General features: G+C 52.0%; 1 protein-coding gene and 1 pseudogene across 8 annotated transcripts; both read left to right on the top strand.

Annotated features, from left to right (window-relative positions):
• Positions 1-79,110: 79,110 nt before the first annotated feature.
• Positions 79,111-229,780, top strand: KSR1 (kinase suppressor of ras 1). Of its 8 annotated transcripts, none has more exons than XM_036033371.1 (21): positions 79,111-79,710; positions 163,285-163,425; positions 187,984-188,131; positions 192,092-192,551; positions 194,774-194,778; positions 197,316-197,376; positions 200,678-200,761; positions 202,259-202,320; positions 202,416-202,522; positions 205,435-205,603; positions 207,492-207,533; positions 210,167-210,221; positions 211,026-211,074; positions 211,849-212,228; positions 214,846-214,942; positions 218,048-218,181; positions 218,864-218,995; positions 220,191-220,326; positions 222,010-222,143; positions 224,730-224,810; positions 226,706-229,780. In XM_036033371.1, exons 1-21 carry the CDS (start codon positions 79,483-79,485, stop codon positions 226,782-226,784), a joined length of 2,784 nt encoding a protein of 927 aa, XP_035889264.1. In that variant the 5' UTR covers positions 79,111-79,482; the 3' UTR covers positions 226,785-229,780. The 8 variants fall into 8 exon arrangements, with proteins under 8 accessions (XP_035889264.1, XP_035889265.1, XP_028376877.1 ...); XM_036033372.1 differs by having other exon boundaries at positions 79,113-79,710; positions 202,419-202,522; XM_028521076.2 differs by lacking the exon at positions 224,730-224,810 and having other exon boundaries at positions 79,113-79,710.
• A 3,510-nt stretch (positions 229,781-233,290) lies between these two features.
• On the top strand, positions 233,291-233,509 carry LOC114504242 (annotated as a pseudogene).
• The last annotated feature ends 17,492 nt before the right edge of the window (positions 233,510-251,001 follow it).

Here is a 251,001-nt window from a genome sequence, read left to right as displayed (position 1 = left end):
CTGGTTATAATAGCCATAAGAAAAATCTAGTGATGTGGGCCCTTTGAGGAGACAAAAAAGAAAACAAAACCTTTTATTAGCTGTGTGTGCTCTTGAAGACTTGATTGTTTCCACCAAGAAATTATTTGGAAGTTCTTACAGTTGTATACTGTAAGGGTGTATATGGATGTAGGGTATAAATTTGAAAGCCAATGGAAAATTTGCCCAAGTTACTTCTTGAGAATCACCTATATTTTATTTATTTACTTAAGCTTTTATTTATTTTTTAGAGAGAAGGGAAGGGAGGGAGAAAGAAGGGGAGAAAAGCATCGATGTGAGAAAGACGGCCATTGCATCCTGACCAGGACGATTCCCGTGCCCTGGGGAGTCACCTGGCAGCCCCTCCAGCCAACTGAGCTGCACTGGTCGGGGCTCCTCTGTATTTTATAAAAAGAAGCGCAAAAGTATCTTATCTTTAAACCTGTTGTGATTTTTTTGTTTTCCATTTTATTTTGTAATCTATCTGCTTTATAATTTTAAAGTAAGACACATTACTTACTCATCACACCATTACATTATTTGTTTTCCAGCCAATTTATTTGACCTAGTAAAAATAGCATTTTTGGGTGAATCATTCTCTGAAAAAGCCAGAATTGCTTGCTTCCTTTTCCCATGGAAATCATAGTGCAAGCTGAAAGGAAGGCTGTAGAATATGAGTCAAGTAGAAACGTGCTTATATTTTCCATTTGTTGGGAAGAAGGTAGTAACAGGATGGTAATACTTTCATGTACTAAAGCTCTAGACTGAGTACTCGACCAAGGAAATTGGGAAGACAAGTTTGGATTTTTAATGTGGGCCAGATTCTAGTCACATGATTTAAAATGATTCTTTCCCTCCTCTAGCCTTTGCCACAAGCATGTTTGGAGAACTGCTGAGCTCATTTCTGTTCAGATTTGATTTCCTAGTTGCCAAGCTGTCTTCACAACTTTAAATGATTTAAAGTGATTTCAAATGACTTGAACTCCTTTAACTTTGTATCGGGTTGGCAAAACTTAAACTTCTAAGCCCTGAAATTCCCTGCCTGCTTGAGATTGAGACAAAGTTGGGTTCAACTGGTTTGCACTGCCCTCAGGGCAGCAAGACCAAAAAAGGCTGGACTATGCTGGAGCGAGCTTCTGGGCGAAGGGGGAGGCTGATGGGTACAGGGGACCTGGCTGACCGCCAGCCTGCCCAGGAATACATTGTCTCACAAGCCAGAGACCATTGGGACAGTGAATCCAACCTCCAGATTGACATTTTGTCCAAGTAATTCTGATGAGGTTCTGGCCTACGACTGCATTTCCATTACAAAATTTATAGGTTGAAAAAATTATATATAAAAATATCTTGTAGAGTTACAGATGGGCTTACTCTTGTATGGCTGTTTCAAAATAAAGCATCAGTTGATGTATACTGGTGGTTTTTTAAATCCTTTCCCCTTAGAGGTAAGAGGTTGTGGTAGCAAACAGCGAAGTGCCACCTGGAGAAAAGGTCATCATAACCTTGGCTCATGTTTATGCTAAGATGTGTGGGAGGAAGGAAGATTAAGGGGCAATCTCAACCTGCCCTTTGCTCTGTAAAGCTTGCTTTTATAGTCAAAAGCAAAACATTGACCTGTTCTTTACAGGTGGTTGGGTAGCTTTGTGTGGTTGTGACTTGTTATTTATATAGGTTTATTTTAACAGTTGAAGAATTAGAAGGAAAAAAAGCTTGAATGATGCCAAGATTGGGGAAGGAAAAATGATTTAATTCCATGTAAGTTAACTATAGCATTGTATTCCCTATTAGAGACTAACAAGTGTGATTATCATTGTGGTTTCTCTTGTATTATTTTATTTTCTTTATTTTTTTTTTTAATCTTCACCCAAGGATATGTTTATTGATTTTAGAGAGGTAGAGAGAAACATCAATCAGTAACCTTCTGTACATGCCCCAACCTGGGATCAAACCCACACCCTAGGTATGTACCCTGATGGGGAGTTGAACCTACAGCCTTTTGTTGTATGGGATGATGTGCCAACCAACTGAGCAACCTTGCCAGGGCTCTTTTAGAGATAATGTTAGGAGTCCAGGAACTTCTTCCACCTGTGAAAGTAAGCTTCAGACTTTGTTAAGGGAAAACTAGAATACAGTGATGATGGTGATAAATTGTTTTTGTTTTGTTTTAAGTCAGCCTGAAGCAGTAATGGCTTTTTTTAAAAAATTACTCTCTGAAAATAGTGTGAAGTAGAAAGTCACCTCATGTTAGATTAGGAAATAAGATAAAATGACTTGCCATGAAGACATGAAATGGCAACTCTGGTAAGTTGTTTTATGTATATTATTGATGAATAATGAAATGTTCTCAGAAAAATAAAGGAATGATATGTATACTAAAAGGTACCTGAGAAAGAGGATACTATAAAATGGGAACCATAAGACATAACACTTGCACTAAGTGAGCCAAATGTTTGGCTCTGGGAAGCTCGCCCAGTAAGTTTTGTGATTCGCAGTACCTGTCTCATAGCAATTGTGGGGAAAACCACCGTTAAAGTTTACTATAGGACCAGCAGGAATACTTCCTGAGAGTTTTTTTAAATAGGTGGAAGCTCTCCTAGATCACAGACAGCCTTTTTATTTTTTTTTTTAAGACTTTATTTTTAGGAAGAGGGGAAGGGAAGGAGAAAGGGAAAGATTGGTAAGGGAGAGAAACACCAAAAGGTTGCCTCATACACCCCCAACCTGGGATGGAACTGGAGACCTTTTGGTTTGTTGGTCGGTGCCTGACAACCGAGCCACACCAGTCAGAGCACCCCTTATTTTATTCCTCAGCCACTGCCCCAGCTCCAAGCCCCTCTGGGATGATCTGGTAGGAGTTACTCTGGTTTCAGGTTCTCTCCTGAGTAATACTGGTTGAACTTAGATGAGAAGCAGCAAATGCTCCTGTGGGCCAACTGTGTTGCAAGGGTCTGCAGCCTCCATATCAAAGGTTGTCCCCATCACCCCTGTTCTGTGACAAGCCTGCTCCACTTGTTTTACTCAGTTTCATGGCATTCCAAAGTCTTGTAGACACAGTTTATGACCTAGCTGGCCTCTCTGATGGTCACGGGTAAGCTGCCTCAGCCCAAAGTGGTCTTGGCCCTTTCTGAAATTCCATGTCTTAGTTTCCATGCCACTTGGCCTTTCAAATATGCTCTGTTGCTAGTTACTCCTTTTTTAGGGATTCATGCCTCATTTAGAAGGCAAGCATGGCATGCCTGGGTGGACGTTGGTTCTTCCTGCCTTCTCTCTTGGGGCTTGGCTGGCATTTGGGTCACAGTGACTTGTCAGAGCCATGGGAGAAAGAGAGTGGAGCTGGCCAGCAGACCAGGAAGTAGCCCTGGGTTGGGGAGTTTGGATGCAAGGCCAGTGCCAGCCAGCCAGTCCAGCTTGTGCTGGGCCAAGAAAGCAGCTCTTGGACAACAGCTGGCAAAGACCCAGCCTTCTAGGCTTGGCCCTGTCTGGCCTCAGATCAGGAGGATGTTCGTATAGCAGGTTGGCCCAGTTTCTCATCCCAGGGCCTGCTGCCCAGAGGACTTTGCAGAAGTTTTTGGCTGAGGCTACAGTCCCAAGAAAGACTATGGGTGATTGCTGGCTTGGCTGCTTAACAGCTTGTAACTTTGGGAGCTTTGCTTTAATAAAGGCTGTGATGATGCCTCCCCTACATAAATAGTGTTTAGCGTCTCACGTCTGCACAGGCATTCGGCATTCGTTAGTCACTAGTACCATTTGTTGAGCACCGGCTGTGTGCTCATTGCTATTCCCGATGCTTCCCAGCGACCCTGTAAAGTATTAATATGACCATTTTATAGCTGTGGAGGTTCAGAGACAAACTCACTCCTCTAGGTCTTACAGCTAAGAAATGACATCCAGGATGCAGTTCTGGTTGCTCTGTCTCCAGAGCTGTTTCCTTAATGGTCACGGATAGGGACTATCATGCAGGAAAGGCATTCAGTCAACATCACACTCCTAAATTAGTCCCTTCCTGTGTCTTTGCCAGTCCCCCAGGGTCATGTATGATGTCAGTCTTAACCTTTCCCAACACACTCCTTTCACTGGATTGTGGGGCTGGGGGAGAGGAATGATGCCAAATGTAACTTGTTAATGAAAGCCCATGCAGACAAGAAAATGCCCATTGAACTCGGCCCTTTGTCCACTGCCTGGGAAAATCACAGTGGACATCGGTTAGTTTTTCCTCCATGCTGATCTCCTTAGGAACTTATCTCAAACAAATTCTTTTTATTGCCCAACCGAACAGTCCAACTCAGGCTGAAGCAGGAAGCAGCAAAGTCACTCAGCTGAGAAAGGTGACCTTACAGCCACTGCCTTTAAAGATCAACACTAGATCAGTTCCAAGCGGTCACATGCAGGGCCAACCTGAGCCCCTTGCACCTGTGTGGACAAGGTTAGACTCTGGTCTGGAGCTGACCCAGATGGAGTAGCAGCCATCAGAGTGGCAGTGGGCCAGAGTCCTGGGGGCCAGGCTGGACTGGGTGGAGAGCTGGTTATTGAGGTCAGCTGACGCATCAAAAGAGCAGGGACAGTTCGTAGCGAGGAAGGACCAGAGTCAGGAATAAAGGGTCAGACCATTCTTCCCATTATTCATGGATTAAAAGCTACCCTTTATTGCTACACATTTGAATATCTCTGAACTTGTGGTTTTTATTATTCATTGATTGATGGATTGATTGTGAGAGGGGAAGGGAGGGAGAAAGAGAGAGAAACATCAATCAGTGGCTTCTCACACATAACTGGGAACCAAACCAGTGACCTCTCGCCTTGCGGGATGACACTCAACCGACTGAGCCACGCCAGCCAGCCAGGGTGGGATGTATTTTAGAATTGTTGGTGTCTGTGAGTTCTTTCCTTTCTTTCTTATGTGGCTCCCATTATAATTGTACAGATTATAATCAGTGGCCTCTAGGATTTGATGGAGTGCAGGGTCAATGGAATACATGTAATGAGTAGGTCCGTGGGATGTCATAGATAACATCAGCAGTAGAAGACACCAGAAACAGGCTACATACAGTAAGTCAAGTGTGAGGTAAGATGAGGCAAACAATGGGGTGAAATACCCGTGAACCCTTCCTGAAAAACAGCTTGATGAAATCCTGCCAATGTAAATCTGTTAGAATAAAAAAATAGCTGAGATTTATGAACATTTCCATGAACCAGGCACTGTTCCACATGCTTAATCTGTGTAATTGAACCCTAACAACAGTTCTCATGAAACAAAAATCTTTATCCCATTTAATTAATTAATTAATTAATTTTAAAAACATGTATTTTAGGTCTTCTGTTACATATAGTCTTCTAACCCTCCATGTGATCTCCATTTCTGTGGTTCTGTTCCTGTTCTAGTTGTTTGCTTAGTTTCTTTTGGTTTTGCTTTAGGTGTGGTTGTTAATAATTGTGAGTTTGCTGTCCTTTTACTATACATGTTTTTTCTGTATCTTCTTTTCTTAGATAAGTCCCTTTAACATTTCATAAAATAAGGGCTTGCTGATGATGAACTCCTTTGACTTGACCTTATCTGAGAAGCACTTTATCTGCCCTTCCATTCTAAATGAGAGCTTTGCTGGATAGAGCAATCTGAGATTTAGGTCCTTGTCTTTCATGACTTGGAATATTTCTTTCCAGCCCCTTCTTGCCTGTAAGGTCTCTTTTGAGAAATCAGCTGACAGTCTGATGGGAACTCCTTTGTAGGTGACTGTCCCCTTATCTCTTGCTGCTTCTAGGATTCTCTCCTTCATTTTTACCTTGGCTAATGTAATTATGATGTGCCTTGGTGTGTTTCTTCTTGGATCCAACTTCTTTGGGTCTCTCAGCTTCCTGGATTTCTTGGAAGTCTATTTCCTTTGCCAGAGTGGGGAAGTTCTTTATTATTTGTTCAAATACATGCTCAATCTGTTGCTTTTCCTCTTCCCCTTCTGGTACCCCTATAATTCAGATGTTAGAACGTTTAAAGATGTTCTGGAGGTTCCTAAGCTTCTCCTCGTTTTTTTTTTTTTAATTCTTATTTCTTCATTCTTTCCTGCTTGGTTGTTTTTTTCTTCCTTCTGGTCCCCTCTATTGTTTTGAGTCCCAGTTTCCTTCCCTTCACTATTGGTTCTTCGTGCATCTTCCTTCATCTCTTTTATGGTAACCTGCATTTTTTCATGTAATTTGCACCTAAAATCAACCAATTCCATGAGCTTCCTGATCACCAGTGTTTTGAACTGTGCATCCGATAGATTGGCTATTTCTTGGTTGCTCAAAAGGATGAGTCCTGGGGGACTGATCTGTTCTTCTGTTGGAGACATATCTCTCTCTCTTTCTCCTTTTTTTTTTTTTTTTTCCTGGTCTGGTCGCTTCTGTTACAGTGAGGGGCGGAGCCTTAGGTGTTCACCAGGGCTGGGCACCCCAGTTGCTAGATTGTGACGTTATATGTGGGGGCAGGGGGGAACAATGGCGGTAGTTCCGTTCTCCTGGGATCTCAGTCCCTTCTCTGGGATCCTGGGTTGCGCGCTCTGCCCTGCTCCACAATCGCCGCCTCATTGGGTCCTCCAGCCACCGCTTGCGTACTCAGGGTCCACTGCTGCGTCCTGGAAGGCTTACGAGCTCCCGGTTGCCTTATGCGCCCAGTTCTCCCCGATCTCTGAGCGCCATGACCCGCGCTCACTCCTCTCAGCCCCTCCTACTGGTCTGGATGAACAGGTCTACTTCAACTTCTTGGCTGTCTGACTTCCATTCAGATAAATTCTCTATCAGTTCTGGGTATTATTCTGACTGTAAATTGTTGTTGTTCTAATCTTGGTTGTGCGTGGAGGTATGGTACGTCCACCTATGCCTCCATCTTGCCGGAAGTCCTATCCAATTTTATGAATGAGGAAACTAGGCATAGAGAAGTTAACTTACTTGCCAAAGCACCACTTGATAATAAAATGTGGAGTAAGGATCCAAATCCAGGTTTTCTGCCTCCAGGTCATGGAATAACAATTGTAAAACACTCAGTGTATAACTGAGCACAAAGTTCAATGTGGAGCTTCCTAGCAGGCAGAGCAAAATAGGATCTAAAATTAAGTACATTTCCAATAAATATAACCTCCACATGTAAATTTTTAAAAAAATACATGTATTTGTATTTGTCTTAGAGGGAGAGAGATTTGTTGTTCCACTTACTCATGCGTTCATTGGTTGATTCTTGTACTTGACTGGGAATTGAACTCACAACCTTGTCATATCAGGACGATGCTCTAACCAACTGAGCTACCCAGCCAGGGCTTCCACATGTAGTTTTAAAGTAATGTTGTCATGACTTTATTGTTTTTAAAGATAAATGCCCATGGTATTGTAATGTCAAGCTATGTGGAAAAGTACAAAGATGACAAAAACACACACTATTCTTCCTTCCATAAACAACATGGGAGAGCCTATCCCTGGTATCTCACTTTGCAAATGAGAGAGAGAAGGGGGTGGGACAGGCAGGAGGGACAGAAAGAGAGAGAGAGTACCCACTTGTAGCTTTTCTGTGCAGAGTGTGTCGGTCACGTTCACCTGTTTTCTAGGCACTAAATAACTCCTAAGAGGCCCTCGACACATTCTCGGATGAGGCCAAGACAGAGTCTGGTTATACATACCTAGGAGACCAGCTTCAGAGTCAAGAAATACTTGGTTTAAAATCTTGCTCTAATTACTTTGTAGCAGCATGACCTTGGGCAAGTCCTTCAACTTTTGAAGCTCCTCCTCCTCCTCACTTGTGAAATAGGCATTATCATAGCACTTAAGGCCCATGGTTGTCAAATTTAAAAGAAATCAAGCCCTAAAAGCACTTAGCATAGTACCTAACCTAAGGTAGGGAGCCGTTATTATTACACCTAAAACATCACATCTCCAGCTCTGGCTCAGTAGTTCAGTTGGTTAGTGTCCTGATACCCCAGGGTTGTGGGTTTGATCCCCAGTCAGGGCACATACAAGAAGCAACCAATGAATGCATAAATAAGTGGAACAACAAATCAATGTTTCTATCTCTTTTCCTCTTTCTCTAAAAAAAAAAAAAAAAATCACATCTCCACAGCCCTGGGTGTTTATGATTACCCCTTCCCCCATACAAATTTGAGGCAAGTCATAGAATATTTTTGAGTGTATTAAGCAGTTGTTTTGTTTAAGTGTATTTTTCCCTTGAAATAAATGCCAAAGGCCTTAAAAACAGCCTCACCCCACCCTGGGCCTCCTGTGAGCAGTCAGATGATCAGGGAGAGATGGGAGGAGAGGTGGACGGAAACCAGCTTGGCTTCCTGCCCCGAAGACGCAAGTGCTGGAAGTCTGGGAGGAGCCTCCTTCTGCTGGAGGGGAGGGCAGGGGCCCTGCAGGGCCAGGGCAGGAGGCTGCAGCTCCACGCCGAGGTTTTTGCTGGAACAAGTACTAGAGCCACCTCCTCAAGGGGCACCGTGTATAGAGACTGTCCAGAGGACAGTGTTTAGCTACTCCTTGGTCGTGTACCTACCAGGGCACGAAACCACCCCTTGGGCCTGATTACCACCTCTGCCAGGCAGTGTGGCTGCCCTACCCTGGCTTCCTCTGCACCCTGTGCCTCTGTCCCAGCACTCAGCATTCACGCTTGTGCGCCTTCCTTCTTCCCTTCCTTCATTCGTGCATTCATTCCCTTGAGGACTTGCTATACACCAGACTGCTGGGTGCTGGGGCTGCAAAGACACAGTTGCTGTTCTCAAGGAATTTCACTCTAGGGGGCAAATGAAGACAGACCTGCCAACCACTAAACAGCTAAGGAAAAGACAACCTCGTAATTGCTATGATGAGCCACACGCGGGATCACTGGCTTGGCCTTATTTGCTGGGCTTATTACAACGAGCCTGTGAGTTGGCTGACCGCAGAGTCTGCAGCCCAAACTACCGGGGCCGGCACCCCAGCTCTCTTCGTACCAGCTGCGGGAACTTGGGCAGGGACTGAGCTTCTCTGTGCCTGTTTCTGTGGCTGTAAAACGAGGATAATAACATCCTTATAGGATTGTTACTAGCATTAGAGGACTTAACAGTTACAAGACTGGAACAGGGCCTGGCATATGGCACAGTATAAGTTGTTTTTCTTTACTATGCTGAGAGATCTTGATTCACACTTGGGATAGCACTGGGGTGCTACACCCACCCCACCCCAAGCTCCTAGTGAGTGGGCCCCACAGCCCTTACCAGAGAACGGAGGGGCAGCAAGGGGCTCCAGAGATGAGCTAAGGCCAGTGTTGACAATGAGTTAGTCGTTGGAATTCCTGAAAACATACATGCCAGCTCCCTTTCCTGGAGATCTGAGTCTGGACCATGACCCACGTCACACTGAAAACCGCTGATCTGGTTCAACACTCCTCAATTTTACTGAAGTCAATCAGCTTAATCAGGACAAGGTGAACTTAGCAGCAGAGCCTGGACTGGGAGACGAAGGTGCCGTATCTCTTCACTCCTACTGTTGGAACCTCCACCCCAGCAGTCCCCACAGCAAGTGGGGCCCTTGAAAGAAGGGGCCTGTTGTGGGGAGCACACCAGAAACCAGGGAGGACGCTGGGAAACTCCACATGGCGGAGTGGCGCCATCCTTTCTACCTGGCCTCCTTATTAACGGCCTCACTGCCCAGGTTTTCCAGTTCGAAGCACACACTTCGTGGCCAGCCCTCTCCCGAGGTTCTCGGCTCATTCCCCAGACCGCAGTGGCGCCCACCCCAGGGCAGAACAGGGCCTCAAGCGGAGGAGGGGTCACTGCATTGGATGGCAGACTCGGCCAGTGGCTGGTTTGTCTCTTGATCCAATACTTATGGTTCAGAAGGAGTGGGCAGCAGCGCTCTGGCCTGCGAAGGAAGGCGGCCTCTAGGTGCCATGCTGAGTTTGGAGGACGCGCAGTTCGTCAGGCTGGGTGAGGGGGTGGGGAGGGTATACGGGTGTAAAGCAGCTTCTGGGCATGTTAGGGGGTCTGAGGCAGTGGAGGCTGAGCAGGGCCGTTACAGGGCAAGTGTTGCTTGTTTACTACGTGACAGCTAAGAAAGAATGTTCTGGAGAGGGCAAGACAAAGGCGGGGAGAATGGACTGAGACTATGACATCGTGAATTTTTTCTCTGATTTTGCTACATATTATCATTTATTATCACCACATGATATTTCAGAATGTTTTGGTTTATTCAGTGATAATAATAATAGTATATATACTCTCTTATACTTCATGTACTTTCTTTAAATCTTATAATAATGCCATGAAATTGGTCCTACTCTAAACCATCATCCTCATTTTCAGAAGAGGAAATTGAGGCATGGAGAGGTGATGGAACTTTCTCCAGGTCACGCAGCCCAGTTAGTGGCAGAGCTGAGACTTGAATTGGGGGAGAGGCGTGGCTCCGGAGCTGCGCCTCCAGCGACTGCACCACATCTTGGCCCTGCTGCCTCCGGAACATTTGCTGAGGAGTACCCCCCGCACTAGGCTTTATGCAGAGGAAAAAGTCCCTTCATTAGAGGAGCTTTCAGAAATGAACGATTTCCCTCTGGTTAGTCATTCAGGGTTGCTCCTTTTTTCCTACTATTAAAAATAGCTCCCCAAGGAACAAAGCTTTTGTAATCCCGAAGATGGATTAGTGGGTCAAAAGTTACACTTGGTCACTTTTATGCATGTTGCCAGATTGCTTTTCAAAAGTGCAGAGCCCATTTAAATCCTAAGCTGCAGTGTTCGTGGGTGTGTGCCAATTTTACCACAACCTCACCAGCACTGGGGTATTATCTTGCCCAAAAAAGGCTTGGTATCCAGCTTGTCCAAGAGGCAGCTTTTTCTTCATTGGGGTTCATATCGCCAACCCAGCCCATGAACGAAGGAAAGAGTTCATGGAAGGTGAATGAAATACTAGGTCACAGAGAGGACAGAGGGTTCATGCGCCTGTGAGGCGGGCCAGAGTCAGGGGGGTTTGCATTTCAGTTGGGAAGGTTACTATCTGGGGCTTTTTTTGGCTGAAGTAAAAATGTTTCCTGAGAAGGTGGGATTTCAAGAACCAGAGCTATAGGCAGAAGACATGTGACCTCAAGTTCAACGGGTAAAATGTGCAAGTGGAAAAGAAAAGAAGGTGAACTGGGCACATGTCACATTCCCCCCAAATGCTTCATGGACAATAAATATTCCACATCACACCACATGTTGCCAGCCCCACCTCCTGCGTGCATCTCCTCACGCTGTAATTGCTTACTGACCTGTCTTGGTGACCAGATGGTGAGGCTAGATCTGAGGGCAGGGACACATCCCACCCAGTTTCCCAGAGGAGGCAGTGACACACAGTGCAGGCTCGATGGCACAGAGAAGCACTCTGGGAATTCTCCCTGAACGAGTCCGAATATCTCCCATGAACACCCAACACTGGCTGCTCAATGCAGAGGAATTCTGTGGAAGGAGAATCAAATGAATGCATTTTTGTGGGTACGGGGGTTGGGCAGGAGGGAAGCGAAGCTCTTTAAAGCCGAGCTGGGGTACAACAGAGCTCCATGGTAGGACCCCTTGTGCACATACTTCTGGGGGCAAAAGGATTAGGGTTTATGTTGTCTGTTTCTCTTACCCCCATGCCTGGCTCAGGGCTGAGCGTACACAGGCTCCATGAAAGCCTACTGCTCCACTGGCTCGCACCACTCATGTGGTGCTGCCCTGGAGGACCCCAGATCCTGCATTTAACAGTATACAGTTACGGCCCTGGCCGTGTGGCTCAGTTGGTTAGAGCATCGTCCTGATACGCTAAGGTTGCAGGTTCAATCCCTGGTCAGAGCACATACAAGAAGCAACCAATGAATGCATAAATAAGTGGAACAGCAAATCAATGTTTCTCCCTCTCTCTCCAAATCAATGAAACAACAACAACAACAACAAACAATAAGCAGTCACACTCCAAGAAGAGCTAGGCCCAGCTCTGGGACAGTGGAGATGGCCTAATTTGTATTTGTAGACAAACCATTTCTCTATCTTTGTTGCTGCCTTAAAAGGAGGCAAAAGGGGGTATCTGTGCCCACGAGGGAGACTTTGCAACTTCACAGCTGAATGAGTGGTTTGCTGTGGTGGGACAGTTGTCGGCTGATAGCCAGAGGGTAAAGGAAGTATTCAATGGCACACAAGGAGCTGGTGTGTGTATGTGTGTGTCGGGGGCGGGGGGTGCCAGGAGGGCCCCAGAGGCTGTGCACAAAGGCAGGAGCTTCAGACTGGGCCATGTCCTGGCTTGGGAGGTGAGGGGCAGGCCAGGGAGCAGGTGGCCAGGAGGCCAATGTTTGGAACTGCTCTGTGTGATGGCTCAATGCAGCCTGCCCTGCGCCTGCCAGCCTCTGCAATGACGAGCTTTGAAAGAGATTAACACATGCATTATAGAAATGTACACGTGAAACCTACATGATCCTGTGAACCAGTGTCACCCAGTTAACTTAGTTTCAAAAAGAGAGAGAGAAAGGAGACTAGCACATGCCTTTCCTTTGCGCTCCCAATTCTACTATTAGAAAGGTACTCCGAGATGTTTAGCAGTGCACTGAGGAGGTGTCCCTGTAAAGGTAAAACCAGGAAACTTCCTCAGTGTCCATCTGAGAGGGCCAGGTTAACCATATGATGGCACTTGAGGAGCCTTTAAGAGAAAGAAATAAGACTGTCAGGAGAGAACAGAGCAAGTTCCAGATGGTATGCTGAAATGTATAGAGTTGAAAAGCTAGGAAGGATTTACACCAAGTGAGGAATTGCACTTTCATTTGGATTCTATTTTATACACTTCTATGTTGTTTGGGCATTCTACAGCAAACGTTTAAAATTAAAAAAATAATAATGCTAAAGACAGACTGACACCTTCGAATCTGTGAAGTCAGACAGCAAAGGTGCAGTGCATCTGCTTTCCCGTTCATCCTGGCCACTCCCCCTGAAGTGCGGAGTGCGAGGAGGCCCGGGGTTAATTCCTCCTGCCCTCTGCCGCGTTTCCTGCAAAGCCTTCCATCCCTTGGAGCCTCAGCGTGTCCCCTAGAAGGCAGGCGGAACCTCCTGATGCCCAGGAGGCACTGTGAAGCGGGGTGGGGGTGGGGTTGGAGGGGTGGATGAGATGACCCTGCGCTAGCACAGCGCAGCCTTAGAGGGGCGCTGCAGCAGCCCAACTCCACGGCCACCACCAAGTGGGTTCAGTGTCAGACCCAGCCTCCAGGATGGGGTGGGGGAAGAGGAAGGAATGAGAGAAGGAGAAGGAACTCACTAGCTTCTTCTGGACTCAGTCCCTCCTCCATCTGACTTTTGCTGACCTCCCCCCTGGCCAAGGTCTTTGTGCCCCTGGGCCCGAGGCTTCCCTCCTCGATGCCTTCCCCTCCTCTGGAGAGGCCCTTTGTTCCCGGGCCTCCCAGCCGTCTGCAGCCGCCCTCCTGTCCAGCTTCTGGGGTACAGACCTGTGCAGGCTGCTTCTAGCTCCTCTGAGGCCCAGCAGCGCACACCTTTGGATCAGGTGACAAAAGTGTCCTTTTTATTAATTAGCAAAAAAGTGAGGATTTTGGAGAGGCAAAGAAAGTAGTTCTCAGACACCCCAGAGCAGAGTCAGAAGCAGAGAGGAGACTGGGTAGGTTTGGGAGGCAGGTGGCTATGGCCAGCTGGGCTGCAAACACCGGCCCTAGGCTGGAATGAGCAGGAAATGGGCTGCTGGTGGGGGTGGGAGAGTGGCAGTCAGAGTTTGGACCATCTGGAAGCACCAGTCAGACACGTAGGGCAGGGTTAGATCCCGAGAAATCCAATGCCAGGATGAGGCGCTCCAATTTAGACAGCTGAAATTGAGATGTGACAGAGGCAGGAACGATTTGGGTACTTGCCCAGTCAAGCCCGGGCTTCAGGGTCCTGAGGTTACACATTCTGAACTCATGTGGCCCCAGCTTTATTTTATTTTGTTTTATTGCGTTTATTGGGGAGTGACATTAGTTAATGAAATCATATAGGTTTTAGGTATACCATTCCACAAATCTGTATGTTGTATTGTGTGTTCGCCAGCCCATGGAGGCAGGGATTTAAGACACCGCCTGCCAGAGTGCCTTCTGGCCTGCCTGGCCCTCGGTAGGAACTCCTCAGATATTCGTCACATGAATGGGCCAGCTGCCCTTCCCACTCACCTCCTGCCATTGGCCGCTGCTGCTAAACGGCAAACTAGGACACTGGCCTGACCCAGTTTCCCTGCACCGCCAGCCGGCCAAGCCCAGGGAGCAGCAGATGCCCCAGAGCAGGAGTCTGCGGTGACTCAGAGGCATCAGTCTGTCTTGCATCCCCGCTGCCCCGCCTCTCTGCCTGCGCTTTGGATCGCCGCAATTTCTGACATTTGCCTCGGTTGTGACTCATCTCCCTGAGAGGAGAAGAAAGAAGCCTTGTGGTCTCCCCACGCTGGCACTGCCGCCCGACCCCGAGACTGGCGCGTCCTCTGGGCAGCACCGCCCCCCGGTGGCCATGGCGCCCGGGCTCAGGAGGCGGTCCTGGGGTCTAGGCCCAGCTCCCAGCAAGCTGGCTGTGCGACTGGATAGGCCAGCTCGGGCTGCCCGTTGTCTGCGCTGGTAAACAAGGAGAGGAATCACATCACCACCTACCTCCTGGGAACCTGTGGGCTTCGCCCCGGGTAAAGCCTCAAAAAACATCAACAAAGGATCAATTCTTTCTCCAGAGCCCTGGGAAAAAGCGAACTCCACATCCCAGATCTCTGCTCCTAGGGAAGCTTCTCACAGAGAGAGGCCACCGCCCCTGAGCTGGATAAAGGGGAACTTTTTTGCTGAAAGCCTGGGTTACCTTCCTGCGCTCCGCATGCCCGAGACCACGTGTCTGATACATTTTGAAAACAGATGTGAACATCTGTCCTTTTCCTTTTGTGAGTTGCCTATGCATCTCTTTTGTGAATTTTCCTATTTCCTTTTTTTTCCTCATATTGATTTGTAGAAGTTCTTAAAATGCCAGGTCTGTCATGTGTTACAAATATTTTTCTAAACTTAGAATTTACTTTCTGATTTTGTTTGTTTGATTTTTTGACACATATGCTTTACGTTTTCATGTAGCCTGACTTTTTTATGTTTTCCTTATCCTGTCTTCCTTTGCTTTTTGCCTTTTGCTTCCTCTGCTCATCTGAGTACCAGACACAGATTTCCCTGATTTTCTTCTAGATTTTTGTTTTTTCTTTTTCTCCTGCTCTTCCTCCTCCGACTCCTTCATCTACTTTTTCATTTAGCTTTTAAACCCATCTGGAATTTATTTTTTTTATTTTTAAAGGTTTTATTTATTTATTTATTTTAGAGAGAGGGAAAGGGAGGAAAAAAAGAGAAGGAGAGAAACATTGATCAGTTGGTTGCCTCTTACATGTCTCAACCAAGAACCTGGCATGCAACCCAGCCACATGCCCTGACCAGGAATCGAACCAGTGACCCTTTGGTTTGCAGGTCAGCACTCAATCCACTGAGCCACATCAGCCAGGGCTGGAATTTATTTTGATATAAGATGTGGTGAGGTAAAAACCTAAATTAATTTTTTTCTCAGATAGTTAGCCAGCTTCTCACTGCCTTCCTCCAGCCTTCCTCACTGATTTGAAATACTACCTTGACTATAGACTAAATGCTTGGGCCTGTTTCTGGCCAGGACCTGACCCCATGCACTGAGTCAGAGGGCATGGACTTCTTTTTTAAAACAAAACAAAACAAAACAAACAAACAAACAAACAAACAAACAAACCTATTAGACTTAGGACACACTCCCATTCTCCTTGCAGCTCCAGGTAAAAATGCAATCTTGGCCCTGGCTGGCATAGCTCAGTGGATTGAGTACGGGCTGTGAACCAAAGCATCACAGGTTCGATTCCCAGTCAGGGCACATGCCTGGGTTGCAGGCCATGGCCCCTAGTGGCCCCACATTGATGTTTCTCTCTCTCTTTCTGTTTCTCTCTTTCTCTTGCCCTCCCTTCCCTCTCTAAAAATAAATAAATAAAATGTCTTATAAAAAATGCAGTCTTGAGTGAAACATCTGCCCCCAAAACACTGGACAAGAAAGTATTTCATTTAAAAGGGCATGAATACCCCTGGCCGGTGTGGATTGAGTGCTGGCCTATGAACCAAAGGGTTGCTGGTTAGATTCCCAGTCAGGGCACATGCCTGGGTTGCAGGTCGGGTCCCCAGTTGGGGGCATGCAAGAAGCAACCACACACTGATGTTTCTCTCCCTCTCTCCCTCCCTTCCCCTCCATCTAAAAACAAACAAACAAACATATAAATAAATAAATAAAATCTTTATTAAAAATAAATAAAATAAATAAAAGGGCATGCACACTTTAATTTTTTATAATACAAAATGCCAAACCTTCCTCCAGGGTGGCTAGAATAATTTATATCCCACCAGAAGTGAATGAGAAAGCCCTTTTCACTATAGGCAGGCCAAGGTTGAGAATTATTTGTAAATTCATGCCCTAATTTGAAAGACTGAAAAACACCCCTTCATTGTTTTCTCTCTTAATTTGCATTTCTTTGACACCAGGGAATCCCTTGGCAGGACTCTGGAGGGGGGTGTGGGGGGGGGGGGTTGGGCAGCTCTCCCATTTCCTTTCTGGCTCAGCTGAGATTTACCTTGGACTTCTCTCTCTACTTCTTCTTCTTCTTTTTTTAAGATTTTATTTATTTATTTTTAGAGAGGGGAAGGGAGGGAGAAAGAGAGGGAGAGAAACATCAATGTGTGGTTGTGGTTGCTTCTCTAGTGCCCCCTACTGGGGACCTGGCCCAAAACCCAGGCATGTGCCCTGACTGGGAATCAAACCATGACCGTTTGGTTTGTAGTCCAGTGCTCAATTCACTGAGCCACACCAGCCAGGGCTCTACTTCTTCTTTATGGTTAATGTGACCATGTTAATTTTAAGAATTCAGGTGGAATTCATGTAACATAAGATCAACCATTTAAAGTGAACAATTCATTGACATTTAGCGTATTTATAATGTGCAACCCTCACTTCTGTCTAATCTCAAAACATTCCATCACCCCCGAAGGAGACTCTGCACCCGTTGGAGAGTCTCTCCCCAAGCCTCTCCCCAACATCCCGGCCCCCGAGAGCCTGCCTCCTGTCTCTGGATAGAACTATTCTGAAAATGTCATATAAATGGAACCACATATTATATGGCCTTTAATGTCCGGCTTCTTTTTCTTAGCATAGTGTTTTTGAAATTCATCCATGTTATAGCATGTGTCAGCACACGTCACTCCTTTACGTGGCTGAGCACTATTCCGTTGTGCATGCACACCATGTTCTGTTTGTCCACTCATCCATCGATGGACGTTTAGCTTGCTTCCACCTTTTGGTGAATACAGCTGCTATGAACATTCATAGGAACTAGAATCTTCATGAATAATTGAGTAGGAATCTGACAAAGCAAGTTTTCTAATATGTGAGATTTTTAATGTGAAAATTTCATGGTGCTGTAAAGTCAAATCACATTTTTAAGTTACTTAATGAAGTCAATTTTATTGATTTTCATGAATGTCCGGAGTTAAAAAAACAACAACAAAAACCAAACTTGTAGAGAGGAGGAGAGAATGAGCACTTACTGAACACCATGTGTCAGGCCTAATTCTCTGTGGCGGTTGTCACTCTGCCTGTTCTCCGGGGCCACTGAGTCCCCGCCAGATGGCACCTTATGAAGCCTCTCAGCCTCAGGACACTCCTTGAGTGAGGAGCCCACACAGGGGCCGCTCACAAGTGCCAAGGAATTGACAGCAGCCCAGGAGTGACCCTCTACCAGTGCAGAGTGTCCTGGCCCGCAGCCTCTCGGCAGGTCCCCGGCGGGAGTGACCCAGTGACCCACAGTGGGAACTTGCTATTAATGCAGACTTTTGTGGCTTTCCTCCCCTTCCTGTCTCATGTCTCCCCTCTCTCACCGTGTGTTGCATTTCTGACTTTCTCCCTCGCTATTTCTTTTTCCTTGAGCAAATTACTTAAACCCTGTGCCTTAGGGACCTCATCTATGACAGGGGATAGTCACAAAACCTGCTACAATGAGGACAAAGTGAGCTAATAAATGTGCTTCGAACAGGGCCTGGTGCATTGCACGTGCTCGGAAATGTCAATCACAGTTACACCAATAGAATGAACGTGGACTGCGGGGAATAAAACACACCTGGCTCCTGTGTTCTTACCTGGAATGTAGACTGAAATGTCTCTTTTGGAAGATGATGGTGAGGAGTAAATGGAATGACATGAGCCCTGTAAACGATACGGCACAGAGCCTGGTCCGAGGTCAGGACCAGCGCTGGGCACACCAGCTGTGCTGTCCTCGTCAAGTGTCCGTGCCTTCGATAGAGAGTGACCTCTGCCAACCAAGAGGGGCCGGTGCTGGGGTGCAGGCAAGACCATTGCAGAGTCCCCGGCCACTCCTGCCACTGTCTCTGGAGAGCCGTGTGAGGAGAAACAGGTCATCTCCCTTAGGCCTTAGTTTCCACAACCCTGAAAAAAGTGGTTAAATTTAGATTTCTAAAAGCCCTACAGGCTCTGAAGCCCCAGGGAGAGGGCTTGTCTGGGAAGGCGAGATGCACACACCATGCACGCACATATGCACACACATATGCATGTGAACACGATGCAGAGAGGGGGCATCTGGTGTCGCTGGGCCTGCGAGTCGCCTCCAGGAGCTCTATGAGGCAGGCCTTGCTGGCCTTGCCAACCGCTGCAGAAGAACAATGTGTCTGGAAAATGTTCCCAAGCATTTTCTTGTGTGAAGCAGTTTTCTTCTTTGGCTCCGCCTCTTCTTTTGTCACTTCACAAATATCTGTGGCTGTCTTGCCAAGTGTTGGGATCGGCCACGTCTCCCTGTTGAGGCCCAAGCTGGGGGTAGGGAGAGCTTCAAAAGACCAGCTTGCCCTGTCTTTTGCTCACTGCCCTCTTCCCAGCTCCCACAAGAACCTAACCCACAGAAGGAAGGAAACGGCCCCACAATGTTATACAGGGGTCAGAAGATGTGACTCTGCCCTCCAGAGGAAGCCAGAGCTGGGAGGTAACCGCAGAACAGATGGGCCTGGGAAGGCAGCGTTAAGTGCAGAGGCCCAAAGCGAGTGAGCGGGAGGAGGGGCAGAGAGGGCAGGCACAGCCGCTCCTCTGGCCTCCAGGCCTTAGGCGCACTGGCTGGGTCTCCTCTCCGTGTCCTGACACCTCAGAGGAAAAGAAATAGAACCGTGTGTTTTCTGTATAACTGTGCTCGTTTCTGACTCTGAGTCCCTTTCCACCAGGCTGTTGGGGAAAAACATAACTTCTTCCAGGAGTCTTGCCACAGTTCTGAGGCCTTAATGCAACGCTCCATGGTAGGAGGATGGCTTTTTGGTCTTCGGGAAATGATCCCCAAGTCACGGCTGAGGCTGTCCATGCCCAGTCTGCTGGGCCCCTTCGGTCGGTGTTTCCCTGGGAGGTCCTCATGGTCAAGGTCCTGCCTTACATACATCCCTAAACCATTTGCCCCAGGCTCCACTGCCTCCCTGAGAGCTGCTCTGGGGACCCTCTTGTCATCCCTCTTCAGGCCAGGGGACCCTCCCCCTGGTTGGGGTTCTCCTGTCCCCACTGCTTCTGGTCAAGGTGTGTGGAACAGTTACATGAATTCTCTTCCTCCCTTTTATCACCTTCAGAAACCAACTCAGTTCTCCTTAGGGCTTAGACTCTTAATTATTTTTTAGGTTCCTTCTGCTTATCTTTCTCTTCCTTTCCACTTTGCTACAACCCTCAGAACTGCTCGAAGCGGGGAAAGGAAATGGAAAAATACAGGGAGGAAAGTGAACGTGGACGAGGGTTCAAGAGCTTATCGAGCCGCGCACCCGCTCCCATCCAGTTGCAGCGCAGTCCTCCGAAGCTCCCCTCTGCTCACAGTGAGGAAATGAGTTCCCATAACCAGTAAGTGCTCTGCCCGCACACGGGCCCAAAATCACTTTGTAAGAGGGAGGCGCACTAGGTCAGCGAACTGGATCCCCAGGTTTTTGTTGTTGTTACAGAGACGGACTCTTTAGTCACAGAGAGCCTTCCTTGGAAAGCCTGAAAGAGTGTTCCTGCTCGGTGGAAGGTGGCCTGGCCAGGCCGGGGTCCGCAGTGCAGCCCCCTCACCCCTTGGTATGCACCAGGGCCACTTGTGTGAGGCGCTTGGCCCCAGGGGCCCATGTGGAGACCCCTGGGCTCTATGGACTCCAGGCCCACTCTGCAGCCAGCCCCCTGACCCGGATTAGGTCACATTTTGGTCCCGGGCCCTGTGGGTTTCCTTGGAAGACAGACACCGGCTTCACGGCCCATGTAATCAGAACTTCCTGCCTGGGTCTCCTCTTGAGGCTGCTGGGCGCCATGGTGGGGCAACAGCCATGGCTTCTAAGAGGGTTTGGAGGCCGGCCCACCCCCTGCTGTCCAATCTCTCCAATGCGTCCAGTGCAATCAGCCAGGGCTGCATGGGGCCAATTGCTTTAAATAAATGTTAATCCTGCTCAGACCTAGATTGACAGGGCCTTTGGGAAGGTCCAGAAAAAACAGGGCTATGATCTGTCTCTGGAGACAGTTTTTTTTTTTCTTTTTGGCAAATCTCTCCTTTGACAATGCTGCTCTCTCATCCCTTTTTATTCATAAAACTATCATTTCAGGAGGCACTGACAGGCCCTGCATTTCCGTGGCTGGCAGTTGCACCCATGCACTCACTGGACAAACATTAGGTGAGCACCATATACTGTGCTGAGTGCCGGAGGGCAGAGACAGGAGGGTGCCTCTCCTTCACAGTCCACAGCCCATAGTTCACGCTGCTATGCTTTCCCAGCCCTGGGAAAGTGTAGTGGACATTTGCTGGCTCTTGGCCACTCAGCATTCATTTCCCCTAATAATAGCTCTCTGGTTTCCTCTCCCATGACCTGCCCCCCACGGCACAGCCTTGGTGAGACAATGACTCAGGGAATCTTGTAGACGCTAAAAGGGGGTCTGGAGGTTTTGTCAGCCTCAGTTCCTCTTCTCTCTGTGCCACTGAGACCAAAGCCTAGACAGGCAACTTGAGTGCTTCCACTCGGACCCCTTCCCAGCACTTGGAAGCAAGGTTGGGAGAGTCGATTGGCTAATTCACCCCCACAGGATAACCTGACTGCCCAGGAAGGTCTTTTCTGCTTCCTGGGCTCCTTCCAAGCCTAGTTCTCCAGCCTTCCTGGGGATTCTGGGCATCTGCTAAGTTTTCTTTAAGACAGCCAGAATCGGTTTCAGTTGCTTGCACTCAAAGAACACTGACTGGCATACCAGGCTCCAGGTGTTATTTCAGTTGCTTCCAGCATGCCTTGAAACATACGTTGTGAGCACCTGTTTGGGGCCCGGTGTTGTGGATACATGGACCTAGAGGGAGATAGACAAGCAAAGTGCATTTAAGTATGAGAAATGATGCGGAAGTGCAGGGAAAGGGGAGGCTGGGAGGAGAAAGGGATCAGCTCTGCCTGAGGACAGGAGGGGGAGGGGAAAGCTTCACAGAGCAGGTCAAACAAACTGAATTCCTTGCCCTAGTCATTGCTGCCGCCCTTCCCCCTCAGCATTCTCAGCCCAGTAGCTGGAGAGATCTGTTACAAATCAGATCCAGTCACTGCTGGGTTCAAAACCCTCCAATGGCTCCCTGTCTCAGGGCAAAAGCCAAGGTCCTATGATGGATGGTCTACAGACCCTCTATGACCTGGTTCCTTAGCAAAGGATTCTGTCACCCAGCTCCTGCGCAGTTGGGCAGAGTCACAGGGCTAACCTCTCTCCAATCAGATGACACCGCAGGTGGTGGGTGCCTATTCCCACCTCACTTGCCTAAAAGGGAATGTTGGATTTGAATTTCTTCTTATCCCTGATCAGAAGGGCCACGGTCAGAGCAGCCTGGACCCCACAAGGTGAAGGTGGCTCCTGAGTGACCACGTGGGGCAGAGCCGCCTTCTGTGCGTAAAATGCAGACCTGCGCCTCCAGGGTTCTGGAAGTGAGCGGCCCCATTCTGCTGCGCTCCCGTATCCCTCTGTCAGACTCAGTCATCAGCAGGCTTTCCTCTCTGCAGCTCCTCTCCCGAGTGGAAGCTTTTATTTAGCTGTAGGCTAGGAAACCAGATAATCAAGTTTCTTAGAATAGTAACTAGAGTAAAAGTATGTGTGTTCTGGGGGGGGGGGTGGGCTGAGGAGCTCTCCTGGGACAGGAGTGTGTGAGATTCAGAGCGTCAGCTCTCGGCACCTACCCTGTCTCAGAGACCGTTGTCACCTTTTCTTATTTTTCTCTTTCCTGCACATCAGAAGGCTGCTGTGAAAAACCTCTCATTTTTGAAAATCAATGTATTCTGCTCTGTCCTTACTAATGGGAAGTTGTGGCCCATGGACAATGCTCATCAAAATTCAACTATTTTTTTTTTTATGGAAACAAGCACATTTTCCTTCAATTTATGTACAAAAGTGAGGGACTGAAGGACCAAGAATGGTCAAAACACTGCTGAAGAAGCATAAGGACGGAGGGGGGCTGTCCTGCCGTGTGTAAAGGTTTATTATCAGCAAAGCTCCGCAGAGAGGCCACCGAAACGCAGAGAGGGCGCGGAGGTGGACCACACCGACAGGCGCCAGGGGAGCAGCGGAGGTGGCGTGTCTACAGATCGGCGGTGAGAGCAGAGACCAACTGATCGCAATAACAGAACAGCTGGCTAACCTGCGAAATGTAAAATTAGATCCCTTCCTCACACCATATTCAAAAGATAGAGTCCAGATATATTTTTTAAAGTTTTTTTTAAAGATTTTATTTATTTATTTTTAGAGAGGGAAGGGAGGGAGAAAGAGAAAGAGAAACATCAATGTGCGTTTGCTGGGGGTCATGGCCTGCAACCCAGGCATGTACCCTGACTGGGAATTGAACCTGCGATGCTTTGGTTTGCAGTCCGCGCTCAATCCACTGAGCTACGCCAGCCAGGGCCAGATACAGTTTTTAAAAGAAATATAAAAGAACAAATTTTAAAACTTAAAAAAATCTACCAGAGAATATGTTCATGAACTTGAAGAGTTTCTTAAATAAGACACAAAGAGCCCACGTCATAAATAAGAATATTTTTTCTTTTTATTTTTTAATTTTATTTTTCAATTATAGTTTACATCCAATATAGTTTTATATTAGTTTCAATAAATAAGATTATTGATAAATTTGACTGTCTTACAATTTTACACTTCTTTATAACTAAAGGTACCATAAAAATGAAAAGGCAGGATATTTGCAATTCATTGCAACTTATTTGCATCCAAAATATATAAAGAATTCCTATAAACCAATAAAGAAGAACAATTTAAGAGAAATGCAAAACTCACAGAACAGGAAACTCAGCCATAAACAAATGAAAAATGCTTAACCTCATTATAATCATGGGAATTCAAATAAAATAATGAAAACCCATTTCATGCCCATCAGATTAGCCAAAATTAAAAAGCCCAATAGGACCACACTGGTGAGGCTATGGGGAAATGAGAACTCATAAGTCTCTGAAGGGAATATAATTTGGTACATGCCTACAATCACTTCTGTGCAATGCCAAAATCCAAAAACACTCTGAAAACAGAAAGTTTTTTCCTGCCATCTACATTTGGTCTAAACTCACCTTTTGATGAAACCTAATCTGGATTTGAAAGCAGGGTCTGAAACAGGTGTTTACATACGGTATTCATAGCAGCATCACTCACCATAGCTAAAATGTGGAACAACCCAAGCACCCGTGGACAAATAAATGGATAAACAAAATGTGGTATATAAAGTGGAAAATTATCCAGCCTTTAAAAAGAAGGAAATTCTGCAGATGCTAAGACTTGGATGAACCTAGAGGACATGATGCTAAGTGAAAAAGCTTGTCACAAAAAAGACAAATACTGTGTGATTCCACTTACGTCAGGTACTTGGAGTAGTCAGAATCATAAAAGACACAAATTGTAGTGGTGTTTGCCTGGGCTGGGAAGAGGGCAGAATGGGGGGTCATTGTTTACCAGGTACAGGGTCTCAGGTTTGCAGGTGGAAAGAGGTTTCTGCGTGGTGGTGGCTGCACAGCAACGTGAATGTACTTAATCCCATGGAGCTGTACGCTTAATGGTGAAGATGGTGCATCTTATGTTACGTGTCATTTACCACAAGAAAAAAAGAAAAACCTGATCTGAACTTATTTGAGGTTACTTACTGCCTTAATTGATCCCATTTAATGTGATTGTTTATATATTTTGCTGAAGGAATATTACTTCTTGATTATGGGGGGCCACCCTAAACCCCACTGGAGGTTTTAGATAATACGTGGTATACCTGCCGTAATACATTTAAGCATTTTTGTTTTTTTAATTGTTGTGTAGTAAAATTGATTCTTCTTGCTCTGCACTAGGAGCAAGAAGAACCAATTTTGGTATAGTTCTAAGAATTTTAACACACATGTATCTGTGCAACTACCACCACGATCAAGGCAGAGAACAACCCCAAACATTCCCTTCTCCCCTTTACAACCAACTCCCCCCACCCCCGCCCCATCACCCCTGCCCCAGCAATCACTGATCTGTTTTCTATCTACTTACTATAGTTTAGTCTTTTTGAGGAGAAATGCAATCATTCCCACTACATTTTTAAAACCAGAACCATTCTGAAATTTGAAATAATATAGCCAGAAGTGTTTCAGAGAAACTTTGGAGAGGAATTTGGCAGCACCCGGTAAACACCACGCTGGGCATACACTAAGGCCCCGTGACTACAGGACTAGGAAGCCCCTCACACGTTTACACAGGGGCCGCATAGAAGAGTCTTCACCGCAGAGCTGTGCGTAATAACAAAAATGGAAACCACGGTCTATTGGTAAGAAAGTGGGTAGATGAACTGAGGCTTATTCATACAGTGGAAAACTATATATGTAGCACTTAAAAAGAATGAATCAGATCTACATGTACAACATGGGTAAACCTCAAAAACATAATGGTAAGTGAAAAAGCAAGTTTCAAAGGGATTTACACAGGACAATACTACTTTTGAATACATATTGTTAATATATGTATTATTTATCTGTAGGTTACATATGTGTAGTATTCATTCAAAATAGATATAATTAACACAAGTTGTATATATTGATAAACAGTTATGTAGGAAAATTATGTAGATAAACAAGAAGGATCTATATTACTTGAGAACAGTTGTTATCTATACAGGGGAGAAATAGAAGGGCTCTAGAGTTTTTTCTTTTTAAAGAAAGAGAAATGTGAAACATATATGGCAAAATGTTAACATTTGTTAAATCTTGTGGGCAAGTATATGGGTGTCTGTCACCGTGTTTTTTGTACTTTTTATTGAATATATTTTAAAATTAACTTGAAAAAGTACTAAGATTCAGAGTCAGGCAAAAACCTTAGCACCTTGCCCTTCCCCACTCTATAAATGGGGAAATGTGCCCAGAGAGACGGAGCCACTTACCCGAAGTCACAGAGTAACTGCAGAGCTGGGCTAAGAATGCAGGTCTCTGGACTCATTTAGTTTCATTATGACATTTGCCAAAGGGTATGTGAGGTATTCCTGGCCTAAGACTCACACTGAAAACTTGTGTCCAGATTTGAAACTGTGCTGAACTGTTCACCTATTGCCCCAGGTCAGTGGGCATAGCATCTTGGGACAGTTCCCACCTCATTGCAAGAAGCTGGGTTACTGTGGGGGCCCTTTTACACCTGGGGACATCCCTCCCTAGATCATTCATTCGCTCACACGTCTGTTGATTCACCCATCCACCCAATGCTTCCACTTACTTACACAGCCAGTCATCCTTTCTTTGACCCTCACCCCCTATCCATTTGTGGGCCAAACCTTTGGAGCACTCAACCCACTTGTTTTTGTGTCTCGAGGAGACCGCTGTCAACTAGCAAAATAAATATGTGAATTGAAACAAACAAATGCCAAAAACTCTGCAGAGTGGCATGTGTTTACCCAGCAGGTATTAGCTGCAGCAGGAGCAAAGAAGGAGGTGTGATCTGTTCTGGAGGGAGAGAGGAAGCAGGCAATCAGAGGCTGCCAGGGATATTTTTTAAAAGTTTTTAATTGTCGTAAAATGCACATAACCTGAAATTTACCACGTTAACCTTTTGAAGAGTGTAGTTCAGTGGCATTAAATGCATTCGCATTGTTGTGTAACCACCACCCCTGTCCATCCACAGAACTCTTTATCATCTTGCAGAACTGAGACTACACCCATAATATAAGAACTTCCCATTTCCCCCTTTTCCACGCCAACCCTGGCAGCCACAGTTCTTCTCTCTCTATGAATGACTACTCTGGGTACCTCATACAAGTAGAATTATACAGTGGTTGTCCTTTAGTGTTTGGCTTATTTCACTTAGCACAGTGTCCTCAAAGTTCATCCATGTTGTAACATGTAACAGATTTCCTTTCTTTTTAGGGCTGAGTAATATCCCATTGCATGTGAATAGTAGTTTCTCCTTATCCACGGTTTCATTTACCCATAATTGATTGTGGTCTGAAAATACTAAATGTTAACTTCCAGACATAAATAATTCATGCATGGAAGGATTAAGAAGTGGGGAGAAGTGAGGCTGGAGGAATCAGGAACAATAAGCCAGCTAAGCAGCTGGCTTCATTGTAAGGTGGTGCTACTTAAAAGTGTCCTCCCAGGACTCCTGCCTCAGCGTCACCTACTAGCAGTTTGTTAAAAATGCACAATTATATGGCTGCAGCTCTGACCAACGTCTGGGGTGGTGTGGGGTATCTGGGTTTTAACAAGCCGGGGGGATGATTCTGACGTTCTGTCCAGTTTGCACGTTGTGCAGAAGGGCAATGGGGGGCCACTGTGGGGTCCAGCTACGCTGGAAAGATGCCCTGGGTTATCTTTCAGCGTGGGGCACCCGGGGCTTGGCTTCGCACTCATCTTCCTCCAGCCACCCAATGCCCACCCCACCCACTGCCCCTGACTGACACCCCCTTGCCCGCCTAGCCAGCGACCAGCCTGCTCCCCTCTGTAGGGTCCCAGATCAGGGGCCCCGGCTGCAGCCTACATTCCTCTCATTTCCCGCCATTGTCCGGAGTTCCTGCGGCCGTGTCTTCACACTCGCCCCGGGCCGCCCCACAGCCCTAGGGAGGTGACTCATTTCCTTTCTTCCCGGTGACATAATCCTGAGCCCGGGAGGGCGAGGCCCGGGCAGCAGTCCTCTCCGGATGCGGGCGCTGCATGGCGCTTCCCCGCCAGCAGGGGGCGCCGGAGCCCGCAGTGCCTCCCCAGGAGCCTTGGAGCAGGATTCCCTCTGCCTCCGGGCTCCTTGTCCTCAGGTCAGGGACCCGCTGGCCAAGAGGGAGGCTGAGGGAGGCCAAGGACGGCCTGTGACCCTGTGCTACCCCACGTTCTACCGGCCTCGCCTGGAGTCAAACCCCTGACGCTCAGGGATGGGGAAACTGGAAACCTGCAGGGGAGGGGGACGGGAGGGGGGAGTTATGCTTTGACCAAGGCAGCGCAGCCCACCCTGGGAAGTGAGGGGCAGGAATCCTGCATTCTGGCCCCCACACCCAGGCCGGTGGTTTTCCCACAGATACACAGGAATTGACTTTATCCTCCTCACCCCCCCCTACCCCCACCTGAGTGTTTCCAGTCCAAAGTTAGCAGACAAGATGCTCCAGATTTTGATCATCTGTGGGTCCTGAACGTGGTCACCTCTGGAATCAGCAGGAGCTGCTGGCGGCTCTGGCTCCACCTGGGAAGCAAGTGGAGTGTGCAGTGCGTGGGAGGCGCTCCCATTCCCAGCGCTGCCCCCCTTTCCCCAACCTGGAGCTGACTGGCTTTGTCAGAGGTGCCCATCACCTGGACCTGCATGCCCTGGCTCCTCTGCCTACAGTGCTGGCCCCTCTGGCCCCAGCCCTCTCCCCTCCCTCTGCTTCCCTCGGGGTTCCAGGGAGGCAGGAAAGCTCACTCCAGTCCAGGCATTTCAGATGTTCACAACACCCAGAGCCATGTAAGGGAGTGTTCCTTTAGGACACAGGGAGGGGGTAATGTGAAGGCCACACCTGCCCTGTCTCAGACCCCTACCCTGCATCCTAGCTGCCTGGATGACAAGGCAAAATGCCTGCCCAGCGTCTGACATAGTGAAAGGACTCAATACATGGTGGTTAGTATTATTCCTCAGCAAGTTATCTAACCTCTCCGTGCCTCCATTTCCTCATTTGTAGATTGGGTGTAGTAATAGCACCTCAGAGAGTTATTAGGAGGCTTCAATGAGCTCATGCATGGAAGGTGTGGTTAGCAACCCAATAGCCTTCCTAGTGGGCTCTATTAAGGCAGGGGCTCTGACTTTGCTGTAGGATTTAGGCCTGTCAGAGCAGACCTGAAGGACTGAAGGGGAAGATGCTTGAAGGCCTATTTGTACAAGCAATAGAGGGCTTCCTGGCAGAGATTTTTTGTAAGGAAAGAGTTGAAGAACGTAAGAGAACTTCAAGGACAGGGCAAGGAGGAAAGGGCCGTTCTGGGCAGAGTATCCTCTGCGTTCACCCCGAGTCCCAGGACACTGCATAAAGGAGTGGACGATTTCATGTGTGCGCCAGAAGGAGCATCACAGAGTTGGTCGATTGTGGCTTCATGGCAATCTTGTGGCTTCATGTGTGGAGGATACAGGCCAGCAGTATCCATCTTGGCTGCAGATGTTCGTCAACATGTGAGAAAAACATACACAGAGACAACCAGGTCCTGTGGGGGAATAGGAACAGCAGGGCCACTTCTCACGTGGGGAGCGCCTTGGCCACCCTCTCTCCTGGAGGGTGCCATGGCCACTCCTCATGTGGGGAGCGCACCGCTTGGCCACCCTCCCTGGTGGGGAGAGCGCCCCGTTCCCCCTCCGGAGAGGCTTTTTATTGGTTTCGTTTGCATAAGAATTCAGGTAAAAGCTCATTACTCATTGCTAGGAAGTAAGGATCAAACAATAGATAACAAGGAAGTCTGAGGGCCTATTTGAGTCAGGGTCAAAGAGCTGTAAGATTTTAAAGAACAAACTAACTTCCTCCTTGGACCCCTCTCATTCAACTGAGAGCATTCTAAACAAAGCAGGTTTCACAGGATTTTACATATTCTTTCTTAGGCCTGATCACCCAGGGAACCCGCCCTTTTCAGCACAGAGCTGTACCACCCTGTCATTGTTTCAGGCTTAGGTGGAGCAAGGGAAGTAAGACAACCAAGAGATAAGGAGATTTTCTCCTAGACGGTGAGGACTCAGGCTATGTCAAAGCCGAGGAGTGAGGGTCCATCACCCTCTTTTGCTGTAGCCCCCAAAGTCCAAAGACAGGCTCCTACGTGATCATGCCTGTCTTAGATCGTTCCCCCTCTTGGGGAATCTTACCCATCATTGGCTAACTGACCAAGCTTTGGGGTTCAGTTATGAATGAAGCAGCAGAAGCAGTGCTCCTGCCAGGGAGATAAGCCTTTGTCTCCTTGCTGGCTTATGGTCCAAGGCCACTCCCTCAGCCTTAGCCTTGGTGGGGGTTACAGCTTCTGATACCAGGCAGGGCAGTTCCCAACATTCATGCTGTTACAGACACTGAGACTTGGTGCGGGGTTTGGTCAGCAGTGTTAATGGGAGGGTTGAGCCCCAGGAAGCACACCTCCAAAGGCAGAGCACCTGCGAGACTCCTGCCGGGCACTCCAAGGAAAGTCTATAGAAACTGCTGGGGACAAAGCCAGGGAAAGCTGGTTGCTGTGTGTGTGGCCCTGTTTGTATCAGTGGACTGGAGTGGGCTTGGAGGGCTCAGGTAACACAGAGTGGAAGGAAGGCCCTGTCGGGACCGTCTTAGTGTAGAGTGGGCTTGCCGCCCCTGGAAGTATTCCAACAGGGGCTGGACTACCAATCTGGGGAAATGCCTCAATTGGGGTTCACCAAAGGACGGTTTAGCTGAGTCTCAAGGTTGCTTCTCTGAAGCTGAAATAACAAGACACAGGGCATCTCTGAGACCACCCATTCCTGGCCCTGCCTCCATAATGCCCTGGGAACAGAGGTTCATGGGAAGTGGAGTTTGCCCCTAGCATTCTGGAGGCTTGTTCCTGACTTCTCTGCACTTCCTTTTGAGGGGCAGGATAGCTTTGACCCAACCCTGCCCTCCCACCTGGGGCCTAGCTGCCCCTTGATGAGACATTGTAATGGAAGGATCCTTGTAGGTTCTAGAGTCAATCAGATCTGGGTTCAAATGCTACCCCCATCACTTCCTCACTTGGCAAATCCTCTTATTTCTCTGAACCTCAATTTATTTTTTTATAATATTCCTTCTAGCAGAGCTTTTTTTTAAAAAAAAAAAGATTTTATTTATTTATTTTTAGAGAAAGGGGAAGGGAGGGAGAAAGAGAGGAAGAGAAACGTCACTGTGTGGTTGCTTCTCACTTGGCTCCCACTGGGGACCTGGCCTGCAACCCAGGCATGTGCCCTGACTGGGAATCGAACCAACAACCTTTTGGTTCCCAGCCTGCACTCAATCCACTGAGCTATGCCAGCCAGGGCGAACCTCAATTTCTTTAGCTATAAAATGAGAATGAAAATATTTACTTTCAGCTGGGGGGAGAGGGTGTAGGGGGACTAAATAGTAATGGAAAAATATAATAAAGATTATGTATTTTAAAAAAGAAAATATCTACTTTTCAGAGTTGTTGCAAGAGGATGTGTATACTATACCCGATGCAGAATAGGGGCTTAAAGAACATCCCTTCTCTCTGACGTGCTTCAGCCTGGGGGCCGGGCTGGGGAGAGACAAGAGCATTCCTGGAGAGGATGTTGAATATCGAAATGGCCAGGTGGCATCTTAGGCAACCGCCCTACCTTCTCCAGTCCCAGCTAATTCACCTTTAATATAAAGACACTGGGAAAGGGATTCTCAAACACCTGCCTGCAGGTCCTCTAGACTTGCCTAGATGTGGAAGAACTTCTTAAACCGTGAGTGCCGTAGGTCACGTCTTCGAGTTAGTTCTCCGAACTAATTGAGCCTTTCCGCCCCTTGCAGCTTAGCCCCGCCTGGATTTCTAGCATGCCAGCAGTGGTGGGAGGATGTGGGGTATGGCATCTTGTGAAACTCAGAATCCCAGCTCCCTCATGCTTGCTTTGTGACATTGGGCAAGTCTCTGAGTCAGTTTGCTGGCCTCAGGATGAGGGCAATTACAGCTGCTCTGCAGGGCCACTGAGAGAGCTGACAGGGAACTCATGTGCAAGGTGTTTGCACTGCATAGCAGGTGCTTAATGAATGATGATAAATATTTTTAAAGTGCTTAGAATGACGCCTGGTACATAGGAAATGCTAAATAAATATTTACTAAATAACTATAAATGTATATCGATTAAAACAGACACATGTAAATAGATGCAAAAATGAATATAGAGCAAACAGCTAAACTGGGAGCTACATCTCCCAGTCATCTTCTGAAAACTCCTCTGCCAGCCTCTGCCCCCCTCAGTTCTGGCCCCAACTTCCTCTGGCCAAGACAGTGGAGTCAAGGTTTCGGCACTATAAAGGGTGGCTCTTACGTACAAGGAAGCTGAAGATATCAAGAGATGAATTCTATGATTTGCTCTAACTCAAACCACCCATCCGACTGTTAATCCCTGGAGACACCTCCTTTGTGGCAGCATCTTTTCAGAGATTTACTCACATAAACTCTTATATGTATTCTGCCAAGAGCCCCAGAAGGGGCTGTAGGGATAACAATCAGTCACTTGATTTCACAAAGGGAACTAGAAGGACACGGAAAGTGCTGGGGTTTCCCAGTCTGAGCCCAACTCAGCTGGTCTTGAGCCATGAGGTCATGTCATAGGAACTGCCACTATTTATTGGATGGTCCCTGTGTGCCCGGGGCTCCCGCATCCTACCTAGTGTCAGTGATCACATTAGGTCAGCACTGAATTCTCGTTTGACAGCTAAGAAAACTGAGGTCAGTGACTGGAGGTGAAGTGACTCAAGGTCACATGGCTGTAACAGCCAAGTGGGGATTCCAGACCCAGGTCTGAGGGCTCCAAACCCATTGAGTGCTTGTCCTGCCCTTCTGAGCATTGAAAACTTTTTTGAATCAGTTATCTATTGCCGGGTAACAAATTACCCCAAAACCTAGTAGGTTGTGATTTTTAGCTCACGTAGTTTCTGTGGGTCAGGAATCTGCTAGTGCCTAGCTGGGCGGTTGTGGCTTATGGTTTCTCGTGAGGTTGTAGCCAAGCTGTTGGCCAGGCCTGGAGTCAGTTGAGGGCTGGACAGCCTGGAGGATCTGGTTCCAAGATGGGCCACCACTCACAGGGCCGTGGCAAAAGGGCCTCAGTTCCTCGCCACATGAAACCTCTCCGCTGGACTGCTTGAGCATCTGCATGACATGTCAGCTGATGTCTCCCAGAGCAAGTGATTCAAAAGAAAGCAAGGAAGAGGCCATGGTTTGATCATCACAAACCATCATTTCTGCCATCTCTTTTTTGTTATGTAGTTCCTCCTTATGTGAATGCCCAGGAGTGACGGTCATTGGAGCCATGCTGCCTACCACTAGGGCATCAGGGGGCTGGCTGCTGGGGTCAAGAGGCTCCAGGGAGCTTTGTCAGGGTGCCCTGCCTCCCCAGCTAGCTGCAGAGCTCTTCAAATTCACGGGCAGATTCTCACATCCTGACTTTTTCCCACAGTCCCCAGCACCACGCAGACTCAGCGTCTCCATGGAAATCCAGGAGGTATCTCACACTAACATGCTCAGCACTGCGCTTCTGAATTTCTCCAAAACCTTCTCCTCTCAAACATTTTCCCACCTCAGGAGTGGCAACTCCATCCTTCCAGTTACTCAGTCCAAACCTTTGATATCATCATTGCTCTTCTCTTTGTTTCATTTGCTATGCCAGATCCATCAGCAAATCCTGGTAGCTCTACCTGCAAACTGAATCTGGGGCCCACCTGCTCCTCACCACCTCTGCTGCTGCACCCTGGTCTGAGCCCGTTCTCTCTGCCTGGGTCCCAGTGACTGCACCCTGCAGGTGCCCGGTCCTGGTCCTGCCCCGGAGAGTCTGTCTCCACCCAGCAGCCTGAGAGATCCTGCTAAAATCAGGTAACGTCTCTGCTTAAACCCTCACAATGGCTCCCACAGACTCCCAAGAAAAGCTGCTCTTCACAGTGGCCTGCAAGGCCCGGTGCCACCTGGCCCCCAGGTCCCCCCTCCGCCCCACCCATGCCTTCACTGACCTAATTCTTTCCCCCTGCCCCTCCCCCACCACTGTGGCCACACTGGCCTCCTCCACACCCCAGGCTCACTCCACCTGTCGCTCCCTCTGTCCCCTCCCTCTGGACCCTCTTCTCTCAGGAACATCCAGGGCTCGCTCCCTCGCATCTCTAGGCTTTATCTCAAACACCACCTTCTCACCCCCTATTTAACTCAGCAACTCTCGCACCTCCTGCACACCCAGATTTATTTTTTTCCACTGCATCCCACATTTCCCATCGAGCACATAACTTCCTAGTTCATTTGTTCACTGTCCCCCTCTAGAACGTAAACCGAACAAGGGCTGGAAGTGTTGTCCGTGTTGTTGACTCTCGTGTCCCCAGAGCCTAGAGTGGTGGCTGGCGGTGCTCAGGAAGTCTCGTGAGATGACTAGCAGATCCTCAAAAACAGGTTTTGAAAGAATAAATGAAGGGTGATGATGGATAACGTACTGCTTACCAGCTGTGTGACATTAAACGAGTCACCTCCCCTCTCCAAGCCTAGGTTCTACGTGACCAGACGTCCTCAAGGGTGTAGTGGCTACGCCAGGCTCGGGCTGTTTGCAGTCCTAGCTCGGTGGCTCTGCCACTCGCCATGTGAGACCTTGGACAGGCCACTGATCTTCCCAGAAAGGAAAGCACCTTGTCCCAATGCTCTAAGTGTTTCTGTCCTGGTCAAGGGACAGCTGCGCATCCTGGGCCCTTGGCTTCTGGGATTTTCCAGGACCTGGATCAAGATCTGTTGTGTCTGCCAGTACTTTTCCACTCTGAAAAACCAGTCCCTCTGAGTACTACCCCTGAGAGTCAGGGGAAGCTGCCAAAAGGCTCATGGGGGTGACTCCGTCAAGAGAGGAAGGAACTCGGAGGACCCTTCACCTTGTGTGTCTACAGCCCGTCACCCACGCAGTGAATTACAGGAACCATTCTTTCTATCTGGGGACGCCTTGGAGACCAGCTGGTCTAGAGGCTGCAAACCGGCAGCCAAGCACTGGATGGACCGGATGGTTCTGTTTGGCCCACAGCACGTTCTGAAAGCAGGTTCAGCATGCCTGCGAGCAGTCGGGGGAGTGAAGTCCACAGAGCCCACCGCTCCACACTGCCCTGCTGCCGGCCGGATTCAGATACCTGCTTTCTTTGCATGGACCCCTGTGTGGGCCAGCTGTGCACTTCACGGGTGAGACTCTGGGGGAAGCTGACTCCCTGGGCAATCACCTCAGCCTGCTGCGACCAGGATCGTCTGGGACCCTGTCCTGCCAGCAGCTGGGAACACAGTCTGTGTCACCTAAAAACATGGCATTGTCCCCAGGCCCCTTCTCTTCGGTTCTTGATCTGTCCCCTTATTTTTTTATAAGTTGAAAAATTTTTTTATTTATTAATTTTAGAGAGAGAGGAAGGGAGAGAGAAAAAGAGAGAGCAAGAAAGAGAGAGAGAGACATCAATTTGTTGTTCCACTTATTTATGCATTCACTGGCTGATTTTTGTATGTGCCCTGACAAGGACTCAATGGCCCATTGGGACAATGCTCTAACCAACTGAGCTCCCTGGCCAGGACTGCCCCCCTTATCTTTTTTATACTCACCCCCTAATCATGCCCATTTAGCTATAAGGTAGGGGGAACCAGCCTGGCTGTTCCCTCTGCCAAGAACATCCTGTCTCCACAGCCTGCCTCATCAGCATCTGCTTAAGGCCCCTGGTCCTGCATCCCCTCCTTTGAGAAGCCTTTCCTGACTGTCCGCCTGCCCCGCCCCGGCCCCCGGCCAGTCTGATCTGGCCGTGCTGCTGCCTGGACTGATGTCTCTCAGGGCCACCTTCCCTCTAGATCGCTCCGCCTTCCTTCCGGATCTGCATCCCGCCTTGGGCTGGGAGCTCCTGGAGGGCAGGGACTGTACATCCCTTCGCTTTGTGTGCCGAGGGCTTGGCGGATGTGGGCACTCAGTCAATGGGTCTTGAAAGTATAATGAGAGAGTGAGTGAGTAAATGAAGAAAAGAAGGAGGGAGGGAAAGAAGGAAGAGATTCGTTTATTAATTTGCTCTTTGTCTTCCACACATTTGCCTGCCAGAGTCCCGCCGTTGTGAGTGCCCGCCCCGTCTGCTGGGAGCGTGTCACCCCTCCCAGAGAGGAATGCCGGGCCTGGGCCGCCGACTGCATGTGACACTCATCTCGTCCCCCCCCCCCCGCCCCCGGCCACAGCATCCTACCCATTTCTGCTCATTCTGTTTTGTTGCTATTGTTCTGTTGCTTTTTTTGTTGATGTTGTAAATTTTATAATATAACATACATGCCAAAAATGCAGGTAATCAGCGCACAGTTGGGTGGATTTTCGAAGTGAACACGCCCATGTAAGCACCGCCCAGACCCAGACAGAGAATGTAAACAGGTCCCCATGTGCTCTCTTCCAGTCACTGCCGCCCCCAAGGGTGACCATTGTTCTGGCTCCTACTTTGTATAAATACGACAATATAGACTCTTACGAGTCTGGCTTTTTACTTAAGGCCATGCTTATTCATCCTCATTGCTGTGTGACATTTCATGATATAAATATGCCACAATGTATTTATTCCTTCTGCCACCGATGGACATTCAGGTTGTTTCCAGCTGGGGGCTGTTCAGGCTGGCATTCTCACGAGCACTCTTGTACACGTCGCAGGGAGCTCACGCGCACCTTCACGCTGGTACTGCCTGGGTGTGCAACAGCTGGGCCGTAGGCAAGGTGTATGCTCTATTGTAGTAAAGACTTGCCTTTTCCATAGTAATTGTGACAATTTTCACTCCTACCAGCAAGCAGGCTGTGAGAGTTTCATTTGTTCCATATTCTCACCGATGCTTAACGTTAGCTCTTTTTATCCAGATATTTTGGTGGTGGATCAGTTCATTTCAACCACATATTGCACATCATTGCTGGTCTGTTCGAGCTCCCTACTTGCAGGTGGATTCTGGAGAACCAGCCTCTTTGGTCCTCAACTCTCGCCCTGTAGTTTGATCTACAGCTCAGGTCCACCCCTGAAGGTCTATAACAGGCCCCTTGGCTGTGGTCAAGGACTCTCTTCCATGAGGGGTACTCCATCATCACGTGACAGCACCCCACAGAGTGTGAACCACCAAGGGTGAGGATGGGAAGGGAGAGGAGAAGCCTATGGGAGCTTTTTTCACCCCCAAAGATTTTATTTATTTATTTCTAGAGGTTGGGGAAGGGAGGGAGAAAGAGAGGGAGAGAGAAACATCGATGTGAGAGAGAAACATCAGTCAGTTGCTTCCTGTATGCACCCCAGTCTGGGACTGAACCCACAACCAAGGCATGCACCCTGACCAGGAATCAAACCTGCAAACTTTTACTTTGCAGGACAATGCCCAACCAACTAAGCCACGCTGGTCGGGGCTGGAAGCTTTTCTTCAAAGGCTGCACGAGCTCATCCCCTGACCTCAGCTTAGTTGGCTGGCCACCTGTGGACCCTTTCCAAGTGTTATCATACTCAAACATTGTGTAAACATAGCAATGAACTAAATATAAGAATTAAAGCTATAAAACTCTTAGAAGAAAATATGGGATAAATCTTCATGACTTCAGATTTGGCAATGGTTAGACATGACACCAAAAACACAATCAAAGGAAAAAAATAGACAAACTAGATTTCATTAAAATCAAAAACTTTTGTGCTTCAAAGGATACTATCAAGGGAGTGGAAAGACAACTCATAGAATGGGAGAAAATATTTGCAAATCATTTACTTGATGAGAGCCTTGTATCTAGAATATAGTTTTAAAAACTCTTAGAACTCAATAATAAAAAGACAAGTAGCCCAAATTAAAAGATAGGAAATAGCCCTGGCTGGTGTGGTTCAGTGGATCAAACACCAGCCTATGAACCAAAGGGTTGCTGGTTCAGTTCCCAGTCAGGGTACATGCCTGGGTTGCAGCCAGGTCCCCAGCTGGGAACATGCAAGAGGCAACCACACATCAATGTTTCTCTTCCTCTCTTTCTCTCTCCCTTCCCCCTCTCTAAAAATAAATAAATAAATAAAATCCAAAAAAAAAGAATTAACTTTATGGTAGAAAGATGATAGAATTAACTTTACTGGGATAATAGTAGCTAATACTTATTAGAAATCTTATAAACTTTAAGGGCATTTAAGCACATTCGTTCATTCCACAAACCTTTAAGCATTTGTTATGGGTCAGTTACTAAGAACACACTTGTGGATAAGACAGTGTTTATCCTCCAAACACTCAGAATATAAAGATCACATGTTGCCGAGTCCTATAGTAACCCGCGGAAGTGGGTTTACTAATCCGAGTTGATCAGGACATTTTTGTTCCAAGTAACACAGGACTCACTCAAACAGGCTTGAGCAAAAAAGGGGCTGACAGGTCCATGGGGTCGCTCTGGCTTCAGGCATGGCTGGGTTCTAGATTCAGCAATGTCTCTCAGCCCAGACTGCCCTGGCTTTCGGTTCTTTCTCCTCGAGGCTGGCACTGTGTTGTCACCCCAGCAGCCCCGGGTCCTCCTTGCACAGTGTCCATAGGGCTGCAGGTTCACGTCCTTACAGCTCTGAAGCCAGTGGGAGAGCAAACCCCTCTTTTCCAGGAGCTCCTGCAGAAGCCCCGCTCTCTGCCCTCATGACCGCCAACTCAGGACACTGGTCTATCCCTGAGCCTCCTGGTCTACCCAAGGAGAGCAATGTCCCGGTGGTTGAAGGTCCCACCAAATGCTCCATGTCCCATCCAAATACACCACCTAAACAAGGTGTGGGGCCTTCTCAGACCTCATGGACTGAGAGTAGGGGAGGGGTGGACCCTCTCAGGAAAACTCAAGGGTGTTGTAAGGAGGAGGAGTGGATGGAAGCCAGTGAGGAGAGACGATGAAGTTTCACCAGTCTGTCTGCTTTAGAGGTAGGGACAGAAGACACATTGAGAGAGAGGTTAAATGACACCCAGGGCCACACTGCTGGCAGCTGGCAGAGCTAAGACTCGAATCCTCATCTGCCTGACATCAAGAAGCTCTTTGCATCTGCCCCCGGGATAGCCTGAGACCCAGGAAGGAGCCCGCAGTCCCTGCTCAGAGGCCTTCTTCTAAATCGCAACGTGTTGGGCTGTCCTTGCTGCAAACTCGGTTTAGGTCGGCGTCTCCAGAAAAAGAAAGTGCTGCATTCTTTGCCCTGGGAGTCTTCCTCTATCTTTTTTCTTTTGAGAAAAACTTGTCTCTCTGCCAGTCATGCCAGCCCTTGCCAAGGATCCTTCAGCTCCTGACTGAGCTGCCGCTTTACAGACGAGGCCAATAGGGAGGCAGCTGGGGTCCGGAGTGTCTTGCAGAGCAATGCCGTGACCCACCCCAGCTTCATGGCAAATGCTCAGGAATGGCCCCAAAACTGCTGGCCTCTTCTCTCAGGCTCCTTTCTCTGCCTGCACCGCCATCCCTCCTGCCAGTCGGCGGGCGGATGGCGCAGCCAGGAAAGCACACACCAGGCTCCTGTCTGGGGCTCTGCCCTTGTGCCTGGGACAGCCGGGCCTTCTCCAAGGGGCCCTGCCCGGGTCCCCACCGTACCCAGAGCAAGAACAGTCCATTACTGATATACCGATTCTATTGAGTTTCCTCACACTGAATTAATTTTACCAGTTTTGATGCTGGGGAGGGGTCATTACATTGTGTCCCCCAAAGAGGTATGTCCACATCCTAAGCCCTGGTTCTGTGGATGTGAGTTTATTTGAAAATAAGGGATTTCCTAATATAATCAAACCTCAGCATAAGATGAGGTTATGCTGATTAGGTTGGAGCTTACATCCAGTGACCAGTGTTCTTGAGAGCAGAGGGAAACTTAGAGGCAGAGACACAGACACAAGGAGAAGGCCGAGTGAAGGAGGAGGCAGAGGTTGGAGTGAGGCACCCACAAGACAAGGAAAGCCAGGGACTGCCAACAACCGCTGGGAACGAGGGAGAAGCAAGGAGGGTCGCCCCTCAGGGCTTTCAGAGAGAGCAGAGCCCTGCCAGCACCCTGATTTGGACTCCCAGCCTGTGGGGCTATAAGAGAGTGCATTGCTGTTATTTTAAACCACTCAGTTTATGGTAATTTGTTATGCAGCCCTAAGAAATAACTGGGGTGCGGGGGCAGGGGAGACAGATGGACAGAGAGACAGAGAGGGAGTTAACAAAGGAGTCTGCGGGCTCGGAAACTCAGAAAGACCTCGGCAATCTCGGGCTCAGATACGCGTTTGTTCACTTAGCTGCGTGAACTTGGGTAGGTACCAAACCTCGCTGTGCCTGGATGTCTAGATGATGGTTGTCTGCACATCTGAGGAGGTGGCCAGGGTCCGTGGTGGGGAGAAGAGAAGACCGGGGCTGGGGGGTTAGGGCCAGGGAGGGAGAATATCGTCTTCAAACACGCGAAGGCTGTCACGAGGACAAGACACTCCATCTATTCTGTGTGACGAGAACCTCAAGGAAGAAGTGAAACAGGAAGAACAGGCCAGAATCAGGAAAGAGCTTTCTATCAGGATGCCTGCCCAGTAGTGGCGGGGGTAGGGGGGTGCCGGGGGGGGGGTGGGGCGGGGTGCTCCCCGTGACTAGAGGAGGCAGTGAAGACACTGAAGGACTGACAGGGAGAAAGTCACCCATCACCCAGGGTAACCCTTTCCTTCCCTCCTTGCATTTTTTATTTTTTATTTTTATTTTTAAATTCTATTTTTAATGGAATCTATTGGGGTGATGTTGGTTAATAAAATTATGTAGGTTTGGGGGTACAATTCTATAACACATCATCTGTATATTGTGCTGTGTGTGCACCACCCCAAGTCGAGTCTCCTCCCATCACCATTTGTCCCCCCTTCACCTGCCCCTACCTCCACCCACCCCTCTTTCCCTTCGCTCGTCACCACACTATTGTCTGTGTGTGCGTGTGTCTGTTGGCTGGTTTCGCTGAAACCCTCGCTGTTGTCACTCAGCCCCTCCCCCACTCCCCTTGGACAGCGGTCAGTCTGTCCTCTGTGTCTGTGAGTCTGTTTCTGTTTCGTTTGTTAGTTTATCTTGTTCATTAGATTCCACATGGAGAGCAACCCTTTCCTGTGACCGGCAGGATTTAACCCTGAGCTGCCCACTCCAAAGCCCATTCTCTTAACTATGAGTCTCAGCTTGCGTAGCTGTTAGACGGGCAGAGACGGAGTAAAGATGCAATGTTTGAGGTACTTTCTAGCTCTGAAGTTTTTTCCCCCCGTGAAACTCTTCATGGTTTGGCATCCTCTAGTCTTTTTCCACGGGTCATGGGAAAGTTGGTTATTTGGGATTCGGAAAAAAATCCCCTAAAGAAACAAATCTGTATTGGGTTTCTCGGGCCTCCCATGGAAACTCATTGCCCATCAGAGGGCTCAGTCAAAACCCCATCTGCCCCAGCTCTAAACCCTTGGGGACTCCCTAGGGGGCAGCCATCAGAGGGGCTGACCCACCGTCATGCCCCACCTGCTCCCCTTCCTCTGTCCTCTGTCACTGGGTTACCAGCTGTCCCAGTTTGCTAGGGACTGAAGGGTTTACTGGGCTAAAACCAGGAGAATCCTGAGCACACGGAGACTAGCTGGTCACCCTGCCTGGTGGCGAGCCTGCGGCAGGGTCCCCATCTGGGTCTCAGGCAGGCTTGGACATACTGAAGTCAGTCTGCAGGCAGAAGCCAAAGGAACCGCTTTCCCCGCTGACTCTGTGAGACACAGGGGCCCACGTAGCCTTGCTTTAGGGCCCAGGGAGTGAGGAGGAGATCTCGGGGACTCTCCAGCTCAGCACCATCCTCTCGTACCACTGCTGTTCTCGTCCCTGGAGACCTGAGCCTGGCCAGCTAACGTGGGGTTGTGCCCAGCACTGACAGATGAGAGGGAGGCTGGCTCCACCTGCCAGACTACAAGCATGGAGGGAGACCAAGGACCTGCTGGTGTCGTGTATCAAAACAAACCCCACGTAAAGAGCCTGCCCTTTCTGGGAGGCTGATTAGGTTAAGAGGAGGGGGAGGCTGGAAAAGAGGAAAGACAGAAAGGTCTGAAAGTGAGAAGGATCTTCAACACTATAGGGGGAGCTAGCCTGAGTCCCAGAGGTCAACTGAATGGCTAGAGTGTCCTCCGTTCTGACTGGCCCACAGCAGCCCTCCTGGGCCGAGTGTGAAGCTGCCCCTCCTCCTCCTCTTCCCCTCCCTCCACAGCCTCCTTCAGGGGCCCCGCGGTCACTGCAGTGTCCCTTCATCTCACGGCAGCTCTGTGGGGCATGGTGTGTCATCCCCACTGACAGACCAGGAAGCCTCCTTCCCTGCCTTCTCGGGGTTTATTCAAGTATTTCGTAGAATCCCACTTCTGCTGCATATGTCAGTGGTTTCTCTAGAGATCACAATGTGTATCTGCTGTAGACTGAATGTTTGTGTCCCCGTCACACCCCCGCAATTTAAATGTTGAAACCGTAACCCCCAAAGGTGAAGTCACTAGGAGGTGGGATCCTCAGGAGGTGATCAGGTCACGAAAAGCTTAGAGCCCTTATAAAGAGGCTCCGGGGAGATCCCCAGTCCCTCCCCCTACATGGGGTTGCAGGCATAGGCACCATCTATGGAGCAGGAAGCAGGCCCTCAGCAGACACTCATCCTGCCAACACCTTGATCTTGGACTTCCCAGCCTCCAGAACTGTGAGAAATCCATTTATGCTGTTTATAAGGCACCCAGTCTCTGGTATTTTGTCATAACACCCAGAAGTGACTGAGCCAACACCCTTACTTTTTCACAGTCCTCTCGGAGTTAACACCGCACCCTTTCACGCTGGCGGCCAGTCCCCATCCTCTGCCGCCCTCCGTCCTTCACGTGATTGTTGTGCACGTGAATCCCATCGGCATCCTTCGTACACTCCACAAGGCGAGGTTACGATGTTTTCTTTAAAGAGCCACATCTGCTTGAAGAAGTAAAGAGGAAAAATGATCTTACACAGTGTCCCAGGTATTCGGCATTGGTAACATTCTCTGTGCCTCCCGGAGATTCAGATCGTCCCCCCGCTGTGTTTCCCTTCAGCCTGAGGAACCCTGGCTGCACGTCTCATGCTGCAGGTCTGACGGTGGTGGATTCTTTCAGTTTTCTGTTCCTGACGATGTCTATTTCACCTTCGTTCCTGAAGGGTATTTTCACCGGGTACAGAATTCTGTACAGACTTTCTTCATCACCTTACAGATGTGGTTCCATGGTCTTCTGACCTCCCAGTTTTTGATTCAGCAGTCAGATACGTGGTGCTGTGTGTGTGGTGGGCTTCTATTGTATTCTTTAATTGTCCTTCTACTGTCTACGTGGGCAGTGTTGACGACTCTCTTTTATTTCTGACATTTGTGCTCTTACCTCTGCTCTTTTTCCTTCGTCAGCCTGGCTAGAGTTTTATCATTTTTGTTGATGTTTCCCAAGAGCAAGCTTTGGGTTCCATTTATTTTTTTCCATTTATTTCCTGTTTTCAGTTTCATTGTTTTCTGTTCTAATTTTTATTATTTCTTTTATTCAGCTTGCTCTAGGCTTATATTGCCCTTCTTTCTGTAGTTCCTAAGGTGGAAACTTAGATAATTGATTTTAGATCTTTCTTTTTTTTTTGAAAGATTTTATTTATTTATTTTTAGAGAGAAGGGAAGGGAGGGAGAAAAGAAAGGGAGAGAAACATCAATGTGTGGTTGCCTCTCACATGGCTCCCACTGGGGATCTGGCCTGAAACCCAGGCATGTGCCCTTACTGGGAATCGAACCAGTGACCCTTTGGTTCGCAGCCTGTGCTCAATCCACTGAGCTACACCAGCCTGGGCAGATCTTTCTTTTTTAATAATATATTCATTCAATGCTATAACTTTCCCTCCAAGCATTGCTACTGCTGTAGCCAACAAATTTTGAATTTGTATTTTCATATCATTCAAAACATTTTAAAATTTCTCCTGAGACTTCTTTGACCTATGTGCTATTTAAAAGTATGTTGCTTGATCTCTCAGTGCTTTGGAATTTTTCATCTCTGTTTTGATTTCTAGTTTAATTTCATTGTGGTCTGAGAACATACCTGTAGAAGAACAGGATTATGTCCTGACATTGCACATTTTATGTTGTGAGGGCTCTGGATTCTGTTATATTCTCAAAGTGTGTTCATTTTTTGTTTTATTAGGCAATTATCTTCAAATTCTGCTCTGGGACGGCAGCCCAAATCCCAGGTCTGTGTTTTCGGTTGTTGTTGTTTGTTTTATGTCTTTTTAGCTGAAGTCGTTCCCGTGCACGTGAGTTCAGGGATCAGCCGGAGATTAGGAAGGAGTCTCTGTACAGGATCTGGGGCTCTCCCTCGCTGGGTCTCTCCCTCCGGCCCCCATCCTGCCCTTTCCAGCTGATGTGGTTGATGTGAATTTCGTCCTCTGATTCTTCAGGCCAGAAAGACAGCGGCATTCCTCTCTGTGCTGTGCTGACTGTGGCCTGCTCTCAAGATCAAAGCCATGAAAAGTGGGTGACTCCCGCCATGCTGTTCCCTTTTTCCGAGAGCTGACCCTTATGCAGTGTCCTCTTGCTTTCATTTACTCTGCGTCGCCCTGAGGCCGTGTGTGTATGTGTGTGCGCGTTGTCTAGGGGAGGGTTGGCTCAGTAGAATCTTACTTGGTGATACTGGAGGAGAACCCCCGCCTCAAAACAAGGCACAGAGAGGTAACAAGCCCAGCCCATGGCCACCCAGCTAGCGAGCGGAAGGTCTGGCATTAGCCCCAGGCCTGAGCAGCTCCAGCCCCTGCGTGTGCCTCTCATTGCATTGATCTGCCTGCCGCCCTGTTTGGACAGCCCCGGCACTTCTGATGGTTTAGGTGGCGGTGGTGGGGTCTTCCAGAGTCTCTGACTCTCCCTTTGCATTAAATCTGTCCAAATTTAAAAAGGGACTTTATTTATTGCCTTCCCCCCACCCCGTCTTTTCATTTTTTGTGCTGAGGAAGGACGGTATCAAAGTGCTTCAGCTTAGAAGTTGGAGATACCTGTGACCTGATCCTGCGTCTGACAGGTTACAGCCCTGGACCAGTCATTTCAGTTTCCTCATCCATAACAGGTGGGAAACAATGGTATTGATCTCAAAAAGGTTGCGGTGAGGATTAAATGACATACTTCGTGCAAAGGTCAGAGCACAGAGCCTGAAGTACGGGCAGCTTTCATAAATGGGACCTGCTGGGTTTTACCTACCCTGAGGGAAGGGTGGCCATGTGGGTTGCTACGAGAGGTATTTCCCCTAGAGAGATGGCACGTAGGGGCCTGAGCTCAGGACACTGCTGAGAGGACACTGCTGACATCCCTTGTTGGGGGGGCTTCTGTCACCTCTGCCCAGAGTGAGGTGAGTGGGTCCCTGTTTGTGGGAAAAGAGTCCAGAAGGGTTCAGCTCCCACTTGAGATCTGTAGTGGGGCAGGGAGGTCAGGCCAGCTCCCCCGCTCTGCTTCCTAAATCAGTGGCGTTGCCACAGTTCTTCCTCCCTTCCCCTCCCCCCTCACAGGCTGAGCCCCGTGAGCAGGGGGTGGGCAGTGCGGCTCTCAGCTGGCCACTCGGGAGTGCTTCTTGGGAGTCCAGGGGGCCCACGAGGGGGGTTGTGAGCACTGCCGCAATAGAAAGGGAGGAGGAGGAGTCTTCCATTTTATTCTTCTCCAGCGGGCTGGAACGGTATTTAGAAGAAACACAAAGAGAGGCGGGGAAGCCACTGAAGAAAGAAGGAGGGGAATGGAGGGTGGGAGTGGGGGCTGGTGAGTGGGGAGGGGGAGGCAGGAGGAAGAAATGAGCGGCTGCTGCCGGGACGGGGGCGGACAGGTCTGGCTTGGGCCTGGACGCAGGCCAGCAGGCAGCCGCCAGCCAGCCCAGCAGCTGCCAGCCCCTCCTGGGGACCTGGCACCGCATTCCTGCATTGCGGCAGGAAGAGAAAGCAGTGTGCTGGGCTGGGAGGGTGAGCCTCTGCCCACCCATCCTTACCTTTCCATGGACACACCCGTGCATAGAGCGCTGCCCGTGTTCTGTCTTTTACCCATTTTACTTATGTAACTTTCAAGAGACTCTGCTAGACTGCCTTAGGGTCTCTTTTTTTAACAAATGGGGATTGAGAGGCTTAAAGAGGTTAAATGAGACGCCTGCGGCCACCCAGCTTGTAAGCAGCAGAGCTGCGCTGCTTTGTGCCCTCGCACCAACTGGCGGCCTGTCGCATCCCAAGCTGTGGCGTGGCCAGGTGTGGAAACGGATGGGGACGGCAGGTCAAGGCCTTCTCGGTGGCCTTCCCCTGCCCACACCTGGCCAACTCTCCCGAAAGGCCGTCCTCTCTCAACATTTATTCATCTATCTGTCTGTTCCTGAGCATTCTAAGCTGCGTGTTGGACCCTACGGAGACCACACCGAGCAAGCTAGACAGAGCCCTTCCCTCCCAGAGCTCACAGGCTAGTGGGGTCCCCAGGAAGACTCAGAGTGATTTGGAGTAAATTTTAAACCCAGTCCCCTTACCCTCAAGTTACACACACACACACACACACACACACACACACACCCCTGTTCTTCAGGTGTAATGAATAATATAACCTACTTCGTTTAGCCCTTGGCCTGTGCCAAGCATCTTTCCCAGGCCACCCAGCCACAAGGGGGCGCTGTAAGGGTGGGAAGCAGGAGTCCTCAGGCTGTCTCTCCAGCCCCTCTAGTAACCGCAAGCATCCAGCTCTGTTGAGCTTGCCTTTCAGTAATTTCAGGCTCCCGAACTGAGCCTTCTGTTGGCCTCTCGTGTCACCCTTTTTCTCCCCTCCTACTCCAGCCCTGTGGGGAGGACCTGTCTGCCTCACAATGCCATGTCTGGATGTTGCCGTGAAGTCACTTGGAGCCTGAGTGTTGCCATAGCTGGCCCTCAGCTCTCGGTTTTCTCCTCGGAGCCTGCAGGGCTCCCCACGCAGACACACGCTCCTGGTCCGGCTGTGCTCCTCACGGGCGGAGTTTCTGGGGTCACTCAGCCCCGGGCTGGGGCTGCTGTTGCCCTTGTTAAGCAGACCAGCTCCAAATCAGGCACTTTGGGTCGGGAGTCTCCAGCAGTCTTCCTCAAGTTGATCCCCTTTTCAAATAGCAAATCCTGGGAAAAGTGTGAGGAGCCAGGGATTCAGGTCTCTGGCTTTCCACGGTCCAGGAAATGGTGTCCCGGGGGAGGTGAAAGGAAAACAGACGCAGCACTTGCGTGCCAGGCACTGTGCTGCGGGAGCTCCTCAAATATTTCCTCCGCCCTGCAGTGGGATTATCTTCCATATGTTACAGGGTAGGAAACAGAGACTCAGAGAGGTTAAGCAGCTTGTCCAAGGGCACACAGCCAGGGAGCCGCAGATCTGGGATTCCAGCGCCTGTCCTCCTGCCTCTTTACCTCGTGGCTCTGGTCCTTCCGCTCCCCTCTCTGGCACTGCAGACAGCACAGGGCCCTTGTGCCCTCCTTTGCCCTTCCCTCACTATACCCCCCAAGCTATTGGACGTGGCTCCTCCACTTTCCCCAGGCATTCGGGGCCACCTCCCCTCCTAGTGAAAGAGAAGCACAGCACCTCAGGGCCACAAGCAGACCAGGACCCCACAGTCCACCTGACTCCAAAACAGATTTACTGGGACAGATGAAATGATCTCTTATTGGACCTTGTTATGGAGATGCTGGATGGTGACCAGAGGGAGCCAGGAGAGGAGAAAGAAAGCCAAAGAGATAGTTTGGAAAAGAAAATGCTCTGATGGGCGCCAGGGGCCCCTGGGGCTGCTCATGTGACAGGAGGCCAGATTTCTCACCGCCCATTCAGCCCAGCCCTGGCGACTCTAAGCCTGGGTTATAAATAGCTGGGAATATAAATGTTGGGCAGAAAAAGCAGAGTCCAGCCCGCTCTTGGGCCAAGAAACATGGAGTGGGGTGGGGGTTGGGGGTGCTGGTGGGGGGACAGTGGCTGGTCTGGAACAAGACTTGTGGTTTCAAAGAAAGATCTGTTTCTCCCAGCAGCAGCCATGGAACAGATCTGGGTCCTGAGCCATCCTGGGGCAGAGGTCTCTGCAGGACGCTGGGATTTATAGGCACCCTGCCCTGGGGCCCAAAGGTGCCTCACTCTATCTGAGATGACCACGGACACCTTGCTAGGGTCAGGGTTCTCTGAGGGCTGTGTGGATGGGGAGAAAACTCACTATCACTGAGAACCTATGAGTTATGATGGCGTCACTGAAATCAATGCACTAACAGCAACCACTTCCTGAATAGCTGCTACATCAGGGAGCGTGTTAAGCATTTTACATATTGTTGTGTTATGATCGATGCCAACAGTAACACAATGGCAGTAACTGCAACTTCTTGGGCCCCTTTTAGGATCCAGCACTGACTGGGGCCTCATAGGCTGTCGTCAGCGCCACCAGGCTGCCGCTGTTGTCTCCTTACTGCTGCTGTGTGCAGCGTTTGTCTGGGCGAACTGGATACTGACATCTTCCTTGGGAGGTAGATATTCTTACCCACATTTTGCAGATGAGGAAACTGAGGCATATAGAGGTTAAATGACATGCCCGAAGTCACATAGCTCATAGTTCGGGCCTCTGATTTCAAAGCCTTAGCCCTTTCTACCACATATTCCTTTCTAGGGGAGCAGATGCTGAGAAATGCTTCTTGGATGAATGAATGAATGAGCCAAGGAACGTGTGCTTGTAGAAGGTGGTGTGTAGGATTTCCAAGCTCTGAGAGGTTAAGTAGGTTGTGCAAGGTCACAGAGCCAGAAAGCAGCAAAGTAGGTAAGGAGAGCTGGCTCTGGTCTCGGTGCCAGCTTCCCTCACAAGCCTTCTTGCTGTTTGGAGCAGAAGCAGCCTCTTTCTGGCCACCGGTTTGCCCTTACTCATGCCTGGGGTAACAGTGGATTCCGATTTCCAGGCCGCCTCATTTCCTACCCTTCAGGGAGCCTGGCAAGAGTCCCAGGGCTGGGTCCTGCCCCCCCCCCCCCCATCCCCATTCCCCCACCCAACCCCCCGCCACCACCCCAGGCCAGCAACCAGGGCAACTGGCCAGCCAGTCACGGGAGAGTCACGCTATTATCTTTCCCTTTTCTTGAGGTCCTTCCAGCTGGAGTTCCTGCTGGGTGGGCTGGTGTCCCCTGGATTCTGAAGGCTGGCCGGGCATCGTCTCCCCACCTGAGCCTTCTGGGAAGTCTGCCACTGAGAGTCTTCGCTGTGGGGTGGGATAGCCGGCTTTGTGGCCTTGGGCAAACCAAAGGCCTTTCTCTGAGTCTCAGTTTTAACTCATCCCCAAATGGGGGGACTTGGCAGGGTGGCCTTCTGGGTCTCGCTCTGCTTCCTGGACTCATCCTGCACGATCCTACTGGGAACCATCTGCAGCTGCCCCCCACCTCACTCTTGCTTGGAAGGGGAGGGCTCAGTGAAGGCATCAGGGCCTCCTTCCAAGCTCCCTGAAGGGTGGGAAATGAGTCGGCAAGGAAATGAGGATTTGCTGTTAATCCAAGCATGAGTAAGGGCAAAACAGTTGCCAAAAAAGAGGCTGCGTCTGCTCCAAGTGAAGGAAGCCGGCGCTGAGGCCAGAGACAGGACCCCTGACCCCTCTGCTGCCACTCCCGCTCCTGTCCCCCGTCTTCATCCCGTGACACTGCTTCCCTCCAGGAATAGACCCCTCTTTCTCTTTTCTTTAGCTTTTTCAAAGAGTGTCTACATGCCCTGCATCCTCTTCCTCAGCATTTACCCTTTCACGTCCTGCAGTGGAGTCCCTGCCCTGCTCTCCTTTCCCCTTTATCAGGTTTCCTCCCCGCTGCCAGCTCTGTGACACGTCACCCTCCTGACCATGCCGCATTGTAATAGCCCACCCTCTTGTCTTCCTCTGATCTCGCTGGCCACATTCTCTCCATTCCTTCCCACGAGCTCACTCTTAAATATGAGCATTCGCCAAGATCGCGGTTAACCCTCCCTCCCTGCACATGCCCGCATTCCCCAAGGCTCTCATTCTCGGCCAAGTCTTCACCGTGGCTCCCGAGGCTCCCCAGTCAGCCCAGACCTCTCTTCTGAGCCTGGGGCCAGCGAGAACTCCCGCTCCCCACAGTTTTTCAGGGTGGCCCACAGCCCCTCAGACTCAGGAACGTCCCAGCCTGAATGCGTCCTCTTCCCCACCAAACCTGATTGCTTTCTGAAGACGCTGTCATGCACCTGGTTGCTCAGACGGAATCGTGAGGTGCATCAGGTCCTTTCTCTGCCCCCCATCACTTCCCAGCCCCCCATCCACTCCATCCTAGTCCGTCTGCAGAGCCTCTTCTGCTGCCGATGTCGCCCTCTGCTCTGGCTCTGCTCTACCCCCTCAGGTCAGGCCCCCGTGTCCTCTCGCAGACCCTTTCTCCGCACAGTGGCCCGAGTGACTGCTCTAGACACAAGCGGACCAAGACACCCTGCTGCTGCAGACCCCCGAGGCTCCCCATGGCTCTCGGGCGCAGGCGTGGCGCGGTGCAGACTCCTTAGCCTGGCTTACTCTCTCCCTAGCTAGTCTATCTTCAAAGTTTTAACAAATAGTTTTATGGAAGTATAATTTCTATATAATAAAATTAACTCATTTTAGGTGAGAGTTTGGCGAGTTTGGGTAATTGTATACAGATAGAGTCCCGTTGTCGTCACCCTAAACGGCCCCTGCATCTCCTTTGCAGTTACGCTCCCAGCCCCGGGCCAGCACTGATTCGCATGTCGCCCCTACTGCCTTGTCTGTCCCAGAATCCCCCCTAAACGTACGGTTTGTAGGATCGTATGGTGTGTAGTCTTTTGTGTCTGACTTATTTCACTGAGCATGATGAAACTCGTACTTAGTGCTGTATGTGTTAATATTTCACTCTTTTCATTGCTGAGTAGTATTCCTTCGTATGAATGTACTACAATCTGTTCATTCACTTACTGATGGACGTTTGAGTTGTTTACAGCTTCTGGCTAATGTGGATAACGATGCTGTGGACATTACTGTATCAGTCTTTGTATGGACATATGTTTGAATTTCTCCTGGGTCCCTAACTAGGAGTGTGATTGCTGGATCGCATGGTCAGTCAGTGTGCGTTTAATTTTATAAGGCACTGTTGTTATACTGGCTTCCAGAGTGGCAACGGTGTTCTGCATTCCCATCAGCAACACAGGGTTGCCCCCGTGCTCCGCATCCTCCCAAGCGGGTGATACTGCCGGCTGCTTGCCCTCAGCCGTCCAGATGGGTCGCAGTGGCGTGTCACTCGCTGCTGACTGGCGATGTCAGCAAGCGCCTTTTCCTATGCTTGCTGGCCGTTACCGTGTCTTCTCTTGTGAGTGCCTGTTGACAGTTTTTGCCCATTTCTTGGAATTCTTGTTCTTCTTCCTCTACCTCTTTTCATTTAAAAATTCTAAGTTCTTAAAGTGTGGTGAATACAGCTCTTGGTCAGATATGTTTTGTGAATATTTTCCCCAGTCTGTAAGCTTTGTGGTTTGTAAACCTCAGATCATGACTCATTAATGAGTTATGAAATCAGTTTAATGGGTCAGTACCAATATAGATGTTTGAGCAGAGGAGACCAGAAGATTCACTTAAGGAGACATTGCACACCATAAAGCAAAGTATTACTTCCCACACTTTCAACTGTGTGTGTGTGTGTGTGTGTGTGTGTGTGTAACCCTGAGTCATGAATGAAGATGTATTACTTCCCGTGGTCAAAAGGGTGGAAAGCCTCTGCCCCAGCCTCGTAGGTGCAAACTGTGTGTGTTTAATGACCGAAGCAGTGAATGAATGGACCGGCCAAGGCTGGGCAATGCTCCCGGGCTGCTGGGTTTCTCAGGACTCACATGATTTCCAGCTCATCTGGCAGTCCCTCCAGTGGTGGTGGCGGCAGCAGGAGCAGGGCTGGAGCCCCTTTTACAGACTGGTGCCTCTCAGTTGAGATCCCATGTTGGCAGCGTTTCTTCAGCCACGTCCCTGCTTTTCTGCGTGAGCCCCTTGACACGCAGAGTCCTGGGATTCTCTGTGTACAAGATTGGGAGGGAAGTTTAGATGGAGAAACATAAGCACTTGACTTTATTGTAGGACCCCTCAGGGCCTTGCTGTGCTCAGGGCCAGCATGGCTCTCCAAGAGGGAGATAGAGCTGGCATCGCTTCCAAAATTTATTTGAACACAAAACCTTTCGTCAATTGTAATAGTTAAAAGGTGCAAATAACTCCATCGTCCATCAACTGAGAAATAGACAATCAAAATGTGATACACCCAAATGATGCAATGTCATTGGGCCCTAAGGAAGGAATGAAGTCCCGACACACGCTGCCAGAGAACACAGTTTGCAAAGCGGAGGCTGCGTGAAGGAAGCCGGGCAGGAAGTACCGCAGGTTGTATGACGCCTTTTATTCCGTATACGACCTGCCCAGAACATGCAAATCTATAGGGACAGAGAGTAGCGTAGTTGTTGCCTAGGGCTGGGGAGATGGGAAATTGGAGGGTGATAGCTGAAGGGAAGAGAGTTTCCTTCAGAAATGATAAAAACTGAATTTTACACTTTATTTACTTATTTATTTTTAAAGATTTTATTTATCTTGTTTTTAGAGAGGGGGAGGGAGGGAGCAAGAGAGGGAGAGAAACATCAAAGTGTGTTTGCCTCTCACGCCCTCCCCACTGGGGACCTGGCCCGCAACCCAGCATATGCCCAGACCAGGAATCGAACCAGAGACCCCCTGGTTCACAGGTCAGCACTCAATCCACTGAGCCACACCAGGCAGGGTGAATTGTACACTTTAAATGTGTGGACTGTATAGTATGTGAATTGTATCTCAATAAATCTGTTACACACACACACACCCGCTCCCAACACACACACACACACTTTTCCTCATGGAGCTTTTTGAAAGACTGGTGTTCCAATGAGCTTGGGAAACAGAGATCTGAGCCAGGCCAGCTGGGTCTCCCTGGAGGACCAGGTTCACCTATAGATCTTGAAATATCCCCAAGCAAAGCCAATGTGGTTTTCTTTGCTAACAGAGCCAGAGACACAGCCAGTAACTGGCCTGCACACTTACATTTCCTCCTGAGGGTGCAGAGACAGAGCCAGGGCTGGGTAAGCCTGTAGCAGGTTTTTCTCCCCTTTTATGACCAGGGCAGAGGACAGGCCCCTTGGTGCTCCCTACCAGCTTCACCCGGGAGCCAGCAGGCAGTGCCCTGCCTGTCCCGTAGACACCCTCTGTGCTGGTGAGGCAGCCAGCCCAAAATAGCGCAGGTCGGGACACCAGTTGGGAAAGCAGATGGGAAAGTCTGGGGCTTGGGAAGGAGCAGACGTGGGTTTTGTTCCCAGTTCTGCTGCCTTTCTCTGTAACCTTGGGTGCAGCATTCGCTCTGGGTCTCAGCCTTCCTACTTTGGAGAAGAAGAAATGAGTTTCTGCTCTTCTGTCTCATAGGGCTTCTGAAGGAATCCAGGACAAAGACAGTTAAGGTTAGAAGGGACGCTGGTGCTTGAATCTGCCCTCTACTCTCCCCACCAAGCATCACTGCTTCAAGCCTTCTAGTGCCAGGGAGCTCACTGTCTTCCATATTATTGCTCAACAGCTGTGGGTGTGGCTGTGAGAAGCCCTTCCTTACATTGAATTGACTCCTGCAAGCTCTCCCCATTAGCCTTAGTTCTCTCCTGAGGGCATCCTGGAATGTGACTAATGTCTCTGCTATGACTCCCAGCAGAGCCCACCTCATTGGACCCTTGCTAGGTGCCAGGAGGCCACACCCCACTCAGAGTGAGCTTGCTTATTCCTGCCTTGTTCAGGGCCAATGGTCTGCACCATTCCTGCACTTTAACCCCCTGGCCTGGGCCATCTGTCCCAGGCTCCCTTCACTTCTCAGACCTGCTGCCGTATGATGCTCCCCTTCCCAGCTGCAACTTCCACCTGCTGCTCAGATGAATGCTCTTCAGGACCTTTGCAAGGAACCCTCCACACCCGCCTGGTCCCGGAAGGCCCCTCCCCGCCCTGCTGAGCCTGTGGCTGGCAGTCCTGCGGGGTCATTCCAGCCTCAGCGGAGGGACTCTGACAAACTGGAGAGCCCACAGAGTCTTTCGAGATAGTAACCTTGCCCATCCATCCCCGTATTCCCTTTTAATGGTAAATCCTAAGTCCGTCACCCACTTCAAACGGCCTACCTCTGCAGGAGTGCGGTGCCCCAAACTGACCGCAGGTTTCAGCACAGCCTGACCAGGGCCAGGCAGGCAGGGAAGCATGACCTTTCCCTCCTTCTAGAAGCCACCTTGTATCAATGCCTGAATGTGTAAGGTCCCAGAGAGGGAACACCCTTGGCGTCTAGGTGTGCCACCCCCCTCAGTGGGTTGGTACCACTGAGACAGTGGTGCCACTGGTACCCACGTGGCACCACTGTCTCCCTTGTTGCACGCCCTGACATTTGTGACCTCATAGGTCCTCCCCCTTGCTCTGCAGCGCCCTCCTTCCCCAGCCCCGTTTTTTCCTTCCCTGTGTGAAGACAAATGATGTTTTGCCACTAACAAGCTTCTTTGGCTCTTCAGGGCAGCCTGATGCCCAGGCCACCATCACCATGCTATTGGACGTCTCTTCTGGGCTGGGAATCTCAGGCCGCCACGGTCCCTTGTCTGGCTGGCTACGGGAGCCACATCCCGCACACGGCCGCTGTCTCAGTGAGTCACGGCACCACGGCGTGTTTATTAGGATGGCACGGAGCTCTTTTTGCCAGCTTTGGAACCATGGGAGCTGGCTAAGTTTAGAACAAGCCTTGAGCACGAGGACGCTGTGTTCCTTCTCTTTCTGGCAAAACACGAGACTTGAGCTATTCTTTTCATCTTCATTCTCCCAGACAAGTCCTAAGCTTCATTTACCACCAGATCTGTCTTCTTCCAACACAAACTTGTCTGTAATTAAGGGGGAGACACCCCCGATCGTCTAAAGGTTGGAAACTTCAGAGAATGGGAATGTTTTAAGAACTGTAACAAAGGCTCTGAAAAACAGAGTGCCCGTGTCCTTAAAGCAGCTGTCCTCCACGCAGTTCCTGTGGATGGGCTTCAGGGAAGGCGGCCCCCCCTAAATTCTTGTGTGAATGTGCTTCTCCATGGGAAAGAGAGCCACAGCTTTTCTCAGGTTGCCAGAGGGGTGTGTGACCCATGCTACAAGTGACAAATCTCAGATTTAGGAAGAGATGACCACCTTGCCCCTGCGCTGCCGAGTCCTGCCAGCTTTGGGGTTTCCATGATTAGATGTTAGATGACCTCTCCGGATCTGAACCAGGAAGGAAATCCCCAGAACCTGGGTCAGGTCGGGCACGCTGAAACAGCCCTTCTGGGAGGAGCGTCTCAGGTCCGGGTGGGGTGGAGAGCGAGAGCGGCCTGGAGCATCTGATCTGGAGGGTGGTTACCGGAGGAACTTGGGTAGCAGGTCTGAGGGGCCAGGGAGAGTGATTCAGAATGAACAGGGAGTCGGAAGCCAGCTTGGATGTGCTACAAGTTAGATCAGACCCTGAGATGGGCCCAGTGTTAGTTCTCACTTCGAGTATTCTGCTCACAGTGATAAGCTGTTTTCCATCCCGGAGAAATAGTGCGTTAGGCTTTACTGCACGCTGGTTCTCCTGTTGGCTGCCTTCAGTCACCTGAGCTCCTCCCTGCCCCTAGCCCCAATGTGTGAACTTGGGGGAGGGGAGTCTACCTGGCTGGTACCCTGTAGTGGCCAGCAAATTAGCCTCTGTGCTAACACCCCTGCTTTCCATCGCATGGTCTGGCACTTAACTGGTGGCTGCCGGCTGCGTTAAGGGCCACTTGGGATCAAGAGACCCAGACTCAACATTGAGATCTGCCACTCGTAGGGCACTCTTGGGAAAGTACTAGACCATTCAAAATTTATTTTCCTAGCTTAAAAATGAGGACAGTGATAAATCATGCCTACACATCCTAGGGAAAGGTTTGGAAGAGAAAAGATCTCACATTTGTTGACTATTGTGTCAGGCCACTTGTTTATAATAATTATCTTTTTTGAAGTTTATAATCTCTAAAAATCTCCCAGGTTGCTGTGAGAGCCCGCTAAAACCAAATTCTCAATGAACGAATGCCTAGTGGATGAGTTCTTCTAGGTGCTGGGGGTACAGCGGTGAGCAGAAGAGAGCCCCTGCCTCATGGAGTGGACACTCTAGTGCCGGAGACAGACAATGCACCAACATATGTGTGCAGGGCCAGGTGGTGGAGAGGGCAATGGAGGAAAATGAAGCAGAGGGGAAAGAGAGAGAAAGGAGGGAGAACTTGTGTCCGATAGGGTGACATTTAAGCAGAGAACTGAGGAAGTGAAGGAGCAACCAGACCCCGGGAGAAGGGAATTCCAGGCAGAGAGAAGAGCGAGCACAAAGGACCCAAGATGGGGACGTGGCTGGCTTGTTGAAGGAACAGCAAGTGTAGCAAGTGGTCAGTCGGGCTGGAGCCGAGGAACCGGGGTCGGGGGGAGCAGTAACTAGGAGAGAACCTGGTGAGAAACTAGTCAACCCGGTAAAGACTTTGGATACTAGGACGGTGGTTATAAAAACGTACTGCAAATAGTCAAGAACTATGCACAATAGATGCGTCTGTCCCTTTATCTGTCTTTCAGGACTTCAGAGCCTAAAATATTTTAAAAATTATATTCTTTTTTGCATAGAGGCATACTTCCCATACAGTAAGACACTACAGATTTTTAAAGTAACCAAAGGAACCAGCCAATGGAACCACTGTGTAAATCAAGATTCAGAGCCTGCCTATCACCCAGAGTGTTCCCAGAAGCAGCCGTTGTTCTGATGTCTATCACTAGTGACGCCTTTCTCTGTGCTCGAGCACCATGTCCATGAAGCAGAGTCACACAGTGTGTGCTCCTGTGCAAGGCTTCCTCGCCTCAGCAGGGCAGGTTTTGGAGAGTCATCCATGTTGTCACATATATCTGTAATATATTGCCATTTGTTACTTTTTATTGTTCAGTTGCATTCCCTCTACCCGGCACTTGGAATAATTAGTCTTTTTACTTTGAGTCATTCTCAAGAATATAAAGTCATAACTTACTGTGATGCTCAGACAACCTGGGTGGACTGAGAGGCTCTCACCTGCAGGAGGAAATGTGGAGGCCTGCGATCAGGACACCCAGAGGGCCACCGACTGTGCCAATGGCCTCGGGGCTGGTCAGCCACCCGGCCAAGACCAGCCTTCCTCCGCCTCTCCCTGACACTTGGGTCGAGGAGGCTCTCAGTATTTCAGTGCCCTGCATAACACTGGAACCAACCTCTTTGAATATAAAGCTTCCACCACTCCTTATTTAGATTATATTCTTCAGATAGATTACCAAGAAGTGGAATTACTGAGTCAAAGGTTATATGCTTTCAAAGACTGAATTATTTTCTAAAAGTTAATCATAGAGTGTAACATAAATGCAGTAGGCAACTGTTACTTGTTTTGGTCTGTCATGAATCCTCTCCTTAAGGAACATGCTGTTTTTCAGTCCCCCTGATCCTGGTGGGCTGTCACTCCAGCTGCCCACACAGGCACCCCATGTCAGGAGTGGGCACACCACCCAAACTGGCCACCACCCAAACTGGCTGATCAGAGAACCTTAAGCCTTAGGACGCAGCCATTGGTCTACAGTAGATACGTGACATAAGCTGGGCCTGTCACAATCCTTTTCTGGAGTATATAAAACATTTGGGGTGGAAACAATGTTAGACTTATAGAAAAGCTGCAATACAAAGAAAAGTGTACAATACAAAGAACTTTTTTTCCCTGAACAATTTGAGAATAAGTTGGTGATGTGATGCTCTATCCCCATGTATTTCCTACAAATAAGGACTTCCTACCACATCAACTATCAAGATAGGACATTGATGCTGATACATTACCACCATCACATCCTCAGAGCCCATTCAGGTTTCACCAGCTGTCCCAGTGATGTCCTTTACAGCAAAAGAATCAGTTCAGAATCACACATGGCATTGACTTGTCGTGACCCTTTAGTCTCCTTCTGTCTGAAACAGTTCCTTGATCTTTCCTAACTCTCATGACCTTGACCCCTATGAAGATTGCCAGCCAGTTGTTTTGCAGAATGTCCCTCCACTTGGGCTTTTCTGATGTTTCCCTATGATTAGATTCAGATTATACAGCTTTGGCAGGAAAGATTACAGAAGTGCAGCTGTGTGTTTTTCAAGGCAACCTATCAGGTGATGCAGTTTTGAATTGTCCCACTACTGGTGACATTCACCTTGTTCCTGGATTATGATAGTGTTGGCCAAGCTTCTCCACTGTGGAGGTACTCTCTTACGCTTTGTAATTCGTAAGTGTTCTGAGGGGATTTACTTTGAGACAGTGTGAATGTCTCATTTCTCATCGAGCAATCAGTTTATTTGTTTATTTATTTATCTCACTGTGAGCTCATGGCTCCCTACTTTATGCAGGGGGTTACTACCTTTACTTTCATCATTTATTCTGATGTCCAGATTGTCCCATGTTTGGCCCCTGGGGGCTCCTCCCGTCAGCTCTGTGTCCTTTTGGCGTGTCCCTGTTGGTCTTTAAGTGTTTCCTTCCTTCCTTTCCTTTTTTTTAAAATCACCATTTATCTCCCTTATCTTCCTTGCCTTCTGATTTAATAAGATGTTTTAGGTTCACCTTGTACTTTTCCTGAATCAGCCCTGGAGTCAGTCATTGTCCCTATGGAGTTCTATCTCCATTCGGTGCAGAGTGCATGTAAGAACCAAGGGCTATGCCCCAGGTGTGCTCCTGGGGATTGGGGGGCTCTCTCTCTATTCACATTCAACATCATGAGTTGCCATCTTTTTGGAAGTTTTATCACACTCTGGAATGGAGAGTCTCCCTCTTGAATTACAACTTCTAAGTCCACGTAAACCTGGAGCTCCTGGGAGCCTGAGTAAGGCCCCGTGGGGAAGTCAGGCGGAGGCACATGGATTTGAGGGGCAGAGGGACATAGGGTCGCGTGACACTGTCCAATCTGCCCATCCTTGAGTTCCTTGAATTTCTTGGCTACATGAGCCAGTATGTTTCTTTTTTTTTGTCCAAAGCTAATATGAATCAAGTCCCTTGGAAGTGATCAATACACTAACTTATGAGTGGCTAATCTGTGTCTTTCTGTTATGGGATCTAGGCTACAGCTCGTGAGTCCTATTCCCCTCCATTGCTGGGGAGAGAGGGGTCATCTCTCCATCGGTGCTTGTGACCGTGACCACACAGTTATCGGGCTCCTCACAGTCCCTCTTGCTCCACACGACCCCTCTCACGTCACTGCTCGTCTCCCCTGAAAGGAGGCTGCATGGGCCTCGAGCAGGAGGCAGTGTGGGGAAGGACGGCAGCCCCTCTGTGGGCCTGTCCCAAGCATGGGCACTGGCTGTCCTTTAATGTCCTACGGCAAAGGCTGGATGGTAGTAGTGGTCAACCCAGTGTTACTGCAGGCTTGACCATAGCAGGAGAGAACTGCAATGTCAGAGAAACAAACCTAAACCTGGCAGCTAACAATAGCTGCTCCTGGGGAACCTGGCCCAGGGCCCGGCTCAGCCCCACGGTTAACCTCTTTCACTCTTTCGCATCTCTGTCCTCTTCCCCAGAGAGAGGTGCTGCTTTGGATCTTTATTGTCTGCCGGCAGGCTGGCATTTTTCTAGGATGACTGATTGAGGGACTGGCTGGTTGCTAATGAGGCAGGATAATGAGAAGCTAGGAAAATTCCTTGGTGAGTGGAATGGGGAAACTGAGACAAGATCATTAAAGAAGGCCAAATAGTCTGACCAATTTACAGCCAGCTAGTGAATCACAAGCCCTTATCTTCCCTGACCGAGGACCCTTGAGAGAAAATGGTTTACACCGCTCCTCCCTGACCAGAGAATACACAGCTTAAACCACCCCGTCAGAGAGATAGGCAACACAGACCTCATTAGGGCCATTTGTGCCAGGCAAACCCAAGGACGAAGAAAGTCAGGGGAACAAATAACAAAACCCCTCAAGATAAAAGCACAGCAGTGAAGCTGAGCAGAGAATGACCCCTAACCCCACTACATGCTCATTCATTTTAATGCATCAGCATATTAAAAAACACACCTGGAAAGCTGATGAATATTCTATTGAAACCCTCCCCTAAAACCTCCTCGAAGATTCCTGCCCCCTGAAAGGATGCCAATGTGGGCACCCCCATGCCTTTTCTGGGCCATGAACTTTTTACTTTCTTTCACCTAAACTCTAAGGGTTCCCGTGAAACTTGCAACCAGGGCAGGCTAACCCCCGACCTGTCTCCAGGGCCCCTTCCCGGGGAGCTGAGAGCAGCCCCGCAGGCACTCACTCCCTTCCTGTTAGGCGTCTCGGTAGCCAAAGCAGAGCATTGCCTAGACTCTCCTGTTGCTTCTCCCGCCCTAAGCCCTTCCCTTGTTTCATTGGCCCCAGCTTTAATAAAGGTCCTCTTGAAATCACCCAGACTCGCGTGGTGAGCTCTTTTCTACATGAAGTCAAGAACTCACACACTACAGGCTTGAGGCAAACCAGGCTTTGAGCTCTGTCCCTTTCCAGCGGGCACTTCAAGAAATAAAACTCTCCTCCCAAGAGAAGCTAGGAGGATTCAGGTGTCTGCAGCTGTACGTGACCAAAGCCAGTGGATTTCCTTCCCCTTCCAGAATGACACCAGGGGCCCTCGGCACCAGGGGGCTCAGCCCGCCCTACCCAATTGGGCCAGCTTCCATCACCAACAGGAAGTGAAGATGGCCTCTGCATCTTGCCTGGGCATCCAGGCCCGGTCCCCTGGGGAATCTCCTGGGCAAAAAACACTCCCTTGAACACACACACACTCTCTCACACTTATACTCATGTACACAGTTTTCTCCCAGGGACAGGTAATTTTCTAAGCAGCGCAGCCCAGGGCGACACAGGGTGGGGGCTGGTTTCTTGTGCCTAAAGACAGCACCACTGGGCACCGCTCCCGTCTGCTCACGGTCAAGGCAGCCCTTCCCGGCTGCCCCGGGCGGCCCCAGAATAAGATCCGGTCTAACCCCGGTCAGCCAAGGCCCATAAAAGAAGGGCTTGTGCCCCAAAGGCTAATTTAAAAGACTTTCCCTCTCTCTACACAGAGAAAAAAGAAGCTTTGCGGTTAGTATTTATTTTTTTCCCTAAAAAAGTTTCAAAAGTCTCAAGTAACTGTTTAAACACTGCTCAAGGGTTAAGTTACTGGGCATCGGGCCTCCTTCCCCTCTTTCCCTTCCAGGGACCTCTGCAAGCAGAAGGGTGTCCCCAAGCCCAGCCCCACGTGGGGGGTAGGCAGGGGAGTGGGAGACCACGTTCCCCTCCAGGGCAAACCCCAGGGCTCGAGGTTTCAGCTCCTCTGCTTGCTGTTTCCCTGTTACACCCACTTCTGTGCCAGGCTTGGTGAGGGACTGTGCTGATTCTCGGATGCCCGTGGACGCTCAGAACGAAGTAACCTAGGGTCACGCAAGGACAGGCTGAGCTGGGATCCAGCCCGCGGCTGGCTTCCCCCAGAGCCCGGAGCTCGCGTGTTGAACCAGCAGCCTTTTCCACACAACTGCTCTGCACACAGAGCCTGCATGTCTGCTCACCCACCCGGACCACAGCTTCCTCGCTCTTGCCCAGGAGAAAGCTTCCCCTTGTCTACCCTCAGTCTCTCTTGCTGTACCTCTCGCTTTGTTTCCCTTGCCCCAAGCAGACACACACCCTCCTCTGGCAGTCTCAGGCACTCCTCCTGACCACAGCATCTCTCGGCTTCATTCTCCTTACCCAAGAAGAACTCCATCCTCGAAGGCAAGAGTTTCACACAGAGCCTCTACTCCCAGCCTCCCCCCGCGATCACTTCCTGTTTCAGCACCTGCCTCTCTGCCTCTATCCCACCCCCCACCCCTGCCCGCAGTCCTCTTGGCCCTGATCTGGTTGCTGCCATGCCCCCACCCTCAGCGTGGCTTTCTCCTCCGTGTTAGCAATTACACATCTTTCATCATCTCGTGTTTTCAATCTTATTTACATACATCATACAATTCAAACTGCTCTTTCTATTTGCTCTGTGCTGGGTTCTCAGAGGCCCCCACTGTGAGAGTGTCCTGCAGCGTTAATGGTTTCTGGCAGTCGAGGACAATGGCAAGAATGCAAGGTCTCAGGCTGGAAAAATGTGCCTTGAGTTCTGCCTTGGCCACTTACCAACGCTGTGGTTTTGAGGGACTTTCTGACCCTCGCTGATGATCAGTTTCCTCTTCTCTCACTCTCTTCTCATCGGACTTCTGTGATGATTCACTGGGATAAACGTTTCATTCATTCCAAAAACATGTCCTTACTGAGTGAATGATATGCACCGAGTATCAAGCGTTGCATCTCTCCCTTCAGTTTAGTGACCCACAACGCAACAGGTAAGGTGCCTAGTGTGACACCCACTGGGTGAATGTGGGTGCCCCTTCCTCTCTGGAATGGGAAAGATCTCTTTATATTTCTTTCACTGGAAATTTTCCCATTTCTCTGATGTTTCCCAGGAACATGCAGTCTCTGGTGTGGTTTTGCAAATTAGTACATTGCTCTGCAGATGGCAGGCTAATCAGAGAGGTACGCCACGGGTACAAAGTCACGTGGCAGGGTGGTGGGTGGGTGACAAAGACAGTGCCACACGGAGTTGAAAGACTGCTTCCCCTCCCTGTCCCCTTTCATCTTGCTGGATAGTTCTAGGCCTTGCTGAGCTCCCAGGGCACCTCTCACCCTGGCCTGCCTACCTTTCTCCAGCTTGCATCTGCTCAGGTGAAAAGGAGAACTGAACACCTTTGTATCCAGGACGTCCCAGGGCAATTCGGGCACGGCTGGATCCAAAGCTCAATCAGGGTCTTCAGGGCTCTCTTCATCTTATCAGTCTTTTCTGTTCCTCTGTCTCTGTCGGTCTGAGTCCACAGCTGACCTTCTCCACATGGCAAGAAAGTTGTCCCATGGCGACCTTGATTCTGTTTCCTATACACTTAGTACCACCATAGGAACGACTGTTTTTCCCAGTAGATTTAGCCCCAAAATCCAGGGAAGGCCTCTGATTGGCCCTGCCTGATCACATGTCTATTCCAGAACTAGTAGCTGTGGCGGTAGGAATGAGTGTATGCACAGGATGTGTGTCTGCTTGAGCAGGGTCAGCTCACCAGAACCTCACAAGATGAGTTTGCTGCTGGAAAGAGAGCTGTGTTGCCACAAAGGTGTAGGGCTGCGAGACAAAACAGAGACAGCAGGTAGTGCCCATCGAAGCGGTGACTTCCGAAGCCAGCACTGCACTCACAGCTTCTGACAACAGTTCCTGTGCCTCTTGTTCAGAGAAGCCACAGGGAGTAAAGTGCATGGTTGTTGGGGTCAGGAAGATCTGGGTACGAATTGAAGTCCTGTGCCAGAAGCGTGTGTACGGAACTGTGTGATACTAATCAGATTTCTTAGCCCATCGGAAACTCAGTTTCCTCGCCTGTAAAATGGGGATAACAGTTCTTACCTCACAGACTTTCACATTAAACAAGCCAACCAGCAAGCTCAGTGCTTGGCATGGAGCAGATAATTAACCTACCTCTGATCTCCTTGCCTTCGGTTCCTGACTTCCAGCTTGGATTCTGGGTCCCAACTCCCGGACCCAGACCAGGTCTGTCTGTACTTGCGGGCCCCCTGCTCCTCTGTCCTGGACAGAATTCACAGAGGGGCTCATTCGAATGAAGTGGTAGAAGGTCTTTTCAGGAGATGCTGCATGTTGTTTTGTGTGTGTTTGTTGTTTCCATCCTGATAATAAACATGCAGGTTTTACAGTCACAGAACGAACAGAACCTTGACATATGGGCCTCTGTTTATTTGCTTGATTTAACGGTGTTTCCTGGTTCATAATCTTTCTATTGCTAAGAACGCTGAGTTTCTCAGGGATCTTCTTTCCTGCCTGCCCTCCCTCCTTTCTTTCCTTCCTTCCTTCCTTCCTTCCTTCCTTCCTTCCTTCCTTCCTTCCCAAATATTCCCTTAGCTCACTCTGCCAGGCTCTGGGCTAGATGCTGGGGACCCTGTGTGAAAAGATGGACAGAGTCCTACCTCCACAGAACTTACAGCCTAGCAGGGGTTTCAAATGTTAAATAACTCAGTCATTTAAATACAACTATAGCAGATGCTGGAGGGAAGGAACACAGAAGGCCATAAGAAAGGAGTTTGACCTTGTCTGGGGTATTCAGAAGGGCTTTCTGGAGGAGGTGACATTTGAGCTGAGTCTCTTAGAATACGTGGGATCACCCAGTGAAGGGACTTGCGGAGCTGAGTGAGGGGAGAGTCCCTGCCACACAGACAATGTAATGGAGAGGGCAGAAGGGAGTGGAGTGCTGCCTTCTAGGACAAGACAGAGGGCCAGAGTGTCCGGAGAAAACAGGGCACTGGGGACGGCAGCTCCATGGCAGGCAGCAGACGGGGCTAGATCACACGGGGCCTGAAGGTCACACGAAGGCTTGTGATTTGAACTCCAGAGTAGCGGGGCCACAGTCGTTCGAGGGCTGCTCTCTGCTGTGGAACTGAGAGATCTTACCAGGAGGTGGCACTTCAAGGTTCTGCTTGTCATTTCCAGCTTGATGACGAATTGTTCGTTGCTTACAATCCCAGAGCAGAAAGTCGTGGTGTGGTGAGCTCCTGGCGTGGTGCCAGAGTGCACTCTGCCCTTCCCCACTGTCCCTGGACTGGGGGTCCCTGTGGCTCCTCCTCCAACCCAGTCAAACTCCAGGAGGACGGTGCCCCCTGCCCAGCTCCAGCTTGCTGATGTCCATGCCCACCCCATCACACCCCACCCACCCCAGCGCTGCATGGCTTTACTGGGGCGTGACTCAGTGCCCTCTGACATCTGCTCTGTGTCCCCTGCCATTATGCCTTGGAAGTAAGGGATTGGTGTTCTCTAAGCGTCCTTTATCGCTCTCAACTCTCCTCCCACCAGAATCATCAGGTCCCTGAGTTAGAGGCTTCTCAGAGAATATCTAGTGTAGCTCAGGGGGTACTAGTCTAGTACAGCAGGGGGAGAGGCAGCCGCTTAGCTTCCCGGAGTCAAATCCACCTTCCTCGCCCTCTGAAAGAAACTGTATCCTCCGCTGTACCAATGCAGGCCACTCCTCCGCCAAGCCCTCCGGCCCCCAGAAGCCTGATCCCATCTGGGCTTCCAAGAAGCGCTGCAGCCAGAAAACAGGAAACAGAGTCAGGCATGACCCAGGAGTTACTGGGGTGCTGTTCCAAGGCCTGCAGCTGCGCACCCAGAGGTCTGGGGTCCTGGCTCCTCTCCCATCTGCTTGCAGTGAGTTAAAGAAATACCCGTCCTCTGCTGTGGATTTAGCCTTCCAGACCTCTCGTTTGTGCTACCCTCTGCCCCCGCCCCCACCACCCTATCCACAGCATCTTCCAGGAGTGGCTGCTCTGCCAATGAGGAACCATCTGGGGAACACCCAGAGAACATTTGCTCTCTCAGAGGCCTTGTGATTTTTTTGAAGGCGGTCACTGCTGAGGAAAACAGCCTGTGTGGACGGTTTGTTCCTTTCAGTGACTGTTTACTGGCAGAGAGTTCACCGCCTGTGCCCGGCACCTGGGATACCAGATGAGTGAGGCTGGGTCCCTGCCCTCAAGGTGGGAGATGACCAAACAGATGCCCACAGTGTCCTATGATAAGTGCTCTGAGGTGTATAAGGTTCTGAGAGGCCAGAGGAGGAGCCTAACTGCGTGGGGAAGCAGGGAAGGCTCCCAGGAAGAGGTGTCCCTGGAGCTGAGGTTGGAAGGATCAACAGGAGTTAAACAGGCTGAGTCAGGAGGAGAAAAGAGACACAGGCAGAGAACTGGGTTGAGCCAGAGAGAGCCTGGTACAATTGGGGAACTGCAAGGAGTTATGGGAGATTCTAGGGGAAAAAGCAGCACTGGGGCCTTGCTCTTTGCTCAGCAGGCCAGGGACAGCAAAGCCTTCCTATGGAGGCACCAGGCTTCTCCTCTGAGCCTCCCCGCTCTGGCCCTGGGGGCCCGCTGCTCTCCCACCCTTCCTAAGTCTAGGCTGGAAGGGCTTAGCCATGGTGCACAATTCAGCACTCGGGATGGAGAGGCGAGGGGGAGGGGAGGGGAGAGACTTACAACTGCTAATGTCTGACCTGGGTCTGGAGCTCAGGGCTCCTGGCTCACAGCCCAGTAATCTCAAAGAAAATGAGAAATGATTTTTGAAGGCTCATTCTTTAAGAAGCATGCTGCAGATATGCATAGCAAAGAATCGAGATGATGTCAATAACGGACAAAGCTGGGGAGGGGGAATTGTGAGTATTCTTCCTTTTCTTATTAAATTCGTACTTTATGTGTTCTGTGTAATTGGCAGTTACTGCTTTATGATTAGAAACAGTAAAGGAATAGGAAAAACTTTGCAGTAAGAAGCATAAAGATCAAACCACATCTATAGTGGAACCCTAGCTTTTTAGTAAAACTGTGGAGAGAGAAGATGGAGAAGAAATAGGCTACATTACAATGTTAATAGTAGTGGTCCCTGAGGGCTGGGGTTATCAGGAGACTCGCCTTTTTTGCCTTTCTAATTTATGTACGCTTGTATGCAGATGTTCATGTGTTCCGTGAACCTGTTCCTCAAACAGCCTCCTAATGGGTCTCCTCGCTTCCTTCCCTGCGCTGCATAGGGGCTTCCCGTGGCTCCGTGCTAGAGACAGCACATGGCCCCTGGACAAAGCCCCCATTCCCTGCGCCTAGTTGACTCTTGCTCACCCATCAGTACTCAAAGCCCACCCCCACTGCTTTAGAAAAGGCTTCTGGAGTGGATGCTGCAGACAATCATGAAGTCCCCTTCAGGAGCTGCCTGGACGGCTGGTGGTTAACACTCACAGAGGAGTCTGTCTCTGGGAAATGCCCTGGCACAAAGGAAGGGCCTGTGGGCAGCCTACATCCATTGTCTAGTGCTTTGTAGGAGAAGGGGCCTGGGTAATGGAAGCCCAGACCCCTGGCCTTAATTTAGAGCAACTCTGGAGGGTCGTCTCCACCCCAGAGCCCCCTATGGGCTCCGGCTGAGACCCATGCTGCTAGTGCTGTACAGGGTCCTTTCTTCCCCCACCTGCCACCTTCACTCCCCCACAGGTGCTGATCCTGGGAGCATGGCCCAGGAAACATCTCTAACCAGTAATACCGTCCTTGACCTCCCAGGCTAGGGTAGGTGCCTTGATTATGTGCTCTCCCTGAGCACGAGTCTCCTGTATAAATTTTACGTCCATTTGTGGCTGAGATCTGTCTCCTCCAATGAGTCACAAGCATTCCGTCACATGGGCACATGGTTTAGAAATATTTGTTGAGTGAACAAGTTTATTAATCATCTGATCTAAACGCTTAGGAGGCCATCAACTTCACTGAGGACTGCAGAATGCCTCGTTCATGTATTCATTCATTCAATAAATATTTACAAAGAGAAACTGGATCCCTATCTCTCAGCCCCTAAAGAATTCCAGATGGTCCAAAGATGTTTACATGTAAGGAAATAAAACCAATAATGTTCTAGAAAAAAGATGAGTGAGTTTTAGAAAATAATTTTGGAATATTGAGGGCCTTTATAAGCAAGATACACAAAATTTGAAGAAAAAAAGGTTACTACACATGATCACATAAAATTCTAAACCTTTTACAGACAAAAATAAAGATAAAAACAAATCAATAAAGAATATTTGTAACACCTAGATAAGACAGGAGGCTAATTCTTCTAATATACCAAGAATATTTACAAGTCAAAAGGAAAAAAACACACTGAAAAATGGGCAATGCATAAAAAGAATGATAAGAAACCTTATTTATATTCTAAGAAATACAAATTAAAACAATAATGCAATATAATCTTTCTATCAGTATTGACCAAGTTGGATAGACTGACATTATCCAGCCTTGGTAAGAGTGTGGGTAAACAGCCCTGGCTGGATAGCTCAGTTGGTTAGGGTATCGTCCGGATATGCCAAGGCTGCAGGTTTGATCCCTGGTCAAGGCACATACAACAATCAACCAATGAATGCATAAATAAGTAGAACAACAAATCGATGTTTCTCTCTCAATCTCCTTTCCCCTTTCCCTTATTCTCTTTGTCTCTAAAATCAATAAATAAAAAATTTAAAAAGGAGTGTGAGTAAATAGGAATTTCTTTCTCACTTATTGGCAAAAATTGTCATGAGCTCTTGGAAAGCAATTTGAAAATATCCAGTTAATGAAGAGCATTCTCTTTTTCTGACCTCACAATCCTACTTCTAGGAATACACTCAGTGACCAGGGCAAGGACGTTGGTGCTCTATGTGGTTGGCTAGGGGAGCGTATTTGGCTTTCACTACTTGGCCCTAAATTCGAAGAAGGACCAAAAGTTAGGGAAGCCGTCATTGATCAAGTCCTGGCCATTTGAGGCCAATTGCTGCAGGGCTTGTGGTTTGGCTGCCTGGGCTGGTCACTGCAGGTGGTGGGTCAGAGTTCTGTTTTTAGATGTGGCCTGGCCATTGTCTGTAGCGTATATTCAGCCCCTGAGAGTGACCGTCTCCTGTCTCACAGCACACTTCTGTGGCCTCCCTGCTGCTCTCCCTGCTGCTGTCCTCGCTCTCCAGGCTCCGCGCCACCCTTGAAACCAGAGGGCCAGGCCATGAGAGAGCTCCTCTAGCCCTCCACAGCCCTCCTCCCACGGCTGCCGTGGCAGTCAGACTGAAAATCTCCTGCGTGTTCTGCCCCTGGCCTCCTGGGAAGTCCCCACTTGCCCGGCCTGCTCCTGTCTCGGGGCCCGAGTGTGCCGCTCCCTCACCGGCTCGCTCCCAGACCCTGCATCTGCACATGGTGGCCCTTTGCTGTCCAAGGCTTGGACCAAATGCCACTGAGTCTACCAAATCATCATGTAGTCTTTCCTCCAAAGCATTTCTCACTCTTTGAGGGTGTCCCGGCACTTTACTGTTTCCTTGTTCGTTGCTTGGCTTCCCCCCCTGGAATGTCATCTCCATGTGGGCAGGGACCACGTCCTTTCCTTTTTACAGAGGCCCCAACCCTTGTGCTGAGATCGGAAACTGCTAATCTTGTGTGTGTGCGAGCACACGTGTGTGTTTAAGTCCAAGTAACAGGATCTGCTAATGCCTTGAATGTGGGGGAAGGAAAGAGAAGAATCCAGAATGACTTGCATGTTTTTGGCTGAGCAAGTGGCAAGATGATGTTGCCGTGGTGTGAGATGGAGGACAACTGTGGGAGCAGCAGGCTGAGTGTGGGGGGATCAGGAGCTCTGTTCTGGACGTGCCGAGGTTGAGTTTGGCTGTTAGAACTCTGCGCGGAGATGTGGAGAGGCAGGAGGGGCCTGGAGCTCAGGGGCAAGGTCAGCTTACAGATGAGAAGGCTGGGTGAGCCCAAGGAGAAGGTGGGACAGAGGCCTACCCCAGGCCTCTGCAGTCAGAGACTGGACAGTGAGGGAGGCCCTGCAAGGAAGCCGAGAAGGAGTATCCAGGGAGGCACGGCTCATCTTCCTAAACTTCCGTTTCCTTAGAGTTACCAGGGATTAGGGGTTAACAGTACTTCTCTCATAGGGTGGGTGTGAGGATCCTGGGCTATGCATTAAAAGTGTGCAGAAAAGCGCCTTGCACGTAGCAAGGGCTCAGTGTGTGTTAGCTAAAGATAAGCACTTTATCTCTGACCCTTCTGATGAATTGCTAAACCCTGCCTGCTGGTCTAAGCCAGGAGGTGAGAGCTTGTAGGGGAGGGCGGGAACCCGTCTGGGTCGGGCTGTCCAGGCGCCGGGCACCTAGGGCTGGCCGAGGCACATCGCCAAGCCAGCAGGTTTGTGCAATAGACTTGCTCCCAAAGGGCAGGCCTAGACACCCTCAGGGACGGGGCCTGGCTGAAGGCAGTGATTAAAGAGGGTGAGTGTATCAAGTTCTAGCAATTGTGCTATTAAACAGAAATATGACCTCATTTGATACTCCCAAGCCTTAACGCTCTGTTAGGTGCCCAGGGCACAGGGAAGAGGTGTGGGTTTCCTGCATTTCAGCCTCCATGAAGTGTGGATAATAGTTGCAGGTATATAAATAATTGTAATAACTAGTATCTTCAGTAGCCCCCTCCTTGCCTAAGCCCTTAACCACCTACCTACTGCACTTTAGTCCCACCTAGGGGAAAAAGAATGTCAGTAGAAGATGACAATAAACCATTCTCAAACCGTGGCGTTTCAGGGACCACAGTTATCAGGGTGGGTACTGTCTATGGGTAGGTGGAGGTGGCCAAAGGGAAGCTTTCCAAGTTCATGTCTTCTGCTTGGGACAAGGTTAGTGCTGTCTCTATTTTCTGTAAAACAAGTCCTCCCAGGATATTAAGTCCAGCTTGAGAAAGATCTTCATATTAATGAAATTGGCTCATTTAATTCCACAATGAAGCACAGACCTTTCGGAGCACTGTGCTACGAGCAAAGGCCCCTGGGATTGCTCACAGTCCAGTGTAGGAGGCAGAAGAGGAAACAAAGTGTTTCAAGACAGGGGTGTCCTAAGATGCAGGGGACAAGTGCTGAGGACGATGGCAGCTTGGAAGAAGTGAGCTGGGCCAGGCTGGAGGTGAGCGAGGGCTTCCAGGAAGAGGTGGCATCTGAATCCTGAATAGTGAGTTGGATGTCGTGAGTAGAAGGTGAGTGGGTGGTCTCCGGGCAAAGGGTCATTTGAAGGTCATTTGGCTTCTGATTTGATAGGTCTGGCGACTTAGTCTACATTTCTGGTTATTCGGTAAATGTGGAGGCGACCCTCAACATCATCTAATTTCTCTGGCTTTAAGCCCCAGAGCTACCAACCACATCCAGAAGATGGGGAGTTCAAGCAAGTTAACATAGGTAAAAGGGCTTTGAAGAGTTTAGAGACACAATGGGACAATAGAAAGGCAATGTGTTCATGGGTATTGGAAGTGTCCCTGGGCACTCAGGTCCTGTGAATTTTTGAACCTGGGACCGGATGTGCTGTGTGGTGGATCACCTGGAGGCGGGCAGCACAGCCAGGGTGCTGGAAAGTGAGGAATTCGGCTTCAATGAATTAGCCTAGAATTATGCAATCAGAAAATCCAGAAAGAAGCTGTCTTCATTTTAGCATATATGCAGATTTTGTGTTTTGTTATTCTTTTTATTTTGGCTCATATTTGTGGGAGTGGGCACCATAATTTTTTTAATACTTTGACCTTGGAAAGGTTATTTACATTATCTTTCATTTCTAGTCACTTTCATCCCGTTCCAAACAACTTGCCAGAAACAGCTTCTAGCCCTCTACTCAACTCCCCAACCCATTGCTCATCACTCCCTTTTGCAGGCTGTAATCGCTGGGAAGTTTCTGGCCTCAGAAAATCATGTCATAGCCATGGACACAATGGGTATTGGTACAGGGTGCTTACATGTGCCAGGCTCAGAGGCTGAGGGCTTTATATGCATTGTTCACTTAATCCCTAGGACAGCAATCACACAGGAGAACCTTGAGGCACAGAGAGATAAAGTCACTTGGCTGAGATCACGCTGTGAATAAGGGTGAGAGATGGAGTTGAAACCCAGGTCTGCCTCCATCCACAGTGCTGGCCCTTGACCTTTCATTCCTCAGGCTGCCTCGTGGCTAGAACTGGAGAGGGCAAAAGCATGATCCCATTCTGAATCTTCACTTTACAAACTTATATGATGATAATATGGGACCTCATCTACTTCCAAGTCCATATTGCCAGACTCTCTGCTTAGATTACTTTTATATATATGTGTAATATGTGAGTACATATTTACTAGGAAAGGAAGTTTCTTTCAAAAGACCCAGTAGAATAGTTAAGTGCCTTTCAGGAAATTCCGTCTTGCAAAAGCAAAACAGTGTTCTTAAATTATTGGCTTTATCTTGTTATGTCATAGTTGCCAATTTCCTGACCATGCATTCATCAACTATTTACTTAACACCTAGTATGTACCATGAGCTGTTCTAAGTACTAGAGATACAGGAATGGGCAAGACTGCTGGCGAACAAGTCCCTGGGTAAACAAACAAACAAACAAACAAACAAAGGAAACAAATCCATGAACCAATCAGGTTGACAAATAGTGATAAGGCAGGTAAAGGAAGCAAACAGGGCAGCATGACACAATGACAAGGGACAGGGAGGGGCTGCTCCGGAGAGTTTGGCTAGGGAAACCCCTTTCTGGGGAGGTGGCATCTGAGCTGAGAGCTGACAGATGAGAAGGCACCGTGCATCTGGTCAACCAGAGAACAGCACAAAGGTGACAGCCCCATAGGGAAGAGGAAGAGGCTGTGAACCGGCTCTGCAGCAAGCTGCTTAGGGGATGAGGGGCCAGTGAGAAAGACCAAGAAATGGCAGCCAGAGGGGAGGAGGAAAAGCAAAGTATTAAGGGCAAGGAAGCTGAGAGAGCTGTTTCAAGGAGGACAGTGTGGCAACTGTGCTTGAGAGGCTGTCTCTCAGATTTGGGGCCATGGAGGCCACCACTGAACTTGAAGAATTTCAGTGGCAAGGCTGTCAAGCTGTATGATGAAGACAAAAGCTAGACTAGCACGTTGGAGAAAGCATGTGAAGACATTTTGCTATGAAGGTTAGCAGAGAAACAGACTAGAAGCTGAAAGAGCATCTGGGATCAGGGGAAGGCGTGCTGACCATGCTCCCCTCTGAGATGTGTTTGTGTTCTGCTCTGGGCTCTGGGAGGGCGAGCCTTTTGTACTGCATCACCTAGACTCTCCTGCTAGAATGCTCCCAGGTGGGTTCAGCCGAGGGGAGGCAAAGGCAGGAGAGCTGTGGGCTGGAAGAAGGAGGTCAGGTGTTTCCCCCTCTCTTCCCTCCCCCTCGCTGCTGCTTCCATGCCTTGTCTCTAGCAGGGGCTGTGTCCCCTACGCCTGCAAGACTTTCTGGGCTGGCCCCTCCTCCACGGCTCTCAGAACACTGTTTCTTCCCCTGACCCTTTCAGCACCAGGAATTACCACCCCCACCCAGCACAGCTTGTCTCTGGGTGCTCAGTGTCCTTGTTTGTTTCCTTAACTTGTAAGTAGCCCCTTCTCTGAGGTCAGTTGAATCATCTGAGTGAGCCCTGTTTCCTGCGAGAGCCCTAACTGATACAGAAATGTGCTTTTCCTCCCTCCCCTCCTTTCCCTCCTTCCTTCCTTCTCTTCTTCCTCCCCACTCCTTTTTTGTTTCATGGAGATACTAGAACATGATTGTGTGCAAATGAGAGTGACAGGGCAGAAAGGAGAAAACAATGGTGCAGAGAAAAGCAGACACTTGCTGAGTGGAAGCCTCAAGGCTGCCGGAGGGGCGTGAGTCCACTGAGTCCACGTAGAAGGGTGGGCCTCAGGCTGGGCCAGAATGCCTCTTCTTCGGTTATAGGAGGAGAGGCTGGAAGCACGCATGCCCAGCAGGAAGGCCGGTAGATTTGGTCTAATGACTTCTAGTTTCTCCATAAAGGGTGAGGAGTGCAGGGTAGTTTGTAGAGATAGAAGAGGGTATAAAATAGCCATCTCTGAGAACAGGAAAATGAACTTTCTAGGAAAGGCTGGTAGGCTTGCCAGGCACGAGGAGTGCCAATTTGAGGTTTGTGGTCATGAATTTAAAGAACAACCCACCAGCAGGGCTGTGTGCTGCACCAGCGTTGTTCAGCCGGTCCGGCGCAGGCCTGGAGAAGCCGAGGGGTTGAGTTTTATGGAGGCTGGGCCTCAGCCTGGTTCATGTGATGGGAAAGGGGCACATTTATTGGAGGGGGGCAGCTATGGAGGGAGAGTCACAATGCAGCGTGGCATCTACATGAGGTAAGCAGGAAGGGAAGGCCCTGAGCTCATGAGAGTAGGTGACGATGACGATGGATGGGAGGTTTAGAGGAAGATTATTATACTCCTTTTTACAGACGAGGAAATATAAGCTCAGAGTGGTGCAAACCTTTCCCAGATCACACAGAGTCTATGTGAGCCCAAGAAGCACAGGGGTGGAGAGGAAGCTGGAGCCCACAGCAAACAACTCGAAGGGACTGGGAGACTGGTACGAGGAACCATAACTAGGAGAGCATGGGGTGTATGCACCCTCGTGGCTTCAGGGGGCAAGGACTTGAAAGGGGGGAGGGTGAACCGGGGGAAGAGGTAACTGAGAGCAGAGAGAGTACCTACACTGCCTCCTGGCCTTCCCTGGGCTGATCTCGCCCTGCGTCTCCCACAGAAGTTCCCTCCGGCCAGGTTGCCTGAAAAAGTCCGTGACAACACTGGTGTCTTCAGTTTTAGGGTCAAGAAGGGTCATTTTTTAATTTGACTCCTTCCTGTGACCTGACTCAGAACTAGGGCTGGCCACACCACACAGGTGGTGGTGATGTGTCTTCCAGAACAAACAGCTATGCCACACAGGATCCGTATCCGTCGAGAGAGGCCCTGGTTTCTTTGCCTGTAAAATGCAATCCATCATTTGATTATTGAAGCCTGTGTGAAACCCTGCTGTGTCCCAGGCCGAGTTTACTTCCCTTATCCCACCCAGCCACCCCTGGAGGGAGAGATTATTATACCCCTTTATTCCGATGAGGAAACAGAAGCTCGTAGGTGAAAAGTTTTCCTAGATCTTGAGCCTACGTGAGTCGAGTTAGGGAAGCAGGCAGGGAGAAAACCAAAAGTATGTGAGGCGTGAAAGGTTCTCTGGGACTGTGGACGTTAGAAAGACTGACTCCATTGTGGCTCGGGTGCGGGGGGCACGTGATCAGATCTACGGGACGAGTAGAAGTGTGTGTGGGGAGAGGGAGAGGGGAGGGCAGGAGGAAGGGACAGCCCGAGCCATGGCGTAGTGATGTGGTATCCACGGCGCGAGCCAAGGCAGTTGAGTGTAGGCAGTGGGGCTCAACAGTGGGGCGGGCTTCCTAACTCTGTCTACAGTCCTGGGGCTCATGGACACCTGTAAGGGGCCCACCAAGCCCCTGAAGTTGTATCTCGGTCATGAGAATGTGTTTATTCTTCTTTTCTGGAGTGACACCTTTGGTTTTCATCAGATTTTTAAACTGGGACATGGACTCAAAAAAGCCTTGAGTAGCCCTGGCTAGAGCGGTTCAGTGGATTGAGTGCCAGACTGTGAAGCAAATGGTCGCTGGTTCGATTCCCAGTTGAGGCATGTGCCTGGGTTTTGGGCTGGGTCCCCAGTGGGGGGCGTGAGAGAGGCAACCACACATTGATGTTTCTCTCCCTCTTTTTCTCCTTCCCTCCCTAAAAATAAAATAGTAAAAAAAAGCCTTGAGTAGCAAAAGTGCTTGGAAGTGCTGGCAGGGCCCAGGAATGAAGGGCCTCAATGAGGAACTCATGCAGCACTCTGGGGTCAAAGGGGAGCCCAAGGCATTTTCTATCTGGTGAGCACCATGAGAAGGGTCTTAGGAAGATAAGAGGTTACTGTGAGCTCAAACCAAAGTCTTTTGTAAGCTATAAAGTCTGTACCATTTACTGCTCTATTCTTAGTCTAGCACAGTGCATCTCTCCAGGGTGACTCCATGCCTTTCTTGGACAATTTAACTGAAGGTGAAATCCCGGGAACCAAAGCTTCCTTGCACCGTCTTGGGTTGTGAGAGAAACCTGCTGAGTACTGAGGCGACGCTGCGGGGTGGAGGTGGGAATTCAGGGGAGCGAGTGCAGCACATGAGGTTGTGGCCACACCTGACTGCGGGGTAGGGCTCCTCCCACAGCGCCCTGCTTCACCTTTGGAGGAGTGGGGGCAATAAGGCCAGGATGGCTAAAATCATTTCTTTCTCCCTTTCACTTTCAACCCATTGGCTTGTCCTGTTGGCTGTCTCCACACTCGTCCTCCACCCCCCTTCTTTCGCCATCGCCTCCTCTCCCACCCTCCTCCTGCTCCTGCTCCTGCTCCTGGCCTTGGCCACAGCAGCCATCCTAGAAACCGGGCCCCTGTCCCTGCCTTACCTCTCTTCACCATCCACTCTCCACATGGTGGCCGGACGGATCTTTTAAAAACACTTCTCTGGCAAGGAGTGTAGCTTTCTTTCCATGTACTTCGAGAGCTCTGCTTCTAAAACTTGAACATATATTCAAGTCATAAGGTGATCTTGCTAAAATCCAAGATTCAGTTGATCTGGGATGAGGTGTGAGACGCTGCATTTCTAACAAGCTCCCAGGCAATGCAGCAATCTCGGATTTAGAAAAAAAAATTCAGACTTCCTGCCCATGCCCCACTTTATCTGGCCCTGGCCCAGCAATTCCACGTCATCTCCAGTCCCCGTTCTGTCTCACCACTTTGTGGCCACGCTGGCTTTCATTCGGTTCCTGGAGCGTGCCGAGTCGTCCCTGCCTCAGGCCCCTTGCACGTGGTGTTCCCATCGCCTCAAATGCCCCTTTCTGGAGGTCCCCAGGGCTTGCTCCTCTTCATTATTTAGATCTTAGTTCAATGATCAGTCAGAGAGTACTTCTCTGACCGCTTCCTCTCATAAAGCACCTTATCTCCTGGGAATTTGCGATTACTATTTGCTTTCCCCCCTTCATAGTTCTTATCATCCTCTGAATTCATTTTGGTGCTGTATTTGTTGACTTCTTACCTTTCTGTCTCTACTCATGCTTGTTCCATGTGAATACAGACTTGGTTTCCTTTCCTCTGGGCCTGTCCTGGAGCCTGGCCCACGGCACGTGCTCTTTCTATGTTTGCAAAGCATGAGGCACAAACACAAACAAGCCTGCATAGCTACTGTGGTGCTGAGAGCCACGCAGGGGAGTCCACACCAGGAAGGCTTAGAGTGACAATACTGCAGGTGTCTGAGGCCGAGGGGAGGAAGGAGAGAAGGAGCAAACTTTCTGTACTGAGGGGCCATAGGAAGCCTTAAGAGCCTGGAGCTGAAGTTGGCCCTAAGAATCAGCACAGAACAGATGAATTCACCTATTCCAGAACAGACACACTCTGGAAGGGGTGGGAGGAGGAAAGTAAATAACATTAGTTAAATGAGTTAAGGAAGTACCTGGCACATGGTAGGTATTTATCAAATAAATAAAAAGAAATACGTCGAACTCTTACTTTGTGACCATCACTTTGCATCATCACCTGCGTTCACCCTCAAACATATAATTGCCATCTTGTAGGTGAGGAGAGGGACTACGAGATGAGAAGACTGGTCCAAGGTCAGACAGCAGTTCAGGAACAGAGCCTCAAACCCCACTCCCTAACACAGCTCTACTGAGGGTTGCGAACGCTGCACTTCCTGTCCCCCTTCCCCACGATTGCTCTGCCTGTGACCACCCAGTATCCCGTGCATTCTACTTGTCCGACTTCTCTTACTTGAATATAAATTCACTCCTGTCTTCTCAGAGTCCAGAACACAGAGGTCTGCTGCATAACTAGATACTTAATGAATTCTTATTCGTTAATGTTGAATGTCAAAAGGATGCATGAATGGGGTTATTTAAACATCTTTGCTTTCTGCATCTCTCAGAGGCAGTTCTGTAAATACGTGGCTGCCGGGACACCCAAACCCAGTCGGCAAGGCTGTAGCGCGTTTGAGATGGAGCGGGAAGGAGGGCTGTGGCTTACTGAATGCTTCCAAGAATCCAGAAGGAAGACTGTGTCCACAGAAGAGGCACAGCTGCATGGACCCTGGCAGGAGGGCAGCCAGGGAGCTGAGGCTTGTCCAGTCTCCAGCCCCGATACCATCGCCATGGTGGCATGTGAGGTGTGGATGCCACAGGCTGGCAGTTGTCCTCTCAGGATATGGCTTCCCACATCAAGCGGCCCTGGGGGAAAATGTGTTGACCAGGCCCCCACGGCAATCACAAGCTTGATGGAAATGCATAAATAGGCACTTAAGCAGGAAATCTCTTGTGAATTGAGTTAGAGTGAGTCAGTCGCTCAAGCCTGGCAGCTCTGGCTACTGAACAACTGCAGGTTCTACACCAGCCAGGCTGCGCTGTGGACCTGCATACCTGACCTTCCTCTGCGCCAAGGCTTCTTAAAGTTCGGCCCCTAGATCTGCAGCATCAGTATCACTTGAGAGCCTGCTGGAACACGAATTCTCCAGCCTTGTCCTCAACTTACCGAACAGGAAACCCTGGGGGTGGGGTCCAGTCCGCTGTGTGCGGTACGGAGCCCTGCAGGAGACACTGGCCCACCGTCAGGGCTGAGAACTGGGTCGAGCAGTTCCTCTCTCAGGGCCGTTATCACTCTGCAGCATGGGGGTGGGGTGGGGGTTAAGGGAACAGTAAGGGTAGGCGGGCTTAATAGATACAGCACAGAGGGTCCTGTGACAAATTAAGTGATAATTGGATCAGTGATTCTTAGTGGGGAGGGTCAGGCATTGGGGAGGAAGACCCCTGTGTTTCAGAAAATCTCCAGAGGAGGGGTTAGTTTGCAAAAGCACACTTTAAAGTTATGATGGTTTTGTCTTTCAGACCTAATATGTAATTTAGTTTAACATTTCAAATGACATTAAAGGAAGGTGTGATATAAACTGCCAGCCACTACTGACTCTATGTGCAATTTAGGACAAAATATAATGCTGGGACCCTACCTCCTGTCCAATCCTTATTCTTAAAAAAAAAAAAAAAAAAAGGTGAAGAGAGAGGGAAACTATTAAGCTGGCCCAAGAGAAACAGAAACGTGGCACACCTGGAGAACTTGTGAAATGGGTTGTACTACTTTATGGAGTTCCTACTGTGTGCCAGGCACTGTATTTGGCTCTCTGAAGAGGCTACAAAGATAATTTAGCCAGCCATTTAGGCAGCTGAGGAGCCTACAAGAGAAACTAATTCTGAGGAGGGATATTTCTTCTTGTTGGAAGTCTGGATGTGTGGGAGCTTAGATTGGTGGCTTGGCTTTTCAGTTTAGCCAGAGAAACAGAGCAGTGTGAACTGGTAGGAGGTGGGAGGGGTGGGGTGGGGTGGGGATGGGATGGGGTCTGAATGCTGAGGCAGGAAAGGCTGCCAGTCCAGGGGCAACACTGCCCTCACGCCCACTGCTCTGGTCTCCAGCCGTGTTTGGAGATCTAAGGTTGGATGGTAACAATTGCTAACATTTATTCAGTGACTACATGTGACAGTAATCAATCTAGGTTTTGTATATACATGAACTCATTTTTTTAAAAGATATTTAAAAAAAATACTTAAAAATTTATTTTTAGAGAGAGAGGAAGGGAGAGAGAGAAACATCCATAGGTTGCCTCTCGTACGTGCCCCAACGGGGACCAGGCATGCAACCCAGGCATGTGCCCTGACTGGGAATCCAACCCGCGACCCTTCGCTTTGCGGGACAATTCTCAACCAACGGAACCACACCGGCCAGGGCTAACCTAGTTCTTCACGTGGTCCCTATGAGATAGGTACTGTTACCGCCCCAGTTTTGCTGATGGGAAACTCAGACGTTTGGAGACAGCCAACTTTGCCCATAGTCACACAGCTAGGCTGCACTAGAGACTGAATTTAAAACCAGGCGTTGGTTGTCTCTAGAGCTCTCCTAAATGCAGGACAAATCAGTGTGCCGCCCCAAGAATTCGGGCTGTATGGCTGGTTTGGGGTGGCAGAGGGATGGTACACTTATTTTGGTGAGTGAAAAGGGTCCAGAAGAAAGCCCTTCAGTCTTTCTCCATGCCTGAGCAATTATTTCCTTGGGCATGAACAATCGGGAGTCCAGTGCTTTGAGAACCTGCTACAGCACAAGCACTTAAGGCCCCTTCCCACTAGATGGCGGCCCCTAAAACTCACACAGAAATTCTGGAACCTCAACTGTCCCCATCTTCCAGGGTTTGGCTGCGGCTGAGGAATGGCTGGATGCAAACACTCCTCCGTTCCAAAGGGGACCCGACCCCTGCCCCGCCCCATCCGGGGGTCGCGGGAAGCCCTTAGGCTGGAGGCGGGTGTGGGGCACTGGGGTGGGCGGGGAGACAAGGCTCCCTGGCTCTGGGCGCCCGTGGGTGGAGTCTGCGCGGAGCAGCCACTCCCGGGACTCAGAGGCGGTGGCTCCCGCACCGTCAGCGTCCACCGCAGAGGGAAAGGCCGGGACCGCCGGGCGCTAGGCGTAGGGCTTGGGCCAGGGTTCCGAAGGCGCGGGCCGGGAGGCAGGTGCACAGCTGGGACTACAAATCCCAGCATGCCCAGCTGCCCTGACCCGGCCCCTGCTGCCACTTAAAGGCTCTGAGAGCCGCAGCCGTCGGGTCGCCGCGGCTTTCGCTTTGCTGCGGCGGCTGGGCGGGCGGGAGCAGCGGGCTCGGTTGCCGGCTCCACTCGCGTCCCATCTCCAGCAGCACCGAGGGGCGCTCCTCGTGCGGCCCTCCCGGCTCCGAAATTCCCTTCCGAGCCCGCGTCCCCGGGCTCCCCGCCTCAGCCACCCTGCGGCACCGATGCCGAGGCATGGATAGAGCGGCACGGCGTGCGGCGGCAATGGGAGAGAAGGAAGGCAGCGGCGGGGGGGTCGCGGCGGCCGCGGAGAGGGGCGCCGGAGCCGCGGCAAGCAGGGCGCTGCAGCAGTGCGGGCAGCTCCAGAAGCTCATCGATATCTCCATCGGCAGCCTGCGCGGGCTGCGCACGAAGTGCGCGGTGTCCAACGACCTCACCCAGCAGGAGATCCGGACCCTGGAGGTAAGGCTGCCGCGGCGCGGAGGGTCAGGGACCTGGGCTGGGCCCGAGGATGCAGGGGTGGACGGCCCGGGTAGCGGCCCCTAATAGCTCGCTTTATGCTCCTGTCCACACCTTTACTTGCGTCCTTAAGCCTGGGTCGCCCTGTTTGAAGCCTGGTCGACCGCCTCCTTCCTGGGTTCGGTGATGCGGCAGGTTGAGGACCCAGGACCAGCCCCTCACCTTGGGCGGGCTTTGCGGGGAGGGGCGGGGTGGGAACTGGGACCTGAGCGATGGGCGGGGTGGGCTGCGCGCAGACAGCCCTTGCCTCTTCACCTCCGCCCCAACCCCATTTCCAGCTTGCCTGGCCGCAGAATTCATGCTCCCACTGAGTCACACGCTGGACTTTTCCCTGTGTGACTGAGCAGAGCAGCCGTGGGCTGGGGTGACGGGGCAGGGGGAGGTCCCCCTGAAGTGTGAACAGAGGCCCGTCGTTGTCTGCTTTCGCCTCACACCCCAGACACTGTCTTGTCCATTGCTTTTCTTTCCTCCAGGTTCTTGTGTGCTGCTTTTCAAAAAGTGTTTGCTGAAACTGCATTTTTCTCTCCAGGCATTTGGTGCTTTCCTTTCTCTCTGCCACAGCGTTTCACTGCTCAAAATGTAATTACCCACGGACTCCCCTCAAACATTGGATTTTGCTTTAGGAAGGATTTTGCTGGGGAACTAGCCTTTGGTGTGAAGATGACACTATTTAAGGGCTTCTGGTGGAGACAGCCTCCAGTGTAAAGAAGAAATAAGATATGCTTGCCCTCCTCTCTCAAATTATAGCTGGGAAGTGCAGTATTAACACAATTTGGAAGAAGCAGCTAAAAGTGTTGGGTTCTCCGAAGCATGAGGAGATCCCCCTCCCCCGTACACAATAGAGGGAAACTAGTGTATTCCCAACTTGCTTTTTTGTCCAGAAGCTGGGAAGGCTGTGGAATCCACAGACCAGTTAGTAATCGCTAACTCCGACTTGAAGAAGGGGCTCCACCTTGCCTTGATGCATCTGGCCTTCTGCAGATCTGGAAATGTTTTGTTTTGTTAGAATCTTAATTTCTCATCCAGGCCCCCTCCCTCCCTTTATTGCTCATTGCCTCTGCCAACTGTCATAGGGCCAGTGGTGATTTGTTGTAATTATTACAAGACCCAATCCTCTGCATGCTGTAAACCTGAATCCCTGTTTGATCCAAAATGCTTGGGGGTGACTTCTCTCCTTCAGTTTTATTTTTTTCAAAGCTATAAAACATTGGAAGGAACATTGGAAGCTTCCAATCACTGCTGGCTATTATTATTTTTGTTACAGTTGCTATAGCAGTGCTGACCGGGGCTTTGCTTAAAAAACAAACCGACCAACAATACCCCACACAACTGCTCCTTCTGCAGACATGCTGCTGTTTTCCAAGTGGCCAGAGACACTGCTGTCTTGAACACAGACAGCTAAGTGTGTTTTTGCCCAGCGAAGTTCGGTTTTTGAAGCGACACAATAGGGGGCCTATGTGGCTTAGTTCTGGGAGGGGAGGGTTCTTGTCCAGCCGCCTGTGTCTGGTTGAACTGTGGGGCTGTTGGAATGGGAGAATGTGCCCCGTGCTGGCCTCTCCAGGATTGCCCCCATTGCTGCTCCGAAGTGCTCCCGGTTCACAGCGTGGATACTGGAGCACCATTTGCTGTTCATTCTCTGGAACTGGCGCTTCGCCCTCTTGGTGCCCTGACTTTCAGAGTCACTCCTGTTAACCCAGGTGTGACGTGATGACACCACAGGGCATCCAGCTCTGTGCGTCTCTGAGCTGGTTTATTGGCTGATCCAACTGAGCAGCCAGAAACCCATCCCAAAGCCTGAAAGGGATTTGCAGGGTAGCCTGGAAACCAGTACCCAGCTCCCTGTCGTCTCCAATGTCTTGTGGATTCAGGTCCGCCCTGTTTCATGAAAAGGTGGACTTCAGTTGTTAGGGAGGATGGGAATTTAGACCTCAGGAGCTGATTTGCTTGAATCACTTTATCCCAGAGGCCTCAGCTTCCTCACCCAAACAGGGAGGCTGGAGTGGATCTCCGTAGACTTCTGTGGTCCAGTGAAGGGGCCCCAGATGGGGTGAATCAGTGTTTGTTATACATACCCGTGTTTGAGAATATCCCTGTTTAGTAAACAAAAGACCAAACTCATAGATACAAGGGAATGGCGGTTACCAGAGAGGAGGGGTGGACCAAGAGGGGAAAGTAGGTCAAATACAAGGTGACACGGGTGGTGAACACATCGTAGAGCATACAGATGTTGTACTCTAAAGTCATACCCCTGAAATTTATGTTATTAAACAATAAGTGTTACCCCAATACGTTCAATTTTTAAAAAAGACTAATAAGAAAAATTTAAAAAATTATTTCCTGCCTAAGAATGGTTCCAAAGTCCAGATTTACTAAAGTGATAAAATAGCGGGGAAGTTCATTACTCTAAGAAGCCTGATGATGGGGGCAGTGGCACAGATGGGAAAGCCCATGGCTTTGATTTTGGGTCCAGGTTCTGTCACGTGACCTTGGGCAAGTCCCATTATGTCTGAACCTCAGGCATCCCCATCTGTACAATGGGAATGAGACTGCTTAAACCTGTAGTGTTGTTGTGAGTCTGTAAGTTCATCTTCTTCCTATTAAGAGATTCTCCTTACAAACTTTTCCTCGTGAGGGTCCAATGGCATTCATACCACAGGTCACCTTTAGGCGAAGCTTCTTCTCTAGCTAGAGAAGCTTCTTCTCTAGCTCTTACTTCCCAGAGGTGGGTGACACAGGCCAGGAAACCATCCCAGCAGCATGTGGTGAGGTCACGTGGGACCATGGTGATATCCAGGCTGGTTTTCTTTCCTGTTCTGCAGTCTCCTCTCACATTCCAGGGCAGGGCCTCCAGAGGCAGTGCTTGCAACATTGGATTCCTGGCTTTTGAAGAAGGGATTGACCAGAGGGCTTGGCTTATGCAACCACGCCAGACTTCTCCCAGAGTCTTTAGGAACCCCAGCCCACTCTGACCCTTACTAAGCAAGCACTCAGTGGGAGAAACAGCACATGAGATGCCCCTGCACGTCCCCGATGCTCGGCCCAGCTGCTGGAGCTGAGATTGCAGATTGTGATGGTATGCGGGGTCAGCGTGTCTAGCCACTTGTGATGACTTTCTCCATGTCATGGTCCAGCTTGGATCTAAAAGAGTAGCAGGAGCCAAGGTTTAATTTTTGCCTCCTACCTGTTTGCTCGTGTGCTGGGCCCTCCTGAGCCTGAAGAGAGTTCCTGGAAATCCACCAGTGTTTGTCACACACTTGGTTTTCTCTACATGGGATGGGGGAGGAGATGAAATCCGCACCCAGAGTCTGGATCTGCGGATGGAAGTTGTGAGGCTACTTCATCCCCGCAGAGCCTGGTGCCCCATCCCCATCAGAGCCTCCGACGGGGTCTGAGAAACCCACTGAGGCAGGATGGAATGTTCTCATTCCCCGGATGTGCGCACAGCCTGGAGCCCCACACCAGTTCACTCCCTCATGCAGTCACCCTCTTCGGGCCGCATCTGCGCTGGGCACTGGAGGCGAAGAGAGCGGCACCTCACGAAGATTCGTGTTTTGTGGACACTGCAAATGGGCCCTTTCCTGCCTTCTAGTACTTTTCAGAGACAGGCCTGGCACACGGAGTCTCCCCACTTTGTGCTCTCCTGGAGAAAAGTCTCTCCTAAAAAGGGTGACCTGGAGAAAGGGTCCCCAAAGGACCTTTCCCATTGGCTTTGCTGGGAAGGGGACATTGGGGAGCTGGCCACTTCTGGAGAAGTTGCTAGGAGGCACCTGGGGGACCAGTCACTGCTGGGAAGGTCAGGGAGGCTTGACCTTCACTCAGCCACACTGTGGCTAAGGTCCGAACTGTGCTGTATGGGAGACCTGAGCTCCTCCTGTGTTCCCCTCCCCCTGCTCCCCAGATCCTCTGGGTAGTGGAACTGCTGGGGAGGGGAAAGGGTGCCATTATTCCTCACAGAGCAGGTCGTTGGGGTGGTCATGGAGATGCAGTCACTCGACACACCTGTCGTTACTGGTTTGCCTGCTGAGCTCCTAGCAACAGCCACCCTGGCAAGGATTTTGAAATAGTGAGGATGGTCTCTAGGTCTCTGGGGACACTTTTAATCTAATGGGGCAGCCAGGTGGGCAAACAGTAGCAACTGCCATATTCTGGCTTGCTAAGAGTGCTTAGGAATTGGGAATGTGCCGGGAGGATTGGCCGGTCCAGCCTCCTTGTTTTATGAGAAATACTCCCAGTCTTGGTGACTTGTCCCAAGTCACAGGTCCCTGGCAGAACTGAGTGCGAAACCTGGTTTTCCTTTCCTCACCCAGCTGCTGCCTCCAGTACGGCCTTTCTCTGCTTCTGCTCCATCATCCTAGTTTCAACTACTACTGGAGGTTTTAACTCCTGCCATCCCTGAAGGGGTGCAGAGCTGGGGTATGGTCCCCTTGGTGTCAGCTTTCGCTTTGAGAACGTTTTCGTTGATGAAACTTGCCATCAGCATACCTCGGAGGTGCAGGTGCGGGAGAGGGACAGGCGGTTTCCCTGAGACTGGGGAGGGCTGGGTGGTGTTGGAGGGAGGTGTTATGAGATCTGCAGCCCAGGCTGGTGTGACTGCCAGGAGCCCAGGGACAGTGATGTGAAAGCTCCTTCTCCTCTGGGTTGGCTCACAATCCAGGAACGCTGTACCAGCTCCCCACCCCTACCCCCACCAGGCATACTGGCGCTGCTTGCTGGCTGTGGTGTGGAGAAGGACTGCAGAGGCCCTGGTCCTTGGGGGCAGTGTCTGCCACAGTAGGCGGAGGTTAACAAAGTCTGGCCAAGTCTACGTAAGCATTGCTTTTTAACAAGGGTGACATCCTTTCAGAATAGACTGGGTAGAGTCTTTTCCTTCGCTCAGCTCAGAGGGAAAGCTTCACAGGTGCCTTTGGGGTGATGGGAATAACTTTTGTGCATAGTAAAGGCAGATGAGGCACAAGAGATGTTCTGCTCGGTCACCTCTTCTGTGCTGAGCACTCCACTAGGCTCGTGGCGTATGTCGCCCCATTTAACACTCACAAGGAGCCTATGAGGTTTTATCCCCATGTTGCAGATAGGGACATGGTGGCTCGGAGGGATTCAGAGACTGAGTTGGCAGGTGGTGGAAGCTGGGCTGTTGACTGGCCTTCAGACCCAGCGTTCTGACCCTCCCAAGTACCTCTAGACACCATGGTGGGGATTTGGGTCAGGGTCCTAGCTCCTGAGCCCAAGGAAGTGGCTAAGAACAAAAAGAGCCTGCCCTGGGGCGCTTGGATCCATGCCAGATGACTGGGCCTGCTGGTCGCCACCAGGGCTGTGCCGTCTGCGAGCTCAGGCTTGGGGCTGCTTCCCCCAGGGGCAGCCGCGTGCACCCTCACAGACAGGTCTCTGTCGGCGGGGTGACGCAGCCCCCTCGGTGCCGGTCTCATTCTGAGAAACGAGAAGCTGCCCAGAAATCAAGTTACTTGTAATTTTTTTAATGGATGCCCGCCTTATTCTTTTTGAATAACTCCTCTGGTTAGCTGTGTATTTTTTAACTTTCTGCTTTTATTAAAATATTATAAAGTACACATAATGATATATGCTCACTATAAAAAAGAAAATACAGAGGAATAAAAGAAAATAAAATCACCCATAATGCTACCTCTCTTGAGTTAATCTTTTTTCCCTGGTAGCTAATATTTAATGTGCTCCTGAGAAATATCTATATAACATTAAACTAGGTTTGCAAAATATGTAGATCACTGGCACATTTTACTCAGATTTTTTTCTTTAAATGGCAAGACATTTGTTGACTGATTGACATAATACAACGTCACGAAGCTCTCCAGTTACTGTAGGTCTGGGAATTTAATCCAGGTGTTCCCGTTCTCAATCTGTTGCTTAAAAGGCCAAAGTAAAAGCTTGTTTCTCTGCCATGTCACAGCCTGGTTTGGGTCAGGCAGCTGTCCTAGTAACTGTCCCCCAAACAGAGACTCAGTGAGAGGGACTCCTGTGCATGGCTCTGCCATCTGGGGTCCTTCATTTCCAACTGGTATGACCCTCGTGTAGTGAAGATCTTACACTTGCTCCATAAAAGGTCTGACCTTTGTCTTCAGTTTCTGGTTTCTGGGAGGTAATCTCTACACCTTTGGAATGTTAGGCCTCACAGGAATGTCTTCGTTTTTCCAGAGTTAATTCATTTGACCATTTTGTATGTATTCTTCCAGTGTTTTTACCCTCTGCATTTGCATACAAATGTACGTGCTTACCTTGTGCCTTGCCTTCTACCTGTCTTCTGTCTACAGCAGCGCCGCAGACACGTGTCACCGCTCAGCGGCTGCCTCGTGTGGTCAGACCGCACGCTCACGGAACCAGCTGCTCTCCACTGTCCGCTGTTCAGGCGGCAGCCGAGTGTTGCTGCAAGTGCATGGATGCACCCCTAGAAGTGGAATTTGCTGGGTCAAAGTGTGTGAACGCATTTAACGTCGGTCCTATTCTTTAGAATCTTTAGGGTCTACTATGTTCCCACCTCCCCATTAGGAATGCCAGAATGTATAAAATGACAGCCTTTATGCATTTTCCCCTTTGCCACTGCATCTGTGTCCACCCTGTGTAAACAGGAGACAGGACACAGCCTTTGTGGCTGAGGGTCTGGGTTATGTGTCAAGGATTGTGGGTTCTAGTTTTGTGGTTGCCTGTAGCACAGGGGGGCCCAGGGGTTGACCAATTAAGAGAGGGTCCTTTCCTTGCTCCAAGATAGTGGGGTAAGGACAGGTAGATGCCAGGCTCTTTGTGTTCAGGGACTGGTCCCCTCCAGGCAAAGCACAGCCAAATGTTGAGGTCTTCCTCACTTGAGGCTCAAGAACGACACCTCACTGAAAAGCCTGGGTTTCATCACCAACCATGAATATTGATCAGAGAGTGATTTGGGGTGCCTCAATTTTAAGGTTGATTTAGTAGAGTCCTAGATTCCTAAGAGGGCTGCAGAGGATCTTGGGACTTCCATTGGTGCAGTCCTCTCTGGGGGTGAGGGAAGTAAAGGCCCAAAGGGGAAGCGAGTCACCAGGAATACGTGTTAGGGAATAACCTGAACAAAGAGTGGGGAAGAGATGGGTGGTTCAGGAAGGAGCACTTAGCAGGAATCAGACCTGAGAGCAAGCAGCAGCCTGCTGTTCTGCCCTCCTGTGTGAGGGGTCGGACCTTGGCCTCAAGGAGTTTCCTGCAAGAGGAAGCAAAAGGGTTCACATTCCCGGCCCCATATGAATGCCTTAGGGATCCTGTGGACTGGAGGGCAATGTGGGGTGTCTTGTGGGTGGGGGCTGTTTTGAAAGCCAGTCCACCCAGTGGGCTGGCTCAGCCCGAATGAACTCTCTGAGCCCTTGAACCAAACCTGGCTTTCGAGGGCTTCTCATCCCAGGGACTTGTGTGGGTGAACCTTTAGGGCCCAGTGTTTGCCTTAAGTTTGTACGGGTGTTGCATTGTCTACCACAATGCATTGCTGTTGGTTTTAACGTCAGGATATTGTTATAAATAGCTTACTGTTGCTTCTAGAAGATACAGCCCAGATCTAGTGTCTTTGTGTTCTTCTTGGCTTGCTCCCCTACCCCGGGCCCCAGCTGGAGATGCGGGGTGTACTCTGGGATTCAAAATACTTTGTCATTTACTCCCGGGCATGACTGTTTCTCATCCACATTGAAAAAGTCTTCATTCAGGCTGCCACCACTTGGAATCGAAACCTGTATGTTTGTGTAAGTCTGTATTTGTTGTCCTGGTCTTGGTGGACAGCAGTGTGTTTTAACTGGTGGGTGGCCCTTCAGTGTCGTGGCGCTGAAGTCATCCTGTCGGCTTGCTGTTTTTCTCCCCTCTTTCATTTTCCCATCTTCGGAACAATGGCAAAAATGAAATAAGACTTGTGTTTAAAATAAAAAAAAAAAGGGGGGTGGGGGAGAAAGCATAGTGCAGTGTGTGGGATAGCCTAGGCAGGGCTAGGAAATACAGCTTCTCATGCAGCACATATTGTAGGCTTGAGTCTGCAACACTGATCAGGGGAGTTTTGCTTTATGCAAAGCTGAGGACAGAAGCTGCTTATAGAGTGGTGGGACTTTCTTCGGCAAGGCGCCGGTGGTTTTGAGTCCCGATTTAGCCAGTTAAGTAGGGTTTGGGTTTGATATGGACGAGCAGGACTAGCTTCACTCATGGTGTGCACAGTCCTGCCGGCCTACAAAAAACGTCACAGGCCCTATTTTAAAAAGCGACCTGAGTGTTCTCATGCAGTAGTCACTATCGTGAGGATCCTCTGCCCCCCAGACTGGGACCCTTGAAAGGACTGCATACAGCCTTTCCCATACTGTCCTCAGCAAGATGCGGCTGTGAAAGAAGGCTTCAAGCAGTTGAGACCGTGCTGCACCAGCCACCGCCCTCCTAGAGATTTCTGAGGATGAAGATCTGTGTTTCGAAGGCTCTGTGAAGCCCTGCAGCAAGCGTTCCCAGACCTGTGTGTCCAAGGGATCTTTTTTCCACCTGAACACAGCTGGGAAAATATTGCCTTAAGCCCCAAAGAGGGAAAGAGACAAGCCATTGTAGGCTTAGTTTCAGCTACTATTGTTTTTGTGATACTGAGCTCTCATTTGAGGTTCCAGTGTAAATTGGGTGCCTTGCGAAGAGGCTGGTGACCTGTACACTTACCAGCCGTTCAGGGTTACCTCTCCATGAGGGAGGTCCTTCACAAAGGGAGGCCCAGTGTGCTCTGGGCACTAGGCGAGCTCTTAACACACATGTCCTGTAATCCTGGAGTCCTTGAGTCCTGCCCCTTCCTAGCCCCATGTGCCATTAGCCTGGTGCCGAGGGCATGCTCACTCGGGGTCGGAAAGGAGCCTCATGAACCCGGTGGTGGGCAGAAAACCATCCAAGAGCAATGCAGATGTCTGTGGGTGTGTTGGAGCCTGGGGCTGCCTGGGGCAGGGGAAGGGCTGGGCTGCAGACAAGGAATGCTTTTTAAAACAAAAAAGGAAATGCTGGCTCAGAATGGAAAGGAAAGGAAGCAGCTTCCTGTTGCTGGTGCTGGCTTTTTGAAAGGAGGAGCTCCCTCGGCCCCTGGGCCAGCGGAGGCCTGGGCTGGCCGGGGCACTCTAGGTGCCCTGGAAGTGTGCTCCCGGCCACGGCCTGAGGTCTCGGAAATACAATGCTGGTTCCACGCCTTTTCATTTTCTCTAGATAACTGGTCAAATGGACCTGTGGTTTCCGAAATGAATATTTATGCCTATTACAACATGGATGTGTCACAATAGCTCACTTTTGCTTTTACTGCAAGCTTACTCCATGCCTGGCCCCCTTACTAGGAGTTCATGGGGTATTTACTCCTCATAACAACCCTGGGAGTGAGGTTCTGTCATTATCCCCACTTTACAGTTGGAGGGACGGAGGTGCAGAGAGGTCAAGTTGCTTGCTCAGAGTCATACAGCATAGGAGAGACTAATTTGTGACTTGAACCCAGACAGTCCTGCTAGACTTGCATTTGCAACCACTTCTCCCTGCTGGAAAATTGGTTAGCAGAGCATACTCTTTGTAAGGTTGGTGACCTTTGTCTGTCTGCAGAGGGCCAAACCTTGGTGATTCTTAGGTGAAATGCCTAGGTCTGAGTTTACATTAAAAATCTTTTTTTATTGTGGAAATGTCCCAGCATGTACAGAAGCAGAGAGAATGGTCCCATGGAGCCCTTTGTGCTGATCCCCTCGCTTCTGGGGAGTCCTTGTCTGCAGCCCGGCCCTTCCCCTGCCCCAGGCAGCCCCAGGCTCCAACACACCCACAGACATCTGCCTTTCTCTTGGATGGTTTTCTGCTCACCACCAGGGTCATGAGGCTCCTTTCCGATCCTGGTCATCTGTGGTGCTTGTTCTCTCAGCAAGCCTGGTTTTGAGAAAGGTGGTGCGGGGCAGTTGGACGCAGGGAGTCAGAGTGACCTGGGAGGTCTTCTGGTCCAGCCGCCTGTCCCCAGGCAGAGCTGTGTCTACCCCAGCAGACTGGAGGGAATCTCTACACCTTTTCCCCTGGATGACTGCTTCAGCTCCCCCCTGAAGCTTACTTTGGCTCCTGACAGCAAGGCCATCACATTCTGTGAGCTGAGTCTCCTGCTGCACTTGAACCTTCTCAGATGGCGGAGTTGAGGAGTGGTGCATGACCTTCCTCATCCTACAGCCCCGCCTGAGACTGAGATGCTCTGTTCAAGGGAGGCTGGCCACCAGCCCCCCGGGGCCCTGCTCCGACAGTCCTGATTTCTAGCCCTTTCTCTCAGTCTCCACCATCTCCTCTTCTGCCTGTCTTCGTTGCTTTATCCGTATGTCATGAATTGAGTGTATTTCAGCCAACATTTATCGAGTGCCACTGTATGTGCCCTGGGAGAAGGGTCGGGGAGTGTGGGCAGACCCTGTTCCCCAGGAGCTCCCTGCAAGCCTCGTCTTGGCAGTTCCAGCCTTGGCCTGGGACCCAGCACCCGCTGAGGGGCTTCCTTGCCCTTCATGGTTGTTCTCACGGCTCTGCTCCGTCCTTCCCGAAGCCTGGGCTGGCTCACCACTCTGTCTCATTTCTCTGTGGACTCTTGCCCCCAGCAGAGGTAGTTTTCTCTGTTGTTTTTGTTTGTTCGTTTTATTTTGCTTTCTGCTGTATTCTTACAAGTCAGCCTTGGTGCTGTGTCATTTCTTGCTAGCTGCATCCAATCTCTGAGGTTGGCTTCCCAAACACAGTTATGATGTCATTATAGGAGAGGACGCAGAGGGCCCCCGTGAGGACTTCAGGGTGTGCATGGGCTCCGTCTGGGTGGAGAATGTCACATTCACATTGTGACTCTATTCTTGCTGGCTCTGTGACCTTGGGCGAGATTCTCAGCTTTCTGACCTCAGAAAGCTAAAGTTAAATGGGCATAAGAATGGTTCATTTTAGACTCTTGTGGGGACTTGCTGAGAGATGGAACGTGTGCTGGACAATCCTTGGTAGTCCTGTAGACTGTTAACCCCTCTCATGGAGCATTGCTCTGAAAGCACTCGCTCCTGTCTCTCTGTTATCTTCCGTTCGGTCGTCTGAACTGCTGCGCGGTGTCCTGCCCAGTGGGCACGTGGCGGTTTGCCAGAGCGCTTCCCCTGCTGTTGGACATTTCGGTTGTTTCCAGGTTTCTGCTGTTGTAAACAATGAGACTGGAATCATCTTCGCACAGGCGCCTCTTTACTTTTGTTCCTATTCTGAATTCATTTCCTTGGGACAGTTCCCCAGGATGAAGTTACTGGGGCAAAGAGCACGGGTATTTTTTGTGGTGGCAGCGGCCGGGCTGGCCTCCGTCGTACCTGTTTGGACTGGCGGCTGCCGTAGACTCGGGCCTCCTGGGCGAACGCCTCCCGTTTTCTTCTCAGTCCACTGGCCTCTGTGCCTTTCTCCCCTCGCCCCTCCTTTGGCCTTGTTTGGTCATTTCCCATCTTTTTTTTTTTTAAACAGCTTTATTGAGATATAATTGCCAAATAAAATGATACGATACTCAAAGTGTGGAAATATTTCCCCTCCTTGAATTTGCGGTTTATTCGTTTCGTCTGTCCCTTCCCTCCGTGACTGTCGAGTGTCTCCCCATCGTGCCCCAGACACACCGCCCCTTCCTGGTCCTTGAATGCGCCAGGCTTGTTCTCCTTCGGGCGCTGGAAGAAAAGAGCAGTGAAGATGACAGACAGAGAGTGGTTCCTTGAACAGAAAGAGAAAGATGAAAAACAAATGAATATACAGGAGAGTGGCCTGAGAAAATGAGGACTGTAAGTAGGTTAGAGCAGGGGTTGGAGAGGAGGTTGCTGCTTTAGATGGGGTGGTTAGGAAAGCCCCCTTCCTCGGGAAGGTGGCATTTGAACTGTCTTAAAGGATGAGAAGGCCGCCGCCTTGTGAAAACCTGGGCGAGGGGCTCTCCAGGCAGAGGGACGGCCTGTGTGGGAGCCCTGAGGCGGGCAGAATGAGCCCGTGGGTTCAAGGGCCGGGAAGGGGCCAGCGTGCCCGGAGCTCGGTGGGAGCCAGTGGTCCTTGAGGATTGTGGTTGCCATGCGGTCAGGGAGGTAGGTGAGGGCTGGGGGCTGTTTCCCTAAAGTTGGGCCATGTTAAGGGATGAGTGCACTAATTCAGCAAATAGGTGTTGCCCCCCAGCTTGGTGCCAGGCACTGTTCTGGGATGTACGAGTGAATGAGAACGTCAGCTTAGCAGGGGAGTTTGTAGATGAGTAAACCAATAGAAGGTGCTGGTGAGGTGTGAATGAGGGCCCTTCACAGCTGACTCATCTCTGCATCCTGAGCTGTGTAAGAACTCGGGAAATGCTTCTTGATTTGAACCAAGTTGTGCTCTAGGCTGCCAGCTTTCACCGTGGTAACTGAAACTCCGTTCTCTCCTGTAAGGCCTGGCCGGCCTCCGTGCCGGCGAGGGTCCCTGGGCCTCTGCCAGGGGACTGAGGTTGCCAGCTCAGAAGTGGGGCTGCTGGTGGCAGGCCTGAGTGTCTAGGCAGCGCTTATGGGAAACCAGAGTGAGAAATAGGTGTGGGAAACCCCCTTCTCGCCGAGCCACTCTGCCCAGCCCTCATCTTTCCTAACTGGGGCTCTAATTTGTCACTCTTGTTGGGAATATAGACTTGGGGACATTGTGCTTTTCATCATTTTCTTCTCTCAGGATGAGGCAAAGAAGGGGTGTGAGGACTGAGCAGATGCTTCAAGATACTCAACTTTGGGACAGCCTGGAATGTATCCATTCACCAGTGAGCGGGGACCCGTGGCAGTGCGGGCACAGGGCCCGGAAGGCTCTGCCTGCCACTTTGCTTGGAGGCGGCCAGGTGATCCTTAAGTCCCAGGGTGCCCTGATGCCACTGAGCTGGGACAGCTTTGCCCACGGTTAGCTTGCTTCTTGGGCAGGGAAGGCCAGATTCTAGGAACGTAATCATTTGGGCCCCCGTGCCCTCCTCCCTCAGCTACAGCTGACTTGAGGTAGGCTTGCCCAGTTCTAACATGTCCAACTTCTTTTTTTTAAAAGATTTTATTCATTTATTTTCAGAGAGAGAGGAAGGGAGGGAGAAAGAGAGGGAGAGAAACATCAGTGTGTGAGAGAAACATCAATCTCACACACCCCAACTGGGGACCCGGCCTGCAACCCAGCATGTGCCCTGGCTGGGAATTGAACCAGCGACTTTTTGGTTCATAGGCCAGTGCTCAATCCACTGAGCTACACCAGCCAGGGCAACATGTTCAACTTCTTACAGGAGATTTCTTCATTGGCCTCTCAGTACTGATAACCTCATTAGTCCACTTTGCAGATGAGGAAATAAGTCTTGAAGTCACAGTAAGTGGTGGATCTGGTTTGCAAATCCAGAATTGTCTCAGTTCACATTTGTGTTCATTTCATTGCCCTCCTCAGAAATCTTCTTGAACTTGTGTCTCTTCCTGGCAGAGGGAGGTCAGAAAAGGATTTGGCAATGCTCGGCATTTTGGCAGAAATAGTACTGTGTGGAAAAGGGTCTGAAAACTGTCCCCTTTTCTACACCATCTGCACAGGGTTACCTCAAAGTTGTAAACAGGATGAGATGACCAGAGTGTTAGAGTCCAGACTGGCGGGTGACTGTCTGCAGAAGAACGGAGGGGAGGTGTGGTGGGTGGATGGCTCCTCTGGAGAAGGAGGAGGGCGGGAGAGAGGCATCCTTGGGTGGGGCTGGGGAGGGGATTGTCATTTCAGAGCAAAGGCTTCTATCTGATTCGGTCTCAAGTAACTTGGCTTCTGTTTTGAAGCCCTCTGGTTAGAAAGGAGAGGGCTTGCAGGCCGGGTTGTGTTTTGAATATCGGTGGCAAATCTTAGGAGAAAGAAGGTGACAAGTCACTGGGGAGATTCCCCATGGTGGCCCTGACTCACCCTGGCCTTGGGGACTGAACAGCAAGGAAGAATCAATCCATCAGCAAATGGAAACTGTCTTTTCAGAGGACAGGAAACTTTTTCTGTGTGGTTGGCCTGGTGGTTTATGAGGAGAGGTGAGCGTTTGAGACAAAGTGCTGGGCCAGTCTTGCAACTGCATCTTTGACAATTGTGAGTTTTAGGAAGTAGTTTAAAAAAAAAAAAGAACAAAAGGAACCAAAGTTAAAGACGTCGTTACTCGCAGTACCTGTGTGCAGACAGCTGTGCGGGCCGTGAGTTGCCGTGTCTCTGATGGAAACTGGCTCATTTGCACGAGTTTATTCTGCACCTTCCCCCCACCTTTGGCCCCAAAACCAGAGGGGCTTTTGACTATTCTTAGAAAAAGACTTAGGTGGCCTCAAATGACCAGACTTTGTCTCGGGCATCTAACAGCTTAAACTAAACTTCCTCTCTGGCCCTGTTTGGTTTGAGCAGTTTCCTGGTCTGGCAGGATTTGTTTTCTTAGCACCCAGCTTGTCAAAGCCCCAGTCCCACTTGTCACAGCAGACTGGCCCATCACCCCGTGGCTGCCAAACTAGGCTGTGTTTGTGTTCTGGAAGTCAGACTTGCTGTTCCCCAGGGGAGGTGGAGCAGCGGTGGACTCCCAGGCTCGGTCCACTGCCTGGGCTCCCTGCTCCTGCCCTCTTTCCCCAATTTGGATCACAGCTTGGGTCCCGGGCCTTGCTTGGGAAAGCTCGGCGAGTTCACGGGCTGCTCCTGTATTTTGATGAAAGGCCCAGAGGGTGAGCAGACCTGGCCCTGCAGTGGGTGAGAGTGCAGGTTCTGGTGCTGGCGGGGGTGCTTACTTTCCTCTCTTCCTGGCTAAGCTATGTGTCTTGGGGCAGATTGCTTCACCTGTCTGAGCAACAGTTCCTCATCTGTGAAATGGGGATTTTAATAGGATTGTTCACAGTACATGAAATGAGCCTTGTAAAGCATGATGCCTGGCACAGAGTAAGAATTGTTTTACATGTTATTACTTTTTCCAACAAGTATTTAATCAGCAGCCATGATGATCTGGGCAATCTTCTGAACATCGGGGAAATAAGAGTGCACACAATGGGCAAAAACACCAGTTTTGTGAAACTCAGGTTTTGGTGTTAGGTGGAGACGTTCGGACAATGAGTAAGTGAAGTACGTTGTTAAATGGTGATTGTGCTGTGGAAACAATAAGAGCAGGGAAGAGTCCCAGGGGCAAGGAGTGGTGTAATTCTAAATGAGAGGTCAGGACAACTTTGTGGAGAAGGTAATATTTGAGGAAAAACCTCAAAGGGGTAGAGGAGAGCTTTGGAAGCTGTGGACCAGCAAGGGCAGAGAGAGGCCAAAGGGAGTTGGCCCGGGCTGCTGGAGTGCCTCTGGGAGGCTGGAATGTCTCTGGGGGCGACCAGGAGGTGCCCCAGGTGAAGTGCTTCAGGAGACGCAGCCCTCAGGTGCCACCTGCACGCAGAGGACCCTGAGCCTGAAGCCTTGGAGCGAGGAGGGAAGCCTGAGCAGCCTAGAAGGTTGCGAGAGGCCTGGGGCTCTGCATGGGCTCTGTGGCAGTCCCCGCCTCCATCCTGTGGAGCCCAGAAGGGATTTTGAAACTTAACCCTCATTTGTCATTGAAGCATGGAGTTTTGGGGGTTGGTCCGGTCACTGGCCTGCTACCTAAAGCCCTGTTGCCGGTTCATTGAATGTGCACCTGGGAGTGAGCCCTGTTTCCAACCTCGGGGGTGAGGATGGGGTTGGGGGTGGGGTGCCAGGGTTGGCAGAGCCTTGGCTGGGGCATCTCGCTAAGGCATCACTCGGGTGAGCTGCTTTAGTTCATTCCAGGAGCATTTCCCGAGCACTTAGAGAGCGGCTTCTGCCTGGGCCCCACTAGCACTCGTCTTGTGGTCTCCTCATCTCTAACACCAGGCAATAGCTACTCTTCGGCTCCATCTGGCCTTCCAGGGTGCTTATCCTAAGGCAGTCCTTCAGTAGAAAAGAAAAGCAACATCTCTGAGGATGTTTGCATTATCTGCAACACCGGAAGAAAATGGAAACAAGGTAGACGTCCGTCGGTGAGGGGGGGTGGGTAGTGTCATACCCGATGATGGGTGGTCACGCACACAGCTGGTCATGGTGGAGACCAGGTGAAACACGACCGTGTTTGTGATGTTACGTTAAGTGAAAATAAAATGTGTGCACATTGGGTGGAGAAATGTAAAATATGCCCGCGGATGGGAAAAACTAGAAGAGGAGTTACGTGTGTAGGGAACTGTTTTTGGAAAAATCCCTTTATTATTGTTATTATTTCCACACATTCTTTTATTAAAGGAACGAACACTGCAGTGCCTGCCACCCTGGAGGCCCTGAGCTGGTGCTCAGACATGGTGGTGGGCTGGCCAGAGACCTCTGCCCCCACAGGCCATGCCCATTGCTCAGCCCTGGCCTCTCCTCAGTGCTCAAGGATCCAAGGCTCACATTGTGGTGTGTTGCAAAACTCAGTTCTTCTGGAATAAAAATGAGACCTGGGCCTGCAGCTTCAGCCAGGGCGTTCGGGCCTTTGTGGAGCCGGTGTTGGATCTGGCCGAGAAACAGGAAAGTTCCCAAAGCTGCCGCCCCTCTTGAGGGTACTGTTGTTTCTAGCGAGCAGTCCTGTGGGAACAGAGCCTGCCTGGCACCAAGAGGGCTCCCCAAGTCTTGGCTGCCGGACTTGAGCAACCCTGGGGCTCCCCGTCAGCCAGTCAGGCTCCCGCGAGCCTTCTGAGGGAGCTCCTCTGTCCTTCAGGCCTCCAGGTCCTTTGCACGAGGGGCTGTCCCAGAAAGGAGAAGCGCTACCCTGGGCCCCGTCTCCTAGGTGCCAAGCACTCGCAGGGTAAACACGGCTGTGACGCGGCCCCAGGAAGCTGGGGCCGGCTCAGAGAGACTCGTGTGGAAATGCTGGACAGCCGCTGGTGGTTCCACGTACGGTCCCCGCTGCCCACACTCTGGGAGGAGTCCCGCGGGGGTTAGGGCAGCGGTGGTGCTGAGGAGGACGTTTATGACTAGAGCAAACATTTCTTTTTAAAAAACTTCCAGAGTTTTTATTGAGTTTATTGGGGTGACATTAGTTAATAAAATATAGTTTTCAGGGGTACAGTTTTATAATACATCACCTGTATATTGTGTTGTGTGTTCACCACCCCAAGTCAAGTCTCCTTCCATCACCATTTATCCCCCTTTACCCTCTTCTACCTCCCCATAAACCCTTTACCCTCTGGTAATCACCGTCCTGTGGTCTGTGCCTCTGAGGGTTTTTTTTCTTAGTCCTTCACATTTTCCACCCAGCCCTCCAGCCCAGCCCCGATCTGACAGCTCTCAGTCTGTTCTCTGTATCTATGAGTGTGTCCTATTTGTTTGCTAGTTAATTTTGTTCAATAGATTCTGCATAAAAGTGAAGTCATGTGTTACTTGTCTTTCTCTGACTGACTTACTTCACTTAGCCTAATGCACTACAGGTCCATCCAGGCTGCCACAAAAAGTAAGATATCCCCTTTTATGACCAAGTAGTATTCCATTGTGTAAATGTACCACAGCTTTTTTTTATATCCACTCACCTACTGATGGGCACTCAGGCTGCTTCCAAATCTTGGCGATTGTAAAAAATGCTGCAAAAGACCTGCATAGACACTTCTCCAAAGAGGACATACAGATGGCCCATAGACACATGAAAAGATGCCCACCTCACTAATCACCAGAGAAATGACAACTAAAACCTCAATGAGATGTCACCTCATACCTATCAGAATTGCAATCATTAATAAATCAACAGATAACAACTGTTGGCGAGGATGTGGAGAAAGGGAACTCTAGTGCACTGTTGGTGGGAATGCAGACTGGTGCAGCCACTATGGAAAGCAGTATGGAGATACCTCAAAAAATTAAAATGGATTTGCCTTTTGACCCAGCCATCCCACTTCTGGGAATTATATTCAAAGAAACCTGAAACACTAATCTGAAAGAATATGTGCACTGCTAGAGCAAACATCTCTCGAATGCCCTCTGTCTGGGGCTCTGGGATAGCTCGGAGAATGCCGTGCCCCAGCGATCCTTCCAGCTGCCCTGGGAAGTCGGTGTAGTTCTCGCCTCTGTTGCGCAGGAGGTAACCGAGACCCAGAGAGGTGGATTAGCCTCCTGACATCACAGTGACGGTGATGGAGCTGAGATTCAGCTCGGGGTCTGGCTGGTGACAGAGCCCACGCCTTAGCAGTTCCTGAGTCACAGCACGCTCGGCGTGGAGAGGTGCCAAATGGGCTTCACGGAGTGAGCTATACCAGTGGTCCCCTCTGTGCCCTCCCAGAATGCCATCGCCTCTCCCCTCGGCAGCCCTTCTACCTGCACACTGAGTGCTCTGGGGCAGCCTCCTGTTCTCTAGGAAGGCTGGCTAGAGCCCTTAAGCTCTGCAAGAAGGATTTCCTGTCCCTTGAAGGACAAAGACGATGCGTGACCTCTTTACCCAGAAGTTTCAGGGCCTGGTCCAGTGCTTGGCACGTGGTAGGTGCTGAGTAATTAATGAGTTGTGTTGTAATCAGTGTTCAGTTAACCTCCTGGCATTTCTAGAGGAAGAATGTGAATCGATGGAAAAGGCCAGGAGTTGAGAGTGTGGCCTCAGGGACCGACAGCCCGGGTGTGAGTCGTGACTGTGCTGTTGGCTGTCTCTAACCTTGGCAGGTTGTGTTCCTCTTCTGGGCATGTGTCCTCCTCTCTCAGGTGGGGATAATCATGGCACCTCCGGGTCAGGGCCGCCGTGAGGGCTAAGTGAGTGAACGTGCAGAGCTGGCGGAACAGAGCTGTGGACTTGACAAATGTGAGTCGTCGTTTCTGCTGTTGTCATTGTCACACACAGGGTGGGGCAGAGCTTGACGGACTCCTAGGGAGACCCCGCAGCTCCCAGGTTTGGGATCTTACTCTGCCAGTGGCTGCCGGGTCCAGACCGAGTGCCACCAGCCCCCTGACCTCCCTCCTCCCTTGTCACGAAGCTCTGGTGGTGGTGCAGAGAGGGGGGCCTGTCTTCCCAGGAAGGGCGTGTGCATTTGGAAGCCGGACAGTTTGGGACAGAGTTAGGCCCGGGTCCTAGCTCTGTTGCTCTGTGACCCTGGGCAGTTTCCTTGCCTCCAGGAGCCCATTTCCTAACGTGGGCGATGAGACCAATCACACTACTTCACGGGGTCATTCCTGGGGTGAGGGCGGGATCAATGCCCAGAGTCACAGGGTGTCGCAGGCACTCAGCGGACGTACCTCCCTCATGCTGGAAGGCAAGGGCCACTCTCACACGGATGGACGAGCGTACCCCAGCGCTTGTGTCAGGGAGGGGAGGGTGTGTGGACAGCTGGTTTCTCTTTCCAGCTATAGCACCCAAAGCTGAGCTGACCTCTCCTCACCCACCTCCCTCTCTTTGCCCTTCCTTTTGTTCGTTCTGGGGCAGGTGCTGTGAGCTAAGGAAGGTGTGTCCCTTGATGCAGGGACAGAGATGGGCCACTCCGAGCCACGCTGGCTGTCCCCTGGCTTTCCCTGCTCAGACCCTACCCTCTTCCCCTCAAGTGCTTCCAATCTTCTCATTAAAGGTGGTCTCCCTGGACCTCTGCTGGGGGACTTCTCTTGCTGGGTGCCCTGATGGATGGGGTGGGTTTTGGTTGGAAGGAGGAAGGATGGGAGTAGCAGGTGCAGGAGAGAGCAGCAGCCTTAGCTGGGCGTGCGGATCCCTGACTGGTGGGTGTGCCGCTGAACCACACAGGGCTGGGGCTGATGGCTAGTGTAACTGCTGACATTAGTGGTGACCTGTGCTGCTGGGCTTTGGGGTCAGAGGACATTTTCTGCAGGATGCCAGCCATGCCGCCAGGTGGGGAGGTGGGTGTCATACTGGCCATGCTGGCAACGCGTGTGTGTTTGGGGTGGGGGGTGGATGCCCTAGCCTGCTCGTGTGTGTGAGAGCGTGTGTGTGTGTGTGCCAGCTCCGGACGTTTGGGATGTTGGTGAAGTTCAGGGAAAGATTTAATGACAACAGGTTGTTTTACAAATGTAAGTCAGCACATGCCAGCCCTCTGCTGAGAGCCCTCCAGAGACTCCCATCTCACTTGGTGTCAAAGCCAAAGTCAAGGCCACGGCGTCTCTCCTGCCCATTCTCACGCTGCCCCAGCCCCGCTGGCCTCCTTCCTGTTCTTTGAACACACTGGGCAGGTCCAGTGTTCCCACCTCAGAGCCTTCATCTCTCTCAGAATGGTCTTCCCCCAGGTGTCCACGGGGCCACTCCCACTCCTGCCTGATCAAGGTCTTCTCTGAACACCACAGGTGCAAGGGGATCCCCCCTGCCATCTGTCCCCTGCCCAGCTTTTTTTTCCCCCACACTCTTTCTGACGTCGCCACACCCCCGTGTGGTTTGCTTGCTTGTGGATTGCCGTCTCCCTTCACTGCAGTGACAGTTCCAGGAGGGCAGGGGTTTTTGTCTGTTTTATGCACTGATGGACCCTCAACATCTAACTAGAATAGACTCTTCAGTAACATTCAAATGAATGAAAGAGGAAAGTAAGTTACAAAGAAAACTGTCAACGCCCAGTGCTGCCGGCTGTCTGAGCCCAGTGAGACCCATTGAGTAATTTTCCAAGTTTAGAAAATCGAAGTCATCGTGACACCAGTCAGGAGGACTCCAGTGGATCTGGGCAAGAACCATCTCTCAGTGTGTGTGTGTGTGTGTGTTTCTTGTTTGTGTCAGTCAGGATAATGCTGGGTGTGTCCCAGACTTCTGTGGTTAAGGTTGTAATAACCCTCTGATGTCAATTTAAAAACCAAACAACCTGGTACTGAAACAGTTTATCACTTCTTTAGCTCTTGTTGCTGACTTTATTTACATCTCTTGACCTTTTTTCAAGGGGAGGAGGGTCAAATGTACCAGAGACATTGACCTGAATCCCTCATCCAAGTCCTTTAAATTAGACACACATTTTTTGTTTAAAAAAATGTTTTTTCTTAAACTAGAAAATTTCTCTGGGGCTCTTTAACAGAGTCCTCACGAGCTGTGTGTTGACGAGACAGACCGCTATGAGCTGTCTCTTGCATCACTGCGTCGGTGGGCTGGAGACCTGGTTCTGTGTGACTGGCTTTGGGATGCGCGACCTTGAGCCTCAGTTTCCTTATCTGTACACTTGAGGGACTGGGACTGGCTGGTTTCCCCTGAGATCCCTTTCAACTCTTCATTCTGTCTTTCATGGGCCAAACTAACAGACATCGTAATTTAAGTTCATAATATGTACGTGCCTTACTTTAGCCAATAAAGGCGCCTGCACTTTGTGTGTAAGAAGATACAAGTTACATGCTGCGGCCCCACAGGCGCGGGCAGGCCACAGGCTTCCCTGTGGGTGTGCTCGGGTACTGCCCTCCTGCTGGGCTCCCTGGCGGGACGGCGTGTTGGCCCACAGGCACAGCGTTCGCACCGTGGGTCTGTGAATGCCACCCCACCCTAACTGCCCCACGTGGCGGTTTAGCTTCACTGTCCTGCCTTCGTCAGAACTGTCGATTTTATCCCCCTAGTTGGAATCTAGAGACTTTGGACTTGGGAGTTGAGTGGGTTTGAATCCTGAGAGCTGGCGTGCTAGCTGTGTGCGTTGCTTGAGTTCCTTACATCAACCCTCGGTTTTGTCATCCAGCAAAAGGGGTCAGGAGTCTCTCTCAGAACAGTTCTGAGAGTTAAATGTGACAGTGCGTGCTAACTGCCTGGTAAAAAGCACAAATATTGTTGATGGTGATGATGCTAAAGAATTGTCATGTGGGGGTAAAGACCATCTCCAAAAGCTGGCAAGAGGCAAGGGAAGCTTGGGAAATCTGCAATCTATACAACAAAATTTTTAATGTAAAAGGTCGAGAATTCACTGTTCATGCTACTTGGCTATAAAGCAGGTTGCAAGTCAGATGGGACTCAGCAGAGCCCTGGGGAAGCCAGTGTCCAACGGGCGGCGGGTGCCTCAGGGTGCAGGAGTGGCCAGCGGGCACATGGGGAGTTGGCCCTTCAGCCCATTTTGGGATTGCAGGAGCAGGTCCTGCTGTGGGACACCAGCAAAGGGAAGGAAGGCCCTGCTGTCAGTTGCTGAGGCCGAGAGTGGGCTGGGCACTTCCTTCTGGGCCGGAGCTCAGTGCTGCAGGCATGAGGAACCCGTTATTTAGGCTCTTAGGGTGCAAGTTTAATAACATTAAGTGAGTGCGGACACTGGGATTTTGGGTTAAGGGCCAATTAGGATCTAAAAAGAATTGGGCCGTAAGGATGTGAACTGCAGCATTATTGATCCTGCTGAAGAATTGCAAATAACCTAAATACCTGATATCCTAAACCTGCAGCGCTGGGTATGATGGAAGGAAAAGCAGAGCACATTGACATCTACTGGCCTTTAAAAAACAGCAGAAACTTGCTGTGAGGGATCACTGCTGGAGAAAGTGTTCACAGTGTGCCATTACCAGGAAGAAACAACAATGGGTTAAACCGTTTGACTCCCATTAATTATTAGGAGTGAAATCCACGGAGGAAAAGAGGAGGCAGCGCAGGTGCTTGTAGTGGGAGGTGACTTCTCCGTAACTAGTGGGGCAGGAACGTAGTTTCCTCTCGGCACTTCTGTTTTCTTTCCCAGTCTCTCTTCAGCAAACGTGCATTTCTCACGTGGCGGCGTGGGGGGTGGGGCGGGAAGCATGTCGTAAATGTTAAACTGTTTTGGGTGGATTTTCATGTCCTTTGAGATATGACAAGCATCTGTCACGTTCATGTTCACTGTGAAGTTTTAACCCCCCGATCACCCAGATTTTGTGCCCAGCCTCATTGAATGTCTGCTCGTCTGGTGAGGCTGGAGTCCACAGATCAAAAAATAGGTGTTTGAAAAGTGAACTAGGAGCTTGAGAATGATGAGGGATAAATGGGAAACTCACAGAGCAGCTCGTTGATGCGTTCTTTGAAGTGAAATCATGGGTTCTTAAAAAAAAATCTAAAACCAGGAAAGAGAACGTTAGATCCTATCAGCTCGGTTGTGAGTGACATAAGAATAACGGACCAGTGGCTTCTCCTCTGTGACTTGTCAGCTCTAGAGAAGACACTTCTTGAAAAGGCTGCGATGCTTCAAAAGGGCCCAGGCTCCTTCAGAGGTCAGGGTCCCAACTCAGCTGCCCCAAGCGATCGCTGCCAGCAGCTTATAACTGAGTCCCTCCCCAGGAATTGCCTTCAGCTTGGGGGAGCTCCTCTCCCGAGATAACACCTTCCCCCTGAAAGATGTGGTGCAGATACTGGCCCCTTGCCTCCATTTGTGAGAGCTCTGAGGGGCCATCCCAGCTCCGGAGTTCCCTGAGGGTCAGATGGAGGCCTCTGCTGCTCCTGAGTCCTAGCCCAGCCGGCCCCTGCCCAGGCCTGCCCGCCTCACGGTGCAGACAGCTGCTGCAGGCAGGCCTCAGCTTCAGAGTCTGCTTCTTGGGGAAGGCTCCCTCTGACCCCTGATTTTACGGTAAGAAGGTTATGGAGAAGAAAGTGGGATACTCCTCCTGAGCTCTAGCACTCCTGGCCGGCATGAGGAAGGAGACGGGTAGTCAGGATTGCAGCTGGGCATCAGCTTGCTCTCTCACCCCGTTCAGACCAAGTGGCTTAGGTTCCTGGGGTCCTCAGTAAAAAACGGAAGCCTGCAGACATTGGTGGGGACTGGCTACTCTGCTTATCACCTCTCTGCCTGCACCTCCCCCCACGTCCACCTCCTGTGTCTGCTTAATGTGGCTGCTCCCAGAGACCGGCCCTGGTCACAGGGGACAGGCTACCCTACAAGGGCCTGTGGGTCTGGACCTGAAGGTGGGCTCTTGTGGATTCTGTGCCCAGAATCTTTTGGCAGCAGTGTGCGAGTGACCATCCAAGCACTGAACTTCACTGCTGCTAAGCTCTTAAAATGTTTCCAAATTAAGCCCTGGCTGGGTGGCTCGGTTGGTTGGAGCATAGTTCTGTACATCAGAAGGTGTGGGTTCGAGCCCTGATCAGGGCACATACTTAGGTTGAGCGTTCAATCCCTTGTTGGAGCATTTGCAGGAGACAGCTGATTGATGTTTCTCTCTCTCCCTCCCTCCCTCTCCCCCTTCCTCTTTCTCTGTAAAAATCAATAAATATATCCTTGGGTGAGGATTAAAAAAAATTGTTACCAAATCAAGTGGCCTTTTGTTGACAAATAAATGGACACGTGTTCCTTAGCATTTGGTTGGGGGTCACTTGTCATGCCTGTGGGACAGAGTTCCCCTTTTCAGCGTGGCACTGGACCTGCCTCTCCAGCCTCTCGTCCAGCTACTTGTCCCTGCCCCTTGAATCTGAGAGCACAGCCACGGGAGCCTCGATCCCCCTGCCTGCGGCCTGGCTGCTTTGGGCCTTCAGGCCTCCGCTCCCTGGAATGCCTGGAATTCCCCCTTGTCTCACTGGATGGCCCTCTCATCTGTTTCCTTTCTCTTTCCTGTCCTATCTTTCCCCAGCAGGGACTGTGCTGGGCCCTGACCTGGAGCATCTTGTTTGTTGAGACTTCCCCTTTGTTCCTTTGTGGCCCTGCCACCCCCCCAGTCCCCCCCCCCCCCCAGCCCTGTGAATGCTGGATACGGCTCCCCTGCCCTTCCCACGCTGTCCTGGCTCCATGCTTTCCCCAGCCGGGCCTTTGGTGTCCGGCTTGTGCTTGCAAACCTGTCAGGAAAGAAATTCTGACCACGTGTTTCCAACATAGGTATTTTCACTTGCAAGGTATATCCACGTACTGCTGTGCTATTATAGCACATCCATTATAATAGAACATCTGTAAGAATAGACATTTGAAGGGATGAGATAAGGAAAGTTCTGTTTTTCTTCCCCAGCCTCCTTTCCGGCCTCTGGACTGGAATTCCAGGATTGAGAATTCCTCGGGGGGTATTGGGGATTGTGTGTCCTCTGCACCCTCCACGCCTGGTACCGATGAGGTGGCTTTGCTTTTTCTGGGGGGATGTTAGTCGCTGGGCGTGAAAAGCATTTGCAGGGAAGCAGATAGTGCAGGGGGCTTGGGCATTCTGAGGGGCTCGGTCAGTCCCAGTGCTGGAGGTCCCTGTGGGCAGCCACACCTGAGGGGGGTTCTGTCTTGTTTACAAATTCCAGAGGGTGATAATAACAATACCCACCTTTTTCATTTATTCAGTAAACACTTACTGTAGCAGGCTTTGGGGTACAGAAGGACATCACCCCAAGGAGCCCTGCCCCCAGAAGAATGAACAGTAGATGCATGATTACTGCCCAGTGTGACGGGAAGGTACCCCAGTGGTGTGGGGTACCTCTGAGTGAAGGGGGGACACCAGGGACACGCCTCAGAGGAGGTGGTGCTCAATTTGACCCTCGAACCTCGCCAGTTGGAAGAGCATGGAGGACACTCCAGGCAGAGGTGGGCTTCCTGGGAGCTGCCCGCCTGCTGTTGGCGGCGGCCGTGGGGTACCGGGAGTGGCGCCATCTGTAAAGTCCTCTCGCGTTCTCCAGATCTCTGGAGAAGTTGACGTGACTGGGTTCCTTTAACAGTGCTCCCCTCCCTGTGGGGTCAGGGATTTACCCCCACTGTTACTGATGTCGAGACATCCCAGGGAGGTTGAGGTAATTTCCCAGAGAGTCAGTTGGAGATTAGATTACAACCCCCTGCTTAGCCCCTGGGCCGGCCCTGCCTGCCTGCCTGCCTGCCTGCGGGAAGGGCTAGCTTCTCTTTCCCAGCAAGGGGCACGGAGAGAGGGTTCACTGCTCCCTTGGGCCAGTTGCAGAGCTGGCTCTGTGTGGGGGGAGGGGTCAGTGAGTGTGCCTGGTTTCCTGTCACAGGAATCCTGCTCATCCAGGCTGTCACCCAGACTCCGTGTCAACATTTGGGTTGCCAGGGCCCCAAGGCCCTTGGTCTGGAGCTGAAGCACCAAGGGCAAAGTCATGGATGGATCCCGGGCTCTTGAGTTATTTGGAACCGCTGGGGAAATGCTCCCTCTGGAGTTGGGGAGGGAGCAGGAAGTACCAGGCCTGGCCAGCCAGCCCCTGTCAGGCAGAGCGGATTTAGAGGAAGCCCCGACTGCCTGCCGCTGGAGGAGGGGCTCCCGTGGACGGGCTGCGTCTTGCTCATCGATGGGGAAGGGGCGTTGGAGCCAGACAGCCCTCCGTTTGCCACCCGCTCTCTCACCTCAGACAAGTTACTCACCCCATCGCCTTGACCCTCTCCTCTGCAAGGTGGGATGATGACAGCCTGCCCCCGTGGGCCTGCTGTGAGGACCAGCCGAAGCACCGAGTGCAGAGAGCTCCGCAGACGCCGGGGACCCACTGTGCTGCACAGTACGGTTCTCTGAGAGTCAGCTGTTCCAGTTACCCCCCCCCCCCCCCCCCCCCCCCGCCATGCCGTGCTCCCGGTGTGCCTGGCGCCCAGTGGGGCACTGTCTGTCTCAAACACTGTTTGAACTCAGATTTGTTAGCGTTTGTTAAATAAGGAAGTATTAAAATTTGGATTGAGTTGTTTCTGGACTCCAGTAAGTGAAGCAGGTATGGTAGATTTTTACTGCAGGGAAAACCACCCAGTTTTCCTAGCTCCCCCTAGCTCTGAGGTTTTATGATTCTTCTGCACAGCCCTTAAGGATTTTCTTCAACATAAACACACTGATGAGGGTGGCATGTTACCACTGGAGTCTGGTTTGGCTCCCGGTGCCCACCCGCTGGCTTGTGTCTGGGATCTGTGGCTGTTGAGCTGGTAGGTCTGGTGCTTGGCAGCTGGCACGGAGACAGCAGGGTAAGTGCCTGTCCCCCCCCGCCCCCCCCCCCCCCAATGTGGTTGTGACTGCAGAGTGGCCAGAATGTGGAACTCCTCCAGTGGTTTTGCTGGGTGGTGGTTTGTCGGGAAGATGCCTGTGGAGGACACGGGAGTGACCGTGGAGCTCACGGTGCCTGGAGTGTTGGGGTGGGAGATGGGGCCCCTGGAGCCTACCCACCTCCCCGTCTTTGTGCCCACAGGTTAGAGGCAACAGCTTGGGGGGCACGGGGGTAGGGAAGCTCTGGAGCAGGGGGCTCCAGGATTGACTGTGCCCCCAACTCTCACTCTGGGACCTGTGGGCCCTTCCCCTGATTCTCTCTGCCTCATCTGCGACTGAGGTTAGGGAGAGGCTGCAGGAGGGTCTGGCCAGGCCAGGTAGGGGGTCCTTGTGTTTGGGCAGCCTGGGAGCCCCTGGTAGAGATGTCAGGGGTGGGAGAACACTGGCCGGCTGCTGGAGACTTAGCTTCTCTTTCTGAGCCTGCTGCATGTTCTCTGTGTGACCGTGGACAGGGCACTGAGGTGCTCTGGGCTGCAGCTTCTTCAGCTGTAAAATGGGGAAACTGGCCCCTTGGGTGCTTTCCCGATCTGTGATGCTGAAACACCCTGGAGAATTGCCAGTGACGGTGTTTTTCCTTTTTCTTTTTGACAGGCAGTTCATGCATGTGGTAAAATATAGGGTCTGGCACAAATAATGCCCCCTTGTATTACAAGATCATAAGCATGTGATTCTGCAACATAACAATATCACACTCAAGTACACTGTATGACATTTGAGATGAAATGTTCAAATTGAAACTAAATTATATCCATATTATTACTCTAGCAGCCATACTCAAGCAGGTGTTACTTCTGCTGGACCCTGGATACTGAAAGGTTATAAAAGGATATACATAGAGTCAAAATAAGCCTACTCCTCACCCCACTGCCCCCCCAGGTTCCCTTCTCAGAGGCATTCCCTGAAATTTTTAGAGATTTTTCTGTGCACGTGCACTTATAAATGTACACACGTGTCCCCACCTTTACAAACTTTAAATTGTGAAGTATCATACATTCAAAAGCATGTACAAAAATGTATGTACAGTGTGAAGAATGATAAACTGCACGCCCGCATACCCCCCACTCAGGTTGAGAGAGAACGCTCTCAATGTCGTCGGTGGAAGTCATCCCTCTACTGTGTTCCTTGTCCCATTTGCCCAAAGGACTGTGCATTTATGCCCTTCTGCACGTTTTAAAAATGCACATTGCCGAGTCTGGGAGCTTGGCTCACATCAGTACGTGTAGCGCCATCTCGTTCTTTTTAATAGAGGAGTAATGTTTCTTCTATATGATGTGTCATTATTTTATTCTTCCAGTCCCCTCTTGATGGATATTTTTAGGGTGTTTCCAGTCTTTTGCCATTGCCAACAATGCTGCAGTAATTTATCTGGCTTCCAGGAACTGACATGAATCAAAATATGCTGTAAGAGGTTCTATTGCAAGTCTCCCTGACCTGCCGTCATCTCCAGAACAGCGTGGACACAGCAGGACGCCCTGCCTGGCTCTGGTCTGCTAGCCCGGGAGTGTCCTGTGCCGCTCTCCTTGCCCTGTCTTGGAGCAGCGTTGCCTGTCTGATGCCACTCTTTTCCGGAAGCCCCCCGGGGCCGGGTCTCTGGGGGAGCGTGGGGTCCACAGTCGGGTATCCGCCATGGGTGCAAGAGGAGTGTGCTGGTGGGAACTCAGCTGCAGGCTTCACTCCAAGCAGAAAGGTTCCTTTTCTTTTGATTGTGCAATGTCCCTGCGAGGGGCCTGGGTCTGCTCTTCTGCTTTTCTTTGTCTTCTGCAGATGGGAATGAGGCAGGAGGGGCTGGTTTGGGGGTTCAAGCCCAGGCCACTTGTGTTTTTGAGATGATCCTCAATTTTTCTTCCCTGCTTTAGCTGACTCTTCCTCATTCCTCTCTCTCCTTATTTGTTTTTTTTTTTTCCTCTTTCTTCAACCCCACACCTACCCCTTTGGGTTAAAATACCTGGTAAGCTGGCTGGTTCCTTCATCCACACGTGCAAAAGTTATAGCTGTTCTTTCCTTCCTCTCCCATTTCTGAATGTGGACAGTTCCCAGCGTAGAAGCTGTGGGGTGGTAGGCACTAAGGTCAGAGGTCAGTGAGTTGGGGCCTTCTGCTTCTTCTTTATTCTGTCTAGCAGATCTTTTGCCTCTGGTGTCTTTACTTCCTCCTCCTGCAGGGTGTGAAATGGGGAGGGCAGGCCTGCCCAGGGAAAGGTCAGCAGTAGGGATGGTGGCCATTGGGTCTGGGGGGGCGAGGGGCTAGGAGTTGTCAGGGTCTTCAGGGAGAAGGAGAGAGAGAAGGTAACCTCTCAAAGCGACAGCGTTCTCTTGGTTTGCCAGTCTGAAAGGTGATGACCCAGAAGCTTGCCAAGTAAGGTCAGTTGGTTCAAAGAGGCCAGCAGGCCTAGATCTGGAGGCGTTTTTCCATTTGTGGGTCTGTGTGTCCGTGTGCTCAGTCTCCTCACTGGAGGGCTCGAAAGTGCTGTGCGAACGTGCGGATCCTGAAGCGGGTCGCCCAGGGCTCTCCAGCCTGCACATCTTCCCGGCATGTTGGAGAGAGCTTACAACAATCACTCTTCTAGGTCTCAGGTCCCGCATCTGTAAAAGGGGGCTGTTGGAGCGTTAAATGTGGTTATCCTTATCAAGTGTTAAGCACACAGTAAATGCCACATGTTAGCAGCCATTGGTATCTTTTAGGTGATTTTCAAACATTCCAGGCAGAGCAAGCCTCCTTTCCTTCCCTAGAGAAATCTTTGTGGAAAGCTGGGGTATAAAGGAGGTGAAATGGAAGCAGCACTGGGTGGAGGGAGGAGGGGTGGGGTGGGTGTGGGAGAATGTGGGTGGCGGAGGCCCCGGGGCCCGGGAGCCAGAAGCTAAGTCCTGAGCCTCTTTCCTGTAGTCCAGAACTTGACGACTCTTGGACACAATCCAGTTGCCCACATCGGTACTGCCTTTTTGGATGGTACTTTGATAGGACTTACTAAAATTGCAAGTGTGTATTTCTTAGGATTCAACAGTCCAACTCCTGGGAATCTGACACCTATGGAAACCATAGCCTGTATAAATATAGGCGTATGCACAAGGCCGTTCATTTTAGCGTCGTGTACGGAAGTAAGAGGTGAGAGACGCCGAAGTGTTCACTGGCAAGGAAGAGACTGAATCAATTATGAAATACCGTATGACTGGGAAATGGACAAAATAGGTCCGTGGGCTGTCTTAGAAAGATTTTCATGTGTGAAGTGTAAAAAAAAATCAGATGCAGAGTGAATGATCTGTATGGTGTATTCCCGTTTCTTAAAGAGCGTCTGTGCACATACCTACGTTACACCTCCACGTGAACACGCGACACACGGAGCACTCGGTGGCTTGCCAGTGCAAAGCCAGACTGTGGGGTTCTGACCGAACTGCTAACAGGACATGAGTGTGGGGGATGAAGAGGAAGCTGGCATTTCTTACTTTATGGAGTTCTTCCCTGCCTGCCCCCGAATTAGCCCTTAGGGTAATTTTGCTTTCTAGTTGGTGTTTTCCTCCAGATTAAAAAGAGGGAGATCATCTTAGACGTAAGAAGACAGCTCCACAAGTGGGTGGTGGATTTGCCCAGGGTCCCCACCGGTCCTTGCAGGAGCCGGCCATGGGTGCAGCTCTGATGTTATTAAGTCAGCCTGCTGAACGGGCCCCCCTGGCTCTGCCCGCTTTTCCCCTCTGCAGGCTGGCGCTGTGGGCTGCATTCCCGACCCACCCTGCTCGCCATCTGTCGAGGAAGCAGTCGTTAGGCTGTGAGCCGTGCCTCCCCCCATGTCTAATTTAACAGGCCACCCGTCTCTTAATAGGCCTCACTTATGGCTGTGGGATCACCCTTCAATAATTTACAAGAGTCAGCCACCTGATGCAACTCCTTTGCTGGAGACGGGTGGTACTGACAAATAGGTTAGTTGTACAGGTGGAGGAGAGAAGAGACTAGGCCTGCAACAGTGAAGAGTAGGTGGCCTTGAAACAGGAATTCATGAAGCATCTAGGAAGGTAATTTTAAACACTGATAATTTTGAGGCTGTGGTTCACGGCCGAACCAAGCTGAAGACAGACAGTCTGGCCGGCACACTTAGGCAGGCTTTTCTGTCCCGTCAGTCTGGGGAGAGTGCAGTCTGCTTAGCTCACCTTTGCATTGCTTTGACATCTGTTCAGAGCTATGCTTGCTTGTTCCCATCGCTGGCTTATACCTCTGGGAACCTTGGGCAACCATTGGTTCTTCAGAACCAGTAGACCTGACCCGGATGCCAGCCCTGCCTTTGACCCATCGAGTGACCTTGGACAAGCCACTTTCTTTTCCTGGGGCTGAGTTTCTAACACTCCTAACTCAGTGGATCAGATGAGGGCAGTCCTGTGGTCTGTCATTGTTCTAGAACATTCTGTGGTGATATACCCACATGTGCTGTTTGGAGGGCTAGACAGACCCCAGAAAATTGAGGCCCCATCCCTCAGCGCCAGCTCCCCGGAGGGCCTGGAAGTGCCTCCTGATCCGTCACCTGCATTAAGACTGGCCTGGCATTGGGAGCAGGGGGGCGCATTGAGCCTGGGCTCCCCAGCTGTAAAAAGGGACTAATGGTACTTGCCTTGCAGGATAATGTGGATTTGTGGAAATACAGTTACATTCCTGGGACATTGTAGGTGCTTGTTAAATGGTATTATGCACTTAGTACTTGGCATTTTCAACCCTGCTTTTTGTCTTAACTGGAAGATAGATTCCATGTTGAAAGGGAAGTGGGCATTATCTTGCTTTATAGATGCCACTGCACGGGACTTACTGGCCTTTCCCAGAGCAAGTGTGTGCCTTCCTCGTTGTGATCACGGGTGACCTCCGCTGAGCACTTACCATATGTGATGCACACAACAACTCTAATCTCCCAAATCTCTGTAAAACCCCACGAAGTGATAGGGACTCTTGTCCCCATTTTATAAGTGAAGAAATTGAGGCTCTGGGAAGTTATGTGACATGCCCAAGGTCACACAGTCAGTGACGGGTGAAAATGGGATAGAGCTACATCTTTTCAGTTGTAGAGTCCTTGTCCTTAGCCATAATGCTGTGTGCTTTTGGAACGGGGTTTCAGGGGGCATTAGGGGACCAAAAAAACCTCCAGGACAGTCAGACAGGAAATCATGCCCGTGAATTCCTTAATGTGGTAGATTTTCTAAGTCGCAGACGTTCATGGTGAGTTCCAGGCAGTGCTTAGGGCTTGTCAGACCCTGTGAGGTGGTGGAGCCCCACACAGCCCACATGGGCCAGATGATTCAGTTTTGTCTTGTTTATTGCAAGTGACCTTGAATTACCTAAAACCCAGGGAAATGTGTTCTTAATTTGCCTTGTTAACAATGCTAATTTTCCCCCTCTAACTCAGATTTAAATAACCCTTCCTTCTGCATTGTCATGTGCTTGAAAAGAAGCATCATAAAAGTCCCAACCCTAAACTCCCTGTAATTACGGGGTATGGTGGGGAGGGAGGGGCACTGAATAGGAAATAATGGGACCATCAGAGCATTCTAAGTGGCACTGGTTATATTCAGTAGCAGGGTTGCAGACTGGGCCTTGTTGCTGAGAAAGTTAAAAAGCAAAACAGCCCCTGCTCCAGCCAAGAAGTTTGGCTGTTGAGTTTATCCCTCTAATTTGGGTACCTGAGGTTTCCATTCTGCGGTGAGATTGGCTGGAGCCTCGCCGCCTCTTCCTCTGCCTGGCCGGACAGAAACGTGGGGCCCCTGAGGTGGTTTGGTTTCAAGGCGGCTGCCATCAGAGTTGGCCTTTGATGTCTGCCAGGGCTGGGAATGGAGGCCCGGAAATGCTTGTGGGTCACTGTGAACTGGAAACAGGCCTCCTTCTCCCCCTCCCCTTCTGACGGCAGGGGGAAAAGTACAAAGATCTTCCCGGAACAAGAGAGGGATTTTTTTTTAAAGGTTCTTAAAAAAAAAAAACACCTTGAACTTCAAGAGTGAAATTGCCACGGGTCTTCATGCGGGAAGTATAAGGGGTTAGTCCTGGGGGTGGGGTTGGGTCTGTGTGGGGATGAGAAATGGAGGAAGGGCATTTTGCCTGGCAGGTGAGCGTTGTGGGCCCAACTCAAGGGAAGAAGGAAAGGCAACAGCAGGTGGCAGTAACAGGGAAGCTCACCTCCGAGAGAGGCTGCTGAGAATGCACTTACCCCAGACGTTAAAGCAAGTGGCAGGGATGGGTTTCACTGGCCTGGGGTACCTGCCTGCTCCGTGCCTCTGCTGGGTTCTGGAGCGGGGTCCCTACCCTGCCACCAGTCCAGCCTGCCCTGACTCTACAGGGTTAATGTTTTCTTAGGGAACCGATATTTTGAATTCCAGAGACATGAATGAACAGATCTTTTAATTTACATTTAAAAGCAATAAAGATCAGGAAGGAGACTTCTGTTCTGGTATTTGCACCATTTAAAAACCAACCAGATAAAAAATCTTGACTGAGCTGTTTCCTGATTGGGCGGGCAGCCCTCTCTGAGTTGATATCCTCATGGTAGAGGCTGTTTCTCTGAGAATGCCGCTGGGCAGTGCCCAGGCCAGGTCCTCCAGGAAGCTGATTTTGGACCCTGGCCGCTGACTCAGTGTGGCCTGCTGGCTCCCACCCCTGGGAGGCGGCCCTGGCAGTGTCTGTGGGCCCAGCCCTTGAGCGGGTGCCCCAGGTGATCCTGCCGTACTCCACAGCCCGCTGGAGAGGCAGAGGGAAGGGGCTCCGGGCAGCGCAGGTATGAGATAAGGCAGTGGGTGCGTGGGGTGGCTGGGCAGGGAGCCAGGGAGGGCTTCCTCGGGGCGGTGGCCTCAGGTGTTCATAGTGGGCGTGAGTTCTGCTCGGAGCTGGAGGCCGGCTGGGGTTGCTTTCTGGCTGTTGCCTTTATCTCTTGGGCAGAGAAAGAAGTTGGGAAAGTTGAGCTTGGTTTTGGAGATGGTGTCTGTTGGAAGCTTAGTCTTTGCAAAGCAGAAACTTGTAGGCTTTTGAGAAGAATGTATACCTTGGAGGCCAAGGGGAAGGGGGGGCATGTGTTCAGAAGCCTCTGCCTCTGAGCAGAACTCACACCCACTCCTCTCTCTCGCCCTCCTCCCAGACCTCTCGGTGCCCTGGCTTTGTCCGGTGTCTCATTTATAGAAAAGTGCTTTATATGTGGTTAACGATTAAGGTTAAAGACTAAGTCTTTGTGTGGCTGCGTGTGTCTTTGTTTGTGTCTGTGTGTGTTTCTCTAGTTTAAGTAGGGACCAAGGAAGCCCTCCCAGTGGGGGCAGGGCGCAGCAGGCAGGCAGGACCCGGAGCTGGAGGAGGTGTGGGGCCTGGTGTCGGCCTGATGATGACTTAGGCCTAGTTCCTTGGTCTCCGTGGGACACAGCTCCCTCGTCTGTCCCTGAGGGTGGAGAGGGGCAACCAGAGGGGAGGCTTGGCGGTGATTTCCGATGCCCCTTCCAGCCCTGAAATCCTATGAGCAATGTTGTCCGGTAAGACTGTCTCCACCAGGCAACGCATGACTGCCGAGTGGACATTTCAGTCACTGCGATGTCAGAACTCAGGGCTGGTTCTCACAGAGGGTTCACCGCTTCGTCAGCCACGCGGTCCCTGCGGAATCGGAGTCGATGGCGTCTACGGTTGGTTCAGCTTTCTTAGAGCTGCCTGTCACTAATTAGCACAGTTTAGTGCTTCAAAGCCTAGAACATTTTCTTTCTTTTCTTTTGCTTCAAAGTCTAGAACATTTTCTTTCTTTTCTTTTGTTTTTTCAGGTGGGATCATATTTGCCCATTATGGTTGATAACTTTTTATTTTTATTTTTTTTTATTTTTTTAAAGATTGTATTTATTTATTTATTTTTAGAGAGGGAAGAGGGGGAGAAAGAGAGAGAGAGAGAGAGAAACATCAATGTGCGGTTGCTGGGGACCGTGGCCTGCAACCCAGGCATGTGCCCTGACTGGGAATCGAACCTGTGACACTTTGGTTCGCAGCCCGAGCTCAATCCACTGAGCTATGCCAGCCAGGGCGGTTGATAACTTTTGTTTCCCAGTATTGTGCCTGAGAGCCCAGAGGGAACAGTTTGGAAAATGCATCCTTTTTGGGATGGGATAATGTTGCCTGTGAGCCTTATTTATGGCTGCGTCTTATGTGGGCAGATAGTAAATGTTTCTGGAAACTTCTGGGCTCTTCTCACTGCCCTATGAGGTGCCCCAGGCTCCGGCTTGTTGGGACCTCGTGGGCCAGTGGTGAGGCTTGGCATTTTGAATCCACGCTCAGCCAAGCTCCTAGGATAGGCCTGCCTCTTCCTCAGTCAGGGCGATGCAGACAAGTCTGATTCCTGGTGAGGGACTGGGGCCCTGGACTGTGTTTTATGTTCGCCTAAGGGGATGCCTCATCTCCAGGCTCCCCCCTGATGATGACCAGACGGAGACAGCCGGGATGCTGCTTTTGTTTGTCTTCAGTTCTGTGTTTGTCTTCAGTTCTGTGTAATAAATAACACGGGGCAGGGGGTGGGGGGGAGAAGGATGAATATAAGAGATAATTCTAGTTAACAAAACCCCAGTTACTTCTAAAATTAGAAACCCTAAAACCCATCAGTTGACTAGAAAAACCCAGATAATTTGCTGCCTTTCTCTGTTTTCTCCAGCTTTGTGACTGATTCTGCCTGGTTTTAAGTCTTTGAAATCCGTCATAGCCACAGTTCCTGGTCCTCTTTCCTCACCTCCCTGGACATAGGTGAGGCCCTGGCGTGGCATGGGTGCTGCACAGCCGGGCCTTTGGCTGAAAGGGCCGGAGAACGAAAATCCGGGTTGGGAACCTCACGGGTGCCATGGTAACTAGCAAGTGAGGCCTGGGGGACCTCAGGTTAATGATTAAGCCCTTCATGCCATTTCGGATGAGTCAGTAGCCCTTAGGACTCCTAACCCTTTGCTCAACTCGGGCACCTTTTACTTCTGTTAGTCCTTCGAACACGGTGAAGATGGAAAACATCTTACAGAGATACAGAAGGGCTAGCAGTGTGGAGGCTGGGAACCCAGCTGCCAGTGGAGCTAGTGAATTTGCTTGTAGCTACAGACGCCCTGTCATGTTGTACAGGCGAGAGTTTGGGCAGCAGGGTGAGCACACAGGACCAGGCCACCCAGGCCTGCTCTGAAGTTCAGCTTTTGTTTCAGACACTTTTAAAAGCCCATTTTTGTCTTTCACTTTTATGTAAACAGGAAGCATCAGACCCTAACTGCTCTGGCATTTTGGAGGGGGTAGCAGTAAGGGGTCTTGTCCTCCCTCCCACAAGGTCAGCAGATGAGCAGATAGTGGTTTGGTCTTCAGTTCTCTCAGCCGCACCTTCGTTTCTGCATGGGGACAGCGGACAGTCACCTGTGAGGTGCTGTGCGCCTTCTCAATAATCCCCTTCGCCCTTTAGCATCTCCGTGAGGATGAAGGGCCATTAGCCCCCGCAGGGACTCTGCAGCGGGGTGGGGGTGGAGGTTGAGTAAGCGAGGCTTGGTGGTGTGCAGCTCTGTCTGGTAGGGGGGGTTCGTCCTCTTACTGCCTCGGGGCCACAAATCCTAGTGTCTTTCACTTCTCAGCATTGCTGTCCTTTCTGGAAAGCTCAGCTAAGGACAAAGTGCTGGGTGGGCACCCCAGACGATTTCAGGTGATGTTCAGGTGTGGCATTAATTACCTTAAATCCCATAACGAAGAGCTGTCTTCTTACAGCCCCCTTCCAGTCCTTCTGTGGACTCTAGGAGAGGGTCTGAATGCCGCCTTCCTTCGGAAGAAGCGAGGAGCAGGATTGGGTGGAGACAGGCCTCAGGATCCCAAGCTTCCGCAGGCAGCAGGGTTCGCTAGATTTAATAATGTTTTGTTTCAGTGATGCTTGTTTTTGTGGAAATCCCCTTTGTCTGGCACAGGTAATGGTGTCCTTTTAATGGCACTGCTATTAAGTTAATTTTTAAAAAAGTGAGTAGTTGTAAGAAAAAATATTAAATAATAGCACTGGTGGCATGTGCCAATAGTGAACAGCCCCCGTCCGAGAAACTGCACCTGGCGACAGCAAATGTGTGCCACAAGGAAACCCGGCAAGTGACCGGGAGGGAAACGCACCTTTCCGGCAGGTCTGGCAGAGTCGCCACGGGCACACGCACAAAAGACTCTCGGTGGCAGTTTCTTTCCGGGATGGGCCGACAGGTCCGTACAGGTTGTGCTGCAAAGGTGGGGAGCGTGCACACGTGTGTACATGCACGTATGCTCGCACAGGTGTGTGCTGCTTTCCCTTCAGTGGTGCAGTAGCTCCCCCTTTTCTGAGGGTGGGGGAGCATACGTGCCAAGACCCCCAGTGAGTGCCAGAAACCATGGACAGTGCCAAACCCTCTATATCATGCTTTTCCCTGTGCATTCATATCAGAGTGATGAAGTTTAGTTGACAGATTATACACAGTAAGAGATTAATAACAATTGTAATACACGGGGGCAGGGGCAAAAGTAGGTTTATTGTTGAGAATACATGAAACACACAGGCTTTATTGTTTTATTTATTAATGACTATATTATTTCCCGTATGAACAGCTGTAAGCCTACTTTTGCCCCACCCTGTATTGTAATCAAAGTGACGTGAATGTGGCCGCTCTCAAAGTATCCCGCTGTGCTGCGCCGACCATGCCGGTGGTGCCGTGAAACGGTGCCAAGTCGGTGTGGCGAGATGAAGGGAGCCGAGTGACTTCGGGGGCAGTTGGGGTGTTGTCATGCTGCTCAGGGTAGCGTGCCGTTCACTCACGAAGCGCTGAGTCTGGAATTTCTTGTTCAGTGTTTCTGGCCTGAGGTTGAGCAGGATGACCGAACCCGGGCCACTGAGACTACAGAGCAGGGAGGGCTGGGGCCGTGCTGTGCTCATGCGGATGCCTGGCTCTCTGTTCACTGTGTGGTGCAGCAGTCCTGTTCAGGTAGTTTTAACCACAGAAGTGGTCCAGCCTGACCGGCCAAATCCCTCTTTTAAACTGTGTCCGATGTCCTGCTTCCCAGATAGTCTGGTGGCTCTCAAGTCTCAGTGGCTGCCTGAACCACCAGGGCCTTCCCTATCCCACCCCACCTAGTGGGGCTGCCGTGTGCCCCAGGTGGTCCCGGTATGCACCAGTGCCGGAGCTCATGGGCTAGGTCACTGGCCCCAGAGTCACCTTGAGATCTGTTGAAGATTCGGAGCCCTGGACCTCACCCCAGAGAAGCCCAACCAGAATCCATGGGTGTGAGACCTCCACGGAGAGTATTTATTTATTTATTTTATTTTAATTTAATAAAAAAATAAAAAAAATAGACAAACTATCAGTATGAGAGAGAAATATCAATTGGTTGCCTCCCATGTGTGCCCTGACCGGGGATTAAACCTATCACCTAAGTGTGTGCCCTGACTGGGAATTGAACCCCCAGCCTTCTGGTGAACAGGATCATTATTCCAACTGAGCCACACCGGCCAGGGCTGTCATTGGGATTTTTAAAATGCTCCCCAGATGCTTCTGCTGTGCGGGCTGGTGGAGACCCATTGGCCTTGATGGAGACTTGTGGAGGAACCTTAACCACACCTGGGAATGCTCACCAAGAAGCAGCAGAGGGACTCATGAGGCATTTAAAGAAGTTAATGTGGCAGCAGAGGAAATCTGCAGGCCTGCGTTCACATTTTAGAAGACTTCTACAGGCAAAAAGATGGAGCCAAGTAACGCCGGGGGAGTGGGAGAGCGGCACCAACTTGCTAGAACCGGGTCAGGAGGGTTAGTTAACAGCTTTAGAAAATGCTAAGGGCATCAAGGGGGCTCTTGCGGATTTGTTCAGAGCCAGGAGACCAGGCCCTATAACCATGAGTCCTGCCCAGGCCATGCAAGGGAGCCCTGGCAGGGGGAAGGAAGCTGGGTGGCAGCCCATGGGTCGCTCTGTTTTTGTTAGGACCTTGGGCAGTGAGGGCAACCTGACCAGGAGCAAAGTAATTGGGGCCGGAGAGAGCCCATGGCCTTAGGTGAGGCTGCCCTGTCTCTCCCACGGGACTCACTTCCCGGGGCACCTGGTCATTCCACTGTTGCTGACCAGCTTGAGGAGCTGTGGAGTGAGAGCCAGGCTCCTGAAGACTAGAAGGGGGCAAAAGCTGTCCCTGCTTTTAAGAAGTTAGGAAAAAGTGAATTCCAGAAACCATAGTGAGGTGTACCTGGGCTCCATTCCCAAGAAGCTCCCAGAAAACATTACTAAGCCGCTGTTTTGTGAGCAGGTACGGGGCCCAGTCTGGGCCAAGGAGATGTCCACTTCCTTTTTTTCAGAGCCAGGCATGCTGGGCTGACCTTTCCTGTTCTGGTGTGTAGCTGACTGCCAGGTCAGGGAGTGCCCGAGGCCTTGCGGCAAAGCACCTGTGATGTCTCCTTCCAGGCCCTGCAGAGTGCGGCCTGGTCTGGCCCAGCCGGGCACTCAGTGCGTCCGTGAAAGTCCTCGTGGAAAGATACGGAAACAGGGACTAGATGGGACACAGCCAGGTGGCTTCAGGGTGAATTCATCAGCTGTCCTTAAAGCAGAGGGAACCCTGAAATGGGGTGTAGAAAGGAGTCTGGCAAGTCTTTGCACGTAGAAGTGGAGCCAAGAGGACTTGACAGTGTGGCAAGTGTGGAGTTCTTTAACTTTCCTCTCCTTGGAGGGTGGTCTGGGAGGACTGGCGGAGGTCGGGGGGCTGAAGGCGGCTGCCACGTCTGCACCACAGTGACCCTCATCTCGTTCATGGATTCGTGTCAGTCTGCAGAAATGCCCGTTGGCCTTTCCCGTTCTGCATCTTTGTAGCTCTTAGATCAAGACCTGTTTCCTGAAGGCCCAGGGTGGGGAGCACTGGGCCAGGAAGGGTGACCTTCGACTTACAAAGAGTGTAGGGTGAGCCGGCTGACCTGCATTAGGGAGATTTCCTGTGAGGCCAGGGATGAAACGCTTTGCACTTGGACAGAGAACTCCTAGGAGTGACACCCTTGAAGCCCACCCTTTAAGGATTAGAGCCAGAAGTGGCCCTGGTGATCTTGGAGATGATGCAAGTTGCAACTGGAGAGGTGAGGTGGCACTCCTGAGCCCACCTGGCCAGTTAGGGGCAGCTGTGCAAGCACACCTGGAACAGGCTGGGCTGGACAGCGTGAAAAAGACTCAGACGTCACTTGCAGGTGGTGAAGGTGTGGCTGCAGCAAAGCAGAGGCTCGCCAGCTGCGGTTTGGTGTCAGACGTCATCCGGGCTCCCTCCACCCGGCCAGCCAGGCCTCACCTGGATGTTCATGTTCTGTTCTGGGTACAACATTTTATTCTCAACTTACTTGGTTAAATTAGAAACTGATATATTAAAAAGAATATTTTAAAGTTCTAAACGAAGCATAACAACCCATGAGCACTGAGGAAAACTTGGGGGCTGCAGTTTGGAAGGGATGCCGACAGGCTTGCAGGGATTCTGGAACAGAGGTGTGGCAGGCCGGAAGAGAAGGCCTGCGGAGGGTAGGCGGCCGTGTCTGTTTCCAGGGGTCTAGAGGTCTTCCTGGGGACGGAGAGCTAAGAGGGCTGCCGGGTCCGGCTCCGACCCTGCCAGGGCTGGTGGAGCCCCTTCCTGTGCGTTGACTCCGAATCCTTGGCACAGCAGTATCGGGATGTGGACTTCCAGCACGAAAAATTCAGGCCAAAGGGCAGCAAGTTGTGGGATGATAGCGGCTGACATTCCCGACCCCTTCCTACGTGTCAGGCACTGTGCGAAGGTTCCCCGCGCGTGGGCTCCACTGTGTGGAACTCAGACCGAGGGCTGCGTGCACCTTGGATAGCAGCTGCTGACGTTCATCGAGCCCTTTCTGTTTTGTTCAGCTTCCCTTGTATGTCGTCTCCTTTAATCCTCATTGCAGCCCCACAAGGCACCATTCAGGTTTGCCCTGGCTGCTTTGGAGGTGCAACGTTGACTGAGCCTGTAAATTAAGTCATTATTTTCAGGGGTAATTTTCATCACAGTGCTCACTGAGCACTTCCTCTGTGCCAGGTGCTTACAAACACTTCGCATGCATTGTCATTACTTTTCATAATAACTCTGTGGCGATGTAGGGATTGTTACCCCTACTTTAAGCTAGAGGAATAGAGGATCTGGAGGGCAAATTTTATGCAAATTACTAAAATGTGTCCCTCGGGTGGCCCAGGCCAGGTTGGGGGGCTTGGCGAAGACGGTGTGGGCCGGGTTCCTGCCAGCCACCACGCCTGCCTCCTGGACTGGTGCCGCAGTGCGGGGGCTCGGGCTGCATGGTTGTGGGTGATGGCCCCTGGGGATAAGGCCCCTGGGGATAAGCGAGGCCAAGGAACTCGGCGTCACAGCCTCACGACGAGGAAATGGCAGAGCTAGCATTCCAGGCTAGCTCTGCTGATTCCAGAGCTGGTGCACCTGACCAGCGCTGAGCAGGGAGAGCCCTGCACTCGTCCGAGCCCTCCGGTGTGGCCTAGACCGTCCCAGGGCTGGCCCTTGGAAGGAGTCCCGAGAGGCAAGGCGGCTGTCTGTCAGGGCCCGTGATCCAAGGAAGGCGTCTTTTAAAAAGCTTAATGTCTTAATATCTGACATTGTCTTCTCCACATTCCATTCCTTTCCTGTGGCTAATTTAAAATCAAGTCTGTTGTCCCCTTCCATTCCCCTCCTGTTCTGGGTAAAAGGCACTTGACTCTCAGGAGTCTGGGGTGTGGGTGCTGGGAGGGCTGCGGCCGGCCTCTGCCACCCACAGCCTCACAGATGGTCATTGTAGCAAGCTGCTGACCAGGTCACTGGCCAGGAGCCTTTCTCTGGTCAGACGCTCATTCGTCACCTTGCTGTGCTTGCCCACGCTGGCACGTCAGCACATTCTGCCTCTACCGTCTGGCACAGCCACGACACAGATGTTGCCTGACGTGAGGCGTTGGGGGCAGGAGTGCGGGGGCAGGAATCCTGCAGCAGCCCCCCAACCCTGGGCCCTGCCGGCGGTGGGGCAGGGGTGGCCTTGGGCCCGGTGGACGGCTCTGCTGCTCCCGCAGGAAGGGAGCTCTGCTGTTTCCTGTCCGTCCCCAGACGGCGGTCTCACAGCAGACCTGAGAGTGACAGTGACCTCCTCGGAGGCCGCGTCATTGCAGGCTGCCCGTGCCCGGTGCTGTGCTGGGGGCTCTACCAGCATCTGCTGGATTAATCTCCACAACAGCCCTTTGAAGTGGGTGCAGTGAATTATTTCTATATTGCAATTCAGGTAACTGTCTCTTACAGTAGTTCTTAGTATTTTTCTCTTAACAGATATTATGCTTCTTAAGTCTAAAGTAGAGGTTCTTAACTGGGGCCATTTTGTCTTCCAGGGGAAATTTGGCAATGTCTGGAGACTTTTTAAAAAAAGACTTTATTTATTTATTTTTAGAGCGATGGGAAGGGAGGGAGGGAGAAAAAAAGAGAGAGAAACGTGGATGGATCAGAGAAATATCAAGTGGTCGGCTCTCGCATGCCCCCAACTGGGAATTGAACCTCAACCTTTCAGTTCGCAGGCCGACACTTAATCCACGGAGACACACCAGCCAGGGCTCTGGAGACATTTTTGATTGTCAGATTGGGGAGGGACTCACTGCAGTCATCTTGTGGACAGATGCTAAGTACCCTGCCATGCACAGGACAGCACCCCGCCTCCCTCAAACACAAAGAATTATCCATCCCCAAGTGTCAGTAGTGGAAGGTTGAAAAACTCTGATCTAAAAGGAGTAAGAAACGATACTGAACTTTTCACCCAGTTTGATACTAACTTCTGCTCAAACCCTGCTTGGGGTCACTGGTGCAGCTCATCATCTATTTCTACTGAGCACAGGGTGGGATTGCACTTCCCTGCCTTCTTCAAGTAAGGCGAACATGTGACTTTTGTTGGCCAATGAGCTGTGAGCAGGAAGTAACATGATGACACTTGGAAATGGAAAACTCTAGGGGCTCAGGGGCAATTTGCCACATTCCTTCCCCCGAACTGTGACCATCATCGGTGCTCCCCAACAACGAGGGAGGCTCTGTCAGCCATGTGAGGGGGCCCAAGGTAGAGCTCCTGGTTGGCTCCCCCAACCCCCAGTATAAATGGGAAACAACCTTTGTTGTGCAAACCACCACGTTTTCAGGGCAGTCGTGACTGTGGCAGAGCCTGTCTGATCCTGATGGATGTATCCTGACTAGAACAAAAATGGCAAGTTGGGATTTGGATGAGGCAAGCGGTATGTGTTTCTGTATCTATCTGAATACTTCTGGTAACAGCTCAAGCATCCAGGGTTTGTAGATTGCTTACTCTGGAGAAGCTGTCATGCTCAGCCTTGTGGGAGGTTTAGAGATGCTGGCGGGTTGTTTCATAGCAAAAAGGGAACGGCATTTAGGTCTGTCAGGCCCACCTGGACCTTTCTGAGATCTAAAGAAGTGAAGTGACTTCCCCAGCCACCTGTGAGTCCCCCGTGGAGGTCCAGAAACCCCACTGAGGCAGCGGCTCTGGGAGGCCCTGCTCACCCAGCTCGACCCGGTGAATGGTTTTAAATCAGTTCTTGGTCTGCAAATGTTTCAAGGGCAAAGTCCATCTTTACCTGCCCACGGCCTCCTGCAGCATCTGGCACAGGAATGTTTTCTGAGTGAATTGGGGACGGGGCACAGGGGAGATGGTGAGCAATCCTGTGGTGGAGTGCCACTGGAGGAGGGCCTTGAGGGAAGAGGTGACCTGAGGTGGCCCACAGGACACCAGACGGACCTCGCTTTCTGGGTGGAGACCGAGCAGATTGGGGTTTAGGCACGGAGGAGGGAGGGGCTGGGCACTTCTCTCTCTTCTCTGGGTTGCAGATGGGCAGGAAGCACCCCAATCCCAGGGTCTCTGTGAAGAAGCAGTATTGTGAGGTGGGATGTCCTCCTTTAGCCACCCCTGGAGAGGGTCTCTGGGCAGGCACAGCCTCGCTGGAGCAGCACGTGCCCTGGGAGGGGTGTCCTGGTATAGGAATCGTTCTGAGAGCTCATCAACTAATGCTCGTCTCCCTCAGGCCTGGAGGATGGTCATTTAGTGCCAGGAGCAGGCTTGTCAGTGGGCTTGTCCATCTGCATCCTCTGGTTGCTGGCAAGAGGGGTCTGTCCTTCTGCCTCTTGCAGCCCCAGCTTCCCTGTTGTAGGCGCTCCTACTCTCAGGGGCTTATCCAAACTCATGCAGGCTCCACAGTGCACCCCGCTTGCCCCAAAAGATGGCCTCTCCCACTGTGTGCAAGTCTGCAGGTGCATGGGTGTGCTTCCTGGAAGCCTGCCCCTCCCCCTCCAACTGCCCTCATTATTTCCAGGAGGGACTGTTTCTTAATCCAGGAAGGTGCCAACAGTTCTCCACCTCGGCTGAGTGATTCACACAGATTCAGGCAGCAGAGGCTTTTTTATTAGTATTGTGAGAAGAGAGGCAGTATAGCAGAGAGGCTCAGAGCTCTGCTTTGGAGCCAGACTGTCTGGTTTGAATCTCAGCCTTTCCATTCCCTTGCTGAGTGATCTTGAGCAAGTTATTAATCTGCCAGTGACTCGGTTGCCTTATCAGCAAAATGGGAGGGATTATATTACCTACCTCAGTAGGGTTGTTGTGTGGTTTAAATGAGCTAGTATTTTAGTATATGCAAAATGCTTTCAACAGTGCCAGGACACCATAGGCATGTTAGTTGTTAATATTTATGATGCTGTCTCCCATTTTGTGCCAGGTATTGGTGTTACCAAGAGGTTGCCATCAGCCATGCTCCCACCCAGTTCTTTGACATGGTTTCAGCCTTACCCAAAGCACCACACAAGCCATAGGTCAAGCCTCAGCCCCACCTGCTGTGGGGGGTATGGGACTTCAGACTGGGGGGTGACCAGGACAGCTTTGGATATGCTTAGTGTTCTTGGTACTTCTTTCATTTTCTCTCTTTCCAGAACAGAGCCCCCTTTAAAAAGTGATTCCTTGTGCCCTGGCTTGTGTGGCTTAGTAGGTTGAGCACTGGCCTGCTAACCGAAAGGTTGCTGGTTCGCTTCCCAATCAGGGTACATGCCTGGGTTGTGGGCCAGGTCCCCAGTTGGGAGCATTTAAGAGGCAACCAATCGATGTTTCTGGCACACATTGATGTTTCTCTCCCTCTTTTTCTCCCTCCCTTCCCCTTTTTAAAAGAATAAATAAATAAAAATCTTTTTTAAAAAGTGATGTGTTGCATAAACAGTATAATAATGTTTAAAAAACAGTTGGCTTACTGCCCCGACCTAACCCAAACCATTTTCAAATCCTCATGCTTCCTCTCTGTTCTTGTCTGCAGGCAGATGGCATGGCATAATGCACATTGTGATTAAAGAGCAAAGACAATGTTAACCCCCTGAAATATACACCTGTAGAATAGTAATTGGTGGACTTTGACTCAGTGTAGCTTTGGCCCATCCTGGCTGGGCCATCTTTGGCCAGTTAATTTGATTTGGGGAAGAGTTGCTTTCTCCCTCTGGTAGTAATACTGCTATAACTCATGACCTTGCAATAATGACATGTGGTAGTATAGCTAAAAATTCTAGCTTAGTGTGGGTGTTTAACTTGGCATACTTGTGTGAGAAGAGCCATGCATGTTCATGTAGAGTTTTAATGGCTCCCTGATACTCAGTTGTGTGGCTATGGCCAGATTTATCCAGCCTGCCTGTGGGGCTGGATGTTCTGGTTGTTTTCCCTCCCTTCCCTCTTGGTCATCTCTGTGGAGGGAGTGGCCCTGGACTGGCAGCTGGGAACCCGGGGAGTCAAACCTTCCCCTTTGCAGTTGGTAACTTGGTGTTTTTAGGGGTTTATCCAGCTCAGAGGCTGCCTGGAGCCCTGCTGAAGGCCAGCCTTTATCTTCTGCCTAGCCACCCCCAAACCCCCGGACCCTGACGCTGGATTTTTCTCTTCTGTGTCTGAGTATTGGTTCGGCTCCCTGGGGGACAGCACTCTGGGTTCTGCAGGTGTCATGGAAACCCCCTGGCCCTGCCCAAGCCTGAGGAAGAAGGAGGGGAAAACTTTTCGTAGCCAGACAAACAGGTATTTCCTGTGAAGTCCCCGGCTGTCAGAGAACTCAGTCCCCTTGGTAATTCAGAAGGAGGAGCCCCACCCCTGCCACTCCCCACACCCCAAGGCCAGAAACTCCCAGGATTTAATGAAAAGAAGACATCCGTGTAGTGTCACAGAACTTTCTACAGCGATGGAGACTTTCATTCTGCTCTTTCCAACGCGGTAGCCATTGCGACACATGGCTGCCGAGCCCTGAGAATGTGGCTCGTTGGAATTGGGATGTGTTCCAGCTAAACACATGCAGCAGACTCGGAAGACAATGTGAGCAAACACATGTAAAATATCTCAAAAATTTTTAATACTGATTTTGTATATTTTCTAACATGCTGAAGGGGTATTTTGGGTATGTTTGGTTAAATAAAATGTATCGTCGAAATTGGTATCATTTGTCTGTTTATAAGGTGGCTACTAGGAAATACATTTCTTAAGAGGCTGCCAGCCTTATACTTTTCTTGGACAGTCCCGTTCTGGAAGGTAGCCGAGCAGCTGCTGTCTTGCCCCCAGGGGGCCTGACTTGGCTTGGAGAGAAGTGAAACCCACTTGGGCACTAGTCCCCCCATCCCCAGGGCCGCAGTGCCTGCCGCTCCCTCCCTGCGGACTGAGTGAAGGAGGAGCAGGTGCCTGGGCAGAGTGCCCCCTGTGGCCGCTGTCCTGGCAGTACCTGTGGGGCCTTGGGAACGGGAAGTCAGGTCACGTCCCGTGGAGCAGAGTGGCTGGCTCTGGACTTTGTGGGGGTGGTGCATGGGCTCAAGGGTGTCCTGCTGGACGTGTCATGAGCCCTGGCTGGAGTCCCAGCTCTGGGCAGTCAGAGTAGTGGCTTCCATTGGTTGGGTGCCTGTGACGTGCCAAGCCCTGTGCTGGGCATTTTATCATTCCGCCGAATCCTCCTGGCTGGGAGGCGCTGTGATGCCCGTTTTGCAGGTGAGGATCTCTGAGGGCCAAAGCAGTAGCGTACTGGCCAGGAGCCTGCCTTTTGGCAAGTGCCAGAGCTTACAGTGAGCCCCTCATCTGACTCTAAGCTGCGCTGTGTGCCCCACGCCACTCCTCCCTGGGCCCAGTCCCTCTTTCTCCTCTGCCCCTCAGTGCCTGACATAAACAAAGGAGGTGAAGGAGGAGCAGGGGTAGGAGACAGGCGTAAGGGTCAGGGTGACCGTCCTGGAGAGAGGGCACATGGGCTTGTCTTCACTGGGCGCTTCTTTCCTGTGTTAACTAAGTTTTGGCCTGAATTTTGAACAGACTCGTCAGAGAACCCGGGTGCCCAGAGGCTGGCCAGCCAGACTGCCGGCCCAGCAGATGCCCTGCAGAGCGAGGGGAAACCCCGGCGTCCCGGCACAGTCCTGCTCACTGGGCCAAGTGCCTTTTAACACCAAATACATATGGGTTAAAGAGGCCGGGGTCTCTGTTGGGTCTCTGTCAGGTATGTGTTGGGGGAGGAGGGGTGGCACCCAGACTTGGCCTCAGTCCCCTTTCCAGGGCACAGGGGCGCACAGATTTGGCTCACAGGTAAGGTAGTGGGGATCCTTGCCTAATCCTGTCTTGGGGACTACAAAGGCCAGCACCCCCTGCTCCCTTCCCCTCGGCATGCCGGGAACAGGGTAGTGTCTGCGCACATCAGTCCACCTGGGCTGCTTCCTCTCCATCTGTTACACCCTGGCCTGACATAACATCTTGGTGGTTTTCCCTTTTTCCACGGACTTCCGGTCCTTCCTGTGAGGGCTGCGGGTCGTGGCAGAGCCAGCCGTCTGAGAGTACCGTTCCCGATTAGCCTCAGTGCCCTTGTCTGAACAGTGGGGTGTTGAGAAGATCTGAACAGAGTCTGTGTGCCTGGCATGTGCTGTTGCCTCTTTTCCTGAGTGCCTGGGCAGGGCTGCGATCTGGGCGGCTGAGGCTGTCGAGAGAAGGCTCGTGGAGCTTCTTTTTGACACATGCGGATACCATTTCCTGGCTCAATTCTTTGTAGTGAATGAATTTGAATTCTCCTTTGAGCATCCCCTTGTTCCCCGCAGGCACACTTCTGTCCTGAGAGGGGGCAGGACAGCCATCATCCCCTCTTGGGTGTCAGAAGGCGGGGGTGAGCAGACCTTGGAAAAACAATCGAGAAGCTCTAAAAAGCCTTGCCAGTAGCTTCTTTGCTGGTCACTTCTTTCCCAGAGAAAATGTGACAAAGGTACAATAGAGACTTCATTTTGCTCTTGCAGACCAGTTGGCTGTGAAGCGGTGGACGTCAAGGATGGGGTGGGGACGGCTGGCTGTGGCTGGAAACTGGCCATCGATAAACCCCTGGTCAGCTATACCTGCCGGGAGCTGACTGTTGGGTGTAGATACCATTGTGATGACTCAGAGCCCAGAGGGGTCTCCGTTCTTGTTTCTGTCCGGCTGAGTGCTTGAGGATTCTGGGGAGGCGGCAGGTGGGCCCCTGGGGGCAGCTTAGCTCGCTGGCGGGGAATGGGGGGTGCAGGGACTGCAGGCTGCCTGTGCTCTTCTGGGACAGGACTTCATACCCACCAATGGGTGGGGGCATCAGTGGGCATTTGGGGACTAGAACTCAGAAGGGAAGGGCAGCAGCCAGCCCTCTGGAGCTGGCCGACTCCTTTCACGAGGGGCCTGTGGAGGGCAGTTCAAGGGGTCCTGCAGGACCCCTGGGGCTCACAGGCCAGCAGGGTCTGGCTGTGCTCGGTTGAGGTGTCTCTGCAGACAGAATGTGCGATTTAAAAGCAGCTTGGTCAACCACAGGAGCTTAGGAAAAGGACGGGGTCCCGAGTCAAATTTTGGCAGTGCCCCACCAAGCAAGGCTGCCCAGGGGAGAGGGCAGGCGCCTGGCCATTAGACATCTGTGCGTCCATCACTGCGGCTGGCTGCAGGCATCCAGCTTTGCTGTTGTTGTTGTTTTTTTTTTTGTTTTGTTTTGTTTTACTCATTGCCACCAAACATGGCAGTTCTCAGACTAGGTGCTAGATAAGGATAAGCTCACCCAGAGACATGTGTGGAAGCGTAGGCCTGCTTACCAGGGGAGAGTACACTGGTAGATGCAAACTCTCTGGGATGGTAGAACTGGAGATGGCAATTCCCTGCTATAAAATAGTATGGCTGCTTTGTGCAGTGTTAGCAGTCGGGGGTGCGTTCGGTTAGCTGGGGCCCACTCTCAGGGCTGGGAGAGGCCCAGGCTCCACCCCTGCCTCCTTACTGATGTGTCCTGACTGCTGACTGGGCTCTAACGCGTGCCCTGGCGATGCAGCAAAGTCTGTCTCCTTCTCTAGTGATTTTTCTGGTACTTCCTGAGCTTCTCTCTTGGGTATCCATCACTAATCTACGGAATAAATGTGTATATCCAACACAGTTTCCTTCCTTTGAGGATCTTACCGTCCTGGTGTTGGGAGATAGAGATGCATATACTTGAAACGTCCAGGCTGAGGGTTTCCGACCACAAGTGCAGCGCCCGCCCTCTGAAGGGAAGGCGGGGGACACAGACAGCATTCCTTTTTCCTTTGTATCTGTAACTGTTCGTGCCGCAAAGTGTCACATAGGCTCAGTCAAGTACACGAAACATAAATGTAAAGCTTGACGCCCTTTCACAAAGTGAACGCCACCCTTGTAGCCACTTGCCAAATCAAGAAGTGGACCCTGGCAACACCCAGAAGTCTCCCCGATTGTGACTCCCTCCCTTACTGTCAGAAGCAGCCCTGGCCTGACTCATAGTAGTCACTTCCTTGCTTCTTCAAACAGTTATTGCACCACCAATACACATTCCTAAGCGCTTCAGTTTGGTTTTGCCTGTTTTCTGATCTTTCTGTAAGGACAGTCATGCTTTATGTATGCTTTAGTGTCTGGCTGCTTCTGCTCCACAGTGTGAGATTCATGCATCTTGGTTGCACATAGCTGCTGTCGATTCACTTTCTCCGCTGTGTGTTAGCCATTGAATCATTAGCACCGAATTGTGTGTCCATTCTCCTGTGATGGTCCTTTGGTTTGTTTACCGTTGGGTCATGTTACTGAAGAACGCTGCTGTGATTGCTGCTAGGCGTGTTTCTTGGTAACCTCGTGTGTGTGTATGTGCGTGTGTGTGTGCATGTGCATGTGTCCCCACGCTTTCTATGGGGGAACCTGTCGGGGAAATCACAGCATTGAGTTCTGTTTTCACCTGAGCCTTGTTGGCATATAGGGAAGGTTGACTTAGCTCAGCAACTGTGGGAAGCTTGCGCAGTGTCCTGCTTCTGCACCCTTCGGATTGTCTCCGAGCTCCTCTGGGGCCACATCACCTTTCCGGGTGTGGGGACCAGAGTCCTAGAGCTTGCGTGTGGGTGGTTCTGTAACGGGGGTGTCGCGGGCCCGTCAGGAGGGTGTACAGGCAGTGCCAGGAGCACAGCCTGTTTGTGCCAGTCCTCTGTGGGGGACCTGACTGCCCAGCCCCTTTAAGCATTGGTGTCTGCTTGCAACATTTTCTCCTGAGTAGCTTTGTCCCCCTTTGAGCATATTGAGTGGAGGATGGTCAGGATGGTTGAGGCCTCAGTCGACGAGTCTCCTGGCCGCTGTTTGCGGTGCAGCTAAGCTCTTAATGTGTTTTCATAATCAAAGCAGAAAGGTCCCATTGTGGCACTAATGCCCTTGCCATAAAGCGCTTTTTGTTTCTTCACAAAATTCCAAGTTGCAGAAGCAAGTCAGCTTAGCAAAGAAAGACACAATGCCAATCAATGGCCCTTTGCCACTGGCAGCAGCTAGGCAGGCTCCTCATAAGTAATGGTTGGCCAGTCTGTGTTTTACCGGGGTACCCCCAAAGCACAAAAATACTTTTCAGGCTACTTAGAGTAACACTAAGATATTAGGAGTCATTTTCATCACCCTGAATTATAATTTAATGTGTCAGTTAGGGCTCATTTGGCTCCGTGTTTAAAAAGTCCAAACAACACTGGGTTAAACAAATAAGGGACTTATTTTCTCATGAAAGAAGAAATCCAGAGGCAGGCAGTCCTTGGGCTCCGTGTTGACTCCTCTTTTTGCTCCGTCATCCTCAGTTTTCCCTCATGCTCTCAAAATGGCTGCTGTATCTTTAGCCGTCACATCTGCATTCCAGACAAGAGGGAAGCTGGCTTTTTCTAACTGACTCTTATCCATTTTAATGAGGGAAACTAAGTTCCTGGAAACTATGTAATAGTTTTCCCCTTGCATTTCACTATCTAGAACTGGGTCACGTGGCAACTACCGGTTACTGTTGCAGAGGAGCCTGGGAGTGGAACACCTTATTACCCAGGACAAAATCAGGAATACCCAAAGTTCAGGAAGAAGGGGAGAGTGGACAGGGAAGGCAGCAAACAGCAGGCACCATAATTTATTAGCTCAGGGGACAAGTTGTTTCATATAAAGTGAATTTTCTTGGTAGTAAACTTTTCTGGGAGCACGAAAATGTGTTTTAATTATTTTAAATGGTTCAGGAAGGCACATGCATTTTCTTCGAAACAATATAATGGGACCATTTTTTTCCACTGTGGAAAAGGACACTTTTTGAATCTACAAACTGCTTTGTAGTTTTTTCCAATTCTTCCGTTATTGCTGTCACATCTTATGGGCTCTGTGTACTTACTTCTAGATGAAGCCGGGCCTCAACTAACTGATATCATTTTATTTATTCAATGTAGTTTTGTTATGATGTTGATGGATGTCATAGGAACTTAACTCTTTTTCTATTAAATTTATTGGGATGACTTAATCCTCGTATCGTTTAGCCTATGGTAAAAACAGTTTTGTTTTATGTCATTTCACTTAAAGTTGCAGAACCTATCGGTGGTGTTAAGTGAGGACTTATGGTGCTGTGGTTCTTCTCACCTTCATATTTTCTGCTTTCTATATTCTGTGTGTGGGAGACACCAGGTACCAGATGTCTCAGTGCCATCGGCGGGGGAGGAGGTGCCGGGAGGGAGCTGGAGGGACTCGAGGTTGGACGGAGCCTTTGTAAGTAGGCTGTGGAGTCTGTTTGATCAGCTTAGCAGCATTTGAGCTCTTCTGGCCTACCAGATAAGAGAACTAATTACTATACTGAAAAAAAAAAAAAAAGGCAAGAGGAATTTCCAATCATACCCTTTGATCAAGGTGATGTAGGACAATTTTTGAAAATTACAGTTTACATTCAGTATTATTCGGTGTTGGTTCCAGGTGCACGGCAGACTGTGTAGTGGACAATTCTGTCCTCTACAGAGTGTCCGCCCCCCTCTTAAGGGCCCGCCTGGCCCCATACACAGCTACCACGAGCCCCCTGACTGTGTTCTCTGTGCTGCATCTGCCTCTCTGTGGTGTGTGTAGCTGCCAGTTTGTGCTGCTTCATCCCTTCACCTCTTCCACCTAGTTGCCCAACGGCCAGTTGGTTTTCGGTGGCTGAGTTAATGCTCATTTTCCTATCACCACTCAAAATAACTCCCTCCTTGCCTTGCCTGTCCCTGAGGACGTTAAACCCCATTTTAATAATACAACAGCTATACAACCCGGCTTTGTCCAATTAAGATAGATCACGTCTAGGCAGTAACCAAAGTAGAAAATCAGGAAAAGGTGGCCGTGTGACTTTGGGATAGTTACCTAATCTCGCTGTGCCTATTTCCTCATCTGTGAAAGGGGGATAATAATAATTGCCTTGGAGTCATTATAAGAAATAAATGAGAATGAGCTACAGAATGGAATAGTGCCTACCACCTGGTAAGCGCTCAATAAAAACTATTATTATTAATATTGTCATTATTATCGTAGATGGGAATGTGTTCCTTATGGGGTCAGGCCACCCTGGGAAAGTGTTGGGAAAGGCACTTGAGTTACATTTACCTGATGACAGAGATAAAAAACTGAAGGGAAGAAGTGGGGAGGGAGGGGGAAAAGAGTTTAAAAAGAGTTTATAGTCAGATTTTTATATCTGATTATAAGACTAACATATGCCTATTATAGAAGATTTGAGAAATAAAAGCATAGAAGCAAATATTAAATCACTCTTAAAAAACACATATGCGAGTGTGCGTAGTGGGAGAGGGAAAGGGCGGGGGAAAGCACGAACTTTAAAAAGGTGGGTCCGTCTGGTGCTTCCCGCTCGGGACGCTGCTTCCCCTGCGTGGCACAGTGGCTGAGTGGGCTCATTTGTTAAGTGCAGCTGTGTAACACTCCGTGGGGTGGATTCCTACCTGGCGTTGGAAGAGACCTCTGAGAACTGAAGGCTGGCTGGCTTTCCTGCGTTATCTTCCCGGAAGATAACCTCCCCCGGCCACTTCCATGTTGTAAAACCCGCTTCTGTCCAGCTAAGGGACTCAGTGACTTGCAGTGGGTCCCTGTGTTCTATAATTGTGCATGTTGTAAGCTAGGATTGTGAGTAGATTTGGGAGCCTGGAATGATTTCAAATACAGCAGAGTGCAATTCAGGAAGAGGACCCATGGTAAGCTAAACCAGCCACACAGTTCAAGCTATCTGTTCGTTGAGTCGTTATTAAGGGCCTGCTACGTGCCGCCCCATCAGGCTGCATGTTGTTGATACAGAAGCAAACAAGACAGGGCCTGGGACCTCAAGGAGCTTGCATTCTTGGCCACAACACAGTCTCTGGGAAAAGACTCAGAAACTTAGTCGTGAACAAGTCGTTAGGGATGCTCTCCCCAAAGGGAGCCCCAAGGAGGGGGGTATGGGTCTCCCCCAGGGGGCAGGAAGGTGGAGGGTGGGGGGATTGTCTGGAACCCAAAGGCTTTGCAGGGGGAGGGCATTCCAGGCAAGGGAGCCTGGCCAGCCAGGCCCTGGAGGCTGAAACAGCTCATGTGGATTAGGTCAGCAGAGCAGCCAGATGAGGCAATACTTACCCCTTTTCCTTTCTCAGAGCATTTAATACTGGGCGGGGAAGCTGCACTTGTGAAATTTGGCACAAACTTTTATATTCTTAAAGGGAAAAGAAAGGACCAAAGATCCTTAGTTTGAAAACACCTGAGTGTTTTCTTTCTGCACTTTCTCTGGGAAGTTTAGATTTGCCTCCCGAGAACAACCTAAAAGTAGTTTCCAGTGATGCTGGTGTTTGCAGGCCACCCGTCGTCACCTGTATCAGCTGAGTGCCTGCTCCACTAGGCTGGGGACCCGGAGTCTGCCCTGGAGGGGCCCTCACGGTGTGTCCAGGGGGGCAGACAGGCGGACATCTACGTTAGTAATTGATGTTCTGTGCTGACAAGTTCTGTGGGGAAGTGGAGGCTGGACAAGAATTCCGTCAGCAGGAGTGGGGGAAGCCTGAGGCTGATGCCCAAAGGGGAGCAAAAGTGTACCAGGACCCTCTCTCCTCCCTCCACCCCCCCGCCCCCCAAAGGTCGCAGCAATGCTGGGAGAGTTCTGCACCCCTCAGCTGGGCTGTGGTGGCAGAGAGACCGAAAGGAGCCTTCCAGGGAACAGACACTCCCTGGGGCCTGCTCTGGCTGCACACTGTGTGCGACACGTGTCATGAACCCGTGCAGTGTGTTCGAGCAAGGAGGTCAGGGCGCAGATGCTGGGCGGCCTGTCCAGGTCACGTAGCCGAGAACCGGCTGAGCCATACTTACCTGATGACGGGGATAAATCTGTTGTTGGCATGCACTCCAGGCTTACTTGACCCTGAAACCTGGGGCTGCAGGGCTCACTTCTGGGCCTTGAAAGCTTTTAGGGGAGGTGGGTGGGGAGTGGGGGGTGGGGAAGGTGATGCCTGACCAGAGGCCTCTCCAGATGATAGCCTGTGGTCAGCAAATGGAAGCCCTGGCAGTGGTCCCTGTGCAAAGGGGCAGCCCTAATGGCTGGGAAAAGAGACTTCTGTTTAATCAAAACAGTTAATTACCCGGATAGACCCCCCACCCCTTAAGAGTCCCTAATAGCTCCACACCCCTCAGACGTGGGAATCTGGGAGCCGCTTCCTTCTCTGCGTCTTGGTTTCCCACTCTCCAGACACAGGTCCCAGCCTGCCCTCTGGCTCAGGTGTGGGGCAATGTTGGGGTTGAATCAGTTACTCCCATGAGGCTTCTGGAGGCAGGAGGACAGGAAATCCCTTCAAGGTTTGGTCTAGCATCACGCCTCCCCATGCCCATTTTACAGCTGAGGAAACTGAGGCTCATTGAACCCTAAGCGTTCGGCTTTTGTGACGTTAGCACAATTTTCTTTCTGACTTCCTGGCTGAGGCAGGTTTGATGCCACGAGCACGTAGCTGGGCCGATGGTGTTTAGTCTGGGCCATGCTGCAAGTCACAGGACTGCAGCTGTCCCCAAACGAGACCTCCCCTTGCCTGGCCTTGCCTTGGACCCTGGGTACGGTGAGGACCAAGGTTCCTGCTCAGCGGTGCCAAACTGAACGCAGGAAACACAAAAGCAGGAGCAACACAAAAGCAGGAGCGCCGCTAAGCTTTATGATTGTTTAAACTGTAGACCTGGGTGGGGCCTGGGGCAGTGGTGAGGGACCCAGAAGCAGGGCCAAAGGAAAGTTTGTGGCACAGGCTTGGAGTCTGGTCTCCACCACCTTGGGAGAAGCTCTTCCTCCAGTGGAGCCTCAGTTTCCCCATCCGGAAATGGGGATAGAAGCACTGGATCTCTCTGGGCTGCTGGGAGATAATGGGTGCAAGGCCAAGTGAGGTCTTGGTCATCACGGCCATGGCGCTTTGTAGATGGGAGAAGGGCAGGACCCCAGCAGCTGACGTCGGGCCCTTGGCCCAATTCTTCTAATTATTTCATTTCCCCCTCACACCTCCTAGGAGGTAGGGGGCACTGTTCCCGTTTATAGACATGCAGATGCGGTTCTGAGAAGCTACAGGATGTGCTCAAGTTCACAAAGCAAGTTTGACTCCTGAATTCTTTCCACCTCAACATGACAAAATTTCCGTTTTTACGGAAGGTGGCCTTTCGTAAACTGCAGCGAAAGGACTTAGGTCACACCCTGGGATGCGTCCCGACACCCAGGTGGTATCCGGCTCCTGTTCCGGGCCAGGCAGGAGCAGAGTGCAGTAGGTACACATTGTCCTTCGATGGTTCACAGGCCTGGGACGGGGAGGATTAAATTTCCCCTCCCAGGACATTAACTTTGGAAATCTCGAGCCTCTGGATGTGTGGCCAGCAGTGTGATCGGAAATCCAGTGAGCTCATGTTTGCCAGGGCTGTGGACTGTGCCTGGCACACACCAGGTGCCGTGCCCACTAAGTGTTTGTTCGATAAAATGAGTGTAAATAAATAAGTAGGTAAAATGCTAATGACACCCCCCCGGCCCTAAAGGCGCCCTGTCTCGGCTGGCTTTTCCATGCAGAGCATGTACAATGGAGCTTTGTTCCTCGCCCCTTTGTCTGAAAGGGGCCTCTGCGCGGCTGACTCACAGGCAGGAGGCCGGGCTGCGCGCCCAGGTTTCCCGGCCCCGGCTGTCTCCCACTCCTGCTGTTTTCCACCCGGGCTCCTCTGCCGGGACGGGGCCCCTGGTTCATGACGGGAGGGGATGCTACCCTCACCCTGTGGTTTTACCCATTTCTCCCGGTGGACAAAGGAGAGAGACCCTCCCCCAGGAGGGGGCACCTCGCTGGCCAAGACAGGTGGAGAGGGAGAGAGCTTTGGCTGTGATGTGATTCCACGCCTGCTCATCTTTGTCGCTGGACTCAGAGTTCGGCCTTCGGCCATCCCGTCCCCTGAGAGGAGGACTGGCCCTGGTGGCGGTGTCCCTGCTTCCTGCTCAGGCCCGTTCTGGGTCAGTCTGTGGGCTGGGCCCTCAGGCACCGGGAACGTTGTTTACAGTAGCGGTTCTTAGCTTGGGCTGCACGTTTGAATCGCTCGTGGGCTTTTAAAACGTTCTGATGGTGGGGGCACAGCGTCCGGCCAGTATCTCTAGAGTGGGTCTTAGCCTGGGGTCTCTCTCCCTTCCCGTAGTCCCTCCCGGTGACTGATACACAGGGAGCGTTGAGGCCATCGGGTGGGAATGCTGGAGCTGAGAGGATGTTCCCGTATTGCTCGTCCCAGCCTTCAGTTTGCCCACGAGAAGACCACGTGTGGCAGCCGACGACACTCTGGTAGAGGCGGATTGCATGGGAACTCAGGGCTTTCCCCCTTGACACTGACTGCTGCCTTGTCGCTCCTCATGTTCCTGGTCGGGGGAAAGGCAGGCATATGTTGGGGTTATGGTGTTGGTAAAAAGTGCCTGCTGCTCACCCACGCTGATGGGGAGACCAGGCTTAGCGCCACTCCACCCTGGAAGACTTGCTGACACTCCCAGCCAGCGTTGGATCTCTCCGTTCTCTGTGCTGCCTTCATCTCACACGGTATTTACCACGCATCTCTTCAGGCAGCAGCACAGTGATTATCTTCTAGGCTGTGAGCTCCCTGGGGCAGGTTCTGGGTTAGCACCACCGTTACAAACTAGTGCCTGGACAGAGCAGGCATTCAGTAAATGTGTGTGTGTGTGTGTGTGTGTGTGTGTGTATGTGTGTGTGGTGGGGCAGGGGGTGGGTACCCATCCGGGAGCATTCTGGTGCTCTTCTGAGCCCCTGAGGTAAGTGGATTGGGGCAGCCACCCTCTGCATTTGAGGCAGGTCCAGGTGAAAAGTGCGTGGCCAGGCAGAATCAGAGCGCTGGAAAAAACAGGACTGGGAAGGGGCTATGTGCTCGATTTGGGGAGGACTTGCTTTCCTAAAAATAAACAACCACAACCCCTCCTGCGCAGCCCCAGTACCCCCTCCTCCCTGCCCCCCCCCACAGCTCGTTTCCAGGGTACGTGTCACGGCTGGAATCTGGCTTGTGTTTGGAAATAAACAAGTTGGCCCCTCTCTCTGCCTGGGACTTTCCTTTATCAGGAAACCTTCACAGCCACCACCCGAGATGAGATGTTTCTTTCTAGTAGCCCGTGGATTCTGGGGAAAAGAGGGAGGGCTTGTGGTGGGGCAGACGCTGATAAATTGCCCTCTTCTGTCTTCGTGTTAGCATTTGGGGAGGACGTGATATGAAGGGTTTGGGGGTGGATACAGAGGGCTTTGTTTTTTTTTTCAGATGCTGCGGGAGGGAGGAGGGTCCGTGTCTGTCTGGATGGAGATGTGATACAGGGAGAATGATGTGTGCACCCACTCGGAACGGTGGCAGCCCGTTTTGCTTTCTGCACGGTGGCCCATCCTCACGTAGCAGCCAGGCAGCCCTCTGGGGAGAGAAGCCCGGGCTGAAGGTCTCCCTGTGTCCCTGCTGTAGCCAATGAAGAATATTGAGACGAGAGGGAGAGTGTGGACAAATGTATGAGAATACTCCCTGCCGCCAGCATGCGAGGTGGGGGCTAGCGGTTCAGAATAAATCTGGCAGGGCCGGGGTCGGGGGAGGGCCCCTCTTGTACCGGGCCCGGCACGGCGTAAACTGGTAGGGCTACTCTCTCGAGGAGGTTGACTCTGTCTGGTAAAGGTAAGGATATACATGCCCTGTACCCAGACATCTCACTTCTGTTACCTGTACTAGGAAACTGCCCCACAGGCACTTGGGGGTGGAGAGGAAAGTGCTTTCATTGTCACACTTTTTGATTATGAAAAGCTGGGAGCAACCTGACAGCAGGGAGATACATCGATAAGAGGTGCTACATTTATGTAATGTAGGACTAATTAGAGGTTAAATCTAATGTACGGGAGTCAGCCTGGCCACCTTTAAGAAAAAGATTGGTAGAAAGTCAAGTTGCAGGATACATGTAAGTGATGATAACTACTTCTGTAAGTTCAAACAACCAAAACAGTGGTGGCGAAAGTATAAAATCCTGGTGAGGGAGGCTGCCCACCAGCTTCCTGAAGTGGCTGCCTGTGTGGAGGGAGAGTCAGTAAAAGACTCTGGGAGGAGTAGTAGGGTATTTTAACCTTATTTATAATGTTTCATTTTTTTAAAATTAAAAACATATGAACCAAATGTGATAGAATGATGTTACTCTCTGTTGTTCTTGGATATTTGATAATTTTGTTTAAAAACTGAGAGACATGGCCCTGTTATTTAGTTGCTTATAACCTAGCGGGGAGAATGGGCCAATAAACAGCTGGGGGCTCCAGATGTAAATGTTAATATTACTGACCGAGACAAGGGATGTAAGAGGAAATTGCTTTAGGTGGAATATTAGTTAAAATTAAGTTTGGCTGCATTCACAACATCAGCAAAGTAAAATAACGGTGCCTCAGACAGTTCACTTTTCTTACCCATAAAAGATGTCTGGAGGTAAGGAGCCCAGGGTTGGTGCAGTGGGCCCACAGATTCATGGGAAGGTTTCTTCCAGTTCAGTCCCTTTGCTGTTCCTTGTCCTCATGTTCTAAGATAGCTGCTAGAGCTCCAGCTATCACATCAATCCAGGCAGTAGGTGGGTGAAAGGCTGAAGGAAGTGTTCTTTAAATATTTTTTCTGAAATTACCACGTGACACTGCCATTTACATGCCATTGACCAGATGTTAGGCATACAGCTACACCTGCAAGGTGTAGCTGCAAGGGAGAATGGGAATGGGTCAACTTTTGAACATCAGCATTCTGTTAGGAAGAATGGAGTCTGGGAAGTGGGAGGCAACTAGATGGCGGGGGGTGGGGCGAGAGAAAATAAGGTTGGGTCAGAACATCTGAGTGAGCGCTACCTCTGGGCCAGGCAGGCAGACCATTCACCTGGGGTTTGGGTAGGTGGGTCCGGAGCTTGTGAAGGGGTGGGGTTCAGCATCTGTGGTTTAGGAGGTCTCTGTGTATAGGTGGTGGGGGGAGTGCTGCTGGGAAGAAGGCTGCTGAGCTGTCAGAGGCAGAGGACAGCTGAGAAGCAGGGGGCAGGCTCACGAGGGGAGGAGGAGAGATTCCCTGTGCTAGCGCCCACGGGGAGTCCAGCGGGATGGGTGGAGACATAAGAAGACGGCTTCTGCAACAGGGAGAGACAGATGGAGGAGTGAGGAGAGTGAGCAGCTGAGAGAATGTTTCAAGACCTTTGGGCCTGAAGGGAAGGAGTGAGAAGGTGGCAGGAACATGTTTTCTTAAGGCTGGAAAGACGTGAATGAGAGTGTGGAGGCTGAAGGACAGCTAGACCCCCAACCCTAACCCCCAGCTGCCTTCAGAGGGAAGGAGGGGGTCATGGGAAGTGATGAATTCCCAGCGGGAGGGAAGAGAGGCAGGTAGAGGGAGTTCAGGTTGGTGGCTGGTAGAGTGTGAAGCCAGGGAGACCCAGGAACTGGGAAGGAGCAGGCAGTTGGGTAGGACCAAGTAAAAGAACTGCTAAGCCATAGGAAAGTTAAGACCCAAAACTTTAAATGACCTCAACCCACCTCACATTCTATTTTCTCCGGTAGCCATTATAGAAGCAGAGTAAGATTGGTTACCCAGGATCAGGAGGCACAGGCTAGGTGTCAGGAAAAGCAAGAGGCTGGTGTCCCTGGGTGCGGGTCAGGGATGGTGGTGTGGAATTCAGGGAAGGTTAAATTATATTTGCTGCATGCCATCCTAAATGGGAGACAAGGGTGGAACACGTTTTAGAAATAAGGCATACCTCATTTTATTGCACTTAGCTTTATTGTACCTCACAGATGTTGCACTTGTTACAAATTGAAGGCAAGAACCTCCACTAGCCAAAAAGATTCCAATTCACCTTGCTGCAGTGGTCTGGAATAAACCCTTGATCTCTCTGAGGCATGCCTGTATTCCCGTTAGAAATGACGAAAATGCTAAAAAGCCTTGGCCCACGCAGTTGTAAATGTCAGAGCATTTTCCCATCATTGCTGAAAATCTCATCATCCTAGACACACAAACTGGTGCTGTCAGTCACCCAAGCCAGTGCCTCTGTACACCTGGGCTTGCATTAATTTGCAGCCCACTTATTGAATATTAAACTATACTCACTTGTTAGTTGGGAGCCAGGTAGGCTGGGTTCCTATCTCAGTTCTGCCTCTTATTAGCTGCATGATTTTGGATGGGACAGAGTACAGTCGTGTGGGCTCTGCTCTGCACAAGGTGGGGAGAGGATGCTGAACCCCCGACTGCCCCTGTTTGTCAGGCATGTGCCCTGTGTATGACTGCGCTGTGCTCCCCAGAGGAAGAAGAAACCCTCTTCCAACGTGCACAAAGGCAGGTGTGGGCTCGTTCTGGCCCTGACCTTGGCCAAGTTACTTAACCTCTCTGTGCATGTTTCTTCCATTGCAAGGATAAATGAGTTACCACATGTAAAATGCTTGGAACTGTGCCTGGCACATTTAAATAAGCACCATAAATAAGGATTAGCTACAGTGATTACATTTATTTGGGGAGTGAGCTGAATCTCTTTATCTGAAGGCTTATCTTGGCTGGGATAACCAAAGCCTGGCATTTGAGAGGGTTTGGGGCTCTTGACTAGGTACAGTTTGGTCATGGAGTTTGCATTTCTTTCCAAAGGATTTTTTCCAAACCTTAGGCTTTTGCAGGCTACAGCTGCTTATTTTGAAGGCAGCCGACTTGGGCATTTTGGGTGCTTTCTTCATCTGAAAGAGGGTGGGGTGATTGGGGCTAAGGACACCCCAGGTAGGCTGGTAAGGCTTGTTCAGAATTTTGCCTAAATTCTCTCTGTAAATGTCAGACTGGAGAAGTGTAAGTGGGCCCGGGGAGAATGAGAGTGGCACTCTGCAACCCAGAGCCATTTCCATGGGAGGTGGGGCCTCATCCCCCCAACACCCCCCACTCCGCCAGGCAGGTCTGCTTGGGAACTGGGACCTGACTTCTCCAGCTCCTCCTTCGGGATGCAGATCAGACCTATCAGAAGCATGAGAGCAACGTTGATGTCTTGGGCTGTGGCTAAGGGCTTCATCTAGTCATCAGCATCTTTAGAAGAGAGAAGTTTTCATATTTTCTTGATTTTAGGACAGATATCTTTGCATGGTTTAATTATTTCTGATATTGAGACGCATTTGTACATCGACTTTAATGTAATACTTGCTTGTTTTCCCCAAATGCTCTTTGTATATGGGTGGCATTATCTTTTAAGTGAGTACGCCCACCTCATCTGCGTATCTCCAGAATGGATTTGGTTTTCTTGGTCAGAGAAAGGGCTCTGACTTTATTAAACTTCAGAGAGAGAGAGAGAGAGATTGAGGAGTTGAAGAGAGAGAGTTGATGGGGCCTCAGGCCAGTGTCTAAGTTAGCACAGTCTGTCTTTGAAGGAGGTGGGAGCTCCTGGGTGGTCCAGTGTTGGTTAGAGGTCGCAGGGTCGCAGGGTCGGGAGAAGAGGGGCCAGGGCTGGAGCCCGGCTCCAGCTCCTCCATGGACACACCTGTGCCTTGTTACTCCTGACTTCTGCTGTTTTCTACATCTGTGATGACGCTTTCTCCTCGCATTGAAGTCCCACCTCTTATTCTTTTATTTTGAATAACATTTTGTGATTCAGAAAGGACACATGTTCTTTGTAGAAGTTTCCAAAAAGAGTAATAGCATCAGAATAAGACCCTGTATTTCTGGTGTTTAAATTTTGATGTACCTGTATTTTTTGGACCATAAGACGCACCCAGGTTTTAGAGGAAAATAGGAAAAAAACTTTTGAAGCAAAAAATGTAGTAAAATATTTAATAACATAGATAACATAACATTTCACCAATGTAAATGTAAACAGAACTCAACAGCAGCATTAACAACCATTATTCCTCCCAAATTGGCGGGGAGGGGTGCGTCTTATAGTCGGAAAATGCGGCATTTATTTTTCTATAAAATATAAATTGACCTTGATAAAGCCGAAAACAGAAAAAATGCTTTAAAAGAACAAAGAAGGATACATTGGGCTTCTATTGTAAATGTAGTCACTTCTCTTATTAACTTGACATAATGTCACAGCCATTGCCCGTGTCGTTAAATATTCTATGAAAACGGGATTTCTTTTACCAGCTGCACCGTCTCCTGCTACACAGACACACCAGAATTTAGTCACCCACTTCCCCATGGATGGCTATTTTAAGGTACCCTTTCGAGAATAGACTTATTTTGCTCGTGCTTGTTTCTTTAGGAAGTGTGCCTAGAAGTGGAATCTCTGGCTCCAAGAGGCGCCGCTTTGTGGAGCCGCAGCCGCGGTGTCCAGCAGCTCTCACTCAGCCTCCAGGAAGGCTGCACCGCCCGGCGTGCTCACTGCAGCCCGCACCAGGGACCGTTCGCCCTGACTGTGCCAGCTTCGCCAAAACCTTTTTTTGTTTTCATTTTGCATTTCCTTGCTCATTATTAAGGAGAGGTTTGTTGTGATTGCTTACATCTGTAGCTTTCCTTTGATAGAAGTGTGTATACTTCCTTGGCCTGTTTTCCTGACCCTTTTATGGACTCTTACTCATTCTTCCAGACCCAATTCAAAGCTCACCTTTGCCATGAACCCTTTCCTGCTACCTGTTGTTTGTCTGAAGCTGGAAGTTATTTTTATTTTCACCTCTGAATTCTCACAGCAGCTTGCCAAATATCCCTTTGCATTGTAACTTGATAGCCTCTACTATGACCTAGTCTTTAGGGTGGGAAATGAGACTTACTCTTTTCTGTGTTAACTGTAGGGTGTGGCACCAGGCTGTGTAACCAGTACGAACTTGCTATTCTTGGACGGATGAATGAATGGACACCCACTGTTGTAAAAAAAAAACCCCGGCAAAATGAATCTAATGCCATCTTATCAAATTGTCTTCTTTCTTTCCTTCTCTTTCCTTTCTGAATCAGGGAGGTTTTGCTCCATCGAAGATCCAGCAGGGCAGGTGGGGTACCCAGCCATGCCAGGCTTTGTGGGAGGGCTGGGCAGGGCTCCCCTGGGCAGGGCTCCCCTTCAGATGGACTTCAACATTGGTGACCTACCCACACTTTCCTCGACTTGGTGGAAGAGAATCACCTCCACCCTCCACTTTCCTCTTTTGAGCATTTAAAATGTATTATTATTATTATTATTATTATTATAAGTAATCGCTTTATAAAATCAGTGCATGGTAATTGTGGAACACTTGGAAACCAGAAACATAGAAGGAAGACCATGATTGCCTGTAGCTTTCCCACTTGCGCTCACTCTGCTCAGGGTGGTTGGCGTTCCTGCTGTGTTTCCCTTCGGTGTTTTCTAGGCAGAAATGTTCCAAGTTTTTTCCTCCACAGAGTAGCATGCAGTTCTTTCGTCCTTCCTTTGTCCCGCAACAGAATAATGCAGAAAATGTCTCCATGTTTCTGTAAACTTGTTCAATGGTTTTATAATCTTTTATGTGTTTTTACCATAACTTGGCAGTCCTGATTTTATTGTTGTGTCTTGGGCTTGTTTTCGCTGTGTCACCCTTAGGAACAGGGATGGCCTGGACTGTGCACAGTGTTTCCTGGTCATTTTTGTAGCTGCAGCCCCAGGCCGACTGACTCAAACCAGCCCTTCCCCCACCCCCATTCCCTGACCTCTGAGGCTACTGCCCCGGTTGCCTTTGGTTTGTGTTTCTCAGTATCTGTGTGTAGCAACATGTTGAGTAATGGCTTCCTTTTTCAGGAAGAAACCTCAAGTGCTGGAGCCTCAAGGAGGCCACACAAGAGTGCATTTTCATGCCCCTGGGGTTTGGGGGCCCTGGCACTGCAGGGCCCTCCTTCCCTCCTAGCCCAGGGTTGCAGAGAATGCAGGGGAGGGGAGGCTGCGCCTTTGGAGCGGCCGCAGTCCCTGGACCTGGCCAAGCTGCTCTTCTCGACAGTAAGCTCTGGTCACACTCCCCAGGTCCCCACAGGAGTTCACAGTGAGAACCTGGGTCCCCCCTTTTCTGGCTGGCCCTAGATTTGGATCCGGAGTGGCAGATCTGCCCCCTTCCTTCCCTGGGCAACCTGGGCGTGTCTGGATGCGCCCAGGATGGATGCATCCTGTAGGGCCTGCTGGGTTGGAAGCTGTCCTGGACTCACCTTCAGCCCTGCTCCCCTAAAGAGCTGGCCGGGGCACGCCATTGAGCTCCTACAGCTAACTGTCCCCGCTGAGGGACTGCAGTTACGAAGGCAGCGTGGCCCAATAGCCCAGGGCTTGTGCTCTGGAGCAACACCACCTGGGTTCACATCCTGCCTCTGACAGTTACTTTATCTCTGGCTTACTTTCATCCCCACGTGGGGATAATAATAACACCTACCTCCTCCAATGAATGAGTGAGCATTTATAAGCGTCTTTAAATAGTCCCTGATTTGCTAAATAAAAAAAGGGAACCAAAGGCTCAGCTGAGCTTCCTGGTCGTGCAGAAGGTTGAACCCAGGCCTCCTGCCGTCCAGCATGCGAGGAGAGCGCTGGACAGGAGCTGGGGTCAGGGGTCTGTCCTGACACTGTCTCCTGACTCTGAGCAACTTTGACTAAGGCATTGCCCTGCCCTGGGCCTTAGTTTTCTTGGTGATTTCCGCAGGTTATTAATAGTATGTATGAGACGACCTTGAAGGCCCTTCTCATCTTAGAACATTCTGGGATTTTCATGATTCAAAGGTAGTTTTGATATCTCAAGAAGAGCCCAGCTTTGCCAGTAGCCCCTCCTGCTTGGCACGGTCCTCAGCTGGGCTGACCGCAGAGACTGGCGGCAAGTGATCTGGGGCCCTTTAGGGTTGGCCAGGATTTTCTCTGTGCAGGTGAGCTCTCCTCCACCGGGGGCTGAATTAGAGTATCTGGGTCACCTAGGAACGGTTCTCGGGAGAGCCGGCCTCCTTGGGAATGTGAGACGTGTGCCATCCTGCACGGCGGAGCAGGGCCTGAGGTGTGGGCTGCTGGCGCCTCTGCTCCGTGGGCCACAGTGCGCCCTGGCCCGCAGAGCTCGCCGCTTGCCCCGAGGTCTTTCTGTGAGCGAAACTGGGTCTTGTGCAAGCGCTGCTGTGTATCTCTACTTGGAGCTGTTACATCAGAAAGCTAAGTACTCAAAAGCTCATGCGATCAGGGAACCAGCAGTAGGCTCTCGCTCTGCTTCTTTCTGCGAACAGGTAGGATGGAGTCGGGTGTGGCGGCAGGCCCCTGGGGAGGAGAGCACTGCGTGCTGAGGAGGGAGGCTGAGGCTGGTGGATTCTCTCTGGAGTTCGTTCTTCTGGTCCCCCAGGCCTCTTGGCAGGTGGCAGAGTCTCTCATGGGTTTGTGTGCTGTGTCAGTGATGTGTTCATCCGAACAGTGGGAAGGCTTCTTGTCTGAATGGTGGGTTTGGCGGGGGGTGGCCTATTATAAGGTCAAGCCTGGTGTCTTGTGGGAGGAGGTGCAGCATGCCATCAGACCCTGCTAGGTTGAAGTTGGCTCTGGCATGTACCAGCTGGGAGACCTTGGGTTGTCTGCCTGAGCCTCTGGGTCCTCCTTTGTATTGTAAATAAGGATTCCCATATATCAAGATGCCCGGCACTGGCCTGGCTCACAGTAAGTGTCCCAACCATCTCAGTCACTCGAGGAGGTGATAGAGCCTGTGGTTAGAGCATGCATTCAGCAGCTAAACCACCTGGGTTCAAATCTCACCCTGCCACGAACTAGCTGTGTGACTCGGAACTGCTCCTTATCCTCAGTTTACCTCTCTGTAAAATGGAAATAATGTCAGGGCCTCTCTCACAGATTTGCTATGAGGATTAAGTGATTTAATGTACATAGAACACTTAAAGCAGTGCCTGCCACATAGCAAGTGCCTTGACCATATGAGCTGGTGTCTGCTTCTTCCTTCAGTAAGTTGTGATTAGTTGATTCCTCGGGAGGCTGGCAGTCCACCTGTTCTGTTTATTTTGAAATAGGGCCCCTCTCTGTTCAGCTAGAACTTGTCCAGGGTGGCAGGTGTGTGTGCATTCTTGCATATTTGTTGAGCATGTGTGTGTGTGTGTCTGTCTGTGAGCTGTGTCACTCCGCCCCAGGCCTGGAGAACAGCTCCTGTTACAGCCCGTGTGCCAGGCCTGGAGCCCGACCCTCCCAGGTGCTCCTCGGCTTGCTTCCTCGGGTTGCGTGCATCTTAATGGGTGTCTTGTTTGCCTCCGTCTTCTGCTCAGTCCCCGGGCTGGGGTTCCTGTTGCACAGTCTGGCTTTGTGTGTTGACCTGCTCTTGACCTCCCAGGAATAAAGCAGGTTTTTAAAAGGCCATCCTCTGAGGTGAGTGTGTTGTTCTGGCCTTGTCTGGCCTCCTCTACATTTGCCCCTTTTCAGGGAGCACATGAGAGTAGCATGGGATTTGCCATGTCAATGGACTCGTTCAGAAAGAATCTGAAAGCAACAAACAAGTCAGACTTTAACTGCTTTCAAAGATGACAAGACACTGGAATTTTCACGACAAAGACGGCTGACGATGCGTGTTGACAGTCGTGTGCTAAGCACTTTACATCTCCCTCCCGTGAAGGTGGTACTAGTGGCCCTCTCCATCCCAGACTAGGACACTGAGGCAAATGAAGGTTAAGTTAATCCAAGTTAAGGCAACTGAACAGCAGTAGACCTCGGATCTGAGCCCAGGTTGGCATTCCTGGAATAGCTCAGCAGTGATATTCTGTTACCTGAGCCCTCTCTCACTGTCCATAATTGTAGTTTTGATGATGTGAGCCCAGTCTGGCTGTGTAAACTGAGGTGCCCCGGGCTTAGGGGGAGAAATTCCATGGTCTTTGGGCCTCTGCATGTTAGAGAGGGTGGTCCTGCTCTTCTCTCCCAGAGCTGGTGTCTCCTCAAGCCCCACTGCAATTTCTTTCCTAACCTTCCTCAGCCCAGCTGAAATGGTACCTTAAAAAGAGAGTTTTCAAGATTTTATAATGAAGAAGGTCATGGGTAATCGAACGGCCTTTGCAGATCCCTTCTGCAAAGAGGCTTGGACATCCTTGTGAAGCTGCCCCCGGGAGGCTCTATTCCCTAAGAGGCAGCTGAAGGGTCCCCAGCTGGCAGTGACCCCGGTGAGACTCAGTGTTTCAAGAAGACTGGATTTTAATCTAGACCTTAGCCCTGCCTGGTGTGGCTCAGTAGATTGAGCACTGGCCCGCAAGCCAAAGGGTCATTGGTTCGATTCCCAGTCAGGGCACATGCCTGGGTTTCAGGCCAGTTCCCCAATAGGGGGTGCATGTGAAGCAACCACATATTGATGTTTCTCTCCCTCTCTTTCTCCCTCCCTTCCCCCTCTGTTAAAATAAATAAATAAATAAATAAATAAATAAATAAATAAATAAATAAAATCTTTAAAAAAAATCTAGTAACCGAAAACTATGCCGCCCACACCTGGGGTTGGGGGAGGGGGAGGAGAGCTCATGCTCAGAGTTGTTTGTTTCTGAGCCCGTGGTTCTCCTGGTCCGTGGGGAGCCTGCAGACATGCCAGCAGGTCAATAATCAACACCTGCCTTGGGACATTCACGCACCTTTCGATGTCTCCCCGTCAGCTGTCAAAGCCTTGGCCTTTCCCACAATTAAGGCCACAGAGAAGGGAGGTGGCTGCACAGATTCGCTGGGCGCCTAGCATGCCAGCTGTGGGACACATGCTGTGTCACTCTGAGTCCCAGTGATCTGAGGCTGGTCCCCCCTCATTTACAACAGAGGAACAAACAAAGGCACAGAGACACCCTGCTGGTGGCCCACAGTTCCTTGTAGGAAGTTGGGGTGACATTTAAACTTGGATCTTTCTGACTAATTCCTATGATCCTTCTGGTTAAGATAGGGAGCTTTCTCTCTATTTCTCTTTCTCTTTCTGTCTCTGTCTCTGTCTCTGTCCCTCTGCTGGGCCCGCTGTCCTTTTACGGGGTGGCATACTCCCCGTACATGGGCGTCGGAGAGGGCTGACGGAACTGCAGCCCCACGCTGGCCGGGGAGGGCTCCGCTTGGCTCTGGCCACTCCGGCAGGTGCTGTCTTTCCCCAGGCCCTGCCTCTGGTGGCCGGGAAGAGTTGGAGATGGAACTGTTGGAACAGTGGCTTTTGCTCATGGCAGGTGCAGGGTTCCCCTCCGCCTGGGGAAGAGAAGGGGCTGGGCTCAGCAGTGGGGAGACACCTGAGCTGGGAGTTAGTTGCCTGTGGGCTGAGGTGCCTTGGCCAAGTTGGACTTTCAGCCGAGGGCTTCTGATGGACAGCAGGCCCTCTCTGCCGTGAGGCATTGAGTTTTAGTAAGTAAGACAAGTAACCTCTGCCCTGTTGGCTCATTTGCTGGAGAAACTCAGCTCTTCAGCTTCCTGCATTCCAGAGTGCTGGTATGCCAAAAATTCCCTGGACAAGCAAGCAGGGAAGCCTGTCTTTATAGTAAAAATGCTAATAAAACATCTCTAGAATCTGCTCCTTCCTTTCCACCCACACTGCCTCTAACTAAATTACCTTTTGTTCTCATCATTTGCTGAATTGCGGTCGCTTCTTAATTGATTTTCCTGTCTCTGGACTCTTTACACCCACTTCAGTCTGTCCTCCACATGGTTTCCAGAATGATGACTGCTCAAAAATGCAAATCTGGTCATGTTTCTTCCTTTGCTTCCCTCCCCATTCCTGTGAGATTGAGCACAGATGTCTTAGTGTGGCCTCCCAGGGTCTTCCAGAACTTTCCAGGACCTACATGAGCTGACCTTCCCCTGACCGATTGCTCTGTTTTCCCTGTTCCCTCTACTTCCCAGCTATTTGCTATACCCTTAAAAAAAAAGGTTCTTTTGTGACCCTGACCTTCACTCATGCTCTGTCCCCCACCTGGAGCCCCTTACCCTCTGTCTGTGTGCCGCACCCCATGCCTCATCCCAGCCTGAGGAACCCATTGTAGGTTCATCTTTGCTGCCTTCCTAGGATCTCAGCCCCCCCTACTCTACAGTTAGGCCCAGTCCCCTTGGGGTCCCACAGCGAGGACACAAACCTCTGTTGAGGCTCTGGGGTGGCGGGCCCCACGTGGCATCACTGTCCTGGTCTGGAGTGCCTGAGGAGCCCCACTCACAGGTCTGACACCTTGAGAGGAGGTGGGGTGGCTGGGCTGCTCTCCCTCTCTGTGGTCTGTCCGTAGAGTAGTTAGGGCTCCATCTTCCACTGTCCTGTTGGTCAGAGCAGCCATAGTCCAGCCCAGATTTAAAGGGAGAGGAAATAGGCCTTAGACTGGATGAGTGTGAAATTCTTGGTGACCACCTTTTTTTCCCTCTAAGATTTTTTTTTCTTTTAAAGAAAGGGAGAGAAACATCAATTGGTTGCCTCTTGCATGCCTGCAACAGGGGACCTGGCCTGTAACCCAGGCATGTGTCCTGACCAGGAATTAAACTGGCAACCCCACAGTCTGCAAGCCAGTGCTCAATTCACTGAGCCACACCAGCCAGAGCCTAAGATTTTATTTTTAGAGAGAGGATAAGGGAGGGCGCAAGAGAGGGAGAGAAACCTCCATGTGCAAGAGAAACATTGATCAGTTGCTTCTTGCATGTCTCCATTCAGGGACCTGGCCTGCAACCCAGGCATATGCCGTGACCAGGAATCAAACCAGCGACCTTGAAGTTTGCAGAATGATGTGTAGCCCATTGAGCCACACCAGTCAGGGCTTGGTGGCCATCTTTAATCACTGTGGGGACCTATACTTGTGTCATAGCCTCAAACGATCCCGTGACTGTCATCTAGGGAAGAACAGCTCTCACCACCCACACTTCCCTGTGGGAAGAGCCCACAGGAGCTCTTCCACCCATTCTTTTCCTCTAGAAATGCAAGACGCTACACCTTCTGCTTCCTCCCCCTCCACTGAGTGCCGTCCTGGGAACTGGCCATCAGGTCCTCCCTGGGAGGAGCGGTGCAGCTGGGGCTGTATTCCCGGGCCCTCAGTGTGCTCCAGGTTGGGCAGGTTGTGAGAACAACAAGGATGCCACGTCTGCGCACCTCCCTAGTCAGGTTCAATGTCCACTGTGCTTCAGGTCCTGTGTAACAGACATGAAAAAACTGTCAGGTATGACTCACGCAGTCGAATATACTAGGTTCCTTTTTCAGGTGTACGCATCTCTCTAAGTCTCAGTCTCCTCATTCGTGCATTGAGATAGTAGTGGCACCTGTTAGAGTATTTATTACATGAGACAATACACAGAAAATGCACAGCATGGTCCTGACACAGAGGGATAGCTAATTAAAAAACAAAAACGGTACACAGTCAGGGTGAAAACAGTCCTGGACTACAAAAATTACTTCGAAGTGGATCATAGACCTAAACCAAAAAGATAAAATTGTAGAACTTCTAGAATGTAGGAGAACGTTTTTTGTCAGTGTGACCTTGGCAGAGATTTCTTGGGAAATAAAAAGCACAAACCAAAAAAGAAAAAAAAATTGGTAAATTGGACATCATATGGAAGTAGCTGCTCTTAGACATTTGAATGGACTTTTGAAGGAGTGATCTGGGATGGCACGTGGCCCCAGGAGCAATCTTCTGCTTTTTGTAGGTTCTTTGGAGGCCAATAGGAAGCCTTAGCCTTGGAAACATTAGCCTTTGAAGGTTTAGAAGGTTTGAAATAGTGCAGGCTTAATAAACGTTAGCAGAAAGGACTGCTCTCCACTACAGGAAACAGAAAATGTAACTTCAACAAACAGGCCATTGTGTTTCCCCTGCAAAGAGATGTTCAGGGCTGAGCCACTCACCTGTTGGTTTAGCAGCAGAATGGTGCTGGCGGCTCTGCGGTCCTCTGTGGACAATTCTGATCTTCCAAGCAGGAAGGGGGCAGCGGGCTCCCTAGAGACCGTCCAGCTTGCAGGGAAAGCAGACACTTCCCCAGTGGACACGTCCGGTGTCCCGTTGACCAGACCCGTTACACTCAGCCAGCTTCACCGGGTGCTGGAAGCGGGGCCTGGGTCGCGGCAGTAGCCACACCGGACCCCATCCCAGGTCAGTCAGGTGGGTGGCGAGTCAGGGCTGAGCACCACGGACACAGACCGACTCATCCCCAGGCACAGTGGTGCCCCAAACAGAACCAATCTGAGTGAGGAAGAGGTCAGGGGTGGGTGTCAGGAAGGTAACGACGGCACCTCACCCAGTAGCACCTGTCACTCAGGGGAGTTCGCTGTTGTGTCAGTTGATTCCTGGCATCTAACATGCTCACCTGCCCCCTGCCCCTTGCCCCCTGCCCCCTGCATAGCCCTTTTTTCTGCTCTGTGGTGGCCTGAGTTGCTAGGCAAACAGTCATGGACGTTCCTGGGAAGAAGACCGTCTCCCTGGTGTTGGCGTAATCTCCTGCTCGTAGCAGGTGTTTCCAGGTCAGAGTCTGAAACGCCTCATCTTTCTCCACCTCTCCTTGCTAGTGGCTTTCAGGGGACCAGGTCTCAAGGCTGTGTTGGGGAGTGGGCCCATCAGCAGCAATCCACCTTTGCCATTAGGTGCGGGTCTGCCTTTTTTCCCCTAGTTCTCCCTTTGGTAATTCACACCGAGGTCCCTTCCTCTTGTAACTGAGGGGCTGAGGGCTAAGCTGTGTGCCACGGGCCTGGTGAACTTAAGACAGGCACGTGGGATAAGTGTTTGAACTGGGACAAAGGCTTTGTCAATTAAGAATCTGATTTGGGGGTGACACCCCACAAATGGCTCCTGACACGTGCTGTCCCCTCAGTTTCCAGCAGGAGCACCGAGCACTGGGGCTGTCGGCGATGCTCGGAGGGTGGCCGTACCTGCTCCTTATCTTTGCCTCCCATGGTCCTCTGGTCAAGTCTCTGTGCGGACACATCTGTCCCCTACTTGTGTGAGTTCTGCAGGCTTGTGCCCCAGGTTGCTTGTGGCTACTCGGCAGTGCCTGTCACAGTGCCTCGCATTGGTTGCAGTTTACCAACCAGCTGTTGAATAAGTGGATTATTGTTATTTATTAGTAGAGGTTCTTCCTTTCCCTGCACGATCACTTCAGACCCAGGGCAGGCAGGGGATGAGCGGGTGTCTTGCGTTCTCATGGTCTAGTCCACTCTGTTCCCGCAGCCCCAAGGACTGCTAGTTCTAAAAAAATCACATGGGATGTTGGGGGCTTAAGTATTGAATCGAGGCAAGAAACAAAATTGGAACAGCAGCCCTGAGTTAGTTCATTCACCGACTTTTCAAGGTGAAGATGGCTTTCTGAAGAGCACTTTTATTTCACTCAACCTTGGTTCTCAAGTGGGAGCTGTTTGAGGATACTTTGGTCAGGGAAATGCCGACCTCTCGAAACCTTTCCTGTTGAGTCTCACGACCTCAGTGGAGCCTGAGAAAGGATACAGGTGTTGCTGAGAAAACCTGATTCCTTGGCTGTCTGCCCTGGCCCAGCTCAAGCTCCATCTGTCCCAGGAAGCTCCGTGCGTGCTTCTAAGCCACATCAGTCTCTCCTTGCCCTGCCTCCTCATACTCGGCACCAGAGCGGTTAGAACGGGTGACAGGAACTAATGGGGTGCAATTGCATGGAGGGAGTTAGCCAACTCGGCAGTGCTTCTGGGCAGGGTCTCTGCTGGCCCTGGTGGGTACTCAGCACCATCGGCCAGGCCAAAGAGTGATCCCGTTTTGCCTCCACCTGGGTTTGAACCTCTCGCCTGCAGCAGCCCATTGTCAGGCTCAGTCAGCAGCCCCTGTGGAGCCGGGAAAGGGCGGGAAGCCTGAGTTCCCAGCTGTGGCCCTCCCAGCCCAGCCTCTTCGGGCAGAGCTCCACTCGTGGTCTGGGGCAGACTTGTTTGTTTGTGTTTGAAGTTTCCCGACTCCAAGTTTGACGTCAGGGCAGGGTTGCTGGTGGGAGGCTTGGTGGGGAGATCATTTCTGCACAAATGCACATGTCTGGCAGCTTCCCCAGGGAGCCCGGGCGCAGGACGGAGGCAGACGGGTTAAAAGGATGGTCGGTTGCAACATGCCCGGCTTGGGGATTGAGGTCACTTTCTCCTCTTCTCACCCCACTTTCCCTGGTGCTCTTGCTTGCTCTGCCCCTTTTCCTCTAACGGCAGCCCCACCGGTACCCTCCTCTGCAGGGCTTGGCAGTGCCAGGGGGGAGGACTGGGCTTGGTTTGTGCCCGTGTGTGGCGCTGTTGGCTGCATCATGACCTCCAGAGGCCTCTGCATTCTCAGAAATCATTTTGCAATAAGTTGGCCATGGCAGCCAGACCAGACTGCTTAGCTGCCTGTGCTCGCAGGAAGTTCCCCGAAGCGTGCTCCAGCTCTGTGGAGGACAGAGGAGAAGTAAGGGGGACAAGCAGCCCTGAGGCCTGGGCAGCTTTAGGGACCATCGAGGGAAGGGTGGAGTAAGTCATGAGAGCTTTTGGTGACTTTAAAGTTTAAGATGGGGTAGACAGGGACCTTGCACTAACGAAGACTGCTGTGGACATCCTCTTAAGAGTCCAGTGCTGCCCACCTGGGAGGAAGGAGTCAGGGTCCCCTAGGGGTTGGGGACCTGGAATTGCACCTGCTGGCTGGAAGACTGAGTAAACTGTGGGAAAGGGGGTGGAAGTGTGGAGTGGTCATCTAGGTGCCTCACCTCTTTCTGTGAGCATGCTGGGCAGCCCCAGGTACTGGGTTTTAGGGAATTTAGAGCTGGTTTGGAGCCGGGGGTCAGGTGTAGCCCAGGGGGTAGGCTATTGCAGATCAGGACCAGAGGCGTGGCCTACTATGTGACCGGACACGTTAGAAAAGTGTGGGGGCAGTGTGCAGTTTTTGTTCAGAGGATTCACTGCCTGGAACAGCCCGGGCATTGCTGGATTTGGGGCTTCAGGCCATAGGAGGACCACCCTGCCCACTGCTACCCTGCTTGTGCTGGTCAGGACAGCTTAGAGGAGTTAGGGGTGAATTGCAGGTGTCATTTTTGGGAAGTGGTATGGTACAATGAAACAGAACATTAGGCTGAGTTTTGAGTCCCTTCATGATGTGAGAAACTTACAAAGCTCTTGGTACCTTGGTTTTCTCACTTGTGAGATGGAACGATAATACATACCTGCAAGTCTCATGGGTTTAGCACCTGTGGTTTGACTGTTTGTAAGTGACCGTAAGTGAGGAGCCGTACTTGTCCTTGTGCTGAGGCTGGACTCAGAACTGTACATTTCTGTTTGTGGGTGGATGGGCATCTGTTAGCCAGGGAGCAAGCCAGACAGGCTGCCCAGCACTCTCATCTTGACATAGCTCTGTTTTCCTCCACTTGACATTCAATGCACAGTACCTCCCATCAAGAGTTTGGAGAATCTGTGATGTATTCAGTTACATGTAACTGTGTTTTGTGGGGGAGAATGACACACTCAGGGACATTGCCACTTGAGGGGGTGTGAAGGTTGGGATGTTACTCTTGTGCTGTCGGGGATCTATTGCAATTTCTATCTCCTGGAATTTTCATTGAGAATCCAGGAAAAGGACTTCCGGCCAAGATGGAGGCATAGGTAGACACACTTTGCCTCCTTGCACAACCAAAAGAATGACAATGACAAATTTAAAAATAAAAAAAATAACCAGAACTGTCAGAAAATTGAACTGTATGAAGTCCAATGACCAAGAAGTTAAAGAAGAAACATTCATCCAGAGTGGTAGGAGAGGCAGAGACGGACAGCTGGGGTGGAGAGGACTTGAAGCAAGGTGGCAGTTGGTGGACAGGGCAGTCCCACATTTGCATGCAGATAAACCAGGAGGGACAACCAGGGAGCAAGACAGACCGAGCAACCCGGGGTTCCAGTGTGGGGAAATAAAGCCTCAAAACCCTAACTGAAAAAACCTGTGGGGGTTGTGGTGGTGGGATAATCTCCCAGAGTCATAGGAGAGTTTGGTGGAAAGACCCAGAGGGCCCTAGAACGTACACAAACCCACCCACCTGGGAATCAGCACCAGAATGGCCCAATTTGCTTGTGGGTGGTGGGGAAAGTGACTAAAAGCCACCAGAGAGCCAAGCAAGCTGCATTGTTCCTTCTTGGACCCCTCCCCCACATACAGTGGCACAATGCATCCAGGTGGGTTTCCTTGCCCTGGTGAATACCTAAGGCTCTACCCCTTACTATGTAACAGGTGTGCTGAGACAAAAAAAATATGGCCCAAATGAAAGAACAGATCAAAGCTCCAAAAATAGAACTAAGCAATGAAGAGCTAGCCAACCTATTAGATGCAGAGTTCAAGACACTGGTAATCAGGATGCTCACAGAAATGGTTGAGTATGGTTGCAAAACAGAGGAAGAAGTAAAGGCTATGCAAAGTGAAATAAAGGAAAATGTATAGGGAACCAACACTGAAGGGAAGGAAACTGAGACTCAGATCAATGGTTTGAACCAGAAGGAAGAAATAAACATTCAACCAGAACAGAATGAAGAAACAAGAATTCAGAAAAATGAGAGAGGCTTAGGAACTTCTGGGACAACTTTAAATATTCCAACATTCAAATTATAGGGGTGCCAGAAGGAGAAGAGGAAGAGTGAGGAATTGAAAACTTACTTGAAAAAAATAATGAAGGAGAACTTCCCCAATCTGGCAAAGGATACAGACTTCCAAGAAATCCAGGCAGCTCAGAGAGTGCCAAGGAACTTGGACCCAAGGAAGCACACACCAAGGCACATCATAATTACATTACCCAAGATTAAAGATAAGGAGAGAATCTTAAAAGCAGTGAGAGAAAAGGAGACAGTTACAAAGGAGTGCCCATAAGACATCAGCTGGTTTCTCAAAGGAAAACTCACAGGCCATAAGGGGCTGGAAAGAAGTATTCCAAGTCATAAAAGGCAAGGACCTACATCCAACAAAGCTTTCATTTAGAATGGAAGGGCAGCTAAAGTGCTCCCAGATAAGGTCAAGTTGAAGGAGTTCATCATCACCCAGCCCTTATTATATGAAATGTTAAAGGCACTTATGTAAGAAAAAGAAGAAGATAAAAAATATGAACAGTAAAATGAAAATGAACTTACAACTATCAACAACTAAACCTAAAAACAAAAATGAACTAAGCAAACAACCAAAACAGGAACAGATTCACAGAAATGGAGATCACATGGAGGCTTATCAGTGGGGCGGAGGAGGAGGGAGAATGGGGGAAAAGGTACAGGGAATAAGAAGCATATATGGTAGGTACAAATTAGACAGATGGGAGGTTAAGAGTAGTATGGGAAATGGAGAAGCCAAAGAACTTGTATGTATGACCCATGGACATGAACTAATAGAGGGGAATGTGGGTCGGAGGGGAGGTACAGGGCTGAGGAGAATAAAGGGGAGAAAAAAAATGGGACAACTATAATAGCATAATCAATAAAATATATTTGTAAAAGAGAGAGAGAGAATGCAGGAAAAGAAGGTGATAAGGTGGTTGGGCGTTGAGTGTGGACATGATCTTCACGATCGAGAGAGCCTGCTGCTGTACATGAGAATCTGGTGTCCTTCTCTGCCCGTGCCTGGCTTGTCCCTCTGTATTTCAGCGTCTGTCGCATCTGTCACATCTATCCCCATAGATTGAACTGGTTGCCCTGCTTGAGACATAAAGACCTGTGATACTGAGAAGAGTAATGATCTTCTTGGGGTTAACATCTGAGTCAGGGTTGAGGTGACAGATGTTGAGACATCTGGCCCCTGCCATAGCCTGGATCATGGATTTGGGGATCATCCACAGGAAGGACCTCCTTATCCCAGGTGCTGAAGTTTTGGGGTGCAGTGGACTTTGTTTGCAGCCAGTTGTCTGGAAAGACCTGCTTTCTTCGAAGGTATAGAGGCCTGGGTAAGATACAGTGCAAACAGCGCTGGCTGAGAGCCTTTCCTCTCCCCTCATCAAGGCGGTTCTTGAGAGCTGAGCAGGACCAGTACTAACAACACCCAGTTCAGTGAGCACTCATGTACTCTGGACGTTGGACGGAGGAGCACTTCGCATGCATGGATCATACAAGGAATTTTCAGCTATGGAGTGTATGTTATTTTCTTCACTTTACAGATGAGGAAACTCAGATAAAGTATACTGATAACTGCCACTCAGCTGGTAAGTGGTAGCACCAGGGGTAGCACTTGGGTCTGCCCAGCTGCCAAGCCTGTGTTTCCCACTGGGGTGGCGGGACAGTTAACTAGTGGTAGGCATGGCCCCTGACCAGTCAGAACAGCTGCTGATGGTAAACAGGTGGCGTGGGCACACCTGTGCCCCAGGTGAAATGTTTGCCTGCTTATTTCCACTGCACCGCCTGGCCGTTCTGACACAGTGGCTGGCCCCTGTCCAGCCACCCTGGGAACCCTGCAAGAGGTTTCTGCTAGGATGACCACTTCAGCCAGTGTTTCCCTCTCTCTTTGGGGGATGGGGCAGCTACCACTCCAGCACACTGGCTGCTTCCAAGGGTTTCAGTTCTGTGGTTGCAGAGAAGCCTCGTGTCCCAGATCAGCCAGGCTCATGAGTCCCCTGTGACAGGTACAGTATGCTCCGAAGGGGAACCTGGGGTCTGTGTGTGCCAGCTACAGGGAGATGGGATCAGGCATAAAGAATGGTGAGGAGGGAGCCTTCCCCAGGAGGGGCTGTGCTCCCTGCACTTGGCAGCTTCGAGCAGAGCAGACGTGTAAGGCCTCTCGTGTTTCCGCATTCCTTGCCGTTCTGGAAGCTGCTTCCTTTTCCTGCGGAAGTTTCTCTCTGTGGCATGTGCGTTGGAAATTCTGGCAGGTACCTTCTCTTCAGGGATGTCCGACAGGCCTCACCTCCACGGACGTGACGCTCATGGCAGCCTCCATTTGGGACATGCCGTGGTGGCTACAGGTGGCAGATTGGACTGGAGGTTGGCCCGGATGTCCGATTAGGCGTGCCCGCACTCACCTGGGCAGGCGGCCTGCCTGGGGCCTTTGCAGCTCCCCTCCTGCCCTGGCCTCTGCTGGTGCCGGTGGAGGTGTGAGCACTTTGAGAAGGGGGAGGACTCGGGTTCCCTGGAGCAAACTGGTGAGGTGGGCCTCGGCTTTCATGACTTTAAAATAAACGAACCTAGTCTGTGAGTTCTACCAGCCTTGTCCTGAAGGCCAGCACTGTCTTTCAGGGTCTTCTTTAGCTCCACCTCTGAAACGGGCATGACTCCGCCCACATCATGCCTGTCGCCCAAGGAGGTTTTAAGAGAACCTGAAGGCTTCACTTGGCAAGGATGCCACCCACCGCAGCTACCACTAAGTGGAGGAACATCTTACACCCGTATAACCTCATGTAACTCTCCACAACAGCCCTTTGAAGCAGATCACCCCATTTTAAAAATGGGGAAACTGAGGCCAAGGTGAAGCGTCCTGCTGAGGTGGTGTGGTGGCGAGGGCCGTTGAGGCCAGACTGGTCTGTCTCGGGAGCCGGAGTTTTTCCTCCCAGGTCTGTGCTTCCGCTTGGACGTGGCTGGGTAACCACAGTGACGTAGTGGGACCTGTATGTATTTTTTCTCTCATCCCGAGCGTTTTCTATCAGTTACTTTGGCCCCAACTTCTATAAAATGATACCCTTTTTATAGCTGGTGAAATTGAAGGTGAGCTAAGGGGGATTTCCCCGAGATCCTTGATCTAAATGTCAGAGCTGGGACCAGAACCTGGAGCTTTTAACATAGGACACTTAGTGAGCACCGGTTGCGTACCGCGTATCGGCAGTACCCACCCCTGGTTTGTGGGCTGACTTGATGCCCCTCTGTCCTTCCTGTAAACCAGGCTGAGTGTCGGGGTGGGGGTGGGGCACATGCTCATGAAGCAGAGGAATACTGGGGTGGGGTGAGACTTTATTTAGTTCCGGCCCAGGTCCTCCCCTGTGGCCAGAGTGCTACTGACTCTTTCCTCTCCTGCTGCCGGTTCCATCGCTGAAGCCCCAGGTGCTTTTCTATTCCGGAAAATTTCTATCTTGCGGTTTTGCGGTTAAGAGAAAATGACTGTACCCACGAAAGGCCCCCTCACAGGCCCCTGGGCTGGGCCGGCAGGCCCCACTGTGGTTTCTCTGGGAAAGTAGCCACTGGTGCTTCTGTGACTGTGACCAACTTTCCAAAAAGTGAGCTTAGCCTTATTTTGCTCAGATGTGAGCAGCAGCCCCGGCACCCCCATCCTTGGTGGATGAGAACAGCTCCCCTCCTCTAGCAGAACCCAGATCTGCGAGTGTCATTTCTTCTCTACGAGCTCCGGGAGAGGGCAGCCAACAGGACCCCGACCTGCTGGCCCCCAGGTCCCAGCACTCTGCCCCCCAGGCTTCTGGGGTAACTGGGTGCAGTGAGGGATCCTGCCCATTTCTGCGCGGTCCTGCCCGCAGGCCGGCTTCGGGCTTTCAGCAGGAGCCTCGCCGCCTTTCCACAAAGACACTGCTTACCCCTCTTCTGGGGAACTTGCCCTGGGCTTTGAGACTCTCGGACTCCTGAGTCATCACTTGCCCGGTTGGCATTTGTTTTCCATTGTCATTTCGGTAAATGTGTGTGCCTGTCGGGCTACAAACATGTAGTGTGTGTTCATTTATTTATTCAAGAAAGGTTTTACAACAGCGCGCCAGGTCCTATGCTGGTTCCTACTGGGGAACCTCTAGGTGGGGGACCTAGTGGGGAGCAGGAACACAGGCCAGGCCCCTGGCCTCATGGACTTTACAGTCTAAAGAAGGAAGCAGACTAGTAAAATATTAGAATTGCAACATGTGATCTGATGCAGGAGAGAGTGGGGGCAAAAGAGCAGGGATGAAAGAGTTGGGGAAGGCCTCCTGGGGGATGGACATTCAAGCTGAGCTGTGGAGACTGAGGGGTCACTGGGAAGAACCTTCCTGGCAGAAGGCTGGTGGCTGAAAAGGCCTGAACATACTGGAAGGGGCCGAACTAGAGAGAGCCCCAGCCCCGGCTCATTTCTACGGCTGATGGGCTGATCTTGATGTTGGCCTTTGGTGGCCAAAGTCTTACGTGGAATCCATGTGTTATTCACTGGCTCCCAGGAGTATGGCCCTGGAAGGTCTCATGCCCGTGGCAACGGCCTTCACTGCTGCTGCCGTCAGTGCCAACAGCCTGGCCTCTTCACTGAATATGGAACAGAATGGTTTCGCCTTGGCACAGCTACTTGATGTATTGCCCCGTCTGTAGTTGGCTCTTTGAGGCTGTAGTTTGAGAGCAGCTGGGAGTGGAGGGAGGGAGTGTCGGAAAGTACTGGCTGTGAGAAACATTTTAATGTGGGGTTAAGGGCAGCGTGTTTCCTTGCCTCCTTCCTTAGGATTTTTGAGCACATGTGTGCGCCACATGTAGTCATAGGCTCCCGGGGACAGTCACGAAGAGGTAGACACGGTCCCTCCCTGATGCGTAATAACAGAGGGACTAACCCAGTCCTTGGAGGGTTTTCACGCTATAGTTCAGGCCCTCTGATAGCAGTGAATGAGCTGGGATTACCATTCCTGTTGTTCAGGCGACAGAACCAAGGCTCAGAAAGAATTCATGAACTTCCATGAGGTCACACAACTGGTAAATGGCAGAACCTAGGTTTGAACCCAGATCCTGTTAAACTCCAAAGCCTGCTCTGTGCCCGCTGCCCTGGGAGCACATGTAACATTTCAGAAACTCGACTATATGAGGCCAGCAGTGATAGGGGCTGCCATGGAGACACAGATAGCACACTCGGAAGGGGAGACAGGAATGCTGACCAGGCCCGGGAAGTCTTGCCCAGACCTAGGACACTGGCTGGAGGATGGAGGGACTTCAGGCCGGAGCAGACAGTTTGAGCAGAGGCCCAGGAGGTAGGAAAGTATAGGAAATATTGAATGTTTGAGGAATATTTCCTAGGTGGGGTATGCACCTGGAGGGCGCGGTGGCTAGGGGTGGAGTGGAGAGGATCCTGGAAGAGAAGGCTGAGTCCCTGATGTTGGAATTGGCCTCCGGTCACACTGGAAGGGATGGACCGGAGTGAGGGGAGCCTGGGTGAGGGGCCCGAGTGCCTCTGCCCAGCCCCTTAGGACACAGGAGGCATCTGCGTCCTCATGTTTGTGAGCTTCATGCTCCGAAAATGTCCCCAGGGGCTTCGGTTCCATAACAGGCCAGCAAATATACCTCTTGTGAGGCAGGCACCCTGGGAGCTGCCAGCCTTAGCAGGGAGCGTTCCATTAGCAACGCCTGCTCTGGGTACCTGAGGGGCATGTTGTACAGGCTGCTGTGGGTTTGCCTCTCTCTAGGTTTCACTAAACATAGAAACTGTACAACTCAATGGAATTATTTTTGCTCTGACTCAGTGTTCCCTCTCTAGCAATTGTCCTCCATTGCCACCGAGCCCTCTGAAGATGGCAGGACGTAACAGGGCTCAGGGCCACATGAGTGGGCAGGGTCCGTGAGCCTGGCAGATGGGGAGCTTGGGACAGACAAGTTTCTGGGGACGATTTCAGAAGGGCCTCAGGAGAAGCAATGGTTGTGCCGTCACTGTGGGTCTTGTTTCATGCTTTGCATCCCTCTAGCCACGGGGTGCTTTACCTGGAGTGTGTGGAGAGAATTTCAGGGGGCTCATCAGTTTGGATCAGAAAATTGTTATCTTCATTTGCATTAACCTGGCCTGAAATTTAGCATGTTGTTCAGTTTGGGTTTATGCAACGGGGCACAGTGTGTCTCAGCAAACCTGTGTGTCTCGGTCGCTAGGAGAAATCACAGCTGTTCTGTTGCGTCACAGGGGCCAGTGGCCCGAGAGAGCCACTCCGTGGCTGGAGTCACGGCAGCTCTGGGACCTGCTGCCAGACGGGATTTACTGCTTTGATAAAGAAGCGTTAGTGCCCTATCATGGTTTTAAGTAATATTTTGATGAGCGCATTTACGTGTGATTGATTTCCTCTGCTCTCCTAAGCGCTTTGTTTTATGCACTTAGTAGCATTATTCTCAGAGGTGCAGGCCTCCCCACATGGCCAGGGGGGTCCACGCTGCAGAAATGGTCAAGAGCACCTCTTTGGAAATTGGGAGCATTCCTAGATATATGAATTTTTTAAATTATAATGTCATTAACCATCTTTTAGTATTGTGACCGTGCTGTTCAGAGGCATCTGCTGAGATATGACAGATGACAGGTAAAGGAATGCATTAACAACAACCACACCCTTCGGACTGGGAAGTGGATGCATTGGCAGGGTCTCTGCACAAGTCTTTGAAGGCGGCTTGTCCTCTGGGGCAGCTTGAACGTCACCAGCTCGGGGCCGTTAGAGTCCGGTCAGCATCTCGGCGGCTGTACTGAGCCGGGACTCTGGCCTTCTTCACTGGGCGCTCATTTCCAGCCTTTCCCCTCCTGCTAAATCCGCCCTGGACTGTGCCCTCCCTGCAGGTCTCGCCCCCTCCGTGTTCCTCGGTGCCGAGCGGCCCACCCAGGTGGAGCCCTGTATTTGTGAAAGAGACCGTCGGGGTGGCATTATTCAAACATATTTTATTTGAAGTTTTAGTCTTCAGAAAGCTGTGGGCAGTCTTCCCCTGGAAAAATGCCGAGAGTCGCATGTCTGAAATTTGCATACATTTCAGGGTGGGGGCCCTGAAAGCCCGTTGTCGGACCCAAGTCACTGAGCCTTGCTAATACTGCCATAGCCCCGTAGGCATGGCCAGCACACGGGGCCAGACACACACTGAGTGTGTTATTTTTTTCTCAGCTTCCTTGAGAGGGAGGCTCTATTATTATCCTCATTTTCTGGAGGAAGAAACTGAGGCTTTTCTGGGGGTGTGGTGTTAAGTAATTTGTCGGTATCCTAAGTGGAAGGTTACTCATCACCCCACATCCTCCGTATCATCAGTTGCCAACCCTCTCCCCCTCCCGCACTCCGGCAGGACGTCCTTCTCTGTTCTGACCAGTCTGGCCCATTACTCTCTGAGAATCACGGCCCCCGAGGCTGAGGCAGTGTCAGCCGTCCCTGCATGGGGAAGGGGCTTATGGGTGGTTCTCCAGGTTTCCTGCTGGCGCTCTCAGACTCTTCCCTCCGCTCTTCAGCACTGTCGGAATGGCAGCAGAGGGGAATCCAGCAGGCTCCTGTTTGCCCCAGCTTCCTATAGTGTGCTCAGGGTGGCCACCTGCGTGTGCCCTGAATGAACTGCCTTTTCTTCTCTGGGCTCCTTGCAGGCGAAGCTGGTCCGGTACATTTGCAAGCAACGGCAGTGCAAGCTGAGCGTGGCTCCCGGTGAGAGGACCTCAGAGCTCAACAGCTACCCTCGCTTCAGTGACTGGCTGTACACCTTCAATGTGCGACCAGAGGTGGTGCAGGTACGCGGGCCATGGGGGCTGGGGACAGGCGCTGGGGTAGGGGGTGGATCATGCAAAGGGGCCACACGCAAACCCAAGGACAGCTCCACTGTGGCTGCGCTGGAGGGGTGGTGCTATCTGCTCTCAGGAAGGGGGTTTGGGGGGGGCAATGGCAGCAGGAGGGACCCGGGGTAAATGTGCCTCTAGTGTGTGTCCTGGGTGCCGTTGCTGTATGGGCCAGACAGCCTGACCACACCAAAGGTTTACTGGTTCGCCGTAAGGACAGCAGCCAGCATTTCTGGAAACACTGGCCAAGCGGCAGACACAGTATTCAACACTTTGTAGAGATAATCTCACTTAATTCTCACAAAACCCTGTGAAGGAGTTACTAACGCTATTACCATTTTATACTTGAAAAAAATCAAAGCACAGAATGGTTCAATTACTTCTTTAAAACCAGACAGCCAGTAAATGATAGCTTTGGGATTTGGAAACAAGAGTCTGGACTTGACCTTCTCTTATAGCTGCTGTAGTGCACTGCTTTCCCTCCTTTGCTCCATCTTCCCACCCGTCCCGCCACGCTGCCCACCCCCAGCTGACCACCAGTCAGCCAGCCTGCATGGACAGCACAGATGGCGTGGCCTCCGAGTGGCCCCGGGCGCGGGTGGCTCTCGTGGGGCGGAACAAGCCCAGCCTCAGCAGGTGCAGTCCACCCGGCCAGGCCTTTTAAAGCCCTTCCTTCTAAAATTAAAAAAGATTGACTCTTACCATTGTTTTAAAAGTAATATGCATTCATTGTATGTGGACAACTTTAGAAAACAGAAAGAGGAAGGAAAAGTCACATTCATATTTTTACCACTCAGAGAAAGTCTGTGATCATCAAGACTTTGATTTTTCTTTCTAGTCATTTTTTTCCTATTATTTAAGGTTTTTTAAAGTCTCTTAACAGGTTAGACCGTGCAGTCTGGGCAGGCAGTTCCCAGCCAGTGTGGCTGTTCCTGCCTGGCGGGGAGCAAGCCCACGTCAAGATGTGCTGTGATTTAAAGACGTGTTGCGTTCTTAAGATTTGGTACAGAAAAAAGAAAGTAAAACATTTATCATCTTTTTATATTTAGTACATATTGATGACACTGCTTTGGATATATTACCTTAAATAAAATGTTGTTAAAATTAATGTTTTCTTTTTAAAATGCAGCTACTCAAAAATTAAAATGGAAGGGTGTGGCTTGCATTACATTTCTGTTGGGCAACACTGGTTCAAATCATGTGGAGAAACATTTTTGTATTTTGCTTACTTGATATGCTAGTCAGGGTGTTTTCTCCATGTTTTCATACTCAGTTTTCCCCATGTTTTCATACCTCTTCTTTTTTAAAGTGGCTGTATAATGTTTGATTGAGTGTATGTGATCAAGTTTACCAGGTAGAAGTTAATTCGTTGGTTATTATATATAACACAGTGGTTACCATTATTTATGAAGCTATTTGTATATTTAGGGATTTTCCCTAGGAGAGATTCCTGGACAGGAAGTGACATGAACATTACAGGTTCCTGTCACGGGGCGGGGTAGGGGAAGTGGAGGACGGCGAATGGGGGTCCACGGGGTTCCTGGCCCCGGCCCCAGCGGCCCTCGTGTTTGTGGTACGTGCCAGCCTTGAGGAAGTTGGCAGGAAGGAGTTGGCTGATGTGAGGGCTGAGGGAGACCGCTTTGTGAGACAGAGTCTCCTGGAGCATTATTGAGTGACCTGCACACATGCACACAATATGTGTGATGAGCCTCATCTTGCCATCCATCTCCTCGCCCACCGACCTGCCCAGCAGCTTTCTGCCATACAGGAAGCAGGTCGGAGCAGGTAGGGGTTCATCCATGATGACTAAGTTAAAATGATGGACCTGGAGACCAGGACGAGTCGAATGGTCCCTTGAGACCCCAGCACAGCCTCCCCTTTGCCCCTCCCTCCTTAAGAGCCCAGAGGTGGAAAGCAGCTTCTCTCGCACTCACATCTGTTGCTTACAGTCAAGGACGCTGGGACCCACAAGGACAGTGACTTGCCCAGCATCTCACCAGCACCATCCTGCCTGAGGGATGAGGACCACTGGGCTCAGAGAGGCCACAGGGCTCTCTGAGGGTCCCAGAGCTAGTAGAAGGGATGATTCAGACCCAGACCCGCTGGGCTCCAAACTTGTGCCTTCCAACTTCCTTTCTTGGGCCTAAGACATCTTTGGCAGATGACTTAGCTCCTTGAAGGATTTCCCTTGGAGACCCAGAGATCTGAAGTGTGCAGGAGACTCAGGTGTGCCCAGGGTGGATGCCAATATTATGGAGGCCAGCGGCAGGGGCTGTTTGGCCCTGGGAAGCCCCGTGGTGGCAGCTGGGACAGGGGTCTTCCAGCCCGTGTCAGCGGTGTAGCAGATACTGAGTCAGATGATGTTGCAGTCACCGAGTCATGAGTGATGCATCAGAACTGGGCGGTAAATGAGGGGCGAGCTCCTTTGTATGCAGCGGTCAGGCAAGCAGCAGAGCCCAAAAGCCGATGTGGTTTGGGAGCCAGGATGCTCCCCGGCATGCAAGCCTGGGGCAGAGTCTGAGCAGAGAGCTCTGTGGGGGTGGGGAGGGGTAAGGGTGAGGCAGCAGGAACATCGCCAGCTGCCCGGGGACCTCTCCAGTGACTTGGAGATCATGAGGCGGCTCTGAAGCTGACACGTTTCTAGCAGAGCTGTCGTTCTCCCCCCTCCATACGTACAGCACATTTTCTTCCCACCCTGTCTTCCCGTCTCAGGACATGGTAGCATTATTTGCCCGGTTGCTCACAAACCCAGGAGGCCATCCTTGCGTTCTCCCTTGCCCTCACGCACATGCGCAGGCCCGTCGTGAGCCCTGCGGACTCTGCCCCCAGACATGCCGCAGACCTGTCCTGCTCTCTCTGCATCCAGCACTGGGGTCCAGGCCACTGTGCTCTTTGCCCAGGCTCCTGCAGCAGCCTCCTAACTGTCTCCCTACTTTATCATTTACCCCCTTCATTCCATTTTCCACGCAGCAGCCAGAGTGCCCACTAAGAAACACAAGTTGCATCACATCATTTTCCAGTGCTCCCATTTCTTCCTAAATAAATGCCAGATACCTTACAGGCTTTGGCCTCTGCTCGTCTCTCTCTCTCTCTCTGCATTCTCATCTCGCTCACCTTCCCCTTTGGTCTCTCTGGTCTGACCTTTGCACTTGTGCTTCTCCTCCCTGGAGTGCATTTCCTTGGTTGAGCCTGTGGACATCATTCTAGTGTCAGGTCCACTGATACCTCCTCCAAGCAGTCTGCCCTGATGATCTGATCTAAGACTCACTTCCACCCCTTGTTCTCTACCAGTGCACCTTGGCAGATTTTCTTAATGACACTGACTCTTTGTGGAGTTTATCTAATTTGTCCTATTTGATCTGCCTACCCTCCCACTGGAATACAACCTCTGTGAGACAGGGACTGGCCTTCTCTGGATTGTTTGCCCCACAACCCCCTTTGATTTTGGGCCTGATATGGCTATTGCTTGTCTGAGAAGGAGGCAGGGCTGAGGGAGGAAGGACGACTCTCATCATGACATGGTGGATGTTCCCAGGAGTCAAGGGTTTGGTCCTGAGTGGGTGATGATGCAGGTGACTCCAAGGCCTGGCTTTCAAAGTCCTGCAAGCAAGGCCAGTGGAAGGGACCACAGTCCCCCAAATTCACCTTCCCTGCTGTGCCCAGCTGCCCATGAGTCAGCCTGTAGCCAGTGAGAGGGCCTTCTTTGGGAAGTCAGGGGCGGGCCAGCGCCACAGGCAGTCCTGGTGCCTCTCTGGCACTCCCCTCCTGACCACACTGATACCCCTTTCCCATGAAGGGGTCTTGCTTCCAGGAGTCCAGCCAGGCCCTGGCCGGGAGCCTCCTGTCTCTGGTTATTGGGCAGCACCATGACTGCAGGGGGGCTCCCGGCGCCCCTCGGAGCCTCTGCGTGCCTCAAAGCTGACCTGCAGAGAGTGCGTCCTGCGTGTTGTGCTCCATGCTCTGCATACACTGCTTCATCTAGTTGTCCAAGCACCGCTGGGCACGGGTACCACTTCTGCCATTTCAGAGTCAAGGAAGCTGGGGCCCCCGGGGTGTCCTGACTGGCCCAGGATCTTAGAGCCGTGAGGGGCAGAGCTGGGCATCCTCCATTCCCGACTCTCTGAGTCCTCTCTCAGCCCTGCTCTCTCCTGGTTCTTGTCCTGGTTCTGGGAACCTGGCCACACTCTTTGACTTCCCTAAGCCTCAGTTTCCTTCTCTGTAAAATGGGAGAAGACCCATGTGCTGCGTGCTGGCTTGCTGGGGCAGTTGTAGGGTCAAGTGCTTAGAGGCACCTCGGTGTTTGCTGGGCTGGAAGAGGGAACACTAGGGCGATTTTCCTGCCTCTCCTGCTCAGCTGCTGTCTCTCCCCATCCAGAGCGCTGGAGGCTACACGTGGCGTGGCTCTGTGCAGCCTCGAGGGGAGTGGGAGGAGGAGGGAGCGATGGACGGCAGGGACCAGGGCTGACCAGAAGCAGCCTTCTGAGCCAAGAGGCAGTGGGAGTCGGCCCAGGGCTGAAGACAGAGGGTGGCACATGGGAGCGACTGGAGCAGGGCTAGTGCCTGCCCCCTACCTGCTGTGGGTCCCAAGGGCCACGCTAGGGCATCCTCACTGTCCTCACCAGTAGGAGGGGGTGGCTGTCTGAGGGTGCCAGGTGTGGGGGGCAGCAAGCAGCTTTCTGCCTGGGTTTTCAGAACACAAGGAATCATCGCCTGGATGTCACGCCATTTTTTCCAAACAAACTCTCTGGACCCTTTTCTCAAGATTGCTCCGCTCTTTCCCTCAGACCTCATTCTGGTCCTTGCCCGGGCCGGGGCGTGCTGCAGGGTGGAAAAAGGGCTGTTTCCCTTCGTCACCGCAGCCCCTGCTGACCGGTCGTGCGGTCGGGCTGCCTTCGCTCCGCTCTGCTCCCAGTTTGGGTTTCTCCTGGTACCGTCTGGGAGTGCAGCCCTGGGGCCCGAGCTAGAGGGCCCCTGGGCACAGCCCTCAAGGCCGGCCCCAGGGTGCGATTCAGTTTTACCCTCTTTTTTAACCCAACGTTTCTTTGGACTCAGACCCCGAGCGCTCTCGGTAACAGTTGGGTCTGCCCACCGAAGACCAGTGCATACTTCAGAACCGAGGTTCTGAATGGCACAAATACCCCTGCCTTTCCGAGGTCGGCCTCCAAGGTAGAGAGCCTCCTTGGACTTCAGAAGTCTAAACCATTATTTCCTTCTTAAACAATGGATTTGTTTGGGAAAGTTTTGGGTTTATAGAAAGTTTGCAGAGAGAGTACGGAGTTCCCCTGTAAACCTTCACCTTCCCCCACTTCCCCATCATTAACTCTTACACGGTACACTTGTCAAAACCAAGAACACAGCGCTGATGCATTCCTGCTGACGAGACTCTAAAACCTGTTGGTTTGGATTTCACCAGTTTCTCCCTTGATGTCTTCTTTCTGTTCCAGGAGCCAACCTAGGATGCCACATTGTTTTTGTTTATATGTAAATTTGCTTCCCTTTTTTGTTACAGTGAGTAAAACGGGATCATAGAATATAAATCACTCTGCAGGTTGTATGTAGTCTTAATCTCATCTCCGTGTTCGTATTTAACCGACCAGTAAGAGATGAGATTTCTTTAAGACGCTCCAGGCAGGGCTGTGTTGGAGGGGTGCCTGCCCACCTGAGCCCACAGAGGCACGTGTGGAGGGCACTGGCCGGCCCGGAAGAGGCCGTGTGCCCAGAGGAGCAGCCCTGGCCTACGGGGAGCCCTTCGAAAGTATGTGCTGGGTAAGGGAGTGGCTGGAAGTCACCATGGAATGGAGGCTGAAGGTGCCAGTCTCTTATCTGTCCGTCCTTCTCTTGGTTTAGTTTCTGGGGGAAGGTATCGAAATCCATGAAATCTGACAATTTTCCTTTGCTGAGCTCTCAGGGGCTGCGGGGCCCAGAACCGGTACAGTCAGTACTCGGCGACTTACCCCAGGGCTGCTCCCCAAGGCCTCGGGGACCGTCTTTGTGCAGTGGGACTTGTCCCCTCAGCCACTTGCACGAGCTCTCTGCTGATCTCGACCATTGTGGCTTCCTGGCTGGGGCCCTGACTTTTCTCTCTGGAAAACACTGTGTGTGTGGCCAGATGTGTGTGTATAATCTTCTTCCTTTTGATACTGCTTTCCTGGGGTCCATTTCTCTAGGGTTATCTAAATATTGTTTCAGCTTTTGTCTGTAGATTGTGGTCCCTGTTTTGTGGTCATCAAGTTTCCGGGAAATAATGCCTTTCTGCAGAGTGAAGAGGGGATGGATGTGGAAGTGGCCACGGGACGGTGGGTGGACTTGCTGGTCTCGGGGGCGGGTGCAGGGACTCGCCTGCCCTCTGGATTCCCTTCCCGCCCGCATCAGAGCCTGGGCCTCTGTGCCTGACGCGTGGGGCTTGGATTCCTCCTTCATTCCCTCTTCCAGGGATGTGGGAGGCAGGTAACTTGGGAGACGCCTTCACACGTTTACCCAGTTGTCCGACCGTGGTCTACAGTGATGTTGCCTAGTGGAACTTTCTGTGTTGAGAGAGACGATCTACACTGTCCCGTCCACCATGGTGGTCACCAGCCACGTATGGCCGTGGAGCACTGAGAATATGCATAGTGTGACCGAGAAACCAAAATTTGAGTTTTATCCTTTAATAAAACTCAAATTCTTCTCTTGGTTTAGACTTTACAGACTTTAATTTAAATAGACACGTGGCTATTGCTGTATTGGGCAGCGCAGGTCCAGAGCCTGCCCTGGTGGGCCCTGTGCTGAGAGACCTAGGATGCCGAAGACGCTCTCCCCGGGCCCAGGAGCTCACAGGCCGGGCAGAAACACACGCGTCCAGAGCTGGCACCAAGTGGGGTCTGTGGGAGCAAGCGGGCGAACTTGGCCTGGGGAGGGCAAAGGAGGACCTTACCCAGGGACGGCTTCCCTGGGAGCGGAGCCAGCCTGGCGGGAAGGGGAGAGCGCACCAGAGGGAGGGAGGAGGACCCGCGGAGATCCCGAGGGTTGGAAAGGGCCTGGTCTGGGAAGAAGCGGGTGAGGTCACAGGGTGGGTTCACAGGAAGCGCAGGGATTGGGGTTTTATCTGGGATATCACTGAAGTGTGTGTGCATGGCGGGGGCGGGGGGAGAGAAGAGGGGTGAGAGAGAAATGTCGAACTGTTTTCAGGAACATCAGACTCCTAGGAGTGAGAAGGCTAGATTCATCATGGGGATGGGTTTGGGGATGGGGAGTGCCGCCTGGACCGCCTGCAGGGTTGGCCCCCCCGCCCCGCCCCCTCCCACCCGCCTGCAGAGTGAGCAGGAGAGCAAGCGAGCTTAGAGGCAGGGCCCCTTCCTCCCTCCCTCGCCACCCAAAGTCACAGGGGGACTGTTCCCACCCCCCACCCTTCCATGGGTTAAAAACTGAAAAATCACAGCTTCATGTTCTGGCTGCAGCTGGGGAAATGATTTCACAGCCTGCTGGCATGGAGCCATTTTTTTTCTTTAGCAGTTTCCCTGTTGGAAGTTGTTAAAGGAAGTGGCAAGCGCTGGCCAGGGTCAGTCCTAGCAGGCAGGGGTGGCTGCGCAGAGCTGGGGCTCCAGGCCGGAGCCACGGGTGCAGGGTCCCTGGAGTCTGCTCTCCCTGGTGGCGTTTTTGGAACAGAAGATGGAGGTGGGTCCGGTAAGGGATTTTTGTTGTGGCCCTGACTGGGCCAGTTTCTCTTTCCCCTTTTTTCTACCTTTGCATTCCCACATTTAAAATCAGGCCTCCTCTTGGGAGGGGGAAGAATGGTATCGGACCTGTGCCACCATCTGGGCTTCCTATTGCCTGAGCGTGGGCTCTGCTCTGCGTGGGTCCCGAATGTAGGCTGTGCGAAGCGGGAGGCTTGTCAGATTAAACCAGAGAAATGAACTGGTGCTGGACTCCTGGGTGCAGCTTAAATCAACGTGAACCCTGCTGCCTAGCTCCTAGCCTCTCCTCCCCGTTCCTCTTCCTCTTGTGCCCCCCTCCCTTTGGGAGCCAGAGGCCGAACTTGTGACAGCCTTGCTCTTTGGCAGCTGGGAGCCCCCTCAGAGTGTGGCACACACCCCAGAGATCTGCGCTTGGGGCTGCTTTGGTACCGAGGAATTGCCATCTCAGTACCAGCCCAGTGGGGATGGGCCACAGAGCTCCCTCTGCTTAGGAGGGAGAGGCGGAGGCCTGGGCAGTGGACTGGCAGGCTGGTGTAACCTGGCGAGCCAGGAGAAGAGCTGAGGTTGGGGTATGGAGGGAAGGGGGCACACTGCAAGGTGGTACATGTCATCCTGTATAATCCGCATACCTGGGGTGAGCCATGAACCCCATTTTATACCTAAGCAAACTGAGGCTCAGAGATGTTGAGTGACATGTGAGTATCACACAGCTAGCTGGTAGCTGGGTTGAGATTCAAACTCACGTCCTTGTGACTCCGAGCCAAATTTATCTTTCTACGTGATTTTGTCATGTGACATCTTACCCAGAATAACCCAGCCTAGGGCCACCTTATATAGCTGTGTAATTGAATTGAGCTTTCTCTCAGTCTCCCTTTCCCCTCCTCATTGTCCTCCCTTTCTCCCTCCCCCTTTCTTCTTTCCTTCCTCCCTCTTCCTCCCTCCCTCTGTCTTTCTTCCTTTCCTCACTCCCCTCCTTCCTTCCTTCCTTTAAATCTATTTACTCTATACCAATTGATGATTTACCTTGTACCCAGATTAATCATCAGAGGGGATTAATTTTGAACAAAATACAGTCTGTCCTGGGAGCCTTACAGGGGCGGGGTGTGATGCACACATCTGCAAATAACCACAATGCCAGCGGACTGACCAGCCCCGAGGGAGGAAAGGATGAGATGTGGCAAGACCCAGAGCTGAGGGACTATTCCTGTTTTTTCCTATTGGTCCAGCCCTGTGCTCACTCAGTGAGTGTATTTACCGCCTGTTGCTTGCCAGGTACTATTCTAGGCATTGCACCCCAGTTCCTGTCCTTAGGGAACTTGCATATATCACTGTCCAATTAATGAAGTGATTTATTTTTCTGATTCTGAGCCAAATCACCGTGTTTTCAGCTTTGAGAGTAGGGGTACCCCTGGTTTCTAGAAATCTGAAAAACCCCTCAGCCCTATACTGGCTGGCACTGTTGAAAGGTGAGCGCGTCTCCTTGCTCTGGATTTCTGAGCCGCCGGGCCCAGTGAAAATTTGTGAGATGGGAAGTGCCACACGGGCGGTGCCTGGCTATTGGGTTCCCTGCTTTGGCACAGAGTAGGTGTTCTTGTTGAATGACTCGGTTCCAGTAAGATCATCCAGAGAGTCTGCCATCTTGGGCCGAGGTACCTCGGGAGCTCTCATCTGGGATGGTGGAGGCTGGGTTGCAAGGGTCTCTGTGGGGGCTGTTCGGGCTGCCGAGGCCTAGGGTTCCTGAGCTGCCTCTGGTTTCTGCCGGTGACGGCTGGACTTGAGCAAGGCACACGTCTGTAGCTCTGCCATGAGATGCCTTTGGCTTAGTACGAACCTGAACCCTCCTCTGGACCACCGAGCTCCTGGGCTGCCAGCTTGTGTTCCATCCCTCCTCCAGGGACCTCCTGCTTCAAGGGCAAGGTTGCTGTAGAACAGACCCGATGAGCTAGATATTGGGAAATGTGTGTGTCAACACCATGCTGTTTTAATTATTATAAAGCAAAAGTCTCTTTTCTCTTTACCCTTCTTTTTAAAAAAAATCATATCAGCATATACATTTCAGTGGCCCTTGAGCCCAGCTGTGTACTGTTGGGCAGGCAGCAAGATCAGAAAATGAGATTGCTTAAGAGCGTGACCCCTGGAATAGGCCCAGAGCCTGGTGTTGGAAGGCAGACAAAACCTTAACTTGGCCACTTGCAGTGGTGTGATCGTGGGCAAGTCCCTTGCCTCCCTGACGGAGCCTGTTTACTCATCCGTCAGTTGCTCCAGTTAGAAACCGAGGAGTCATTTCTGATTCCTTCTGCTTCCTCAACCTCCACAATTAATTGACTGGCAAATCCCATGAGGTCTGTTTCCACATATAGATCCCGGGTCTATGCACCCCCTTTTTTTTTAACCACTGCCACCTCCCTCGTCCTAGTGCTGCAGAGGCTTGTGCAGCGGTGCCTCCAACGCAACCTGTATCCACTCTTGCCCGCCCCTGTATTTCACTCTTCATGAGCCAACAGTGATTCTTCTGAAAACCCCAATCCGATCCTTATCTCGCTTTTCTGAGTACAGCCCTTCATTGGTGTCTTATTGCATTCAGCATAAAATTCAGACTCCTCCCCCCATCATTACCTTCAAGGCTCTGACGTATTTGGTGTCTGCCTCCTCCCATGTTGTCTCCTGCCCCTCCTCTCTCTTCCCCTCTTTGAGAACACATCAGGTCGTTTCCTGTAATAGCCCAGGGCTTTGTGTGTTCTTTTTCCTCTGCCTGGAAATTTCTGTACCCTCATGCTAGCTCCTTCTCCCTCTGACAGGAGCTTAGAAGTCAGCTCTTCCGAGAGGCCACCCTGTCTAAAATTAGATGCTACTCACACCCACCACTTTATCTAGGCATGCTGTTTCCTTTTTCACACTTATTCACAAATTTCAATGACATATTTTAGTTACTTTTGAATGTTCTTTTTAATTCTGTGTTTCCTATTAGAGCATCAGCTCCCTAAGGAAAAAGACCATGTATTTTCACTGTTGTAGCCCAGTGCTAAGTAAAGTTCCTGGCACACAGCTGGTATTTAGTAACTGTCTGTTGATTGGATGGATGGATAAACAGAAGGAGGGATGGCATGTATAACTTACTAAGTGAAGGATGACTTGACTTTACATAGTATGACCTACTAAGTAAGAACTGTTACATTCTCCTATTAGTTAGAACTTTTCCATGCCAAGTTCTAATATCAACTGGCCTGAGCAGACCAAGATTTCTATCAGTTCAGGTAACAGACGTCCGGCGCAGTCTGGATGCATGTGCTCAGCTGACACTATTAGGGTGCACTTTTTGGATAGACCGCTTCCACATGGCAGGCGTGAAGGGCAGTAGCCGCTAAGCCTCACTTCCTTCCAGCATAGCAGTAGCAGTTCTTGCTTACAAAGAGCTTCTCCCCTTAGACTGCAAGCTGAAAAATTCCAGGGAAGGCTCTGATTGGCTTGGCTTTGGTCATGTGCTCAAATCAGAACCAATCACAGGGCTAGGAAGATGAAGTGCTCCAGTTGGCCCAAACTGGGTTATGAGCTCAGTGGAGTGAGGTAGAGGATCTGAAGGGTCAGAGCCGCCTGCACCAGGAAATGGGTTCCTGGAGGACAGACAGCCCTGCTGACAGCTGAAGAGGCGGCACAAATACTCTCCCTCTCTCCGATAGCAATAACAGTGACTACTGCTGCACCCCACCCACACGCTCACTGTGGGCTCTCCATGGGGACAGGCCACCTGGCTTTCCCCTGGGTGTTTCGGGAGTGACCGTTGTGTCCCAATCCCATCTGTGAGCAGAGCCCCAGAGCTCGATGGGTCTGTGTGGGAGGTGGAGTGCCTCGGGCTCAGAGGGGGCGTGTCCAAGGCCTGGACCCGGGGGTGGTCCGCAGAGGTTATGTCCCCAGAATATAACAGGTGAGCCTGTCCCTCAGTTTCTGTTTGTCATGGTTCTTCATTTTCTTCACTATGGAAGTCATAAATATTTAATTTTTAAAATTTAGAAAATTCGAAGAAAGTCAGTTATCTATAATTCTGTATGGCGATAATCATTGCCTCTTGGCCTTTTATTTTTTCTTGATATCCAGTAATTTACACATGTATCTACTCTCAAAATGTGAAAAGTACAGAAATTAAAGAAAACAGTAATACTACCGCTTACTGATGGTCTGTCCTGTAATCTCACCATTCAGAGGAAACACTACAGACATTTTGGTGCATTACCTTCCGGTCAGCCTTCTCTGTTTGTTGGTTTGGGGTTCCTCCCCCCATTTTCTTCTTCTTTTTTTTAAGTAGTTTATTCATGAATTTATGCTCCATTTCTTTCGTGAGTGTTCCCAAAATGCCTAGGACTGAGCTGTGACTTGTGCATGGAGTAGCTCATTCAGTCCTCCCAGTGACCCCATGGGGAGGTGTCTCGGTCCCTGCAGGCTGCTGTAACAACAATGCCACAGACTAGATGGCTTATGAACAACGGAAATTTATTTCTCACAGTTTTGAAGACAGAGAAGTTCAAGGTCAAGGTGTCAGTAGATTCAGTGTCTGGCGATGACCCCCTTCCTGGTTCATAGATGGCTGTCTTCCTGCTGTGTAATCACGTGGTGGATGGGGTCAGGCAGCTCTCTGGAGTCTCTTTTCCCAGAGCGCTAATCCCACCGCCCTCCTGACCTGATTGCCTCCCAAAGGCCCGCCTTCAAATACTACCACGGTGGGATTAGCTTTCAATGGGTGAAATTTGGAGAGACACAAATGTTTAGTCCATAGCAGGAGGCGATGCTCTTATCCCCCGGGTACAGCAGAGGTAGAGAAACCGAGGGACAGTGTCACTTCCCCGAGGTCGCCTAGACAGTAGGTGGTGGGGGCAGGATTCACATCCAGAAAGTCTGGCTCCAGAGCTGGGGTCATGACACACACTGTATAAGTTCTCGTACACAGGACCATGTCGCACATTCCCTCTGTGATGCCGGAGCATCTTTCCTTTATTTTCTTTTAAGATTTTATTTATTTTTAGAGAGAAGGGAAGGGAGGGAGAAAGAGAGGGAGAGAAGTATCAGTGTGTGGTTGCCTCTCGTACACCCCGCACTAGAGGCCTGGCCTACAACCCAGGCATGTCTCCTGACCAGAATCCAACCAGGGACCCTTCAGTTCACAGGCCAGTGCTCAATCCACTGAGCCACACCAGCCCGGGTATTCTTTTTTTAAATTACTTTAAAGTGACATCTTGTAAATCTAATTACAAATGTTCACTGTAGAAGAATTTGAAAATATAGGAAAGTTAAAAAAAAAATCCTCCCACAATCCCACCGGTCACTGGTAGCCAGCCCCTTAACCTTTTACATTGTTTTTTCATTACATACAGTAAAAATTCACTGTTGTGGTGTACGAGTCTGTGAGTTTTGTTAGCCAGCAGTTTGCACAGCAGTTCCGTGGGCATCCAAACCACCCAGCCCCAACGGTGTGAGAGCTGCAAGTGAACTGGGGGCAGTTGGAGTTCACGTGGAGGTGGGGGTTCCCCAGATGATTCACTGGAAGGAGGAAGATGATGGTGCTCCTCATTGACTCTGGGGGCAGCAAGGCAGGGAAAACCCTCTTTGTTTGTGGCCTGGTATCCTGGGCGCCCAGGTCCCTGGCCCCCTGCAGGGAGGCCTGCCGGAGCCTGCGTGTCTCACGCCCAGCACCTGCTCTGGGAGGTATGTGCTGACTCCCCAGCTCCCAGGCACAGACTATTTTTGGCCGCAGTGACTGTTCATACAGTCATGAAAACAAAAACTCCGCCTGCCCCGTCCTTCCCTGCGACACCGCACAAGGGGCCGGGGCTGCCGGGGACCCTGTGCTCGGGCCCCTCGCCATGCATTGCCTATGGAGCTGGGTGACAGCCAGGGTTGCAAGGGGCACAGGGGCCCCACCACCCGTGGTGCTGCGAGAGGCACGAGGCCTGGACCGGCCTGGGCTGGAGGGCTGCGAGGTAGGCTCGGGGGTCTGGGACCAGGCAGCCTTCCCACGAGTCCCTGGAATGGGTATATTCGTCTGCACTTTGAGTCCTTGCTTTGCTAACTGGAGGAATCTGCATGTTGGGGTAGAATGTGACTTCCATTTCATTATTTCACCCCCTTTCTTGTGGTCAGGTGGCTGGGGAACTGGCAGAATCTCCCTGAAACAGATCTTCCCCATTCCTTCTAGTGAATGGTTGAATGGATTCTGGTCTGTTTGTGCTTTTGGTTTGAACGGGGCACACACATTCGCTTTGTGCCTACTCCTTTTGCAGGGCACTTAAGAAACTGAGGTTGTACAGGCAGGCCCAGCTCTGCCTCTCAGCACTGCTGGTCAGCCAGGCCAGGGAGGCCAGGCGGTGCAGAGGCGTGAGTGGTAACCTCGAGTTACGTGGACCAGGGTCCAATCCCGGCACCGTCGCTCACTTGCCGTGTCTCAAGTGAGTCACTTAATCTCTCTGAACCTCACTTTCCTTAGCTCTCACTTTCCGTAGCTACTAGGCAGTCGTGGCCACTGCATGGGTTGCAGTAGTAGTACCAGGAGTTGCTATTTTTATGATTAGACTGGCTGTGGAAAGAGGAAGCATGTCGAGAAGCTGAGCGAGAATCAGTGTGCCACAGCCCTGGGTGGGCCTGGGCCCTGCTCAGAACCTGGGTGTTTGGGTGTAGCTAGTGGTGGGAATTGGCTTCTTCTTTTCAAAAAGAAGAAAAGTATGTGTTGTCACCAACGTGGGCATGGATAGGGGTAGGCAAGAGCGTGGTGTTGAGGATTTCTGCCCATGCCCATTCGCCATCTTTTGAACCACCAAGACGTAAGGGCCTTGTCAGGCTCGCAGGGAGGCTGTGAGCCCAGAACCTCATTGCTTCTGTGTCTCACAGGTCTCTGGGCCCACAAGCCAAGCGCATGGCTTGGCATCCCTGGGGCCAGCGCCTGCGGAGGTGGTTGTCGGGGTAGACCTCAGGGAGGTCTTCCCCTTGGCTCACCTCTTAGGGCAGCTTGGGAGACCTGGCAAGAACAAAACCTTTGCACCTGGGTAAGGAGTATCCACTGTGGAAAACGTGAGCTGTGCAGGGCTCGGCGTGTCCCGGTGTGGTCATCGGCAGGGCGGGGGCTCTGGGCGGCCCCCCCCCCCCCCCCCCCCCCCCGCTCTGGACCTCAGTTTCCTTCTCTGTGAGATGAGTGTCAGCCTGGACTGTCTCTAAGGTTCCTTCAGACTTGGCAGAGGAAGAGTTTCTCTCCTGTTAGCTCATGAGTGGCCTCTGGCCCCTTTCACTCCCTCAGACCCTGGTGACTCGGGCAGTGGCCTCCTTGGCTGGAGTGCCGGCCATGCACTCAGGGCTCTGTTGGGCGCCCCCTGCTGCTGTGGGGCAGGGAGCGTTTACAGTGTCTCTGAACAACTCGAGAGAGGCTGCCTGCCTCCAGGAACTCACGGGAGATTTTGGTTGCCTAGCCGGACACCTGTGGGATAGCTGTGAGACGATGGGGTCCCTGTCCTTGGGTGGGGCAGCCTGGGTCTCAGGTCTTCAGCTCTGGGCTCACTTCCTGCTGCCCGATGTATCCCCCACCTGGACAGACAAACAGCCCAAAAGGACAGACCATGTGCCGAACACTGGGACATGCCCCTCTGGTGGATGGGTCTTTGATTTGGTTCCTGGCCCTGAGGGGGCCCTCCAGACTCCAGCGCTGGGGCCAGGCGTGTGCCAGGGCCCAAGTGATGTCCTTGTGCCTGCGGCCTGTTGGCCGGTCTGTGCACTCTCCGGAGGGTGGGCCTCACTCACGGGACTCAGCGTTCTTGCTCTGCAGGCATGGAGGAGGCAGGGCAGGGAGTGGAGTTGGCGTGCCTGGGAATCCTCTCTCCAGCAGTGCGTTTGCCATTGGGAGAATTGGGAGAAAGGGGGGAAGTTGGGCACCGGCAAGCCACAGAGACGGCTGCAGATGTGACCACACTCAAGGACCCCTCTTTATTTCTGTCAGTGCCTTCACCCTTGGGAGAGCCGAGGTTCCCACTGCTCTCAAGGCAAACCCCGGTCCCTCCGTCCTCTGCATAGGATAGCCAGGCCTCCCAGCGCCTGAGACAGCCCCAGTTCAGGGCTGCTGTCCCAGGGCAGTTCCTCACGGCTCCACCTTTTCCTCTCTGAAATGTCCCCGTCTCGATGTCACAGCATACCCTCCCCTCCCTCTGGAACCTCCCTCTTCACCCACCTGCTGGCCTGTATTCCCACTGCCACCCTGCTCATCCTCTTCTCACCTGCTGGTCAGTCAGGAACCCGGGCGGTGGGGAGCGGGGGAGGGGCGCAGGTCTGGGGAAGCTCAGCCCCGGAGCAGCGCCAGACGGTGAAGGGCCTCTGACCCCCTCTCACTCAGCTCTGGCCCCTCCACTCCTTGGCTGGGGTTGGGCAGGGGCGGACTTTCCCATTTGCCGGTTCCCCAGAGGCCAAGCATCACCAAGGGTTAGTGTTGCTCTTGGCTGCTGGCAAACCTTTCCCGTCCTACCCTAACCCCAGTCTTGTTTGTTTGTTTTAGAGTATTCCATTTTCGACTTGAGTTTTATTGTGGAGTCTGGGGGACAACAGTGGGTGTTTTCCTCCACCATTGGCAAACATCCTGGGTGTAGGGAACCCCCTGCAGAAGTCCACGCATGTCCTCTCTCCATTTGGGGTGTAGCATATTGGGGGAAGCACGCAGCCCCCAAACTGGTGTGTGTGCGCACATGTATGTTTTTCTAATGCTGGGTGTGTGGCCATTTTCACAAAACAGCCAGGAGGGGCAGTTTTGGAAATGCGTGTGGATGCCACAGAGAAGGTGACAAAAGCACAGCAGGAGGCCAGGAAGGAAGGGGCAGCCGGGGCCTAGGGCCACCAGGAGATGGAGCCCAACGCAGGCAGTGTGTGTCTGCCGGGCAGCGGAATGGGCGACCCGGTAGGCCGGTGTTGCCTAACTATGGCTCCCCGGCCACAGCCAGCCCACCACTGGTGTTTTGTACAGCCCTGTGAACTAAGAATGGTTTTCACATTTTTAAACTGGTAAAGAGCAAAAAAGAAAAGAATTTCGTGACGTGAAAATTCAATGAAATTCAGGTTTCCGTTTCCATAGTAAAAATTGTGTTGGAACACAGCCACGCCCGATCTGCTTACAGACCGTGGCTGCGCGGGGTGGCTGCTCGGGGTGCTCTGCTGGCAGAGTCGTGCTGTGACAGAGACCGTGTGGCCCGCAAAGCTGAGCACACTCGCTCTCTGGCTGCTCAGAAGAACCATCCCTGCCAGTGCCTGCACCAGGTACCTCCCAGTTTCCGGGGGCGAGAAGGGGACCTGGGAGGCAGCTCCAAGACAGGCTCTCCAAGAGGGCAGGGCCTGGCCTCTGGGCGATGGTGGCAGCTGTGGGTGACAGCAGATGCTGCCAGAAGTTCGAGAGCTGGTCCCAGGCAGAGGTAGAAAGCACCCATCTCCTCCGGAGGGCAGGAGGGGAATCGAGGGGGCACCGAGCAGGCCAGCAGAGGGGGTTGAGAAGGACTGTGGAGAGAAGACCCCCGAGAGGCCTGCAGCTGCTTTAACCCCACAGCTGGCACTTACCCCAGTGGCGTGGGGGTGGGGCAGGGGGTGGAGCCAGGAAAGCCAGATGTGACCTGTGACGCCAGGTAGGCTCTGCCCTGGGAAAAAGCACATTTTATAGAGTGAAGAAGTGGGCACCAGTGCAGCGCAGGCCAGGCTGGCTGGCTGGGATTAGGCAAATACGATCATGCCTGGGCCTCACCAGTTGAGCTGTGTGGCCTTGAGTGAGTTGTCTACTCTCTCTGAGCTCTAGCGTCTGTCCCAGGAGGTTATGAAGATTGCTTGTGCCGACCTCTTATAGTCATCTGGCTTAGTGCCTTGCAGCCAGGAAATGCGTGATCAATGCTCACCACTCACCCTTTCTTGGCCCTCTCTTAAGCTCCTCCCCTTTAACCTGCATCCCTCAACCTCCACACCCTACCTCGCCTCCACCGCACCATCTTCCTGAGGCTCTCAAGCCCAGACATACCAATGCATCGGCCAAAGACAACTACTCCCTGAAGATTCCAGCCAGGCGTCCCACCTTCGGGGAGGGAGGGAGGCTTTGGTGTACAGGAGAAGACATCTCCTGGGACGTCTGCGTTCTTGGGTGAGGTGTGGGTTGAGCTGAAGGAGTGGGGCCCCCTGAGGGGACAGGCAGGAGGTCAAGCCCCAGAGTGCAGCCCCGCCCTGGCCAGGCCCACCTGCTGAACTGGGCACTCTGAGACCCTTTCTGCCCTGGGTTATTTAGCCAGACGAAAGACCCAGCAGCCTGTCTGCCCTGATGGTCCCTACCCCTAGAAATTCTGATGTGGTCTGAGGTGGGGCACTGGCCTTGGGATTTTTTTAAAGTGCCCCCACATAATCCCAAGGTGCCACCAGGCTGGGCGCCATAGATCCAATCTAGCCAAACCCACTTACTAGACAAATGATCAAAGCCCAGAGAGGAACAGGCCCTGGCCCAGGCTGCAGCGGGTTCCAGGGACCGAGTCTGACCCTTCCCTCGCTGTGCTGGCCAGCCGGGAGGTGGTGGAGGGAAGGCCTGCAGGAAGCCGCTGACTTCTCTCAGGAGGGGCTTCTTCTCGTTCCCCAGGCTGGGATGGTCAAGAGGCTGGGTGCAGACCCCGTCCACAGGCAAAGCCAGTGCCCCTAAGCTATCTGCTGATCTCCATGGAAACTCCAGGAGGCTGCCTGACTCAGGCCCTCCCCACCTGAGCCCCCACTGTACCCCCAGAATACCCAACTCTTACCCAAGCCTCACCCCTCCCTCTCTCTCCCCCTCAGCCCCAGTGGTGGGAGCAGTATGGAAGGGACATCTGTCAGGTGCTCCCTTGCCAACCAGAGGCATGCGGGCTCCCGGCTGGGCTGCCACAGAGATCTCCCTGCTCTTCTCTCTGGCCTCATAGAGGCGTTGGGTTCTACATCACCATCTACAGGGTTCTGGGAGTCCACCCCTGGCCTCTGGTGTGACCAGTTCCCAGGGAAGCATCTGTGGTGAAGGGTCCTGGGCCTTTAATGAAACCCCCAGCCAGGGAAGCTGGCGGAGGCCTCTGCCCACACACCCCAGAAGTCCAGTTCTGCAAATGGACCGTGAGTGCTAGTAGCTGCACTGATTGGGGCAGCTACAGACTTGACCGATCCATCCTGTCCTCTAGGACTAGAAAGCTAAACAGATAAACAAAGTTTGGGTTTGACCCTTTTTTTTCTTCCAACCAGCTTCACCTGCATGCCGGCTTGAGCTGCCACGTGGCCCAAACACAGGCTTCGAAGTGCCCCCCGCATTGCCACTGTCCAGCTGACTGACTATGGCTAGCATGGATGGCTCTCGGTATAAGCCAGCACAGTTTCTAAGTATAGACCCCAGGCAGCCCCGTGGCTGCTGGTAAGTCTCAGGATGATACCATTTGATACCCTGCCTGGCCTGTTGTGACACCAGCCACTGCCAGCTGCTGAGGGGACGGGGCAGCCGTGCGTGGGCCAGCCCACCCCACCTTCCTCTATGGAGAACAGAACCGGCAGTTTAATGATCACAGCCCGAGGGTGACCTCAGTGCCCAGCTGACCCTGCTCTCTTATTGTCAGAAAGAGTAACTTAACATCACCCCCTGCAGAGTATACGCTGTCTCCAGGGGCCAGGCAGAGGCGGGAGCCAGCGCTCCCTGGAGCTCTCGCTCTGCCCCGTGTTCTCAGTGCCCTACTTCTGTGCTCCAGGCTCCCCGAGGCTCATGGGAGGTAGCATGGCTGCCGAAGTGGGCTGGGCAACCCTCCCTTCTTGGTTTCTAGTTTGTATTTCTTCTTTACACAGCAGCTGGGGAGGGGTGGGCAATGATTCTCCTCAGAGTGTATAGCCTCTCTGCCTTCTTCCCTTCCCCAGGACTCCAGGGTCTGTGCCCTTGGCTTTGGGACAGCGGGCCCTATTCCCTGAGCCTGCAGGCAGCTGGGAGGCTCTCGTGGGGCCTCTCAGACCTGAGAGGGTGTCAGAGCCGTTCTGCTACCTGCCACGTTGTCAGCAGGCCTGGGAGTTCACCTGTAGCAGGTGGTTAAACTGATTGCCTAATTTGCTTTTGGTTGAGAGAGGAATCCAGAAAATTTGTATGTGGATTACTGTGGTTGAAAATAACTTCTGAACTCAGACTTGGCTGTGCCTGGCACTGTGGGCAAGTCACACCTGGTTGTGAGGGTTGGGGGTGCTGAGCTGCTGAGGGGCATTGTCTGAGTCACAGTAGGGGGAGATAGCAGGACCATTCTGGGGCCTGCGCAGTTACTAGCCTAGCCCGACTCTTGTCTAGCTGGAGGCCCTGCTTCCAGCACGCCTGCCTCGGGCACTTGCCCCTCTTGATCGAAAGAACTTCTGGTCCAAAGCCATCGCAGGCTGGGCGCTTTGCTTCTGCAATGGGGTTCCAGAGCCAGGTTGGGTACCTCACTGAGAAGGCCTGGACACTCTGGGTGTGTTGCCAAGGGCGCTTGCCGCTGGGCCACCATCCCTCTCCGTTTGCCTGCAGAAGTAAAGCTTTAGAAGGCCCCGGTCAGATGTTTGGAAGGCGTCAGATTCTTCATGCAGGGTCTCCGTGTGGGGGTCTCGGGGCTCTGTGTAGCCATGGATGTGACTGTCTGATCTGCACAGACTTGCATCAGTTGCCACTGTGTAAAACTTTGTTTTTTTTAAAAGATTTTATTTATTTTTAGACAGGAAGGGAGGGAGAAAGAGAGGGAGAGAAACATCAGTGTGTGGTTGCCTTTTGCATGCCCCCCACTGGGGACCTGGCCTGCAAACCAGGCATATGCCCTGGCTAGGAATTGAACCAGTGACGGTTTGGTTCGCAGGCCAGCGCTTAGTCCACTGAGTCACACCAGCCAGAGCTAAACTTTTTATTTTAAAATAACAATTCAGCCCTGGCTGGGTTGCTCAGCTGGTTGGAACATCGTCCCCTACACCAAAGGTTGCAGGTTCGATCCCCTATTGGGGCACATGCAGAAAGCAACCGACTATATGTCTCTCTCTCTCTGCCCTCCACCGCCCTTCTTCTCTCCGTTTCTCTCTAAAATCAATAAACATATTCTTGGGTGAGGACTAAAACAATAATAATAATGAAAACATAAAAATTCAGATTACTTTAAACCCAGAGACCTGGTGCCCCTCCCATAGTCTTCCCTCTCGCCCCAGCTCTGCACGAGGGGTGGGCTTCCGATTATTAGTATCACCCTTGCTGCTGCCGGATTTTTCATCCAGCAAAGGTTAAGAGCAGTGTTCCTAGTACATGTGTCTCCATCAAAAGGTAGATCCAGGAGGCCTCATTCCCTCTGATCTCATTTCTTTCAAAGGTCTGGCCCTGAGGCTGTGTGTGTGAGAGACCTCACTCTACCAGGTAACCTGCTGATTGGTGGATAGCTTCGCTGACTTGCAGCTTTTAGGTAGAAAGGGGTGGTCCCTCCCCCCAGCTCAGTGAATCAGCCCTGCAGGGAGGAGGGGTTAGAGAACGGAAGGAACAGAACAGGCAGAGACTGTGGTGAGCTGAGCACTCTCATTTCTTCTAGGGACAGGCAGAGTTCACTTTCCAGGGAGCGTTGCTCATCCTGGGAAAGGCGGGGGCAGCTCCAGTTTAAGTGGGACCCTGGATGGGAAGAATCGAAGGAGTTTTGGGGACGCCATACCTGGGTTTCAGTAGGCTTGCCTGAAGACTCTGAGGCTCAACAAAATGGGCCTAACAGTTTGTCCTTGCTGAATCATTTTGAGTGGGGCTAGTGTATGAAGTACTGGGCATAACGTACTGGCAAGTGGTTTGTAATAATAATTGTAGTTGTTATGTTTGAAAAACGGAAACTTGGTGTGGGTGGGGAAGAGGGGAATATAAAGAAAGAAAAATAATCCCTTGCCTCTTGGTTAGATTGGAGGTCGGATTTCTGGGCCTGTTGGTGCCCCTTGCCCTTGTCTCCCTCCCCCCTCCCGAATCAGGCAGACACTGGAATCCCTTCCTGGAGACGATCTCAGTCCTCACAGCCTTGGGAAGCACAGGAGTGTCAGGAGAGCCGAGGACACTCCAGGGAGGAGCAGAGGGCTGTTTTCGCGCTTGTGTGAAGGCCACCATCGCTGGCGTTGGTCCGTCCCCTGACAATACTGCCAACTCGTTTTTCATAGTAAAACGGGAGAAAAGATGTCACACCTGCATTTCGATGCAGAATGTTGTTGAGGGCAATACAGGAAAGTACACTGATGAACTGGCTTATGCCCTGGACCATTATCTAATCAGCCCCCTATGTGCTGTTCTTACTCTCGTCTTCTGACGCTCTAGTTTTATCATCTGGAAGGATTTCTGACAACCACGGGTGTGTCCAGCCAACGATAAGCTTCTTGGTGCTTTTACTTGTGTGTGTGTTTCTAATTGTTGGTTTCAATCACTCTAAACAGCTGTGAGACTCTTGTCCAGACCCCTGGAGATTGAAGAATATGCAGATAAGACATAAAGGTGGGGAGGGTGGGACGTGGGCAGACTCCAGGGTCACACCCCAGACCTCAGCTGTGGCTCCCGCCTCCGGCATCACAAAGCCCCCAGACTTTTGCCCCAATGACTCACAGCCAGTATCTTCATCAGGTTCAGTTTTGACACGTGAGTCTAAGATACACAGCAGATTGGATAGACTGACAGTAACATTACTCTTTTAAAATAAAATTAGACACAGCTTGCTAAAGTCAATGAAAGCCAGCTTAGATTCTCAAGAATTCTGAGCTTCATATGAATCATTTGATGCGGGATGTCTGGCCTTCTCTGTTATAGAAAACCTGGAAAATATAGAAAGGGGCCAAAGAAGAAAAAAAAAAATCTCACCACCGGTCCCGTAACTCTCGGAGCTGTCTCTCTGCTGGGCCACAGCTCACCGAGGTGCAATGACTGTTTCCTTGCAGTCACTCCGAAAGCCACCTGGTGCCAGGGACCTGCCCCATTGTTCTGTGTGTCTGCTGTAGGTGCTGCTGTGGAAACTGGGGCTCTTTCACAGGGTCACGGGCAAAGCATTTCGGGAGACTCGCATATGGCAGAATGAGGTCTGGTGGTAAGGTTTATTTGGGTGGAAATAGAAGGCTGCCCTGGGTGTCCAGTATCTTCGTTTATCCCACCATGGAAAAAGTCCAATTTTGCCTTTGTCAGGGCCAGAAATAGGGCCAGTGTCCAGAGATTCTGTGCCGTATTGGAGCTCAGTCCTTTGGAGCCCCCGTGCTCTGCCGCAGGCCCCAGATGGCTGCCAAACCCACGTGACGGCTACGAAATTCTGCAAGGCATGGGGTAATAGGTATGTGTTAGAGAAGGAGGGGGAGGGAGGGGGAGAGAGAGAGAAGGAGCTTCTTCCTTAAGCTTATTTTATTTATTTGGGCTTGGGATGTACCTGGTGCTTTTTCAAAATAACCAATCAAATTTCCCAAGTTTTTGTGGGCTTCTGAAGGGTCGGTCCATCTCCTAATCAATCTGTTCTTTCTCTGGCCTAGACTGACAGGGCCTCTAAGTTGCCATTTTGGCTCCTACCCTGCATGTGCTCACCTCCTGCTTTATTGTTCTATCCCTCCACCCTCCCCCGCAACCCGCCCCAGTAATCTGCAGGGAGGGGGTCAGTATTTCCCTGGGGAGTGTGTGAAGCTGCAGCTTTCTGGTGAAGCAAGCAGGCTTATGCTCCCTAGTTGACTATACTTAGTAATGTCTGATCCCCTTTGCCCACCCCCATATTAATAACTAGCTAACTGCCTGTGCAAACACAGGCTTGGTATCACATGTGGCTCAAAGTAATCAGAACCAGAGGGGTTTCTTCTCTCTTTGATGAGGGAAAAGAATGCAAGCTTTGAAGTCAGTTAGGCCTCAGTTCAAATAATCACTCTTTGTATTAGTTTGCTGTGTAACAAGTCACCATAAACTTAGTGGCTTAAAACCCCATCTGTGAGCTTACAGTTCTGTAGGAAGAAGGCCGGATGGCGGAGTCCAGGTGGGCTCAGCGAGCTTCCTGCTGAGGGTCTCAGCGAGCTGAGGCCCAGGTGTCCTCCAGGCTGGCCTCTTACCTGGAAGCTTTGGGAAGAAGCCGTGTCTACGGGCCTTCGGGTGGTTGGCAGAACCCAGTTCCTGGCAGCCATAGGAGTGAGGTTCCCCTCTCCTTGCAGGCCGCTGGGGGCCCACTGTCTCCCAGAGCCTTTTGGGAGTGAGAGAACCCACATTGCCTTTCACGTGGCCCCTCCACCTTCCGAGGCTCAGTCTGCGTGTGCCCTTTTCAGGCTTCTAGTCGCTCCTGTCCTCTCTGCTGCCTGGGACCCTCGCAAGGTTTTGACTGAGGATTAGATAAAGCAAGGGGGTGAGTTCCCTTACAGTGCCTGTTGAGGGTCAGTTCTTTCTCATTTGCTTCTCACAGAGCCAGCTTTATTTGGAACCTTGTCTGATTCTGCTACTGTGCAGCAGGATCGGACAGGGCTGTCTTCATCTCGAGTACTTGTCATTTTAAAAGTTGTCACGAATCATCGTTTTTCTGGGCCAAGGAATGAGGAAAGAAGAGTGGCGGCATGCCCTGATCAGAACTTCTCAGACTTTCTCATTCCTTCCCCCCACCCCCCACCCAGAGCGCAGGCCGCTTGACTTCAGCTGCTGCCTCCGGGAGCCTTTGGGGGTGGGGTGAGAGCTGGCTGCCTGAGCCCTCGGACAAGTGGTGGCCTCAGGTCGGAGGCGGGCCCACTGGCAGCTGGCCCCTGCCACTCAGCGGGGAGGCCGGCCCTGGCCAGGGGGAGATGAAGAGGGCGTGGGGGGCGCCTGAGTGCTCACGGGCTCTCTGCCTGTCCCTCTGTGCTTCCTCAGGAGATCCTCCGAGAGCTCACGCTGGATGCCCTGCTGGACATGAACGAGGCCAAGGTGAAGGAGACGCTGCGGCGCTGTGGGGCCAGTGCGGAGGAGTGCGGCCGCCTGCAGTACGCCCTCACCTGCCTGCGGAAGGTGACAGGTCTGGGTAGGTAGGGCCTGCCTCCCCAGCACTGAGGCCAGCCCCATCAGCTCCCTCTCCCTGCACCTCGGCCTAGACACCCGCCTTGACTCCCCAGGCCTAGCCTGGTTCCCTGGGGCCACGGTCTTTGCTGAGGTAGATGGTGGGGGTGGGGGGCAGGTGTGGCCCAGGGTTACTGGGGTAGCTTGGAGAGGTCCGAATAGACATTCAGAAAGTGTGTGATGGACCTGACCCGAGATAGAGGCTCTCCAAGTCAGAGGGCTTGGATCTGGACTGGTCTGGCCAGTACTAATGCAGGGACGCCTTAACCTTTGTTAGAAACCCCAGGCTGGTCTGCTGGGTGGGCTCTGTACTATTTCCCCTCTTTAGAGCAGATTTGTTAGGTCCGTGAACCCTCCAGCAGCTTCCTTGCCTTCCAGCCTCTCTCCCCACCTCCTGTCCTTGTCGGCTGGGCTGTGTGCTCACAAGGCACACGCCACCCACCAAGGTGGGTCCAGCCTGAGAGAAGCAGGATTCAAGGAACTACGGTGTTTCAGCCCCGGGGTTGTGTGCATGGCCTCCCCCAGGCGAAGGGTGTGATCCTGGATTAGATGAGCTCCCGGGAGTTATTTGCTGGCTTCCTGAATCTTGCCTGGGAAACAGCTTCTAATACCCTGGCTGAATGCTCCCTCTACCAACCATACAGACAAGGCTTTGAAATGAGCCTAATGAGTAGAATTAGCCCTGTTTTTTAATGATCTGAGTCACCTGTCTTTATCTCTGGCCGCCAGAGGCTTAAAGAAGGCACCAGGGTTTATATTCTGCTCAATTTTTTTTTCTCAGGGAGGGTTGGGCTTCATTTCTTCCCCAGCCCCATTGTACCAAGTCCTCCCATGGACACAGAGCCACTGTGGAGAGCTGCACTCAGTTCAGAAAACGTCGGCACGCCAGGCCTCCCGGCAGGTGCTAAGTTCTAAACGTGGCAGAGACGCGGCCAACATTCTGGTCCCCATACTTTACAGAGGAGGAGCCTGAGCCCAGAAAGGGGAGGCCATGGACACGCATGCACGCGCGAGTACACACACACACACACACACACACACAGAGTGGTTGGTGGCAGAGAGGGGCTTGAAGCCTCAGTCTTCGATGGTGGTTGGTTTGCGCCCATGTTGTGGAAATTTAAAAGCACTTGCCATCCAAGCAGAGATCTTGGAGTAACGTTCACCTCTCCCTCCATTGTGGCTGAGTGGTGAGGACTGTGGAGGAACCAGCTGTCTCGTGGTGGCGACCCATCCGTGGTGGGAAGGCTGCTGTCTGCCCGTTGTGGGTGCCAGGACAGGGAGGTCACTAACTTAGAAGCACTGACTTATTAAGCCAGGCACTTGACACTCGTGTGGCAACACCCCTGTCAGAGGTGGTGGTAAGCTCCCTTAATAGCCGGTGCACCGGACAACATAGGGCGGGTCGTCTGGGTCCCCGTGCTGGCACGTATGGGGGCTGGGCTTGGAACTTGGGTTTCCTCCCCAGGGGTGCTTTTTCCACTGTGCCCTGGAGGGGGCTCCTCCCAACAGGGTCTTTTCCGGGTCCTTCTCTCTCATTCAGTCTCAGCTTGTGATGTGCCCACATCCCCAAACGGGTCCTGACTACACCCCACCCGAGTGGGGCGGTCCAGTGGCGGCCATACTTGAAGGGCACCTTGGACTGGGTGGGCAGTAGCGTTCACCCGCCTCTCGGACCGTACGAGCAGGGTCTTCGTTGCATGCAGCCGGGCTTGGTGAGAGCAGCCTAGTTTCAGCCTACCTCAGCCATGTACAGCCCGAAGGAGCTGGGTCACCGATTTAACCCCACGTGCCTCGGTTTCCTCATCTGTGAAATGGAGGTAATAACAGCACCTCTCTCTTAGGGTTGTTGCAAGGATGAAATTAGTATGGTCAAATGCTCAGAACAGAGCCTGTGACGAATCAGGTGTTCTTCTCAGCATTAGGCTGTCATATGATGAGAAATGTGCAGGTTATTTCCCTTGTGGTCTCTGGCATTAAAGGTGAGTGAAGGGAGCTTCTCTGTGTCCGTGGCTGGTAAACGGGGGGCCGTCACGCCAGCTGATGCTCCCCGTTCACCCACAGCGCTCATCACTAATCAGTCCCCAGGCTGCTCCTACTTCGCGACTCCAGGGTCTTTCTCAGGAGCCACTGCTGACTGACTGGTGTTCACGTACACAGTGAGACTGTCCCCCCTAAGCCGGCTCCTGGCAGTGGTCATAGCCAGTAGGCCATTTGGAGAACCTGGGGCGTGTTCCTGTGGTGGCAGACTTACCCATGGATTCACGGGTCTCATGCTTTCATCCCCTGACCCAGCGACATGTCAGTGCCACCTGTAGATTCGTGCGTGGGTGAAACTGTAAGCCATGGCAGCAATTCCAATGGAGCAGGCCCCAGGAGCACGCAAACTGAGTAACTCGTGCTGCCAGGTTGGTTCATGAAGAGAGAGTCACCGTGCAGTGAAGCAGGAAGAAGGGCATTAGAGGAGGGGGTGGGACGCACAAAGACACCCTCAAGAGTGGTGCAGGTTAATCTCTCTCCACCGCACCCGATGTGCGGCTGGGTGGGCAGGACTCCCTCTGGTGACAGAGAGCTCACAGCCTCCCGAGGCTGTGCCATTGTAGGTTACTCAGAACCGACACCCTAGCGGGAGGAGGCCAGCACTGTGGTCGGGACAGCGGGCCATCCCACTGCTTGCTCGGCTGGCTGACTTTAGCAGTGCTCGTGGCCTCCCTGAGCCTCGGCAACCGTGCGTGCTGAGAGGATGCAGGTAGACGGGGTGCAGGGCACACAGCAGGATTCCAGGGTGGAAGCTCATTTTGTCTTGAATCATAGTCTACCAGCCTGTACTGTGTACTCATTAATAAACATGAGGAGGGAGGTGTCTTCTTCCCCACGGAAGGGTCTCTAGATGTGGTCCTTGCTCCCTGCCCCCACCCTATCTCCCGTAAGGATAAAACTCAAGTCCTTAGCAAGATATCCAGGGTTCCTCCTGAGCCGGCCTTCCAGCTTCATCGCCTCCATCTGCCTGTCTCAGCCTCACCTCTCAAGGCATAGGGAGTTCTTAGTGGTTACCAGAAGGTGCTGTGTGCTCCCTGCCTTTGCCCATGTGGTTCCCTCTGCCTGGTACACCTCCTCTGGGGAGCCCTCTGACCCCTGGGCTAGTTAGGGTCCCTCCCCCCCCTCCCCCTGTGCTCCCCCATCCCCATCCACTTCTGTGTCAGCACCCAACTCACTGTGCTGAGTGTGTCACCCGCACTAGACTGTGCAGGCTCAGTGGGTGTGTCTTTTTATGCCTTAATACCCGGTGTCCAACATGTGCTTGAATGAATGGGCAGATTGTGCCACTGAGTTGGAACCCTGCAGAGCCTCAGGGCCTCAGCGAGGGTCACTGTGGGGGCAGCTGGAAGTCGTTCCCCGGCTCCTCTCAGAAGTCAGAAGTTGCTGATCCCTTTCTAGCCGGATCTCTTTTCTAGCAAATTCCCAGGGCAATTTGCTGTCGGAAGGTTGGTGCGGCCCCTTTTCCTGAAAAGTGAGTTTTCTCAAAGTGGAGTTACCCCTGTACACACCCCAGCTTCTCTTTCCTAACTCTCAAAAGGTCCGTCACCACTTCCCGCTCTGAAGGTGCCCACTTCGGGCTGACTGTGCTGGCTTGTTCCCCACAGGCCTGCCGGCAGGAGCCCCGCTCAAGCCAGTCCCTCTCTGGACCCCATTTTCCCCTCCGTAAAACGGGGACAGTAATATCCACGCTGGTGGCCTCACGGTCAGCTAGGAAAGGTGGAAGAAAAGGCAGGAGAGGCCCTTATACACCAGGTAAAGCCGGGTAGTTGAAGCCTTCCATCGAGGAACCGTGCGACCTGGGACAGGTGCTTGACTGCCTGGGGCCCTGGCCCCCTCGCTGTGAATCCCTCCAGCCCCAGCCTTCCGTGACTCCCTTCTTGGCCCACAGGAGGGGAACACAAAGAGGACTCGGGCTGGAGTTCTGTGGATGCCCGGCGGGAAAGTGGCTCAGGGCCTCCGGCGGATACCCTCTCACCGGCCTGCCTGCCCTGGGCCCCAGGGAGCTCCCAGCTGGGCAGGATGGGCAGCAGCGCCCAGGGCCCACGCTCCGTCTCCGTGTCGGCCCTGCCCACCTCGGACTTCCCAACCCCTGGCCCCAGCGAGGGCCTCACGGACACCTGTGTCCCCCTGCACGCCAGTGGCCGGCTGACCCCCCGCGCCCTGCACAGCTTCATCACCCCCCCGACCACGCCCCAGCTGCGCCGGCACACCAAGCTGAAGCCGCCGAGGACGCCGCCCCCGCCCAGCCGCAAGGTCTTTCAGCTGCTGCCCAGCTTCCCCACACTCACCCGGAGCAAGTCCCACGAGTCTCAGCTGGGGAACCGCATCGACGAGGTCTCCGCACTGAGGTGAGCGAGGGTTCCTGCCAGACGGGTGCCGAGTTGGTCATCCACGGAAAGATCTGACTACGGTTTTCTCATTGTGAAGGTGACATAGACTCAGTGGTAAAAGGACATAAAATTGACTAACATGTAAGTATGCACAGTACAAAGTGAAAGGTGCCCACCCTCAGCTCACTCCCCAGGCTACCTTAGGGTTCGGGCTGAGTTCTACTAGGTTCCTTGCACATGTGTGCACGCACACGCACACACACACACACACGCGCGCGCGTGCGAGTGAAACAATGCCCTGTTCCAGTTGGGAGAGACTGGGTTCCGCTGCAGCAGCAAATGACCCCTGAGTCTTAAAACAAAGATTTCTTTCTGGCCCGTGCTGCCTGTCCATCATGGGTCAGCCGCGTTCCGGGTCCCAGGCTGATGGACAGCCACCACCTGGGACACTCCACTGTGGCAGCAGAAAAAATATCTTCATACGGGACGCACTAGCAATTAAACGCTGTCTCCTGAAAGCTCCACTCCCATGCGTGGTGCTCCCCAGAGGACCCGAGGCAGGCAGGTCTCCCCCGAGCGCAGGGGAGCGCCGGACAGCTGGCTGGGACCTCCGGTGTGCATGGGAGGCCGTGCGCTCTGCTCCGCAGTCTGTGTTTTCCGCTTCCCCCGACACCTCTGGGAGCTTCCTGTCAGTACCTTTGGAAGTACCTTACTGTCTTATTTTTTTAATTTCTTACCTGTGTATTTTAAGTAGGTAGTCACAGTCACCTAGTCTAACGTGCAGAACGCTCTGTGGCTCAGCTTTGTAGGGGTGCAGAGGGCAAAGTGACCCCTCCCGGTTCCCTTAGTCGCCCAGCTCCCCTCTGAGGAGCAGCCAGGTCATTAGTTTAGTGTTTATTTGTAATTACTCAAATGCCTCATCTTGTTCACACTTTTATGTCATTCCATTGTGTGGTTTAACTAACTCCTCCCCTCCTGGTGGACATTGAGTTCATTGTCACTTTTGTTGTTACAACAATTGCCCTTGTCAATATAGCCTTGTGGGCAGGGGGTGGGGGCAGAGGAGGGGGAGAGCTTTCTCTGGGTACCTGTCACCCTCTTGTACCCCTGGGGTGTGGCTCCTGTCTGACCTGGGCACCCCTTTTCCAGTCTCAGGGGGACTTGTCCCCTGTCCCAGTGCAGGCTGCCTTGGGTCCTTCATGGGATGGATCCTGGATATCTATGACTTTTTTTATTTTTTAACTTTTTAATATTTTTCCCATTACTGTTTAGTCTCCTTATCTGATGGTTCTGAGTATGTCACCCGAGGGGAGAAATCCCGATCAGGCTGTCCTGCGGGGGCCTGGCCCCCCCCCCCGGCTCCCCTGGAAGGGATGCAGCTTTCCTTCCCTCTGGGCCCTCTCCTCTCAGAGAGCACAGTGACAACTGCTGTGTGGACGACACTCGGACATGTGTGAATCGGAGGGCATCTCAGTGGGCAAAACCCAGGCGCCTGCTTCTCATTTTCTCCCAAAAAGAGCACTAGTGGGGCTCTGGCCTCATCCTGACTCCAGGCAGAGAACAGCCTCGGGCAGGTGACCACCGCCTCAGATCCCACGGCTGGTGGCTGGGCTGGGACCCAGGGCCTCTGAGTCTCTCTCAGAGCCACCAGAAGTAGCACTGACGAGAACGCTTAGGCCACCGGCGGCCCGCAGTGAGCCCCAGGGGCCGTCTGAATGGTGTGGGTTCCCAAGCTCTCTTTGTCCCGCGACAGCCTGGCTCAGGGCTTGTCCCCACCTGGCCCTGCTTGGTCCCTCACCGCCGTCCTCCCTGCCCTCCTGTCCCAGCCCTTTCCTCTCGGGCAGACTGACCCTGTCTCCTGCCTGGACCCCAAGCATTCTTCCTCTCCCCGCATACAGACAATGTGACCTGGGCAGACTCAGAACCCCTCTTCCTTCAGCTGTGTGTGCAGTGGGGTGCTCTAGTTACCGTGCGGGGTGGCTGGTGAGGCTCAGAGAAGCTGATGTATCAGCCTGCACAGCTGTACCTTTGGTGCCCTCTTGAGGGGGGCACTTCTAGCCCTTTCCCTGGAGGCAATGCCCCTGAATTCCCTCAGCCACCCTAGCCCACACCCTAGGGGCTCGTGGCTCTCCCTGACCAGCTCACCCCACTTCCCAAGGGATGGTGTTCTGGGGACCTGCCCAGCCAGCTCGGTGACCTAATCGTGCTCTCTCTCTCTCTCTCTCTTTTGTCTTCTCCAGGTTCGGTAAGAGTGATTCATTTTTGTCCCCTCTGCCTCTGGGAGCTGCGCTTGTGTCGCCGTCCCCATCGGGGGTGGATTTCTTTGACCCTCTCCGAGTGCACTTGGCCTTTCCATGGTCCAGGAGCAGAGGTGCCGGGAACCGCCTCCGGAAGTAACTCTAGGACAGGTGGCCTTCGAGGGGTGAGGTGACCTCAGCCCAGCCAGTGCTGCTCTTTGTGTGCAGTGGCCTCGAGTGTCACGGTCTGCGGGCAGTCCCCCGCGGCAGGCCCTCTTTGCCCATGCCCTCCCCCGAGGTGACCTCTGGTGGGGAGTGTTTCCCTGCTGGGCTGCCGTGGGAACCCCGCTCTCCTGAGAGGCAGGCACCACCTGTCCTGTGCAGGGGGACAGTGGCCACCTGCAGCCCCCAGCTGACTTCTCAGGACCCGTCCCTTCAGGAGAGGGATGTCCTTTGAGGCAGGAATGCCACTCGCTTCTGAACGAGGCCCTGAGAGAGTGGACCCCTGGGAGGAGCTGGGGGGAGCCGGGCAGCCTTGACCTCCTTCCCACCCGCCCACCTCAGGGCCGAGGGCAGCCCTGTGCATGGTGGCTGAGCCATGGGCCCTCTCTCTCTGCAGCGGGAGGCAGTGTGCCTCTGGCCTGCTTTCTGTTGTCCCAGTGGAGAAGCAGAGATCTCTGGGTTTTGCCTGAGCCAAATAGCAGTCTCTTTGTGTCCTGTCCTGAGCTGGCTAAGCAGAACGATGAGGAGGGACAGGCACTGACTTTGCCAAAATGGAGCTGGCTGCAGGACCACCAGGGAGGCATAGGGTGGGGAGGGGGGAGGCTGCCCTTCCATCTCCCAGGGTGCAGGTGGAACTCCAGGGCCTCCCAGAGCCTCAGAGGAGAAGGGAGCCCAGCATCTGCGTCCCCAGGGCAGCCTAGCCTGTGACTCTCCTGGGTGCTGCGGTAATGCAGGGCCTGTACCAGTGAGGCTGCTTCTCCCGCCTACCAGGAGGGCAGGACAGGGCCTTCAGGGCTCCGTCTAGTGAGGGGCAGTCGGCACCTGGCACGGGTGCCCTCACTGCCCCGTGCCCCGTGCCCGTGGCACCCTGCACGTCAGACATAGGTTGCGCTCAGAGAGAGAAGGTTGGAATCCCTTGTTCCGTGGCCAGTCTCTCTCAGGCTGGCAGCCTAACCCCTTTTCGGCCCATGTGCTTTGATGGCAGTGGCTACTGACTGGGGTGAACCCCTGGAAGGCCTTGGGAAGAGTCAGCCCCACAGCAGATGTGCTGGAGAGAGCTGTGGGCTCCTGGTCATCGGCGGGGCAACATAGGCCTTTTGGTCCCAGTCAAACTCCCCTTGGTGTGGGAGGAGTCAGCAGCTCCAGCGTGCCCTTCTCCTTGCGGTCGGGTGTGTGGTCCTTGGCCCCCAGGGAGCCAGCACTTAATGAGCCCCAGTTGTGGGCCAGGCCGGGACTCAGGGACCCGAGAGGGTGCGGTGCCCTTCTAGGGGCGGTGGGGGCAGGGCTGCTGACTCACAGGCCATGAGATGATCATATATTCCTCAAGCACTGTGTTCCTGATCTTTCTGAGTCACAAGTTTCTGATAATTGGATGAAAGTTTAGATCCTCTTTCCAAGGAAAAGTGTACAGCTGTCTGCTTACCAGTCCAGAGAGTTCCCAGACCCACCCATGGGCTCAGCCTAGAACCCCTGTCATGAGGAGACAGGCAGTGCCGAGGGTGGGAGGAGGGGGCACACAGGTGGAGGAAGAGGGGAGGGAGTTGGAAGTGTGGGCTGTCGGGTGACGGAGGGACTGCTTTCGGCTTGTCCTCCACGCCAACCTGTGATGCTAGACACTGGGGATGCCTGTTCTCGGGGGAAGCCGGGGTTAGGAGGGGAGCCCAGGGTGCCTGCTAAGGAGGCAGACAGAAGGGGCATCTCAAAGCCCGTGGCCTGAGACTTCCCCAAAGACTCAGACTGAGTGCCAGGTGGGGCAGGCCCTGGGAGCACGGGAAAGCCTCACTCGTCCTGGCTCTGCCTGCCACGGTCTGCAGCGGTTGCCCTGAGCAACGCCATCAAGGCCGGGGAGGTACTGGGTGTGCTGCACGGCTGACCAGCCCCAAGCCCCCTGCCGAGGGTCAGAGCACTTCCCCCCCGCACCTAACATGAAGGGACCAGAGTCGAGCCCTCACACCCTGGTGAGCCGTGGGTGCATCCACAAGAGAGTGCCAGAGCGGGGGCCTCTGCCCTCACACACGCTGCCTTCTGCCCCTCGAGCCGGCCTCCCCTGCAGCTGGAGACCGCGAGGACGGTTTCTGAACGGCCTGTGGAGGCCAGGCAGGGGTGTGCACTAGAGAGGCAGGCCAGGCGGGAGGGTGACCACGTGCCCCGCCCGGTCCAGTCTGTCCTGCCCCTGTGTTGGCGGACGCAGTTCAGGGGCGTTTCCCTGCCCTTCAGCACGTTTTCGTGCCATCCAGCCTGTGATCTCGGCAGAGAAGGTCACAGGCACAGGCTGTCCCTGCAGGGCTCCCTCAGCCTGCCGACTCGGCCCCTCTCCCCGCAGATCTCCCGCACGGATCCCCACAGATGGTACGGAGGGACATCGGGCTCTCGGTGACGCACAGGTAGGCCCAGCCAGGTGGGGACCCACTCGTGCTGGGGTCACGCTTCGTCGCAGTGGGGTCTGTCCTGGTCCCTGTTTTTCGGGACTCTCTGCCACTCTGTCTCCATCACCTCTGTGGAGGACACAGCCCCGACCCCTCGGGAACCCCTGCCTGTCGCTTGCGGCCACATGGACTTGGGCCCACCCTGCACCTCCTTGGGTCTCTTCCCCAGTCGGCTGAGGGAAAACCCAGGTCCCAGGAGAAACAGGGTCATGGTCTCAGGGAGGGGAAGCCAGAGCTTCTTCTGAGTCCAGCTCGATGTTACATGGGTCCTAACACTGTTCACATCGGCACCCCATTGGGCTTTTTGAAACTCCAGACTCCTAAGCCCCCTCCCCGACGTTCTTGGCCTGATGTCTGGGTTTCTGGTGCCCGTGAACCTTGGGGAAGGCTGGTGTGGGCCCGAAGACCAGCCGCAGGACAGGGCCTTGGGTGCCTGGGTCTGGCTGTCCCTGTTAAAGGCCCTTGTGATGGCAACAGGGCACGCTTGTCAAGAGCTTTGCAACTCGCCAGGGCTTTTCATCCCCCCCCCCCCCCCCCCCCCCCCCGCCCCAGACTGGGAGCCAGCCTGGGGTTCTCAGCCAGCGAGGGAGCCCTGAGGGGTGGAGTCATTGGTCTGAGGTCATGCAGCCAGTAAGGAAGTGCCTGAGCCGTCTGCCGGCGCCCACTCGTCCCTGTGTGCAGCCCTGTGGGAGTGGGGAGGCCTGTGCCCCAGGGTCCCGGGGGCCCCAGCACCGCAGACACCCAGGTAGGCGCCGGGAGAGGAGGTCCAAGTGCCTCCCTCAGCCCTGCCAAAGGTGCCAGCGTGGTCTGCCCGGGGCCAGGGGGCTGCCGAGAGCAGGGCCTTTGGAGTCAGGACCCTCCGCCATGAGCCACACACCCGTGGTCAGTGACCTCTCTGAGCCTCGGTTTCCCCCTCTGCACACAGGCCCTCCTTCGAGTCTTGTCACTCGGATAAAGTGGGGTGATGTGCATCTGGGCCTCACGTGTCCAGCAGTGGGGAGCACTTGGTGTCCCCCTTGGCTGTGGCCCAAGAGAAGCCATTGCCTGGGGGGCACCGCAGGGTCAGCAGGTCCCTTCGTTTCCTCCTTGTCATGGCTGCACCTGGTTCCGCAGGGGTTGAGGTGGTGACCGTTTGCCCCCAAGTCCGTCCCAGACTGCTGTCCCTTCCACCTGCGGCTGCTCGGCCCAGAGCTGCTCCCCGGCCAGGGTGCAGCACCCCAGCTCTCCGGCCTCACCAGGCCACCTCGTCCCGCCCCTCCCAGGTTCTGGGCTTGGGTAGGTGCTGTCACAGTCATGCCTTGTTGGTGTTTCAAAGCCCTGACCCCGGCCCCTTTCGATGACAAGTCTGACGGTTCTTGGTTTAATGACAGGGGGACAAACTGTGTCATGACCCTCCCCTGGCCTCGGGGCTTTTACCCGATCTCCACCCACCCCAGGTCCAGGCCCAGGGTCATTAGATGCCCCTGAGCTGCTCCTCTTCCCCTGGTGTTGACCCGAGAGGAGAGGAAAACCCAGAGGGAAAGAGAGGGCGGGTCCTGGGGAGGCAGAATCAGGGCTGCTTTTTAGGTGGCACCGACTCCAGGGAGGTGGGTGCCTTTGTCCTCCCCTCCAGGAGCTCCGTCTCGGCTGGTGGAGACAGTAACACAAACCTCTCCTCCATAGCGCAGACACCCCATATTCGCAGGGCACACGCGTGATCCCCCCCCCAGGCCACTGTGGGGTGAGCGTGTGGGCCCGTTTGCAGGGCCTCCAAGGCACACGCCACAGACAGTGGTTGGCAGGTTCCATCCCGGCGTCTGACCCGCAGCCACGCTCTGCCCCTCCCACGCTGCCTGGTGGTCTCTCGCAGAGAGGAGCCATGCGGCTCTGTGCTCAGAGACTGGGGGTCCAGCCCCCTCTGCCCAGCACCCCAGCTCTGTGACCTCAGGAGAGTCACCCAGCCACTCTGAGCTGGTGTCTTGGCCTGTGTACTAAGGATCCTGGAGCTTCCTGGCTCCCGGGGATGCTGCTAAGAGCTGAGCGAGCCAGTGCTCATGGACGGGCTGCAAACCGCTGCTGCCGCTCGCTCTGCGTCACTGTGACGCGCTGTGCTCCCGGAGCCCTCCCCTCCCAGCTGCCCCCAGGACTCCCCGCCCCGTGAACTGGCTTCGGGCTTTTTCTCTGCAGGATGCTACCCACTCAGCCCCCATCCTTCCTTCCAATGTACCTCGTGCTTTTCAGTTGTAAAATTTTGATTTTGTTTGGATTGACATACATTCAAGCATTGAAGATCCGAGAGGTATAAAGATACATACATGCAGACAAGCCCCCCTTGCCCGTGTGCCACGCAGGCGGAGCCGGCAGTTTCTCGTGGCCCCTGGAGGCGTTTGCACATGAGCAAGCGCGTGTGTTGGGGCTCCCACCTCCTTTTTCAGGTCCACACAAGTGCTGCACACGCACACTGCCCCGGCTGTGCCTTGTTTTCCTTTTTAAACCGAGGTGTGATTTACACAGTGCTAAGCACACAAACGAGGTTTCACACACATGTACACCCATGTACACCGCCCAGATGAGCGTTCAGCGCTCCAGTCCCCAGAAAGTTGTCTTCGGCCCTTCCCAGGCGACGGCGCTACCTCCCAGAAGTTGCCGCCTGTCATGGCAGATTACTGTCTGGTACTTGAGCTCCACGTGAATGGAGTCATGCAGTGTTATACCTTACCTTTTTCACGGACAATGCAATTTTGGAGATCATTCCATGTCTGCACAGAAAGAGCATCCTGGTTTTCTGTTCTGGCTGCCTGGCACTTGGTTGTATGGAGGGACTGGACCCCCTGTAGTCCGTCACCGATTCCCCCGAACGGCGGGGGTAGCTTGCCATCTTCCATCGCTGCAAACACACTGCACCAAGTGACCTTGTCCACGCACCGTGTGACATCTGTGGGAGTGTCTGTTGGACTGCTTCCTGAGCCTGGGGCTGCTGGGTCGGAGGGTCTGCACACTGGTCCTTTCGGTTGCTATTGCCAAATTGCCTGCCAACCAGCCGGCATCAGCGACCACACCAACTCTGGGATTTTGACACTGAGGACTTTGTGGCTGGGAATTCTGAATGCCGGGTCGGAGGCAGTGGCCCTGGGCTGTCCCTGACCTTCCAGGGAGAGGGTGCCTGGGGCTCTGGGTTGGAACGAAGACTCCTGGTTTCCCTGGGCTGTGTGGGGACCCTTCTCCGTCCAGGCCCGGGTCTCCTGGCCCACTCGAGCACCTCTGTGTGTCCACCCTGCAGGTTCTCCACCAAGTCCTGGCTGTCGCAGGTCTGCCACGTGTGCCAGAAGAGCATGATGTTCGGGGTGAAGTGCAAACACTGCAGGTGAGGGGCGGGTGTGGGAGGGGTGCGAGGGGGCTGCAGACCTCAGACTTGTGCCCTTGGTTGTTGGCCTTGGGCAAATCAGCGTTCGCAGGGTTCTAAACCCAGATTCACGATCCCATTCGGCACCCCGGGAGTGATCAGCCCCCTCTAGGGGACTGAGGAAGCATTGAGCAAGGCACTCCCAGAAGGAGGAACTATTTGAGGTGGGCTTTGCGGGATGAACAGAAGTTGGCCACGTGGACCGAGGAGGAAAGTGAGCCCCAGGCCAAGGGGGTGTCTTGCACAAAGGCCGAGGGGAGTAGGAGGACTGTTTGGGAAACTCAAAGGAGTTCTGAAATCAGCCTCGCATTTTAGCACACAAGGGAGGGGAAACAGGCAGCGGTAGAATGAGAGGCAGCTCGTGGTGCTCACAGAAGGAAAGGGTGCAGATTCCGTGCAAATCCGACGTTCTTCACACCACTGTGGCTTCTGAAAGGAGAGGAGGACAAGGGCTGGGAGCAGTGTGGTATGAGCAGGGTCTGCCCCCCGCTTTCTAGCTGCCCTCACCTTAGGGAGGGTGGACCTGGACTCTGCTTCTGTCCACTTGGCCCTGACATTGCTCTGCGACCTGGGGTGAGGTGCCTGCCCTTTCTGGGCCGAGTTTTTGTCATGGATATATCTCGGAGGACGCTTCCAGGTTTACGCCCATCAGGATTGCTCCAAGAATCTGAGCTAGTATGTATAAAAGCATTTGGGCCCCCACAAGGCTGCAGGTGACGGGTCTCATCCATGTCTGGTGGATACAGTGTTTTCCTGACGACTGATCCCCGAGGGATGCCAGAGCTTTCTCTCCAGTCTTGGACTGTTGTAGCTCCTGGCTGTTTAAACTAGGACCACCTGTTCCCTTTCAAGTACCACCTTTTAGGTGGGGAGGGCGACTGCTCGGCCCACTGCTGCATCCGCAGTGTGAGGTTGGTAGGGCCCCAACTGGGGGCCCATTTGATCGGCGAGAACCCCGAGACACAGGGCAGCAGACAGGCCCCAAACGAGAACCCAGCCCTTTCCTCTGCTGGCCCAGCCCCGCTGACCCTCCGACCACAGGGGCCCCCCCTGCATCCCTGGGAAATCCTTGGGCGGTGCAGATGTTCTTCTAATGCTCCTTTGTAAGGTCAGGTTCCTCCGGAGCCTTCTGAACACGGGTGGGGGGGGTCTTCTCTCCTTTAGAAAAAAAAGAGAGATGGGGGACCCACACGTGACAAGTTAAAGTGGGTACAGTCCAGCCTGCTTTGCCCTGAGGGTCGGGCAGGCAGCAGTCGAGCGTGGTGACGCCCCCAGACGGCAGCTGCCAGCACCGTTGACCCTGGCTCTGCGTTTGTGAGCCGATATTTGTCTGGGAATCGGTGCAAGGCCAGGCGGTCAGGGGTGCGTTGCCGGGCTGCGGGGCAGCGCCCCCTGCCGGTGCGCCAGGCCCCAACCCTCTGTGCGCTGAGCCCCGCCCCCTTCCTCCTCCCCACCCAGGTTGAAGTGCCACAACAAGTGCACGAAGGAGGCCCCCGCCTGCCGGATCTCCTTCCTTCCAAGTGAGTCTCAGCCCTTTCTCTCCTCCGCCTTCTGCTTTCGGGTTGGGTGTTTCTTTGGCTCAATCTGGGCCCTGCTGATGGTTCCCCCTCTTCAGTAGCCAGGATTCGGAGGACAGAATCTGTCCCTTCGGACATCAACAACCCGGTGGACAGAGCAGCCGAACCCCACTTTGGAACCCTCCCCAAAGCACTGACAAAGAAAGTAAGTTGGGTGAGGGCCCCGGGGTCTGTTGCTTCTGCCAGGAGAAGCCCCACCTGGGGGCCTCTCTGTAAAGCCCCCGACGTGGAGGTCCAGCGTGAGGACACAGTGCCGGCCTGTGGCCGAGCGCGGCCTCTGGGGAGTCTGTCTTCAGCCACTCTGCAGACTTCACACTTGGAGTTACGTGCGGTAACGCCGCTCCCTTCCTTTGTCAGCTAATATTTCTCTGACTGGGCGCCAGGAACTCTTTCCAGTGGTGCTTCCGCTGACCCTCAGAATAGTTCTGAAAGGCACATCCTGACCTTACCTCCATTCCACAGACGAGGAAACAGCGCCAGTCCCCTGGGAGTGAGAGGCAGGCCTGGCCCTGGAGCCGCGCCTCAGCCCCGGTGCGGCTCTCGGGCCTTCAGAAGTGATGCGGGCCAGTGCCCTTCTTCCCGCAGCCTGGGTGGGGCCTGTCCACGAGTGCGGACAGACGTCTCCGCAGCCAGACAGATTCTCGAAGGCCTGCATGCCCCGTGCGTGGAGGGTCCGCGGGCCTGTCATGGATCCCCATGCACAGCTGTGTGTGGTATCTGTGAGGCTCCCGTGCTGGTAGCTTCTGGCAGCCACCCACCGCTGTCCTGGTGCCACTGAGTCGATGGCTTCCCCCAGGCCCCTGTGGGTCTGGCTGTGCGTTTCAAGCATGTTATGTCCCAGCCCTAGACCAGGGCTTAGCGTGTTCTTGCCTCCTGCCTGAGGGGCCGGTGACTGGCGGCTGCATGTCTGGGCCAGCCTGGGGAAGGGAGGACCTGAAGATGCAGTGTGGGGGGCAGCTCGGGGAGAGTGTAGGGTCCCCTGTTACTGTCAAACCAAGGCGGCCCGCTGCTCTGGACCTGCTTTTTGGCCGGCATCTCCCCCCCCACACCCCCTGCCCCGCCACCATGATGATGTTCCCACCAGGAGCAGCAAGGGGAGTGGAAAGATGATAGGCTCCACCGTCCTGGGTTTGAGTCCTGACTATTCCCCTTCCTTCTGTGACTTTGAGAGGATGCCTTTCCCTCCCTGAGCCTCAGCTCTCCTATTTTGTAAAGTGGAGATGCTCTGCACGCACAGGGGGTTGCAGGGTAACGCCATAGCATTCGTGGACTCACTGGTCAGGAGCTGTGCCCCCGGTCACCTGTGTCTAGCTTCCCGCCTGTCGCAGGTGGGCGCAGTTCCTTGGTGGGCACCAGGCCCCCGGGTCTGCCACACCCCATCGTGCCAGCCTGGTTCTGCACCTGCCCTCCCCTCCCAGCTACGCCGAGTGCACCCCCGTCCTCACACACCCCTCACTCACCGCACGCCCATTCATGCCCTGGCACATGCACATTCTCGTTTCTGCCCACCTGGACGCCCACCCCTCACCCTCCTGTCAGTTCTCAGAACCCGCTCAGGGTCCCTCCCCCTCCAGGAGCCCCTCCTGACCACACCTGCTCGGCCCTTAGCCAGCGGAGAACGGGGTCTTGTCTCCTTGGGAGCAGTGACTGCGCATCGGCCTCCCTATGTCCCGTTTGTGGTCGTTATCATCCCCCAAACTGGGGGATCATCCCCCAGTAACTGCTGGGTTCTCCTGGGTGTCAGGCATTGTGCTTGGGGCCGAGCTTTATCCTGTTCATCTCACAAGTGCCGGTCTGTCTCTCCGGGCTCTTCTCTAGCCGCCCGCACCCCCCCCCCCGCCCACCCTTGCTCAGACAGGCTCTGCGCACCCCTACCTGGAGCTGCTGCATCCACTGCTCTCTCTGCCCAGAGCTCTCTTCCTAGCATTTAACACCGTCTGCATCCTCAGGGCGGCCCTGCCCAGACTCGGCCTCAGGCACAGGCCCCGACCGCACCACTGCTTTCCCAGTGCTCCTTGCCACCTGCCATGGCACGGTGCCGTCTCAGAGTGCTGCCCGTCTCCCTGGTGCAGGTGCTCTGGGGTCAGGGCCCCTTAATCCTGCGGGGTCCCTGACACCTGCATCAGTGCCTGTCACACAGTAGGCAGTAAGGTGTAAATGTTTGTGCTGAAGGTTGAGCAGATGAGCTGACACCCCCACTTTATAGATGACACACTGGCCCAGAAAGGCGGGGTGGTTACGTTCAGGTCACGCGCAGGTGCCGAGTGGGGGAGCTGGGAGGCAGCCTGCCTCGTAGCCGCTGCCCCTGCCCTGGCTGCCTGGGCCTTGGAGTGGGATCCGGATGGTTCGGCTCCAGGCCTTGTTGGCTGTCAACTTTTTTGACCACGGAACCGACCCCTCCCCACCCGGCTGATGTTTGGATCTGGGGAACAATGTACCGCTTCACACAGAAGCGGTTCCCCCGTAGCCCTCTGTCAGGTGGCCCTTTGGTCCTGCTAGGGCCCAAACCTCCGTGGGGAGGGGCCTAGCTAGCAGGTCTGTGAAAAAGCGGACGGAGCACTGATAAGCTGTGTGCCACACACTCAACAAATACTTGTCAGAGGCTGAATTTAATTCACTGCAAAACCCAAGTACTTGCAGGCCCAGAGCCAGGGGCTGGGGGTTGATGCGCGGGCGTGGTGCCCGCCCTGCCCTCCCAGGACAAAACCACCCCAGATGCCTGCAGTTGACAAACCACGGTTTGTCCTGCTGAGAAGTGCCGGGAGCTATGGGGGGACTAAGAGGAGGGGCATGGTCCCAGCCAGGGCTCAGGAAGGGCTCCTGAGAGGGAAGTATGTCCGAGCCGAAATAAGATGAGCAGGAGTCCTCCAGCGGGTGGGCACTGGGATGGGGGTCTCCCTGTGCCATTCTGCCCTCAAATATTAGACCGGCAAACGGGATGCTCAGGGCTGGCCTCTTCATTTTCACACGGGGGAGGGAGGGTCCCGGCGAGGGGTGTGGGAGGCAGGCTGGGCGGCACGGTGATAGTCCTGCCATGTGCCTTGTCTGTTCCTGCAGGAGCACCCTCCGGCCACGAACCACCTGGACTCCAGCAGCAACCCGTCGTCCACCACGTCCTCCACGCCCTCCTCGCCCGCTCCCTTCCCGAGCTCATCCAACCCGCCCAGCGCCACCACGCCCCCCAACCCCTCGCCCGGCCAGCGGGACAGCAGGTTCAACTTCCCAGGTACCACACCTCTGGGCTTTTGTGGGCCTTTAGGGATGGGGTTGCATGCCTCTTCTCAGCACACCCCGGGAGGCTCAAGGTCTAATACTGCAGCCACTAAGAGCACTTGTGAAGAGCCAGGCACTGGGCCAAGCTCAATTACATTACCCTGTTTCACTTGGTATAATACTGTTATTGTACCCATTTTACACATGGGGACACTGAGGTTCTGAGAGAGGGAGTGGCTTGCCCGAGCTGTACAGTACACAAGCAGTAGAGCCAGGATCAAAGCCAAGTGTGTCAGACACGAAGATTGTGTTCTCGACATAATCCCTGTGCTACCCCCTGCATGGGCCTGGCTTCCACTGGGTATTGCTCACTCACTCCACTCACTTAGGGCTCATGAGCTCCCAGGAGCCAGGGCGGGTCCGGACATCCTGGGAGAGGGGATGTGGCCCCTGTCTCTTACCTGCTCTGGGATCCAGACAGGCTACCTAAATGGAAGTGTGTGTTTCTTTTCCATAAAACAAGAGACTCCGTGAAGTTGGCATTAGCGGATCCCCGGGTATAGATAAGGACACCACACCCCCCAGGGGTGTGCGTGCTGGAGCAGACCTGACCAGAGCTGACCTCTGACTCTGCTGCAGCCAAGGCTGCCTTGGGGTGTCCTGCCTCCCCGCACGGAGAGGAGTGAAGCCCACTTGTCCATCTGAGGACTGAGCCTCAGCCTTGGCCTCCCTGGCAGCTCCTAGCAGCAGGTCTTGGCCTTCAGCGTGTTTCAGTTGGCAGCGTGGAGGAAGGAGGGCGGCTGGGATGCCCCAGTTTGCTCCCGGCCGGCCGTGGAGTCCAGGTCAGGCCCCACCTGTCGCTGGCCCCTGAGGCTCCAGGCCCAGGAGGACAGACGCGCAGCTCTTCCTGTGCCAGGGGACCCCCAACTGGGGCCACCCGCAGCCAGCGGGAGGCCTGGTAACCTCTCTGAACCCACCTCAGCGAGGTTCTAGGGACGTCTTTGGGGGATGGTGAGAGACGGAGATTTTTGTAGGAATCTTTTCTCTCTTGCTCTCCCTTCACTGTAATATGCACGTGGCTGGATACCTCCTGACACCAGTGCTTCATCCTGATCTTGCCCTCCCCTCCCTGCGACTGAGCTGAGCGATGGCCTATTTGATTAACCTCCTCTCCCTTTCTGCTTTGTCATTAATATGCTGTGAAACTGGGCCCTTTGCTAAACCTCGTACTTTTGAGTTTTTCTAAAAGGAAGGGCCTGTTTACAAAACAACAGCCACTGAGAAAGTCTTTTTTGTGACGTCAGCCAGAGCTTCTCAGGTTTCCCTGATGTCCCCGGGCTGGTCCCTCGTTGTCCCTGCCCAGAGCCCTCGCTCTCTCCAGGACCTGTTGTCTCTCTGGTCCCGCAGTCAGCAAGTCAGCGGTCAGTGTCAGCGGTCAGAGTGGGGGCTGGGTTGCCCAGGGGGCAAATCTAGGAAAGGAACCCCTGCTTTCAAGTCACTGAAGCCTCAGCGCCACTCTTAAGTGTTTTCAGAATCACTGTTTTTCTGCCTGTTGTATTTTACCCTCCTGGGCATGTGCACATTTCACAGAGAAGCAGACCCAAGAGGTGGACGGAATTGGCCAGCGCTCTGAGGCAGAGTGGCCATGGAGACTGGGTCTCTGAACCCCAGTCCCCGAGGGCAAGCCCCTTCACTCCCGGGTGCTCCTGCCAGCACCTGTTTTCTCCCAGCTTTTTTCTTCCTCCCTGCTGGGATTACCCTGTCCTGGCCCGGCCCACCTGGGGGGGGTACCTGCCCCAGCCCAGTAACCAGCCCCTCCCTTCCTAGCCCACGCCTGTGTCCCGTCCCCCCTCGCTTCATTTGCTGTTCTGTGTGTGACTCACCTCCTCTTCTGTTTAAAGCTGCCTACTTCATTCATCATAGACAGCAGTTTATCTTTCCAGGTGAGTCTTTTGCATGGTTCCACTAACTGCTCTTTGCTGTGACCCCTCTGTCCAGTCTACCTGGGTGCCCTCGCCCTGGGCACCTTGGAGGTGCTTGAGTTTCACACCTACCTGTTTTGAGAGCTGCCTGTTGAGGTTGGAAAAAGGGGGACAGGGTGAGTCGTAGCCTTCACAGGGGCAGTGCCTTGCTAGGAGGGACCTTGACATCCATTCTGTGCAGACTTTGCACAGAGACTGCAGGCAACTTGTCCAGGGTCACACAGCCAGAAGGTGGCAAAAACTCAGTTTGCATGATGGAGGAGAGGACTTTCTACTGATGCCTTGTGAGCATCTGTCATACTTTCCCCTGCACAATAATAAGGAAGCTAGCTGCTACTCTGTCTTAAAAAGGGAAGGCCAGCCCTGGCTGGTGTGACTCAGTGGATTGAGTGCCAGCCTGCAAACCAAAAGGTCTCTGGTTCGATTCCCAGCTTGGGCACATGCATGGGTTGCAGGCTAGGTCCCCAGTAGGGGGTTTGTGAGAAGCAACCACACACTAATGTATCTCTGTCTCTCTTTCTCCCTCCCTTTCCTTCTCTCTAAAAAGAAATAAATAAAATCTTTTTAAAAGGCCATGGGGTTGGGGCAGTCTGCGGGCTTCACTTACTCAGTGGGCTGCAGAGTCTTGGTGCATGGCGCCATCTGCTGGCCATTTGTTGGAAATGCTTCAGTGCAGAAAGTTGAAAGGAAAAACTTCCATTCAATACAATAAGACAATTTCATTGATTCCTTTCTACAAAAATTGTTTTGTGTACCTACAATGAGCCAGTCATTGCATTTGACCATATTCCTGCCCCTAAGGCAGTTATTCGATTAGTCCTGGTTTTTCTAGCTGAAGGTGGCAAGCATTATAAGTAATTTGCAACTTTAATTCTTACTTTAGCCATATGAAGGTTCCATGTGTTTTAGACAAAGACTGTAGCTAATTGTTTTTTTCCCTACGTTAAACAGGTCTGTCCTGAAGTCATGGTATTTTGGTTATTCCAGGCTTTCCTGTGCCCTCACTCAGTTCTGTTAGGGGGGTGACTTGGAGCAGTTGTTAGTTCTCACAGGATCGCCCACGTGGCATTGCAGGCAGGCGCAGGCTGGGGTCGGGGCAGGCTCCCTGAGCAGCCTCTGGTTCCATGCTGGTTTCTGCTGTGGTTCTGCTGCAGGAAGCTCCCTGGTAACCAGCTCTAGGATGGTGCACAGGGGAGTACCTGAAAGCATTGGGAAAACCTGCCTCTCCTTCCGGAAGAGTCTGTTTTGCTCTGAAGACACGTTGTAGGGAGGGGAGGGAAATGTATTTCTATCAGAGCAAACATGGACATGTTCTGGAGCAGAGTGCAAAGTGTACTCTCTGTGTTTAAGGGGAAATGTGAGGCTTCAGAGGCATTTTGCCTTCCCACCTGGAGTGCTGTTTCTCCCTGAACACCCCCCACCCCCACCGTGTTCTCCTTCTGTGGAGTCACTTGAGCAATGCGGACGGGTAGATACCCCGGGCCGCCCTGGCAGTCTGCAGACACGATGTGGTGTCGGCTGGAGGCCTCAGCAGAGGCTCCCCGGGTCCATGACCCCCCAGAAACCGTGCACAGGATGGTGGGTGCATGTGTGCGTTTCCTTGGTGAGAAGGCCCAGGCCTCTCTCACATCCTTAAGTTTGTGAGACGCTGAGAACCTGTGGTTCAGATGGCCTTCAGGAGTAGGCTGGGGGAAAGCCCAGGAGGGAGGTGCAGGGAGGTGTGATGGCTGATGGGGAGGCTCTCTGACCTAGAAGGCAGGGAGAGGCCACTGATTAGCCTGAGCCACTGCTAATTCCAGTAAGTGTCCTTGTGCTGATAAAAGAGGAGGGAGCAAGGGGCACCCCCAGCCCTGGGGCTGCCTCTCCCTGAGTGCTATTTAAGGAGATAGAGATTACAGAAGGAGACTGGCAGCAGAAGCAGCTATGAAGAGTTTGGCTTGTGACACATTGGTTTCACCCTGGGGTGACTGTCTGTCTGGTGTTCCCAGTGCAACTCTCGGTGCTAAACCTGGGAAAGCCCCAGGCGCAGGGCCAGCCCCAGCTGATGTGTGCACTGTATGTCTCCTGCTGTCCCCTGAAAGCCGTCCAGCAGCTGAGCACACCTCGAAGCCCAGGGGGTGGGGGCTCCAGCTCCCACCAGAAATTCCCAGGAACCGTGACAGGCAGCAGGTGTCACTAACGAGCCACCTGTGAGTCCTGCCTTCCTCTTCTCCTGGCCTCAGAGAAGGAGTCTCCCGGCTTTCAAGGGTTCATGCAGCCAGCCCCAACCTCCAGTGAATAGCCCTGTTTGCTTTCGCCACTTGTTTGTATGCGGCAGTTTGACCACGGGGGAGTGGTGTCAACTGAGAAGTCCCAACTTCCTGGCATACCTGGGGTCCCCTCCTGGGACACCCCAAGTGCTGTAGAGGCTGCATTTGCATTTGGTCTCAGGAAAAGCACGAGCTGACCCTAGTGGACAGGGCCTGGGGAACACACGTGCTGCCCCGTGCAGGGCTGCTAGGGGAGAACCCACCTCCCTGCGTGTAAGCGCTGTGTCCTTTGTGGGGAGTGGGAAGGCGGTCTCATGCTTCATGTTCGCTTTCTGTTTCCTCCAGACATTTCAGCGTTTCCACCGGCAGCCCCACTCCCTGACGCAGCGGACAGCACCCGGTAGGCATTCCTGTGCTGTGTCCCCTTTCTCTTGCATGGGGATTTGTGACAGCTGGATCCACATCCCTGTCATCCCCCCTCCCCCAAACCCCTGACCTCCCACTCTGCACATTGCCATGTACCTGGGCCAGCCAGATGGCAAATGGCAGACTCCTTGGGCCAAAATTCACCCTCATTCACCCTCTAGGCCCCTGAACTCAGCCACACAGATTTGATTAGCCTCTTATCAGGGCAGTCGGCATGGGAAGAGGCTATAAATCTGACCCAGGAGGAGGGGGCAAAGGGCACTCAGAGTTATAGAAACCTACTCAAAATAGTTCCTGCTTTCGGAGCCCGTTTTCCATGTGAGGCCATGCTGAGCACTTGACTCGTGTTCCCAAGAAAGTGTTGAAGTCATTGTGATCCTTTATGTGCAGATGGGAAAACCAGCTCAGAGAGGTTAAGAAATTGCATAAAGTCACACAGCTAGGATGTGACGGAACCACTTCTCAAGTAGAATTTCAAGTTCTGTGCTTGGGCTCGGAGCCCCCGTACTGGCTGTCAGATTTGAAGGGGCCCTGGTGGCTACTGCCCGCCCCCCCCCCCCCCCAGGTTAGTCTGGAGAAGGGGAGTGGGGCCTGGCCTCGGCCTCCTGGCTGTTGTTCCCACAGCATCTGGACTGCCTCTCCCACAGCCAGGTGGGTCAAAGCAAGGACCCAGGCCCAGGGACCTTTGCTCAGACCTCACTTGGGGAGTCCCCTGCCCAGCTGAGAGCAGAGTGGCCCACCCTCGGGGTCTCCTTGACGAACCCTGTTTCACTCTTAGGCTTGACGACCAGCCAAAAGCAGACGTATTGGAGGATCGTGAAGTGGAGGTAAGCCATAGACAGCGCCTGCTCCTTCCCCTCCCTCTGTCTGTCTCAGCACGCGCAGGAGGCCAGGCAGTGCGGGGCGCTGGGCCCTGGTAGGGGCTGTCTCAGGTGCCCACTGCAGCAGATGCAGGTGGGTGTGCACAGCCGGGAAGAATGATGAGGAATGCAATGGAGCAGCTTCCTTTTGCTTTTCTGTTTGGGGGCTACAGTGAGCTCCTAAGTCACATGGTTCCCTCCCCTAGTCTGGCAGCCCGGGCCCTCGCCCTGGAGACTGTGTCATTCTGTCTGCGGGGAGGCCAGGCACCTGGTGTCAGAGCTCCCCAGGTGATTCTGATTGTAGCCAGGGCCAAGACCACTGCCTTGACCCCTGAACCACAGTGTGGGCTGAGCCTGGCTCCCGGGAGCACTAGCAGAATGTTAACAGAAACTCTAGTTAAACAAAAGAATACCCAGAAAGAATGAATGCAGTTAAATTCTTCATGCCAGGGGATGTTAACACTCTTTCCTAGTCACTAGTAGGTAGATCTAGGAGTGCCAGGCGGAAGAAGGGCCTCAGGGCCCACCGGGGCCGAGGGCCATATTTCATGGGTGAGGACACTGAGGCTCCACGGTGCTAAGTGACCTCCTGGTGTCCACAGCAAGCCAGTGCAGGGCTGAGACTAGAACCCGGGCCTCCTGACCGCATGCCTGTCCTCTGCCTTACCTGGTGGGGACTCCGGAGAAGGGGAGGCAGCTGAGCTCAGCCCTGCTGCCCCTCTCTACTCCTCTTGCTTGCAGGCCGAGGAGCCAGAGGCTGGCAAGTCCGAGGCAGAGGACGACGAGGACGAGGTGGACGACCTGCCCAGCCCCCGCCGGCCCTGGCGGGGCCCCATCTCGCGCAAGGCCAGCCAGACCAGCGTGTACCTGCAGGAGTGGGACATCCCCTTCGAGCAGGTGGAGCTGGGCGAGCCCATTGGCCAGGGCCGCTGGGGCCGCGTGCACCGCGGCCGCTGGCACGGCGAGGTGGCCATCCGCCTGCTGGAGATGGATGGCCACAATCAGGACCACCTGAAGCTGTTCAAGAAGGAGGTGATGAACTACCGGCAGACGCGGCACGAGAACGTGGTGCTCTTCATGGGCGCCTGCATGAACCCGCCCCACCTGGCCATCATCACCAGGTAACCCGCGCCCTGGCTCGCGCTGGGGGGCTGCCCCAACCTCTCCTTCCCTGGGGCCTCTTACTTCTGTGGGCGCCCTGGAGGGTGTGGAAGGGCTTTGTTTTCTGTTTAGTTTTCAGGTACAGTTGCCATACATTATATTAGTTTATGCACCTTACAAAGTGTCATGTTAGTAAGTCCGTCCGGCCCCACACACAGTTACTAAGATATTATTGACTGTATTTCTTATGCTTTCTGTACATAACATTCCCATGACTGTTTTTATAACTGGCAAAAAAGTTCACCTTTTTTGGAGGGCGTGGAAGTTTTCATGTAGGCAGGTACAAAAAACGGGGTACCATTTCCCCATCGTTTAACACCACTGACATTAAAAATTAAGCAAATAGAAGATGCCTCAGGAGAGAGAAAGTCACCTGCTGAGAAAGGTGTGAGGGAAAAGCCAGTCCGCTCTGCTCCCACAGGTGCTCCTACCCACGTGTGGGCACTGGAAACGGAATAGAGCGAAGAATTTACATAGACTCCTGTTGTTAAACTGTTTACCTGCTCCTTTGTGACAACACACGGCAGAGACCGTACTGGTTCACACCTCGCTCTCTCCACTTGAGTGCAGGTCTGAGGTCTGCCGTGGTGTTTTATCACCTGCAAGGTGTTGCCATAGCGTAGGTGAAGCCAGCGGTGCGCGGAGCATCAGCTCCTGGTGGTCAGGAGGGGAGCCCTGGCTCGTGGCAGCCGTGGGTTCCTGGGTGCAAACACTCACCACAGCTGATTCCAGGCCACTGACCTGATGTCACCAAAAGGGGGTGGGATTGGGGAGGAAGTCTCACGGCCGGGATCTGGGCTCTCTCGAGCGGATCACTGGTTGTCCCCTCACCTCGCCAGTACTCTTTTGTTATTGTGACCGAGTGGTTGTGACCAAGTGTGCGTTTCTTGGTGACCATCTGTGAGGACACGTGCTGGGCCGGGTCAGAGGAAGTCCAGCCCAGAAAGTGTTCACCAGTTTCCCTTCCCACCTGGTATCACCACATGTGCATCCCTGCCCCTGGCACCAGGGGGTATGAAACTGAAACACCCCCCTGATTTTGCCCCTGGCTTTGAAAGAGGTGTTGTTGGGTGTTTACTTCCAAAATCAGGAAAAAGCACCCTGACCAGTGGGGCTCAGTTGGTTGGGCATTGTCCCGCCAAATGAAAGGTCACAGGTTCAATTCCCAGCCAGGGCACATGCCTGGGTTGCGAGTTTGACCAGGGTGCATACAGGAGGCAGCTTATTGATGTTTCTCTCCCTCTCTCTTCTCCCTCCCTTCCCCTCTCCAAAAATAAATAAATAAAGTCCTTTAAAAATTAAAATCGAGGAAAAGCAATATGAGGTTAGTTAAGAAATTTTGGAACATACATGGAGGTTTCAAGAAGAAACTAAAAATCACTTTAATACCATGAGCCATGGGAACCCTCATTAATATTCTGATGACATTCCCTGTAGCTGGACCCAATGCTTTAAGAAACTTTCTCCTCAAACAAACTATATTTACTAAGTAAAAGTTAATTTCCATTTTGTTTGTTTATCAGAAACAGATGTAAGTAACCACCCACCAGCACTCCTGAGCAGTGTGAGACCACCAGGCTATCACACCGTGTGATGAAACCCACCACCCGACAGTGGGGTCTTTAGGGAACCGTCCTCACTGTGGCTGTGCCAGCTCCACAGCCCCCGCACCCCAGCCCCCAGCGCTGTCCATCCATCCGTCCATCCTTCCATATCTTATCCACCCAGTTCCATAAATTATCTGAGTCTGCCTAAAGGGAATACATATGATAACAAAACAAAGCATTCAGTAACAAAATGTAGCATGTTCTAGAGTATTCTGCAGGTACTGGAACACAGATTAGGAACTGTCGCCACTCTTCCGGACCCTCATCCAGTTCTCAGGTTCCGAGGCCCCCAGAATCTTCTCTCCTGGGAGACTTCCCTAAAATCTCACCCCTTCCTCGGGTGGTGCAAGTCAGCTTCCCCCGGGGACAGGAGAATGAGCCGAGAATTCTCTCTGGGCTCTTCCTTTGAAGGTTTTAGGGATCAGTGTGGATGGAGACCCCCAAATGCAGGCCCTTGTCCAGTGGTCGCCCTGGCGCCCTGGCAGGCCCTTCCACCTCTATCCCCTCCTCGCACACTCCTTCGTCACAGTCAACTCTGTGACCGGGAAGCAGAAGGAACGAACACGAGCATCATCACAGTGAGCCCGGCGCCCCGCCCTTGCCCTGTGGTCGCCCTGAAAGGCCAGCTCCCTGCCGTCAGAGTTTGCGTTCACCCTGCCTTGAACCCCCGCGGGTGGGCTGCTGTGCACACCTGGGGCTGGGTGAACTGGGTTTCCTGTTCTGGGTGGGCAGGGCCTGGGCCTCGGGAGTGGGGTGCCTGCCTGCAGGAATGTTTTCGTACGTTCAGGCCGGGCCGCAGAAGGAACGGGCACAGCCTTGGTTAAGAACGAGGATTCTGGTGCCTGTGGTCCGGGGGTTGGCGAGAGCCCTCCAGAGGCCCCTGTGCCCACAGCTCTGCCCACGGCCCCTCCTGGGGTCAGGCTGCCATGCTGGCCCCGGCCGCTGCCTGACCCCACCGCTCTCCACACAGCTTCTGCAAGGGACGGACGCTACACTCGTTTGTGAGGGACCCCAAGATCTCTCTGGACATCAACAAGACCAGGCAGATCGCCCAGGAGATCATCAAGGTACAGGGGTGTCCGCCTGCCCTGCCTGCCCTGCCTGCCTGTGTCAGGGTGATGGTGATGGCCTTGTCTCCCCGCTGAGCTGGGGTGCTTCAAGGGTGGGACCCCATCTTCTTCCCTCCATTCGTGTCTTGTCTGTTTGGAGCCGTGAGCTGGAAACTAGGTCAGCAGTTGGATTGGTCGGGGAGCAGTGCAGCACTCTTTGAAGACAGATGGCCCAAGTTTGAGTCCTGGTCACACCAGCTGTGTGACTTTGGGCAGGTGGTTTACCCTCTCCGAGCCTTGGCTGCCTCCTTTACGGAATGGGGATACTGACATAGCCGCCCTCGGTGGGTTGGCGTGAGGGCGGCCTGGGATAATCTGCGGCGAGAGCCCGGTGCTCGGGGCCTGCACTTGCTTCGGGGTCTGGTAGGGGGACTTTCTGTGGGCCGCCGGGGGGAGCACCCACACTTTCTGCCCCGTCGTTCCCAAATCCAGGTTTCAAGAAGACAGGCTCAGCTCAGGAAGCCCTTTTTCTTTCTTTCATCCACTTAAAGTAGTGAAATCAAAGTGACCAAAAAAATCAGCCCTGGGTGGGTGGCTCAGTTGTTAGAGCATTATCCCCGTGCGCCGTGGTTGCGAGTTTGGTCCCGGTCAGGGCACGTACAAGCATCAACCAAAGAACGCACAGGTACGTGGAGCAACAAATCGGTTTTCCTCTGTCTCCCTCTCTCTCTCTCAAATTAATTTAAAACGAAGAAGAAAAGAAACTTTTTAAAATGAAGGGAGAACTTACTTGTTGCCTATTTAGCGACAGGCCCAGACAGAAACTGGAACGCCGTGGGCAGGTGCTCTCTTCTCTGGTTTCTGTCCAGCCGTTTTCTCAGCGGCTCCGCGCGTCTGGGCCCCGTCCCTGTCGTTCCTTCCCCCTCTGCCTTCTCTCTGCCAGCGTTCCGTCCTTCTCCCCTGCCCTCCTTCTGTCCATTTGTGAGTGTGTCTTCCCAAAGGAAAAAATAAAAATCGCAGTGACGTTTATGGACAAAGATTGCCATGTGACATTTCTGCGTGACTGAGCTAATGAATTCAACTTTTGAAGCCCCCACAACCCAAATACCACGTTTACGCCTTCCCGGAGGCTCTCATTTCAGAGCAGCTGGAGAGAGCTGCAGTGTCACGCCTGCTCCTTGTCGTCCCCGAACTTGCTGGGCCCTGCTTCTCTCTCCCCGCAAACGGTTGTCTCTCCTCATCACCAGAGCACTGAGCCATCTGGGAGATTCCCAGGCAGAAGAGAACAGAGACTCAGAGCCATGGCTGGTGGCTCGGTTGGTTGGTGTGTCGTCCACACACCAAAAGGTTGTGGGTTCGATCCCAGGTGGGGCACATACGGGAGGCAACTGATTGATGTTTTTCTCTCACATCTATGTTTCTTTCTCTCTCCTCACCTCTAAAAGACAAACAAACAAACAAACAAACAAAAAACACATATCCTTGGGTAAGGACTAAAAAAAAGTTACTCAAAGGTTTTGTAACTGCAGAGCCCGAAGCTGCTTCTGCTAGTTTTTTCCATTGTTCTCTCTGCCCTTTGACCTTTTGCGGGGAACTTCTAAGCCCCTTTCATTGTGCTCATCTCTGATGTCCTGGGTCTCTAAATGCAGCAAAAGGGGCCTGACTTTGGTTAAAGAGTTTTCAGTCTGGGGGCCTCTCTGGAAACACCGTGAAATCTTGGGAAGAAGGAGAGTTTGTGCCCCAGACCCAGGTGGTTTCCATCTTGTCTTTTTAAGCTGGTCTTTTGAGGTGGTGGCACCTGTTTTATAAACAAGGCTCAGAGGGGCGCAGCGGCTTGTGCTCTGACACACAGCTGGTCCCTGTTCAATACGAGGTGAGGTCTTCGGCTCACAGGCCACTGAGGAAGGCGTGCGCAGTTGCTTTGCTTTGGGAAATGGGCAGAGATGTTTTAAGAAGGATTGTCTTGCATTCAGAACAGTTTGGGGGAGGAGCAAGTCACCCCTTTCTGGAACTCCCTGCTTTTGTGGCAGGGTGACAGCTGTCACTGGGCCTGAGGGAGGTGGTCACAGTGGACTCTGCGCCCCCTGTCTCTCGCAGAAGAGCACCTCCCTTGCGTGAATGCTTCTCTGACCTTCTCCAGACCCACTTGCACCGAGCTCTGGCCTCGGCTAAGTGCTGTCTGCTTCCGCCTCACACTCATCTTTCTGCTTCCTAAACATGGCTTACTTACCTTTCTGCCCTGAACCCAAATAACTGCGAAGCCAGAGAGGTTTCGTATCTCGCGTGGTGCTTCCTGGAGTGGGATGTACACAGGCCTGTCTCTGAGCGGGCTGGGGCGGGCATTTCCGTCATGGCGTCTTGACCCTGTTCCCAAGGGCATCGGGGTACACGGAGCCCTGGGTTTGGTGTTAGAAGACAGCCTGGACCTCGGATGAGGTCGTGCCTGTGCAGGGTCACCCACATTGCATACGCCTGGCCAGTCAGGGTTTAGTCCAAATAGAGTGTTGGTTAGAAATCACCCACCTCCACCCACCCTTTCACGTGACAGATGAGGAAACTGAGGCTCAGAGAAGTCGAGTGTCCAGGGCTGCACAGCAAATTAGAATGTAAGCTGAGATGGAACAGGTATTGGGACCTCCTGAACTTGGAGATTCCTTCTGTGGGAGTTCCTCTCTGTTCCCCGCCTTGAGCCCTTGCCCAGCCTGAGGGAAGAGGCCTGGGGGGAACAGCCTGAAGGAGCCCACATCATTCAGGTCCTTTATGACTTAACACAGATGGTCTGCTCTCACTTCACATACTTCCTGACCGTGCCTCCCGCGCACGCCCCCGCCACACGTCACACGCTCCCCGAGTCTAAGTTGGAGGCTGGACAGTAGGAAGACCTGGAAAGGGCAGGCACTGGCCCGAAACCAGATCTCAGCTGTGCAGCCTGGAGCAGGTGCCCTCCCCTCTCTGAGCTCGGTTTTCTCATCTGTAAAATGAAGCCACTTCCCCGGCATAACATTGTGAAGATTAAATGAGGGGATTTGGGTAAGGCCTCCCGCTGCGTGCACGGCCCAGGCATGCGCAGTGGTGTCAGTACTCATCTCCCCGCCCCCTGACGTGCAGCGCGCTGTCTTCCAGGGCATGGGGTATCTGCACGCCAAGGGCATCGTGCACAAAGATCTCAAATCCAAGAATGTCTTCTACGACAATGGCAAAGTGGTCATCACGGACTTCGGGCTGTTCGGGATGTCGGGCGTGGTCCGGGAGGGACGGTGAGTGGGCCTTGGGCATCTGGCGGGACAGGGCGGTGTGGGCGGCGCCAGCTGGGCCTGGGTGCCGCCAAGGTCTGGGCGCTCCCTCTCTCTGGTGCTGGGAAGCAGCCCTCCCCGGAGGAAAGGCCAGGTTTGCTTTGGTTCTGCCCTTGTGGTTCTGGTCCAGAGTCAGATTCGGATGACACGTGGTTTCCTGATACGCTTGTTTCTCAGGCTGACCCCTATGGAAGCTGGGTCCCCTCACTCACATTTACCAACTTGGGCAGAGGACCAGGGTTCAAGCCCCCAATATGAGGAAGAACGTCAGGTTTTATTGCCCCAAATCTTGAAGGGGTAGGGGTGGAGAGAAAGGCTCATCCCCAAGCATCTGGGGGACCCCCAGGAGGCAGAGTGACATCTGTGAGAAGCACGGGCAGATCTGATTTCCTGCATAGAGACATACTCCAGTCTCCCCAGCACCTTCAAGTGCAGTACCCCCCGGAGACCCCTTGTTGGCCTTCCTTCCTAGAAGAACCTGGTCGTTACTCTTCTGTAACAGTCCTCGAAAGCACCGGTGCAATCTGAACGGCCTCCCTGGGCCTCGTGTGGGTGGTATGCCGGCCCTGGGGCACAGGAACGCCAGGCGGGCCCCTCTGCTGCCGCTGAAGGGCCCGTGTCCTTGCCCTGGCTTCTCGGCCTCTAGGCGTGAGAACCAGCTGAAGCTGTCACACGACTGGCTGTGCTACTTGGCTCCTGAGATCGTTCGCGAGATGACCCCCGGGAAGGACGAGGATCAGCTGCCATTCTCCAAAGCTGCTGACGTCTATGCGTTCGGGTGAGCAGGCCCTCTTCCTGGGCTCCGAGGCCAACTGTGGCCAAAAGCGAGCGCCCCCCTGGCAGGGGAGGCGCGCTGTGAGCCCCGGCTCTGCTGCTTGCTGGGTGAGAGACCACGCTACTGACCTTCCCTTTCCCTTCCTGTGAAACGGGAGGATCGTGGCACCTCCCGTAGGGTTGCCTCATGAGAACTAAGTTAGGTCATTCCTGGTCTCCCCCATTGCCCATGAGGACACTCTCCAGGGCTAAGAACTGTCGCAGTGGGAGAAGTGGGATGCCCTGCCAGCCACTCTGGTGGCCCGTGATGCTGACCAAAAGAAAGAAAGAAAGAGAGAGAACACGGGGTGGGCAAAAGTGGGTTTGGGGTTATATGGATGTGCACAGTTTGTTCCTGTGTTGTTATTTATTTATTTCATTATTTCCCCTACAAACAACTGTAAACCTACTCTTGCCCCTCCCTGTATGATGTGAGCCGGATATATAAAGTTTTCATTTGGACACATTAAAGAAGAAAAATGCATGAAGAAAAACATATTCAGTAACATATTTTATTTAACTCAATACATCCAAAATATGATCATTTCAACATGTAATCAAAATTGAAATTTAAGATGTTTTACCCTACAAAGTGTTCAGACTCCGGTGTGTATTTCCCACCTAACAGCACACCTCAGTCCCACTCTCCACAAGTCAGTTGCTCAGCGGCCCCCACGTTGGACAGTGGGCCTAACAGAGAATGTCCCCGTCTAGTTAAGTCCGGAGAGGCTGAGTGAGGCCTTGCCCTGTAACCTCTCGGGATCCTTCCCTCGGCAGTGGTCTCTTCTCCCCTGACCTTACCATTTCTGGAGCCCCAGTGTGAGCCAGACACTGGGCTTGGTATCTCTGTTGCTCCTCAAACAACCTTGGATATAGGCACCAGCCCCGCTGAGGTTAATGGTTACAGCAGGACCTCTGTTCAGAGCCGGCACCGCCTCAGACTTTTTAACACAGTGCGAGCAGGATGCCACAGATCCTCTAGTACCTGGGTGTAGCCTCCAGGACCCCTCTTGGCATTCCCCGAAGCCGGGCAGGTGAAGAAGGCTGGGGAAGGATCTGGAGGCTCTGCCTGGGCCCCTGGCGTTGTGGCAGCAGGAGCCCCTGGGCGTGAGCTGGGCTGAGCGGGCCAAGAGCTCACGCTGCATGGGTGGTCTCCACAGGACTGTCTGGTATGAGCTGCAGGCAAGAGACTGGCCCTTTAAGAACCAACCTGCAGAGGCCCTGATCTGGCAGATTGGAAGTGGAGAGGGAATGAAGCGCGTCCTGGCCTCCGTCAGCCTGGGGAAGGAAGTCACTGTGAGTAGCCACCTGTTCGTTCTGGGAGAGGGAAGGGGCGCTAGAGGGCAGGGTGCGGGCACAGGACTGGGCTGCACTGTGTTCCCTCCCCAGAAGGGGGGCCCGGAGGCCCGTGTGGGCCAGGCAGGCCTCCTTGCCGCCGGCAGAAGGGACTGTGTCTTTACTGCCCCACAGTTAACCCCTTTCTTCAACAACAACAACAAAAACAAAATTATCTTTAAAAAAAGACTAGAAGGAAATAAAGATAATGGTTTTAATTGAATTAGAAGCTGGAAAGATAGTAAAGCTCTGTATGTTACAAGGAAAGAAGATTTTTTAAAGAATCATAGCACAAAATACAAATAGTGGGGCTGTGCTTTGGTATCAGATCTTCCTCCATGTTTTCCTCTGCTGTTCAAGAACTGATTGCAGTTTCCACGGAAAATTTGATTTTAAAATATTGAGTCTTCGTCCAGTTGCTGACCTCACGTGGCTGCGTACCTTTAATGGTTTCTCTGCATTCCAGCTTGTAAGGGCCTTTGCCCCGACACAGTGATGCAGGGAGCCCAGAGGCCGATTTCCGGTGCCTTCAGTGGTAACCGAGGGCGAGGCAGGTCAGGGCCCGGGGGTGCCAGCCCCGACGTGCTGAGAACTGTGGGGGGTGTCTAGGCGGCACAGAATGGGCCTTGGCAGCTGAAGATTCCTGTTTCTCTCCAGTTGCTGAGACATTTGCTTTTATTCTGGCTTTTATAGTTTCCTGCCCTACGGTTTCTTTGTCTTTGTGGAAAATTCCATTAGTCAGAATTTGGTCCTTCATAGGGGATCTCCATGTCTTCTACCTTCTTTCATATTTCCCATTCCTACTTAAAATTGGGTAGGAACAAAAAGTGGGGGCATTTCCTTGTTTTTATTTTCTAGTACTTCTACATAATGTTTTATTTCGGTAGTTGCATTGTTAATTGTAAGCCCTTTTTCACTTTGTTGATTGCTTTTTTTTATTTCGCCCTGGTCTGGCTTTACAGATAAAGTAGCGTCTTCACTCATACGTACGCATGGGGTCCAGTCATGTTTAAGAACAGAAGCCCGAGTTGCTGAGTCTCAGGGGATGGGCCTTCCTGCTCTGTCAGGCGGGCCTCTCCACCCGCTGAGTGTGCAGCCCTGTTTGCCCACAGGTGGTCATCCCGACTCGAAAGGCTGAAGGGCTGTGCCGTGTCCATGTGTGGACCCCGAGAGTAGGCAGCAAAGTGCCGGAGTGAGACAGGCTCTGCTCTGGGGACACTTGGGGCCGCCCTGAATTGAGTCCTGTCCCCGCAGCCTCCATTGCTGTATGGCTAAGTCCGTTCCTGCTGCAGCCCCACCCCAGGCGCATGAGTGTCCTGCTTTTCACCTGCCCACACGCTGCCTTCCACTTCGCGTTGCAAAAATGGGTGGCCTCGTTTCTGATGTCTTTTCTATTACCTGTTATTCAACTTCACTACTGTTATTCCAGGGAGGTCTAAGGAGGAAGAAGTGGGGATATGCTTGTGCACTTCATTTTGAACTGCAAGCGTGAGAGCTCTTCGGAAATCCAGTCATTTTTCAGCCCTGCCCCAGCAAAGGCCATCAGCTCAATGGACCACCTGCTGGGGGTGCTTACCCCAGCTGTGCCTTCCTCCCTCTCAGGCAGCTCCCTCCCACACCAACTAACGCATGCTCTACCCGCAGGAGATCCTGTCTGCCTGCTGGGCTTTTGAGCTGCAGGAGAGGCCCAGCTTCACGCTGCTAATGGACATGCTGGAGAAACTGCCCAAGCTGAACCGGCGGCTCTCCCACCCCGGGCACTTCTGGAAGTCTGCTGAGTAAGTACCAAACTTGCTGGCCAGGGCCGCCTCATCCAGGGTCTTAGAGGGCACCGTCCACCCTGCATGCCCAAGGCTGTGGGGGACGCTCAAAGCAGATTAGCCAGGGGTGACTTGTCCCTCCCCAATGACGCCAAGATCTCATTCACCATGTTCATTTTGGAGACTCTTTTGGATGGGTGGCCGTCTCTAGCTCTCCTCTGAGAACTTGCCGATTGCTGTTGTTGGGGCAGTGCTGATGCCGGGCCTAGACCAGGCCCCGCCGAGAAGATTCTGCCTAGACAGGGCCGGGCGGGGCCAGCTGGCAGCAGAGCAACCTGGGTACCAGAATCAGCAGAGTGGCTGTGGTTTAAAGTACCACAGACTCAAGACAGAGCTTACTAGTCGCCAAATCAGCCACCTTTTATGGGAAGCCCGTGGCCTGGGTTCATGCAGTACCTCAGGGCTGCCATCCTGTCCCTGCTTCTGACACAGCCCCCCGCCTTAATGACACAGCCCTCTGTCCCTCAGGGAGCAGGGGCGGCCTCCCCTGGACCGTGGAGACCTGTCATCTGTTCCGTGTTCTACCTCATTTCCTTTCACCTTTGTCCTCTGGCCCCCCTATGCGAACACACGCTGCGTGAGCATCTCGGGAAGGCCTTCATTGTTGCAGGCCTCAGTTTCCAGAGCTTTAAAAAGTGGGGATTGGGCAGGACTGGGGGGCACCCACATTTGTAAAAGGCCACATGGGAAGTATTTCAGGCTCAGAGGGAAATTCGAGTCACAGCTGCTGTCGCTGGGACGGTGTGGAGCTGTGACGGCAGCCCCGTGTCTGTCCCTGAGACCCGGTGCTGTGGTCTGCTGTGGGAGGGGCCAGCCACGCACCCGTCAGGTGCTGTGTGCAGACACTGAAACGTGAATTCTGTGGAATTCTGACATGTCATGAAATCTACCTTTGATCCCCCCATCCCCAATCATTTAGAAAGGTGGAAACCATTCTTAGCTTGTGGGTGGTGCAGAAACACGTGGCGGGCCACATGTGGCTGGGCCCCTGGGCAAGGTACATTGCTTTAAACTTTTTAAAAGGCAAAGGGCACTTTCTGAAAGCAAAATCTCCTACAGCCCTAGCGCACAGACAGACAAAGAGCCTGTCTGTCCCACGCCCAAGGTGGCCCCTGCGGCGCCAGTCTCCACGCACCTGCACGGGCACCTTCAGTGCCACCACCCGATCCCTGGAGCTGTGCCCGGGCCTCACACCTGCTGCCCAGGTGCGCAGGTCCAGCAGCACTGCTTTTGCTCTAGAAAGGGCCGGATACTGAATGTGTGAGGCCTGTGCGTCTCTGACACGTTAGTAGTTGTTGGCTTTTTTTTTTTCCTTTAACAACTACTTAAAATAGTCAAAGCCTTTTTGTAGTCAGATGTGGCTTACACATAGTTTGCTAGCTCCTGTCTTGAAAACAAAGCAAACCCGCTTCAAGCTGCAGGTGAGGTAAGGCCCAGAATGGGTTGCAAGACCAGACTCCACACGAGGGAGAACCTGAAGAAACGCAGTAAACTGTGTTAGGCCAGCGGCAGGGGTGGCCTGGAGGAGTGACCGTGTGTGGTTAGTACTGTATTTCAGGATGCAGTATATTTACTCTCTTATCCTTAAGATGGGTCAGGATCCAGTACAAACGGGGTGACAGGATGTTGGTGTTAGACATGTGGGTTTGACCCAGCCATTGCTGAGAACCTGCTCCACACCCAGGGAAACAGGGCCAAGGCCGGGCGTCGGCCAACGAGGAGTTTACACTCTAACTGGGGATGAAGACAAGCAGACAGACGCCCTAAGTCTGCACAGCAGGACTCTGTCTGGTCGCTTCTGTGTTCCCGGCTCCTCGTGTGGCCTCGGGAACACAGTAGTTCTCAGCCAGCATTCCGTGGGTTTGCCGAGCGGACGGAGGAGCGATGGCGACCCGCTGAGGGCTGCGAGAAAGCACAGCCTCTGTGGGGGCCCCTCTCCCCCCGCAGGGAGCTGGTCTCCAGAGGAGGTCATTGGAGCTGGGTTTTGAGCAGGGGCTATCCCGGCAGAGGCCAGGGGCTGGGGGTTCTGGACACGCAGGAAGTTTGTCAGACCTCAGGCAACTCCTTTATCCGTCTGGGCCCGGTTTTCTCATCCACAAAAGAGAAAGCAGTGCTAGCTGACTGCTGGCATTCAGGAGACGGTCCCAGATTCCCTAGAGACCAGAGAGCCCCACCGTCTCATTTCACGGATGCAGACCCAGTTACAGATGAGGGCTGTGTCTGGCCCTGCACCGGCAGCTCTAGCCCCTGAAAGGAAGGAATGCCGGCACCCCCAAACGAGCCTGGGTCGGAGCTCCCTGTGGTTTTGTCTGCCGCACACTCAGCTTCTAATTCTCACTTTTCTTTTTCTTTTCCATTGGTCTTGTTGCTTTCTCGTTTTCGGGGGGTGGCTGACGTGATGGCCTGTCCTGTCATCTCCCCCTGCCCCCGCCGTCCTGATTCCTGCGGCTCCTCCCCCACCCGGGCGCTCTGGGGGCCGACTCCACCACCTGCTGGACTTCGCTTTCCCCACATCTGGCAAAACAATCGTGGGGCCACTCCCAGTCGCTGGCGCAGCCGATACTACGGGAAAGGACGTTACGGCCACCCTGACTTTAAGAGCTCCTGTCCAGTTCTGGAGGAATAGTGTGTCTTGTGTTCTTTCTCTCCTGCTCTGCCTGTTTGCAGCTACCCCTGGCACACCCCGAGTCCTGTCCTGCCTGCATCCAGCTACCTCATCTTTGTGTGTTTTTTCCTCATAAACCAAAGTGATGCTTTTGCGGCCATCAGGGCACCAGCAAGGGCTCCGCAGGCTCGTGCTTCTCTGGCTGGGCTGAGAGAAGACACAGGTGTCCACCCACTTTGGCAGTGACGGCTTGTGCCTGGGTGGGAGAGGACTGGATCATTGTCTGAGTCCCCAGGGTGCCCTCTGGCCAGAGTTTAAAGAGGGGAGCGCAGTGAGCAGAAATAGTGAACTCCAAGAAGTCTATTTGAAAGTCAAGGACTGAGGGGCAAAGGGCCCACTGGCCAACCTCTGTATGACATCCTGTGACTGGGACCCGGGGGATTCGGGGAGGGTTCCTCATGGCAGGCTCCCTGCCATGTGCCAGCTGCTGCCCAGCCTGGAATGGATCGGGGCGTCCCTTTCTCTCTCTGCAGGGAAAGAGGGTCCCTTGCCTTCTGGCCAGGCCTTGGCCGCTCCCCACCCCCACCCCACCCCCATGGGACTCAGTTTTTATGCTGCTCTCCCCTTCTCTTTCCTCCCCTAGGTTGTAGGCCTGGCTGCCTCGCATGTGCCTGGGGCTTTCTTCCTCCTAATCGGCACTCGGCACCGCGACTTCTGCTCAAACGCAAACTGAGACGCGGGCACTAACCCAGGGGACGCCACCTCTGCTGCTCCAGCCTTCTCTCCTGAGACTTCTTTCGCTTTGTTTGTTTTTAAAACTGGCCCCTCCCTCTCCACGGCCTGTGTGTGCCTGAATAACTGACCTCCATGGAAGATCCCCTAACAAATCTCCCCAGAACCGCCTCCTTGGACCTGACTTCGTCCTCTCTAGCCGTTCCTCCGCGGGGTGGTATCGTTTTTTGTTTGGGTGCTCCTGTCTCCCTACTAACAGCTCAGTGAGATCTGTTCCCTCCTCCCGCCCCCGCTGCCAACTGGCACATCGGCCTCCCGGTGGCTGGGTTCAAAGTATGGGGGAGGGGAGCGAGGTTTACTTGGCTGTTAACCCGTAGGGATCTTGTCCAACAAGGAGTGGGATGATTTCAGAGCTGCGCAGGGCCAGTCCCCTCTGCAGGGCTGGCGGTGTGGACACCGTAAGGTCGGTTCCCATAGGAGACACCAGCATGGAAGTGGACTCAGCAGCACACTCAGGAATGTGGTCCTAAAGCAAGGGGTGGCCTGTCCCCAATTTCACCAATAAAACAAAGCTCCTGCCCCTTCCTACCCTCATTGTTACGTCCCTTTACATCTGCCCAGTGCACGTGGAAAGGACCAGACCCCAAGTTAGGGTTCAGCAGGAGTGTGGCTGACAGGCACGCACAGAGTCACGGAAGCGGTTACCAAATACAGATTCCCAGGGCCCGGAAACCTGAATCTGGGTCTCTGAAGGCAGGCCCTGGCAACCCACACTTCAGCCTGCCTTCCAGGCGGCCCGGTGCACTCCAGTGCAGGAGGACCGCGTCTAAAAGGGACATGTGATGTCTTCGTCAGCTCCGGGGGTCAGGTTTCTCCTCTCTCCCAGTTCCTCCTGGAGCTAGAGCTTCCCTGGGCTGCAAAGGAGACTGCAGTGCAGGCGAGCCCACAGCAGTTCCCGAGTGTGCCGGGTGCTGGGGATTCCGAGACACACAAGCCCTGGCCTCCAGGAGGAGGGGGCAGCCAGGCGTGACCGGGGCAGCTCGGTGGTGGAATCATCCTCACTTCTTGGTGGGCCGGGCCCTCTGCTGAGCTTCTGGAACTGGCCCAGTCCTTCGCTAGTGTCCCCCCGAGTGCTGATGAAGACCAGCAGGGCTGTAACCCTTGTCTCTGTTCCTCTCTGCAGCATTAATAGCAGCAAAGTGGTGCCCCGGTTTGAAAGGTTTGGCCTGGGCGTCCTGGAGTCCAGCAACCCAAAGATGTAGCCGTCTGTGCAGTTTTCCCACGGTTTCTTTTTCCTTCAGTGTGTTTCTCAAACATCCAAAGCACCACCACAAAAGGCAGCAAGCGCTCTGCGCAGCGGCAGCCTCTCTCTGAAGCGCTGCAGGACGGGAGCGAGAGTCCTCCGTTCAGACCGTTCGTTCACAAAAAACACTTTGGTCCCGGAGATGGAGCCGTGCCTGCTGTCCTTAAAATGACATCGCCGACAACCAGACCTGTCCCGACAGGCAGCAAATGTTTACATGTGTGTTTCTGCGGAGTGAACGCGCTGTGTTACAATAGGTAATAATAAATACCGGCTGTGCGGAGGTGCGCGGGCACCGTCGGCCGGGGCCGTGGAAGTGGCCATCCTGGAGAGCCCTGCGGGCGGTGAGCCCGAGCTGGGCCAGAAGGAAGAGGCATGTCGTGACCGTGGATGTTCTTGGGGCGGGACGGGGGGGACCACAGGCTCGGGCCTGGCCGCTGCTCTGGCCCCACCCCCCGTCAGTGGGGAGCCTCCCTCTGCAGGGGTCGCCCCGCACCCTGACAAGAGGCCTCTCCTCTGGCACAGCAGGCCCTGGCTGGGAGCCAAGCTAAATTATGAGGGTCACCAGATCCCAGAGAGCGGGGGTTCACCTCTGACCCCTGCAGTTCAGCACATACAAGCTGGAAACTTAGAGACAGATAAAACCCAAGTGACATTTACACTGACCACAGGTTCCTAACTGGGGTTTCCATCGCCTGTAGAGATGTTTCCTTCAGGAATCCCCCAGGAAGGCACCAAGGAAACGCCTCCGCTTTTTCACACGTCCCAGCCCCTGACTGACATATGACCCCAGAGCCAAGGCGGTGTGTGCCATGTCGGCGCCGTGAGAACAAGGCAGGTGCGGGGGAGGGAGCTGCAGCAGCCACCCTCCCAGCCCCAGGATGGCCTGGCTGGCCCCTTAGAAACCCAGGGCTCCAGACCTGCCCACCTCTCCCACTCCCCCAGTCCCGCTGAAGCCCCTCAGCCCAGTCCTGGCTCCCCCCATCCATGTCCGGAGCTAAGAAGGGAGCATGTGTCCCTGCTTTCATTCAGAGCCACCTAGTGAGCCCCGCAGTCTTCAGAGCCTTCCCAAGGCCTGCTCGCCAGGCCTCTGCTTGAACCGGAAGGAAGGAAGGACGGGCTCCATTTGGGGAAGTCCGTGATGGGAGAGCACCGGCCTGTCTTCGCTGGGAGCTGTTGCCTGAAGAGAGAAGTTCCAAGTGGCGAAGAAGCCCTTCGGTGGGCGTTACATCATGTCAGGCTCGGATTCCAGAAGTGACCAAAGGGGAGGAGAGTGGCCAGGTGGTCGGATTCGGACCCAGAACAGGTGTCCATGCTCTGAGCCCAGATGGGGAGGCATGTGGTCTCTTTTGTGTAGATGCACCTAGCAGAGCTGCTGGTCTCTGGGGCCCTCCTGGAGTCTGCCCGAAACATCCCGAAATGGGCCGCTGCCCAGGACCTGTGGGCTGTGTTCCCCTCCCTGGGCCACCAACCCTTGGCTGTGACAACACAGCTGTGAGGCAGCACAGCTATGAGGACCCTGAGGGGCCCAGGGTCCTGCTGCCCATCAGCGCGCCAGACACACGCGCCCTTCCTCCTCGGTGTGCAGGGAGATAGACGAGAAAACCAGTGGGTTCGGTTCATGGGGTTCTGTTCTCTGCGGGACCCTCTGTTTCTGCCCCCCATGCCTTCAGCCTCCCCCGTCAGCCCTCTGCACGATCACCCCCACCCAGAGCCACCTCGTGTGTCTGCTGCTTGTGAGTCTTGCCCTCTGAACCTGTGGCCATGCTGGGGAGCCAGGGCTCGGACGGCAGCTGAGCAGGTCGGGCTCCGCGCCTCCCCAGCCCTGGCTTGCAGCCCACGAAAGGCAGTCCGAGCTTTGTTTTTTCTCCTGAGTCTCGCACTTGGGGGTCAGTTCAAGAAGCTTTCATCAGGCACCTACCGTATCTTGTGCAAGGGCTGGGGGCCTGAGGTAGGAGCAGCCACAGTCCCCACCTTTAGGGAACTGATGATCTGTCAGGAACCCCAAGAGTGTAGCTGAGTGCCTGGGGTCACCCCCTTGCTCTCCAAGGCCTTGGGCAGCCTCTTGGCCTGAGCCCTCCCTGTCCTTTACAAGAAGCACCTGAGGAAACCCCCCCGGGGCCCCCTACTCCCTCTCTAGTTGACTGTGAATGAGGTTAGGAAGACATGCTTGCCCTTCTGTGTGCTCTCCCCGTCTGCCTTGGAAACACATGAAGGATGGCAGATACTGTGAATTCAGCCCGCATGGCCAGCTGTGAAGGGGAAGCTGGGAGGATCTCCGTGGTGAGAGCTCTGGGGGTGCAGAGGCCCCCCCGCCCTGGGTCTGAGAGTACAGCCTGCACTTTGCCCCTTCAGGGCCCCCCAGTTCCCAGCCTCACCTCCAAACCCTAGGGCCTGTCCCTGCTGCCTTTAGCCACCAGAGTTGCAGCCATTGGGTCTCCATCCAGCTTGAGGTCTTGAATCCTAGTGAGGTACCAGTTATGAGAAGTGGGTGGCAACTCTGACCCCTCCGTGTCGCCAAATGAAAGATGTTTGCAGGGCCCTGAAGTCTCTCTGCCCCTCCTGGCATTTCTTGTGATCTCAGAGCCGGGTGGGATGCCCTGCGAGTCTCTGTTCTGTATTGATTTCGGGGCCAGGTGGAGACGTGAATGTGAAACCCAATAGGGAGCTTGTGGGGTTCTGCACCGTTCGCCAGGATTTCGTCAGTGCGTGCAAACCCTGCATCTCTGTGGCCACAAGGCACACACTTGCGTTTTTGAATGTGATGTAAAATTTGTACAGTAAAAGTTTTTATATTTTCTATCAACTGCATTTGTCTTCCAGAAATGCTATTAATTTAAATTAAAATGATTAGTATTAACAGACGTGCTGTATCACTTTTTGCCACTGGCAAGAACATATTCTCTGCTGGGCCAAGCCTGGGGATCTGGAGTTTGAATAAAAATATACCAAGGTATCTGGGGCTTGTGTCTGCTTGGGTCAGTCGGGTGAGTGTCGGGGGCTGCTCAGCCAGGCAGCGTGGGAGGACAGGAATGGAGGGAGTGCCCTCCAGAGAAAGAAAAGTTATGTGTGGACCTCAAAGGCAGGTAGCTCTCAACAGATGGAGGAATGGATAAGGAACAGCATCGGAGGCTCATGGTGCACAGAGGAAGGTCATCCAGCCCCCAGTGTGACAGCTGGGGGTCCATGTCTCCTTGGCTGGAGGTGCTCTTGCCTTGTAAAAGCCTTGGTTAGTGGGGGGAGTGGTCTTTTATCTAAATCTAATTTCTAGGAGCCCCTCCTCGCCAGTAACAGAGAGAGGTGCCTTGGAGGTTGGGGTAAGCAAAACAGATGGAAGAGATGGGGAACCAGCATTTGTGGGACCCCTTCCTCTGAGCCAGGGAGGTGCTATCCCTATACCACCTAGCCATCTAGCCCTCACAACACCACAAGTTAGGAACTGTCGTGGAGTTTCAGCTGAGGAAACTGAGGCGTGGAGAGGTTAAGGGCCTCATCTAAGATGCCACAACTGGTGGGTCCAGGACTCAGACTCCCGAATCTCCTTCTCATCAGAAGTCAGGGGATGTATAGATCAGACATTTATTGTGCATCTACTTACTATGTTCAAAAGATGGTGCTAAGTGCTGGGACACAGATAAAAAGTAGTGCCCTTGCCCTCAGCCATGAGCCAGTGAGTGGCCCAAGGAAGGGTCCCTCAGTCTGCCTGACAGGCTTCGTGGAGGGGGTGGCCTTGGAGCTGACTTGAAGGGTGAGCAATGTGTCTGGTGTATATAAGCAAAAGGAGAACATTCTACCCTGCAGGAGGGCCACAGGCCATGGCTCTGGGAATACGTGGTATGCTCGAAAGTTGTGAGTATTTCAGCTATTGTAAATTGGAACCTGGGTGTAGAATGAATCTGGAGGGACCAAGTAGGTGCCAAGCCACTGAGTTTAAGCTTTAAGAGGACAGCCCTGGGGAGCCATGGAAAATTCTCAAGCAGAGGAGGACCATAATCAGATTTAAGTTTTGGCTATATAGGATGGATTGGGGTAGAACTAAACTAGAGGCAGGAGAGATCGTGAAAAGATCTTTGACTGGATATGAGGGAGAGGTGAGCATTCAGGATAATTCCCCAAATGTCTGCCTTTGTGGCTGATGAACTCATTCCCTGAGAAGGTGACCCTATAGTTGGGGGGTCACAGGACAGGTCACGCTCAGGAGGCATCCAGGTAAGATCTGGGCAGAGAGACATCACCAGGAGGTGGACCCCGGAGGAGACAGGGCTGGGAGGTGCTAAGACCCTGCCTGGAGCCAGCACCCACACCTGCCAGCACCTGTCTCCTTGTTTTTGAAGGAAGTGGGCTCTTGCTGCCTGGGCTATTTGCTGTGAAGATGGGGTAAATGAAGTGTGTGAAGCGCTCAGCACGAGGTGCATGCTCCAGGCCTGGTGGCTGCCCCGAGGCGGCCAGGCTGTGCACCCTCACTTCCCAGCTCACCAGGCCTATTCCCTGGGAGGGGGGCTGCACTGTAACCCCGATGCCTCCCTTCTCTCCAGCCCAAATGGGCTCCAGCAGTGGATCTTCTTCAGTGTTTGTATCGCATGGTGGCCCATCATGCTCTCTGGATCCCAACGTGGGTGCAGGTTTCCACCTCCCACTCCCGTCCCACCTTTAAAACAAAAAGCCGAAAAAAAAAAAAGGTTGCCCTGGCTAGGTAGCTCAGTTTGTTGGAGTGTCATTGCAGTATGCAGAGTTGTGGGTTTGATCCCCGGTCAGGGCACGTGCAAGAAATGAGCAATGAATGCATCAGTAAGTGGAACAACAAATCAATCAATCTCTCTCTCTCTCTCTCAAATCAATAAATTAAAAAAAATTACTTGTCAGTCATTTCAGTAAGTTTCTAGGCCAGACAGCAGAGCAGCATGGAGAACATCCACGTGGAGGCTTGTCCATCTCACATCACTGAGTAGGGCTGAGTGTCCACTGTCTATCCCCATGAGCCTGTGGCTGGGCCAACACGTCATGGGAGTAGACAGGCCTGGGAAGAGGGGTACAGATGGCCTGGGTTCCTAATCTTACCTGATCACTCCTTTGCTGGGTGGATTGGACAAGCCTTCCATGGCAATGGGGAAGGAAGGCCTGAGTCAGGGAGGATGGGGCCTGGGATTTGCCCTATTTCTTGAGTACCACAGTCATCCCTGTCTGCAGCTGGGCTCATTATGACAGCTGCAGCAAAGGGACTGCAGAGCAGCTGCTCCATGTGGAAAGAATAGCAGGACTTAAATGGGCGAAAACCACTGAGAGATATGGCTGCCAAAAATAATAAACTCATCTTACATTGCATTACTAGAAGCAGAGTGCCTAGGAACAAGGGGGGTGAAAGCCCCACACTATTATGAGTTGGTCGGATTCCTCAGGTACAGGGTCTAGTTCTGGGCACACCAGGAGGCCAGAGCAAAGCAACAGAACATCACGGAATGCCTCCTAAGTGGCAGGGCCATGCAAGGTGCTTTACATAGGTTCTCTCATTTCATACCAGGCAAATTATGTGAGACAAGTATTATCCCCTTTTATAGAAGGAGAAACTTGGGGTCATCAGTCAAAGTAATCTGCTCAGGGTTATCCAACTGACAAGGGAACACCTTGGACTTGAAACTACATCTGGCTGACTCAGTGAGTGCTTTTGCTTCAACACCTGGGCTCCTTGAAGTAATAGGCCACTCCATGGAAAATATCATTTCTCTCCACATTACACTCTTCTCAGAAGATTCCTGGATTTATATAAGAGAGTGGACTCATTGTTCTTTCCTGCTCAGCAGAGGAGCCTCTAGTTCCTACTCCCCACCACCTCTCCAGAACAGGCCCTGGATGAGATGGTGTTGACAGGACCCAAAGGGGAGCCTGACATGCTGGGCTTCCCACTCCCCACGCACAGACAATATTGTTCAAAAATGAAACCAGGAGTCTGGTTCTGGCAGAGCCCTCCTCGGCCCTGGGCAGGCACAAAGCCACATTCCCCTGTGACAAATGCAGCCCACGAAAGGGAGCCTGTCCCATGAAAAGGCGTCTGAGAACTGAGGCAGGTTTGTTCAGTGGTTAGCAGCACAGGTTGTTCTATTGCCCCAACAAATAGAATGTGGTGGAAATGACACTACCTGGCTTCTGGGATTAGGTTATGTTTATAGAGTGGCTCCCACTCTCTCTGGCAGAGATGAGCTCTCCCCACCTAGTCTTGCTCAAGTTCAGATTTGTGAGCCAGATAAATATTGTTTGAAGCTACAAAGATTTCATATAATTTTATGCAGTAATAGATAACTAGCACATGGACTATCCTATCCTGCTAGTCTCTGTTCAACCATTTTCCTTCTCTAGGTGCTAAAGCCATTTAAGACAGTTTATTTAATGTGTCACCCTGACCTCCATGCCACTTGGAATGTTCCACCATGCCCAAGACTTCTTGGCTCCCTGTTCTAAAGCTCAGAAAGAGAAGGGACACAGGAGTCTTTCTTTTCCCACCATCGTGGTCCGTGCCGTTGGTTCTTCTTCACCATGTCTTCTCATGAGACTTTCAGGATCAAGAGATTTCTGCTCAAGAAACAAAAGCTGAATTGACCCATTTCCCAATGGATTCAGGTGAAAACTGGTAATATAATTGGGTACAACTCCAAAAGACAACACTGGAGAAGAACCCAACTGGGTTTATGAGGAATGGCACAAAAGACATGGCTCCATATTTGTGTTCCATCCAGGTTGTCTGACACTTCAAATCACTAAAAAATGCGCTATTGTCTGGACAGTTGGGCGTTTTAATTGGGAAATTATTGAAAAAATATTTTCTCTGTTGATTTTTTTCTGCAGTAGTAGGTTGGTTTATTAATAAATATGAGACCATGTAGACCAAAACAGTAAAAAGGGAGAGAGGAGAAAGAAGAAAGAAGAAAGAAAAATTCATAGACAAGGGACTCCTCCTTTCTTCCCTGGAGTCCTGTGGTTTATGCCAAGGGAGGTTATGTATTGTCTGATGAGGCCTTGTGCTTAACTGTTTGGCTTTGTTTAATTCTCTCATCTCAGTTTCCCCATTCCACTTGCCCAGGAATTTCCTAGCTTCTATTATCCTGTCTCATTCCCCATCTCACAGACTTCCATTTCTAAAATCCTTTAGGGGTGATGAGAGAATTGATTCTCTTATCAATAACTGCTTCCTGCTGATAAGGGATGCAGTCCCTGCCCAGGTAGGGTATGGAAGTCTCTCCCTGCCTCATATAAGGGAGACAAGGCAATGGGGTTTGAGACTGGAGCAGACAGTCTATTAGATTTTTCCAAAGTGGGGATAGGCTTGAATCCCCAAAGCATCATCATCTTGATATGGAATTGTATCCAGTTCATTCATCTAGTCCTAACAACAAGTTCATTCAGCCAAATCATTGAGTTTCATTTCTGGAGGTGGCAATGCCAATGGGCATCTAAAATGAGGCTTATACTGTCTAAACAAGTAACCAGGTAAATATGGTCATAGTATATACTCTGCAAAGACAGAAGGAACACAAAGATTAATGAGCACAGTAAACCATAAACCAGGTTCTGAGTCTGTTAGAGTGTCAGATGAGAAGACTTCCAAATGTAAGACTTTTGCTGAAATGAAAGTAAGCAGTGACAATCTCATAGGTCCTCTTTATCTGTGGTTTAAATGTCTGGTGATATCATCAGATGCTCAGGTAAATTATGTATGGTTCACACTGCATCACTAGTTCTCAATAATTCCAAATCAAAGGATGAATGAAAAATGAAACAGTAGTGTAAAAGAAAACTATAAAACTTCAGGATCCAATTAAGTTTGTAAGTGAAAAATAAAACTTTAACTGGAGTCCAATATCCACAATTGGCATAGAGATTTCCAGTAGAACACAATTTTTCTCCCTGGAATTACCCTCATTTTTTATCAAAGAGACTGCATTAAGTACACTTTTATTTTAGCTTGATTATTTGCAGAAATATAACATCAATAGCAATTGATCATATAAGCTTTCTTAAATCTGCCTCACTGGAATGTTACAAGGACATTTCGGATTGAATTTTAATTTGTCCCTCAGGAAAAGAAGCCAAGCCACACAGTTGCCTTCCTGCTTTGCCTGCAATACCTACAGTTTTGGGGATTTTCCTCAGGTTCTTGAGGTCTCCTAAATGTGTTGAGGTTCTTTCCTTGACATCTTTCAGGGAAGCAACCTTTGTTCCTTACCCAGAAAGACTGCCATGAACCTTCTGAATATGCAAGGTACTAGTCCATTTCTCCAAAGGGCTTTTATTGACTTCGAATGTCAACCTTAATTCCTTCAGACTTTCTGGTGACATCCAGAGTCCAGGTATGTCTCTTTTGATCATGACATTCCAGACAAAGACTTGGTTAATAAAACCAAAATTGTAAACTGTCTTTATGTGTCCTGTTATAAAGAAATTAGATTTTTATTGGATTTATACAAATAAACATATTGCCATGGAAATAATGCTACTCTCTCACTAAGAGTTTCCAAATTCCAGAAGGATCAGGTAGGGAGAAAAATATAAATGTCTCAATATTTCTTATGAAAATATAATTTATCAGATTGTTTTAAGAAATAAATTAGTTTTCTTATATGTCTGAAAAATAAAGGATTACAAATTAGCAATATTTTTCAATAACAAATTATAAAAGCCACAATTATCTTCAGCTTATAATGTCCCATAATTAATTTTTTTATCCTGATTATTTGCTAGTATGTCTATAAATCTAATTATTCAGTAGGGTTCTGCAAATCTTCATTTACTTCAAAGAGATGACTTAATCTGAAAGCTGTAATTTAGAGTATGTCAGAGTCATTTTCATAAACTTTTCCAAAGATGTAATATATCTTTGCAAATGCATTAGAGTAAAACAATGACTATCTCCAAATTACAAAAAAAAATCATAATAATAATACCCTTAAGATGACACAGTTACAGATTTGATTATAATGCAATTGATACAGGACTTTGCTTTCCTGCAACATTTTAAGATAATAACTAAAATTACAAATGAAAGTATATCAGAACTTCGTGGAATCTTGGAGATTTTTATAAAATCTCTAACAGGGGTGTCCAACTTTTTGGTGCCTCTGCACCACACTGGAAGAAGAAGAGTTGTCTTGGGCTACACATTAAATGCTTGCAACATGTAATTGCAAACAAATCTCATAATGTTTTAAGTAAATTTATGATTTTGTGTTGGGCCACATTCACACCTATCCTGGTGCTGGGGTCCAGCCTTGGTGGGGTCTCATGGCCCCCGAAGGATGCATGGCTAAGGCAAAGCAAAGAAAGTGAGACACCCGGTGGGGTGGGTGCTGGAGGACAGCCAGGCTTTTTGGGCCCGAATGACTCACCGAGAAGAATCAATCTTTATTTTTATAGGGGAGGTTATATTGCATTCAATGCATAGTGTCATGATTAAAACAGAAATGGTTATTACCATAGAAATAATTAAAAAAAAACAAAAGGTTTTACAGATTAATCATGTTAAACAAAGAAATAACCGAAAAGTATAGGAGGTCCCACAGATCAACCATATTAAACAAAGGTTATTTTGACCAAGAGGGTCATTAATCAGATAGCCAATGAAGCTATATGGGCACAAACTTTCAGGTGCCAATTAGTGACTAGGTGTCTATTAAGATTCTAGGGATTGGTCTAAATTGAAAGGGTGCAAGGGGTGATTTATAGGTTATATAGAAATTAGTGTCCATTGAGGTTAGGTTTGTCTCAGGTAACTCGTTTTTTGCCTACGTTTTTTAATTTGTACATCTTGGGGGGGGGGCATGTTTTGTATTCATTTCCATGTATTGAGATTATTATTTTCAACTAGAACTCTTTGCTTCTATACACTCCTGTCCAGGGTATGGGAGGAGTAGTGGCTCTAATAAATCTTAAACCTTTGAGTGGTGACTCCTTAAGGGACATTCCTAGGAACAGTTTCCTTCAGCATTCTGGCAGTTGGTCTGCCCATAGTTTAATTTTGTCCTTAACTTCCCAGGTGGGGAAAGCAGGCAGCATTAGGGTTGCAAGGGGTCTCTGTTCTGTGGTCAGCAAGTCATTTCGTCCAGAATCAGAGCCATCGTGCAGATTTTTTGCTATAACACACAGGTACCTAAAAATCCCACCACCTGTTGCTAGCAGGGACAGGCGTACAGGAAGAGAGAGACAGGAGATCCGGCCACATCGCCTCTGCTGTGCAGATGCATCTCATCTGTCCCGACTGTGTCAAGGGCCGGCTGTCGGTCAGCTCCCGACATCCTGGGCTGCTTGCAGTTCGCAGGCCACAGGTTGGACACCCCTGCTAGGACATCTATTTTAATCATAAAAATATGTGTATACAAATAGAACATATTATTTCTTTATTTGACAGAGCTTCCCATGCACTTCAAACCTATCGAATAGGCCTAATGGATTCAAAATTTTTTCTTATTAAGGAGAAAGAACAAACCCCTGAGGCATTCCAGGGACCCATTGGAATGACACAATGCCAATTTTAGATCAAGAAAAGTCTCTTAAAATTTAAACCCTGGGGAGGTTGTCAAATATATTTGACCAAAAGATTGTGTATCACAATACCTCACACTCTTTCTTTCCAACCTGGGCCCGGCCTCAGCCCCCTCGTCACCTGAGTGCAGATAGCTCCCACAGAGGAGGGTGGTGAGAGAAAGGGCTGTTCTGCCATCAGCAGGGCAGTGACCAGAGAGCACACCATCGACATCCCCAAGTGCACCCATGGAGTGGGCTTCAGGAAGCATGCCCCTCCGGTACTCAGAGAGATCCGGAAATTTGTCATGAAGGAGATGGGGACTCCAGATGTGCACGTGGACACCAGGCTCAACAAAGCCATCTGGGCCAAAGGAAGAAGGATGTCCTATCCCACAGCTGGGTGCGGTTGTCCAGAAAACACAATGAGGATGAAGATTCGCCAACAAGCTCTATACATGGGCCACCTAGGTAACTGTCACCACTTTCAAAAATCTACGAAGTTAGTGTGGATGAGAACTAACTGCTGATTGTCAAATAAAGTCATAAAACTGCCTTGAGGTTTGGTTTCCTATTGCTAGTAGCAATGGAATGTGTTTGTATATCTTAAAGTAGTTCCCAACTAAAGGATCATTTGGAAAGCTTAAAAAAAGATTGTGTATCATTATGAAACAATATTAAATTATTTATTTACCCAAAGTGACAATAAAGTTATCAAACATAACTATGGGCTAGTAAAACTTTAATTCTTACAATAAAGAATATGTTTTTTTTTTTTGCCCTGGTTGCTGTGGTCAAACTGAAAGGGCACCAGTTTGATTCCCAGTCAGGGCACATGCCTGGGGTGCAGACCAGGTCTCCTCATGTGCCTCTCGCACGCTCACATGGGGGGCACGTGAGAGGCAACCTACCGATGTATCCATCCCACATCATGTTTCTCTCCCTCTCTTTCTCCCTCCCTTCTTCTCTCTGAAAATAAATAAATAAAATCTTAAAAAAAAAGAAGAATATGGGTTTTTGGGCAATCAAGTACATGATTAACATGATATAACACATTATTTTAACAAATATATAGAATCTCTGCTTTCTAGGCACACCTTAGAAAATCCTTTTACTCTTTTACCACGCTGAAAAAGAACCAAATTCTGAGTTAGCTTACTTTGGATACTTAGATTCACTTATCTAATAAAATTGATTATTCAGCTACCTGTGTAATTACCTCTCCAGACCCCTTCACAGACCTTCTTCACTTTGCACAGATGCTCTTCGACTCACACCAACCCTCTCTTTCTGCAGCAAGTACTTTTGTACCTTGTACCTGCATTTCCAAACCACACAGTTTCTTTCCAACTTAACTAGCATTCTTAATTCTTAGAGGCCTTGATTATTAGTGACAACTAAAAGTAAGTATTTAACATTCTTCAGATTGATACTTTTATGAACGTATTGAATAACCTCTACTGCAAAGTTTCATTGGCAAACACATACACATTTTTAAGACATACTTCAAGTACGAGCTATATTCATTAACATAACTGAATCCATTTTCTAGCTTCTCTATAGTTAAAAGCCAAAGTAGACAAACCCAGATCAATTAATATTTCAGTATCCTGTCATTTCAAAATATATAGATATTTAATCATTTTCACCATTTAGCCTAGCAAAACTCAAAAGTTCTAAGTCATCAAAAACTTTGGAAAATTATGATTAGGCACATATAGATATATAATTATTAGTGAAAAGTTTTATAAAAATTCTTCCTTTTAGTTACATCTACTAATTAGTTTTTACCAACTTTATGAGATTTTAAGGTCAATTATTACCCAAGCAATTTTAGTGACATATTAAATAAACTTATTCCTGCAAACCCAGGAAAAACAAACATATACTTTATGTTAATAACTTTAAATGATATTAAACTTAACCCAGGTTTAATATCAAATAATTTCCCAACCACATAATGAAAAAAGATATTTGATATAGTTCTTATCTTTGTCCTTGACAACTTCAAGGAGTCTGGGGGAGAGGCAGGGGAATGATCAGGCTCATTTCTCCCCCACTGTGAGGAGGCAGACACCCCTGCTGCCCCTGGCAGCCAGCAGAGTTTGAGGAGTGGCATTAATTGCCCTATTGTTCCCAGGACTTCTGGCTCCCTGGCCACCAGGAGGAATTAGAATGTTTAAAAACTTATCTCATTATTTTTCTTTCTGAGTTTTACAGTCTGGGAGGTAAGTGAGATCTTGTCATTTTTTAAACCATCAATTTAAATCCTTTCTGAGTAGAATCCTTATGATGTAACAACATGAAAGCTTGCACATAAGCAATTTTTTGTTTACCAGACCTTTGGCAAAACAGTTCTAACTAATCATTGGCATATAGCTGTAAGTCGACTAGTCAGCTAAAATTTGACCTCATGGACTCTTGATGGGATTGAGACCAAGCCTCTCTTGTTCCAAACAGAAGCAAAAATGAAATACAAAGTCGAAACGAGTCCTCCTCTAAAAGGGGGGACTGGGCCTAGTCTTAGAAACTCACCTCACACCGCCTTTCATTTCAGACAGACAAGAGAAACACAGGAGAACTCTCAACAGAAACTGGCTTCCTCCCATGGAGGAACAGAGAAACAAGACTAACACGCAACAAGAAAAGAAAAAATTACATAAAATCTATATACCAAAACCAGAAAAGTGCTACAACCAAATTCCACCCTGGGGAACTGGGATTCTCCTTGTCACTGAGCCATGTCTACCACCCAGAGTGGCGGGGTCAGGGGGCCCTGGCTGTGCACACCAGGGACTTGCTCAGTTTGGAAGCTTGGAGTCTGTCAACCTCCCAGAAAAACCAGTTTACCGGATATTTGTTACACAAAAGCCCAAATTTGGCCCCTAGACCACCAGAAGGCCAAAGGCCATAAACCAGATGGACTTTCTGAGCACAAATCCAGTTTCTTACAGAAAAGTCAGGTGAGGGGGTCTCTGAGAGTCAGAAAAGGAGCATCCTCAAGTGAAATCGCCCAACAGCTGCCAGGGAGTCTCCAAACCTGCACAGCAGGGTCCCCGAGTTTAGGCAGCCAATGCAACTCCCTGCCAAATACTCCGACTTGCCAGAGAGTCCCACAGTCTGTTCCACCAAAGTTGCAGGAATTGAAACCAGGGCTCATGCTGCCAGACACTGCTCAACCAAAAGTCGGAGGCAGGGAAGGGTTATAAGTGCACTTTTATTAGTATCAGAGGCCAGCAGTCTGAGACGGTTGGGGTGATAACCCTACACCCACCTTACCTTGAGCCTTCAGAAGCAAGTTTACGTAGGGGAAACTTATGAGTTTGAGAGGGGGAGGTTCCTAGGGGGAGCACAGACCTGCTGTGTCTCTTGGGAGTGGGAGCTGAAAGGGAACTCTGCAGCTTCTCCCCAGGCTGGTTCCTCCATTCCAGTGTCATCTGTCTCTCTGTTTGCATTAGAATTCCCCTTCCTCTCCACCCAGGTTAATGGCCAGGGAGGTTATGCACTTTCCGAAAAAGTCTAGCACTCGGCTTTTTGGCTTTGTTTCATTTTCTTGTCTCTGTTTGCCCATTCCACTTGCCCAAGAATTTTTGAGCTTCTTATTATCCTGCCTCAGGGCTGCCACCAGTGAACTGTGTGACCTTGGGCATGTCCCTTAGCTTCTCTGAGCCTCAGTTTCTCTGGGTGTAAAATGGGTATAACCAGGAGATCCACCCCCCAACACCACCACATCTACCAGAGCAACCCTATCAAGCAGCCCCATTGTTTCAGGACACTGACTGAGTAGTGCTCAGGAGACACAGCCACTCACTAATGGGCAGCAGCATCTAGAAACTCGCTGTCGTTCAGGGCCACCAGGCTCTTTGAATCAGTGAACCCCACCTGACTTAGTCTCCGGGTGGAGCACAGGAGGAGAGGAAGAAATGAGCACTAGGGTGAAAGTCTTTACTCTCCTGTCCCTGAGTTCCAAGCTCGTCCCTCCTCCCCCAGAACCATTCCCTCCCCTTTGTCTAGACTCATTTCCTCTGGCTCCTGGCTCCTCCCCACTAAATAACTCCCAAATTCCTTTGATTTCTATTTCTTTGTTAAGGATTCTAGAATAGAGAGGGCTGCCTGGCTGCTGTGAGGGCAGCCGTGACCACAGACGTGGGGGTAGATGCCTTCCCAAATGGCCAGATTCTGTTCGTGAACACAGTGAGTTTCCTCGCATCAGGCATGAGTGGTGCTGCCAGGCTGAGCTGCTGCCTCTCCTGGAAAGCACCAGGGAGACCACACTTGGGTGGCTGGGGGTGGAGGGAGTTTCCCAAAGAGAACACAGAAAGGCAGAAGTGCCTGGTTTGAAAGGGGGAGGGGGACAATCTGGATCTGTGCATTGGACAAGTGCTGACTGAGCTCCCAGTGGGTGCCCGCCCTGTCCTCCTGCTGAGGGGAAGGAGGGAAGAGGTCATCACTAGGAGACTGATGGTTTGTGGGAAGGAAAGGGGAAGTACACAGGGCATCTGGGAGGATGAGAGCCCAGCAGGCCCCCTTCCTCTGGAGGTGGCCTCCCTGGGGTCAGCCATCTACTGGCTGGGAAATAGGTGACTGCAGCCAAGCTACTTTTCCCTCTCTGGGCCTCAGTTTCCACATCTGTGAAAGAGGAAGAATCCTTGAGCCATGTCCAGAATCAGGCTGAGGGGTCAGTGAGGTGCACTCTAGGTTGCTAGAACAGAGCCCCTCACACTGTGGGTGATCTCACGGGTTTAGTCTGAGGAGGGGTGTGGGGGCAGCAGGGAAGACCCCTGAGGGGTCTGCTCCCTGTGGGGTGAGCACACAAGCAGGGGCAGCTCAGGGGGTGTTGCAGAGGGGCCCTCTGGGGAGCGAGGGAGGGGTGGGGACGTTCCCTGCAGTGTGGGATGCACAGGGCTGGTTTGCACCTTTGTGCCAGGTGTGTGGGCCCTGTGTGCAGGTGGCTTTCTTTAGACCCTCTGAGCTTTATGATCTCCATGGCATTCATGGGAAAACTGGGACTCAGAGACATTGAGGCCACTTGCCAACTGTGCCTGGATGGTAAGGGGCAGAGAAGGGAGGTGCCTGTATTTACCTCCAGAGACGGAGGTGCCCACAGGGAGAGCAGTAATGGGGGGAGGCAAGCAAGTGGCAGCCCCAGGCCCAGGAGACTTGTGAGGTCACCCTGTGCTGGTCCCCACCCCACAGTGTTAATAGAAGCCTCTATTAACACTGCGGGGTGGGGGTCTAACCCCCCCATTCCCAGACTTGTCCAACAGTTTCCTGAGGGGCGGGGTAGCTGGGCTGACAGAGCCCTTCTGGGTGGGGGCAGGGGACAGGTGGGTGGGCAGCAGCAGAGTGCTGGGGGCAGAGGCTGTTGTGGTGGTTGCTGCCTGGGCTTCACACTGCAGCCACCTCAGCAGGGCCCCTGGCATGGCCTGCTTCCCCCCGCAGTCACCGGCCCCTGGGCTCTCCTTGGTGGTTGGGCTGGAGAAAGCTGAGCCAGGCCTGCTTGGTGCTCTGGGGGGGCTTCAGGGTCAGAATGTGTGACCTCAGGCTCCTTTCCTGTTTGATGGGGGATCCCAGGGCTCCTCCCAGGCCCTGACGTATTCTTATCCTGGTGGCTGGTTTTTACTTTTTAATCTCCTGACTCACAGTTTTTCAAATCCGAAGGAAAATCCTACATGAGCAGTTAAAACAGAGCCGTCCCGACAGAAATGAGGATGGGTGTCACCCACAGCCCCAGGAGCTCCCATCAACTCCACAGGGTCTCCCCTTCTGGTGTCCCCCTCAGTCCAGCATTCAGGAGTGACCTTCCTCTTCCTCCAAAGTGTGCTGGGCAGTCACGGGGCCTGGACATTCTGCTGAAGAGCTGACCACGATGAGGGCCTCTCTTGGGGGCCTCACCCCCCCATTCCTGCCCCCCACCAGCCCCATGTGGCCCAGCCTCCTCAGGGACTAGGATGGAAGCTGGAGGCACAAGCAGGACAGGACTGGCCATCTGGGCCGGGGAAGCACTGAGTGAGCCTGGAAGAAGGACGTTCTGTGTCTCATCCTGAGAAGCAGCTGTGTGGTGGTCAAATTAGAAGTATGGCTGCCGGCACTCAAACCCCAGTCCATTTCTGACCAGTTGCATGGCTTTGGGCTGTTCCCAAACTTTCTGTGCCTCAGTGTCCTCATCTGTGGAGGTGGTGCTAACAATGGCCAGGGTTGTTGAGAGCATAACCAGGGAACAGACGGGGAAATTGGCCACGAGAAGGGCCTGCAACCCTTGGGTAGCACCGTCCTTTGGCTGACAGCCTCCCACTGCCTCTTGTGGTGAGCCTCTTTGCCAGCTGTGAATGGGTGCTCGCTGGGGTCACTGGGCCTCTAGATGGAGGCTACCTACCCTCTGGCCTATAGGGCCTGGCCCTGTCCCCTGAACTTCCAGGTGGGAAGAGGAGGAAAGAGTCCTCAGCCTCCCAGCCTGGTCAGGACCTGAGAGAAGTTCTGACCTAGCACAGGGATTAACCCATCGTAAATGAAATAACTCATCCTGGTGAGAGCTGAGAGGACACCGTCCCTTTAGATGAGAGACATGGTATCTACTTTGTCATAGTCTCCACCACCCCCTATTGTTCCCGACCAGGTCATCTTGCCCATACACATCACCTGCCTGGCTCCTAGAAGCCTTTCATTTATGAAGGGAATTGGCTTACAGGAGAACTGGGAGAAGACATTAACAACTAGAAAAATGTGAAAATTGACCAGAAGCTGGGAGCTCTCTCCTAGGGCAATGCAGATCACAGAGCACCTTGGATTTTAAAGGCATTCTGGAGGTCAGCGTTAGCAGTCTAGCAGCAAGCAGTGTGGGGATTTTGCCCAGGGAGACCAGGGGGGAGGGTGGGGGAGAGGCACCTGGGATGTGCCCTTCTCCTCCCCAGGCTCTTCTCACTGAGTCATCTCTCCGACACAGCAGGTAGGGTGTGTCCCTATTTTACAGATGAGCACACTGAGGCAGAGAGGGTAAATAAGCTCCCCAAGGCCCCTCAGGTAACAAACAGCAGACAGAGGACCCAAACCTGGACTACGTCTGGCTGTACAATGACGAGCGCCTCACCATGGCCTTTGCTGCTTCCCAGTGGCCTGGGAGAGGGAATGGGACAAAGTCTGTGCTGACGGGGCCTGGGGGGCGTGGAGACACCCCATCAGGGCTTCAGAGGGTGCCCAGGGCCTGGGGGAGGAATGGGGAGCCCAGGAGCAGGAGAGAAGGAGGAGGCTGCCCCCTGGCTGCAGACAGCACCCAGGCAGAGGTGCTACCCCAGGTCACTGGGAGGGCAAAGGTCATGGCCCATTGCTGAATGGGGGGTGGGCAGGAGGTGAGAGGATGCCTTCCCCTAGACCTTCTCAGGTGAGCCTGAGGGTTATGCTTTAGGATAGGCTGGCAGCCTCTTGGGTCCCTTGGGTTTCTGAGTCTTCAACCAGGGCTCTGGGTCTTTGCTGGGAGCTTGGCCTGGGGTCCAACAGCCCCTCCCTCTGCCCTGATTCCTTCCCCTCTCAGGGTGAAGTACATACTACTTCCTCCTATGGGAGGTCAGCTCCCGGTCACTCGGACTCAGAGCCTGGAGGTCTCCTTATCAGTCTCGTACTCAGAGCCTGGAGGTCTCCTTATCAGTCTCGTACTCAGAGCCTGGAGGTCTCCTTATCAGTCTCAGAGTGTGTGTGCAACTACCTGATTGGGGCCATTGCCTCAGTTCCCAACTGCTACTGGGCCCCAATCTCCGGGCCTGACACACCAGGCCGGCCACTAGCAAGTGCCAGGGGCGTGGCCAGAAGGAGGCCAGCCCACTGACACCCTGCCTCTTCTCCCTGCAGATTGTCCCCTTCACTGGGTCCATCCATGGGGGCCTCCAGGAGGGACTTCAGATCACTGTCACTGGGTTTGTGCACCAGTCCAGTGAAACCAGGTACCTGGAACTGCCTTGCTGTGCCCCTCTGCCAGCCATGCTGCCTGTCAGCTCTGGTCGGCTCCCCCCCCCACCCTCCAAGCTGCCTGTGCCTGGCTCAGGGGAGGCTGGGTGAGCAGGGCCCCGCCCAGGCCCACGCTGGGTGGTACCCCTGCCATCTGCCAGTAGTATCAGGACGCCCTTATCATAGACGCCCCATAGACTCAGGGAAGCAGGAGCTCACGGTCCCAGGCAGCCCAGATACTGATGATTATGGTCTAGGATTGAACTGTGCACACGAAGACCCAGAGATGCAAAAGTAACACTTCCTTCATTACCCACAACTGCCCTCATTTACTCGAAGCCATTTGGCTTAAATGGAAATGTTTAAATCTGCTGTTAAATTTACTTTGGTCACTTCCTGTTTCAAGTTCTTTCCTGGATATTACTAAGTCTCCTCAAAATACAAACATTTTCTTGGCTCCAGTCCCCAGCCAAGAGGGCCCTTTGGGGAACAGGCCAGAGCCTGTGGCTGCCAGGCGCTCTGACCTCCCTCAGCCCGGGGGGCCTCCACTAAAGTCTAGGTGGGGGTGGGGGTGGGCTCTTCCTGATCTGGGTGGGGTCTGTGTACACCCCACTCGGGGCCCTTCTGGGCATGTAACCCTCTCTGGGAAGCCCCTCTGCCTCAATCCAAGATAGCGTTTTCCCCCAGTGGTCCCTCCGTCGCCTTGCTTGGGGCCTGGACCCCTCCACAGCACGCCCAGCCCCAGCCCTACCTCATCTCAGTGTGCAGATTCTAGAGGACGTTCTCCGTCTTGCTGGCCCTGCCAGGCGGCTGTAGCCACACTCACCATGGCACGGGTCAGGGAGCCCTGGGTGTCCCCAGAGGACTCCAAGGAGAGTGAGGCACCCGGATCCCCCAACCCTGCCACAGGGAAACTGGGACCTCACCTCTGAACCTCTGTCTCCCTCTCTTTCCTTCTCCCTCTGTCTCCCCCGTCCCCTAACCTCGGGAGGGCTTTCTGCTCCCACCCTGCTGTCCCTGCATCCTCCCATGGGCCCTCCGGCACTCTCTCTTCCCCGGGGCAAAGCACCACAGGAGTGGAGCGGGAGGACCACAAAAAGACAGATACATGCAGAGATATTTCAGAAACAATCGTGTCCATTTGAAGAGGAACGTGGACTTCTGGTTTCTGGTTTCCGGTCCCAGAGACACAGAGAGGCTGCCTTCCTCTCAGCGTTCCCAGAGTGGGGATGGGCCCTGCTGCCTGAGGGCCACAGAGTGACCTGGTGTTGGGGACAGCGCCCAGGATCGCCCACCTCCACGGAGAAATCGAATGGGCTCTGCAGGAAATGAAGAGAACGTCCTGGCCCTGTGACGGCGGCAGGAGACACAAAACGGGGGGCCTTCCTGAGCGCTGGGCATTGGCTGGCGGCGCCGATGATGATCCCTCGGTGGAGAACCTCGGATTGGAGCTGGGCTTAGGACACGGGTCTGGGCAGAGGCAGCACAGACACTCATCACGCCCCTTTTGTGAGCCAGGCTCCTCGGAAGGTGCTTTTGTTTCAATTCCTCACCCTAGAACCACAGCTTTACCCAGAGGACGTGTTGATGGTGAGGGCTTCCTCCCAGGGACAGAGAGAGGAAGGGAAACTCACTTGCGGGGGGCTTTGCGGACACTGGCTCATTAATCATTCCCAAAGGGAGAGACTCTCTCCCTTTTCTGGGTGCGGTGACCTGAGGGTCTGGTGGTTCGGGGGAAACACCAACGACAAACACTACAGAGCTGGGCCCAGGTCCAGGCCTGTAGACTGGGGAGGCAGCACTCCACGCCCCAGGTGTGGACACAGGCCCCACTCCCAGGAGGAAGTCCTCGTGCCGGGAGAGCTGACCTTCAGCCCGTGCCTCCTCGTGCAGTCGCTGTCTCTGTGGGCTGTTCCATCAACTCCCCATGTTCCGGGTGCATTTGTTCTCTTCCCTCCCGCACGCACACAGCTGGGCTGCCCTCCACCAAGTGCCCACTTTCCACCCAAGCCTCCTGCTTCTAGTCACACTCCTGGTCGGCACCTTCCATACAAATTTGTCATCAGTTCTATGCTTCCGCTCCCTGGTGTCAGCATTTTCATTACCCATTTTCTACTTATCTTTAGAAAGTCACACTGGAAAGGACATAATGCAATAAAGGACACAAAAACACACTCAGTGCACACTAGGTGAACAAACAGGAAGGCAACAGAGGCATCCTAGGAGCAAAGCTGCCACAGGGGCTGCACGCAGGTTCCCACAGGCAGGCACATCAGGGGCAAGAGGCCTTTCAGCTCCTTCCATGGGCAGTAAACCAGAACACTCTCTCCTGTCCCTGGGGCCAGGTCTGCTAGGAACTTTCAGACCAGCTTCAGGGACCAGCACATTCCCTTCCACCAAAACCCTTGGTTTGAAGAGGGCAGGTATGTGGTCTGTGTTAGAATGTACCAGAACATGGCAGACCTAAGCCGCTGCCTACTCTGGAACAAAGAAGGTGTGAGTCACGGGCTAAAGACTCCCCGTATCTGAAGCGACGATGGGGCACAGCCACTGGCACTCTGTAGGAAACCGGTTGAATCCTCACTGCCTCTCCCTTCTCCATTGAGCTTCTCGCAGAAACAAGGCCCATAAATCTCCTGGACTTTCTATCACAGAATCAGCCATCCCTGATCAGAGGACCTTGTCTTACAAAAACACCTGTACGCCGCAGGACACCTGGGAAAATTCTCCCCTTCCCTTTGGTTTGTATTGCTGCCAGAGGAAATAGGATTCTTCCTTGGTGTCACAGGGATACACGCACAGAAGGACTGAGGTACAGTGGCAAGATTTATTGGCATGAAAACAAAGAAAGGGCTTAGGTAATGCGAGTGCATAACCAGGTGGCTCACCACCTCGCTCCCAAAAGAAGTTCAGCCACTGGGCCTGCAGGCCTGCGCTTGTCCCCACGCAAGCCCAGGATGGGGCCAGGACCCAGAGCTGCTGTTCTGTTCTCGTCTTGTCTGTGACCCCCACTGCACTTGGGCCACAGGGCTGCTGGTGGGGGAGGGTGGAATTGTGTGGTGGGGAGAATGCCTCAGGCCTTTGCTAAACTTTGATTGTAGTTCCTTGGGTTTGGGAAGGGGTAAGTTTTCTTTCAAACTATCCAATCCCTTTCCTAGATCTTCTGGGGTTTCTGCTCCTGTCCTATCTGGTCTTTTCCCCAGATTTTCCCAGGCTAACTCCTTCCCTTTCTGGTGACCATTTTGGCTCCTGCTGCCCAGGCCTCATAGTTGAGCTTCCTCCTCTGGCTTCTACCTAGATGGCCTCAGCAGAAGAATTTTCCCCTTGCCGGTTATCCCGGCCTCGCCCCCTTAATCCGGAAATGTTGGTTGTTCCCTGGGGAGATTGGAAAACTGGTTTTTCCTGCCTAGGCTTCCAGTGTCTGTGAAGCTGCCTTTCCTAGTTAATCTGGCTTTGTTAGCTGTCTGGCTCCCTTCTGTTTCATTAGTATCTAATTAGCTGCCACCGTAACATTATGGCTGGTCAAATAATTAAAATGACATAAGGCAGACTAATAGGAGAAAACTAAGAATCTGTTCTCAAAACAGCACACAATTGTGTTACACGTGTGGGGTTCATGTGCCCGACACTTCCAAAGAAAAACCAATATGCAATTGATCGGAGCTTTGGAGTGAGGAATGATTTATGGATTGAGAAGCCCTAGCTCAAGAAGATGGGAGAACTAATTCTCAAATGCATCTTACAGAGCTCAAAATTCAGGCCTCTGATATGTCAGGGAAGGGAGGATAGGTGAGGTGAGATGTTAGTAAGGGCCATAGACAGCTAGTCCCCTAAAGAGAAAATGCAAAGTTTCCTTTTTTAAAAAATATATTTTATTGATTATGCTATTACAGTTATCCCATTTCCCCCCTTCTCTCCCCTCCACCCTGTACCCCCTCTCCCACCCACATTCCCCCTCCTTTAGTTCATGTCCATGTGTCATACATGAGTTCTTTAGCTTCTACATTTCCCGTACTATTCTTGCCCTCTCCCTATCTATTTTCAACCTACATTCTATGCTACTTATTCTCTGTACCTTTCCCCCCTCTCTCCTCCTCCCACCCCCTCCATGTGATCTCCATGTGATCTCCATTTCTGTGGTTCTGTTCCTGTTCTAGTTGTTTGCTTAGTTTCTTTTGGTTTTGCTTTAGGTGTGGTTGTTAATAATTGTGAGTTTGCTGTCCTTTTACTATACATGTTTTTTCTGTATCTTCTTTTCTTAGATAAGTCCCTTTAGCATTTCATAAAATAAGGGCTTGGTGATGATGAACTCCTTTAACTTGACTTCATCTGAGAAACACTTTATCTGCCCTTCCATTCTAAATGAGAGCTTTGCTGGATAGAGCAATCTGGGGTGTAGGTCCTTGTCTTTCATGACTTGGAATATTTCTTTCCAGCCCCTTCTTGCCTGTAAGGTCTCTTTTGAGAAATCAGCTGACAGTCTGATGGGAACTCCTTTGTAGGTTACTGTCCCCTTATCTCTTGCTGCTTCTAGGATTCTCCCCTTCGTTTTTACCTTGGCTAATGTAATTATGATGTGCCTTGGTGTGTTTCTTCTTGGGTCCAACTTCTTTGGGGCTCTCTGAGCTTCCTGGATTTCTTGGAAGACTATTTCCTTTGCCAGAATGGGGAAGTTCTCCTTTATTATTTGTTCAAATACGTGCTCAATTTGTTGCTTTTCCCCTTCCCCTTCTGGTACCCCTATAATTCAGATGTTGGAACGTTTAAAGATGTCCTGGATGCTCTTAAGCTTCTCCTCATTTTTTTGAATTCTTATTTCATCCTGCTTTCCTGCTTGGTTGATTCTATCTTCCTTCTGGTCCACTGTATTGTTTTAAGACCCAGTTTTCTTTCCTTCACTATTGGCTCTCTTCCGTGTATCTTCCTGCATCTCTTTTATGGTAACCTGCATCTTTTCATCTAATGTGCGCCCAAAATCAACCAATTCCGTGAGCTTTCTGATCACCAGTGTTTTGAACTGTGCATCTGATAGATTGGCTATTTCTTGGTCTCTCAAAAGGAGGAGTCCTGGGGGACTGATCTGTTCTGTTGGAAACATATCTCTCCCTGTCTCTCCTTTTTTTTTTTTTTCTTTTTTTTCCCCGGTCTGGTCGCTCTTGTTATGGTAAGGGGCGGAGCCTTAGGTGTTCACCGGGGCTGGGCACCCCAGTTGCTAGATTGTGACGTTATATGTGGGGGCGGGGACGGGAGGGAACAATGGCGGTTGTTCCGTTCTCCTGGGATCTCAGACCCTTCTCTGGGATCCTGCACTGCGAGCTCTGTCCTGGTCCACAATCACCGCCTCACTGGGTCCGCCAGCCGCAGCTTGCGTACTCAGGGACCACTGCTGCATTCTTGCGTTGCTCTCGGGATGGCTGTTGTGCTGATTTCGCACCGTTTTCCCCGACCTTCGCGCGCCGCTGACCTGCTCCCGGCTCGGCTCGTCTTCTCCTACTGGTCTGGATGAACGGGTCTACTTCAATTTCTTGGCTGTCCGACTTTCATTTAGATAAATCCTCTGTCTGTTCTGGGACTTATTCTGTCTGTAAATTATTGCTGTTTTAATCGTGGTTGTGCGAGGAGGTACGGTGCGTCCACCTATTCCTCCATCTTGCCGGAAGTCCTGGAAAGTGCAAAGTTTCTAAATTCCTTTGTTCTTGATTGACTCCAGCTGATCTGAGTTTGGTCCTCCA

The sequence above is a fragment of the Phyllostomus discolor genome, chromosome 8 (genome assembly GCF_004126475.2).
Source record: "Phyllostomus discolor isolate MPI-MPIP mPhyDis1 chromosome 8, mPhyDis1.pri.v3, whole genome shotgun sequence".
NCBI lineage: Eukaryota > Metazoa > Chordata > Mammalia > Chiroptera > Phyllostomidae > Phyllostomus > Phyllostomus discolor.
The sequence above is the reverse complement of the archived record's forward strand: the minus strand, read 5'-3'. Positions and strand labels throughout refer to the sequence as shown.

Excerpts from the sequence above, each read along its gene's own strand:
- KSR1 (XM_036033371.1), top strand. The coding sequence starts at position 79,483 with ATGGATAGAGCGGCACGGCGTGCGGCGGCAATGGGAGAGAAGGAAGGC. Across the intron at positions 202,321-202,415 it reads CCGGATCTCCTTCCTTCCAA|TAGCCAGGATTCGGAGGACA; the intron begins GTGAGTCTCAGC and ends CCCCCTCTTCAG. Across the intron at positions 202,523-205,434 it reads CCAAAGCACTGACAAAGAAA|GAGCACCCTCCGGCCACGAA; the intron begins GTAAGTTGGGTG and ends CTGTTCCTGCAG.